Below are 288,358 nucleotides of genomic sequence, written 5' to 3'. Positions count from 1 at the left end.
TTCCTTACCTGATGGCTGATGGGCAGTTCTCCAAGTGCAGTGGTTGAGATGCAGACAAAATGTAGGAAAGGGTTGTTTGGGGGTGGCTGTTGAACCCCCTTTCTTTCATGAAATAAATTGCATAAAATTGTAGTCAAATATTTCTCCTCAGTTCCCCAGGATGTGTTTTCTGTGCTGATTTAAAGGGGCCTGATTACTGCACAGAGAATGTCTAACTTTTAGAACAGTAATGAAATCATTGCTGAAGAAGTTCAGTAAAAATTACTTCGACTTTGCTTAGAGTAATTGAAATTTATAAAAAATGAAAACTATGAATCACTTCTTTCTTTTTTTAAAGGTTATTTTCATTTGTGCTTTATAAATCAGTTTGACTCAAGCATCTGTGTACACTGTATGTAAGTGGCGTGCTTTTAGGCTATTTTCAAAACCAAAATGTTAAGTTCATTTGGGTGCAGAATTTCTGCTGGGGAGGTGTGTATCAAAGATTGAGGGCTGTATTCCAAGGGTAGATAATGCCTGGTTTGTGTTTATAAATCATCTGAAGGACTGAACTTTAGCCAATAAATCTAGATTTAATTTGCAACATGAATGGGAGAAAATCAGGTCACTTCATCTTATGGTCAAGTTTTATTTAAAGGTGATTCATGTAATATATATGCCTGTAATATACCTGGTCAAGAAGCCTTAAATACCAGTTCTTATAATATATTCAGCATTATTTGTTTTGAAATCAGTCATCTGTGAACTTGGGTAGAAATAACTTCACTTGATAATTGCAGGAAAACTAACTTTTTTTTGGAAAGAGATTGGTGACAACTTAATCACTTTGCAAGACTCTAATTTAAGGTTTCTCTGCTCATGCTGTTTAGCTGCAGAAATCCTTTGACAAGGGCATGTTACCCTACTTTTGCAGCTAAGTTGGAGAATGACGTTAGAAAGAGAGAGAACTGTCTATTAAGTGAAATTAGGAAACAGTGTGCTTTCTGCACAGCTTTGCTGGCTGCATAGAATTACCATGGAAAATCCCTTTGCTGGGCAGAAATTTGGACTACAAATCAGTTTTGTGTCAGGAGCAGGCTCTGTGACCAGCCCCATAGTTAGAGAAGAGTTAAAGGCATTTCAGCTCTTTAACAATGAAGTTCAGCTCCTGTGCAGAATTTTCCTTGGAGAGATGTGTAATTAAAATTTCTCTGGAAGATCTGCTTGGTTGTGGTCTCATCAGCTAATTATGAGATGGCAGAGTTTTTTGCTAATTTCAAGTGATTTTTAGTAGTTATGGTCATAAAACTTAGGAAATACTAGTTTTGTTCCAAGCTCTGACCCTCACTTCCTGCTGTGACTACAGTCAAGTCACTGAGGTTGTCAGGGATGTGTCCTTTTCCAACCACAGCTCTGACAACTGAAGGATTTTTGTCCCTGGCCTGCCTTGCATGTGCATTGTGATCTGCTGACTGCACAGCTTCTGTGCCTTCTCTGTGGCAAATGTCAACAAAACAGAATTAAATCTGTATAGACTGCAAATTCAAGTTCTTTTAGCTCCACAACTGCACCTGTAAACTGGTATGGCCTGAGATTCTGATTTATTTGGAAAATAGAGTTCTTGCTTTTAATCATCTGAGTCTGCTTCAGCAGAGGTATTCATTCTAATAGAAGTGCTTGTGCAGTGAGGGTGGAGTTGTACAGAGGTCTTTACTCTTCATCATGAAATGTCATCAAACTCATCAACTTCAGGTGCTCAGAAAGTGGCCTAAAAAGGGCATATAAAAAAATCAGTGATATTCTAGTCACTCAGTAATCTTTGATTTATCTTTTAATAGCGTTCAGCAAGTGGCATGCAGGTTAGAATTTATCACTGTCAGAAAGAAGACTGCCACTTGTTTTCTTGCTCTTTGTGGTTTTTTTCCTTGCTTTACATCTGTTTGATTTCGAGTGGAATTTTTTCAGGCTGTAGAATCTGACTTTCCAAAGTGAGGATGTCTGGCATTTTGTAAGTGCCAGACATTTTCTGAGATGTAGAAGAGAGCTGTGGTACGAAGTCTTACTAATTAGGTGTGTTTTTTCTTGCTTGCAAAACACTTTTATTTGTGGCATCTTCTGGATTGATTTAGAAATACTGTGTCACTAATGTCAGATATCCAAAATGTTCTGCTACAAATGCTGTTCTCTTTGAATTTTGTGTCAGCAGTTAACAGGTACATTTTTTTTCATTTTTCTTTCATGATTGTATTTCTTTTCTTAAAGCTGTGAACAGTTCCTTGCATTTTGCTTTTGGTATCCTGTGTATTTTTTTCCATCCTCTCCCCTATCTACTTTTTGTCTCCCTGCTCCACTCTTATCTTTAAATAAGGTTTCACCCTGGAGCATGTGACCAGACCAGCCTTCCACTGCTTGTCATCTGAAGTTTATTCTCCTTCAAATCTCTTTGAAAAATCCCCCTTCCTTTTTTTCCCTTCATTATTCTGGACCTCTTTCTAAAGCAGAATGTTTCTGTAGTAATGATGCCAAACACAAACATTTGTATGTTTGAGAGGATTTTTTGACTATTCTTTTACTTCAAAATGACAGCATCTTGAATGTAAACATACCTAATGACCTGCATTAGAGATATTAATGGATTTAAAAAATAATTGTTCGGTTTTACCAAGCATTTTTTATGTCAGTCATTGTGCTCACTATTCATCTTCCATAGTTAACTGGTACAGAGCTATCTTCTTGTGGAGTTATGTGAAGTGTCACTTTTTCATGAACAAACCTCTGAGCCTCATTCACAAGTGGAGCAACACAACTGCAAGTACATTTTCTTCACCTGCAGTAGTGGAATTGGTAATGCCCTTTCTAGCAAAGGACACCACCAGTTGTCCTTGCACTTGGCATCAAAGAATAAGGAGATTGTGTAAACTCTGCAAGTTGGTTCTAAGATTAGGAATGTTTGTGATGCTGATGCTGGAATTCACCACTTTGCAGACAGTCATTGATTCCCAATCAAGCAACTGTTCCAGATTTAATTCACAAATTTACTTCACGTCTTAAAGCTTTTTGCCTTTTACTTTAGTAGTTTTCTTGGCCTGTTATCTGAATTGTTACTGTTTTGTTGTCTTTTGCCATCACCTGCTTCTCCCGGTCAGAACATTATTGCTAGGAAGGGTTCTGGTGAGTCATGTAGCCCCAGGAAAGGCTCAATTAAAGATAGACTTGAATGACCTAGATATAAACCCTTGTGTTACAGACATTGCAGCCTTCCCTCATGACTTATTTTGGTGCTGAATTATTCCTTTCCACAACAAAGGAATTTGTTTGCTTTCCAATACCCAGACATAAGTTTTCCTACCTGCAACTTAAGCCTACTTACTTTTGTTCTTCTTTGTCCTTCAAAGTAATGGAACAATCTTCTATGTATCAGGAGATTTACTAGGACATCCCAAGTTTCCTCTTCTCTAGGCTAAATGACTCTAATTTGTGTGCTCTTTGCTTTTTAGATTGTTCAGCCTTGCATTGTATGTCATGTTTTCAGGATCTCTTGGGGCTCATGTTCCACTCCTCTGGGTGTTGTCCAGTTGGTTCACAGTGCTTTAGCTGTGGCTCCCACTCCTCCTCCAGCCTCCTCTGCACTGAAGGCCTTTTTCTCAGTGGGATCACATTGATGACTCATGTCTAGCCTGTGATCTGCTATAGCCTTTGACATTTTTCTACAAAATTCTTTTATGGGCTTTTATTCTCTTTTTCTAGATGTAGTTTCTTTGTGCTGGATCTTTGTGTTCTGTGCATCTGGTTGGTCAAGAATTTTCTCTTATTTGGTATTCTTGCAGTCCCAGGGTGCTGTCATCTGCAGGTTTAACACTTGTGTTCCACTTCCTCAAGACGGAGATGATGAAAACAGTGACCATTAGACCTGAAACAGGGCTTTGATTCCCAGGAACCTCTCTCAGATCATCTGTTTTGGCAGGAAATTATTGATAAGTATTTCTGAGTATGCTTTTTTTTTTTCCCCTATGAGTTTGCTTTCAGCATTGCCACCATTTATGTATGAATTGGTGGTAATGGCAGGAAATTACATTTGAAGTGAGACAAAGTGTTAGTTCTTGGAGATAGAACTTGTTTGGAAAATTACTGCTGTCTGGTCAGATGTGTATGCTTTTGGCATTTTTGTGGTGAGAATCTTTTCAAAATCCAGTTACCACAGCATACTTGTATAGCTTGTATGTTTTGACCTTTTATTTTTCTTAATAACGTGTTTTATTATGGTTATCGTGAGCGTGACTGTGAGGTTTTGTAATTTATTTATGTTTTCATTTCCATTTCTATTTCTTCCTTTTAAGTTTTGCAGGGCATCAAGTTTGCATGGTAGCAAGTGTTCTCTATCCTTTTTGAGATGGGAGGTTTTTCTTTCATTTTTTTTCAGAATGAGTACACAACCTCAAAATTTAGATTTTGGGTTTTTTCCCACAGTTTTTGAAAATTCTCTGGACACAGCAGACTTCCATTTTATGCAATAATTTTCTTTGCTTTTCAAAAACTACTGCTTGATATCTGAATGCCCTTTTCCACAGAATTTTACAAAACAGAAGTTAATAAAATTGACTTTCTTGATTATGTCTTTTTTTATTTTATGTTTTAGGGTTTTGACCCACCGCATCAAAGCGACACAAGAACTATTTATATAGCAAATCGTTTTCCCCAGCATGGCCATTATGTTCCTCAGAAGTTTGCAGACAACAGAATCATATCATCTAAGGTAAGGAATCAATTTGTCATGGCAAAACCACTTGATGTGTTACTTAGGAAGTCGTGTGGCAGATGTGCACATAGAGTATTCAAAATGAAACAAGCTCTGAACTGTTTTGAGGGAAAAGCTAGGTTGCTTCATATGTGGTTTGTCTCATTCTCTCACCCTTCTTTCCTCAAAACTCAAGTACAGAGCAGTTAAGCAAGTTGGTCAGGCTTTCTGAAGAAAAGTAGTTTTTAAACCACTGTTGCCCAAACTACTTAAAAGGCAGGATGAAGCTGGTTATGAGGATTTTTAAAATAGCCAAATTGAAAGCCAGTACTCTGCATAAAATAAATCAGCAGTGGACTGCAGTTGCGGATTCCCTCCCGGTGTGTCCTTGGATTGAAATCAATAGAGCTGATGGTGGGGATGTGCCTCGTCGCTGTAGTGTTGGAGGGAATGTTACAGCTGCAGGAATTAATTTCTTCCCTCCTGCCCAGGATACAAGCAGCCAAATGACTCCAGCTGCCCCTGTCCCAGTTGGAGGAAAACATTTTAAACTTGGCCTATAGAGGCAATGCAGTTGCTACCCTTGCTTCCCTGCTAGCTGTACTTAAAACAGAAGAAATAAAAAGAAATCAACAAAAATTGGATACAGCAGTTCTGCGTGGGAGAAGAGTAAGGTTTGGGGGAGGGGACTTGGGGAATGAGAAGATTTAGGTTAGGAGAGTTCAAGGGGAGTGGAACTGAACTTCACTGAAAAGTTGTACATTGTGTCGTAATTATTCTTCTCTCTCTCCTTTTTTTCCCTTCAGTATACAGTGTGGAATTTTGTTCCAAAAAACTTATTTGAGCAGTTCAGAAGAGTAGCCAACTTTTATTTTCTCATTATATTTTTGGTTCAGGTAAGTTGAATAATACTCAGGAAATTGCAATTTTTGTTGTAAATTCTGCCACTGATTTTTGTTCTGTGAATTTAACTTCTCCACTTACATATTCTGTCTGTAAAAAGAACACATTTCCAATTTCTCTAGGGAAAGAATACAACTTTAAAACTAATTATGTCCAAATTTAAGTATTACCCTTAGGTTTTATCTTCATGAATGCTAATGTATTTAAGTGTGCAGTTTCAAAGTCCATTGCACAGGGATTCAGTTGTCTGCCTCAAATACAGCTTTAATCTCATAAGTTAGTAATGAAATTCCAGATATCCTTCTTATTTTTGTGTCTTGCTTTTGTAAATCAACAGACTATCATGATACAGTTCTAAGATCCTCAAATTCAATTTGTTCACATAAAATGAACACACAGATGTTACAATTAAAATCGATAGTTTGCCAGTTTTGAAGATCTCAGTGCTGTTATTGTTACAGTTTATGTTAGAAATATTGCTGTGGTTTTTTAGCAGACCATATTTCTTTGGATTAAAAACATCCACAAGTAGATTAGGAGAGTCTGAAAATTTTTTGTGATCATTGCCCCTCCCGTTCTGTAATGTACCTGAATTCTGTGGAGCTATTGCAGGCTTAGTAGGTGAAGGATAAGTGGGAGAAGGGTTCAGAGGAGAGACAGTAACTTTTGAAAGACTGATTAATACCTGAGGCAGAGACAAGATTTTGGGGTACACAAACTTTTCTTTCATTATAAAATAGAATGCTTTGAATATGTACAGCCCTCCACAGTGGTTCACCAACATTTAGAGTGTGCATCTGAAAAAGATGGCACCTTGTCTGACAAAGAATGGGGAGAGTGAAGAGTTCATAAAACTTGTCTTTGATTGTGTAAGGTGTCAGTATCAGGGCCAGGTCTGCAACTTTTAATCCATTGCCTTCTGTGTCGCTTGATCTTGTTTTTTCACATTTAGAAAGAAGGACATTTGTTGGCTAAAAATTCCTTGCTGGACTAAAGTCATACAGTTCTAACTTAGGCTGACAAAATGTGTTGTCCACCACATCTTCCTAGTTAAGAATATGGACTGTGTCATTCCCATTGCAATGTTTCATGCTGTTTAACATATGTAGCATGAGGAAGATGGGAACATGCTGAAGATGGAACATACATGTTAGTAAAGTAACCACAGGCAGCGTGGCTTTTATTTCTTTTTAATGCAGATTTACCTCTTTAGTTCAATGTGGTGTCACAGTTTTTTCAAACTGTTGCCTTTTGGTGGTATCTAAATGTGACATCCGTGAACAAATAAGGATCTAAGGGCATAAATTCTGTTCTGAGTGTAATCCTCTTCTCTCAGTTCGTGTCAAGTGGATGCCCTCACAAGTATGGGAAATGTCTTGTCTGTCTGCTTTCTTGGAAAGAGAACAGCACAAAAACTGCAGTCAGTTTTGTTCATTTGTTAGAATGGAATTCTGTTTTTATTCAAATCCCTTTTGGAAGTTCATTAATATCTAGTATTTTTTCTTTTTATAAGACAAAGGTGCCTTTTGAAGCTGACCACCATGGTACCTTCCCTATCCTATGAATCTCGTGTGGCCAACATGCAGTGTCTTTCATTACCACCTTTTCCACTGGGGATGGCAGAGCTGGGGCAGGGTCTCGTTGTGTGATTTCAACTTGCTGCACAGTCCAGTCCACATTTGTTCACCACACATGTGCATGCCCAAAACAAGGTGACAGACTGCATTTTGGTGACACGAGGTGTGTGATGGATGTGTGCCCAGCTGTGTGGCAGGCAGAGGATCATGGTGTCCTGGTGGAAGAGGCAAAGGCAGCAGGCTGGCATGACAATTCCAGCAGCACAGAACCTGCTTCATTTTCATATATGACCTTCTCTTGAGAAAGAATGAGAGAGTATAGATGGCAGAAATGTCATTATTAATCCTATCCAGCCAAAAATCAGATGCTTTTGGTATGGGTTTTCTTGGTCAGTATGCTGCCAAGCTGAAACTGTAGTGCTACAGTTAAAGAAGAGACAGTATTGCAGGCTAGGTCTCATTTTTGTTGTGTTCTATAAATCATCTGTGAAAGAAACCAACCAAAAACCTCATGTGTTCATTATAAAGTGGCATGATCTGTTTTCTCTGTGAGGTTCTTCCCCTGTTAACAGAGTAAACTTCATGTATGACTTTTCTTTTCTTCTTTAATGATTCCCAAAGCAATGCCATAAGTCTCAGGTAAAGTGAATCAAATCAATGTCTGTGGTTTTGAATAGTTCTTGTGTATATTTCCTTTTCAGCACTTGACCATGTTGATTTTTTCCTGCAGCAGAGGAGAACCACTAACATCCCCCCACATACAGAACCTAAGTGTGTACACTGCACTTTTGGCATGCCAGCAATAATAGCACAAATTGTAAAAACTGCATGTTAACTTGGGGCAACCAGAAAGGTGCAGTCTAAAATAAAGTGTTTTCTAATATCTAAACCATTAGAAATTATTGTTCTTAGCTTTATTTTTACATCTAAAATGGATGATGTTATACTCTACATGGCTGGTAAGCAGTAGATCGTATAGAATGTTGAAAGAGCTTCATGAAATGTGGATTTCTTTCCTTTGTAATATACTTTTGAATTCATTTTTGTAGGGTGAAATTATACCTTCTTCTAGTAAGGACCCTTAAAATTGTCACATGTTTTACAAATGTGCCTAAGGCTTCTCTGTGCCCTAAAACATCTGTTTGTATCATTATCGACGTATTATTTAGCTGTCAGAAACTGAATTTTGCTCGAGAAAATCGGCAGGAAATGTAAAAATACAGGTTATAATGAAGAGTTTGGAAAATAGTTGTCATCTTGCTTCATTTGGGTTTTGGGTTTTTTTTAAAAGTCCAATTGTAGAAATAAAATTCAGGCTAATTTTCATATTTTCTTTTCTTTTAGCTCATGATAGATACCCCTACCAGTCCTATTACCAGTGGATTGCCATTATTCTTTGTCATAACTGTGACAGCCATAAAACAGGTAAAGGGGAAAAATCTTGTGGCATGAAGTCCTACTAAAGTAAAGTTACTTCAGTAAAAGAGTCTGACCAGGATAGTGTTTAGCTACTAAAAGTATATAAAAATTGTGTCATTTTTAGAAACTTCTGTGTTTAATATTCCCAGTTAGATGCTTGAGCTTCAGCATTTGGTTGGTTGTCAAGCACTCAATGACTCACTGCAGTACCCTAAAATGGACAGTGGATGACTGTCAGGCAGCATTTTTGTCTAAACATTACATGTCACTTGTTATCAGACCTTTTCTGAAAGCTCCTCACTTATTCCTTTGGCACACCTCGCTGCCTGTTAGAACCAGTCCTCCCACATCACACCCCGAGAGTGGAGCTTGGGCAGATGAAGCAGTAGTGCAGGGTGTGTTTGTCAGTAGTTAAAAGGCAAATTTTGCCCAGGGGGAATGTTTCATGGTGTAAAATGTGTTTTAACTGTGCTCCTGTGCCAGGTAGAAGCTCTGTTTAGAAAGCTCCTGGTCTTCTTTGGTTGCATAAAACATTTTGGAGTTCCATAGTTTCATAGCACTTCAGATAAAAATCTTCTGAGTTTAATAGAAGTCTTGTTCAAGCAGTGTATTACATCCTACTGAGACCTAGAGCCTCTGGAATCAGAATATAAAAATAAAAGAAAAGAAAAAGTAAAACAAAGTCTTCTGTTTTCTTTATGCCCTTAAAGCAAGAGGAGAAAGAAGCAAGCTCATAAATAAAGAAGTGATGTGGGTAAAAATTATAATCTCTTCTGCAGGGAGGTAATTTTCAGGAGCTATCCTCTTCAAGGAGTTTGACAGTGCTGTCGGGAATAAATGCAGCCCTGCAACGGAAAAATAAGCAGGAGACTGTTTCAGAGCTGTAACTGGAATTTCAATTTGCCTTCTGTGCCAGAAAGACCCAAAGCCACCCAGAAATAGGGCAAAAGTAAAAATATTTCTAGCTTTCAAGCAGATAGAAAGGTGTTCGGGACAGAGTGCTTCTTAATGCTGGAGTAATATTTGGACTAACATTTCATCTTGTTGCTGTGCAATTTGTATATGTAGAGTGCCCTAATCCTATTCAATTGCAGTTGTTACCATCACCCCCCAAAAAATCACATGTTCAAGAGCTACAATCATAAGTAGGAAATGGATAATAAAGCTGTGTGAACTAAAAGAAATTATGAAGCAGACTTAAAAATATTAGATCACTTTTTCCAGAAAGAAGTTAGACTTGTTTAAGTCTAAAATAGTCCAAAATAATCTTAACACCACCGTGCTTCCAGATGCCCAATCTTATATTGGGAAATTTAAGTATCTTATCATCAATTGCAAAGAACAGAGATTCTGTCATTCCTTCTGGAAGCTTCGAATCATTCATTACTTGCCAGGCATCAAGACATTTTCTGGCTGTCTCAGTATCTCTGCAAGGACTATTGGAATCACCTAAACTGATCAAATGGACTCTCATGTTTCTCCTACCTGCTGCAAAGGAGGCAAGCAATATTCGCAGGCTGTTATCTTGAAGGGACAATGAATTGTGCTATTTCCAACAAGCTGCCCTCAGACAAGGGAGAAAGATAAATCTGTTGGAGTGCAGAGGGAAAAATCCCCACTATTGCATCAAAATCAGTTCCCATTTTCTGTAAACCAGAAGTGTAATAGGAAGCAGATTTTAAGGAAAGAACCCCCTTTTGAAAGCTATGGGGCACTGGTTCTAGACAAAGTTACATCAGGATAAATGTTAAACTATAACTTAGTATTCTCTCAAAAGATGAAGGGGGAAAATAGAAGCATTAATCATATGAAGGTTTGAGAAGCTTCGCAGTGAATGGAAAAACTCCCCTGCCTTCCAGAAGACCAGTGAATGTGGCACCTCTAGCAAACCTCAGAACTCAGCCTTATTTTAATCTCAGACAAGGAGACAGAACTTTTTCTACTTGGAAGTGTAACTGCACCTAGGTCAGAAGAAGGACATACAGGACTGCAAAGTGGTGCAGCTCATGCTGTGTCATTTTGTCTGTCTTGTTAGCCAGAGCACTTTCCTCCTTATGCCTATGAAGATCTGTATGCAGTCCTCCAAGGAGTTCAAAGTTACCAAATAAATAAAAACAAACCAAAAAGTTAAAAAAAAAAATCCCAAGCCAAAATACAACGAAATAAAGGTATTTCCCAAGGAACTTTAGGAAACTTAGTCCATTTTAATAAGTTCGTAGGTATTTAGCTGATGGATCACAGATGTTTACTTCACTGCCAGGTAAATTATAAACAACTACTTTGCAGGTTTTGATTACCTATAGACCTAAACTGAGAATGAAAAACCTGGTACTATAAAATGCAGAACTTTTCTCAATTACATTGATGCAGTTACTTAAGCAGGACTTAAGAATATAATTTAATTGAGGGATTTTAATCTTTAGTCTCTTTTCATGCAAGTAAGCAACGTTCCCTGTATTCCTCTTGCATCTTTCTTTTCCACAGTATTTTTCCAGTGTTTTCAGGTGAGGCTAAGGAACTCTCAAAAATGCTGCAGTAGGTAAATTTGGGGGGAATTTGAACTGACCACACTAAGTTGACTCTTAAGAATTCCCTGGTGTGAGGTGTCACCCTTGTGTTGGAGGCAGGAGGTGTCAGGTGGAGAAAGCGCTGAAATCTGTACTTTCTAAAGAAGGTAAATTTCAGTTCTTTGCCAAATGCCCACATTGCTCAGCTGTTCAGGTTTGTGAGACAAATGCCCCAAGGTTACTGGATGTTAGTTAAATCCTTGTTTTCTTCTGTCAGTCACCTTAACAAGGAGCTGTAGGTACTGACTCCTGCTTTTTCATACTGCTTAGGAAGGATTCTTAAAAGAGTCATACTTAGGGACTGTAGGATTCTGATGTCCCAGTAAAAGAAAGCTGCTTGGTTTATCAGTTAAAAGCTCAGTTGCTGCAGACTGTTCCATTAGGAGTCAAAAAGAACAAAAACCTTCTCAGTCATTTCTCTTGGTGGACAGAGCTGATGTGTCAACAGCACGTCACACAAAATTAAATCTTGAGATTTTGTGCATAGGCTGTGGCAGTAACTATAAGAGATGCTATATGGTATGACTTGAGAAAGTAATTTCCATCTGCTACTTCTTTTTTAAAAAAAAAGGAGTGCACAAAGGAGCCTGGGGACTGACTGTTCCCAGTTTTATGGTGTATTAATCCATTATAGATGAAAGATTTATTGAGTGCTTGGTCACAAAATGTCACTGCCTGTTTGTTTTAAGAGAGCATGGACTATTAAGTTTCTTCACCACTTCTGCTGCTTTATTTGCCTTTACTTGTTTATGTAAAGTGACAAAATTAAGGGGTTTACCAGGCTCTTGAGTAACAGCTGGAACAGAAACTCAAGAGAAGTTAAGAACTATATTGAGACAATGTGGGAAGTAGTTGGAACACATTTGCTTCGAAGATTAAATTTAGTCTATTTTTTAGTTTTCTTGCTTAAAAAGTAGATTTTTGTGTGTTTTCCACAGGGCTATGAAGACTGGCTACGACATAAAGCAGACAATGAAGTCAATGGTGCTCCAGTTTATGTTGTTCGAAGTGGTGGCCTTGTGAAAACCAGATCTAAAAACATTAGGGTATGTGGCTGAAGGACAAATTAAAAACTGTGTTTTTATCACACAGCTAAAGCTCTTGTTTTATTACTAACCACTGTGGTTTGGTAATAATTCTGAAAAGAATTCTGCTCTTTAAACCTCTCTTTGTACCTTTCTGATCTATGTTCACTTTGTTAGGTGGGGGACATTGTCAGAGTAGCCAAAGATGAGACTTTCCCTGTTGATCTGGTGCTCCTGTCATCTGACCGAGTTGACGGTTCATGCCATGTTACCACTGCAAGTTTGGATGGAGAGACCAATCTTAAGGTCTGGGTTACTTCTATGAAATAAAATGTAGTAAATTTGTGGTGCCATTTTTCATTCAGCCTGTTGAAATACCCACCCTGCTGCCTGGTAGTCCTGTATTAACCCAATGGGCACTGTTTTACAGACACACGTTGCAGTCCCAGAAACAGCAGTGCTGCAGTCTGTTGCCAACCTGGACAAACTGGTAGCTGTTATAGAATGTCAGCAGCCAGAAGCAGATCTATACAGGTATCACTTTATTAGTAAATATTTTGAAATTAAATCAAAAGGAGGTGTTTAATACTGAGAATGTTACAGGTCTTGCTAGGATTAAAATAGCTTCAGACATCTGCTTGAATTTCAGGTGTTAATAATCAGCTTGTGTTTATACATATGTGCTTACTGAAAGTTGCAAGTGACAAGTTAAATTTGAGTACTTGAGTAGTAAACCAGACATTATAATATTTATCTTCTTTTAGTTTAATTATGTACCTTTCAGTTCTAATCAGTACACTTATTTCTAGATTTTAAAGAATTAAATGGCCTACAGTTTGAGGAGGATGAAGAAAGTTGTATAAGGTCCTGCCAGGAGATTTCAATATTATATAGGATATTTTTAAAGTGGAATTGACTCAAGTCTAATTCTAAGGATATGTGTTGGTCATATTTATTTTACATATGCTCCAGAGAAGATTTGAACTCTATTCTTCACCGGCAAAACCTTAGATTAAAAACAGGCATATCTGTTTGTGTGCTTTAACATCAGCAAGCAATGTCATAGACTCTCTAAAACAGCATTGTGGGTAGCAGAAGTTGAATTCCAATCCAAGTGTCTTCTGAATTGTATCATGGAAAATGGTAGCTATGAAGTAGTTTTTAAAATCCGAGTATATCATAGCAGCTGTTCTTAAGAAGCTTGGAGATCTTTGAGAAATATTAAGTCTTTTAAAACTAAGATACTCAGTTTGAACAGATGTTCAAATATTTGATATTTAGCAAATTAATCACTATGGTGATTGTACTATATGTACAATCACAATTATGTCCCTATTTGTAGCTGGGTTATGCTAAATATGCACGTCAGATTTTTAAATGCATAGTAGATTTGCTTTATGAAATGAAAGTTACTATTTCTGGTGGGTAATATGCAAACTTGTATTTTTTGAGGAATTATTTCTTACTGAATCATCAAGAAGTCACAATCTGTTTTAAATGAATATAATCTTTTGTGGTAATTAATCAGAGTTAATAAGCTTTCTCAAATGACTATTCCTTTGAGGGATAAATGTTTCTGTTGCTAAATGTCTCTTGTAAAATTATTGCCAGTTTTGCCATATTGGTTTAGTTTCTTAATAAAAGTTGATTTATTTTTTACTTGTGAACCATTAATGACTTTTTTGTAAATATAGAGAAGGTTTTTGCATTTTTGATTCTTCATGTATTTCTAAGACATGTCCATCTTTCATAGATTTGTTGGAAGAATAACTGTAAGTCAACAAGCTGAAGAAATAGTACGGTGAGTAAAATTGTATAAGATGATTATTTAGAACACGTGGAGGCGGCTAAAATCTTGACCATCACAAGAGTTACTGTTGAATATATGAAAGGAGAAGTATTTTTACTAAAAGAATCAGTTGCAGCTGCATACTTCAGATGGAGATGAGAAAAAATGAGCGAAATAAGTTCATTACTACCCAGTTTTTCAGATTTTGTACAAGAGTTCTGGAAAGCTTGACTGTCGTGAAGCGGGTAATTTTTAGTCACTGCTTATCATCTGGTAACTTTGTTGTTATTTGTTAATTAAAGCATTTATTGATCTGGAACAATTTCCACTGACATATTACGTAGACTACAACAGATCCCCTGTCGTCACAGGCAGTGAGAAGTTTTTGCAGTTGAAATCCCTGGGAAATTCCTGGTTTAACAAAGCCTCTGCTGCAAATTTGTAGTTTTTAGTATCTATTTCAAACTACAGCCGGACTGTGCAGATAAGTGCTTACATCTGTCACAGACAACACAACTGTGTGCACATAATCATGTGCTCACCACCTTTCCTTGTGCAGTCACAGCAAGTAACAAACACGTGCAAATATAAAAACAAAGATGTGAAGCCGTTTACAGACTTCCATGTGGACTTCCTGGAAAGATTTCTAATTGCTGTGGGTTGGTCCCAGCTACCAGCCAGGCATCCACACAGCTGCTCATTCAATTCCCCCCACCACAACAGGATAGGAGAGAAAACAGGAAGAACAGGATTGAGAAGGATCATGGTTTGAAATAAAGACATAGAAATCACTCACAAGAAATTACCAAATTTTCAGAAATATTTAGCGTTCAAAATCAGTTATTTTATCTTGAGAGTTGTTGATTGTCCAGCTTCCAAAAAACTTGGTCACCTCTTTTGAAAAGGTGAAGTGTTTGTTCACAGAAACGGGTAAATCTGTTCCAGTTCTTTCACTCCTGTCATGTCCAAAATGTTATCCTTTACACTTTTTTTTTTTTGGTGATATTTCTACTTGAATATTAAAAGAGTACTGCTTTCCATGTGATATGTGCCTTCAGTCTGAGGACCTGAATGTGTGTCAGTCTGAGGCTGGCAAACATCTGTCAGCTTTAGATGGGAGTGTCATGGAGTTCAGAGTAAATTGAGGAGTTTTCAGTGGTTTTGCAAGAAATATGGGGAGTGTAGAAGCCAGGTCACTTGGCCCCAAGTTCAGTGGCTTAGTCACCCTCACCAAAAAAACCCCACCCATGGCACCCCAAAAAACCCACACAGCTGTTTGCTAAGGTCACTGTATGTGCTACTTCACTTAGAGCTTTTTAGAATTCAGTACTGCTGAGCTTCACAGGCTCGGCTTTGGGATAATCTATTAAAATGATTCAGTTGACAATGTAAAACAGAGCCGGTTTAAAAGGAGTGTGAAAAAAATAATTGCAAGTTCTGACTACTAGTGGAGCTGTATCTTCTGTCTGTTAAAGGTAAACTTGTCTGGTCTGTGTTGCACTGATTCAGGTTTGGTATTTTGGGTTTGTCAGACTGGTTTTACAAAATTGAACTCAGAAATATAAATCATGTTTCTTATATGAAAATTTTAAATGCTCAAGCATTCAGTTGCTTTTAGTTCATATTTTCAGTTGAAGTTTGAGTCTAGCCTAAAATACTAACAGATGCACGTTTAATTTAAAGAATCCATCATAGTCTGTGTGTATAATTGGTACACATGGTATTTGTGATGGTAACTGTTACATTTGCAGTAACACTAAAGTTAAACGTTTGACTGTGGGAGGGGGGTTGTGGGTTTGACTTTGAGGTTTTTTGAGTAACTTCAGGTTATACTTTCAAAGGAACTTGAAGTTTAAGAGCTTTGTTTATATAATAGTGATCATGGCCTGCATGTGGCACAGCTAAAGGAAAAGTAGGGTAAACCCAAGGGCTTATGTGCCAAAGCACTTGCATATGAACTTCTGATTCTTTTGCTTCTACCCAATATGTCAATCTGGCCAGTCCAGTTGTTAAATTTCTGCTTTCATTTCAAATAGTGGCAAAAATACTTCTTTTTTTTAATTTCAAACCAACCCTGCTGGCAGTTTCTAAAGATGATGCAGCTTCTGCAGTAGAACATATGGTTCTAACCTTATATTAACCTTGTTTCTAACTAGACCCTTATTTTCACAGCACTGTTTGCAGTGAACTTAGCCAAAGAAATGAATGTGTTATTGTATTGTGATACATGTGAGGAAAAAACATTATGAAATTTTACCTCCTGTGTTAGGAAACAAAATTTGCACTCCTGTGGTGCTGTCCATCTAATTGTTTGTTTCTTTGGTATGAATAGCTTTTGAACTTTCTAGATCATTTCAGTCTGACAGAGGGGTAGGGGATTGGTAGATTAGCCAAACCTAAAGCAGCACTTTGGGTGCACTGTGAGTTCAGATGGGTTCACTGCTTGCTTCCCAAGTAACTTGTGGGTCTCTCTGAACCAGCCATTTGCAATATTTAGCCCTGTCAATAATTATGGGATATGGAACAGTGGTGGGGGAGTATGGCAGTGACCAAAGGAAACATGAAAAGAAACAGAGAGCTCTGTGGAGATGTGTGGGAGGTGTGGTGAAAGGGGTAAGATGACTGATGGAGTTGCTGCATTGGGAATTTGTAGGGGATGTAGGACAGCTTTGCATAGGAAACTGGATTTCAGTAGTTCTCGAATACAGAACAGCTGATGTTTACATGCTGATATGTCTATTTCTTTTTAGACCTCTTGGGCCTGAAAGTCTCTTACTTCGTGGAGCAAGATTAAAAAACACTAAAGAAATATTTGGTTTGTAGACATCTAAATATTTAAAGAGAATTCTCTTAAAGCGTGTTGATGGACTGTGTTTTAATTCTACTTGCACTGAAGAAATTGTAATAATCTTGCTGACTGTTACCTGAGGGGATGTGATTATAGATGAAAGTAATGATATTATGCTGAAGAATCTCTAAGGGTATAAAGTTCCAGCTTTGCTCTGTGAAAATATTTGAAGTGGTTTGATAAAGGAATAACTTAACTTCAATGGATAAATGACTGTTCTTACTGTTACCTATTGTTCAAGGTTTTCTCCTGAGATTTACCATGCTGATTTCCATAAAATACGTATTGAAGAGCAGTACAGTCATAGTAATGAACACTGTTAAAGTAGGTGTTAAAATTACTTCAGTAGTACTGTTTTACTATAGAAGAGTATTGCAAATGGTACAAAATACTGTCTCATAGTAAACACTGAAGTAGTACCACCTTTTACTTTTATCCTGTATCTCTCAAAATGAAAAATTCTGCAAATTGTATTCATGCAGAAAATGAAATCTAACTCTTCCCCCCTTCCTTCCCAGGTGTTGCTGTGTATACAGGTATGGAGACAAAGATGGCATTAAATTACAAGAGTAAATCTCAGAAACGGTCAGCAGTAGAAAAGTATGTTTATTTTCTTATATCTCTCTTTTTTGTAGAACTTTAACTTAGTTTTTCCTCTGTAATCTTAAAACCCTGGTGGTCTCATCATTAGGTTGTAGGAAAAGGGAAGAGAGTGTTAATTGCCTTGCCTTGCAGTAGGAAGCTATAAAGATAAAATCCATTTCTTGATATTTCATCCTTCAGTAGTGTACAAAGTGGAAATACCCAAGCTTGCTCCTTGTTGCAGGATAGGTGTTAGTATGGTAGATATTTATACTGAATCTCATGATTTATTTTAAAAGGAGAAGGAGTTCTGATATGTTGCCTTTATTCCAGTTACTAAAAATCTGAGAGAGCCCCCTGGCATTCTTGTGCAAATATGGGATTGATTATTCTTCTATAGCTACATACAAACAACAAACATACATGCAAACTTAACTGTAGTGTGCACAAGAGAAGCTCAGTCACCAAAAAGAGGGCTGGAAGGATGGTCTGGCTCTGGCTGGTTACAGAACACAGAGGCAGGTGTGACTGTGTCCTGCTGTAGGCTGGCCTGAGTTAAATACTCAGTGCACATGGCAGTGCTCTTCAGCTGAGGAAAAGGTGCAGCCATGGGTTTCTGCTGTGCTTGTTTGTAATGCCTTCACAGCCATGCAAGGTCCTCAGGGAAAAAGAGAAGGATAAGTCAGCCCAACTAGTCTGGGACTGCAGGTGTGACACAAGTCAGGTGCTGGGGTGTCCTGCACCTTAATCTAGTCTTCATATAGAGAGTTCATCTTAGATGTAGAATTTCTTTCCCATTCTGTTGCTTGCTTGTCACATAGAAAGTTTATATCCATATCAAGCACAGGATACACTTTTTAAAAAAGGTCCAACAAGGTTTTGATCAAGTCATGTAACCACAATGTGTCAACAGATTAAGTAACACTGAAGTTGCTTGCTTTTTTTTTTTTTTGCCTCTTTATAGGTCCATGAATTCCTTTTTGATTATTTATCTAATAATCCTCCTCTTTGAAGCCATTTTGAGCACTATTTTAAAGTATGCATGGCAAGCTGAAGAGAAATGGGATGAACCTTGGTATAATGAAAAAACAGAGCATGAAAGAAACAGCAGTAAGGTAACTTAGTTCTGCCCAGTTGTGTATCTGAGGAACACTCAACCAGTATACACTCAGTGTAATGTATATTATGTCTCTATGCAGTGTGTAACCACCCCATGATCCATTTGCAAGTCTATGTGCTGTTGTCTCAGTGATTTTTGAGAGAGTTAGTTCCATGTAGCCTCACCATTGTGTAGAAATATTTCTATCTCTGTTACTGGTTGAACTTTTTCTTCCTTTATTAAAAGACCAAGCTTTTTGAAAATTTTTGAAAAGGCTTTGTTAGGACATATTTCTGATGGTCTATGTTCTAGTTATTGTTCTTTAGGATGTCTTTTGTCGTTCCATAAAGGAAAAGAGGAGGAGAATGGCTGTTCTTGTGTATGTTCTATTGCAGCGATTTGACACTTCGGGAATTTTGTACGTTCTGTGATGTTGAGATGGTTTGGGCAATTTTGTAAGGCTGTAATTTTGCTCAAGCTCCTGCTTACCTTCTCAGTTCTTTTTAAGAGGGTGAAGGGATACTTTAAAGTGTTTCTGAAATCTGTGGTTCTGAAAAGTGTCTCTTTTCAATTAGTCTGTATTTTTCTGTGTTCTGTTTAATTTTTTATTTCTGTATGAGTCTACCTTTGTCCGAAGTAGTTCAGGGGCTTAATTTGAAATAATTGCTATGCAAGTTAGTCTAGCCTGTGGAGCTTTTCAGTTCTGAATAGAACAGGGATAAGTATTTCCTCAGTCTTTCCATTCCTTTACCTTTGCCATCAGGAATGTAGAGAGCCATGTCTGTTTCTGCAGTGTCATTCTCCTTCTGTCATGTCTTTGTTTTTCTGTCTCCCATGTTGACTTCCACAATCTGCTTTGCATTTCTCAGCATGCTGGCATCCTTACTCAAAGTGCTTTCCCTGTCCATCTCCTCCTGTGTGTGCAGATTATTTCTTTGCCATTGCTGAAGAAACTCTCTAACTTAAGTGATTGTCACTACTTCTCTTAGATGAATTACTGCTCTCACTTTCTATCTGTCTTCTCTGATTTAGTTTGGAAGTTCTCTTTAGGCACAGAACTTGCTGAGTTTTTGTCAGCTACTTTAATTATTTATTAAATACTGACAACAATGCTCCCTAATGAGGCAGAACAGACATTATTTAACTTTGCAAATTGTTGACTACTTTTATGCTTCCTTTATTTAAAACGTTCTCCTGCACCAATATCTGGTGGAGTTAAAAGAGGTGGCCTGGTTTTTGTCATCTCTAATATCTCTTGCTCAGTATTCAAGTCTTGGTAAGAGTCTTCCCAAAGTACAATTTAGATACTGAGTTTGTTGTGCAGGTGAAAAAGAGACTGTAGTGTAGCATTTTAGGGTTTGTTAAAATTATCATACCTAGTAAAGAGAAGTTTCTATCCTGTTACATAGGTGTTTGCCTGGAATGTGTGTGTGGAACACAATGATTTGAAGGGGCATAAAAGAAATCCACACAGTCCCTTTCTTCTTGTGTTGTCTGGATCACTCAAGTCACTGGGGAATGCCAGCAGACAGGCGCCCTCTTGACACTTTGCTGTCCTGAAACAACAGAGTACTCGCAGATTCCTCTGGCAGCATGGAAAATCACTTGTTTGCCTCACAATTCAGGGTTCTGTAGAAAAGCTTTTATGAATCATGCTTTTTGATGGAATGGGGAACACATTAGTTTTTCAGACCAAACTCTTTCAGAGTTCAACAACAGAATCACCATGACAATTAATATTAATTGGCAGCCCTCCTGACAGATTCAGTAGAGAGATAAAAATTAATGAACTTGTGAATTGAAACCTCCAGTCACAGCTTAAGGCAGACTTTTTGCATCAGTGTGAAGGCGTGTTACTGGGGCAACCTGCAAATGCCTGTGTTGTCTCTCTCGTGTGTACGTGGGACTTGGGCTTCTCTGCCTCTCCCAGTTTGTCATTTTGCATGCATGTTGAAGCCTAATCAAGTCACCATGTTTCACTTGATCACTGTGGTAATCTTCACGTTTTCTTTTTTCTCTTGTAGATTCTGAGGTTTATTTCAGATTTTCTTGCTTTTCTGGTACTTTACAATTTTATCATACCTATTTCACTCTATGTGACTGTTGAGATGCAGAAATTTCTTGGATCTTTTTTTATTGGCTGGGATCTTGACCTCTATCATGAAGAAACAAACCAGAGAGCACAAGTAAATACTTCAGACCTCAATGAGGAATTGGGACAGGTAGAGTAAAAAATATGTTGTCTGTTGGGTTTTTTAACCTATTTTCTACTTAGTTTTCAGTACTAAAGTCTGTTATTGCAGGCTTTTTGTTACCTGTGATTTGATTTCTGATTAATTTTAAAATAAGGTACAAAGATGTGATGGCAGAAGTTAAAATTTGTATATGATTTTAAAAAATGTGTATAATAGAGTGTGAGTGGAGATTATTGTATCTTTTTTCTTCTAACAAGTACATGCAATTCCAAGTCTGGTTTTTTTTGTTTTATTTTATAAAAGGTAGAGTATGTGTTTACAGACAAAACTGGTACATTAACTGAAAATGAGATGCAGTTTCGGGAGTGCTCCATTAATGGCATAAAGTACCAAGAGGTCAATGGTAAACTAACTCCAGAGGGATTTTCTGAAGATTCTCCAGATGGAAATAGGCATGGTTTGGTAAGGCTCTTTGGTTTTCCCATCATTAATCATCCTAGACGGAAAGTGTTTTATTTCAGAGAAATATTCTTGTACCATTAACATAAAAAAGACAAGCAACAAACATAAATCAGAATTTCTGAATAGTTTGAAGCTTTTAAGTGTTACTGGACAAATAATATTTATTAAACATGTTGAGATGTGATTATTAAATATTAAATGCTTGACAGATTCTTAAGTGAAAACATTTTATTAAGTGTGTTCAAAAACTATGTTGTTATGTAAATGTTACAAATCCAGTTTTTTCTTTCTTACAGGTGAAAGAGGAAGAGCTCTTCTTGAAAGCAGTTTGTCTGTGTCATACAGTGCAGATCAATGCAGATCAGACAGATGGTGCTGATGGTCCCTGGCATGCCAATGGAATAACATCCCCGTTGGAATATTATGCTTCTTCACCAGATGAGAAGGCTTTAGTGGAAGCTGCAAGCCGGTGAGCAGCCCTGCCAGGACTGTCTGACCCAGGAGCTGCCTGCAAGGGCAGGCTGTCCATGGGGAGAGCAGCTATAAAAATGGCTCAGGACATTGGTGAAGCCTGGCCTGTCACCTTACTGGGAAAGCATTCAGATGTGAAATGCACAACCCCCAGGTGTATAAAATGATGATTTTAAATATTTATGAAAATACTTGAGAAAATACGGTGGTCAGAGTATGATGTGAATAAAATACTGCAGAAATGGGCATTCTTAATTTTCCCTAGAAGCAGAGAAGAGTAATGGGGTGTAAGAGTCTCTCCTTTTCTTCCCTGCCATCTTCCCCTCCCACCATTAATAGGCATTTTGTCTAAAGTGATAATTAAATGTATATTTCCTTTACTTTTAGGGTTGGAGTAGTATTTACTGGAATTAGTGGAGACAGTATGGAAGTAAAAAGTCTTGGAAAACCAGAGAGGTATTTGTTTTTATTCCTTGATTATTTTGAAGGACAGAACAGTAGTAAAGATTAATGTAATGTTCTCCTCTTAATCCTCTCTGTTCATAAGCAAACCTTGCCTTTCCACAGCGTGCTCTGTTTAATGCTTTTCCCTTGATGTCTTCAAGACACCTTGCATCTTATTCCTTACCAATTGTAGCTGAGATGCAAGAATTTTGTGTGAGTTACTCTGTGTAGGTGTGTGTTGTAACAGTTTGTATCTTTGCCCATTCCTCAAAGGTCGAGACTGTAGCAGAGTTGGAAAACTGAATTGCTTATTCAAGCCTTGTTTCAGCTCTAGAAATTCCCAGAATCAGTCTCATCTATGCATAATCTAATTAGATATTTTAAACTTTCCCAAAATGAGTACAAATTATCAGTAACTGTGTAACTCCTGTGATCTGTGTCAGCTAGTTGGCAGTACTTTGAAGTTAAATGTCTAAAATTAATTTTCTAAGCTAGTGGTAACATAACAAAAACTAGTCCCTTACCAGGGCACACAAGCTTTTTTGACAGTGTAGATTTTTTACAAATGTCACAAACAAAATACAGTTTCCAAAGTTATACTTGAAGTAACGACAGAAGGATGAAGAAATAATAAGAGCTGCTTGTAATCTCTGAATGTCAAGTTAGTATTCAGGAAACTATTCCTGTTGGTAGAAGAATCTTTTATTCTTACAGAATGGAATTAAGCATATATAAGCTGATAAAAAACAATGACCAGTGATTGTTATTCAGTAGTGGTAGCATTGCTTTCCGAGTTTCTGTATGAAAATGACACTTTGAGGAAAGGTCTGTGGTGTAAGAGTCTATTTATAAGTAATTGTCTTTGGAAATTTATTTCTAAAAGTATTTTCTTCCCGTTCCCCCTTTTAAAACACAAAATACAGGTATAAATTGCTTCATGTTTTGGAGTTCGATCCAAATCGCAGACGAATGAGTGTCATTGTAGAGAGTCCTTCAGGTAGGTGATCACAAATTGCACAAGCAGCACTTGAGAGCTTCCTAAATGGCATTATTTTTAATTTTAGTTCTATTTGACTTTCTAGGGGAGAAGCTTTTATTCACAAAGGGAGCAGAATCTTCCATTCTTCCTCGTAGCAAGAGTGGAGAAATAGACAAAACAAGGATACATGTGGATGAATTTGCTTTGGTAAGTGTATGTGCTTGCCCAGCTCCCAGCCTCAGCTGATCAGAAGGAAATTCATGCAGTATGAATTGTGACTAGTGAAAAAATTGTTGGTGACATCTTCTTAGGTGAAAATCTTGTCTACTCTGAATGTAGTCTTTTATTTTCTCACAGAAAGGCCTAAGAACTTTGTGTGTGGCCTACAGAAGATTCACACCCGAGGAGTACCAGGAAGTTGGCAAACGCCTTCATGAGGCCAGGACTGCCTTACAGCAGCGGGAAGAGAGATTAGCAGATGTGTTCAACTTCATAGAAAGGGATCTGGAATTACTTGGGGCTACAGGAGTAGAAGACAAGTATGCAATGGAGTTACTGCTCTCTATGCTCAAACCCAGCGAGTTTAGGATTTATACCTGAAATATGAAGTGTGAAAAACTCTCCCACTATGACCAAAAGTTCTGTGCTATTCTTGTTTAGTGTATTTACCTTTGAATTGAGGCACATTCAAAACAAAACTTGTACCAACTGATTCTGTTTTAATAGCAGTGATGTAGAGTGTGTTGCATCAGGAAAGATTTCATGTATGTGAAATGGAACAGTTGCAGTAAATATTTAGTGTGACAGCAAATTCCTTGGGAAAGCTTCTACACACAGCTCCTTTGCAAAGCATTCTGCTTCTGCTTGTGCTCTGTAGGTCACAGGGTGTGTTGCACACTGAAGTGAGCACATGGGGCGTGAGAAGCTTTTCATGCACCACAGTAGCCAGGAATTACTGTGGACTGTTCTGAAGCTTCTCAAGTGCAGTGATGGTGCCTAGTTTAAATCAAGATATGCTTATTACAAATTTTTGATCCCTTAGCGGGATTGAAGTTTAGTTTTTGTTTCATCAAGGCCTTTGTTTTGTTGCTGGTAGCAGAATATTATCTGCCAGACTATGATTCTCTGAAAATACATGTAACATTGGAAAGGGAGACTTAACTCACCATGACAGTGGGATTACAGTGGTAACATGGAGTTACAGTGTGAGCTCTTTTGTTTGTAAAGTGTTCCGTTGGTTATTTAAGATTTTTCTTGTTTCTAGACTACAAGAGAAAGTCCAAGAAACTATAGAAGCCCTCAGGCTGGCTGGTATCAAAGTGTGGGTGCTCACTGGAGACAAGCACGAAACAGCTGTTAGTGTCAGTTTATCCTGTGGACACTTTCACAGAACCATGAACATCCTTGAGCTTGTGCAGCACAAGTCAGACAGTACCTGTGCAGAACAACTGAGGCAGCTAGCCAAGAGGTAAAATACCTGACATGTCACTATCTCAGTGATGATCTTAGCTTGGGTTGCTTTCATTTTTAAATTTTATGGTAGTCCCTTTGATGCATGTGCCAAACAAAGAAGTTGCCTTTTAAAAAAATTATTTATTAATATAATAACAGGCTGGAAGAAGCAGTCTCTCTGACAGATTAACTCCTTTGCTTATTGTCTGGCCAACAACATAATTTATAGCAAAATTGGAATTTTACTGTTAACACCAGTACAAAGTCAACATTTTTGTCCCCAAATAGAATAAAGGAAGACCATGTTATCCAGCATGGACTGGTTGTGGATGGGACCAGCCTCTCTCTTGCACTCAGGGAACATGAAAAACTGTTCATGGAAGTTTGCAAAAACTGTTCTGCAGTGTTGTGCTGTCGCATGGCACCCCTTCAGAAAGCAAAGGTAAGTGAGAGTATAATCAGGATTGCCTTTGAAGTATTTTTATCATGCTTTGAAGAGGCAAGGATTTCTGAAACGGTTTTGTTTGTTTGTCTGACCTTTTTTGACTTCCGAATCCTTGTTAAATTCAGTTGGTCTGGAGTAGTTTGCTCAGGAGTTTCTACGTGTGTGTTTGAAAATTTGCAAGTGAATGGAGAAGTCAAAATATTGCCCCAAGATCATCTTTATTCTGCCTCGAGTGTTCAGTAAGGCAGCATCTCTCCTGATCACCTGCATGCTTTTGCCTTAGCTACTCCATCACTTCTCCAAACCAAAAAAGCTGAATTGAAAATTCGTGAACCTGTAAGGCGCAACTGTGCTTCTCTAAATACTTTTAAAATACCCAAGTTTGAGGAAGAAGTAAAAGGGAAGCCAAGACCTAGTCTTCAGTAGAGATTTGCCTTAATGCTGTCATCTAATACCATTTTTCCTTCACATGTACTGAGTTTTACTCAAATACCTGTTGGATGAGATTCAAATTCAGATTTTGTGATTTTATTTTTTTTTTTTTACTCCAGAAAGCTAAACTATGAGGGACTATAATATTCTTTCTTCTTTCCTTTTGAAGTTTTCTCTTCATGAAAAGACATCTCTTTACCTTAAAGCACTAGGAAACCGTTCTGTGAGGTACTAGATGTGCAAGAGAGCAGGCTGTTTTACTGTAGCTATTTTACCTGTTTTGAGGTCACTCTTCCTGCTTCCAGAATTTAGCCAGAGTTCTAATGCAGTCTTTAGAATCATATCAGTATAGAACTGTTCACCTGGTATACAGTTAGTTTCAATAAAATGTTAAAAGGAAGTTGTAGCTACACAGAGTAAACCAATCTGTTGGATATGTCCAGTCTGTACATTCTTTTAGCTGAAAGTTTTGCCATCCTCTTTCTTTAAGGTGCAGTTTTTTGTCAGTGTCAGGTCCTTGTTCTTATTTTTCCATTTAACTTGATTTATATTTTGTACTGCTTTCCTTAATTCCTCTCCTCTCTGGCAGATAATGGATATTATTTCCTGTCTTGAGTCATGAAGCACAATAAAATGTAATTTTGATAGCAGTGACATTTTAGTTTCAAACATTGAAGTATATAGATCACCAAGACAAATGCCATACGACTTGAAGGGTAGGGAAGGAAGTGCAGGGAAGTTTAGTCTAGTCTAGCACATGATTTTTTGCTGTAGGCAGCCTTTTTGTAAGGTTTATTCCAAGGTTAAACTGGAACTCAGCTTAATATTTCCTGCATCTTTAATTATAATGAGTGTTAATGTATGGTTAGCAGTCTCACTACTAATTTTGGTATGTTTTATGACTCAAAACCTTTTTTAAACATCATCATGTCAGTCCTTTGGAGCTGCTGCTGATTGCTGCTGTTAAAATTTGCCAGAGGATTTGTCTTGACCTTTTCACAGAGATGGTTGTCTGTCTAAATTACCCAGGCCTTGGGGATCTTCAGAGGACTGATCTGGGCAATGTCCTGCAGCCTTGTTACCTCTCTGAGGCTGCTTCCTAGGATCTAATGCTAAATGTACTTGAAATAATTACCCCGTAGGAATGGGGAACCTTTAAACTTGAATATTAATACCTGCAATTAGGGAATGTATTCCCACAATCAGGTGGATTTCTCTGGGCTGGGGGCTGTGTTTCATCACTGTTGTGTTCCTCGTGTGAAGTGAATTCCCACTCCTGTGAATCAATGGCCCTGACACTGTCAGCTACGACTCAATTACTCCAATACAGTTTTTTGTGTCTGCTTAACCTCATGCAGTTGCTTCATTGGTGTTTCCAGTTTGGGGTTTCTGGAACTTGAGGGGGGAAATGTTTTTTGTACATATTTATTTTCTTGGTTTTGGAAAACCTCTTGATCTGCATTCATACCTTTGCCTGCAGCCCTTTTACAAGTGAATTAGTGAAGCTTCTGTCTTAAGCTAGAACTCTGTGGGAGGTTAATGAATCACTAATTCACCTTAACCAAAAACCTCATCTAACTCCTCTGTATTTAGAATATTTTTGACACTTACATTGAATTTAGAATATTATTGACACTGTATTTAGAATATTATTGACACTTACATTGAAGATCTGATATCACTGCTCCTCTTCTGAGTATTTTAGGGCCTTGTATGTCAACAATTTTTCCCCTCATTCTGTCATATTTTCTTGTTTCTTTGTCAGTTGAGAATACTCCTTGGTGATAATGAAGTTGCATTAGAAAGAAGCTATTTTCCTTAATAACAGTATATTGATCTTTTAGCTAATGCATTTGCTTTTTCAAATTCTTCTTTCACCTGGATTAGTTCCATTAATTATAAATAGGAAGAATCTGGGTTATTAAAGGGCATTAAAGCTGTATTACTCAGTAAGTAAGTTTTCAGTTCCAAATTTGACTTGACTTGACTTTGTTTTGTATGATAAAGCACCAAACTAAGAGTTGTAAAAGAGCAATGAAATAAGAACAGGAAAATAGGCTCAAGGCAGATAAAATATTTAAATCAGGCTTGTGCTCCAAAAAAGGAATTAACATATGCATGTGATATGCCAAAGATTTTTTTTTTTACCCAAACTTGCATGTTCATAATACATATTAATTATATCTACAGATATGCAGCTAACTGAGATAGCTGGGAATTGGTGACACAGTTTGTAGGTAGACTGTCTAATCTGAAAGTATTTCATTTTCTTTTGCAGGTAGTTCGACTGTTAAAAACCTCTCCAGAGAAGCCCATAACGTTAGCGATCGGAGATGGTGCTAATGATGTGAGCATGATCCAGGAGGCACATGTTGGCATAGGTAACTTGATTTTGTCAGAAGCAATAGAGGCTTTTTAAAATTTGAAGCAGCATCAAATGAGCTTTTTCCTTCAGGTGTAAGTGTGAGAAATGATGTCTTCTTTTGCAACAGAAAGCGGCTGAAGTCCTCACAATGTTGAAGTATTAGAAAACAGAACTGTAGCTTTAGATGTATGTTGTTGGGTTTTTTAAATTTCAGTTTTTGTTATACTTAACCTGTTTTGTGTTTTTTTTCCCCAAACAGGAATCATGGGCAAGGAAGGAAGGCAAGCTGTAAGAAACAGTGACTATGCAATAGCACGGTTTAAATTCCTCTCCAAGTTGCTTTTTGTTCATGGGCACTTTTACTATATTAGAATAGCAACCCTTGTACAGTACTTTTTTTATAAGGTGAGTTTTTTTCCCCAGTAAGAAATTTTTTTCAGATCTGAGATCAGGTTAAATATCTCTGTTCAAGCATGTTTTCTGGGCTTTTTTATTTACATTTTACAACCAAATGCAGTAGTTTAACTGTGAAATTTTTCAGTCTTTCCACCTAGAAATAGGCTTTAGGTACCACAGTGAGTTTGTCTAGGCCGAGAGGCAGATGTGTTTGTTTTCTCAAGGCAGGGCTTTTGGTCGGTTGGTTGGGGTGGTTTTGGTTTTTTTATTTGATCATCAGTTTCCATAACAAGTCAAAACTCACCATCTTCATTGAATTTTATCTGGGATTTCAGCTTTAGCTCCCAAGTCCCTTTTCCTTTCCTTTCATTTAAAGGCAATAGCATGGTGTTATATTTTGGATTCTGCTTTGTTTGCTCCCATACAACAAACTCACAATGAGCAGGGCACAGTTTTCTTGAAAGAAATGTGGAATCTATTTTGTAAAGAAATTCTTAAAAAGGAACTGAGGGGGAAATGAATGGATTTCTTCTCCTTTAATACTATTTAGACTCCATAGTGAGATGTGCTCATCAAGCACATATAATTAAGTTCATACTTTTCAGGTTCGTTGTCCCAAAGGACAAGCAAACAAAATATGCTCTCAAGCAAAGCATATTGCTTTACTTTGCCAAACAAAATGCTGAAATGCTTTATGCTTCTCCTGTGTATTGTTATTAGCTTGTAAGAGTTAGCAATTTCTTTTAGGGCTGTGAGGCATATACTGAGGATTAACGATTTCCTTCACTTGTCTTTATTTCAGAATGTGTGCTTTATTACACCACAGTTTTTATATCAGTTCTTCTGTTTGTTTTCACAACAAGTAAGTACAGCATGCCTTACGTCTTGGTACATGTCTGTGAAACACTTGGGGTCCATAATTAAGAAAATAGGAAAGAGTGACACGAGGAGCAGTAGAGATGTTACACTTAGCAAATACCCAGCTTCATTTTCTGTATTTGATAGCTGATGTTATTAGATTGTTATGTGAGTACAGCTGTTTTCCTAACTAGCAAATTCATGTAAGTAATCAATCGTTGCTGCTATTAGTGTGCTGATAAATCTTAATAAATACAAACACTTTCTGTCTTTCTGAGACATAAAATACGTTTTGCTTTCCTTTGCAGACGCTCTATGACAGTGTATACCTGACTTTGTACAATATTTGTTTCACTTCCCTGCCTGTCCTCATCTACAGTCTTTTTGAGCAGCATGTGCACCCGCATGTATTGCAGAGTAAACCTGTGCTCTACAGGTACGTATGTCCTGCATCCATTCCCACTGGGGCACATCCTGAAAAGCAGCAGTGGCATCTGCACAGCTCTGGATTTGCTATTAGGCATTTGTACAATATTTATCTGTAATTTAGGCGTTTTTAGTAACTACCTTGATGAGGAAGAATTGAAGCTACATAGTTCTCATCCTAAAAGTTAATTTAAAGGAGTATTTTTAGAGAAGTGTCTTTTTATGTTAGCCATGTTAAGAGTGGAAGAGCATTGAGCACTTGGTCAGCTTACATGATTGGCAGCCTTCCCCTCCATTACATGTAGGAGGTGAAAATCACTCAGACAGGAAAATGAAAAACTAGGACACCGTGGTTTTGGGGAATCACCACAAAAATATCCTTTACTAAGAGTAGAAGTGATTTCCTGTAGAATTAGATGTCCTCCCAGTGGTAGCATGTTGCACTGCATACTGCTTTTTGGAGAAAAAAATAGATATTTTTGTAAAAAAGAGATGTCTCTCTGATGTTTCTCTTTTTGTAAAGGTCTTTTAAGCAGAGCAAGGGGTAAGTATCAGGAGATCTGGATTTTTCTTCCTCTTGCACATCCACCTCCAGGGACAAGAATTCTAGTTTGTGCTATTCTGAATTTGACCCATTAGAGACCCTTGCCATTGGTGACCTCTGCTTAAAGCAGAGCCAAATCATGAGAGCTCAGAGTTCTTTTCTTGCCCGTGATTTATATATTTTTTTCATATGTCAGCATTTGTTAAATATGTCTCAGTGCAGTTGAAAGTTACATTTATACAGAGCAGTAGCAGTCGTGCAGTGTGGATAGCTGATGGTTATAGGCAGTGTGAAATCCAAAATCTGTTTTGTTTCTGCAGAGACATCAGTAAAAATGCCCATTTGGGGTTTAAACCATTTCTTTACTGGACCGTCTTGGGCTTCTTCCATGCATTTGTTTTCTTTTATGGCTCGTATCTTCTAATGGGAGAAGACACTTCTCTGCTGGGAAATGGCCAGGTACAATATCATAAGTGTTATTCTACCTTTGTATTTTTGGTGATATTTCTTAATTTTTCTTAGAAAAATCCTCCTGTGTCTGAAAAATTTTGTTTTTATGAACTACATAACTATCAAAGATTCTTTGTCAGTAGTTGTGTGTGCTCTCAAGAGTAACACTTCTTAGTGTGGAAATTATAAGGTGGTGTCAGAAAGCATATGTCCCTGAAAAACATAACTTTCAAGATAATAGATGTATCATGGCTGTCTTAAACTTTGTTGTATTTTGTAAACTGTTTTTGTCAAAATCGTACTTCATAATTTCAGCAAATGAGAATTTATATTCATTCATTCAAAACTCATTTTGGATTGGACTTAATTGCAGTGTCAAGCAATGGTTTCTCTTCAGTAACTGTTATAAAGTTAGGCTGAAATTTGACAAGTCTTAAAGCTTCTCCTGAAAATATATTATTTGCATTACTCAGAGTTTTTTTTTAATTTAGTGGTACAAGCTGTTTTTAAATTATGCTTTTTATTCAATAAATATTTTTAAGACCATAACTTAATGAAATCATCAAATACTAATTTGACACTTCCTGTTTTAAAGATGTTAAAATTCACAGGAAGAATTGTTTACAAAAAAACACTAAAGCTTGAATGAAACCATTACAAGTCTGTTTCATTATTTCCCCTGGTTCTGAGTCAGTTAAATCAATTTAGAACAATTAGATACTGATTTTTCCCTTGTTAAACAGGGGTAGTAATGGGAAAATACATTTGCTTCTCATTATGCCATTCTTAATACTGGCATGAAGAACTTGCCAATTCTCACAGCACTTGGCAGAGTTGCAAGTTATGGCACAAGGGACAAAAACAGCATCCTGCTGAATTCCCAGGGGTCACCTGGTGCCAGGGAGTGGGTGTGAGCTCGGGAAGTTTAGTCAGAAATACAGTGATGTATGGACAGTGAACAGAATGGTCCTGAGGGGCTGCAGGCTGAGCTGGTGGTTGGCAGCCTCCCTGTGGAGGGAGGAACAGTGAAGGGGGAGTGGTGCAGCCACCTGGAGCACTCATTCCATCATCAGATATTTGATGAGAATGTTAAAATACTTGTGCTTTAGACTAAAATGTCTCTTTCCAGCTGAGGTATGAGTGTGTCCTCTCTTGTCGTTTGTTACAAGCTGTGGGATTTGAAATTCTTGTGAGCTGTAAAGGTCCTTCAGGACTCTTGTAATGAGGTAATTTTAGACTATGAATCAGTGCCTGTGGTACATTCATCTTCAGTTGTCAAAGCACCTCACTTCAAAATTGCTTAGTAAATGTCCACGGGGCAGGAAGAGGCTTCTTTCATTGTATTTAGTAACAACTGTTTGGTTTGGGGAATTGGCAGCTGCCCTTTAGCTTCTCATGTGATAGGACTTCAAATAAATTCTAAGACTTTCCTGATTTTTCAGTTACTCTGCCTCTCTGTGTTTGCTAAATAGTGGTGATTAGAACTGTGTTGCTGTGAAGTATCTGCATTGCATAAAGTTTCTTGCAAACTTAATGTGTGCCTGGAAAAGCCAAAATTAAGGGCAAGAGGATTTTGTGCACTGCTGAAGTGCTTTCTTAGTAAGTCCTCAAGAAGTGATCATCTGTAAAGATCTGTGATGCAGGGTAGTGTTAGTGCAAGGCCTCACGTTTCCATTCCAAGTTCTCAGTTCAGAGCACAGCAGAACAGGAGGGATTGTAAATAATTTGTTAATGCTGGTGCTTTGTTAGGCTTACCTCAACACATTGTGCAACTACTTGATCTTTTAGTTCTTTTTTCTCCCCCCTTTTTCATGCTGTGCATGTCGTCAGATATTGAAACCTAACAGGCAAATGGTAAGAGTTTAGAAGAGGAGGAGATACAAAATATTGTATCTGTTACTTCTTAGGATTAAAGGATGCAGCATCCACAGTGTAAATGTGTTCAAAAATAAAATGGTGGCAAGAACCTGTTTGTGTTTTGTGTTCTAACTCTGTGACCATTGAGAGCAGCGTTAGCAAAGACACTTTCTTTCACAGGTCACTCAGGAGAAGAAGTTTAATTTTACTTTTAAGATGAATATTGCAGCAGTTAACAAGCACATTACTTGTCAACCATTACTGTTGGTGGGACAAGTAAATTCAAGGCTTCAAGAAGGCATGTTATAACAAAGATCTTTAAAATTATCAGTAAATCCAGACTCATGGCTGCCTCAGTTATGTACCTTGTATATAGATGAGAGAAGCAGTTGTGAGATTTGTCCTCAGGCTGTTGGGATGTTTTTGTCAGAGCTCTGTAACAAGAACTACAACTTTGTGAATCCCAGTTCCGAGCCCCTGTGCTGTACTGACACATCAGCTGTAGGATGACCCTGACTGCCTCTCTGCATGTGGTACCTTCCTCCTTGCTTGTTTAGTCTGCTACCAGTAAACACAGAGTTGAGGATTCAGTCATTGTTCAGTTTGTCAGTGGCAAAACCAGCTATGAAATAGCAACATCTTCCCTGTGGTCCCCCAGCCGGTTCTAGGCTGGACCTGGTGTAGAATGGCAGTTCTGAGTAGCATGTGCATAGATAGATACAACCTCAGCATCCCTGCTTGATTGTCAGAGCTGAGATTTTATTGTTGTAGACCTTGTTCAGAGTTTTGATAGTTTAATATATGTGCACAAGAGAATATGAAAGTGACAGATTTCAGTGTTTCAGAATTGAAGCTTAATTTTGTGTTTATTAGCCTTGAAACAAAGTGTCTTTTCCTTAGAATTTTCTTTGTAAAATACAATGGCACCATTATTTTTGAATTGTAGAATTGTGCTTGGGGTTAAAAGTCAACCTTCATTTGATGCTGCATGTTTAAAATTATCTGGAAGTGTTTAAACTCAAAAGTGTTTTGCACTTAAAGTGAATACCTTCCACACAATGTTTCCTTTCTATGGACGCTTATAATTAATTGATCAAATTGGTATCTTCATTTCCTATCATTTCATATTACTGTTTTGGCCTTTTTTTTCATATTTCATGTAGCCTTTGTGGTGATTTGTTTTGAACCAAGAAGAAAGATGACTTGTGGGTTGTTAATTTTGCTCTTATCATAAGCTGTAGTTTTTCTAGTAGTTTGTATTGTATCCTCCTTGCTTTTTTCATGATGATTACTTGTCACAAGCTTATGTCTTATTTCTTTAGTGTAGCTGACTTGAAAAGATTCCTACTGTGAATGCTCTTAACTAATATTTTTTTCTTCCATGATTTTTGCCTTGCCATTTTCTTAGATGTTTGGGAACTGGACATTTGGTACTTTGGTCTTCACCGTTATGGTTATAACTGTTACGATGAAGGTATGATATTACTCTGACTGCTCTCTGTGTTTGGATGAATAGGCAAATATACAATAAAGGAATAATTTAAAATGTATTCAAAAGTTATTGATTCTTGAGGATTCCAGATAAGTGACTTTTATGTTTAGTTTCAACAGTGGTTGAAATTTTTCTTTAGTTTTTTGTGTGTTGCAACAATATTTATTGTTTGGGCTGAAAGTTCATAAGTATTTATCATTTTCTGTGAAGTGAGTGGAAAACAGAAGCTCATGGAAATTATCTTTGTTTTAGATGGCACTAGAAACTCACTTCTGGACATGGATAAACCATTTTGTTACTTGGGGATCCATTGTATTTTATTTCATATTCTCCTTGTTTTATGGGGGAATTATCTGGTAAGTGATTCTTTTGTTTCCCCCTTTTTATTACATGTAATTTTGATTAAGCTAAAAAACCACTGAAATATTATTTTCTATCATGTTACTCTGAATTTTATGACAGGTTTGTGGAAAAAAATGTTTTAAACCTAGACTGGCCACTTGCTTTTGGTGATTGAAAAATTGAAGCAGTGCTGCTTTGCTGTCCTGTGCTCAAGGACCCACAGTACCTGACTCTGACAGCCTGTAACTGTAAAGGCATCTTTAAGAAGTAAATAGGTGCCCAAAGGTGCTATGTAGTAGGTAAATAATTGCAATAGAAATAAAGATGCTGGGGTTTGAATCAGTAAAGTTAAGCATTTTTGCTTGTAGTTTGGAGTCTGGAGGGATAGGATGGTGATTGATTCTCTGCAACTCAATTTGAAACTGTATCAGAACCTTTTCCTCCGAAGTTCAGTACTCTCTTTCCCTGGAGTTTATTTGCAGGTCAGGTCCAACAGGTTGCTGAATTCTACATGGACATGGTGCAGTTGTGACTCTGTATCCTGAGTCTCACTGCTTGATGTAAAGTAAGATACTCTTGAGACAGCCTGTGCTGTACTTCTGTTTCTAGAAGTTTTTTAGTAATTGCCACTTCTTTTAACTTTTCAGGCCATTTTTACATACCCAGGATATGTACTTTGTATTTGTTCAACTGTTGTCAAGTGGTTCTGCTTGGTTTGCCATAATCCTCATAGTAGTTGCTTGTTTGTTTATTGATGTTGTGAAGAAAGTGCTGTACAGACATCTGCAACCAACAAGTACTGAAAAAGCTCAGGTAATGTTATGCTTTTGTATCCAACTTGACCAATAGTTACCCTCTTACATTGCTGTCATGTTTAATGCAGAGAAGTGTTCTCATTTTGAAATGTACTTGTTAATTTAAAATCACAAAAGTGAGGACACCATTTTACAAGGCAGTAATGTTTATGTTTAAGTAATAACAAAAATAATAGAATTATTTATGAAGGGGTCACTCAGTCTTTTGCATCTCAGCTTGCTGCTGTATGAAAGGATCATACTGTGCATTTTTATACTGCTTTGTAGAGGGAAACTTACTTTTTTCTAGGCATTAGAAGTATTAAAACCTGCCACTGTAATTGGCACTGAATAGTTCTTAAAATGTGAGGGAAACAATAATTTTAAAAATTACTTTAGTAAAACTTGTTTTAATTAGTATTTCTTAAATCTCAGTCATTTCATATGCTATGCATTTGATTGTTGATTCTATAATTAAAGCTAATTACCCGTGTGGTGGTTTCCCAGATTCATAGACAAGGTCTAAAGTTATGCTGTGGTAATGGAATCTCCCTTCTGCCTGACACAGGCTACAAAACAATCCTTTAAATCATTCTGTTGAGATTAGGCTGTCTTTTAGGTAAATATCTCATTTCTGAGGGTTTTCTTTTTAGAGACAGTTATGGAGAAGTCACCCTGACCTATTGTTCTAGTAGTGACTGCCTCTCTGGTTTCAGTTTTCAACATTTTATCTTTTTGTACTTTTTCTGCTAACCTGAGAAGGTTTCTATTACAGTTTTTGTTTTACTCACAGTTAGGTTTGTGATCAAGTTTATTTTAGCACTGTGGTAGGTAGATTGGACTTGCATCTTCTGTCAAAAAGGTTCTTTTAGAATCTTTTCATCATCCTTGTATTCCTCCTGTAATTTTCACCATTCTTCAAACTCATTGTTCAGGTCATTGATGAGAAGTCAATTAGCATAGGGCCAAAAACAGTGAAAGTGAATGAAGGACCCAGCTGTCAGAGATACCCCATGCACAGTTGCAGCCTGAAACCTGTTAGCAGTTTCTGTCCATCTGTGTGCCATATTAATTTTGTAATGTCCTGATGGCTTAATGGAAATGGCACTGAGCTCTGTGCCATACAGAACTCCTGACTGCACTGCATCAGTGCTGTTATCTTTAGCATCAAATCTTGTCATTACTTTGATGTAAGTGCACGTTGATTTGCTTAAATTATATCACCCTTCTATTTTGTGTGGTAAAAAAAATCCATGTGAGACGTTCTCTTCATTTGCCTAGGATCAGCATCATGCTGACAAGCCTACTGCTAGCCAAAATACCCCATTAGTCCCTTTTCAGAACTGGAGTATTGGCTGCTTTTTCCTGTCTTGGAATTTTTAGCTAAAAGCTGTGGTAAATAACCAGTGACTTTCAGAAGACTGTTCAGCTAGACCTGATAAGACTCTGGATTGCACCTTGCTGCACTTCTTGGATTAGAGTGTCTATAGGTAATGATACCTACCTATCTTTATTCCCCCTTTCAAAAGCTAGTGGCAATATTTATCAAACACTCCCTTTCCTTCCTTGCTGTACATCAGCTGTTGCTGTCTGGCAGTATATTGGGGTGGTTCTTGAGGTTTTCATGTTCTTGAAGTGCTTGAGTTAAAACCCAAAAATCCATATGGTTTTTTTCTGCCTTTATCCATATACTTCCTGCTGCATTCTCTTGCTTTAGGAGTCCTTTCTAAAGAATTTTTGGGCTCAGTTTGCTTCCATTACAGCTGTGCTGTCAAGGACACAGTAGGGCCTCTTACTTTTAAGAAGGAATCTTGATGAATGTCTTAACACCTTTCCTGTGGCTGTGGCTTGATTCCTGGCCATGGGGATTTTGCCTTGTGCATCTCTTTTAGTCAATTTTTTTCTTTTTCTTATTTGCTTTCTACTTTGCATTTGACAGAGTCACCATTGAGTCTCTATTTACCAAAATACTGTCTTTTTTCTGAAAATTCTTAATTCCTGATGCTGCAAAGTCAAGGTGTCTGAAATGGGATTTGACCAGGAATTCTTCAGCAGCCAATGGTTTCTCTTTGTGTGTCTGACAGTGAAATTATAGTTAAGAATGTATTTGCAAAAAGAAGGCACCTCTTTGTTCCTTTCTTGAGGTTAAATCTGTTGAGATTTTCCCACTCTTGCTTTTAATGAGACAGTCAGCTCCACTGGATTTCATTCACTGTTCTTGCAGTGAGGAAGTAGATGTAACTGAAGAGGAGCAGATGATCAGCTTAGCACATTTCTTGTCAAGAAGTGACAGAATGCTTCTTTTACGATCATACCTCATCATTTGTGTTTAAAATTCCTGCTAAATATTTGTCTTTCTGTTCCAAGCAGAGGAAGAGACCAACTTTCAGATAGAAAGGGTTTGGAGAATGTCTGTCCTAAATGCTAAAAGGTGATGACTGATGCTAGGGACTTCTGTGGAAGTCACTGAAGGAGTAAATATGGAACTTTGTATACTGTCCTTTTAAATTATTTTTCATAGTGTAAGTGCACCCTCTGTATAACTGAATATTTTTAATCATTCATTTTTAATTGTAGGACTACATTAGTATATTTTCATATTGGGGGAAAGAAAAAGCTTGGTTTATAGTTACTGTGTTTTTGTCATGGCAAGATAAATTGTTACATGACCTAGTTCCTTGTTTTTAAATTGCAGCTATTTAGGTTATTTGTTTCTGTTTGCCATCATTTAAATTCTAAAACCTTCCCAGCAGTAGTGAGCAAAACACAGGTTTCTCAGCTAAAAATGCTTGTTTTAATTTTTTTAATTGTTTTAATTTTTCAGAAATTGTTTGTGTGTGACCTACCCGACTTAGTGCTTTGAATTCACTGTATCTGTAGGAATCTGCCTTACCTTGATTTTATATTTTTTGTTAGTATGAAATGATAGCATTGAGAGTGAGTTTGCCTCTGATCTGTTAGATGTTACATGTAGCTAAGTTACTCATAAGAGAACAGAGAAATTTAACTGATATGAGAGAGAAATTTGATAGGCTTTTACATGTAAATATTGTTCTGGCACAGCAGCTTAAATCTCAGTCGTTCATTTTGGGAAACTAAAAATTAAAAATTTGGCAGGCGAGCATGAGCTGACTTTTTCTAGAGAATGAGCTTGATTAATTTTATGTTCCTTAATGCACTTAAAGTGAATGTGTGTTACTTTATTTTATTTTAGTTTTGCTGGGTTCCAAGGGTTTTTTGATGGCCTAAAGAAAAGCTGTCTTATGTTTCACTTAGGTCAGTTGCCCTGAAGTAGCTTGTGGGCAATTTCTCAATATAGGTCTGTTACAGAATCTTACAGGAGGAATTGGACAGTAAGGTAAATGTGAATCAAAATATAAATCTCTGGGTAAAGATAAATCACAGCACTGTTGAGGGGAGAAAGCAATACAGAATAAAAGTGTCTGGTAAAGCACAGATGTAAAAGTGTGTAGGCCTTTTCTCTCAGTATGAAAGCAAAGGTACTTTAAGAATGGTCCTACCAAACCAGTGACTGGCTGTGATGATCCCAGGAGCTGTCTTGAGGGTACCAGACTTGTGTTCTGTATATGATGTGTATTCCACTTAAATAACAATGTGTTGTCCTGTGTCTTTCTCTTAGAAAATTACTGCTGCTACTTACTGACATGTATGTTCCATCCCTTCTCTGTCCAATTGTAGATGTACTCCAACAGAGTTGCTTTAAGTGACGAGTTCATCGCACTGCAGCCATTGTCCAGGGCAAGGAATCAGCTGAGCAAAATTAGGTAGAGTAGGAGGGACAGTTCCTCATCAACTCTTATGCATGCTCAAGGTGAACTAACCAGTGCTGAGAGAGATGGGAAGAGGCATGAATATATATTAGTGGGGTGAGAGGGCAATACCTCTAGTGCAGAAACATTCAGTTTGGTGGTTTCTTGGCTTTGCTCTGTGTTTCTGAGCCAAATGCTTCTCCTAAGTAGCATGTGTTGGACGTACTTTTTTTTTTTTTTCTTTTTTTAGGAAAAAACATCCCTAGCATGATGCTCAACTTTCAGAATAAAGATCAGCTGTTCTTGCATCCATTTTTAAATAGTCGTAATTTCTAGCATGGTTATAATGCTTTTAGTTTCTTTATGATAAAAATTAACAGTGCTTTTTGCATGCTGGATAATTTCAGCTTCATAAGGCTGTGACAGGAAGATCTATGTACTTCAGGCAGCAATTTCTTGCAAGTTATTTGGCCATTTTAATTTGCTTTCAATTGTGTCGAAAGAGCAGAAAATGTTTGAAGCTTGGGTGTGTCCATACCCTTGTGCAGCTGAGGCTTTTTGTGTCTGTTTTGTGCATCTATAAAGTGAGTGTTGTTTGTTTTCAATGTGTATAGATACATATTCCTAAAGGCATTTGGCTACAAAGTCCCAGAAAATTACTCAAAACAAGATCAAAGCATACATGTGTCTGTGTAGGTAAAACATGATTCTGCAACTCGTCAAATGTACTGAGTTCAGCACATGAAATGCTGTCAAATGCTGATTCTCTTTTGAGACTTAAGCATTCATATGCATCAGCAATGTCTCAATCCCACCAGTATCTACTTGTACATCCTACAGCAAGAATTAATGCAACGATCTGATTCCTTTTAAATATTTTTTCAATGTGACTTTGTTGTTAAAAATGTACAAAGAGGTGCCTAGGAGAACCAACTAACCTACATTTTAGGAACTTAATTGCAGTTTGTTTAACCAAAAGAGAAAAGTTTTGTATTTTCTCTGGGAGTGCACTACACCTTTACAAGGCAAAACTTGAAATGGCCATTGTGTTGTGGTGTTAGTGACCCCACTGTGGAACACAACACTTTGGATTTCCAAACCCCCAGGGGGATAGTGGTGGGCTGTTTTTATTTTGTTTTGTTTTGAATTCAGCACTTAACAGCTTTAAAACTGGCAAAGTACAATATACCTTTTGAAAACTGTTAAACTTAGCAACATATTGGGGAGGTTCCTCTGCAAAAGCCTTTACAAGTTAGCTTTTAAAATTCTTGGTTTATCAGATATCTTGGTTTATCAAGTTACCTTTTAAAAACTTTGGATAAGTGTATGGAAGTCTCTGTTTTCTCAATGAATTATTAAAGTGAATTACATCACACATCGTATCTATGCCAAAGGTTTTAGAACAGAAGATTCTGTTAAAATTTCAGAAACTAGACACATTTGAATGGTTATGCAGCTGGATAGTCAAAGGAAAATAAAGCTGTCTAGGAATGCAGCACTGTAGCCATTAAAATGCTAAAACCAGGAGAATCCTTGCATTTTTTTGTAAGGCAAGTTTTTTGTGAGGCAATTTTCTTCATATTAAAATCAGGGAAGGGTTGGAAAAAAGGGGAAATCTGTTTTGTCCCTGAGTAACAAATGATCATGAAAATCCAGTTCTCTTGTAAGTCAGAATTTTCACACTTGAGTATCTAATAGTACCTGAAGTACAAGCACTGGGTGCTTTCTAATATGTACTTGAGCTTGTAAAGTGCAGCAAGAAGCAAACAAGGATTTGGGTTTCTCTAGTTTATTCTGTCTTTGGACAAAGTTCTGAAGTTATCCTGTGGATCCTTGCCTAAAACAGTGACAAGGAAAATCAGTTGATAGACAGGAAGTACTCCCATAACTATACTAAATAAAATCTAATTTGGAGGGAAGAGCATGGGTTGGTTTCTGTGGTTTTCCCAAAGCAATGGGGCAAAGAAGGCAAGGAAAACTGTAGGAGGATGAAACAAAACAGCTGCCTGGTGAATATGTAGCTGTAAAGCAGCTAATCTGTCACACCTCATTTGTACATGCCCACCCACAGACTGAATCCTTTGTGACTCCAGAATGCATGGAGGTTGATGAACAGACTCTGGCAGGTTTTTGTTGTTTGTAAATATGTATTAAAAGTCTCAAAAGGAGCATAACTCCAGGTTAAACTGAGTTATTCCTTGTTCTGCCAACATGCTTCCTGTTCTCTTGGGATCAAAAGGAGACTCCCTTTATGAATGCAAATTAAAAGAGAAGTATGATGTTGAAATAATTTTTTATTTCTGTAGGCTTCACAGTGCAGAAAAAATGTTCAAGTTTGTATTGAGTATATTGGTGATGTACAGTTAAGATCTTTGAGGGGGATCTTCTAAGTGTCCAGGTGATTCCTGTAAGTCAGAATTGCAGTATTGTGTGTGCCTGTTAAAGTCTTGCCTCTAAACTTCACTGTCCCTTTTGGAACTTGGGATGAAGAGGAAATGAGGCAGCACAGGCCAGGTGCAGGAGTTTTGCTTAGCTGGAGTCTGGCAGAGCACTGCTTTCCTCCGTAGCTGTCTCTCCTGTTCTTGGAATGTGTGAAATATGTATTTTAGGGTACTAGCTGGGTCCTATTGTATCTCATTCCATGTTTTTACCTGTAAAGAAGGCTTTCTGTCTGTATGTGTGTCAACATGTCCTGTGCTTTGTAAGAACTGTCAGAAATCTTAAGCCACCTTTGAGCAGGACAGATGTTTTAATACTGCTTACTTGATGGGATTAACTGGGTTTATAGAGTGTCTACCTTTGGACAGTGTGTTATGAACTGTACACAGAACTGGGGAAATGTAAGACACCAGAAAGGGTTTTATTTACAGAGAGGGCTGTCAGTGCACAGTGTTATATCCAGGGCTCTGGAGCATTTAGCTTGTCATAGCCAAACCCTGTTCTTTCCCCATCTCCAGCCCCATGAGTCTGTTGCTGCCTGGTTTTCCCTTCATCTCAGTCCAGATCTGCTCTTTAGCTGTCTCCAGGACTCCAGGCCCTGGTTGTATGGCCTTCATTACTTGTCTGCATTTTTAACTCTAGCTCCTGTTCTGTAGGGTTCACCCCCTACAGCTTTCTGGTCTGACCCAGCCCAGCTGTGCCGAGAGCAGAGAGAGGTCTCTGTTCCTTTTACAGCCTGTGTTTTCTGTAAGGAATGTGTAATTTCCAAGAAAACTGTCCAAGTAGAAGCATGAATTCCCACTAGTGAGGTGTACTAGAACACCCTGATGTGCTGCACTTTGATCCAGGGTAATCTCTTCCTTTACAGGCCCGTTCATTGTGTTAGCATAGCTTGGTGCTGATCTGTTGGCTAATCCACAGAATCTGTTTCAGGAAGATGAGGAAATGAGTAAAGAATGCACCATTTTGGATTTGTCTTCAGTCACAGAAGTGCACATACTACTTACCTGAAGATACTTTTGTCTAATGACTTGGAAATAATGAAATAATTTGGCATTTGTAGGTTCATTTGATGCAAAGAGTAGAAAAAGAAGTGATGAAAACATCATGGCAGTGAAGTTGTTAGATGTCAACATTCCTATATACTTTCTTTAAAAATTTAAATCTAATTGTTTGGGATTTTGGTATACAGTATATTAAGGGTTAAAGAAAGTGAGTTTTAGAGTAGGGAGCAAGTTTTAACTTATTTGTGCAATAGTAGTAACCATATATATCTTTTTTGAAGCGTCCATGTAGCATCAGAATATTGGCAGCTGGGACCTGGGCTCAGGAAAACACCCTGCAGTGCCCTTAATTTAGTGTACAGGATTAAACACATGCCCTGTTCCTCAAAGTCCCAGCTTTTCAGTGTGATTAAATGTCGGGTTGAAATGTCTGTCCTGTGGCATATGGAATAACCTGCAATAAGACAAACTGAAATGGTCCTTTGTGTTAGAAGGGGGAAAACAAAACTCTAAAATCTAAGAATTGTAGACAGATTCCAAATTGGGCTTCCTTGTTGTAATCTGTGGAGCACAAAAAGACCAAACACTTTTAACACTTGGGCACTGAGAAACCCCATTTGATCCACCAAAAATAAAAAGTGCCTCTTGACCTTGTAAATATGCCTTGTTCTCTCATGACCAGACCTGTGAAAGTTCTTGTAACAACAGTAACTGTTTTAAAGCAATTCAAGTGCGGTGCTTTATAAGATCTGTTGCTTTTCTGTCCTTCCAGATGGAAGAAGATAAGGGTTCAGTCAGCTCAGCATGTGACTTTGCTGAAAGCAGGCACAGAGGGGAAGACAATAGGCAGCTGCTAGACCCATCTTGCCTGCCCGACAGTTCTTACCTCCACTAGGTAGTACTCCCACTGTACCCTAATGTGTGTCTATTTATTTACATATATCATATAGAGACAGTCATTGAGCCATCTCCAAAATGCCCATGGTTTTGGTATCTACAAGAAAAATTGGATCATAGAATGTTGGTTTGATTTTTTTTTTTCTTTATCAGGCTGAATCATTCTTTAATTCTGCACCTCAGTTGCTTTTTGATTTATTGCATCCAATGGGCCATTCTCATATAAAGTATTATATTTTTTGAGATCCTGGATCTTACCTTATGAACATACTTTATTTGCCACTCAAGTATTAATAATATCTGGTATTTCTCTATACTCATTAATTTTTTTAAAGCATTGTCTCTCCTGCCTTGTATTTCCTGAGGGTTTGTTTCAGGTCTTCAGGGAACATCATGCCTTCCTGCCTTGCCATGCCAGGTTTTACTCTGGTATAAAACTATGACCATATTTGTCCTCCACAGAGAGAAAGTGAAAAAAGGGACTCTGTAGCATATGTGTCTTCCTTCCAGGTAGCAGATGTAAATCCATGTTGACCAGGCAATGATAAACAATACAGCTACATATAAAATTCAGTTGGGTTTTTTTGTCCTTAATGTTCTCACAGTATTACTTTACACTTAACTGTGAATTTGACAGAACAGAGTTGTTGTTTCCAGGTTTATGTAAGGTCTCATATGGCATTTTTTAAGAAAGTAATATTAACTTTTCCATAAGTTGTGGTTCAAGCATGATCCTAGCTTTCTGTATCTAACTTCTGAAGAATAAAGGAGATTCACCAGAAAAAGAGACATCAGACCTCCAAAATCCAGAGCTGAGAGTTCACTGCTTGGAAGCTCATTTGGGTTACTCTTGGTTCCTCTTTCTGATAGTCTTTGGATAATATCCAGGACTGCTGGCTCTCAGGGTAGTGGATTCTAAGGAAAAAAATGGTCTGGTTGATCTGATCCAGCATACAGCCACTGTAAAGTGACTTTCTGCATGAGGATAATGGATGAACTAAGTATTACTCTGTTTGAAATTCTGAGTGTAGGAATGTTCAGTTTTGTGATGCTCTGACCACAGCTGTGAAGGTCACTCCATCTGCAGCAGGGGGTTTGCCTGCTGACCTCCAAGTGGGAATTCCTTCTGCTCTGTGTAATCTCTTGTGTCACAACTCTGGGAGCACAGTCTGAGGTGGCTCTGAAGGTCTTATTTGCTGGTACTGCAGTGCTGCAAAGTGTGCTATTCCTGATTTTGGTATCTTCTGTGGCACTGCAGTTGGGACCACTCGTGGTGGCCCATCGTAGGAGGGTGTTCAGGGACTCAGGCTCTGTTGAGGTGTGTTTTGTTTGTCTTTTAACCAGAACCCCTTTCAGACCTGTCACTTGCAGTTCTGCTCCTGTCTCTCAGGTACAGAAGTTCATTGTCATGGTTAATGTTCCTTTTGTGTCCCAAAGACCCCCCAGATGAGTGTGTGAGTTAAAGTGTGTTCTGCCTGTACTCAGCTGCAGCCTGTGAGCTGTGGCATCCACAGGATCAGGGGGCTCAGTTTGTAGAGAATCCTGTACATTCCAACAGCTGCTGAGTGCCAATCCTGTAAACATCACGATGAGTGGTGTGATGGGAAGGTCTGGAGGGGCTGTGGGGAATGTGGCATGGAGCTGAGGAAGGGGCAGGCACAGGAAAAGGTGCATGGAAACAAACACCAGTTCTGCCTGTGTGTTCCTCCTTGTCCTACCAGTTGGGATTTTTCTCTTGTATTTCCAAATGCCTCTTGTTTCTGTTAGCTGCCTCTTCTTTGTTGTGTAGGCTGTTTTGTCGTGAAGCTGTAAATGTGTCCAGCTGCCTGTTTGGGGGAATTAGGAAGGAGAGTGTGTCCACTCATAGTAAACCATTCCCATAGGGAACTCTGAGGTTCCTTGCTTTCCTTGCAGTGTTTGGCAGCTGTGGGTGGCATGGAAGAAATTGGGGCTTGAGAACAGAATCTTCAGACAACAGTCAGTGACCTTTGGTTGTCACAGTGAGGGAAGGCCTTAAGTGAGCTGTGTCCTATCACGGACTAAGATGCCTCCTTCCAGAATTCTTCTTTCACTGGTGTGAGGAGAGAGTAATGGATGCTTAAATTCAGCCTGTGTGTTCAGTATTTATTTGACAGAATGCTCTCATGGAGAGTTTAAAATTAAATTAAAAAGCATCCCCACACTTCACATTTTTATTTCTCTTCGGAATGGTTACTACTGAAGTCAGTTTAGGATATTCTCTCTGCAGAAGTAGGAGATTCCAGTTATGCTGCAGTTGGTGCAGCAGTGCTGTAGAGGAGCACACTGGTAGGTGGCACTTACACCCATACATCTGTTACTGCTTTCTTTTCATTTTATTTCCTTTATTCCTTTTTTTCTCACCTACAAGACATGAGCTTTTGAAAGAGTTTATTATGCTAATGTCGAATTATTCTTCATGCTGGCATGAACGTGACTAAACCTTTTTGACATCGGCCTTGTTTGCTTCTGGATAAACCATGTTCACACAATCAGGAATGTGCTTTTGTTCCATACCAAGCCAAGGGTATCTGTGGTAGTGATATAATGTCAATTATTGTAGGAAGCTGCATTGTGCACTTGAGGAAAGATTACTTGGGATAAGATTGCTGTGTTGTATTCTGCAGCCTGAAGCTTTCTCTTGATAGATTTCCCTTGAAACAGGGCTGAGCTGGTGTAAATTGCTGTAGGGCCACAGAAGTGAATCAAGGCATCCCAGCTGAACGTGCATGTGCTCTGCTGTGGGGTTTGTTGGAGGGAATTCCTAACCAGCTCATTTCCAGCGTTAGGCAGATGCAGTGCCAGACCATTTCCATGTGCTCACCAAGGCTGCACTCAAACCTTGGGAAGAGCAAGTGTATGTAGACCTTAGGAAGTGGTAATATTATTATTGTAGTTCTCCTCTAAAATTGAAAAATATTCAACACTCTAGCTTTAAGAAAACCTGCTTTTCCTGAATGTTTTTTGGTAACATCTTCATTGCTAGAATTTGTGAGTACTGATTTTCCTTTTTTTTTTTTTTTTTTTTTTTCCTTTTATTTCCTCTTTCCAGCTTACTGAGGCAGGTTCAGGTATCAACTGCTTGGACTCCATGTGCTGCTTCTCAGATGGGGAAACAGCATGCACATCTGTTAGAAGAATGCTGGAACGACTAATGGGAAGGTGTAGCCCAACCCGGGTCAACAGGTGTGGCATTTCTCTCAATAGCCTTTGCTGCAGACGATTCTCCTATAAACTGGAACCTGATGAGCCTGCAGCAATAGATGTCTAGAAACCAGCTGCAGGTTCTGCTTATCTAAGTAGAAAATGCAGCTCTTTATTGTACTTTCTTTCATCTGAAAAGATTAGCTTCTTGTTTCTTTTTGAGTGGTTTCTTTTGGGATGGGGAGGGGAAAAACGGTTTTCAAAAGATTTCTGTTAAAGTGTTTAGTTTGGCTTTACAAGTTCTTGTGTTGTATCTATCATAATTTCTCTTGATTTGTACATTCTTCTCTTTAGAAAATCAAGTCTTGCTGCTTTGTTCTCCTTTTTATGATTACTTTTTTGCCTTCACGGATCAGGAGTTGTTTGTAAAGTCAAAAGACTTTTCCCTTTGGTTCTTGATGTACAACCTCCAAATATTACCTTGGAGCTTGCATTACTCCTGAAGGTATACAAAAGGCTCACATTCCCCCCCTTAAATATAACTTCATTGTTAGGAGGAGAGCCTTTAAATCTTTCAGCCATCGATTGATATGAAGATGAAATATTTTTGTAGTATAACTTTTATAAGCTATTTCTAAAATCAGAGTGATTGATAGAACAGAGTCTTCAGGTTCTAAGAATTTTAAATGTTTTTTGGGTTCCAGAAGGTATATTGTCAAAAACATGTGTGCCATTCCAAAGCATGTGCTAAATAAATCTTTCCTTCACAAACCACGTGTGAAACAAACGTCAGTGGGGTAAAAGCACGTTGAGTAATTGAATATATCTGAGGAGCAGCACTGCTCTTGCAGTCAGCCCAACTGGGAGAGGAGCTCTCACTGAATCCTCCCATGTGCCATCTCCCCATTTCCAAACCAAGAGGGTTAGCAAACAAATATGGAAATATTTGGGGGTAGAAATAAAAGTAGTCTTTTGTACATCGTAATGTCTGTCCCTGAATGATACCATGGTCCTCCATTGGTCAAAAGGCAAACCTTAAAACACCGAACTTCACACATTTTCAAGGAAACTCATTTTGCAATTGAACAGCTTTGTCTCTTTCAGTTAAAGGTTGTGATATCATTCATTGGGTATCAAATCTCGTGTGGGTAATTTTCCCTGACAGCTTTGTCAGCTCTGATTCTGCCTTTAGGTATTGCCTGGTCTGTAGCTCATCTCTGTTGGAACTCTTGTGTTGAACACGGTGTCTGTGCTTTCAGTCAGTCTCTCTTTTCTGGCTTGCTTATAAAACTTACTGAATGTTTCTACAAACCTAGGGTATGAGTATGCAAGAAGTTTCATTCCATATGAAAAATGAACTGTTACGATTAAATACATTTTTAATTCAAACTTGCTGTGTAGAAAGCAGGCATGATGTGTAAAATAAACAGTTTAATAGAATTTTTAATCTACAAGGTGAGCATTTAATTGGTCTAAAAATCAACATTTTGGTAGCAGTTGCTCTAACTTTTCTGGGGTTTTTTTTCACTTCTCTGTAAAACTGTGCTTTCCAAATGAGGAATTTCTCATGCCTCTTCTTTTCACTTATTGTTATCTAATTAGGGCAGATTGTTAGTTAACAATTGCCTTAGTAACCTGTAGTCTTATAAGGTAGGTATTCTGTGTTTTGTTTTCTGCAATGTATTTGCAGTTTTACAATTTGGTCTTTGTTCCACTCAAATTTTCTTTCCTTAAGAACTCAGAAATATTTATTGAAGCTAACTCGTATTTGACAGAATATTAAACACTTTTTTCAAGACTGCTTTTTCTCAGGTTTCTTTTCTGTTTACCTCATGTAGTTTTCAGATGAAGTTCCATCTAGCCAAATAGTTTTAGGGTTCTTAGAACACAGACATTAGGATTCATTTTAATGAATATGCAAAACTATCTTGGTGCTACAGTAAGGGCTTGAAATTCTGTGGGTTTTGCTTCTGCCTCTGGTTGAAATTGCTCTGAACAATCTTCTAGTTTCACTTAAATTTATGTACAGTACAAATAGAAAAGAGAGAGTGTTTTTTTAAGTCAGTCATATTTGCTTTCTCCGATGATTTCAGCTCCTTCCACTCGGTATTGACATTTAAAACCTGGCCTAAAAGTCAAGGGACCATTTAATCTCTTACACTTTCTTGGTAATATGAGAAATTCTTTATTCATTTTTTAAATCACTAATTGTTTAAGTCACATGAAGGAGTTACAAGTTGTGAAATGCTGAAGGTACAGTTAAGAAAATTATTGGGTGATTTTAAAATGCTCATAAAATTGTTTAGGCTTTGTTCACAAGCTTGAGCTGCTTTGTTTTTATCTAAATCTCCAGAATATTGTGCAGTCCCCAACAGGATGGTCTTTTGAGTACTTTTACTCTATAAAACAGCTAAGTATTCAACCAGGAGGTAGCTGCAAATTATTTTTTTTGATTGAAGTGATGCTGATGAATATGTTGTTTGTGCAAGTGCTGTAGAATTAAGAGCACTATTTTAAATAATGTTGCTGTAGCCAGTTTGTGTTGTATTCTCTGCTCCTTACATTCTGTCAAATATGATATTCTGTCAAATATGATAACATGAAATCAAACATCGTGTCAAATTTTGATAAAAACTTTGATGAATCAAAGTTGTACAAATGCTTGGAGTAGTGGGCCACAGGAATATAGTCTCTTGTGCATAATTTACTGCTTGTAAAATGTATTTGAGAAGTATTTTCTATAGCTTCATTCACCAGTTAGAATATAAAATGTGTGGTGTGGTATGTTAAAATTCATTTTTGTCTGTCTGTTCCATTAAATTGTCTGTCAACTTGTCAGTCACTAAAATATTAAGAATGCTGGATCACATACATTACTTGTACGGGAATCATTGCTGAGTTGTTGGGTCTCCCATTAGTGGTTCTTGTGTCAAGGCACTGCATGGAACAGTTCTAGAGAAACAGCAGATTTCTGACTAATCCTAATTTGGAGGATAAGCTGGTTTTGTTTTGATTTCCTGCCTTCCAAACTTGTTCAGCTTTTCCCACACAGTCCTGTAGCACTGTCCAACCGAGAGCAGTATTTCATCCCAAGCAGTAATGTGTCCTCAAGTGAAAGGCATTGTGAGACCCCTCTGAGTCATCAGCTGTGATGTCTTGGGTGGTTCCCTCATGTTCTGAAGTGTAACAGGAAGGGATGAAAACAGGTTCATGGCTGTAGATGTGTTGTCTCTCCCAGGTTCAGCCAGTGTGGATGTTTCCTGCTGGGACACGGCTGTGCCGGGTTTCCAGGGTTGGCTGTGTGCTCCGCAGGGCTCTTCCGGAATGGCCTCACGGTACCTCTGTAGACAGGTAGCATTCACAGCCTCCCAAGGCACAGCACTAAAGCTTCAGCAAAACAGGCATAAAAACCTCTGCTTGTTTTTAATTCATAGTGATGGAAATATCTGTAGCTGTGTTAATTACACAGCAGGCATGAATTGGCCTCTGTTTCCAAAGGTCTGAATAAACTGCAGGTACCTACATGAAATTAGTAGATTAGTCCCTTAAAGGAGTACATTTGCCCACTCTCATAGCACTTCTATCTCTTGCTCTCATAGACTTTCTCCTCACCTCTAGAGTACAAGTTCCCAGTCAGCCAAACTTTTCTTTTATTGTTACTTTAGATCATGGAGTTCATCGGATCCCTTCTATGCCAACGACAGGAGCATCCTGACTCTCTCCACAATGGACTCAGCCACTTGCTGACAGGGACATTTTTGAATGCCTTGTGGAAGCCATGTGCTGCTCACACACCTGTAGCAGGTGCTGAGGCAAGTTCAGTGTCCGGCGCTGCCCTGGGAAAGCCCAGAGGGACTCCTGAGTCCAGGCAGGGCCTGTCTGGCCTGGCATAATCTGCACAGCAATCACTTCCAGGATTTTTTCTAATTATATCTACAAATTGCTAAATAAGTTGTTGTTTTGTTTTTTTTTTTAAGGAATGCTTTCACCTCTGACCATTTGATCCTTTTTGTTGCTGTATGAGCAGATTGGAATCCTACATTTAATGATTGAGATGTCCCTGTAGCGCAATGGCAGAAATCTTTCTCCTCCCAAATTTGAGTGATTCGATTTGAATCTCCACAATGAAACTTTTAAAAGTTGTGTTTTTCATGATGACCCTTCTCGTTAAACACACACATTCATTTTGAGCTGTCTTGCAGATGCTGTCTTAGCAGTTTGCAAATCAATTTTGTTTTGTGGACGGTTACTGTATTCTATAAACAATCAGTTTAGTAATTTTGGGGAGTTAAATGCAATTCAAATATTTATGCTGGTGTATGAGTGGCAATTTATTAGCCATTGCTTTGAAAAACACTGTTAACTGAGACAAATCAGTAATTTGGAATAATAAGGGATATAACAGTTCACTGTTCTCCTGAAGTACAATACAGAAGCCAGTCATCTTTTATTATGCCCTGTGTGTTTTGTTAACAGTTCTGGATTCTGACATGGAAAAATTTCTTAAGAATTTGTGGATTGAGCAGAAGTCTCACTAGCATAAATTTTTTGAATTATTAATCCTTTTAAAGTTGGGGAATTTTTGCATGTTTTGTTGTTTTTCATGTATTTATATTTGGTCATGTTGTACTTTGAAGATACAATTAATGCTTAATTATCTTCGTCTGTCGGAGGAATCCGAGACCTTGATGGCAATGTTTTGATACCTAAGTATGCCAATAAAAACAAATTGCACAGTTGGAGCTTTGGGTGGTGCATCTTGCAGGTGCCCCCCCTGTCCCAGTACAGATGTGTCTGCCTGGTGGGGGCTGGGGAGCAGCAACATTTCACTGTTCCCTCAGCCAGGGTGGCTGAACCCCCTGCTTGTCCTTGGATGTGGGAGATGAAGTGGGGGTGCTGCAAAGGTGCCTTAGGAAAGGTGCTGTGCATGGCTGGGGACTGGGAAAAGTGCTGCTGCTCCGGGACACCCCCTTTGGTCGGTCTCTGACAGTGAAGTCCCATCAATAACAGCAGCACTCTTCCTGTCAGACAGTTAAAGGTGTAAAGATCCTTCTTAAAATTAGCTCTGGGTAAAAACTCTAAATCTGGGCTGCTGTAAACCTGACTGACTGTAAACTGGGCTGCTGCCAGAGGAGTTACTCTGTTGTCATCCCAAATTCTCCCAAGTTCAATGAGCAAAGGAACAGGTCCCACTTTCCTTGGATCAGATCCTTCAGATGTTCCTTACCTATAAAAGCTCTGCTGTTCATTTTCCTGCCCGTGACTTTAACTGGGATTATTTCAGCTCTCCTCTTGGAGCTTTGTTTTAGTGTTACTGTGTGGCAACTTCACTCTGACCTGAAGGCTGCAGGTACTCTGGAGTTCACAAGACTTCAGTGCTCAAGGCAGGGTCTGGGTAGCAAAGAAATTGTCATTGCAACTTTGTTGTTAAATTTGTAGTGACTTGAAAGTGCAACACACGAGGGATTTTTCTCACTGCTATAGATGAAGACCAGTTCAGAAATTAAGAAGCTTTAAAAATAAATTACAAGATGAGAAGAAGAAACAAAATACAGCAACCTTTTCTTTTAAGTAAGTGTTTAATTCAGCGTTCATAGTGCATTTCTGTATCACGTCTTCAGCTGCCTGAGTGCAGTGAAGCTTGAGGTTGAACATGTCAGTGTGCACTAGATCCCCCCAGTGAGTGCCCAGGGGATGAAGAATTGCTAACACTGAGCCTTGCCTCCTCAAGCAGCAGGTATGAACATGTGACTTATCCCCCTGGTACGGCTTAAAACCTGGATCTGGCTGGAGAGGCAATAACCTGATGGTCATCCATCCAGCCTCCCTCCCCCCAGATCTGCACTAGTAGCAAAATACACTTGAATTTCACCAGCTCCTGTAACTTCCTTTGTATTTCATATCTGTATAAAATCTGAGTTGAAAATAGTAATTTTCTTCCTAGTAGTTTCTCCTTCTAGAAGTCTTTATGCTGCCTTGGATACCTAGGAAATACAGAATTATTTTACTAATCAGATATCTGCTGTTTAGCTGTATTTTACACCTCAGTCACAGTGTTTCACTTCTCAGCAGTGCTTGTTTGTCCATGTCAGGCACAGCATTGTCCTGTCAGTGTGTGTGACCGTGTGCCCTCATCCATCCATGTGGTTCGTGTGTCCTGCCCTGAATCCCAGACAGGCTCATTGTGTGCAGGGGAAGCAGAGGCTTTGCCATAAACCCCGCTCCAAGCATTTCCATTGGCCCAGCTCTGTAGGTGATGTATTTTGGCTTTTACCACACCAGTGCATTCAGTAGATTTGCACAAAAGCAGCACAGTTGTGTATTTGAAGAATAATTTGCGCTCATTATGTGTTTCTTTAAAACCTTCCATCTCCTCTCCTCTCCTCCCTTTCCCCCTACTTTCCCTTTTCCCAGTGTTTGTAAGGTTACCGAAGAAACTTGCATTTAAACAATTCAGGAAGGACTTAAGAATCCATCCCTCGGCCAAGGTATATTTTTCTATTTGCAGTAAATCTAAGTCAGTAATGTCTCATTGAGTAAGAGCATAGCCATGGTTTGAGTAAGGGCAGATTTTTTGGTGTGACAAATACTTTGTGTGGAAGTCACTGGGGTTTTGTGTTGACGGCACAAATCTTAAAAATGCTCTTATTCAAGGAAGAAGGACTTTGTGTATTTATTTGGTAGCTGAAGTGTAGGAACCAGTTCATTGTGCCCTGGGCATGGTGCAGAGTCCTTCACGAGGGAAAGCGAAAAAACCAGTTAATTCAGTGTAATGCTGGCATTCACCTCCCAGTGACAGTGTGAAGGGATGGAGGAGGCTTTGCCATGAGGAGGAAGTGTTTTATTATTTACCATTTAGCCTTGAAATGCATAAAAGCCTGTAGTAGATGTTTGTAGTTCAAAGCAAGAGTGGTGTACACTCACTTTACTGTGCAGTGTCCCTGAGGAAGCACCTTCTCCACAGCTGCTCCCAAATGGGATCGTGTTCCCTGCAGGTCAGTTCTGCCTCTGGGAAAAACAGGGCTTGGTTTTCTTACTTAGGAAAACAATTTCAGTTGCCAAACTCATGCTTTTATGAGGATGCAGTGGAAAACAACTAAGTGAGAAGATGTTCTGAATTGTTTCAAAAACTAAAATGTAAATATTCAGCTTAAAAATATTCTGTGTGTTTTTTAAGATTCCAGCAGGGGAGGGGGAACAAAAGCTTCAAAGGAAGGAATGCTGAAAAACTTCAGCTTTTCATTTTCAGAATGATTTGAGAAAAGCTTGTGCAACTTAGAATGCATATTAAGCACCTATAATTTCTTATTGAAAATCTTTGGTAATACTTTCAAATGTGTATTTTTATGAAAGTGTAACTCCTATATTGGAATACAATACCATTTTCTAGTGCTAGAAGTGTCTTAAAGCTGCAGCCTAAATTATTTTTCATAGTTTCATCTGCTACTTCTGCACTTCTGAATATTTGTCATTTTGGTGAAAGTCAGTGTTTTAAAGTGCTCAAGCAAAACGTGCTTTTGAACCATTTAGTTCGAGGTTTTCATTTTTTTGTGTAGAATCCCTAAAAACTCACCATTGTCATTGCCCTCACCAGTGCCCTGTTGTCACTGCTTAAAGGAGCATTCCTAGAACTGGGCAAATCCTTCACCAGGGACTCATTTTAGCCTTTATCCTGTTCCTGAATTATTTCCCAGCCAGACTCTCTCGTTTGCAGCTCTGGGGTGGGGGTTTTTTCTGCAAATGTTTTTATTGTTGGTTGTTTCGTACGTTCCTTGCTTCTGTTGTTTGTTCCAGTGGCACGGTTTGGTTTCTGCTCTGGGAATGACTTGGTTGTGTAAAAGGAGGGCCGGGATGCTGGGGATGCTCATGGCTCTGCCAGCTCTTGTCGCTCCTTAGCAGCGCGATTTGCCAGGCTTCTGCTTTCTATAGATTTCTTTCTATAGATTTCTTTCTATAGATTTCTTTCTCCCTTCAGCTCAGTGCTGCTCCAAAGGCGTCAGGACTCGCTCAGAGCCGTGTGTGCTGCCCCGGCCGCCTGGTGCTCCTTAGGGATGGTGGTGTTGTCACCGCCCGGCTCCGACGGTGCCCGCTCCGGTGTCCCCCCAGCCCGTCCCACCCCGGAGAGGCGCTGCTGCCGCTGCTGCTGCCGCTGCTGCTGCTGCTGCCGCTGCTGCTCCGGTGCCGCTCCGGTGCCGTCCGTGTCACCGCACAGCGCAGGGAGGGCCGAGGAGCTCTGCGGGACACGCGGGGAAACAAACGCGCTGCTCTGGGAGGCACAGAGCGTGGCTTGGCTGAAAGAGACCCTGGCGGGCCTCTCCACGGCCTGGGGGTGTATTCATCTCTCCTCAGCAGTTTTCAAGAATATTACTTCAAACAGCAGCAGGTTCTCACCCTTTTTACATTTTGACAACAGGATAAAAGATGATCTGTGGAGCACGCAGTTGAAAATGGTTAAAAATGAGGTGCACCTTGCTCCAGGAGGCTCTTATTTGTATCTCAAAGAATATATTTTTACAAGTCTTAGTTGCAGTCCCATGACAGATTTCAGATTTAATGCATACAAAAATAACAAATCACCATCTAGACTCGTGTTTTTCACTGAAGTGTGATTGAGTTTGCTGATTTGAAGAAAAAAACTGGAATGGTCTCATCTCTGCAAGAAGTACCTTTTAAAAGATGTTGACCCTTAGGCAGACTAGGGCCATTGCCCATGGGAAATGAGCAATAAGTTAATACAAAGAATTTTGGACCTCTGACACTGTGGCTGCCTCATGTTATTTTTGCTCCTCTGCCAGCGAGGCCGTGTGCTTGCTCCTTGTACAGCTTGGTCAGTTGTTGTTTTGAAAATGGTTTATGAAAATTATATTTATTAAATAAAACTTTCACTTCTAGCTGAGTCATTGTTTTAATTACATAAGGGGTAGAGGAAAACGTGGCAGAGCAAAGCCAGGCTTGCTGCACCCCAGGCCCAGGCTCAGTCAGGAACAGGGCTGGAGAGAAGTCACCAGCAAGAAAAAGAAAACCAACCTGGGGCTCTTCCCCACACAAGTTTTAGAGCCCCCTCATCTCTCACCCTCACAGGTTCCTCACCTAATTTCATTTATCCCTCTGACTCCTGCCAGTTGTCCTTTGAACACTGAGAAAGACTTGAAATGTTACATTCTGAAAACACAGAACTGAGTTTAGAAAAGAAACAGTTGTAGTTTCATGCAAAACATTCAACTTGCATTGAGGCAGCTTTCACTGACTGAGAACTTCCAGCAGCTGGGTGTGGAGTTTTGTACCAGTTTCAATGGTCAGACTTGGGCCTGAGTTACAGGTGCCTCTTTAGCAGCAAAACCCTTGGTGTTTATTTCTGCAGATACTTCTACATGTTGGTACTAAACCAGCTCCGTATTTACAAAGCTAAGGCCTATTTTTGATAGATGAAATTATAATTACATCAGGTATTTAATGGTGTGGTCATCTCCTGGAGAGCTGAGAGGCCTGAAGGGCACCACGGGGTTTTGTTTAAAAGCCAAACCCAGTCAACTTACCATCCTCAAATAAAATCTACAGAGACTTCTGGCAACATTACTTAAATAAAAGCGTGAATGACAAAAGTTTATTAAATGCATTCTATAAAAAATTATATCTTTCTTAAATAAGGATGTCTCAGTACGGATTTCATCGTAAAACAGTTTTGAAGCAAGTCATAAGTTACTTATTAACAGGCTGATCAACAAAAACGTTGCTTTACTACTGAACTTGAGGCATATTTGAACCACAGCAGTGTGTGGGATCTTCCTTCACAGGCTGGGGAATGGCAGTGCCAAGAGCTGGGAACAAGGAAGAGGCGAGGGGGCGGAGCAGAATTTTTTCCCCCAATGAAAGACTTATCCTAAACTGTATTTTATGCAGAACACATGTAGTCCATGCTTTCTTTTCCCCCCCACTCTCTAAGAGCACATTCTAGAAACAAGTGTTACAAATAATACACTGAAACAATGCAGTACAAACCTCAGTCATGGCAATTTCACTGGAGCTTTATTGCCTCTGTTGGTAATGAGAGGGATTGTAAGAAGTTACATTTTGAACTTACAGAGATATGTAAATGATGGGTTTTTACTAAATATAATCTCAAGATTAAGTGTTTTATATCAGGGCACTTCTAATTTTGTACATATTTTAATGTATAAAAACAGCTTACAAACTTGAATGTTTGCCTTCATTTTTTTTTCCTTGACATTTGGCAAAATTAAATCGATCCATTTGCGGGGAGATCATCAAATTGAAGACATAAGCACTTAGGAATTAAACCAATCCCAGTAAGCAACTGGCTGCATTCTTAAAAAAACAAAAAAACAAACAACCCCACACATAGATAAAGGAAAAATCCACATGGCCACATCCGAGCACGTTTCAATACAAAATATTCCCTGTAACCAGGCATTTTGTCTTTAGAATAACACCCTGTTAAATCAATGTTCTTTCAACTTCAGTCATTTTGAAAAACTTTAAGATGCCATGATAGCACAAATAACCCTTTTCTGCAACATAATTAGTCAAAGTTTTATGTATTTCTTTATAATTACACAGTAATTATAAGCATGTAGTACCAAACTGATGACAACACTATTTTGTTGGAAAGATCTTGCATTCAAAAGGAAGAGTCTCTAAAACACCATGGCCTTTTGCCACTGCCCAGTCCCAGACTTTTTTGAGGGACAAGTCTGCATTGGGATGTAAAGCAAGTCAGTTCTCCTCTCCAAACACAGCATACTTGAACTAATCAATCTGAAACAGTACCAAAACCCTCAAGACAGAAAACAGCACGCAGAGATAACCTTGTCGAGCTTTTTTTTCCACCCCACCCACCCCCATAATTTCAAATCCCCATTTTTATTTACACAAAATTGAGAAAGGAAATACTGAAAGCAGCAAAACACACAGTTTTTGGCATAGCCAATGCCAGTAGCTGGAGAAAGTCTGCAATGTTTTTGAGGAGCTGTATTTTTGGAATAAATGCACAACTGGATTTGCCAAAAGGGCACTGCTGTAAGGGGAGCCAGCCTTAAGGTCAACTGCACAGAGTACAAATAAAAATTTTAGCTGTTTAATAGTCAATTTTTCCCTAAAATCCTTCTAGCATTTGCAAAAAATCGTGCTGCAGTTTAGTGCAAGTACCAATGACTCATCTCAAAAATAATTCTGGCCTTATCAGGGCACTATTTAGAGCATGGGCTTAAACCCCCTCTCCTCACTTGTAACTATGGTCTGTCTCCTCTCTGTTTTCCAGAGCAGAATTTATCAAATCTCTTCCCAAGTAACTCAGTAAGGAGTCAAAGACCATAAAAGCAGCTAAAGAGCTCTTGTATTATTAAAGAATTGCATCCGCTAAAACCTGCTTTGATCCAAGTGACGTGATTCAGTCAAACGCAGCAGGACAGAAGTAGTGATGATCCACAAAATAATTTAAACAAACAAAGCCAGTGTAGTAGTTTGCATCTGATCTGTGCTTGTTTGGGAAAGCTTTACTCTTAATTTCTGTATTTGGCAACCACAGTGATATGTCAATTTAAGGAAAACTCAACAAAATAATTTAAGAAAGGGTGTCATCCATAATGGCAGTACCTCTATGTTACAAAGATTTAACTTACCAGGATCATGGTTTCAAAACCCAGATTCACATCAACCTCACCAGCTTCTTGTACAACAGGGCCATTTGCTTCATCACACCTCAGCCATAAAAGTCACGTCTCAATTTAAAATACTGTATTGTGTAGCAAACAGTTAAGACACAAATTCAGTATATTCAAGTGTTCGATTTCCACATAAATGAAAAACCTTTCTTTGACAGACAGATAAGCATTTCAAAACTGTAATGAAATCTGATTTCTTAAGAGAGTAACCTACAGAACACTGGATTCTGTGAGGACACACAGCTCGTCCCACTGAGGGCTCTGCCATGGCCCACGGGATGGAAGTGCTCGAGTTGTGTCGTCCCCCAGCTGTCCCCAGAGCAGCTGAGCCACGAGCAAACCTCAGCCAGGCACCAGAGACCCCCAATCAACAGCCCTGGGGCTCCTTGGTCATTGCTGTGACCAGAGACTCCAACTCAGACAACACCTGCACTTTTCCAGAAAAGAAAAAACTCGGACCCAGTACACTTAAATATATCACTCTTGCAGGAAGTGCTATCAGTACAGTCTTTGCAACTAGCCCCAAGTGTATATTTAAGGATTCTTTTAAAAATTGTTTTGATGTTGATCTGTATAATTCAGATGCCATACAACAGTTGTCTGATGATGACCAGCATTGTGCTTTATGTGAAATCAGAAACCTCAAAATAATTATAAAGCTTCTAAGACTTATGGGAGATGAAACTAGGGCGATCCACCAACAAAAAATAAATCCATGATGAAATCCACAATGTTGGAATTTTAACGGGCAAGAGTGGTCCAGACTAGAAGAAAAGCCCAAACCACCAGTAGAAGAATGAAATATGATATGGTCCAAAATGTATCCTTAAAGGTTTGTCTCAACCCTCAGCCATATTGTGAGGATTGATCTTCAGTTCAGTCCAGCCAGCAGAAATTGACTGTGCAATTTTCCATTTCAGGTATTTGTACAGACTATGTACACTCTAGAAGGGTCCTTTAGTGCTACACTGTCGTACTTTTTGTCCCAGCAATTTGAGGGCGTGCAAATTCCACAAAGTCATCAATAAGAACTGGCCATGCCCCTATAAGAGAGAAACACCACAATGTAAGAACTTGGTTCAGTAAGGCATTCCTTCACAAGCTTCAGGTCCAGACAAGCTATTTACTTTCCAGTATTAAACTAGGAAGAGTTTGAAGCAAAAAAGTACGATTTTATTTTTCTCCTTGAAATTTAAGAGCTGATTAAAGATTTCTGCTTCCTTTAAAGCCAGATAATACACATCTCTTTCAAGGGTCATCTTCCACACAAAAACAAAAAACTGACCAAAATCCTAACTCAAAACTGACAAGGGAATGAGGACAGTCCATAATTACTTAATAAAGTTGTAGAAGTTTGCTCCCCTCTGCTCTGGAGGTATCACAAGTTTAGTTTCACTGAAGTGATGTGCTGCCAAGTGCTGAGGGTAATCAGCTGTTCTTGGCTACAGATGGACTGGAAGAGGAAAGATCGATACAAAAGTTTACAAGAAACACATTTGGTAGGAAGCAAGTTCTGTTCAGCAAGCCCTGTGTGCTGCCAGCTTCACTTCTATGTCAAAACATGTCCAAGCCTCACATAAACTGAAGCAACCAGACTTAAAAACATTCTCAGCTACGAAATGCAGTAAGCAGAGGACCCTACAGGGAGATGGACAGACCATGGATCAGTAACTTGGATGAAGATGCCAAGAACTGCACCAGCAGAGAATCTGTGGATTTTAAATGGACAAATATCAGGGTTTGTCTCAGTAAGAAAGAATTTGGGTTTGTCTCAATAAGGAAGAATTTGTGTCTGAGCTAAGACAGAACAAAAAAAGAAAATGGATTCCATGAAAGCTTCAGCATTTCTTTTTTAAAACAGCAGTAACAGAGAGATGATTACAACATGCATTAAAGCAGCTCTGGACTTCTGATCACTAGTGATACTCTAATTGTGCTGTTAGAGACTCTGCCACAGCAGATACCCAGTAATAAATAAAGCATAAAACACAGTTAGAAGTTAATAAGAGAAAATGGAAATGTTTACCTTCCTCATCATAGTTAGACATATCATCTGCTATCATTGTACTAAAGTCTAGAAGAAGGTTCCAGGTATCCTTAGGAATTGATCTTTTATGATGTTCCTGTTTGGAGAGGTGGAAAATTTATATTTAAAAAAGACATATATTAAAACCCTATTACACATTCATTTTTACTGTCTCAGACACATCCATATCCCCAAAACACATTTCTCTGGTACACACCATGAATATCTGGGATTTAGGTCAAGACAGTCTATTTCATCTACTCAAAAACTTAAACATGTTTATCTTCCAAGTTCTGAAAATACTGCAGTCCAGATTATGTAAAGGTTTAAACTTACCAACAAAAATTTGTTCCACAAGTCTAGGAATTTAAATCTTCCATTAAGTACTAAATTCCAGTAGGCAATGGCCATTTCTAAATCTGTAATATTAAAATATATTACTTTTAGAGATATACATATCAAATATATAATCTCCACAAGTATCTAACACCAGGATGAACCATGTATCCATAAATGTGAAAAGATCAAACTTTTACATACTCATGGATCCTTTACAAATAGGCAACCATAAATAAAGTGTTACACACATATATTATATTTTGATACTATTATTTGAATACAGAACTGAAAATTGCCCATATTAATATCTAACATATCCAAAACCCTCAGGACATTTCGTATGTCTTTTGCTATCTAACAATACTTCAGTTAAAAGTCAGCAAAATATTTTTGGTTAAAAATGCTACTGGCTTGGAAAGAAAATTTGTAGTATTTTGTATTGAGACTTTCATTTTCTTTAATATATAAAATACAAGTTACATAAAACCATCTTTAAATGATTTCATTTTTAGAGCAAGCTTATTACAGGTGCTGCCTTTCTAATGAGGCTTCTGTCAAGTTGCTCATTTATGCAGTCAAGATTTCCTTTTGAAAAAGAATCTTTAAGTAGTGTCCTTAAGCAGACAGGAGATAGTTGGTTTATTTGGTGGTGGTGGTGGTATTTTGGTTGGGTTGAGTTTTTGCTTGTTTGCTTTAGCTGTTGGTTTGGGTAGTTTTTTGTTGTTTTGGTTTGGGATTTTTCTTCTTCTGTTTGTTGGGTGTTTTTTGTGGTGGGTTGGTTGTTTTTCTTTCAAAACCTCCTGTTAAAATTCCTGTTTGTTTGGAATGAGTGAAGCCTGACCTGACACATTAGAGAGCAGCTCCCAACAGTCTGGTTAGTTTGGAGGGAGGGGAAGGACAGAGCCAGCTCCTCTCCCTGGGGTGTGCCAAAGGCTGAACTGCCAGGCATTCCCTGCTCAGGAGGGGCAGACAGGAGCTTGTGAGCAGATAAAAGACATTTCAGACTCAGGTACACAACTCTGCCCAGGGTCAGCTGCACTACCAGGAATTACCAGGTAATTGCTCTGTGCTGCAGCACAAAACACCACTCACTGTGAATTACCAAATTCAGTATTCTCAGCCAAGTACACACAGTGACCCCAAAAGGCTGCCTAGGTAAGTAGCCTCTTTTTTAACAGATGTTTTTATATATTTTGCAGTCTAGTAAATTTCTTCCATAAACAACCCCCTTGTGAAAGCAGGGGGAGAAAGCACAGGATCAACTGCACACCTCAGGAAAAAAATTTAAAAACCCACACCATTAACCCAAGACCACCACTCCCCTCCTTCCCCCAGGATGCCCACATATTTAAAAGAACCCAGGGAGGTACATCTTGGAGGTGAAATCAACAGCAAACTAAGTATGAAATCTGCATTGCTGGAGGGAAAATAGATGCTGATGGGGAGTTTCTGAATTGTTTAGCATCTCATATTAAAAGTTCTCAAACAGCAGAGTCACATTATGATACTTCCTGACCAAAGAATAAAATTGGTGAAGGATTTTCCAGCAGCTGCAAAGGCGTTTGATTTCAGACACAAGTGTAAGTTTGAATCTCAAGAAGCAGAGACAAATGAGACAGATGTCACTACACCTCAGTAAATAAAGCTGCATATGGAAATGGCAACTCATTCAAGACTGTAAAGGCTCAAAATCTCTCTTTAACAGGAGATTCAGGTACAAAAACATGCATTTTAGCTTTCAACTAAAACTACTGCCTTTCTAAAAATTAATAGACACAAACTTCAGAAGAAGCTGATCAGCTCCTCAAGGAAATAGATTAAAAAACGAAGTTTTATTTACTTGTGCTGCATTAATGGTGTGCATACAAAAATGCAAGGTCATCAAATCACTGCATTTTACAGTGGGGTTTGTAAACAATCACTACATACAAACTGTGCATTCTGACATATTTATACAATTTTGAGATAATTCTTGTGGGTAAGCAAAGGCTGTTAAAAGCCAAATCTCAGGATGCTGCAACTTCAAACTCATTATATGAGTCCAAACATGTAAAGCATGATGACATAATGCCTTGGGACAAACTACATTTTAAAAAGGAAATTATATGAAATAACAAAATTGGAAGGTAGATATGTAATTTTAGGTTTCTCTAAGTGTGAGAATGCTCATGGAAATCCTCCTGGATCAAACATAGGAGTCTTGAAATACATCCTCCATTTTGAGTCCAGAGAGATGCAAGAGAAGCAAACAATGCTTGAGATGAACACCTGTTGCTGCCTGTTCTGAACTTCCCCTCCCCCTCCCAAAGACACGTGCTCCGGCCACGTGCTCCGAGCTCCTTTGTTCGAAGCGCGGGCAAAACCAAATGTAACTCAAACTCTTCAGCAGTGTCTGATTGGCCACTCACCCCAGGTCCTCCCCTTCCCTCTTCTCCGAATAAAGGATAGTCGAGGGGAGGCTCCGCCCTCTCTCAGCTCAGCTATCTTCCTGTGAACATCTGTGGTTGTCTCTCTCTTTCTTAAGGCTTCTAACTGCAGGAAATTGAGCGGGCAGGGAGCTATATTCCTCCCTCTTTGCTTCTGCTGATGGTATTTGCTCTGCAGCTGATACAGGTACCGATTTTAGAGCTATTAAGGTGCTAGATCGCCTGTGCTGCCTCTCTGGGCTGCTCGAGGCTTTCTAAGGCATTGAAATACAAGCGCTAGCCGGTATAAAGCTGAAAAGATACCATCCACAAACACCAGCTACAGGGTATTCTCCAATGAGATGCAAATATCACAAGAACTTTCCAGACACCCACAGTACTTACACAGTAGTAAGGAATTATGCAGAGGAAATATATTTCCAGAACTCTGCCTGAACTACTGCACAATGTTTGCAAGATTAGAGGTCAATATACATTAAAATCAATTTGCAAGTTCCTACAAGCAGTTATTTAGACACACCAAAATTAATTGCCTAACTAGGAGTACTTACTTTGCAGCTCTGTACTTCTCCCAGTATTCTTTTGCTCCAGGGTCTCCAGAATTATTCTGCCCTGTTGTAAATTCATGCCTAGAACTGTGTATTTATGAGCACCGAAAGGGCTGATGAGCATCCAGACTTTAAGCTCAGTTCTACATCACTTCCAGACCAAGACTTAAAAACAATTAAAAAACCTACCTTACACTGTGTATATGCTATATGGATCTCAGAAAACTATACTTGTCTGGCACTGCTAGTGCTTAACCTGCACGAAGAAGCTTTATGATGAACAAGAAATAAAGCAAGTGAATCAATTTTCCTGGTAAATAAATCCCACAATTCAGTTGCTGTCCCCATTTTCCTTGTTGTAGCAGCCTAAAAAAATTATTACGACTTCCTACAAGAAATACGAATCAGCCTATTCATTTATCTGCATGATTCAGAAATTACTACAAGCATGCACAAGTATTTTCAAATGGATTAGCAGCACTTCCAGCTTCTTGGGATACAATGAAATTCACAATCCACTGAAAACAACAAACAAGATACAGCAAGGTGTCAAAGGACTCAAGTCGAAACCAAGACAGAGAGCTTTTGCTTCTTTACTTATTTTTCAATACTCATTTTAAGCCAAAAGTTGGTCTACACATAAAAACCAATTAAACTAAAGCAGAAAGGTAATCTTTACACAGCCTGGGAATGCAAAGCTGTCCAGCAGCAGCCAGTTTAGAGCACTTTCATTACTGAGATAAATTCACAAGCTGCCAAGGAAGAACCTACCAGCCCTGCAGTATTGTATTACTTCTCAAAAGCAGAACAATTAACTTAAGAAGTTACAGCATCATGAATGCTAGTAATGGCTAATATCCAAATCAAACTGTAGAGAAATGAATGTGCATTCTGGCTGTTTAACATCACTGCTCAGAAGAAATTTTTATTCCCTCATTTTTGTTGTTTTGAATAGACAGAGTTTGTTCCTTTAATTCCATCCAAACTGTGGTGTTTTGAAATTAGTTTTATTAAGTTATTCTTCCACTCCCCCTGTTACACCAGCCAAAGCCACAATTAGCATGTGAACTCTGAAATAATGGCAAAAAAGCCTTCAGTGAGGTAAGGGGGAAAAAAACTCTGTAGGGAGACACCACCAGGCATCAGGCCCAGAACACAGGAATCCATTTGTACCATTCCAATTCTATTCTGCTAAGACATTTGCAAGCATTTTTGGTGTTACAAGGGACTGTACAAATGTGCTTACACAGAAAATGGTTTTACAGCCTCAATTTATCCTAAAAGGAAAAATTCAATTAATCTGTTCAGTGCTGCACATTCTAAGTGGTGTAATTATGTCTTTAATGTAAGACCATAATCCATTGTGCTTACTGAAAACTGCACTTTGAGTGAAAGAATAAACCCTCTCTCATAAAATTCTGTAGCCTTTATTAATAATCAATTTGAACACCTTAAGATGACATCTATCTTTCAAAACACAGAGATGTGTTTCATCCCAAGGGTGATTATCTTTCAGATTCATTGGATCACAATAATACATTCATCTGCTGCTTTAATTAGTCATTTCCAATATTCATGAACAAATGCTTATAAATAAGAATACATACCTAAACCTTTCTGTCCCGGGTTCTTTGCAAAGTTGAAAGTAAATTGATAAAAATCCTTAAATCTTCCTGGCTCTTTTAATTCTTGTTCCATTTTAGGAATCTGGGCCTTCAGTTTTTCTATGCTGTCACATCTGCATTTTAAAAAGCACGTTCATTATTCCTTTTGCCATAAAAACATGAGCTAAACAAAAATCTATAAACTGTTTGTGGAATACAATACAATTATCAAAACAGAATTCAGGAAGCCTTTAATGAGTCTGCACCTCTACAAGAATTTAATTTCTTTGTTGTTATTTCTTCACATTGCATTTGCACATATATCTAGGTTCTACAATTCACAAGATTTTTAGGAAAATGTGATAAAGACTCCTGCACTCTCACAAGGCAGAGAAACCCTAGGCCTGCCTGAGTGCAGCCCAACATCCCTGCTCTACCTGCCAGAGCAGCTCTGTGCCAACCACTACACAATGCTCACACAGCCAAGGTAGGGCTGCATTTTTCCAGAGGCAGACAAGTGATGCTGGGCTCCAAAACGCCTCTGAAAGGACACCATGACTGAGAATTCCCCCAAAGAGGACACTGGACCACTGTCACCATCCAACACTCAGTGAACACTTACCCCAGCTCAGTCATTCCGTCCATGAATTCCAGCTTTGAAAATTCACACTGTGTTGCAGCCCGGAATTTCCATGCAATGATGAGTACGGTGATGCTGGCTGGGTCAAGAGCTAGGTCATCACAGAACTGCTGTATACCATCTATACCAATCTTATTTTCATCTTGTGGATCTTTGGGGCATAAAAGTAAGTATCAAGAAAAAGAGATATTTGAAAAAGCTGATTTGTTCAACAAGTATATTTAAGACATGGAAACATTTTCAAGAAGCCATTTTTGGGATCAGCCCTTATAAGAGAGTATTTTAAAAACAAAATTAAATGAGTATTCCCAATGGTTAAGCTTTTTAACAATTGAGGCAGTTACTGCAATAAAGCCTCCCATACAATGAAGCTCGTGTTATTTTCATTGTGAGACAAAAGCACCACAAACATTTGTTTTCTGCCTAATAATATGCAGGATCTTCTGACTCATTCCCTACAGAGCAGTGGTTCTCTCCCCCCAACATACTCCATTATTGGCCTCTTTGGTAAGACTGATGATCTGAGTTCCATTATAAGCCATTCTGCAGTGTTCATTTCCAAGCTGTACCAACACCCAAATCTGCCCATCCACTGCTACCCCAACAGCAGATTGAGACATTTCCTGGTCCCACCAGCATGCATGAGTTTGGACAAGGTAAGCTCCAGGGGGAGGTTACACTGCCCTGTTACCAATTCCAAGTCAGCCAGGCCCACTCCTCTTTCCAAAACACAGGAAAACTGTCAGAACACACAACACTCATTTTTAGATTTTTTTTAAGTGCTAAAACACAGGATTTGTTCTGCTGTACTGAATCCACTTTACTTCGTGTGCTAGGATATCAGTTGAACTCTGGCTATATAACAGATAAAGAGACTTTGATTTCTTTTACACTCTGTTTGTAAGAACAAGATGAATAAAAATTAAGGTAGAACCCATTCCTGGTATGCAACCTTTCACTTTGTCAGATCAAGCTTGTGTGATGTGCTTTCCCCAGGAGAATAACCTAAAATCCTCGTTAACCATTACAATTACTCACTGTACACACAATTCCAACTCAGACCCTAATGTCCTATAAATATAGATACATTTGGAGCACATAAAGCAACTGCATGTAATCCTTGAGAAGCAGAAACCTACCTACATTTCCCTTCTAATTTGTATTACTAGTATAGAAAAACAAAGCTGAAAGAGTTGGTTAAGATTTCCCAACACAAGAGCACAGCAGCACCAATAATAAGAACTTTAAGTAAATAAGTAATTATATATACAGCTAGGAAATAAGCCTTAAAATTCAGGGTACTCACCTTTGTATCTGTTATATAGTTGTTCTAACTTCTTTCTGTCCAGTGATCCTTTAACACTCTCTCGTATATAAAGTTCAGGATTTTGGAAAAAGTTGTCTGTTGCAACATCTAACTTCCAGTCATTTTGAGACAGACAACTCACTGCTGTCTTTTCACTAGATTGTGTGAAGACCATAAACTGACGCACTTTATCCTTCTGTGATGATTTCAACTTGTTCTAGTGAAAACAGACAATACTGTAACTAGAAATGTCTACTGGACAAGAAACCCACAAGTAAACAAAAACCAGTCTCTTCATGTTTTTTGAACCAGTATCTGTATCATTTTCCCAAGTAATTAGAATATCAACATACTTGATCAAGTGCTTCCAGAAGCGGGGCAGAGCAGGCCACTGAACAGCTCAGCACCACTGAGCAGCAGACTGGTGTCCTTCTGGTCCCAGCTACTGCAGGACCAGGGCCACACCTGGAACATGGGATCTCCTGAGCTGCCTCTTGACTAGGCTGGGTCATCCATTTCCAGGAGCTACACACTGAAATAATACCTTAAAGACCCCTTTCTTTTTTTTTAAGAGATTTTTCACTTTGAAGGTCCTCAACTCCACCTACATAATTTGCAAAACATTCCTGCGAGGAGGCATTGTCTCCATTTCACAGGTGCAGCAACTGAAGCAAAGAAAAAAAAAAGGCAATTGTGCCTGAGGCAGGTGGGGGAGTGAGTAGCCAAGGTGAGAGCTCTGGAATTCCAGGCCTCCTGCCCAGACCCAGAGACTTCCCGCCCTGGTCTAGCCCAGAACTGAATGCAAACTTGCTGCTAGTAGCTTATCAGCAGAGAGGGATTCCCAAGGATATTTCTGACTAGGAGAAGCACACTTGGTATTTCAAGGGTACGAGTTACACAAAACTAACTGCTGATCAGGAGAAAGCAGTAACACAACTGCAGTACACCCAAATTCAGTTCTGCAGTTCACTCACAATACGGTCAAAGCAAAGACTCCCAATGTTACAACTTGGTAAATTAAAGTTCTGACAAAATTCTAAGTCAGTATTGGATTTCTTACATGGCACAAATATTTCATTTTTAGCTTACCTTGTATTCTAACCAAAGCTTGTATACTCTGTTCGTTATTGTATTCGTACTTTCAACAGCTCCTTCTCAGGGAATATGGAGAAAAAGGGCAAAAAAAACCCCAAGACATGAGAAAATTCAGCCAAAGAGTGAATGATTTAAGAGCAGTATGTGGTCACACTCTTAATTCCAAAGGATAATTAGTGTTCAATTACATTATCATTAGAAAAAAGAACTAATGCTTCAAACACAAATTCATCTGTCCTAAAAGTCAGGATCAGTTTTCTGTGGCTTGATGACAATGAGTGTGAACACTATTATTTGTAAGAATAGTTAAGTTACCAGCTTCAGAGTTACACCATTAAAAAAAATACAAGAGCATCACATTTGGTTTAAGCTGACACCCACATAATATACTAAATAGAACAATACCCTTAGTTTAAGCATCCTTTAATTAAAAAAAAAGACCCAAACCAAACCCACCCTGTTAACAACACTTAACTGAAGTCAAACTTTTATCTCAGACTGCAGACTTCAAACAGAGTGATACTAATTAGGCTGTACCATTTTTAAAGCTATTGTGTGTTTCTCCGTTATTTCAGTTTCTTGACCAAGTTTGTCACACTGGACCTTTGGTTACAAACACACTTCTGAAACTGAGATTTTCAGTTGTGGTTCCAGGTAAAGGCCAAGCCACTGGAGCAGGTCCTGTGCACCCCATTTGTGCACGCTTGGCTCCACACCAGACATTCAGCACCTTGCACTACTGAGCTCAGACTTTCACAAAAATCACTTACACTGACAAAGCCATGTGGAATGACTTCCAGAAATGACTAATGGATTTTTAGTTGCAGCTTTTTAAAATGTATTGCAAACTCAGATATATTAAAACAAACCATTGAATGAAATCCCAAATGAAGACGAAACAATCCCAAATTTAATTTTCTTTATCAATTATCAGCTTCCTCTAATCAGTTCCACACAGCCAGACTGCTGCATCACCACAGACTCAGCTTCACTATAGGGCAGCCATACCTAATTATTTTAGCTTTTCTTTTCTTTTTTTCTTTCTTTTCTTCACAAAGCTGGTGCCTTTAGTTTTCGGGGTTTTTTTCAACGTGTACACATAAGTATGCATAGCCCATTTAATAGCAAGTACTCTGTAAAACCACCAGAGCCTTTGTTCTGCCCTGCTCCTGCAAGGGTGAGCTCCAAAAGCAGTGACATCCCACAAAAAGTGAAGGAACAGGTTTAAATAGGCTTTACCATCAATGCCCAGGACCACAGAAGGTGGTGTGTTTTGCATCTTGTGCAATTTGTGCAATTTGTTAGATCAAAAACTTGCAGCTTAAATGCCTTTCATGATAAAATTTAAGCTCTATATACATACATGAGATTTTCCCATGCTTGGGGCTCCCTAAGTGATAGTAACAACATAAAACCTTTTTAAAAATCAAAATTGCAAAGAATCAAGCAGCTAATTACACTAATCAGTACAACATTCAGTAAGGTATAAGATGCAACAAATCACACTGCTCAGACATAATCTTTTTCTTGAATAATCATATTTTTCCTGGACAAATATGAGTTTATTTTTAGTGAAGTGCCAAAGCCCTTTCTTTATATTTGATGAATGTTTCTGCAGAATCTTGCCAATGTGGACAAGACACTCCACAACCTAAGTGACTGGACACTCTTTGCAGGCCTACTACAGGACAGCAAGAGATAGAATTACTGCTTAGAATTACTGCTGAGTTTTTATTATTCTATTATAGCTCTTCTTTCAGCACACTAAAAACCCACACTTCAAGCACGAACAGGTTCCAAACCTGCACTTTTAAGGGCTATTTCTAGACACTGAGCACTAACAGTCTATTATTGTTTTAAGTGCAATACAGAGCAGCACACAACCTTTAATCCTACAGTCTTCGGGCAACAAATACCTGACAATGAAATTGTGCTCACTGTAATGCAACACAATCCACTTAAAACATCTCAACTTTAACACTGGAAGACAGAGTTTTATTTAACAGATACATATCTTGCCTATATATACAAATGAAAACCAATGGAAAGCAAATGAAACAAATTTGTACTGTTATTTCTTGGGTTAAGAGGAAAAGGAAAAATGCAGTTCTGCAAGCCTTTGATCAAGTTTGTGTGGTATCCAAGCTATCTTTCATAATAAGGATGTCACAAGACAGGTAACCTTACTTTTAAAATACAGAATAACTTCTCCAAATGAAAAGTTACTTTGTGTAGGTTCATAAAACTACACTCATTCTAATTAACATCTGGTTGTATAACACAGATTTTAAAATGAAGATTTGCCTCTTACCATGAAGTACCAAATTTGAATATTCTAATTCAATAACCTTTTCTTGATCAGATACTTCAGTGAAAGACTACAAATAAAAAAAGAAAAATCCTTGGACTTTTATTTCCCCAAGTACTTTTTTTTTCCTAGTCTTAGGAACAAAAAATGGTAGAACTTCTCTAGCAACTCTGATGACAGCATTGTTTTTCCTTATCTTCTGCACTCCATTTTTAGTCACCCAGATTCAAAGATAAGCTCTGCACACTGGTCATCAACATTTTGTGGACACCTAACAGCCAAATGAGGGCTCCACTCTCCTGGATAATGTCCATGGGAAACAGCACCAACCTTTGTCCCACACTGCCTGGATGGGAGAGCAGAGGATTCCTACCAGAGCCCTGTTCCTGGACTTGGCTCAAAGGTCACAAGCGGCCACCAGCGAGACAAGCAGGGCACGATGAGTTCTGCTGCCCAAAATTCCTTGTGGCCCCCAAGGAAGGCATTCACCCAGTCACTCCTCAATGAGCAACTGCTTTTCACCTTTCCCTTCCCAGCCACTGATACAGATGATTGGATTCCTGCTAGTTTCACTGCTAAGTAAAGCAATTTGAATGATGTGACATCTGTGCTTTTGTTTCAGACAGGACTCAAAGAAAAGCCTGTTAAGTTCTCATGCATGTGACAGGTAAAAGCCTTTTCTAAAATAGTATCAACCTCCACAAAGTCTAGGCCTTTACACTGACTGCATTCAGACTCCAGCAAGAGCTGTGGCTGCGGGAAGCACCCCTGCACTTCCCAAGGACCCCGCTGACGTCAGTTCAATCCCAGAGGCCTCACCCGATGCCACTTCTGTCACGCCTTGATGTGACACACATGGCCAGGGGAGTCCTGCTTTCTGAATCATCCCACCTTGGGCTGTATCCATGAAAGGAACCACGAGACACCTACAAATGTTTGGTTTACTGCTAGTATTCAACAAATACATGGCTAAAACTTAAAAGGCAAAATCATAAGTATTTCTCTTTGTTTGGTAAGAAAACAAAAGTTAATTACAACAAAAATCTACAAATACACAGAACCGCATTTTAACCCACCTGCTGCGATGGCACACAGGTATACTACCAAAAAAATCTAAATTAAAGACAAAACCAATTAAATAGCCACAGTTTCTGCATAATGTAAACAAACACGTCCTTCAACTACATCTTATTTTCCACAGCAGTTTCTCTAAGAGAGGGCACACAAAGTAAGAAAGTCAGGACACTTGTAAGCTTCTGTTTCAAACTGATGTGAAATCCACTTGGCTGCAGTGGAACAGAACAAAAACATTTACAAAGTCTGTTGAGATATAAAATCCAATAGAAAAATCACAAGCAACATAAAATTGAAGCTGCTTTCCACGCTCTATAATGTTCTTTTAGTGGATAAAATAATTCCAGTATCTGCATGCAGGCAGAAGGTCAATAAACAGAAGATTGCTGTAGATAAAATGGTAATTCATGCTAACCTGACAGGTGAAGGAAACATCAAAAATCAGGGCTTTTCCAAATAAAAAAGGACAACATAAAGCAGCCAGTTGTTTAGCATTCTTAACTCTGGTCTGGGGCAGAAGCTCTATTCATGCTGTATATTTGCATTGGCACCATAAAACATGAGTAAAATATCAAGAGCTACATAATAAATTTCACACCTTGTTCTCAGAGTAGTTCATATTCTTGAATATTTTTTTCATGGCTCTAGTTAAAAGTGATTTAAAGCTTAGTTCAAAGGGATCTCTAGTAAGCTAGGAGAGGAAACAAAATCATGCACCATCTTGTCTAGCACTCTGACTACTCCATCCTTAGCGTAATGCCAAGAATCTAAAGCTGTACTATGGGACAACCAAACCTCAAATATTTAATATCAACAAACTGCTACAGACATGCATATTCACCACAGAATACATGTATAAATAGCTGGCCTTGCAAAATAGCTTGTTGAGTTAAACACTACATAACAATGTCATGAAGTATACTAACATTACAGGAGACAGCGTCAGACACAAAATTCTTGTAATATTATATTTTACAACTTCCTGTCAGCTGAGGTTTGCAGTAAGAAATTATGTATTTATCAGCACAGAAATATTCTTCAGAGAACACAAACTGGACAATGTAATAGATAAGGTAAATAGAGACAAGGTTAGCACTTGGCTCTGGACAAAGAGAATCACACACTTGGCCTCGAGTACCACACACAGTTCTAAATTCATTAGATCATTCAGAATTTACAGGCAGTAGCTCTTCTCCTCAGTGAAGATGGCTCACAGCAAAATGGACCAGCTTACTGCTCTGCCTTGGTTCATGGGCACACCATTGTCCTCAGGATGAGATGAAGCAGTAACACACTAACAGGGAAGGTGAAGGACACCACTTCTACAGGTGCTGCTCAGTCAGCTCAGATGAAGTGGGTAAGAAAGGCTGACTGCTCTCAGCCCTCCAAGGTATACTGCCAGGGTGGTGTCCCTGAGTGCTGAACAGAAACACTTCTCAAGTTACCTAAAGGGACAGAGCCCAACAGGCTGCTGTGTGGTGTCCCTTCCAGATATGGGTCAAAGACAGACAGTCTCTGTCCTAAAGGCACAAGGCTCTGGCCATATGGACACTGGTGAGACTAAGCCAGAGCCAGCAGCGCTGCATGGACAGGTGGGAGCCAGGCCCCAGCTGTGGGAGGCTGTGCCATGGCATTTACTGCGCTGGATAAGCTACCTGACCACAGCCACTGGAAGGCTGAGCAAGAGCAGTTGTGTACATGGGCAGAAAAACAGGACATTGAATCCCATGTTTCTGGATGGGCATCCTCAGATCTCTGTGAAGTCTCCCTACCTTTCCCCTAACCAAACAGAGGATTTTGACATACCACAAGTATAGGTGCAGAATCCTACACCTGGGCACTGGAAGCTGTCCATACGTGTATTTACTGCCTCTAAAAGCTGCAGCCTGTCATTTAGTCCCACTTCAGTGTCTATGTCATCCTTTCACCTGGGTGCTGGAGTCAACAAGCACAACCTGGAACACAGTTGTTTGCACAGGGCCTAACAGCTCTGCTCGGGGCCATGACTGGAGTATTCACATACCCCCTCCAATCTGATAAACACCCATCTACCAGGACAGAATTGCTACACAGAATACGTCTGCTGGTTCTTTAGTTAAGTGTTTCCAAGAAGACCAAGCAGACAGAACTGTGCTGTTTCTCACAAAAAGTTATTCTCAGAATAATAAGCCTCGCTCTTTCTGTTATAAGGCCACTTCCTACAGTATTATTCAATTTAAATTTCTAGTCTCATAGACAGCCAATAATATATGTTTGTGCAAGACATCAACTGTCTATTTCATCAACTGTGTGTTTATTTTGCCTACCTACACTGGACATACTGTGAGACAGCTCTGGGTGATTTTTATGGAAAAAAGTCTTCATAAAAAGTTGTGTAACATTACTGTGTAAGCACTATTTGAAACAGTCCCAGACCTGCAGAATTACAATAAGACACCTTCACAGTCTGAGCTTTAGTCAGACTTCAGTCAAGCTCTCATAAAAAAACCCAAATGAAGATCTACATCAAACTAGTCAATTAAAAATTATACTAGTTACATAGTGACAAGTTCATTAGAGGTCTGCACACCACTAATTTAAATGCTGGCTAACCAAATTTTTATGCCAACGTGACTCCATCAATTAAAGGTGACGTTCTAATTTTTTTAATATGTTTTTAACACTACTTGTCAGAATGATATTAACAGCAGGTATAAAATATCTTTATGCCAATAAGCATACACCAGTACATCTTAAGACTCCCTCCTACACCCTTCCTAAACTATACACTACTACCGAAAAGTATTGCTTTGAACTGTAAAGGTGTAGTAGCTAAAGCTGTTACAACATTTGAATACGGAGAAAGCCTGGAAGTGCTACTATAAACTGTTCCCTCTGGTGCATAATTCACTGTGCGAGGAACCAATGAGGACCCCCTTAATTAAACTGAAGAAATATATTTTTCTTTTGTTTAGGCCAACAAAACCAGCAACTGTTGTTCCAAACATTGCAGTTTCCCCCCTACAAGCACGGGAGAAAGTCAGTCGATTTGGGAGTCCACTGCAAATCCTCAGCTATAAGAATAGTATTACAGAGAAGTACAAGATAAACCTTTACTAGAACCTCTACAAGGCCCTCCTTTAGAACACTTCTATGAATAAAACCAACGAAAACCGTAAAACAGTTATCCAGAAATTCTCCAACATAATCCCAGCTCAAGGAGCATCAACACCCCTAAGTTCCCCTATGAACCAATAGCACTTAATGGTCCCTGAGACGCCTGAAATCCTGAGGAAAAACTCCGAGCAGCCCCTGTTCCTAGCAGCCCCCTGCACTCCCTCTCAGGGCGGCTGCAGGCACAGGGCAGGCGCAGGGCACAGACCGCACAGAGCTGCCCCCAACACGGCCGCTGGCTCGCAGAGGTGCCTGAACCCTCACACCAGGTGCCAGCGAGCTCCTCCCCGCAGTGCGGGGCCTGGCGGGGCCCCGCGGGTCGGAGGCCTGGGCGGGATCCCGGCGCCCCCCGCTTAGGCCCCTGCCCGGAGCAGCCCCTGCCGCCCGCCCCGCGGCCCCGGCCCGGGCCCCACACGCCGGCCCTGCCGTGCCCGGCAGGAGGACAAGCAGCCCCCAGGCCAGCACATCGTGCCCGCCTGCGGAGCCCCAACACCGGCCCTTCGGCCGCTCCCGGACACCCAGCGCGCCACGACCAGGCCGCGCTGCCCCTGCCCGGGCCCGAGGCGCCGCGCCAGGCCCAGAGGGGTCCCGGGCGGCCGCTCACCATGGTGGGGGCTGTGCGGGCCTCTCCCCTCCCGGCTCGGGCGGACACTGAGGGCGGCGGCGGCGGCGCTTCCTCCGGCGGCGGCGGCTCCCGGCTCCTCACGGGCCCTTCCGCCGCCTTCACCCGCTCATGCGCAGTGCGGGGAGCCGGAGCCCTCACGGGGGGCGGCCCCGGCCCTCGTTCCCCGGGAGCGGCGGCAGCGAACGGCGGGCGGCCCTCGCTCGGCGCTGAGGCTGCGGCGAGCACCGGGGGGGGAACTCGGCCCAAGCAGAGAAGGGAAGGGAGGGGAAAGTGCCCCCCAGCCCTCTGGAGGCTGTAACGGGGTGGGCTCGGGGCTCCGAGGGGATGCGGCGGGAGCAGGCGGGGGTGCAGGGTCTCAGCGGCTCCTCACCGCGGGACCCACTGTTCTGTCGGGAAAAATCCGTATGTGTTCCTATTTCGTCAATATGAAAAGGTCAAACACTTTTCGAGCGCCCGGTGTGAGCGCCAGCCCGGCCCCGCCGAGCTCTCAGGGTCGTGTGGCCGCCGTTCCCGGGGGCCTGAACTTGGAAAGGGCGAGATGGGAAAATCCCTCGGGCTTTCCAGGATGGATTCGCAGAAGAGGCAAAATCGTTTGCTGAGCAGCCACGGGGAAGGTGAAGTCTCGGGGCAGCAGCTTTACAGACATCTTCGTACAGGAGCACCTCCACACCTGTAAGATTTCCCCGATTTCCGTGCTCCAGGCTGTGATCCCCTTTGGGGAGCTGTGGACAGATGTAGCTCTTCCTGCAGTGGCATAGCTGTACTACCAAAAGGGGCTGCAGTGGTTAAACCATAGTTTGTACCACTATCCCAGACAGTTGTTTTTTCCCAGGAAAGCTTACTCTACCTACTGCAGGCTTTTGGCAGCCGAGGAAGTTTGGGGAAGCAGAATATTTGCTGATAAAACTCACAGTGGTGGCAAACTGCTGTTGTGAAGGACAAAGGTTTGAGATCTGATCTTGTTCTCTCATCTCCTGCTGAGCTCGGAGCTATTAAAGTAAGCTTCTGCATTTATATTACATGACTGATATGATTGCACACACCACAGAGAAATTAAGACTTCAAAAAGCCATTCCTCATTATGGATGTTCACAGTTTATGTATGTGTTTTTATAGAAAAGGGTCTGAATCGTTTCTTGCTTACTTTGCTGAAAATCAGAGCAAAGCTTAGATGGGAGTATGAGGAGTTAAGTTGTATTTGGTGAGGAAAATCAGGCCTGTCTTGTGTAGTGTCCAATTTTGCTGGTGTTACAAAACAGTAAAATTAAGAGCTTGATAATCAAGTATATGGGAATATAGCTGAATTCAGCTTTCTTTGGAGACAGTAGTTGCCTGGATACCTTGAACCCTACCAAAAAGCATATTTTTCAAATCGGGGGTGGATGCAAAGTGGCCAGGGAACAGCCATCAACACTGCACACCAGCACAGTCCATGTAACCACAGCAGGGGAGGCAAAGCCAAACCTGGAAATCTCTTTGATTGAGTTAGCTAATTGCCATCACTGTAACGTGCTGTGACAGCCCTCCTGCCAGCTGAAGACACAGTTTAGACCTGGAGAATTACTGCGACATGTAACAGTAATCTGAGAGATGAGCTGTGCATGCTGGGGATTCCTCAGGACAGAAGGAGGATTTTTTAAGTGGCTTGTTTTCCCCTAATACCTGCAGACCTTGCAGGCTTTCTGCAATGCAGGGTCTCTTAGTGGGTTTTTTGAGTGTATGGGGGCACACTCTATATGTGTTTAGTTTTTTGACAGGCTTGTGATTTGACTCCCTTACTTACTAAATTGCTCTACAGTATGAATTCCTGTTGTATGGAAAATCATATTTAACTGCTTCTGAGCAGGGTAGATAACAAGATAATCCAATTATATGATAGTGAAATATATTAAAAAATGTGAAATGCATATTGCTGCTATTCACCACATGCATGCTACTTCTCATGGATTTTTTTTCCAATTTAAGATCACTCCTAAGGTGAAACTGTACCTGAGAAAAGGAGTGGCTTCCTGCTGCCATTTAAGTTGTAAATTCTAGTGTTACTGATTTTAGTGGGAGCTGCAGTGTGGTCTTCTGTATTGGTTTCCAGAGCACTTCCATGGGATATGGCTGAACTGCTGAATCTGAACCAGATTCAGAGCTCTTGGCCACCATGGTCTGACTAGACTGAGTTACTTCTCCAAGCACAGCTTGCTGCAGTAGGCAGGCACACACCTCAGGACACAGCCAGATTGCCCCAAATTCCACTCATATCCACACACCTGAGCCTGCCTGCAGATGGAGACGGGCACTTGCATGACATGTGTGTGCTCTCTGAATCTCACCCTCACCCTTTCTGAGCAAAACCAGATGCTTCATAAAGCAAGAGGCAGCATGAGGCCACCAAAAAGTGTATTTGTGCATATTCAGGGTAAGTTACCCGAACTGGGCTTGTTGCATGGTCCCTTTTGCAGAGCTCCCTGCAGGATGGAGCCCCAGGTCAGAGCAGGGATACCCAGCTCTGCTGGTTGTGAATGACACATGCACTCAGCGATACAGACGAGGAGGAAATTTCATTGTGCAATGTGCACACAGCATAATCACTGTGACCACGGTAACATGATGACTTGTTTAATTTATTTTAAGGCTGACACACTTGCCTTGTTTTGTTGTGCGAGCCAATCATGTTTTAGCTTCTGATGTGAACCCCAGGAAAACGAGGCAGTGATTTTTTTTTTTTAAATCCAGCTGTGTCAAGTGCATAACTGAATATAACACTGAGCTGGTTTGCACTGACCTGAGCTCTCTTCTTGAGCAGACAAACAAGACTCATGTTCAGTCAAAGCAGACTCCATTTAGTGTAATCCCCTTGCTGAGAACTTCCACTTAGAGCACTTTCTGAGGAAGAGGCCCAAAGCTTTATGAAGGATAACAATAACCTGGGGCAGCTTGGCCTGGGCATGTCTTTCTGACCTCCACATCTTTTTGTCAGCTACTTTGTGCTCTAGAAAGTGAAACCACCAAATCAGCATATACTGATGGAACAGCCATAGGGTGATTACAGCTATGGCCCTTTGCTTGCAAACTGAGGCCATGTTAAAGAGAAAACAAAGTCCCATGAACTATCCTGCACAAGGAGATTTAATGCCATTCTGTAGGCATCCAGAGGTACAGACCCAATGGGCTGCTCCTGTTGTGCTGTTCAGCTGATACAGGTCCAATGTCTCTATCAGCCCATAATGGTTTTTTTCTGCACTGAAAGAAGCACAGAGGAAGTAAACAGTGTGAGTCCTCCTGTAGGTGTCTGAGCAATTTAACCTGCAGTGACACAGCACCAATATCAGAAGATGGTTGTTAATAGGTTGCAGGGAAGGGTGTTCACCTTCTGTTACGTTTTTCATCCTTCCTGCATTACACAAGAGGTTAATAAGTTAATACACCCCATCCAAGGCACTGTTAGGAGCAGTTTTCCAAGTGACAGTATCTCTGGGAGGGAGCAGGACAGCTTTATGTGACAAAGGAAGCAAACTCAGGTCAGAGAGCCTAAGAAAATCTGAAAATTTCTCATGTACTCCACTATATCCTGGCAGACCTGAATAAACTAAGACTTTCCAGAATACCTAAAAGACAACAGACTGCTAGGCTTCTGTCTTTTTTTTTTTAACTAATTAGAGGTACTGAGATACATATACTAAAATCAAGGCATTTTAAGCAATATGAGTTAAGAAATGTGAGGGCAGTAAGTATTGACATAGCTAGTTGATTTTTATATGGACATTTTTTAGTTCAGAACTTCTGTAATACAAGGTATGATGTTTGTAACCAGATTTGAAACTTCCCCAAGCTGTAATCCACACAGTGCCATCACAGCTTCATGATTAAAACCTACACCTTTGAACTGTAAGCAGCCTTCCAGTCTCACTACAAAGATTTCAAGAGTCTAGAAGACTGAGACATGATTATTTCACTATCCCAGTGATTTTCTGTATTTGCCATCTGTAATTGTTCAACTTAATAAAAATCAGCCATCCCAATTCAAAACACGTATTTTGGTATTATTCTACAAAACAGTAATTTAAGTTACTTACATTGGAGGTAGAGCCTTTTGCCTTGAAGGCAGGCAGACTGCAGCCATACAAAGCAAGGGTAGTAAGATGGCTCCTGCCCCCTGTCACATGTTACACACATTCAGCCTTTTCCACTCCTCCTTGTAACAGCAAACTGATTCTTGGGCTCATGTCTACACACCCTGGCCAATAGTCCTGTTCTGATTGTAGCCTCCATGCACACGACTGGCTGCCTGCATCAATACAGTGGGGCAGACTTCAAGGAAAAGTGCATTAACCACATCTGTATGTAACAGTGCTGGGTTCAAATGGGTTTATTCTCATATTTTATCTCCTTTTACAACCCTGTAGAGCAGCAGCTGTGTCTGGGATGCTTAGTCCAGGACACTGAACAGACATGGGGTCTTTGGTGGCAGATCCCACCCCAGTATTGGTCACTGAGTGTTCCTGTGTGTGCCAGCACACCCTGATGGGTGACCAGAACAGGACAGCCCAGGAGAAGATGTCACCTTCCTTCTCAGAGAGGCCAAAGAGGGATGCAGCTCTCAGCAGCAGCCTTTTTCACCAGCCATTCTTTGGAGCTTTGCTGTGGCACCAGAACTGTCTGAAGGAAGACAGCCTGTCATGGTTTAACCCCAGCTGGCAGCTAACTACCACATGGCTGCTCCCATCCAGTGGGATGGGGAACAAAGGAAAATGGGATCTGCCCCTTTCTAGCTGGATGGCATTAGGATACACTGTGCACAGGTATCTGCTAGAGCCTTACACGCCGATGGGTCTGCTGTGCCACGCCATCCAATCCACACAGTCCCACAAACCTGATTGTCCCTCTCCTTCACCTGGCTGGAGGCCAGACCCCTCTAGTACTGGTCTTAGGACTGCTTCTTGTAAATTTTGATTTGAATTTTGATTTTTTTATTTATTTTGATTTGAATTTTTTTCCATAGCTCTTCCTCTCTGTGTGCGGAACTGCCCACTGGAGACTGGAAGAACCCCCATTTGTGATTGTTTTTTCTTTGTTTCACAACCAGCAATTCTATCTTCTCATAAGCCAGTTAATAAAGTACAACAGAATCAACCTTAGCCCAGCCCCCAGAGGTGATAAACAGCACAAAGGGAAACTTGGACACCAAGGAAGTCATCACATGACACAAACCTGAGAACAAGCACAACAACTCTGAGAACAAACAACACTGTGACCAGTGACTATTAAATTAATATAATGAATGCTTGTAACAAATCTGTTTTACACACTCTGGTCAGATCTGTTGTTATCTCCACCCTTTGTGCCCCACATTGGGCACCAAAAAGGTCTGTCAGTTTAACTCCATCCAGCAATTAGGTACCATGCAAACTGCTCATTCACCACCCCCGCTTCCTGCTGGGATGGGGAGGAAGATGGGAAAAAAAAGAGCAAAACCCATGGGTTGAAGGAAGAACAATTTAATAATTGAAATAAAATATAATAATAATACTACAACTGTAATGAAAAACAAGATGACAAAAAGTGAGAAAGAAACCCCAGTAGAGACAAGCAATGCATGCTACAGTTGCTCAACCCACCCTGACTGATGCCCAGAATGCCCCCAAGCAGCAATCCGTGGCTCCTGGCCAACTCTCCCCCTGTCTATGCTTGGCACAGTGTTCCATGGTATGGAATGTCCCTTTGGCCAGTTTGGGTCAGCTGTCCCAGCCCTGCTCCCTCCCAGCTCCTTGTATACCTGCCCACTGGCAGAGCATGGGAAACTGGAAAATCCTTGACTTAGAGTAAGCAGCACTCAGCAACAACTAAAACATCAGTTTGTTACCAACATTATTCTCTCACTGACTCCAAAACACAGCCCTGTACCAGCTACTGGGAAGAATGTTCACTCCCAGCTGAAACCAGGACACAGATTAAAGCTAAAATCCAGCTACCATTTATGATTTTAAAACCCATCAGGACTCAAGCTGTGTTTTACTAATTACTGCTATAATAAAAAATATGGTGTGTTCAACCAGAACATCCATGTTTGTTTTAACATGAATTCATTGTATAATCAACAGGTTTTAAGATAACATCACATCTCTCGAAACTGCTTTTAGAATCCAGGCTCTCTTCCAAGAAATTCAGTTGGTTCACATAAAAAAAAATACCAAGGTTTCAATTATCAATTTCTGCAATATTGATTTTTTAACACAGCATTCAGTAGTGTATATTATTTTCCAAGTGGAACTCCTACGCAGAAGGCTATGCCCCAGTATTACAGAGGTACCAAGTGATATTCACCTGCAAGGCATTTGTGTGTAAAAATCTATATTTGGAACATAACTGTATAAGAAGTTGAAGTATCTGTTGAGAATATACTTTGTGTAAAAGCTGGTAGTTCAGAACTTAATTGCCATTGATTGTTCAGTAAACAGATTCCACTCAGCACTGCTGAGCTTTTTACAAACAGAACACAGACAATTTCTGATCTGCTTGAAAAGGATTATCAGCAGAAACGAATATACCTGTGATAGTGCACTGGTTGATATGTCCTTTAAAATAGGTACAAGTTGCTCTAATAAAAGTGTTGTCTGTTCAGATCAACTTTTTTTTCCCCTCCCATTGACTAAATTTAAACGGTCCTGCCAAAAAACACTTGAGTATTCATTTTTTAATTGTCATGAAGACTTGAAGTTGGGATTTTCTGGTAACTAGCTGGTACAATCATTACAACAAAGGATACAACACACACTGGAAACTTTATTTTTATAACTCTATGGTATTGATATTTGCTGTATAAGAGGTTAAGAAAACCCCTTACAAGTAGAATTAGTCTACATCTGAAATTACAACTTTTCCAACAAGCATAGAAAATTATTTATAAATCACTGTGTCCACAAATTTTGCAGTATTTTGATTGCCACCAACCTCATTAAATAGGAGGAAACAGGCAAATATCTACCAAGTGACTTGCCTGAAGCCACAGTGAGTCAGTGGCTGAAATAAGAACACAGTCCTGCTCTCCTCCTGCTTTCCAGTCCCTGTGTCCACTCCTGGTCCAGCATGGATTGAGGCTCCTCCCCACAGAGTTTCCTTGGGTATAAGCCACAGGAATTGGCAGCAGCTGGAGAGTGCAGGAGAGATGGAGATCCCCACAGGGGGATAACTGAAGTTTACACAGGGCTCTCCTTGGCAGCAGCTAGGCAGGATGCTCCATACCTGATCCAAGCTGACCAGTGCCCACAGAGAGTGTCACTCCTTGATCCTCACAGAAGCCCGAGTCTGGAACACCAACAGCCTCATTCTTTCCTGCAGACCATCAACCATGGCTGAATTAAATATCCCATGACACAGCCCCCTCTCTCCTCTGGCAGCAAGAGAAAATGATTACAACTAGAACGAGTTCAGATTCATTGTTCGTGTAACAGCTGTGACTGTTGTTTCAGAACTATAGCACTATTTGAAAAGGTACATTGATAATAAATTAGTAACAGAGATTATCCTTTTAGCCCCAATGCTAATACTGCATTTTAAAAAATTACAATTTCTTTCTCAGTCTACCACTAAATGTTTTAGAGACAACAACAGTAACAGCTACGTTACTATGCTAGGGCTCTTGCCAATTTACATTCACAACACAAGAATTTATTTGTAATAAACTGAAGATTCATTAATACTTTGTTAATTAAGATACTGGTATAACCTGCCTTTAATAATTATTTGAGCATCTCCAAGTTCAATTAAATCACATTGCAGTAAAACATTTCAAGTGTGCAAACTGTGACAGTGACTTCTGAAAGAGATTTTTCTTAAATAAACAAAATCATCACTATTTGAAAAATCAATCTCAGTAGAAACCTGTAGAGATAAAAACCTAACAGTTAATTTTTGAGAAGTGAGGGAAAATGAACACTGGTGAGATTATTCATCTCCCTTGGCTCCTAAGGGAAGACATTTTGTCAGCTCCCAGGGAATGTGTTTTGCTGCACTGGCTGTGTGCAGCCAAGCTGTGCAGACTGAGCGGGCAGAGAACCTCCTGCTGGGAGTTTTAATGTTCTGGTACAGATTCAGTGCAGCAAAGTCGGTCTAGAAACAGCCATGTCACAGAGAGAGAAAAAATAAATGCCAAGCTGCTGAGTCTCTCTGAGGATGAGCTCATGTTTCTATATGGAGATTCAATTCTGGATAAAACAAATGCCTAGCCTTACCTGCAATGAAACCCATCACGAGTGTCTGGATTACTGCCTCCTAAATGTGATCTGCAGATTGTGCTCATCATCATCAGATGATACAGAAACAGCTGCTTAAACCCTCTAATCTAATGCACGAACAGAAGCAACCAAGGGAAGAACAAAATGGAGAAAAACCAAAACAAACATTCAAAGTTATGCTTAATTTTTATTTGGCAGTAAATAAAAATCACTGTGGCAATATTCTACAAGATGACCACTGGAGTTTAACTATTTGCTAGGTGGCCATAGGATTGGAAGGAAAATTGAAAAGTATTAAAATATGCTTTTAATACAGTAATCATCCAGAGCCATTGCTTTTTTACCATTTTTTTTCTGCATTGCAGGCATGGCTGCACAATTATAAAAGCAGATCAGAGAACTCCCCATGATACTGTATATTGATTCAGAATGAGATTTCAGGTAAGGGTCCATTTGCTCAGATTTAACTACAGGTTTGGGATCACTGCAGCATCTGGTTTGTCCCCTTCTGCAGTATAAACCAGATTATTGAATTAAATTAGCATATCAAAGCTTCACATGATAACAGAACTTCACATTAACTAAAAGATGAATAGACTGAAAGTTTTTAACAGTTAAAACATTTTTTTCTTTCCCTTTTCTTGTTTCTCTATGGTGCTTTTTAAATAAGTTAAAATAAATTTATGGTGAATGATCAGTATGCTCAGTTTCAGTATTATTTTTCTTTGCATATCCAAAAAACCTACCAATTTTTCCTTCTGAAACCCTGCAGATACAAAAACATCTATTATTCTTGGTAACATTTCATGTTGTTATAAAGACTCTGGTGTACTTCATTCCAGCCAATAAGAAATACATGAACAATATGGTAACAGTGAAGTCGGTATTGTATTCTGACACATTTCTAAGTGATAAATAAGCTTATCTTTATATGTTACTACTTCATGTTTAAAGTTCAGATGGTATTCTTGGAAAGCAGTTACATTCCAACTTTGATTAGTGTATCAAATGTATTTGAAAAATGCTTTGTACCAGATATTTTGAGGTATATTAAAATAATTCTTGAAATGCAAATTTTCACGACTCATTGAGGTAAACAGGAAAAAGAGATGCACCAGACATGATCAAGAGGGATTCTGGGCTAAGGAATAATCCTGAATTCCCTATTAAGGCAAAAATATAAGCCACAAACAGGAATTTTGCCAGAAAATAAAACAATTGTCTTTCAGATTTCCTTCAAATCAATCTCCTCATATTTAAGGGAAAAAAGGCAGCTGTGAAGAGAAGTAGGCAGAAGAACTCAACCTGTCTGTGCCTTAGAGTCCTTATTAACCTCTCTGATCCTCTCAGAGTTCCACATCTTCCAGTCTAATGCCTTTCCACAGGCAACCAACCACTGGACAACAATCACATAGGTCCACAAGTTATAAATACAATTACAGTATAGTGAAACCCAAATTTCAGTGAAGTCAGCAGAATTTACAGTCCAACTATGCAGGAAGTGCAGAGGAAACCAATCCCCCCAGTCATACAAAACAGTTTGCTGAAAATATGAAGAAATCTTCTTTTAGGAGAAAATCAGCAGAGTAGAAACAGTAAAATGCACCTTCCTTGAATTTTATTTTGACTCTGCCTCTTCATCCACGAATTCAACGAGTGGAGCATGTCTGTTGGCCTGGGCACCTTCTTGGAAATGGACCTTTTTTATCACTCCTGCCTTGGGAGCCCTTATGGTGTGCTGCACAGAAACACAGCCAGAGTGAACAGCAGACAACTCAGGGGTTTTCCTCCCCTCTCTCTCTCTCTCTCTCTTTCTCTCTCCAGCAAATGCTAGTATTACTCCTTGGTCCATTTAGAACTGAACAGATTTAATTCCTTCCTCTAACACATGTTTTTACTTTAAACCTTCATTTAACCATTATACTGATCCATTTTCAAGTTTTATTTTCTTATGAATATTTGATACATATACTGGGGAGAAAAATGCTATATAATGCATTTATATGAATTATCATCATCATCTGAATTATCATCAGTATGAACAGCTGACTGTTATTTTACCTCACTAATACTTTTTGTTGTTGTAATAAATACCAAACAGAAATAATACAGTTTTAATCCAAAATGTTAATCTGAGAGCAGATTTGTTCCCTTAAGAGAAATCTGCAGATTTACAAAAGATATTTCTGTTTTCTAGCCAGGAGGATCTTTAGTGGGCAGATATTTGGCAAAACACAGATGAAATACAAATACAGCTACTAATGACAGTAAAGGAACAGCATGTTTACACACCAACCCCAAACTGGTCTGCTTGCTATTGTACCAGGTTAGTTTCATATTGTAGCTTTGCCTCTTGGTAGTTTTCTACATAGGGTTAGTCTAATATCAAAACATTTAATATCAGATATTAAATACTCACATCTAAGGACTAATTTAAATAATAATTTGCTTTTTAAATTTTACATTTTCTATTTCAATAGCACTTTAAAAACCTCAGTAAATGTCAGTCTGAGATATCAGCTGAAGAGGCACAAACACATTTAGCATCCAACTGCAAAGAATTTTGGGTGTAGGTTTTTTTTAGTGCACACAGTTGTTTTATTTCATGGAATTTGAGTGTAATTAAAAAAAGAACATGATCATGATAAGGGAAAGGCAGATTTTCTCAACAGTGTTAGTTCTGCTGCCACAAACTGAGGTTTATTTTAGACTAATAGTCAACCAAACCAGTTCAGGCTACAAAAACTGTAATTCAAGCAATCTGAGCCACAGTCAAGCTGTGTGACAAGGTAAAATGGCCAAAATGCCAGTCCTCTGAATACTTTGTATAATTACACGGAATCTTTAGTGTGCTCCTCATAAAACTTTATGTAAATAATAATACAAAGATTATGCACAAGAAGAATCCTGTGCATATTTACAAAGTCCCCATTAGCTAAATCTCTGCCTGAAGTAACTGCAGACATCCACGTGCCTGTATCACAACCAGGGAGCAAGAGATACACCAAGACAGTTTTCTGCTAGAAAAGCCAAAGGAGAGGAGGGGACAGAAGGCCTGACACCACCACCCAAATGCATGTTAAAACAGCTGCAGAATACCATGGATTATATAATCATCATTTGTTAGTAAACTGACAACAAATATAATCCTTTGAAATCCAGTCAGACACAACACTGATGTTACAGCAGATGAAGCGATACTGACATCTGCAAGCTGCACTCTACACCATGCTTCAATAATGCAACCAAAAATTATTACATTTTGACCAGATTTTTATTTTTCTCAGTAATTAAAACCGTTATATGTCACTTACCTCCATTTTCATAGCTATCATAACCATTAGAGGGTCTCCAATCTGAACCTTATCCCCCGCCTTCACAAACACCTGCAATTCAGGAGAAAATTCGGGGGAAAAAAATCATTTATGTGTGTACCATTCAAAATCATCAGCTGGATCTTGACCAACACAATCCACAGAGTGAGTATGGTACTGCAAAACAGCCTCATGTTATCTTTAGTTTTGTTGATCTGGGTATGTGAGTTCTCTAGATAAGAAATAGTTCTAGATAGATCTCTTCAAGGGAAGGCAGAGCCAACAGAAAGAGGGTCAGTACCAGCTGCCAGGATGACCAGGAAGCCATTTACCTATCCAAGAAGAAACACTAGAAGAGATGATGTATATTCTACCCTTTTTGGGCTTCAGCAATTCTATTTTGAGAAAAGTGCAGAACCTCTTTCCAGAGCCAGTCCCTGAAGTCTTTAAAACAACACCCAGAAAGAAGATGGCAGAAGCCACCTCATTTTTCAACAATTATTCTGATTTGTAGTGTTCATTCAGTATGTCAGAGATCCATGTTCCATGTACTCCACCCTTCATGCCGTTTTACTGCCTTTTTGTTAGTGGTTGAATCCTTCAACCACTAACCTCTCCTGAAAATCTCTTTCTGTTAAACTTTGTCACTGTACAGAGAAATACATGAGACTTGCTGAGCTAAAGAAAAGAAATAAACACACAGCTTACAAAAAAGGCATTTCTGAGTATTTCTCTTTTTGCAAGTGCATCTCACTCTTTTGTTAGCTGAAATGAATCAAACAGCCTGTAACACTTCAGGGAGCTTTGACTTGGGAAGTAATTAAGATGAAGAAAAAATTAGTTAAGCAGTAGCATTAGTTCAGATCTTCCAGAGCTCTAGAGAACAAAGTCTGGAAGCCTTAAAAAGTCCTGTGTGGCTGCTGAAAACTGAGTAAACATGGCTTTTTCCAATCAGAAGCACTGACATTTCTGGCCCAAATTCTTTCCTGGCAGTATAGAAGTACCATTTCTAGAAGAGTGAACTTGGAGATAAATATTGGAGAATTCATTCATTCATTCATTCATTCATTCATTCATTCATTCATTCATTCATGTTGCTGTAATTACCTTTTCCACTGTGCCTGTCATGGGTGCTACAGCTCCACTTTGCTCTGCCCCTGAACTCACTGCAGACAAGTACTTGGGCACAGGGAGGCCAATCTGAGCACTGCCTTCCTACAGAAAGAACATCCAGGACAGCAGAGTTAAAAACATAAGATAATAGCACCAGTAGATGGGCTGACACACAGGGAAAGAACAGATCCAGCCTTAGGCAAACCAGCCAGCTCTGAGGGTGGCAGACCCTGGGTCAGGGCAACAGTAGGACTGTCATGGTCACTGCTTTGCCAGTGTCTGAGGCCTTGAAAGTCACATCTGCTGCTGGAAGGACCAGCAAGGAAGGAACAAACCCCTGTGACACAGCAGCTCCACGTGGATCTTTGTACAAACCCTGTATTTGTACCTTCCCTGTTCATGCATCAGCAGCATAGAAAGTTTTGGAAAATGCATAAAGGCTGTTTGCACAGGGGGCAGGCAGGCTGCTGCAACAAGCAGGAGACACACTGGCATCTTCATTGCCATGCACTGCCAGTGAGTGCTTCACAACTTACAATAGAATTAATTCAGTGTTAAATTTAGTCAAAAATTCTCACTGTTATTCAAAATCCCTTAAGTTCTCTCAGAGTTGCTTTCCAGAGTTTCCCAAAGACTCATTCTCCCCACATCCTTCCCATGCCCTAAAATTCCTTCTCAATCACTCACCCCAGACACCACTCTGATACCACAGGAAAACTGATCTTTGCCATTGCAGCATGAGTTATTTTGTCCTCACCACTGGAGCAGCAAAGTTTTGCTGCGTTCTGCTGAAAATCTTAAGGGGCTCAGAGTTGGAGGTTAATTACTAAAACTAATAAATAATAATTTATTTCTTTAGATTACATTATTACTGAGTTACTTTAAGACCTTGCCATCTTTTTAACTGCAAATAAAAAATTACCAGCCTAATAATGCAAATTAGGGTACCTCTTCTTTCAAATGTCATTTGCATTTATGCAATGTATATAATGCCATGGTGCCTCATAATTCCATTTTTTAGTATTAGCTGAAGTTATCCTTCTTCAGACCATTATTGATTTATTTGTCATATATATGTAACTGAAATTAAAACACCAGTTAGAAGCACTTTCAAATAATTGTCAGTTTGAAGTACTTGCTACTGTTCTGTGACAAACTTAAATACCTGACCATTTTAATGTTTTGTGTTTCCCCCCTTCTAAATCATCATTTCCAAGTCTGATTCACCAACTATATTTTACCTTTCCAAAAGTAATTCATTTTCTCACTCACTGACCATAAGCAATGAACTTCTAATTAGAACTATAAATCCAACAAGTATCAAAATATGATAGGTCAAAGTAAGAAACTGAAATTGTGATTCTCTTTCACATTCTATTACCATTTATATTGTTCATTTACATGGATAAAATTCTGACGTTTTAAGTTTGTGAAAATAAAGAAAGGAACTTTACCGGGAAGAAGAGATAAATGGTGTTGTCCAAAATGACCAACTTGGACTTAGACACTGTTCCATCTACTGAAGACCTCAAGTAAAGTGAATCCCCTTCTTTCAAGATCTCTCCAGAAATCAGGAACATTTTATCTTGAATCTGAAAGTTAAATGCTTTTATAAGGACAGGATATAAATAAACCAAAAGATTGTATTTGTACCCTCATAACCTGTGATTCTTCATAGACAATGCTGGAATTTAAAAAAAAATATTTTTAAATCTTACTTATCCTTTATTTTTCAGTTAAGAGACTGTTCTGTATCCAATACAAACAGCTCAGCAAATTATCTAATGTGCTCACGCAGGCCAATTTTTATTTTAAACAAAGAGATACTATTCTCAAGAAAAGCAAAAAAAACCCACCACCCCAGAATATTTGGTTTAGTGATGCTATTAAAATCCAATATTTTTAATTTGTCCTAGCATCTTGACTTTCTTCAAACTGAAGAATCCATAGTATTCAGCTGACATCATATTCCACAATGTTTTCCAAAAGACAGGTGACTTCCTCTGTTTTGGAAGCTTGCAAGACAAGAACTACAACATACTCAGTAAACCTACAAAGGAACAGAGCAGGAATGGAAACAGTGTCAATGAGACACCAAAACTGCAAAAGAAAGACCAAACAGAAAGGTGATTGATTTGTGAGTAGCCTTTCATCCCTTCCCACCCTTTCTTTCAGTGGAAACGGCACCTGTACCACAACTGCAGCACACAAAGACTGTAAGAATAGAAATATAAGTGCATTACATTTCACTGATATGTTTACTTCTAAGTCTGACATCACTGAGAACAGAATCAGAGGCTTGCTGGTCTTTCAGGATGGTACAAGTAGAAATAAAACTCAAGTATTCATTTATATAGTTGGAAACTGTTCTTCCACTGAAAACATTCATTGAAAGGATGACACTGATCCCTGAGCATAAAATTGTTTGCTTGAGCACTGAGTGCCTGCCAGTTCTATGGCCCAGCCACCTGCTCTGGTTGACCTGGCTCAGGACAGGTTCTGTAACACTCCAGAGGCACTGTCCTCCTCATAATTAATCCCCCAGTTATGTTTTTACATCTCTTATCTCCAGCTTCTCTCCATTTCCATATCAACCCCCATTCTTCCTTCTTCCCTAGAAGTCTACATTGCACTTCCCTCCACAAATGCTCCTACATCCCTTCAAGCCTCTTTTCATTGTTGCTGACTTAACTTATATGAGATAAGCCTCAATTGTAAGAGCTCTCAGGCTTTACATAAGTAATCAATACACTCAAAATCCCCTGAGTATTACTGTAGGGATGTGTGTTATCTCAGTCTTCGTATCAGTAGAAGTAAAGGTTTGAGTTACCCAAGTTGTGGTTATAACCTTGAAAGCACAGTATTTTTATCCCTATTTTTCTAGTATTCTCATCTCTATACAGTCTAAGCAGTTCATAAACACTTATACTTTTAATTCTCCTTTTCTGAATATTAAAGAAGTAGCAGAACTACAGAGACACTGCATTCTTGAGTATACATCCATTCTGGGTGCCAAATCTGAGAGAAAAAGACGTTCAGCTACAGGTGATGCAAGAAGGAATATTCAACACCCAGCCAAACACAACCCCCTTAAGCCACAACTGGAGACTCTCACATGTGCAAACACAAAATTATCTACATCTAAGCCATCTTGAGCTGCATACTATAGGAGCTCTATAGCATGGACAAAGAAGCCAATTCTACGGGGTGTCATTCAATTATCTAACCAGAAGATTCCTCATCTCATTTGGTAATCACTCCAGTTTCCATCTTCAAAATAAAATGCTATCTTGCAGATAATGCTCTAGAAAGCTTTTATTTATCCCACAGGAGATCCATTCTCATGCACAGAATAGAGCAGGAGTCCTGTGGAAAAAAAGTCTTTTAAAATGCAGATTTAAATCTAACTTCCCATGTTTTAGAAAGACAAATTTAACAAGGAAAATAAAAAATAAGACCTTTAAATACTGACAATACAAACACTTTTCTTAGTCTTATTTTCAGAAGCATCTGAATAGCTCTTCAGTGCCAATCCAGCAACTAGCACAGACAATTTCAGGTCAAAGTAACAGTATATAGCAATGGATACATGCAAACTAAAAACAGAATCCTTCATCTTTAATCACCAAGCAACTTTAGTAACAATTAACACTAAGACATCTACAAGAAGCGGACTCTTATGTAATGAAATATCTGAAAGAATTGTACTTGTACCTGCATTTTGTATGATCCATCTTGATTGTAACTTACAGCTACATCCACAACTGTTCAGTAAAACAAAATATGCATGTGTGAGTAGATTTAATTATATTATCTAGAGAATGATGACATATAAACAATATCAAGTTTTTCTTTATAAAAATGAAGCCTACCAACACTAAGAAAAGAATAAGTATTTTCATATTAGTTTACTACACATTGCAGATTTCATACTGAATTCCAGACAGTTTTTCTTTCAAAGGTGAACATTTGAAATTATGCTCTGAAATCTGTATTAAATTATCTGGACAAAAACCAAGTTTATGAGGGGAAAAAGTGCTGAGCACTTTTGCACCAAAATGAAGTCTAAAAAAAGTCTCCACTCTTTATTAAATCTCAACCTCTATCATTTAAATTATGAACATTAATTAGTAGCCATTTGAATTTGGTTTACATGTCCTCAAGATATAACAGTGTGGATTAAAACATACAGTTCTGTGAATTCCCAGCTTACACTGCATAAAACTCATACTGCTTCTAATTGATGTTTCTTAGCCTGAATTTTCAAGCATCAGTTAAAATAAATTTATCCATCAAGTACCTCCTTTCCCTCCACACACTTTTTTATTAACTTACTGTTTTCCCCATCCAGCAGAGACATTTTTCTAGTGTAACATATATTTATTCTTCTGCCAGTGCTGGATGCAAATGGTGAGAATTTATCTAAAACACAAAATACACAGATACGTTATTTTTATTCCCTACTTTGGCAATTTATTCCCTACTTAGACCTTTAAATCACTGTCCTATTGTTACTACCATCATATTTATGTATTTATATTGCACAGAAAAGACTGGGGCACCACTGTAGTCACAGAGAGTGACAATCCCTTCATCTTCAACGCTGAATAAACTGATGCTGTGTAACCTACAGAAAACATGACACTACAAGCACTAGGAAGGGCACTGGCTGTTTTCCACAAACACATCCTGGAACAGGACCAGAGAGCATGGGAATTCAAGTACACCACAGCAGGTCCTGATTAACCCTTAGGTGAAGGTTCCATTGAACCCCACTGCCTCTCCCACTCTGAGGAGAGTAAATTTTATGTCTGAAGACCTTGGGCCAGCTGTAGGCATAATTGAGGCAGAAGGTCACTGTTTGTGCTTATGAAGAGCAAAGAGCTCACAGTGTCACTGACCACGAATTCCAAAGTTTTCCCAATAGTGCCTGTCTGAAGTGCTTTGGGAAGTACTCTGGACATTACAGTGGTGATAAATTCCACATCTGTCCCTTAACAAAAGTTATATTCTGCTCTGTGTGTAAGTATGTGGGAGATGCCAGAACGCAGAACCCTGAGCAGGCAAATGAACATGCAAATTAAATAACTGCACATGAGCTCACAAAATAAAACAAAACAAAACAATGGTCCTTACCATCTGATTGATCTCTAAAAGCATCTGTTAGCATTTTCTCTTTCAGTATGAGCCCTAGAGCTGCCTGACACATAACTTCATGTGGAGTTGCCTTTTTGGTTGGAAATAGTTCATCATGATGTTGAGGAATGAAATTAGTGTGCACATTTCCAGCCTCAAACTGTGGGTGTCCTGACAGGCTCAGTAAGAAATCAATATTAGTGCTTAATCCCACAATCTGTAAAGAAACAGAAGCATACTGTCAAATTGAGTTATGAATATGCAGCTTTCTGCTCACAAAGTTTATCAATAAAAGGTAATTCATTCAACTGGTCTGTTTTATTATCAATTAAACCATTGACTGTAAAAAGACAAAAACCCAAACCAGAATAAAAACCAAAAACCCAAGAGCTGCTTTCTCAAAAGCACTCTGTTTTCTAAATGCTGCCTTTGTCCACTGTGAAGTTGAGGAAAGTTTCCCAGCAATAGTAACAGGAGGTAATTTCAGAAAAAAACCTTACTCTTTTGGAAAAATATGCTCTGAGTATTGAAAAGAACATTCCCAACCTGACACGTGCTTCTTATTAAAAATGAGTCACAATAGTTTCAGTATCCCAGATTTGATCTTTTAATAGTAATAAGTGGGAAGAGGGACTTCAAAATTAATGAGATACTATCCACTTCCTGTATGGCAAAATACCTAATGAAACAACATAATTATTTTAGAGAAATCAGTGAAACTGGTAACTATGTTATGCTGTCAACATTTACTGACAGAACTGCTAAGAAAATTCTGGAAAAACCAAAAGAATTATTTTATCTCTTTCCCTTGCAGTAAATTTCATTTTTAGCTAAAACAACAATGGGCCCAACATTTTCACTACCTCAGTCACGTTCATGCTGTTGATTTAAAAGTGTAAATCAATTCTGCACAAGTAATATTCAGTCTCACCTCAAGCCAAACCTTCTGAATTCCACTTTTGAAAACAGTTATAATACCTGTAGTTTTCACAGGGGAAAAATGGAACGTTTCTTAAAAAGAACTGATAGCATATTTCTTTACTACATGTATAGTCTAAAAATTTAGTTCTTTTAATAAATTAAGTATTACAAGCAAACATTGACATAAATTCCACCTAAGAAACCCTTTAAATTTGAGAAAGCTTTTGAATTGCAATTGCAAATGTTGTTTAGCCTTACTCTTCTACAAAGTCCCAGGTGCATCATCCAACTGAAGACAGCACACACTTACAAATCTATGTGTAAAACTGGGCTTCGCATTTATTTCTACTCACTCCACCAATGAAAAGTTTGCAAATTAGGAAAAAATACAACTTCTGCAAAGAACTAAGGAATTTGAAATGGTAGTGGCAATGTAGGCTCCCTCTTAGAAACCACTTTTGTTTTACTGTAGTATTTTATGCATGCTGTGATAGCTCAAGCTGTGACATCACACAGGGCTCCTCCCACTTACGTTATACTGGTGCAAACTGTAGCGCAGCTTTCTCAGAGCTGCCTGTCGGTCCTCAGCCCAAACAACCAGCTTTGCAATCATGGGGTCATAATGCACAGAAACTTCATCACCTAAAATGTGTCAATAAAACAAAAATGCTGTTCACATGAAACCAAGTATTTGTGAAAGTTGGTAATGCAAAGTACTGGCCACCACATGGCATCCAACTCGGGCACAGTTCATGGCCACATTTCTCTCAAGATTAAAGTTGTTTAAGGACATGACAATGTGACCTGGCATTCCAATTTCAAGGACAACTTCAGCACAGACTTGTAATAAATTTTTGTAGAGGTAACATTATTCAAATTCAATTTTCTTTACTGCAATCAGAATGCAGGATTGCTAAACAGAGAGGAGAGTATCATCACCATGGACATTAATTTGGGTACAGGTAAAGAAGAGGTAAATAAAATATTCAGTGATTAACCAAAAATACACAGAAAATCACAAAGAAGAATAATTCTGTAGAGATTTGTCTTTATAACAACACTCTTTTAGACAAACTTATTTAGGCCAAAGAGGGAAATGCTTACAAAGAAAAGTTCTTGATGTTAATTATTTCTTCTTCCATCACTGCCTTCAGTTTTACCTTGCCTGACTCCAGTCTCAATCCTGGTGAAACGATCTGCTGGGGGGGTGGATAAGTGCAACAACGGCCCAGCTCCTGGCATAAAGTTATTATTAGGGTCTTCAGCATATATTCTAGCTTCAAATGCATGGCCCTGGAGCAGGATCTCTTCCTGCATTAGAGGAATCTTCTCTCCTGCTGCAACCTGAAAACAGCGGGTTTTTCCTTAATGCAGGATCAATAGTCTGGAGTGCTGATATATGAAATATTAACTATCTTTCTTCTAAACATGAACAATCAGAAAGCATATTTTAAAAAGCATAAGGAGAAAAAAAGTGCCAAGACCACTGAACCTTTCCACCTTTTCTCTCTCTTTCTTCCAGTGTTGTTTGATCCCTGCTCTAACTCAGGATTCAATGCTCAATTTCCATGTCCAGATAAGGAAGACAAATGGTCCTTCTTTTTGCATCAGCATTTGCCCTTTTAATTTTCTTTCCAATTACACTAAATACTTCCCCAGCCTTAATCTCACACTACTTAAGCTGCTGTCCACACTTTTGGATTTACCCAAACAGAATTCATTTTTATTTCAAGTTCCCTAATACCCAAAACTTCCTGTGATCAATGTGTGAGTAATCTCTGCAAATTGGGTGTGTGGGGAAACCCCCTGCTCCAGTCCACCCCACTGTACATTTATTTCAGGATGTGGCTATACTGGTATAACACCAGACATATGTTTTTGTGAAGATTTTTTCCTCCTACAGCCTGATGCAAGAATGATTTTTGGGCCACAAATAAATTTGAATTAGAGTTTTAAAAAACTCTCAGCACAGCAAGGGAAGGATCAGAACCTTACTCCCTCCCACTTCCCACATTCTCTGTAATGTCTCTACACACACTTTAAAAAAATGTTTTCTCTCTAGACAGCTGGGAGAACACTGGTTGACATTCAGAGCACCTACACCATGCTCTTCATCCAATACAGCAATGTGAGATGTTCCTGTGGAGCAAAGGAAACTCTAACCTGACAGCTGAGCAGGAGATGAGGATCTGGAAACCCATCTGGCCTCTCACAGGCAGTGTCACAGAGCACTCAGGGGGAACTCTACATGTAAAATCAATTAACACTTACCCTAAGCTGCCATTCCACCAAGTCTGTTCCAGTGATCATCTCTGTGACTGGGTGTTCTACTTGCAGCCTGGTATTCATCTCCATGAAGTAAAAATTATGGTGGGAGTCCATAATGAATTCAACTGTTCCTGAAGCGTTTAACAAAAGGACACTTCACCAAAGAGCATCTTAGGTGTCCATTTATGGAAAAGACACCTAAGGCACTTAATTCAATTATGCCAAGACTATTATTTCTAAATCAGACACACTGAATTTCATTAAATTCTATACAAATTATCTAAAAGGGTCACAAAACTGAGGTCTGAAAACAGAAGGGTTGTTTCCTTGTACATTTACATAACCTGTATTGTTTAGTAGCCACTCTCTACAGCAAGAGCTGCATTTCATTAGCACTTTAAAAAGTGCATCAAGACTGTTTGAAAGTATTCTGAATATCCATAGGGTGTTTAATTTTTTTTTTAATAAATATCCAAAGAAAGCAGTGAGAAAATAAAGTTACAAATAATTTTAGGAGGTTATTTTTCATCTGTGAAATGGTGTAGACTTTACAGTGAGCTGTGTTTTTCTTTTAAAGACTTTACTGTTTGCATATAAAGTGTTATCCTTTGTATGCTAAAAGAGAAATTATCTTCCACTTGCTCAGCTCAAACTTACTAACTCATAAAGCTCACTTTCCACCAACAGCTGAGTTGATCAAATTATCTGCTCTGAAATTTTTTCTTTCTACCTTTCAGCTGCCACTGGTCTGGAGCTCAGGTATACTAATTTAAATCTGTAATTACATCAGAATTAACTACAGGATTACTTGTTTAAACCTCAAAAAATTGGGGGATGTGTGTCATACTCTAAAACAATCAGATGCCATTTGCTTGAGACTTAAAGTCTTATTAAGTTAAAAGCTGCACCTCCCCAGAGTTACCTGCTCCCACGTAATTCACTGCTTTAGCTGCTTTGACAGCAGCTTCTCCAAGTCTCCTTCGAACCTCTGGACTAATTCCTGGCTGAAAAAAGAGTAACAAAAAGATTATAAACTATTGTTAAGTTTGGTGATATTAAACCTGGCATGCATGAATATTTTACAGTACTTAACAACTGTAGTGAAACACTGATCTATGTTATACTTGAAATCTACATAATATTTCCTTGAGAATCATTTTCCTAAAGAACATCGGGTTTTTTCAATGAGAACATGTTCCACAGCAAAACTAAAACAGATCTGAGAATTACAAATAAATTATTACCCACAACATACATTCAATGGGGGACAGCAATTACTTTAAAAACATGTCAGTTCATAAAAAATATTAACAACTTTCTGCTCACCCCTGGTGCCTCTTCAATGATTTTCTGATGCCTCCTTTGCACACTGCAGTCTCTTTCAAACAAATACACTGCATTTCCATGCTGGTCACCAAATACCTGGACTTCAACATGCCTGTTCCATAAAAATAAATGTTTTAATGTATTTCAATAAAGCCCTAAACAGACTTCAAACTTGTACATTTCAGTAGGATTTCTTACAGGTTTAAGTGTCTGCCTTCAAATAAATGCCAAAAATGTAGAAGTGAGGCTGCTACTATGCAGGATTCAGCTGTTTTAGACTTACTCAATCTCCTACATGAAAGAGGATTCCTAATACCAACTACTGCAGTGAAATCTCATAGGTTGTAGGATAAACAAGACACATACTGAAGGCTGCTACCTCTTTCTTAGTTACTATAATAAAAGTAAAACCACTTCACTATTAATTTGATAATGAGCGTTTCTTTCATAATTTACTATGTAGCAATCCACAAGAGATAGAAGCAGCCCTGGATCAGGAATAACATTGTTTACTTCAAAACACCATTTCAAAGGACAACTATGAGGTGGCAGAATTTTACTCTATGCATAAAACTAATAAAAATGCATCACCATTCTGACAATCCTCAGATGCTGACAAAAGAAATTCCCCAGGAAGGAGTCTTTTCTCATGCCCACCTGACAGCATAATCAGACCCTCAATTTCTTTAGAATAAATGTTTTCTTTATAGTGATGCTTCAAGGGAAAACAGATGTAAAGTACAAGAGTATCAAACAGACCACTATGAGAAGTTCTTTATAAAAAATAAATTTGTGTAGTTTCATGGGCCAGGCATGAGCTAAAGACTCTCACTTCTGTTTGAAATATCAAAATAGAGAAAGATTAAATAACTGGTTTAGGACACCTGAGGGCAGCAGAAACACCATCACAGCTTGACTCAGGTCTATAGTTTAAATATTATACAGTGATTTTTTTTCCCCCAGATGTAAATCAATTTTAGAAAGCTCCCTCACTTCCATGTCTCCCAAGCAGTAGCATTTTAATTCCTGTCATTCAAATCAAAGCCACTACAAGAAATTCAATAACTTATAAACAATTTTGACCAAATTAACAACTTTCATAGTGCAAATCAAACATACAAAACCAATTTTTATCCTACGACTAAGCTAGTTATGTCTATTTAGCAGCAGAATAAACATTACAGTGTTTATATTGAAATATCTATTTCTTACCTTGGATTATCTACGAATTTCTCAATCAGCATTGCATCATCATTGAAAGACTTCTTTGCTTCTCTCCTTGCTGATTCTAGTTGGTCCAGAAACTCCTTTTCTGAATGAGCAATCCTCATGCCCTAAAATACAGGAAAAAAGCTTATCTAAATGTCTAAAAATACAGCACACAATGAAAAACTTTGTTGCATAAACAGAGTGAGAAATGAGCTTAAAAATAACATTTTCTTCCCTTCATACACCTTAGCAAAATTGTGTATCAGCTTCCAGTAAGACAATCCTACTAAGTCCCACTGAAAGTGCCAGAAGAAGTGTAAAAAATAGATATTTTTATTCCATTGATACGCGTGAGCACGAAATTCAATTTTATTCTCAAATATAATAGAAATTTTCCAAGGTTGCCAGAGAAAAACTTATTTATTACAAAACAAATATAGCTATTTTGGAAATAACTGAAATTCTCTATATGTAATTTGTATAAACATTTATTTCAGAGCAAAATCAGATTTAGACTGGGAGTTCACCACAGATTAAAAAGTATCTAGACACAAAATGGTACTTCTAATCATTTCTTATGCAACATTTAAAACTGTTAGCAAAAGAAGTCACAGGAGCTATCACAGAGTAACAATTTAAAGTCATCTATTTTGCACAAACCCACAGGACAACTTTTCTGCTCATGTGAATTACTAGAGATCCATTGAAATAAAATGCTTCCAATTTATTCCAGTTTGTGAATTACTGAGGATCCACCGAAATAAACAAAATGCTTCCAATTTTTTCCAGCTACTTATCTTCTTCATATCAAAGGGAAATGAAATTTCATAGTGCTAGGTTGGCCATTAATAATAAATTTTAACAAAAAGCACTTTTCCAGTTCTTGTTTTCTTTTAGAATATAGAGTTACAGATCCTGAGACATGGTAACTTTACAGCATGTGAGGAACAGAGGAGCTCCTTACCTTTCCTCCACCCCCACGGACGGCTTTAATCATTACTGGGTATCCAATTCTCCTGGCATGTTCCTTTAGACATTCATCAGACTGATCTTCTCCATGATAACCTTCAACAACAGGAACGCCAGCAGCAGACATTATAGCTTTGGAAGTGCTTTGACAGAACAGTTTTATATTTAGAATGACAATAATATTTCTTTCTTACTTTAGAGGCCAAAACCTAACATTTTCAAATTACAACACTGTATCCTATAATATTTAAAGTTGTACAAAGGCAAAACTCTTTTCATTACACAGGCTACCTTCATACCACACATAAAACACTCCAGCATAACAACTCTAATTTTCAAAATGCATGCAAAGCTTGTTAAATTACTAAGGCAATTTACTCTCATATTATGAGATGATAAAAAAATTAAATCTCTAATTACTTTTATACAGTTCCTGTGTCAGTAATAACTTCATTTCCATATTCTTGATTTATACTTCATACCTTAGAAGTATTTCTTTGGTCTAATTAACTAAGAATAAGATCATCTGTGATGAAATAAACTTATCATTTTATATGAGCCACAATAACCCTGATGATATGGTGTTTCTTTACTGCTGCTCTTTTGACCCATCCAAACTGACTGCTGAACCCTCACCTATATTACACTGCAATGCCTCAATCCTGGAAAAGTAGAATCATTACTTATTTAAATATTAAAATCCCAACAACTGTACAATCTTGACTGTTTATATCTCTACATGAATCTACAAAGCTGGAGTTTATTCATTTGAAGAAAAACGTAGAAATACAATGCAAATTGACAGAATAAAACAAACACAAAGCAACCAGTCATTTGTTAACAAAATCAGCTTTGCCAAGCTGTAAATTGGACAACCAAGTAACAAATCAGAAATAGATACCTTTTGATACCCATATCTCTGATAGCAGATGAAGGTGGACCTATGAAGATGATTCCCTGTTGCTTGCACAGCTCTGCAAATTCTGTGTTTTCCGAGAGGAAACCATAACCTGGATGAATAGCCTAAAACAGAATAATGTTACCTATTTTTTGTATAAGTTTAGCTTAGAAAACTCAGAAACTTCATAGAGCATTAAGGAAAAGCAAGATGAACAAAAAGAAAGAACTGAAGACATGGAAGTAACAGAAAGTATAAGGCCCTGCTCTCCTTACCTGTGCTGCTGAGACCCTGGCCACCTGCAGTATTTTCTCCATGGCCAAGTAACTCTGCTGTGAGGGTGGTGGACCAATGCAATATGCTTCATCTGCCTGTTTTACAAAAAATACATACAACAGAGACTGTTCACTAGCAAGTTTAACTGAGTTTCTGAGCTAATTATATCACTTATCAGACTGCAGTTTAAAATCAATGCCTTTCCTCATGCAGAGGCTCAACTGGGTGAAACGAATTCTAACTTTTTCCCCAAAATCACAGTCCATCCTCTAACCCCTGGCTGTCCAGAGTCAGAGAGCCAAATTTGAATGCACCTCCTATAAAGCTGTCATGTGTTGAGACAGAGACCAGGCAAACTTTTCATCTATTCGAGGAAAACTTGGCAGTAGCTCCACAGAAGTGAAAATCAACTTTGCATCAGCACCCAAATCTGCTTTCACAGGGAACTTATCAATGAAACATACTGTTATGAATGAACATCAGTCACAAATTTAATGAATATACTTCACCATTGCCACGTGCATGGAATTCCTGTCTGCCTCACTATAAACTGCCACAGACTTCACCCCCATTTTCTTGGCTGTTCGCATCACCCTGCAGGCGATTTCTCCTCGGTTTGCAATAAGGATCTTCCCTATGCTGTGACCTCCTGTTTAAAAGGATACAGCACAGTAAGAAACCAACCCACAAACACGTTCCTGGAAACAAAGCAATTTTAAAACCCTGATTTCTTTTACCTTATTTATAAAGTTCATGCATTTCTTCAATAATTAAAAACCACATGCTTCACCCAAAAGCATTCCCATGCTAGGCATGCAATTTTTTCCTTGGAGTCCTTATGCAGAAGTATGTTTAAACTATTTTTTTTCTTTTTTAAATTCAAGAAATATATCCTAACCCTAAAAAACTGCCTTCTACATAAAAGCATCAACTATGCTTATAGCTGTGCTGTGTAAACAACTAAACCTGTGTTGTGTCCACCACAACAGAAGTGTTTCACATTTTTTTAAGAGCAATGTTCCCCTGTGATACATAGTCACAAATAACAAGGTATCAACTCCTGTTGTTTTGGGTTTTTTAAGCAGTGACTTACAAGCCTCTACAAAGTCTCACGACAGCAGCCACAGCTTAACAGAAGTATAAGGCCAGCACTGACAGAGACTTCTCAATGAGAACTAAGTAGCTTAAAACTAAACAATAAAATGAAAATAGATCTCTGAATTCTCAAACATAACTTTTTAGATAACATGACAACAGAGTGAGTTTAAATCATCTTGCTAAACCCCTTTACTCTCCTTCATATATTGTTTAAATACCATTATGCCTATAAAACAATTCTCACAGACTTTGCAACATTTGTATCAGAAAAGGACAGAGAAAAACATCACAAAAATAAATCATTTCCATTAAGTTCCACATACCTACATATGACAGATGAAATTATACAAAATGTTGTTTAAACATTAAATATTCTGTTAGGTTAGCTACAGGTTACTGTTTTCAAAAACTGTGAAGATACTGAATATTTATTAAAAAACCCTGCGGTCTTTCAGCAACTAATACTCTAAAACCATCCACACTGCATAGCAATTTAGGCTATTAGCTAAAGAAGTTAAATTTAATACCTATTGTTGAGGCCCATTTCACAAATATTCGTACTTGGTTCCATTGCCTGTGCAATTATAAACAGAAGTGTTACAAGTGCATATGAAGAAGTGGCAACTGAGCTACTTTTATTTTCAAGTGAGAGAAGGACAGCACTAAAACTTCTGATACATCTAATTAACAGAACATATTCAGGTTTGTTGCTCAAACTTCAGGGAAGTTTCTCAAACCTCACCAGATCTCTCCCAAAGTACTTTCACTTGGACAAAACAAAAATTATCCCCTTGCTTTTTTAACAGCGTTCAAACAGAAATAAACAAGGGTTTTTGTTAAAAACAAACAAGCAAAAAAACTCTATTTGGTGGACAGAACAGCCAACAACTGGCATTTATTACACAGAGGCCAACTCGAGAAGTACTTGGGAAAGAAGACATGAACACCACAAAATAGAAAAGCTTAAAAAGGCAACAAGGGTTGCTTTTGTAGAGCAAAGGTGCTAGAGAAAAGAATGTGAAAGAGCAAGAAACAACTATGGAGACTTTCAGAAATGGAAAGTTAAACTTCAAATGATTCATGCTAACTAAATGAGATAGCGGTGGTGAAGTGGATGGATACAACCGTGAAAGCGAACTCCTGGAACTGTTTTAATTAGCATGTAAATCAATGTCGGAATTTTGGATCAAGCCCAGCATTCTTTAAGCGTTATCGGGCAAAAAGACACGGGACATCCTCGGCACCACACAACTACAGCTCGGTCATAACAACGGGAGGAGGAATTGGTGCACGTCCTAAAAACACTGAATACACAGCTGTCATGGTCACCCTCCCTGCGCACAGCCTGCGGACCGACACCAGGGCCGGGGCAGCTTCATGGGACCCGCGGCAGCTGCGACGATTCCCTAAAGCCCGGAGGGGTTTATTTGTTCTCTCTTCCCAGAGAGCAGCCCGGCTTTCCCTGTGTGCCCCACCACGCCCCGCAGAGCCCCTTCCCCTTCTGCCCGGGCAGCGGGCTCCGGGCTCGCTGTGGGCAGCTCCCCCCGGCTCCTCCCGGGCGCTGAGGCCGCCCCCGGCCCGCACTCAGGGCTGCCCCCGGCCCGGCCGCCCCTGCCCGCGCTCGGGGCCGCTCGGGCCGCCCCCCGCCCGCACTCACAGCCGGCGCAGCGCCCCGAGGCAACCGCGGCCCCGCTCGGCCGCCGCCAGCGCCATGTTGGGGAGCGCGGGCGGGAGCGGGGAGAGCGCTGAGGGGCAGGGAGAGGGCGGAGGCAGCGCGTCATGGGGAGGAGAGCCCGGCGCGGCCGTGAGCCCGCGCTGGGAGAGTGGGGGACGGGGCTGTCGTGGGGCGGGGCTGGGTGACACCGAGAAAGGGCGCTGAGAGGGCAGATTGAATACAGGTCATTTAAATGTGGAACGATGGACGCCGCCGAAGGGCTGTGGGCCCTGTGGGTGCACGGACTCAGCTGAGCGTGGTCCCTCAGGAATGACATCTGGTGTTGTAATAGGACAGCGACACACAGCGAAACGTGAGGGTTGTTGGGAAGGACGCGGGCACGCTCGGGTAACACAGGATCCCTGTGCCCAGGCCCAGGTCCTGTATCGAAACCGCCTCGCGCAGGTGGAGGAGGTCACACAGCGGTGGGATCGGAGAGCCGTCAGGATCCGTTCCGCCCCCTCAGGCTTTGGAGCTTTGCAGGTGGAAAAAAAATGAATTCAAAAGCTAAACTTTTAGCAATATAATATTAAACATTTATTAGTAGAACAAAGGCATATCACAGCGCAGGGGCGCTTAGCAATGTTGCCAGAGGCGCCCTCCATTCATTTTACTGTGGACTTCAGTACTCTCTTAAACTGTTACATATTCATTAAGCCCAGAAAGTAATTTACACTTCATTCAACTTTCCCCCCTCCGGGTTCTGCCCCTTCCACCAACACGACGCCGCTTCAGTCCTCTGGATAGCTTCAGAATTGAAGAGAGGCACCCTCTCTCCGGTGCCTCCCCAGTCTCCAGCCTAATTTGTAGCTGACAGTTTCCTTGGGAGGTGTGAGTTTTGATAACAATCTTCCTGGGATGCATATGGTTTATCTTCTTTGTTTCTCTAAGATATCTTGGTTCCTGGCTCTGTAGTTTCTCAACTCAAAAGACACTTATTACCATGTGTTTATTAATACATTTCTTAACATATTACAACTATTTCAAAGTTACAATTTACCTTAGTCTCGTTTCTACTTAACTACATTTTACCTTAACACTACTTCTACATAGTACATCATCACTTATAAATGTTAAAATCATATATGCAAAAAGACAACATTTATCATTCATTCATTTATCACACAGGTCACAGAGCCACAGAAGATTTGGGTTGGAAGGGAACTTAAAGCTCATCTCGTTGCAACCCCTCTGCCTTGAGCAGGGACACGTTCCACTAGCCCAGGTTGCAGACAATCCCATCCCACCTGGCCTGGAACACTTCCAGGGACGGGGCATCCACAGCTGCTCTGGGTAGCCTGCGCCAGGGCTTCACCACCACCCTCACAGGGAAGAATTTCTTCCCGATGTCCATCAGTTTAAAGCCCACCTGGGTGCAGGGCCTTGCTAAACCTGCCCAGCCCCAGCACAGTCAAAATAAGTATTTCCACTTGTTTACAAATAGCAAAGCAGCCGTGCTTTTTCACAACAGGAATACACAAGCTATCAATTGCAATAGGGGCAGTGTTTAATGTCTTACCTGTTCTCCATACTCGGAAGCATTAACCGTTACTTATATAAAGAGCATCTCCAGTATGCAGGCAATCTCTGCTTGCTGCACTGTTGCTATTTTTACTTCTCCGTGGTGACCCCTCACACTAGGGACTGGCTGGTTCAAGTAGGTTAAACAGACACCAGATCAGCTTGGGGCAACTGTCCCTTGCACCTGACTGCAAGAGGGATCAGCACTTGCTCTAAGGATGAGATTTAAAAACTAAATTATTAAGTGAAGCTTCCACTTTTCCATAATCCATTCGCTCCGATTTTCTTCGACGTAAGATGCTGACAATGTAGATCCTACTTCCGCCTTTCGGAACCCAGATTTTTTAAATGTCAGGTTTAATTTGTCTCTAAACACAAGATGGCAGCATTTTATGTAGTTTAGCTGTTGGACATTGGGGAGAGCTGCAGATATTTTACAGTAAATAAATCAAAGGTGGCGGAGGAGCTGATGCTTTCAGCAGTAGAACTAATGGAAGTGGCAAACTCAGTTATATTGCAAATCTGCTCTTGGTGGAGGCATCCTGCCAGCAGGGCTTTTAGGGCTTGCAAAGTCAAGTGGGATCACCAGACTGTACACACAGATGTTTGAAAGTGCAGTGTAATAAAGCTTAAATGCAGAAATAATAATTTCCTCACTGATACCAGTAGTATGTTTGATGTGCACATCCACAGACAGAAGCACTCAGGTGAACCTACTGATGTAGGTAGGATAGGTTGGGTTGGCATCATTTATTTTTATATTTTATTGTGGAAGCTGGACATATTTTGAAAGCTGCTTTGATAAATAATTTGAGTAGTTTTCTTGTAACAATTTTTTCCAGGAGCAGATTGTGAAAAATATAATATGAAATATTAATTCATTTTCCTTGACCCAATGATAAAAAAGTCATTCCATGGTAAAATGAGGTTAAACATTGGCTGGGCTCATGATTCATAGTCTTCAAACATTTCTGTGATATAGGAAAGCCTCAGTAAAACCGAGGTTCAAAACCAAGATCTGTGTCTAATAAACACAGATGTCCTGACTCAGATTGAACACTTTTCTTTTTCCCAGCAGCCATTTACTTTGTTTCTGCATGTTGGAAATGCAACCTGCTCCTCTCTAAAATTGTGAAGAGCTGAGTTAGAAATGGAGTCAATTAGTTTATAATTTCATAAAGTACTTGAGATCTACCAATTCCATAGGCAGTAAGACTCGCAGAAAAAGAGAAACGTATGTTTTGTGACATAAAAAAGCTTGGAAAGCCCAGATGCTGATGAAAGCCCAGCAGTGTTATGTTGCTGTGGCAGATAAACTTCAGACCCACATACCCCTGTCTTGTTGGCATGCAATGGCCACAGCCCTGGACATGAGGGAAGTGTAGTGTCCAAGTGTCTTGTCACCTTAGTCACAGAGGGTTAACTCCATAGAAATCTTCCTCTTCTCATGCTTGCTATTTTGCTCAAATTGATGCTTTAAAAAATACTCATTCTGTTTTCTTCTAAACACTCTGATGTGTTAGGTTTCTTCAACGAATTCCAAATGTTTGTGCCTCTGGGACAGTCCAGGGTATGACTCATAGATGGGGACTTTTTGCCTTTAAGTAAAAATGGTTGACTCTTCCTCCATCTGCCACTAAACCTTGTCAAGAAAGAGAGAATTTTGAGACACCAGCAGCCTTTGAGGGCCTACATCACATACACAAGTGTGTATTTATCAGCCCAGCTTCTAGAATATGAACAAGTGAGGAATCTTGCCAACTTAAATAGGTGCAAACCTGGCACCAAATTTAACATTGTACCAGGCCAGGCAAGTGCCAAAGGGCAGAGCAAACTGCCTCTGCTCTCCAGGCAGCCCTGGTTTTCTTCTGAAGGGCAAATCAAGGGGCTTGCAAAGTTTTCAGCTTGTGACATTAAATTATCCATCATGTAGTGATGTGCACTGACACCAGAAATGAAGTGAAGCATAATTCTGGTATTTTATTCCTGAGGGAAGTTATGACCCCTCTGCTGCCCTCACTGGCACTTCTCCAACAGCCAAGTTCCTCAAGCAGCTGCTGGCAGCAGAGAGATTGGTTTTTCTTCCCCATCTTTACCATGTCTTCTGCTTTCCTGCGGTCCATCTAACAACCTTTGCTTCATGAACAGCACAACATGTGAGACTCACTCAGCTATTTCAGAGTTAAATCATTGCACAGCAACGCACACTCTAATGACTAAATACAGCCTTTATTATAGAAACACCAGTAATAGAAAAATAAAGAGCATATTTTCTCATAGCAAGTTATTTTTAGCAGCTTTACATTATAGCAAGCTGGAAGTGATCAGCCAAGCCACGTTCAGACACTCAAGACGCCAATCTAATCTCCCTTCCCCTTTCAACTGAATTAACAGGTGTTTCTTAACTTGGGCTTGTCCATAAGAGAACAAAATGGACTGAAAGAAACTAAACCTTGCTTTATAAACTCCTCAGTGACTTGTCTAAGTGTGACATCATCGTGCTCCGGGGATGCACCCATTTTGTCTTGGGTGTATGAGAGATCACAAGGGATGGTCTGGCATGAGAGCTGCAGCAGAGGACCAGGGAGCCATCAGGATATGGAGATGTGAGGATGTGCCCACGTCCTAGTCCCTGGGATGGCCCCACTGCCTCCTGACCAGCACATGCTTGCACAGAAGTTAAGCTTTACTTCCCTGGTGGATGCATCACACCATCGATGCACCACATCATCCTGATCAGCACCTTCTGGTTCAAGGCTGGATTGATCTGAGTCTGCAGCTGGGGAAAGAAGTGAGCTGGGGCTGCTAAGTCACTCTGGGACCCAGCTGCAGCCTTGTCTCCTCCCACAGCAGACAAAACTGCCCTGCTACCCACAGTATAACCACTATGGCCCACCTAGTGTGCAAGTAGTTTACCAAATATCCTCTTTTTGTACGGTGTTCTTTTAGGGACTTTTTGCTCAAGATGTTTCTTCAGACAAGAAGTTTAAAAGAGCAAGTCTGGCAACACCCAAGACCAATTACCCCTCTAGAGTCTTCCCAATGAGAGGGAGACCTAAAAACCACTCCATTAGATAAAAAAGTACCAGCTAAATATATTCCTAAATTCTGGCAGAAAATAAATACAGGCATCAGCTTTTAAAGCTGCACATGGCAGCTCAGGGAGCAGCTGGCCTGTCTGATTCTAACTCAGCGTTGAATTTGGAGACGCAATACTCCTTGCTATGCTGCTGTGCTGACACATCCCTGCTGCAGGCTGGTTGGGTTTTGGGATCAGGGATGGAGGTGACGGGATGCAGGCTGGGCCACAGCTGGGAAAATGGTTGCACTTCCAGGCTGGGATCTCCTGATGCAGTAACGAGTTCTCCAATGGATGCTTTACTACTATCAAGCACTAACTCCATTGGATGAATTTTGCTGCATGTTGGCAGCATTTCCTGGGAGCATCCAGTTGTTTTATTGGTTTGCACCACGTGCACTTCACCTGTGTCAGTTAGAGCAAGCCCAGAGTATCGTTCAGAATGCAGCTTCATAAAAATAGCAAACAAAAAACAGCAAGCAAAAGCATAAGAACAAATCAGGTAAATCTGAATCCAAACATTGTTCCATACCAACAGGTTGATTCCCTGTAGAAAGAAAAAAAGCTATGGGGAAAAACATTAATTGTGCATCACTGGTAAAAATGCCAGGCGTCACAATATTAAACACAGAATTAGCAGTCATTAGTAACTCTTTTCTGTCCTCATGCTGATATCAAACTTTTTTAAAAGACTGAATATTAACATAAAGCAAATTTTCAGAACAGAACAAGCAAATGCTGTATCCGTGTCAGTAGAAATAACACAGATCACACAACTGACCAATCCAAAGAACGTGTGAAATGGGACCCGCCTTTGACAAGGGGAAGATGTCTACTGATCCCTGGGCAGAACAGCTTAGGGTCAGACCATGTGCTGAGCTTTTAAGGCAGCTTTTGTTAAAATGTCCACATGTAGCAGTCTGGGACAGTGACATCCCTACTGCAGGCACAGGCTCATTTTCAAATGGAAGCTCTTCATACATTTACCTTTCCTCCCAGACACCCCATTTTTTTCTTAAAAGTGAATGCTTTAATTGAGTATAAAAATCTGCTTTCTATACAACAGATTCATATTATTAGGTAACCCTGAGAATTAGAGGGATCTTATTAGGCCCAAATCTGAGTCCAGTGGCTGCTTGTCTGCTAAGGGGGGAAGGAGGAAGGGAAAATGAGCTCGATAAAGCTCACTAACCATTATGAATAGTGCTGGAGCCCTTTACAAAACAGAAATTGAAATACTTACATTTCAATTTGAGTATTCAACTGAATATAGTTCAAATCACCGTGTCTATATTCAAGGTTTGAAAGTTTGGTGTCCCATTTCTTGTGCCGTTTCACCTTATAAATGTATTCATCTGTTCCTGTGCTCACAGCTGGTTCTTTGTTCTCATGTTTCTCCAAGTGTAAAAGTGCTTCAAAATTGTCTTTATCTTTCTTATTTGTTGTTTCATTCAGATTCAAAGGGAACATTTCTAGAGAATGTTAATTACTTCCACTGCTACATATTATATTGATTATAGAACAGTATGGCCATGTTTCCTACTTCACACAGACCAACACCTCTAATTAATTCATGGATTGGAAGGATTTCTTTTCTTTCTACATTTAAATAAGTAAACTTGCAATGGTTAAATACTAGTAAAATATCAAAAGTATTTTTAAAATACTTAAGGGAATATCTGACAAGACATAACCATCAGTTTTACACAGTGAAAATCCAGTGAGGTTCCATCACCACTGATAACTGCACAGGATTTGGGCCACTATTCATGGAAATTAAATTAGCTCCCAGCATTTCCATTTTGTTTAGATAAAGATTAAACTGTCAAGGCATTTTTGCATATGAATTCAGTCTTTCTTTTGTTTCATGAGTGCCATTCCACAGTCCTTTTCCAGACCAAACTTTTATTAGTAAAATTTAAGCCATTACCCTAACTCCTTGGGGGAAGTGTGCTCTTATTTAATATGATCTTCTCTTTTGCAAATGTTTTTATACATAATTTCTTATCATCTTGATGTAATTTGCTTCAGTGAGCAGATTGTGTGGCATGTGCACATGTATGTGTGTGTTTATGTGCACATTTGTGCCTATGTTTAGCTTTGTAAATCTTTTGTGACAAGCAGCTTTTCCTTGTTACAACAAAGAATGTGAGCTGGACTTAAATCTCGAAAGCAATTACTGTTCTCATGCCTTCATCATTGGTTTAGCAGGAAATAGACTACAGTGTATCAGTGTGCTTTAAAGGAACTCCACATTATTTCCATATGAAAACCCAGCTGCTCAGCTGTGAGCACACTGGAGAACACTCACTTTTGAGCAGAGAGTTTGTCCAAGGCCTGTGCAAGCTTTTATTTCCCACAGAAGCCTTGACCATACAGAATCAGTGGATTTCCATTCCTCATGGACCTCGTGCAGGTCTGCCCCAATGGTGGTTACTTAATCCCAGGCATTTCCAGTGAGTGTGGCATCTTCCTGGATTAAGAGACCACCATGCTGCCCCAGTAGAGGGGCATTTCCTGGGCTCATTGTGGTCACTGTGACAGGTCCATGTCTGAACAGGATATGAGGGATTCCTGAGCTCTCACAAGACCATGATATATTAAGCTCCAGCATAAGAGTCACAATTACCACTGTGTCTTTGCAAAGGGCTTAGTAAGAAAACCCCAAGCACTTAGGAAGTGTGACTGTTGTAGGACTGGTGAGAACTTGCTTGTGAGTGGAGTCACACTGACACTTCACCTGAGATTTTGGCGTGCACCGTGTTCCTAAAAAAGCTTTCAGTGAGCTCTTACTTAGCAGGGCTGTCTGTAGCTGTGGGCCTCTGGTTTATTCACCTGAAGGTCAGACTTCTATATTTTAATAAAACTAAACACTGTCATTAACAAACCTGACGGATTTTCTAGGGGATAGTGATCCTGCTTGCTTTAAGCTATTTTTAGGAATCTGGCTTAGGTGATCTGAATGACCTCCTTTGTTGATAACACAGAGAAATTGGGTCCTCATTTTTGTCATCTGGAATACATCTAAATTAGATGCTAAGAATAGCCTAAAGTAGAAAGTCCTTCCCACCTTAAAGAAACTCCTTCCAGAAACATTCATTAGCTGTAAACACATGGTGTCATCTCACTTAAAAATGTGGCTTCAGGGCAGGGAGATTGCCAGGCAGAAGCAAAAACTCCTGTGACTTCTCTGCTTGCTGCACACATTTGGAAGTACAAGCGCACCTCAGATGCGTTCATATCCTCTACGTGGCTTTCTTCTGGAGATCAGAAAGGTGGCAAGCACAATGACAAACAATCCCAGGATACTCAGGCACAATGCAATGGGAGCTGCTTTGCTGTTTCTATCAGGAAAACATTCTTCTTCTGAAAAGAAAAGGAGATCAGAGAATGTTATAGCAGAACACCATACTCCTAGACTATACATCTGTATTCCAGAAAAGTTGGTAAATACAAACCAGAAGTTCTCAAACCCTTGCTTTCTTTTGTTTTCTCTTTATTTTTCCTGAGCTATACCTACTACATTTTTAATCTGTGGTGAGCCTTATCTCAAGAAAACCCTCCTTGCCCCTTCTGCAGTAGCTCCATACTTCCCTAAAGTTGTTCTGCTCCCTCATGTCTACAGGAATTGTTTCAGCACACACACAGCAGGAGCTTTCTTGCCAAAAGCAGATGGGGAACATCACAATACAAAGTCCCAGTCTGAAAATAAAGCGCAAGACACATCCTGCATGGTTGAAAACTGCTCTGTGTGACATCTGATTGCTTCTTCCCAGTGAAAAGGATCAGGCCAGAGACAGAAGCCCATAGTCCAGCACATCATCAGTGCAGCAAGGATCCTTGTTAAGTCAGTGTTTCCTAAGAAAAATCAAATTCTAATTGTTCTCTCTGTTTAATTCAAAGTATTTGTGGATAATGGTGATTAACTCAGAACATCCAGAGATTAGGGAGGCAGAAGCCTTGGCCATAGTCCAGGGAGTTGCTTTAGCAGCACCATTGCAATTTTGTTGTACATATGATGATATCAGAAAAGGTTCTGACACAAATCAAATCTTTGGAAGACCATCCAAAGATATCACTCCAAACATACCTCTTAGCTACAGAGAGGGCAAATCCTGACTTCCTCAGCCAGTTCCTACCCAAATGAATATTCAAGTCATCCTCTGATTAAACAGAAACTCATTAGTTAAAAGTGAACGTCTAGACTGAGGTAAATTGGCAGCTTTCCTATGGAGAGACCACACCACATGGGCCACTGACAGAAATGGAAAATTTTACCAGTAACAATGGCAGGATCAGTCTCAAATTCAAAATACAAGTGTAGCCCTGGGAGTGAAGGCAGTGTCTGGGAATGACCACTAATGTGTTATCCCAGAATCGGATCAGACCTGTATCTTCCATCAGATCTACAGGAATGGTCTTTCCTCGGGCTCTGGGAAAGACAGACCTTTGTCATGCTGCTGTGAGTAGCACCTGCAGAGCAAACTGCTCTCTAAGCAGGGCAGCGTGCTCAGCTAAACCCCACAGTACATCCCAGCTCAGCAGTAAATCCAGTTTATAGCCAGGATATGAGGGAGATCCGACACCCTGTGCCACTCTCACTCCCTGTGACTGTTCTGAGGCAGGTTTCAACAGCGCTCTGAGATAAAAGCCTCGAGTGTTATTCCATGACTATGCTGGCACAAGTTGTAGCTTAGCTTGGGCTTTTCCCCCATGGAAATCTTTTCACTGACAGTGGGCAGTGAGCCCAAGGAACATGTGGAGTGCATGACATCATGGCACAGCTCCAGAGCCTCCACATGGCTCTTCCCAAAGTCTGATCCTCTTCTGCTCTAATCCAGACAGTGATGCAATGCCACAAAGCCAAAGGCATGAGCATTCAACTAGAGGTTGCCTTTTGAAAGCTCTGTCTGGTTAATGTAACCTGCTGTTAAATGAGCGGAAAAGTATTTGCATCTAAGTGTTGTGAAAGCCAGAGATGTTTGAATTGGCCATTTTGTTTTGAGGAAACATTGGGAATGAAGGATTGAACTCTAGGAATTGTTTCTGATGCACTGAAGAACAGAAGGCCCTTTTACAGATTTCCAGACTCAAACAGATCAAGCTATTGATAAACACTGCTGCACACTGTACAAAATTGTAAAGAACTTGAAACCAGTGACCATTACTGTTTTCTTTTTCTTCCCCATTTAAAGATAAGCAAATCAGGAGCAACAGAAGTGAAACTATCAGTCTCAAGACACCCGAAGAGAGATGCCTGGTGATGTGTTTAGTCATTCCTTCACAGGGGATTTTCTCCTTCAGAATCTGCATATGCAGCCAATACACAACAGTTTCATGACTCTTTTGTAGCCACAGGGGAATTATTTCAGAGGTGGGAGCTGCTTTCTCAGCTCTCTGACTAAGAGCAAAACTAATTTAAATTTTTATATGGTATTGACTAGCAGAGATTAGTCTGACTTGGAGGAGAGAGAGAGGGAGAGACAGAGAGCATCTTTCTCAGGTGAGGTGAGGCCATACCTAGTCCCATAACTAAGATCATTCATTGTACACATTTGAATGGGAATGAGGGGACCAGATGGGATCCCATGAGTTCTTCCAGCTCAGTGTTATCCCATGAAAAAATTCTTCATGAGACTGACAGCATAGATTAAATTCTCAGTGTGGAGAAGAACCATGTCTTTAAAAAGCCCAAATGTTTCCCATTATATTCCTTTTAGAATGAAAAAGGTAACCAAGATGGTGTCCTAACAGAAGAAGAATTGGTCAAACAGAGCCAAACTGAGTCAAAGGACAGATCTAAAGTAAAAAGAATACAGGGGCAGTATTTTGTAAGCACACAGAAAGGCAAGTGGCAGAAGAGAATTCTCTCTTTTTTTATTATTTACAGTTTTATTACTGCATCTGAAGGGCTGGAGAGCTGGTCAGCCCTTCTGTGCACCTGAGTTCTTGTATGGAAAAGCCCTGAGAGGAAGCCACAGAAATGAGAAGATGGACAACTTGAAAGAGACCACAGGGTTCCACTTAATCCCTCTCTCTGGTCTGTCTTTGTCTTTTATTGAGATACCTGGTTGCCTCTTTGTGGCACTTCTCCAAGAAAAGACAAACTGAAGAGATGAGCATCACGTTTAATTCTGAAGCTGGGAGTGGGCCAGTTGTGCTCCTCCTCAGAAGCACCATTCATCATGTCTAGACACAGCTGCTCTGAAAATATCATCCTGCATTCATAAATATCCCTTATTAGCTGGCAGTTTTGCTGCTGCAATTGTGGGACAACGTGAGTATCAGGAGCCTTTAAAAATAGCTAAAATCTGACTATACTGAGAACAGTGACCTGGAAATGAACTTTACACGCTGAGGGTTTGGGCAGTGCATTGGTGGTGAACACACCTCTGCTTGTTCCAGGAGAAAATGGATGAAAAAGAAAATTGTGGCTGTAGAGTTAAACATTTTTAACAAGAAGGTGAAACAGAAGGTGCTGAATTCAGGGGGGAAAGATATTTTTCCATCCTCTATAGGTATTACCACTGTGTTGGATATTACTCAGGAAAGATTGAGAAAACAGCAGTGGGCAGGTTACATTATTTGGGAACAGATACAAAGCTGTGGTTGTGCTGTAGGTTCAGTCCATGTGTATGGATATAATTTAGCAGATTACATCCATCGGGCTACCAGAGTGCTGACATGCAGGTCTGGGAAGGGTGGAAAAGTATCCTACTCACCTTTTCCAAACTGGTTACCGACAATGTCAAACGCCTGCAGCTGCATATGAACAAAGAGGATCTGGAAGTTCCTCTCCAAGGTGAAGGTTTGCCTGCTGGCACACTTAAAGGAATTCCCCAGCTTTGTAGTGAACAGCTTCTCATTTAGGGCTGCATAGTAAAGCATAGCTGGAAGCCAGAGAGAGACAGATGAGAATCCACACTAACTCCGCTGGAACCAACATCTTTCTGAGGTAAAATGGTCCCAGTGGTTACTAAAGCATGGACATTTTCTCCATAAACTATCACTTATTCTTCTTATATGTTTAAATGAGTGCATTAACTATCAATGGGTGACTCAGCTGAGCTTAGGTCTGAAAAAGCAGCTAAAATTTCAGATGCTTCCTCAAATCACATTTTAACAAAATTGAGTCTGCAAGAGGGGGTTAGAATTCTCACAGTAATCTCTATTCCAAAAGAGTGGGGCAGGAAAAGCTTTTGAGATCAAAAAGACAGTGTAATAATAGTGACATAACTGCAGCTGGGTCCCTTCCCTTCCACTTTTATACTATAAGATTTAGATGAATGATACATTGAAAGCTTGATAAAACACATACTTGCAAAATCCAGTGTTTTAAAGACATGAAAGCTTATCCCACACCCAGAACAGCTTGATCTGAAATTAGGACAGGGTAAAATCACTGACCTTCAGAAGATAACTGTATTCTGCTCTCAATTTTAGTGACAGAGTAACTTGGAGCTTGCTGCAAAAGAAGATACATCTTTATTCATAATACATACATGTATCTGCAGGGGAAAGAAACACAGCTCACCGCAGCAAAATGGTCACAAAGATATTCCCAAAGAAATACTTTGTAAAGCATCACCTTTGAGACTCAAGTACCAACTCTCTTGGATGTATTTTTCTTTTCCAATTCTCACCTGCATCACCAATTCTGCTCAGTTCAGTGAAATGGGACCGTGAAGGTGTCATTTTACACAAACTGCTCAAGGTGGACACTCACAAGATACTTGTGATAACCAAAAGTAGGAAGACTGCTGGCACAGAAAGCACCTGGGACAACAGCACAGAACAAAATTTCCAGCCAGGTGTCCTACCTGCATGCCTTGAAACCCTGGTGCAGCCTGGACACTGCCCTCCCCTGGCGTGTCACAGGGTGAGAGCCAGCCTTGGGAGCTTCCCTCTGGTAGCAGTGTTGGAGCATAATGTGATGCCTCATGCAGCAGCCCTGCTACCCAGTTTAATTCCTGCTGTGTGTACACAGGGACTGGTGAGTGCAGCTGGTGGATAAATGGCAGCAGACATGAATGTCTCCTGTGCACCCAGTTAAAAACTGGTAGGATGGAGAGGGAAAATTGAAGAAAGAAATATACCAGAGAAGAGGTTCTCAGCATTTTTCCAACTGAAAGACATAAATAGGTGAAATATGACCATTTTTGCGTGGCAGTGCTTCTTTCTGTTTGGCCACAGTTAAAAACTTTGCTAGGGGAAAACACCTGCTCCTACTTCACATCTTGTGGGTTGGTTACACAACTTCCTTTTTTCAAGCCCTTCAGAGAGGCCACTGGAGTGGTGAGCACTGAACCAGCCCCTCTCCTCTGCCACCCCAGCCCCGGGGCCTGAGCCAGCTCCTCTCCCACCAGGGACAGCCGCAAGTGCCACTGCTGGAGCACTCCAGCTTCAAAGCACCGAGACAGGCTGCAGGGACCAAACACAAAAAGCCAGCAGCAAACTCATTTCTTATTAACTTGAATTTCAAAGCAGTCCAAGCTGAGCCCTGCTATGCTCTTGAGGCTTATCTTTAAGTGGAGGGTGGATTGTCTAATGCTGTGCCAAAAACCACCTTTTTCAGGGCAAGACAGGTCAAGCACCTCCTAAAGGTTTGCATCACTCTCCTTAGCACTGCTGCAACCTGGGGCTTTTACGGGTACTTGAATCCCCAGCCTTTCTCTAAGGATTCTTGTAACACCATAAATGTTCCTCTTGTTGCAGGAAGCACACATTTAAAGCAAACACTCAGTCTGAACTGATCCTTCGTTTTAAAACAGCTCCTTCATTTTTTACGTCACTTTTTCTCTGTAGCTCTTAGAAAACTTTTTGCCATAAGCTAAAATAAAGATGATTACTAATTGAAATATTTTCTCTGTTCAAGAATTAATGACACATGTGGGGTATAATTTGCTGTTCTCTCTTGGACTCTATGAAAATGACTGATTAACCATTTGTACTTTTCTTAATCGCCTGTAATTTGAGCTTGGAACGAGGCTGCAAGACTGACACTTTAGCTTGATTAATTGAAGGACACAGAACAGCAGTGATGGCCAGATGCAGCTCTCAGCTGCTGTGAACCTCCAGGACATGGCCTTGATGCACATTACACTTCCCAGATTGTGATGGGATCCAACCCAGGCTGTGTTGCTGTCCATTCCTCCCTGCCCATTAATTACTTTATACACGGTGTTAATTCTGTCTTAGCTCTGCAGGCATCATCACCCAGCCTTTACAGCTTTCAGATAAATAGTGCTGCCTCCCAAAATTTTCAAATGCCTGAGTTAGCAAGAGAATGGCTGCACACAGGGGTTTTCTCCTGCGCTTACACAAGCTGCAGCACTCTCAGTAGCTTGTGTTAAGCCACACCCAGAGATGATGTGGTCCCAGTGGGGAACATGGAATTAATGATACAATGTGAAAAAAACCCTCATTTTCCCACTGTGTAAGCAAGACCTCTCATCTTGACCAAGTTTCTGTGTTTGTAGGTCTCCCTGGTGTGGGGCATTTTAACGCCACTTATCTACAATTTTATTGTTGCAGTTCACTTGTTTGGAATTTTCCACTCAGAAATTAGATGAAATTAGGCTCCTTCAGCTGTGGATGTGTCATGGCTCCTGGGCACTCAAAACTGCACAGGCTGTCCTTTGAATTTGACAACCCCACCTGGCTTTTATGGAAAGCAAATGGCTGAGAGCAACTTGACAGTGTGAGCTCCCAGCACACCTTGTTCTGGCACAGGGACTCCAGTCCCAAACCCTTTCCCTCTGCGCCACTCCAATGCAAACAGCAGTTCTGACCTTCCCTCCCATGAGACTTACCTGTGTAAAAAAGAGATTCAGATCTTGCTTGGCTATTCCTAGACTTAGTGTTGCTTGATGGGCAACTTTAACGCTGCTCTCTGTAACTTTCTCTCAGAAGATGGCAGAGCACTGTGCTTATCCTTCACTTCCAAATTCAAAGTTCAAACAGACAAGACCTGATTGAACACTGAAGTCAGTTGTACTGTGAGCATGATGCTGCACCAGGCAGCCTCCAGAGGTATTTTCCAACCTGAATTAATCTGTGGTTCTATGGTTCTCACCCTTTGGGAAGAACAGGAGTAACCATGCCTTATATATAGACGGTAAACAAGCACAGAGATAGATAAAACACCTTTTCCCACAGCTCAAGCTGATCAAAGGCAGCTTAAGTTCTTGCTCCCCAGTCCTAAACACTTGTTTCCTTTAAATGCAACAATTACCTTTACAAAAGTGAAGTTTACAAATCCTCCACTAAAAGTTAAGTTCAGCTCAGACTGCACCATCCCACAGCTTCCAGATACCTGTGTCGCATTGGGGTTGACAGTCACATACTCCATCTGCTCCTGTAGAGAGAAGAGACATTGCAGGGCTGCTGATGAAGAGGAGGGTGGAATTTAATAACAAACATGCAGAGATTTAATAACTTTAAAACATGCAGAGATTTGCCTGTTTTTTTTCCCCCAGACAGGCTCTATGTGGCTGAATGAACAGGCCAGTGGTGGTGGCAGCCAAACTGGTGCCTGCCAGGGTCATTCCCCACTTGTGAACCAGCACTGGTGGTTGTCTGTCACATCACTGAGCTGTTCCAGTGCATTAAGATGGCAGAAAATATTGGGTTTCTGTTCATTCAGTGAACTGATATGATTCAGAGCAGGGTCAGATGAGTACAAATAAAGTAATTTATAAAGAAGGAGCACCTTATATAATTATAAACATCTCACTATGGTCTGGTAAGGTTGAGAATCCTGGCCCCTGCCTGGCTTCTGCCAGGATGAGGAATGAAAATTACTTCTACCAACATTAGGCAATCATCCCGTGTTGGAAATATGCAGATACCAAACATGAATATTTGTATTTGTAACAGGGATGGCTCAAGCATAAGAACTCCAGAGCCTGAGGATGTAGCTCCGTGTGTTGTATTAATGGAAGCTACAAAACTTTAAGCCTGAGGAACACAATTGCCATTTTGGGTTGTATGCCATCTTTTGCTGAATCATTCTCAGTGGATCACTTCTAGGAGAGGGGACCAACTCTTCAGGACCTGGCAGTTCCCGTGATCCTAAACTGTCCCTTTGTCAGCATCAGGACAACCCACCTCTGAATCCAAGTCTGTGAACTGACAATTCCTTGCTTTCGTTGCAGCTCACAATGTCAAGCTCTTCACTGAAGTCAGTACAGATTTTAACTGATCTCCCATTCTAGGAAGCACAAATAACCCTGCAGGCTGATCTCCTGCCCCACTATTGCTCCCACACAAATATCACTGAAATAAGAAAGCACCTTTACGTCCCCCTGGCATCATCATCACACAGGCCAAAGTACAGCAGCTGGGATGCTGTGGCACACGAGGGGCCTTAGACTGGCAGCAAGCCACTTGTTCTGATCATAGAAGCTAATTCTGAAAATGGCTTGGAAAGAGGAAGAATAAACTCCAGCTAATGAAGAAAGTCACTACAAAGCTCAGCTTCCACCTCACCTGTTGTGTATTTCGAGCCATCAGCTGCAGACCCATGACAGCTTTGACGCAGGTCGTGTTCCCATCGGAAAGGGTGTAGGTGCCTGTGGGGATGGGAGAGGGCTGCGGGCTGGGAGGGGGTCTTGCTGTCCTGGCAGGGGATGTGGGGGCTGTTTGTGTCCTTCCATGGGTGGTTGTCGTGCTGGTGGCAGCCGTGGCTGTTGGACCCCCAGTGGCTGTTGTTTGTCTCCGAGAGCGCGTGCTGCACCTGCCCCTCTGCATGGTGGTGGCTGCAGAGGCGGTGGTGGCAGCTGTCCCCTGGGTACTTGCTGTCTCGTCTTTCAGGGAGGTGTTGGTGGCCACTGCTGTCATTCCTGTGGTCACATGTGGTCTCCTCCCATGCCTGGTGGAGGACACAGAAGGGCTGGTTGTGTTCTTCACTGCGGCTGTAACCGAGAGCATTGCCGGGGCTGTGGCCTGGCTGGCTGTGCTGGTGTTGTCTGCAGGTGTTGTGGCTATGGTGCCTGCTCCTCCTTGGGCTGCCGTGTCCTGGCCTGGAGATGCTGTAGTCTGGAGCTGCTCTGTTGTCTGCACAGTTGTTCTGTGGCTCATGGGTGTTGTTTGAAGATGGCCTGTGCTGTTAAAATGAGCTGTGGTGCTTTGATGGGGTGAAGAATGAAAAAGGGAAAGTGGCTGAGCAGAAGTAGCCATTTGGTGGAAGGATGTGGTTTCTGGAGACAGTTCGACCCCCAGGGCTGCTTCAGCAAAGCAGGAGGAAAATGCTGCAAAGAAACTAAAATCAGTGGTCTAGAAACCTTTATATTTCACTTGTTGATAATTACAGCATAACTGCACTGGTTTTGTTATCAAATGGGTGACAGAATTTCATCCTTCATTTGGCTCCACTCATGATAGGAGAGTGAAAGCAGACACTCTGTAGGACTATCCACAGCTTGGCACCACTCCCCCAAGTTTCACACCTCTGAGTATTCCCATTCCAGTGGGAGCACATTGGCTCCCAGCTCTCCACACACTGAGGAACCAGACCTTGCACAATCCCTGGGCAGCACAAGAATTCCCTGCAGGCAGTAGTTCAGCAGGATTTGCTGGAAGCAAATTGTCGAGGTCTAAGGAAGATGACATGGGTGTAACAGGCAAAGGGGTTGTTGGTTTCTTACCAACGAAGTGTAGGGAAAGGGGATGTGTTTGTGTGTGAAGGAAGTGAGGCAGTGCAATGGTTTTATAGTGATTCACAGTAGTCTGGGAAACCAATCTGGGAACAGGGAAATTCCTGACATTTATTTATTGCTTTGTGGTAGCCATGTCAGCTTGAACCCTGAAGTTCTTCCTCCTGAAAGAACCCCAACAACGACCATCCCTCTTAGTGATGGGCTTTCAGAAATAAGAAAAAAAAAATCAGGGGGCAGCATCCAGGGGCCACATCAGAAAACAGTCATGGCACCAAAATTATGCTTCCACCTAATAACATTTACAGAAACATGTCCCTTGCAGAAGTGAAAAAAAAATCTGGCTCCTAAATGTAAATACAGAAGTGAACAAAAAGTGGGAAAGTACATCGTAGAATACGTGAATGTCACAACTCTTCTGCTCAAGTCTTTGTGAGTATGCAGCAAGACTCTGGAAAGACAAGGTCAAGATAAAAGAAATCATAAATCACTGACTTATGTGAATTCCTTGATGTACATGAAGATTTAGGTGTAGTGAAATGCAGTACTGCCTAAATTAGCAGGAGGACAGAGATAAATTCTCCAGTTTGGAGACAGAAGGGACACAGAAGTCCAAGACAGCTCATATTCCCAGCAGTACAGCTCTACAGAGAATGCCTCAACATGTCTGAGTTCACTGTACACTGGTTCTTTCAAAGAAATTTCTCAGGAATCAGTGTCAAAGTTTGGGGCAGACAGACTGCTGAGACGGGGATTTTAGGAGAGATTAATGCCAAAGACACATTTAGAGTGAAAACAGCTGAAATCTCACAAGTTCTTCCCTTTATTAATTTATTTATGTATTGTCCCTCATCATGAACAGAGATCTTCAATAATAGCTGAATTCACAAAATCTCACCATTCTAAGATATATAAAAACTAAATAAGAATAGTAAAACCTACTGGGTTTTGAATCAAATTCAAAATAAAAATCAAAAGACATATGAGCAGCTATACAGATCTTAACCCTTACCACAATTTTCCCTTAAAAATGGCTATGCTGGAGAAGAGCAGAAGTGTAGATGTATGGAACTCCTAAAATTGCCTGGGTGCACTCTGTGCTGTACAGAACACACTTGACTGCCATTTTTGCTGTTATCATCAAAGAAGTGCAACTCGAGACAGTTGAAAAGCCTCAAAAAATTTGTGATTTTTCTCAAAATGAACCAAAAAATGCATACTTAATATGACACTTTAGTTCATTTTCTCCCTTTCCCCTACACTTTAGCACAGCTGCTGCAGAGCTGTTTATCAGATAACTGATCTCCTTCTCTGGGGCCAGGGGAAAGCCAGAGCAGTTGCTATACACCAGTTATGGGTAGCTGATCCGAGTGTATCAGCATGATAAAAATAAGAAAGAAGAAGTTGCAATTTTCACTCTTTCTTCCCCTGTAAGACTGTGAAACAACACGTATTTAAGTTTACACGAGTCCTAAATTGTCTGTAGGTCTTCGTTTTCAGTTCACAAATTGGTTTTGATTACTGACCAGATAACACGGATGTGGAGAGAAATATTATTTAAGTGCCATTAGAATTACCACCCATAGCTTTAAAATAAAACTCCTCAAAAGGTCATTTCAACCCAATTATTTTTCACTATTCAGCCTGACAGGGTCACCTGAGGGGTAAAGCCAGAAATATCTTTGGGGTGGCCCATGGCTTTTGCTCACTGGGTGACTACCAGACTGTTCCTCCAGGCTCTCCCAAGCATTTTGGAGCTTATGCCAGTGCATGGCCACACTGCTGAACCCATTGGCTTGGACAGTCTTTCCAAAGGTATTTGGCCACATCAGCTCCCAGGGATGGGCAGGGATCACTCTCCAGCTGCACCCATTGGCCTTGGCTGTGTTTGGGTGGCTGCTGAAGGTGTTTTGGTGGCTCTGCTGTGTGAAGGGGTGGATGGGCCCATGGGTCCCTGACCTACCCTCCAGCTGAGGCCTGAAAGGCTTCCCTGTGCCTTCTCAGCACAGCCACATTCCTCTCTGGCAGCCTGGCACCACTCGGAAAGCAGCCATGAGTACAACTCCTCCAGCACAGACTTTTATGGCTCTGCCAGCAAAACAGGCCACAGAAACATGAGGAATGGCAGCTCTGCACCCCCCAGGAGTTTCCTTCTGTTTTCCTCCTATAAAGCCAACTCAAAACTTCATACAAGCAACATTTTGCTTGAGGGATGCAAGTGCCCTGGGGGGTATCTTCCCAGATGAAGCAGCTGCAGTCCCCTTGCCTCACTTTAGCATCAAAATTGTGTGTAACAGATGCTGAGGGCTGTGTGTGAGCCCAGGCAGCTTCCAGGCAATGCTCCAGAACAAAACTCTCAGAAATGGACCAGCACAGCTCTCAGAAATTCCCTGTTCCCAGTTTGGGCCTGGAGTTCCCTTTTTCATGTTTTGGTGACAAGTTTTGGTCACAAGGAACATCACTCCTCTGCTTTCAGGCATTATGGTGGGAAGCTGAGTGCTCAGTGCCATGGCCTGGCTGTGCCATTTCTCAGCCTGTACTGGGGTGTGTGATAGAAACTTTTACTGAGGATTTCTTCCCCTTTTCATCTAACCACACTCATCTGTTCTGCTGCCCAGCAGGTTTGTTCTGCTTTCTGCTGCCAGGCAAAATGCTCATATAGCTTAGGTGACTGATTCTGATTGGACACAAAACCTGACCCAGCTCCTGTAATCACTGAAAACACTCTCACCAGCCTTGGCTGCTTTGGTTTGCTTGAAGAACTGGAAAAGCACCAAGATTTTCTGAGAGGTTTCAGTACTGTCATAGCTTCCCTCCAACCCATTTGACCTTTATCCTTTAAGCACTAATTATGTTTAATTCCCTGTCTGCACAGAAAGACTTGACTTTGTGACATTAATAAAACATTAAAACAAATTATTAAAGGAAAGATCAAAAACGGGTAAGGATCAGAGAAAACAAGTTATTTCTGGTTAAAAGTGATTGCTGACCACTGAATTATTAGTGTTGCTTCTCAGTCTGATCTTGCTCCCCTTTCATTTATATGTTTTGGGGCTACTTCAGCAGCCTTTGGCTATGAAGCAGGCATGGGAAAGCAGAAAGACACAGCAGGAGCTGCTCGTGGTCGAGCCCCTGGGCACTTTCCCTGCTCATGGACTAAGAGGGGGATGGGGGGTCATTGTGTGACCCCCATGTGCTGATGGCAAAACACACCCAATACCCGGCTCAAACCCTTGGTCATTCCACAGATTAAATCACACCCTGTCCCTCTTCACCAGGCAAGTTTGGTGCTGCTGCAGGTGTTGAGCAGTGCCTTAAAGCACTGGGAGATGTCCTTCGTGTGTGTGGCTCCCCAGATTTTCACAGAGCAGCATTAAGGATCAAATGGTGACTCTGATGGGGCTTGCCATTGAGAGAAACCCCAGCCTGTGTTCTCCAAGCCCCTGCCTCACTCCTGCTTTCCCGATCCTGCTCTGCATCTTGCAATGCAGATAAATTAATGACTTGAGCAATGCTTCCTCAGTTTTTTCTTTCCTTCTTGTCTCGCTCAGGATTTTCGGTTAATTCTGCAGGTCTGGAAATTATTTAAGAAAAGCAAAGCCAAAAAAGTCTGCTTCTAATATGGCTTTGAACTGACTTTGAACTGACTCCTTCACACACAGTTTATGCCACCAGAGAGTTCAAGGAAGGTACAGAGGAAAAATCAAATTAAGTGTACACCAGCTGCAATTAACTGCAGTCATGGTTATTTCTTAGCAGTGGGACTTTACTGAAAGCACCCTTAGTGTTAGCAACAAAACAGTTCAAAGTTTTGAGTCTGTTAGGTGCTGTCCTGACTGCAAGGAGACAAAACTGGCATAATGTCCCATTTTCAGGTAGAAATGATGCTGTTACTCACCACAGGCGAGGGTCAGCGAGATGAGCTGCCGTGCGCTCCTCCCCATGGCCAGCACGGCTTGCGGGCGTGAGAGGTGCTGCTTCTCCCCGGGGAGCGGCTGCCCAGGAAACCGAGCTTTCCTGCGGACTGAAAAGTTTCACTTGATGCAGGGAGTGCTCAGTCACATGGCTGAGAAGGAGGTGGAGAGAGAGGGGGAGACCGATGCCTCTCGTCTGTAAACTCACGCAGAAGGAAATAAATGATGGTTAGGAGAGAAAGTGGAAAGAGAAAAGACTGCTGGGCTGACTAGGAGGACAGGCTCACTCTGCACGTGGGACCTGGGGCTCTTAAAGGCTAGGGAAAGCTTCGTGCATCTCCCTCCCGCTCTGATAACCTGGTGCAAAGTGCCCCAGCAGAGGGTTACACCCTGTAAATCAGTGCCTGTCCTGTGTTCTTTAGAAAGTACTTTCTTGAAGGCCAAACTCCGTCTTTTGTTAAGGTACAGAAGGGAGAGGTGTGGCCGTCTCCACAGTGCACCTGCTGAAAGTGAGACAGGGCTGAGCAGAGCCCCAGACGGGCTCCCGTCCAAGGTGGATTGGCCGGGGGGTCACTGTTAGTGCTGCATCCAAACACCTCTGCCCCACGAAGGGCTCCTGCACAGCTCCTGGGGCCGGGATGAGCGGCAGGAGAACGTCACCCACTCCTGCCCACGTGTGCATTCCCTGCCCTGGGCATTTGGCAGGAGCCTGCTTGGGGCAGGGAATGAAGCAACCCCCACACCGGCGGCTGGTGTGTTCCTAATTCTTCTTTTTCTCATACCAATACTCACTGCAGGAACATAGTGACACCAGTGACTTCCAAAGTCAAGTGAGGTGAAGTTTGCCCTGGAAATCTGGATACTGCATGAAATTAGTTCATCTTGCTCTATCTGCATTGTGTTTCTATATTCCCACTTTTACCAGCTTGCCTTGCTACATGATCCACAACTTGTATTTGGATCAATTAGCACTCCCTAATAAGCACTGGTAGCCAAAGGCATGCAGGCATCTCAGGGGTAACTATTATAGTCATCTACAACTTCCTCTGAGCTGTCTGCGTGAATCTTTGCGCTCTCTTAAGAGTCCCAGTGACTCAGAACATGACTAAGGGAGATAAGTAAAAGAGAAAAAAAACCTACTGTGCCTTTTGTGACACATGTTGGACAAATTAAAGTTATATGGGACAAATGTGTAGATTTTTTCTGATGATGTGCCTTTACTGATATTCATTTATCTCAAATAGAAAAAAAAATCTCATTTTACTTGTTGCTTCATATAGAGACATCAACCACAGGGTTTTGTACTAGTTATAATTTTTATAAATTTCAAACAAAGTGTGGTTCTACACAGGTCAGAATGGCCTAATTACAGGAAGTTCTTTTGCACACTTTTTTTCTTGTAATAAATTCGTACATTCTGTCTTGACTGGAAAAAAGGACAGGTAATTCTGTGCTCTTTCCCTGTCTGATTATCTCTCATCAGTCACAATATACAAATACATCATTATCAACACCATGGAAATCATGTAAGAAAAACAAACTGTACCAATTCTCAAGTGGGGGGAATAAATCTTAGCAGCTATTTCAGTCCAGCTGCAAGAAGAAATACACATTTTGGGTCTTTTTTCTTATATATTTCTAATCATACATATATCTGAAGTCTTTGAGTAGTTTTGGAAAGGAAGTACATGGCCTTTCTCATACCCAATCCTGTTTGAAATATCAAGACTCTAAGAAAATCATAGATAATAAAATGGCTTCTCATCACACACGACCAGAACGTAAGACACACACAGAGCTTTGCTGTCGCTGGCGAGAAAAGCCAGATGTGGTTTGGCTGCAGCTGTTTGCGTTCAAGACAACGACCATTGGTCTGATTCTCCACCTGGTGAGGTGAGAGGAGAGGATCAGGCCTGATTCTATTTTAGCCTGGTTTACTAAAAGCAAGACTTGTGTCTTGTGCAACTGCCTGTCCCTGTTTGCCATTGGTGCCAGGAAGGAAGGACTCTGCAGCCCACCCACACCTGAGTGAGCAGTTTTGAGGATGTGAAGTTTCTGAAGTTTCACAGAAGAGCAGCAGAGCAGAGGGAGGAGAGCCCAGGCAAACTCTCAGCCTGGAGGGCAGGTGTGACCAGCCCAGGCCCAGGGAGCACAGCCAGGTACTGGGCCAGCAGCAAGGGCTGCTACAGCATGGATTTACCTGGGACCTGGTGTCTTCTACAGCCAAAACTTAGTCACAACCATTACTTTTAAATGACTTTTAAATGGTTACTATATCATCTCCAAACAACACTGAAATTAAATCCTTATTTGAAAACTGTGAATTTTAGGTCCATCTACCTGAAAAGGATGGTGTCAAAGACCTACAGACAGAATAAGCATACCCTAACATACATATTAGTCTTGCTGGACATTACCAAATCATCTTCTAGACTGTACATGGAGACTCATTCCCTTAATTATCACCTTGCTTGACAGAAATACACTAATTAAAATACTATCCTGCATACTATTTAAAAAACTCAAAAAGTCATCAAGCCCCATTTTGTCTTGTCAGCAAAGCCAGAAGGTTATTCCTTTGTGGGCTGCTCTAGGACCTGTCAGCAGCCTGGTCAGTCACTGAACTCATTCTTTCCCAAAGCCAGCCCTGCAGTGGCCCTGTCTCACTGAGGGCCCTGTCACTGCCCAGGAGACCCTGCCAGGGCTGCCCTGTGCCCTGGGTTGGGAACATGGAGGCAGAAACAGGCACCTGGCCCTGCAGGAAGGTTAAAGACACAGATAATGGCTGTGAGCTCCCTGCTCAGGCTCACTGTGCCCCAGGAGCTGTGGCACAATCAGCTCCCAAAGACCAGAGTGCTGTGCCGCTGCTGCACAGCCACGGGACAGAGGGACCTGTCCTCCTCAGCACATTCATGGAGCGGGACACACTCAAACTTTGGTCCAGCAGGATAAAACATGAGATTTTGGGGGTGGGGGGGAAGAAAAAGTTTTCAAAAGCAAAGCAGGGAGGAGAATGCAATACTCCAGCCCCTACCTTTGCAGCTGCCATGACAAGATGGTCTGGAGCTGGGAGAGGACCCTTTTCCTCAGTAGCCCCATTCCCTTCTCCAGTTCTAGACTGCTCCACAGGATGCCACCACTGGCACTCTTGTGGGGCACAGTGGGGCATATGGGGTTGAATGCTTTGCTTTCCCCTGGAGGGTCCCCAATTTTTACATACGTGGTAAAATTTAGCATTTAGTGGCAAATTCAATAGCTCCCATTTTACAGGAAGGTGTTGAGGCACCAGGGGATGTGGGACCAGCACACTGGCACCCTGCTCTTGCAGAGGTAGGAAATGGACTGACAGTACCTGATTCCTCATCTTCCGTTCAGAGACTTCCCACTGCCATTTCACAATCAGAATGAGATTCCTCAAAAATAAAACTCCAAAGTGCAGGTTTTTGTCTTTCCATCCATTAGCAATGTCAAAAATCTTCATTTTGGCAGTTTCATATACCCAGGGTAACCCTTCCCCATCTCTCTCTCCCACACACAAAAGCTTACTAATTAATGTGCAATCAAAGCTCCCTAGCCCTTCCCTCTCCTATGCTTAGGGCAGGGGTAGACAGCAGCACTGTTACTGTGCAAAAATTACTAAAAGTAATAGAGAAACCAGAATGAACTCATTTTAGGGAGAGGATAAAGTAATTGCACTATAAGAAAACGTCACTGGATATTTCCTTAGGGGACTGAAAGGAATCAATTCTTCCTGCAAGATGCTGATAACCACAGTAGACCAAGAGGATTCATGTTCCTGAGAGCCTACATGTCATTTTTGAGGTAAATGACCAACACAAACAGGCAAGCTTCTACCTCTGTAGGACACAAGCAGCTTCCAGAAAGGTACAGAACTCTCAGGTCCTGTAGTCATGAACAGAAAATGTCAAAAATCACAGAATTTAGATATGGAGGGTTAGAAGAGCCATGGGAATCAATCACCACAGTGCAACTTATAATCAAGCAATAAATCTTCACAGGCAAAAAAATCTGACTAAGCCTTTACCTACTCCAAGGCTTTTTCTCCAACAGGACTATCTACCTGCTCCACAGCTGTCCTGACACACACTAAGGTACTTGCAATGCCAGCCTCCACTGAGACACAAAGGAAAACATTCGAGTTCCTGCAAAGGTGAGAGCAGAAATGATACACACCCCTACTGCTTTGCTCAGAGTCTCAATTAGTAAAGAGTGGGTTTTGGTTATGCTTTACACCCATTTTTAGTGCTTTTAGTGCCCTTTGTTATTTACATAAAGCACCACTAGTCTGAGGGTTAAACAAAACACCGGTAAGAGTGAAAGCCACTCACTCACTCTTGAGCTTCTTTTGGGATCGTTTTTACCAGGCTGACTTTTGCCTGTTTGCAACCCTTAGTCAATATTTATCTTTACTAAAGTACTAGCAGCTTTTGTGGGACCTAAGACCCAATTACCATCAAAATGCCTTCATGCCTTAACAGCTGCTCTATATGAGCTAATGGCTTCTATAGAAATCCTAACATCTGTAATCACTTTATATTATACATTACATCCTTATGTGGCAGAGACTTGGTACAGTCCTTTCATCAAATGTCCTGGAAAGAAGTATTTAACAACAACACTTTATCCACTCATTGGAGCATCTAATGCTCACTGCCTATTTGCAATGCTTAAGTATATTCCAAATGGGGGGTGAAATGTATCTACTCATAGCCCAGCACACAAGGAAAGCATGCAGTCTACTCAAACATGTGACAGTAAATGGCATTCAATTGAATTCTCGGCACCAAATGCAAAGGGTTGTGATCCAGCAACCAGAGACTGTAGAGGGGGCAGAGGAACGACTTAGATTGTAAAAAGAGTTCAAAGTGTTCTTTGTCACAGTAGCTGTTACACGTCTTTACTTCCCTGCTAAGCCCTGCACCTCGCAGCCAGGAGCTGCCACCTGCACCGATCCGAGGTCACGTCACTGCTGCACGGAGCCTCTCTGATGGTCCCAGTCAGAAGTTTCCTTTCCACAGCCACCCTCAAGTGGGGTGTTTTTGGTGTTGACCGACAGCAAAAAGGGCACATTTGTGATGATGTATCAGCTGGAATTAAGGAGCACAGGGAAGGCACAGCCAGAGGCAAGCAAATGGAAAAACCTCCAGGTGACCCTAGGGTGGAGCAAGGACTTGTAACCACCGCGTGCCCCTCTGCAGTGATGTGGTGCTCAAGCAACGTTGCCAGAAGGTGTGTGCATAGAAACTCTTCAGCTCTGCTGTCGACCTAATTTAGGTCACATCTTCTGAAACAGTTTGATAATCAATGCAAGAAGCATTTTTCTCCTCTAATACTGAAGGTAGGTTTGATGTTTTCTGGATGTGTAATGCTCCTTTCAAGTTTGTTTTTCCCAGCTTGCCAGGTGGACAGAACAGTTCTCATCTGTTTATGTTGATAAAATTTTAGTGAATTATGAACCTCAGAGCTTGTGAGAAAGGCAACTTTGATCCAGTGTCCACCCAAGGTAAAGACAGGTGGACAGGGTCCTGAGGAAGGCTGGTCCTGCTGTTCAGCTGCCAGCCCTCTGTTCTGCTGGGAAGCTTTTGGCCACCTCACTTTCCTTCGTGTCTGAATCTACTGAGGCTGTGCTGCAGGAATCGTTGTACGTGTCTGAAAAGGAGGACATGGGCATGGTCACTACAATATTTCTACAGGATTTTCCATCTACAGTCTTGAGGTTCTTTGTTAAAAGCCTGAAATAAAATAAAACATAAAATCACAATTCTACTGCTCTCCTAATTCCTTCATGAAAGGCAAGGGAGGCTCTTCTGGTGTGTAACTATAACGTGTGCCTGGCTTTGTTTTTCTTTTGAAGCACTGGACATGGCAGTGGAATGAAAGTCATAGCTGGCCTGGTGAGGAGAGGACTGACTGGCTGTGGAGGTGAAGGAGCAGCAACTACTGAGCTCCCTTTACACCACAGCAAAGAATCCTGAGGTTCAAAAAGGATTTCCTCCACTTTAACCAACTGACCAAAAATAAAAATTCAAAAGAGATCAGTAACTCAGAATAAAGTGCTGGCAGCCCTCCATCACAGATCTCCAGGGAATGGCTGTGCCAGATTTTGCTTTCTTCTGCTACGAGAAGAAAAGCAGGATACATTTTGGCAAATTATATTTAAGGCTGGACAGATATTAGTCTAAAATTTTAAACCTTTAATCTGCAGAGTTGCTCAGATTCAGCTTTTCCAGTGCAACATGTTTGGGTGTTAGGTCAGAACCAAGGCTGAGAACAGATGACTTTTAGTGCTGATTTGTGATTTGGCTGAAATCTTACCAGAGCAGCCCTTCCTCCAGCTTTTGGAGCCAGCTGTGAAATACGATGAAGGCAGTAATGGTTCATGAAATTTTAATGTTTTCAAACCTAGGCCAGAACCACAGCCCTGATGCTGGTCTACATCCAAACTCCATCCATGCCAGGATCAAAGCTGTCCTGCAGACACACCCTGTGTACGAGACACTTGGGCTAGCTGTAAAGCAGCCAGCCTGAGTACTGGTAGCCATAGAAATTGGATGGGAGATTCAAGTTCTGCTCCGAAAGGGGAAAACAATAAACCAGGCCAAGGAAAGCTGCTGTGCCTGACTAGCTCTGACACCCAGGCACCAAATTTTGGGTTAGCTCAGCCATGTCACCAGACACTGCAGCACAGACATACACTCAGGTGAGCACTTTAATACAGAAAGTGCACTTTTTATCACTTTGTTTTTACTATCACATCCTTCTTCAGTATGGGGAAAAAAACCAAACCAGTAACACATTTTCTCTATTACCTGCATTGCCGCTCTTAATTATGTTGTTACTGTCCCCCTCTGCTGGCTGCAATATACTGGAGGGAACCCAGTCACTTTTCTCAGAGACCAGTTTCTTCACTAACCTGAAACTCAGAGAACAGTCAGTGAATTTTCCTACATTGCCTTTCTCTAGGTTGTTTCTTAGAGGTGCATGCTGGGCCATTATTTCCTAAACTAAGGAAGAAGGCAGAGGAGCCAGGGCAGTCCTACAAGTATCTGGTGTAAGTTTCTTCAGTGTCAGATGGTGATCCAGCATCCCAGAGCAAGCTCACTTGCAAGCAGGCTATGTGACAAGGAAGTAGAGCCTTGTCCTGTGGTTGGGACACTGCCTTTGGGCTTGGTAGTTCTGGGTTCATGGTTGGACTCGATGTTGGAGATCTTTTCCAACCTAAATGAAACTACAATTCTAAATTCAGAGCTGAAGAAAAGGAATATTTTGTATTATCCATCCCTCTTGCTGTAAATACCACCCCAGGGTGGATGAGTTTAGTTCCCTTCCCAACTACTTCACCCTGTGGAACTCACTCCCTTCTTAGCTGTGTGTCAGCTCTGAATGAAGGGTCTGACTGCAATTCAAGGAGATCAGATCTTCTCCCTCCAAAGTGCCTGTGCAGGGAGAATTCAGGTATCCGGGCAGGTCTGTTCCTAACACTCACTTGGCAGAAAGAGAAAATGAATACACCAAAATATGCATGAGCTCAGGGGGCCAGACTCACTGCTCTTTGTCAATCACATCTTATATTTAAACTTTTGGGGCTCTCAGTGGAAGGCATGGGGATTTTATTGATGTATCCTACAGGCCGATGCTGCCTCTGACAGATTTCCTTCTGGTGTCAAAAGCCCAAATATTCCCATCCATTTCCTTTACACAAACTTCTGTCCCCATAAACCTCATGTCACAAGCATTTGGGTGAATTAACCAAAGCTGCTTTGTGTGTTCATGCCTCCCACTGCCTCTTTCATGTTGTGATCAATGGGGTGAGTGGATTTGTATTGATTTTGAAGAGACTTTGACATTAGTCTGAATATTTTCCATCTTTTCCAGGATGTTCTGCCTGTCCAATTCTCTCTGCCATACTCACCATTGACCATTCTCTCCTTCCTGCACAAACTGCACTAAATCTCCATCCTCGAGAGTAAGAGAATCCGGGAAACAGCTGTCAAAACTGCCTTCTACCCGAAAGAGATTGCTCCCCTAAAATGAATGAAACAAGGCACCAGAAATACAATCATTGTGGATGAAAGAACACTGTGCAAGAGTTTCGTTAAATACTGAATTAGGCATTTCAAGCTGGCAGAGATTTCATCTGTAGGCATTGTGTTTAATTATGCCCAGGTTAAATACTATTCAAAATTAGGACAGACCTGTGCTGTACATTTAGACTTTAGGCTTAACCCACCAGCCATTATTCTGATATAAAAATTGGGTTTGTAACACCAGGTGAAGTTATCTGGAAATTCCGAAATTACTTTTTTTAAAGACTCAGAGTCTTCCCTCACTTTTGCAGCAGGCAAAGTGACAGCTTATAAGTATGATCCTTATCCTGACAGCAAAGTAGTCTTGGAATATTCTTCCAACACCCCAGATCAAATTTCCCTCTCCTGTATTCCCACACATCCATGAATTTAAGGCTGGTATGAGCCCAAACCTTGCAGGTTACATTGTGATCCCTATAGAGGAGGAGGTTGTGCTGGGAAAGGGCAGTGTAATTTTAAAAAAGCAATTACATTGTTAGGGTTGGTCTCTTCCTCTAAGTCAGAAGAGTTGGAGAGTTCATCCATGCTGGAAGGGATGGCTTCAAAATCTTCAAATGTGTCTAGAGAAGGCATTTGTCTGCTGGGCCAACCTTTTCAAAAGGGATAAAGCAGAAAGAGTTAGTTATCAGTCATTAGCCTCTTTGAGAATCAGTCTTTGTAAAATAAACGTCACAGGTTCACTTCCCACTCTTCCACTTACCAAATTGCTTGTACTTTTTTTAGCTTATTCCATCATTTTGCCATAAAAATTATGTCACAGCCATTATTCTGTCTCTAAAAACCTGTACCAGTCACTGTCACTTGTGTGAGAGCAGCCTGTGTGGCTGCAGTGTTCATACCCATGGATACCTCCAGTGCTCAGCATTGCTCAATCCCTGCAGCTCAGGAGGTACAAAAAACAAGGATCAGGAATATTCCTGCAGAGCAAATGATAACTTGTGCTGACATGACTTTCAGAAGGCCATGATCATTCAGTTTCCAGCTTACCTCTACATGTTTATTGCAAGTCCAAAGCCATGGAGTTTTGGTTGACTTCTTATCTCCATCTCACCCCAAGGTGATATTACCACCTGAGCAACTTACAAGACTATACCCTGGAGCAGGCTGGAAGTGCAGGGAAGGGACAGAGTAAACAGCAAGGCACAAAGACAACTGGGAGGGTGAGGAGAAATCTCAGTCGTATTTGTGCTGTTACCTGTCTTACTGCATGATTTTTACCAGAACCACCCCAACCCAGTGGAACAGACTCAGTGAGAGATTTCCAGCCCAAGCTCAACAGCCAGTCTCTCTTCACCTAAAAAGGCACGTGCATAGGTTGTGTCCTGAGGGAAAATGAGGCTGAGCCTTATAAGACCTGTCTGCCTGAGGCTCCCATGGTGCAAAAGTAGCTCAGGCTCTTTCATGCTGATGGCAATAATCATCTGCACTTTCCTGTCCTTGATGCCTGTCCCTTCTCTGGTGGGGATGGGGTGACTACAGTCCAGCTCAGAGAAAACAGACCTTGCATCTGCCAAATGACTCTGAAGGTCATTTGACATCTGACAGGTACAAACTGAATGGAGTCAGTCAATTTAGCATGTGCATTCCTAATTAATGTACCTGTGGGTATTAGCTGATTCACAGGGACTTGGGCTGAGCAGATGCTGAACCAAGTTCTTTACATTCTGTGGGCCATTGCTCTCGACAAGGCAAAGCTCTGACCACAAGGCATGGAGACGGATGCTCACACAGTGGGATTATGCACATCCCAGCACTCTCAACCCACACCAAAACCTGGCCTAAGACAATACAAAACCCAAGCCAGGCAGTTCAGGCAGTAAACAGAAAAGCGACCTGATCTGGGAGAAATAGGTTTATTAATTGGTTTATTTAATCCCTCCCCATGTACATCCTCCCTGCTATAGGCACTGGTTGGTGCCACATTGTCATGCAGCTCTGCAGCCCTTTCTCCCCCCTCCTGCTACCCAGGGACTGTGTCTGCTCCAACAACTGCAACCCAGTTCCAAAGGACACAGGGACCTGCTTCCAGGAGAGCTGCCCCCCAGCTACTGCCCCACAGGTAGGGTTTGTCTGTGCTTTTAAGGTGTAAACCAGCCTCTGAAGTGACACTATCCTGGATCAGTTTATTCACACCAGCAATACTAGCAAAGGTCTAAACATACAAGAATATGGTGATTGTAATTAACTTCAAACTGCTACTGCAATTTTAGTTCAAATCCACAGGCTGGGCTACAAACACCAAGAGAAAAAGATAACCCTCTATCCCATTAGACAAAGCTTCCACAGTCTTTTGCCACTGTCATTTGTAGAAAGCATCCAAGCAGAAACCTCACCAGCAAGAATTCCTTACAAATACATGCATCAGCCTCCCTCTTCCATACAAATCCCTACTCTAATTTCAGAGACTAAGAAACAGCTTCTCATGCTTAATTCAAGCTAAAAAATAAGACAGATCAAATTCTGAGCTGTCTGATATCAATTAAAAGAATTATTTTCAGCCTGACCTCAGAAAATCAGAATCTGGGGCATTGTTTCTATGCTAGTGATCCAAGCTTGTTCTTTCATTGTTTTGATGGGGAATAAAATTCAACAAAAGAGAAAAATCTCTTTATAATAAAGAGAGTAGATATTATCATAAATTTAGTTTGCACTCTCAAATTGAGTTTACAAATGCTTTAATTTTGTTTACCTGTCTGTGAAGCAGATCTAGGTACGGATCTCGTGGTGGAACCAGCATTGCATTTAGTCTGGGCCAATATGGTGTTCTCAAAAGCATCTGTGACAGGAAGTACAATTTGTGTCTTCAAGGTGAAATAGTGACCAGACAACCAGTACAAAGTGAATTCCTGCATCACCTCTGCAACTGACAGTCTCTTTAACAAACAGGTGGACTGGGGTCCAACAGTTATAAAAGAGGAGACACATGACCAGCACAAATGAGTGAAAGGACAGCAGCATTCCACAGAAAGACTGTAAGTCTGAGAAGGACAGAGAACAGCGAAATGAATCAAACAGAAGTATCGATGTTAATTAAGGAAGACAATTGCTGAGTGAACAATGCAGTGTTCTATTTCATTACAGCTTCCTTACCCATTTTTAACGTATTTTCCTTGCAGCATTTCAAATTACTTTGTAGGTGATAATTTATGGTTTTGATCCCAATACATACAGCAGCAAAAGGGGACCAGGGATGCCAGAAATTAATGATTTCATTCTTGATGAATGCAACACAATTTTGGGGGGGATCCCTTGTGTTACTATCTCAGTCAGAGCCTGGGCAGTAGCAGCAATATCAGGATGATAATGTTCATTATTTCCTGCTTAAAGAAACTCAGTCTGGTGAGGGATGTTGTGCAGCAGGACCTTGTTTTTAACCAGTGAGGAGCAAGCTCTATGCTGCAGATAGTTCTTGCACCTAGAAATCCCCCCTGCCTCCGCAGCCACAGAGGATGCCAAGATGAGGGCATCTGTCAGTGAGGAAATCAAGGCATAAACCTCACACTTTGGGAAACTCTGGTGCTGGGTGCCAGGATAGTTCTAAACATAGTGCCGGGGTAACTGGCAAAAGGAAGTATGCTGCAAGCAGCAAAATGACTTCTGCTGTCTCTGAATTGTTTCTTCCAATCTCCCTGTTCCAGTCTTTTCTTCTGCTGGGAGTGCACGGGAGATAGCTTGGATATTCCATCACTGACCTGTTCACTGGCTCTTCCTACCAAATTTTTGTGCAGAACATCACAATGCTATGAAAGGATTCGTCAGACTACATCTCTTTCCTGCCTGTCCTGCAGCAGAAGTACCTGGCTCCTTGTGTCCCCCTAAGGCAAACGGTCAGGGAAAGCTGGCAATGGCAGCTGGTGATCGATCTTCCAGTGGCTGAGGAACAGCATCCAAATTTAACTCTTTGGTATTGTTTGTTAAACAGCAATTGATAAATCTGCTGCAACAAATTGGTGGAAATTCTGCTTGTCTGAAATGAAACACTGCACCTTAAATGGCCATTAATGCACAGTCTAGCCTCCCCTGTAGTCTTCAGGCACATGGCTCCTGCTTCTCTCGTTAGGAGTAGATACTAACAAGGGAAGAGGGATGCAAGTGGCCAGACTGCAGGTGAAGGTGAAAAGTAGCCCTTTGGCTCCCTGCTGCTGCTCCCTACGGAAGGAGGCAGAAGCCAGGCAGAAAATCCAGATCCAGGTGACAGTCCAGAGCTTTACTTCCCAAAATAGGCAGAGAACTGGGGGTTTAATTTAGGCCCATGCCTAGGTGAATATGGGTGCAGGGGACAGGCAAGGGAGTAACAAGCTGTCTTTATCCCAGTTATGCAGAAAAACTGACCCCAACCCCCTAATGGACTCCAGTGTCATCCACCAGCTGTGATGAGATGTGAATTCAGTGAATAATATCAAACGAGGTTTTCATGCAGGATGGAAATACTCCTACCTTCAAACCCCAGGGGAGTTGGGTCACTCTTTATTTCATGTCTCTTGACTTTTACTGCAGGAACAAGGGGACCTGTGTGAAGTTTACAGAGTCACAAGGCTGTAAATATTGTTAAAGGAGAAACTTGCTTTCCTATCACCTGAAAACACTAACTGCCTAACACTTTTAATTTCCCCCAGAAGAACGGCCAACCCCTAGGTTCTAGGTGGTGAAGATACACACTTCTGTGAAGTGGATAGGAAACAGACCCCTTTTGGCAAAAGGCATTGAGACATCACAGCAAAAGAATCTGCTTCCCTTCAGGTCTCACAGATGTTCCCTCTCACTCTTGCCCAGGAGATGGCACTAAGGCAGCCAGACCCGCAGTCCCAGCCTTCACCCGTGAGGCTGGCAGGGAGGGCAGAGCCCACAAAGCCAACACTTATGACCCACAGAAGTGGGGGACACCAGCCACAGGTCCAGGTACAGCGCCTCTCCTGAGTCCCGACTCCACATGGCAGGGAGCTGAACTGTCAGCAGTGAGGATCAGACACAGCAGCAGCTGCAGCCTCATAAGTGATGACCCCAACACCCTGGCTAGATCTGCATCTGGGCTGATGCTGAGACAGGACTCAGGCTTCAGTTCTTTTATCATCTGAAATACTTTGTTAAAGCAGATGCTGTAAATGAAACAATTAAAAAGCACCGAATCTGTTTTCTAGCTTTGAAAATCATTGCAGAAGTAGCTTTCTCAGTATCCCAAGAAATTGCCAACAGTCTTTTGGCAGACAGGATTCTAGGATAGGACTTTTTGATATGAAACTGTAACAAAGTTTGACTATCATTACAGCTCACACATGCTCTCTTTGATAAACTACACTAAAGACCAACCCTTGGTTGCCCATTTTGTTTGTACATCTATGCTTCATTGTGTTCCCCAGCTTTGAAAATAATTATTAGGAAATAACTCAGTCTTCCCATAATTTAGCAACTGATCACGTATTTCTGAGTTGTTGCTGGGGGCAAAAAGCTGTAATAACCTCTTCTCCTGTGCTGTGCCCATCAGCTCCATGTGGTCATGTTCTAGTGCTGTGGTCTAAAGGTGCTGTCAAAGAAACATTCGTAGGCAGTGGGACTATCACATCCTTCCTGTGCCCATCACCCTCACTGTGCCCTCATTCCCTGGCAGCCTCATGGCAGCCAAGAATGTGGTTCATATCCTTCACAGCTGTTGAGAAGGCAACAGATACTGAGCAACTTTCTTACTGACAAGTACAGAGGAAAGATTTTTATACAAATTAATTCTGCCATTTTTCCTTCTATCTTTGCTTGTGAATTGCCCTGAAAATCTTAACCTTGCAAATCAGTTCCTCCACTCCATTCCAGGAACTGCCAAAAGGCAGTATATTCAGAATTCCATGTAAGACCGTATGTTCTGTTGTCAAAATTATCCCTGACATGTAGGCTTACGTGCCCACAATGCTACTGATTTTCAACACAATCAACTTGCCTGAATGCATGGGTTGCTTTTAGGTCTAGGCACTAGTACAGTAACTTATATTTTGTAAGAGTGCCTTCTCTAAAACTAAATAAAGCTCAAAAATAAAACTTTCATAAGCTCCCACACAAACTGCGTGGAGTTCAGTGCATTCGGCACCCAGCTCCCTTACACATATGAAAATTTCCTTGCAAACATAGTTTCTAATCATGAGAGTGATATTGCTAAATATGATTAAAACTGGCATCTATAGCTCCTCCATTTTTGGCTTGATTTCAGGCTTTCTTGATATCTGCTATCTGCTATGCAACAAGGAGATTCTCTCCTCCTTGAAAGCAAAAATCTTAAAGAGCTTTAAGAAAACAAAGAAATAGCTTCAATTGTGTGGGAAACACAAAAGGTGGAAAGGCTCTTAGGAGTGAGAAAAAAGCAGGTTTCAGAAAGAAAGCAAAAAGAATTAAGGAATTACCTCTAGCTGCAAAAACTTGAAGATAGAAGAGGATACAATTATATAGCAAGCAAGGACATTAAAACAATGGTTAGAGTTTCTAGGTTTGGCTGAGATAGGTTTTGGAGTTGGAAAAAAAATGCTTAGAAAGATAGATAAGTTTAAGCTTAATAGTGGAATACTGTGTGTTATTATATGAGGCATAACAAGCAAGTATTGTGTACAAGAGATGTACGTGGGCTGTTGGGGGTTGGCTAAAACAGTTGTCTGTAACTTTTAGAAGCACGCTATTGGCTGAGAAGCTTTTAAGAATGCTCTGTAACCGGGAAGTCTCTGGATGTCTGCGACGGCGTGAGCTTTGTACCCCCTCTGTCTCAACTCTGTATGTGAGACTGATAACAGAATAAAATAATAAAAGTCTCCTGGAGCATCTGTCCGGGCTCCCCATGCCATTTGTCAATGAAAACACCGACAAATTGAACATCAGTTAATCCAAACCAGGAAGAAGTTGGAAACGTAACCCCACGCCAGCCAAAAATTAATCCAATTTCCATGGACACCAGCAACACTTTTTGAAGCTTATAATGGAGAAACTGGGAAGAGTCACTCTGTGTGCTGGCAGCACACCTCAGTACACATTCCAAATGTCCTGGCCTGCCTCCCTGCAGGTGTTACACTGGTGCTGATTCTTCTTCTACTGGAACCTCCTGCCTTTGTAAAAATTGAGCCTGAGATACTCTGTGAGCAGCATTTGGCAGAGGATGTGTCAGCCAGCAGGCAGGGAGAGGGGAGCTAAGCAAGCAGCATGACAGTACCTTTGGTCACAGCAGAAGCATTGACTGTGGTGCTGATGGAGGAGGCTAGGGAAAAGCGACGGGTAACTTCTCTGTCCTTAGACTCTGGATCTGGGAGAACAGACAGATGCAATGCAGGCAGGGTTAGAGGTTAATAAGCACTGAGGGTAAAAGGTGTTCAAAGCAAAGCAGCAGCTGGAAAAGGGTAAAGAGAAGAGAGGTCGCTCCTCTAAAACAGACAGGAAAAATACCCTCAATAAAGTGAAAAGCACAGAAAGTGTTATTGTGAACATATTTTCAAAGCAATTCCAATTGCATCAATTTTAATACTTCAGGAAAGAGACTTATGCCAATTATTATTTTAGCAACCAACTAGTGTCCAAGTACAGCTACAAAACACAGAGAAATGAGCATGATGGCTGGAATGGGGTGTGTGTCTACAGATGAGGTTTGGATCATTTTAGACACTGAACTGCTTGTTCAGTGATGACTGACCTGAAATACACTGAAAAACAAGCATTAATTGAGTTCACATTTGTCATTTCTAAAATTTAACTGTGTGAATGCCAGAAAACACGCTCTGAGCTTCCATCCTTACCAGTGCAAACCAGCTTGGAGAAAGTGAAGGCTACACAGTGGCTTTTTGTTTACTTATTTAGTATCCTGGCTTTTCTCTAAGTGTGCTCAGGAGTGAAGACACAGCTTCCCCACATTTCACTATGAGATGTGTTGAAGTTGTGCCAACCCCAAGGAATATGAACTTGGCTCTGCAAACCAGGATGGCTAATGCTGACCCAAGGGTGGGGAGATGCAAAGTGCTTTGAGTGTGGACTTTGATACATTTTGGTGCCAGCTCTGGGATGGCTGCCCTGGGAATCTCTGCACTGATGGAGTACAGGATGGTGAAGTTTCTTCTCCAGACATCAGCATTATTTAGGCTAAAACACCAAAGTGATTATATACAACATTTTCCAGCCCATCATATCCAGCCTAGGCAGACAGTTCAGCATTTCTCTGAGCATCCATGCACCACTACCAGTTGATATCCATCAATCTTGTTTTCACCCTAGTTAGTCTGGGTATTATATTGTTTAGACCTTCCCTTTTATGTGCTCTGGACAGGAACAGACACAGCAGGCCTGAACCAAAGTACTCTCAGCTCAACATGCCATCCTTTGCCTTGGCCAGTAATGAAAACATTTTAGACAAAGTGTTAAGGAGCATGATAAGCTGATTGCAGACACTTCCCTGTTCCCTTCTTCCAGCTTCCAATCTGCCTCAGCAGTGCTGAGGGGCTTTGCCTCCAGGAATGACCATGCTCTGCTGGCCACCCAGCCTGTCTGCCAAGGGTTCCCTCCAGGCCAGGAGCAGGTCAGCAGCAGATCAGCACCACAAAGTGAAATGGGACATTGTGTGAGGGGTCATCCACAGGAATCTCAAGTAATCAGACCCAGCAAGGCTTTGAGCTCAGAGTGCCTACTGGTGACAGGCTATGAACTCTTCTGAGCTGTGCTTCATTGCCTGGAACACTGAATACAAGGCAAGACATTTCACATGACAAGAAAAACAGATAAAAAAATAAAACAGGCCCAAACCAAAATTGTAGATCCAAACTCGCAGAAATTACAGCATTATTTCTGAAATCTCTGTTTTGTGATCAATTTCCTTGAGTCACAAGATCTAAAACCCACTGATTTTTATATTCAGACATTGAACTTGTTTGTCTGTCTTGAATCTCACTACTACATGCAGCCTTAATCTTGCAGCCAGAATCTTATGGCAGTACTGACTCTTAGTGCCTTCTTATCTACTTTATCACACTATAATTTAATGCTTCTGTATTTCTGCTTTTATGCTTTCATGTTGGTTCTTCCTCCTTTGATGCTCACTCTCTCCATCACTGCACACTAACCCTTTGTCTCACAGAAGAGATATCATTTATCAGAACAGGAGAAAAGCCACATGAAAGCAATAAAAGGATTAATTACAGTATCTTTTCAGAAAGTGATTGTAAGTAGCCACTCCATTTTATTTCTATTCACATTTCTTTCTTTCCTGTAAAGTCTCTTCCTTGTAAAGCCATCACAAGAACTTGCAATGCTCTCTGTTCATGGATGTCTACTAAACATTTATGCACAAGTAGTCAAAACACAGCATTTTACATAATTAAGTGGAAATAAACTCCAGATCTCCTGAATTCTGGTTCCCTGGTGTAACCACTAGGCCACAGCTGGGCAATATTTGGAAAAACAAAGACGTCCAACCAATGAACGATTTCACACATTAAAATCTCATGTAGCACAACAGATATGATACTCTTTTTCTTCAAGCCTGTAAGCTGCTGAAAGAAGTTCAGTTGATCATTTAAAACCAGTTCACACTTTGACCCTTGAGAGAAATTGTAAACAAATGCTACTTGCACTGTGCACTAGTAAAAGACCCAACCAGCCAACCCAGAGGTTGCCCTGCCAAAACCTCTGTGGGAGCAATTTTTGGTGACAGTGTCTTTGAGCAGAGGAGCCGCTTGTGTGCACCAGAAAGGAGCGTTTGGGTGAGATGTGGCAGTACTTTAGGAAACAGTGAGGGATGGCACTATGGGATGGAGAGAACATTGTGGGAGTGCAGGAGACAGATGGCCTGAGACCAGATGCTGCATGGGTGATTTTACCTTTGGGTGGAGCTCTGCGGTTGGAAAGACCTTGCAATGTGAATCGCTTTCTAGCAAGCGCTGTGCGCTCAAGGTTAAGGCTGCTGGAAGCATCAACTAGGAGAGAGAGGGAGAGGGAAGAGAAATAAGGAAGGAAGGGTCAGCTGTTCAGCTTATGGGAAAGGAAAGGTTAGCATAGGATGACAACCAAAAAGAAATAAATAAGTTTTGATTCAGTTCAAGCCTGAGCAAGAGCTAATCAATTAGAAAAGTGGCATGAGGTCAGGGTGAGTAAACCAGCTGAACCAAACAGAGCCCCTGGGTTGAGTTTGGCTCACTGAGTTTTAATGGAGAACAACAACAAAACAAAACCAAAGAATAACAGGTGAAGGGAGGTAGCTCTCATCAAAGGAAAATACAACTTAGCAGCAAGCTAGTGCCTTCTATTATGGAAACACACCATTGGTTGGAACAGCAAATTGTAGGGAGAAATAAGAGAAGAAGCCTTGCAGTGCAGGACATGCAAGTGTTGTGAGCAGCCCCACTTCTGCTATCCAGCACTGGCACTGAAGAATCTGCCCTCACCAGCCCTGTGGCTGGTACACCTTCAACCTTACCTGCTGAAGCCTTTCTAAAGCCTCTGAAGCTAGCAGAGAGTCATGCAATTGATCTCATGATTTTCTGGGATGTAAGGATGCCATGCCAGCAAAGCTCACATGCCAGGCTCCTGCATGAATAATCAGCCATGCTGTCTGACAGCCACCTCTGCAGAGACCAGTCACAGATGGATCAGGGTCCTGAGGCTCTGGGCTTGAAAGACACTCAGTTACTCACATTGCAGGAAACAGGTGGACCTAGATCAAACCCCCAGATCCACACATTCCTGCCAAATTGTCCATCTCCTCCTTTCTTGGTGTGGGCAGATAACACACAGAAGGTTTATGGCAAAGGAGCAGAAGAAAAACCGTATGTTGGGTACCTGATTGAGCCTTAGGATTTAGCCAATAGATTTTCCTCCTATTTATTTCATACACTGTCACGTGAAAATCCTTAGAGGGACAAATGAAGACCAAAAGTACAAAGGGAACAAGAAGAGACAGTGAATCCACACTGACAGACAAGCAACAGACAGACAAGCTGTGCTTCCAAAGGAAAGCGCATCCCATCACTTCCTGATTTGCAGCCAAGATAATCCAGGATCCGAGGTGCCTGCATGCCACAGGTGGGTGTGAGATGAACAGATTTCAACAACACAGAAGAGTTATGTCACTGTGGTTCAGCTCCTTCTAGCCAGTGTCCAATGCCAGCTCTGGGCCAGGCAGGTGCATCTGGCAAGGAGCTGCTCCTGAGCAGTGACTTCAGCTGTGGGGCTGCCTTTGGCTTTCAGACCGTCTGTGTTGGCCATTCCCTGCCATGGCTGCTCCCACTGCCAGGCAATCTTTGTACAGATACTGTAGCTTATAAAGAATCCAGAAACTGGTATATGAAATATATTTACTGTCTGTTCTCTTAGGGCAAGAAAATTCATAGCATTTAATTATCAGAGAGTCCAACAGGGAGTACAGCAGTGCAGGTGTAGAGGGGTGGGTTCCTGTCTTAGTTCTTCAGCTCTGCAGTTGTATCACTTTGCTGAGGGACCCCTTAGCATTTCACAAGTCCCCACAGCCTCTCAGCACCAGCAAAGCATTAGACACTGGTCTCTAAAGTCATGCTGTCGCCACCTGAGTTATTTCAAACCTTTTCCTTCATTCTGCAGGTACACCAAATAACCCTGGAAACTATTTCCAAACATAGTAAGAACCAGGTCCTGATGGGCGACAGGTTGAACAAGAGCCTGCAATGCATACTTGTGGCAAAGAAAGCCAACAGCATCCTGGGCTGCATTAGGCAGAGCTGTGCCAGGGAAGTGATGCTTCCCCTCTTCTCAGCACAAGAGAGACACTCCTGCAGTGCTGTCCTGTCCTGGGCTCCTCAGGACAAGAGAGACATGGGCATAGTTGAGTAATCCAGTGAAAGGCCATGAAGATGATTAAGGGATTGTGGTAGCTGACATGAGGAGAGAGTGAAAGAGCTGTGATTGCACAGCCTGGAGAAGAAAAGGGTCAGGGGGATCTTATAAAATAAAGAAGATGGAACCAGATGCGTCTCAGTGGAGATGAGAAAGGTAACAGGCACAAATTGAAATACGGGAAGTTCCATTAAAAAATGTGAAAAACCCTTTTTACTGTGAAAGGGGTTAAACCTAGGGCAGCATCCCCATGGCAAACTGTGGAGTTACCATCCTTGGAGCTATTCAGAACCCAACTAGGCATGGCTGCAAGCAACTTGCTGCAGCTGCCCCTGCTTTGAGCAGGGCAGTCAGACAGGGGGGCCCCACAGGCTCCTGCAGGACTTGCTCCCGTTTAATTTCAAGTCAGTGACTCCACGAGTCAGGTCCACACAAAACACTGGTTTATATGTAGGAAACTCTGCCACAGGCACTTGTCAATAAGAATAATGAAACTAAAATAGCTGGTCAATAGTACCCTCCCCTTCTGCACTGCAGAAAACCCCCAATATTTTAAAATAATCTGTGTTCACATTAACTACACCGATACTGGAAGCATTTTACAGGCAGTAGGTGGCACAAAAGGGACAGTTTTGGCAGAGCTCCAGGCTCTGTGCCGGGTGTTGGGGCATTTTTGAGTTCAGCCCCCTGCAGAGCCCCAGCCGTAGGTGCCTCACAGGGACACAAACTCGAGTTTTGCTGGGACATCTAGAGCTGGAGAGCATTTTGCTGGCTCTGCACAGCGAGGTTTGCAGCTCAAGATGCACAGGACACCTGAACCCCCAAACAAGAATGGACTCACTGCCCAGCCCTGCAGGAGCAGCCACCCACCAGAGGATGAGGATGCTCTGGGCTGAGCCAGTGGGATCCCAGCCAGAGCCCTGAGGAGCTGCTCATGGGAAAGCAGAAGACAGAATGTCAATCGGCACAGAATGTGATCCCACTTCCCACACTCTCGAGTAAGCTGGACAGTTAGGAAACATCAATGGAAATTTTTTTTTTGAAAAGGGTTTATAAATTTCAAAGGAAAAGCTACTTTCCCACTTTTTTTTATTTAAAAAAGTCAAATGTTTTAAAAATAAAATTTTACTGGAAGAGATTTTTAAGATTGGATGTTTTAATGAAGAATGCATACCTTTTTTTTCCCAGCATGAAAAGTTAATGCAATGAAAAATCTTTTGGTGAATAGCCTATTTTTCCAAGAGAAGATATTCCACTTTCTTTTTTACTACCTCTATTTATAAAGAGGCTGTTACTTTATGCCTCTGTTGGGCATTAATTTCTCAAGACCTCACAATTTTCTGTTTTCATATTACTATAAAATTCTTTGTTCAACATTAAGAAATACTGCCTAAAAGAAAAACTGCTGTCAAAAGATTTTCTGTTCCTGCTACTGTCAGATGAGATTCAGTTTCTTTTTAGTGTTTATTTTAACCTGTGTTGTATAGAAGATCTATTGTATTTGTGGCCTCAAATAATCGAGGGACTTTCTGTGACTGAGTGTGGGTTTATTTACTGTACACCTGAGGGGAGCTGATATACACAGAGGAGCAAAAAACTCTCCTTGACTTACACCAAAGAAATCAGTTAGCAAAGTCTGTAGAAAAAAATTTAAATTAAATATGTCTAGAAATCAACTTCACCAGGATACAGAAGGTTAAAACACAAATACTATTATCCACTAAGTTCTATTTTTAAGAAACACAAGTTTTATAAAGAGCACTGTAAAGCATCAAAACTCAGACTTAAAAGTCCTAAACTGGTAGTGCCTTTTGGGGCTAATGAATTTTTATGGTACAGTCATTCAGCTTTGCAGCATTGTTTTTTTGATGTTGGGTTAAAACAAAGTAGATTTAAAGTATCCTCATCAAACTCCAGAAATATGTGCAAATATAAAAATATTACCCTTTGGAAGCAAAAGCTCTGTCAGACCTCCTACCTCTCTTTTGTCTGGCGCTGGGACTGGAATTCCTGTTTTTGTTGTTAGATGCTTCCACATTTGATGTCTCAGATTTGTTTTCATATATACTTGATGACTTCCTGCTATACCTTGGGACAAAAGAAATACAAAAATAGTAACATTCCTGGTTAACATCTGATAAAGCACTGAGTACTAAGCATTTTTTTTTTACCCTCAGACATGGAAGCCTAAGGAACAAAGCACTGGTTTTAAAATGCTGTGTGCTATAGAAGCCTGCATCTGTGCAGGCATGTATGGTGGAAAAAAGCCATCCTGCCTCCTCTCCACACCACACAGTGAGTTCATCAAAGTTGAGAAGGAAAAAGTGAAGAAACAAGCTGGTTGTCTGCAAAAGTTCTTTTTACAAGTGCAGCAGATTTGAAAGGTTGGAGTGGGAAACCAGGTAAGAAAAGATAACCCCAATTTTCCATCCTTTGCAGCATAAATACATTTGTCTCCAGGAGAGAAATGGATACTGGATGGTCACCTAGAGGTCATACCATGCACAGAGCAACATTTGAGTTCTGTTGACTTCTCCAACTTCTGTTTCTTCTGCTCTTTGGAAACATGAATCCCAGTGGGATATCCCTGTCTGCAGCTGAGTCACAAATGGGAGGATCCACCTACACAGATCTGCCCAGGTACTGGCCTTGGGTCTGTAATGGGCAGGACGCCCCTGCCCCAGGTTTGTAGGACATTCAAGCTGCAAGGGTTCTCGTGGTTCTCATCCTCATTGTTTTGCAAATGCCTGGTGGTTTGATTTGGGTGTTTGACTGTTATCTTTGGCAGATTGCTCCACACAAATCATTGTATCTACACATTTGAAATACTCTTTGTCAAAGTGCTTGTTATTGACATGTATCAGGAATTCAACTGCTGCTGACAATTAACACAGGAACTGCTACACTTAACATTCACAGGGTTTGTTCTGCTGTAAGGCAAGGTCCAAGATATCATTAAAAACATAAAAACATTTTAAATACTACAGATCTGTAAATACCTTTTCTAAATAAAAGGCAGTCCAGGACTCATTGTTTTGCATTTGAACTTCTGACCTGTTTCTGGTGGAACCTTAGCAAGGTCTCTGTTACCTCCTGTACTACATCAAAATGTGATTTTGCAGCCTAATGTCAGGTACAAAATGGGGCTCAAAATAAATATGGGAACAAATCCAAAGTGCACACACATTTCCTTATTCTTTTTCCTCTGTTCCTTCCCAGCTAGGCTGGGATAACTGTGAAACATGCAGCTGACAGAGTTAAAGATTTACAGCTGTGAGAAAGACACCAAGAAAACACACAAGCTTTTCTGAAACAGCATTTGCAGCCAAATTCCAAGAGTTTGTATTTATCCATGTTCACAGGATATTTTTACATGGATGTATGACTGCATCAGTCATTTCCAACAAAGCAGATAGTTAAGCAGTTAGAACAATAGACTATTTAAGTTTCATATGTTTAAATAGATTAGGAAACAATACAAAGGGATCATTTCATTATCAATGAAATGCAGCAGCCATCCCTTGAGCGAGATACAGAAGCAATAGATGCTACAGGGCATCTCATTTTAGGGTTAAACAGTGAACTTTGTGGAAGAATTTGGAGAGAGAGAGAAGTGAAATAGACTGAACAGGACTTAAGGACACTCAATAACTGCCTGTATTAAGGACATCGGCTCTAAGTGTCCCTTTTGCCAACACCTCAGCTCCAATCCCGAGTCAGGATCAGAGCTCATGGAACCTCATGGAATTTCAGTCCCAAGTGATGTGGTGGCATGCAAACAGTAAAGGGGATAGTCTTTGTCATGGACCAGATACAGCCTGGGGAGGGGAAAGCATGCTGCAAACAGATTTCCCCAGTGTCACAGCAGAGGTTTGACAATTCCCAAGAGACAGTAGAGTCACTGTCACACATGGGCAACCCAGGAGGAGGTGTCTGTTGGGTAGGTGACATGTCAATGATTAATTAGCCTCCATCTGCTGGCAGAGCACTGATGATGCTGGCTGCTCTTTAGCAATGCTGTCTCCACTGGCCTCTGGCTCCTCTCACAACTGGGGCTGCTTGTTCACGTCAGTCACAAGCACAGACTGTGCTACAGGTGGCTGTTGCAGTCCAGCCTCTTCCTTCCCCTCCTTGCCTCCACCCAGCATCCCCAAACAGGCTGCAGAACGGGCTCCCCAGTCTGAGGAATTCTGGATCCACCGTTTCACATCAACTACTGCAAAGGCAGCTTGGTGCTGCAATTGCCCTGCCCTGCTTCTCTTGGGGACACATATACAGATAATGGGACACCCTGAAGTTTGTGCCATTCATCACTGCCCAGAGCATTGTTCTTTCATAAAGACTCACTGTATTCTTCCTGTTCCTATAATAACCAGCATTTAGAGCAGGAGTATCTGACCTATCCTCTTCTGGCAGTTGGCCAAAGTGAGGACAGCACTTCATTTTTCCTTTGGTGTAATCCACTCTAGGACAAATAGCTGATCACATGGCCTTTCTTCCTGGAGTTAATTTTTTCTGTTGACATATTTTTGTCTATAATTTCTGCTCTGGAAAATCTCACTTTAAGAGCCTTATAAGAAGGGCACATATCTGGATTCTTCTGAAACATTTTTGTGATTGCACTTTATATATTACTGGAATAATTTTCTCCTATCCCCAAGGCAGTTCTGCTGAAAGATTTCCACCCTTGAACCCTAAACAAAGCAATTTAACCAAGCCTAGAGAACATATGGTGCAGGATTAATAGCACTACATCTGTTTAATATTTCTTGCATTGAGTTGTACCACTCAAAGGCTGGCTGTTACCAGGGATCTCCTGTTTTGGTTGCTAAAATTTTACAGTGATATCCCATGCCAACTTACATTACACTTGCCCAGCAACTGGGGCATTACAAAATTTGCTGACAGCTTCTTTTAACATCCTGGAAATGTTCCAATACATTTTGTCTAAACTTGAGCTAATATTTGAAATTAATTCTGCATTGTGATATTAGTTCTCTTGAGCAAACCTTTATCTATATTTATATATCTTTAAAGAATTTGAAGACAATTAAGTAAATTCATACCCAGGAAGGTAAACACAAAAATTTAAGAAGAAAACTTAAGAATTTATGTGCTGCAAAAGCACAAAGGCAAGACAAAACATGGCCCTGATATGCCGTGGCAGCTGTGGTTACCTGCTTGCATTGGAGGAATCCATTGGTGCATGATACACACTCTCAGTGATTCTTTGGTGCAGTTGACTTGCTTCTGTTAAAGACAAAGTAAAGAATAAATTGTTCCAGATTGTGTAAGTTGCTCCTGTGTTTATGTAGAAGGTGGGAGAGAGAAATAGGAGAGATTTTGACTGCCAGTGCAATCAAAATGGAATGCTTGTACTTGAAGAGAAAGTCATATGAGGATCTTAATGAAACATTTTAGCTCACCAAACAATTCTTCTACTCCTATTTTCACCACAGAAGAGATTTCTTCCCATCCTACCTTCTCTTTCCTCTGTACCTCTTCCTAGCTAACTGTATGACATGGATCTAGAGAATGGACATAATGGCCTTTTTCCCAGAATACAAGTTTTGTGGCTCACAGCTTTTTCTGGATTTAGCAACACATGTCCATCTGTGCTTTTGCATACTCAGCCACATAGCAGAATATATCCCCATCTCTCTGCAGAATGGTTTTGCTCAGCATCCTGGACAAACAGTAATCAGAAAATGTTATTCATATGCTGCTTGTTCACTCTTTTTGCAGGCCTGCAAGGTAGCAACAGACTTGCACTTTGTCCAGTAAATGCTGAGTGAAGAAAAATTATAAGAAAGTTGCTCACAGCCTGGATTTCAGGGCCAGGAGAGTCAGACACTGAGAAGTGAGGAAGCAATGGAAGGAGCTGCTTTCAAACTCATCCCTGGGATATTTCACTCTGAAAGAAGATGAGCCTCCTATCAATGAAGAGAAGTGACAAGGAGACCGAGGCAGCACTGAAAGATTAAACTCAAGTCCTTTGCTGGTGGGGTAGAAACGCGCACACTGAGTAGGGAGTCGGAAGTAGCTCCGTTCCTGGGTTTGGCAACTGCTCCACAGCCTTACACAAATCCCTTAAGCTGCATCAGTAATTCCTTTGCCTGCAAGAGGGATTGATGGCTCAAGGTGTTGCCCAAAGCCTCGTTAGCATTCCATGCTCACTGCAGTGTGTGATGGGGCTGGGTACACACCGAGCGTTTGGACACGAGTGACCCATAGGTTCAACTATTTATCACATACCTGTGGCCACCTCCTCTGCCCCTCACCCATTCATCTCAGCTGGTTCCTTCCAACATTCCAACCCCCTGTGCAACTCCTAACAACAGTTGTTAAAAACAGCCAAACAAGCATATCCCTCTTCCTTCTCCCACTGCAATGCACAGTTGTAAAAATATCCAGTCTTGGATTAAGGACTCTTCTTTTGTGAGTCATTGGAAATAGAAACTTTAAAACCACAGGACAAAGCATGTGCTTCCTGACATCAATTTTTTAATAAGGGGTTTGATTCATGTGATTATTTGGGAAAAGGCAGTGGGAAGAGTAACAATATCATATGAGATACAATTTATACCCGCTGACTGCTGTTCTGCTAGATTGAGAGCAAAGGGAAGCTTGAGTTTACTCACAGAGTAGGATGAAAGTCATCCTTGGAGGTTCTTGAGACCAGACTGAATAAAGTCTTGAGTAACCTTGTTTGAGCAATAACTGACTCTGCTCTGAGCAGGACCTTGGACTGTGATGTCCTGAGGTCCCTTGAAATCTGAAATATTCTAGAATTGTATGATCTTGGGACAAAACAACAAAGAACATCAAAATAAAATGCTTTAAAAAACTTTCAGTTTTGATTCCTGTGTATTTTTCTCTGGAAAATGCAAAGTAGCTCTAGCTAATAGGTCCTGTATGCTATAGAGATTTCACAAATGCTCATCTGGATGACATACAAGCTTCATTTCCTTTGCCTAGAAACACAAATGGAGGACTAGCACTCTATCCTATTAAATATGTACGTTTTCTCCATTAGCAACTCTTCTGTGGTAGCCTGAGGAGCACCAGCTTTTATACTTCAGAAGCAAATATTACAAACCATATCAGAAAGCCTCTAGATCCGGTCCTGAAACTGCACTAACAAGAATCTTGAGGTCTTTCCTCAGCAGTTCCTGATGAACTGATCACAGTAAAATTCAGAATAAAAAGGGAAAAGGATGAAGACAAGATCAATAACAAAAGACCAGAGTAGTAAACATTGTAAATAAGTGTATTGTTATGGGTTGGATTCAGTTGCTAAGGTTGATGTTCATAATTGTTTCCTTCTACCTAAGGAGGCTGTAAGAACTCATTGTCTTTGTGAAACAGACAATTAAAACAGAGGTGAGCTCTAAAGTTAAAGCACAGACACAGGTTTCCACTTTGGACAAAGTCTGCTTAGGAATTTGAAGGATGTGGGTGGAGAGGCTTTGCTGACCTTGCTTTAAAGAGAGATGACTGTATGAGAGAAGCAGAAAGACAGACCAAGGTGAGAAGCAATGCCAAGATCCAGGAAAAGTCTGTATTGGACACAGCTGTGGGGCTTTTTGTCCTAAGAGAATAAATAGAATAGCATCTATGATAGCTATCATCACTATGTTCCTTTACTTTCTGAAATAACCTGACTGGATTTTGTCTGTCGGGGATTCAATATCTTATATAAAAAGGGTGTCATTATCTTAGCTAATTATGAAGCTTCAGTCATTCACAGTGTTGAACAAGTCACAAAACACCTTCAGTGACATCTCTGTAAGAGAGGGAAAGGTCATGGACCATGTTTTGCAGGGAGATCACTAAGATGGAAAGATAGGACAGCTTGCATTTAGAATAGAAGGTGGGTGACTAGACTTAAAACAAAACCCCTCAAACCCTCCAAAAAATGAAGCAAACACTAGGACAGAGGAGCAGTTCCTGTGTCCAGTCACAGATGTGGAAGGAGACCTTTTGATCCAGGTCTTGTGAGCAGGCACAGAGTGCAGACTGGGACCTCATCTCCTCACACGCTGATGTAAATGGATACTTCTGGAATTGTGGTTTGAGGGGGAGAACAGAGGAAAACCATGTTCCTTGGACTAACTGTGAATGGAATGGTTATCCATGTCCTTTATAAAAGTGCAAGAAGTTTTCTTTGATCAGGACATGGCTTTAAATCCCAGCGGTCCTGCAACTGCCCAGCTGGTCCTTGCTGGCTTCACTGGTGGTACTGGCTGGCCCTGTAACCTGTCCCAGCCCCATGTTGCCACACACAGCTCCAGAAGGAAGCACACATTCCCAGCTGCTGCTCTGTGAGCCCTACCTCTGCATGCTTCCAGCTGTCCTGTCAGGACTTTGCGAATCTCTGAAATCCAGGTGTTTTTCAGCTCAACAGAAGATGCCTGAGAACAAAAGAGGACAAGGCAAAGCAGATCCAGTTAAAACATGCTGCCAATCACTGGGCTGCCCTGACCTACACTGGCTCTCAGTTTTGCCAAGGATTGGAACACTGTGGTCATCTTCAAGCAAAGCAGAGGATGCTTCTCCAGATGGAAAAGTTACCATGACTCTAAGGTCCTGTCCTTGCACTTCTGCCCAGAATTCCAAGAAATTTCCCATTACTTTGTTTCTTCTTTTAGCCAAAATGATGACCATTTTCACAATAAATTAGCTGTTTCAGTGCCCACACAACAATGAAGCTTTCAATGGGTATTATTTCTGGAGTGTACAGGACAGTGAACATTCTTTAAGAACAATTCAGTTGAAAGGAAGTAGAGCCCTTGGAAACAAAAAGGATTGTCATTACCTGAATAATATATACTTCTTCTCTGCCATTATACCAGATCTCAAACTTCTTGTTATCCCCTTTTACATTTTCTGTAATGCCCACAGTGCTCATCTGTTTCAAAATAGAAAAGAAGAAGCTGGAATCTAGAAAATATCAATAGTCTTTAAACTTAATTGTCTGAGAAGCAGTTTTAAAAGGCTGCATTCACTTCTGATACCTTAGGGAGTCATTAAAAGTAAAATTCAGAGCATGTTATTTCTCAATATCTAATTTGTCATGCGTCTTTTTGATTGCTAAAGGGAAAAAGAATGTTCAAATTAACCCAAGCTAATGTCTGATCATGAATTTATCCTCTTTTTTTTTATTGCTTGATCTGTGGATCAGTTTTCAACCCCACCCTGGCCTTTGTTCACCTTGACAAATTTTCAGTTTTAGAAAGACTGTTTTTTCACTTGCCATCATTAATCTGTTGAGGTGGAAGAGAAAGAGGGTTGGAATAGGGCTTTGTGAGATTTAATGACCAATCTGCAAATCCAGATGACACAAAAAACCCTGAAGAAAACAAATCTAGATTTCTTAAATGAAAAATTCTTAATCACAATTTTGAAGTTCAGCTGTTACTAACCAGCTTCTAATCTTCTTCGTGTATTTGTTCATGCCTCTTGTTCTCATTCACCTCAGCAATAATTTAAAGATTTAGACAGTGTTATGCCACCATTCCTTCTATCTCTACATAAAGAAACTTGAAATGTTGGTATGAATTGGTCTAAGCCTTGAACCAGGTTCTGTTACAGCTCCTGTCTGGGTACCCTGTAATAAGTTTGGAACATTACACTTGATGATCCATTTGAGCAGGCTAAAGCCACAAGTGTCACACCAATGTGCTTAGAGGGAAAATGTGGCCTTCTTGTGGTTCCCACCTTAAAATGTCCTGGCTCATACCTGGAAATTTTGCTCTTGCAAGTAAAAGGGTACTTCTACTGCACTGATTCATCTGTAGCTATTACTGTCACAGAATATGTCTGCTCAACAGTGTCAATAGTAAAACCTGCAATAGAACTGCACTTGGAGGACAGCCATAGACAGAACAGTGAGAGATGCAGGTCCATTCAGTCTGGCTTCTCTTTATGGGATGCTGGGCAAGAACACACAGGGTGCCCCTTTGTACCAAGCTGCAAAGAACAAGGTTCACATCTGAGCTGCAGGACATATGGCTTGGTCTGTCTCCAGCCCAAAACTAAATGGGAGCTGTCATTTATTCAGGGGTGCAAGACAGCTCCAGATATGTGCACCTTCTTCAAATCCGCTCATGGAAACATCCTCATCTCGTGAGGACACCAGATTTATTTCCCTCCCCCACCATTACTGCATTTATTACCTTTAATGAGTTTTTAAAGCTGTATGAAGCTGTCTTCTCATGGCCATCAGTGTTCTCCTCACGTTTCTTGCAGAAAAGGAGCATCTTTGTATAGAGGAAGAGGTGTCTCTGCATTGGTTTGAATCTAGCCAAATCCTTCACCTTGTTGTGCCCCTTCTTGTGGTCAGTCCATACATTGAAGGAACCCTGCATCAACAGCTTGCCAAGCTCACTGACATCCCCCTAGCAGGCAAGAAAAAGAGAGAGCCTACATCACATTCAAACTAGGGTAGTCCCAGGCACAGTTCATTCCTCTGGTGATGCTTAAGATTCCAGGCAGAGGCATCCCTTGTGTTGGAAAGTGCACATGTCCCCTTGCTAAACCTGTGTGGTTTCCTCCTATAACCATCAATTCACTGATTTCCATGTCCATAATTCCCAGTTTGTCTCCCCACTCACAGCTAGCATCTGAGATATGTCTCAGGATCTCTTTGGACGTGACACACAGGCTGGCCTCTCTGGTGACCTCAGAGGAAGCTTCCTTCTGACAACCTGGGTTTCAAGGCTGCTGACTCCCAAGGCAGTAGGAAGGCCCAGTGCAATCCAGTACCCAAACAAAGGCTTTGACTCTGGAAGATCTAGTTTCAGTTTCCACTCTGGTACAAGCTTCCTCCATCCCTGGGCAAAACCTTGAAAGATCATAGATGTCTGAAGTCACAGATCAGTGCCTAGAGGTATGTAGGTATGTAATTCCCTCCCATTTCAAAATAGTCTTTACAAGCTTTGTCAATAGTTTCTTGGCTCACTATCAGGAAACTATGCACTGCTGCACAGCCCTGGGCAAAGATGGAGTGAATGCACCAGGGAGCCATGAAAGTACCTCAGGGAGAGTGAAATTAGGCAGGAACCAGACCTATCTAAGTTAAAGCTCTTGTGTGAAGACCACTGATGGGTAAATACTTCACCTGATACAAATATTTAGCTCAGATGCCACCAGAACTGTTCTGTGTTTAGAGTGGAGCAATATGTGGATATAGGACATGGCAACATCTATATGATAATGGGATTCAACAAATAATGATAATCATAATTATCTTAACAGCATATTTTCCTAGGAGTACTTTGTATAATAAGTTGAGGGAATAAGCCCTGTGCATTATTAAAGTGCTTATTTTCAACATTTGCATGCTCTGTTGATTATAAGGTGAAGATGTTGGCTCCAAGTGGGAATGTCTAATTTCTTATACTAAGAATTGCAACCTGTTCTCCCTCTCACTCCCCCTCCTCTACCCTACATTCAACTGCAAAACCAGAGCTTTATTACTTTTCCACTCTATATCCAGATATTATTAGACTCTCCAAACCATTCAGAAAACCTCAGCAATTTAGATAAGTCTGTCATCTCTAATATGTAGAGTTGGATCTTTGTGCACCACACCACACTTTTGTGGGTGTTTGCATTTATATGTGCACGTAGCTATAAACTGCAAGCACGTGAAAAGCACATTGATATGCAAAGCTAAATTTAAAAAAAAATAACCCATATTTCCTACATTATTCTGACAATGGAGAGAGAGGCTCCTGTCACTCCAGGCACTGTTAAATACTGAGATCCAGAAGCTCAGTTCAACTCTTGTGATAGGCCTGTCTCTCCAACCTTGATTCTGGGATTGGGATAATAGTGAGTGAAGTGGGAGGCTGCCACTGCAGAGGGAAAAAGACAGACAGGGATGGAAGTCTGCAGCAATTCCACAGGAGACTTTGAATATCAACCCACAAGCACTGGACTCTCTTCAGTGTAGGCAGCAAACAGGAGGACACTGTTTCTGGTAATTTCTGCTAGTGGACAGCAATCTTTTATCCTAAAGGAAGTTTATTTAAAGTGGAGGATTTGATCACTCTCTCAAATATAATCATTCTCTGTTAGAACAATACACAGTATCCCATGTTTATGGAAGATGAGAGATCCATATGATAATTTATAAGAATCTCTCATCATAACTCATGGACAAACTACCCAGGCCAGATTGTGTACAAATGTTAGGACGATAGTAGGAAGCACCTCTAAAACTTCTGCTCTCCACATTTCATCCTACTTTTTTTTGTGGTTTTGCCTAAAAATAAAAAAAAAAAAAAATACACCAAACCAACCCCAGACTTACATGTTAGCAATTTCTTACACAAGATTTCAGCTCCTCAAATCTGCATGTGCCCAAGTCCAAAAAACAGAATATCCTCTGTAATTAGGAGCATTCATCATCTGTCACAAAACCTGCTTTCCTGCTGGCATAACAGCCCTCTCTGAAAGGTTTTCCAGGCAAGTATTTCTATCATGGCTGTGTGGGAAAGATTCCACAAGGTGGGGTGTGGTTTCATCAGCTATGGGAGGTGTTCACTTGCCACCACAACTGAGCACCTTGGACAGGTGGAACAGGGAGACGAAATTGTTGGGTGCATCCTCTTTCACACTTTCACCCTATTCAATAATCATGTAACAAACCATCTCGAGAATGCTGTCAGCATTGGGCTAAACAGTGGCCTTGTCCCACTGTGCCATGCTTTCCAGTTCAGCTAAGAAAGCAGAGCCAAAAATCTAGTCCTTGGAGCTACTATCTGGCATTCAGGCTGGAAAATTCAAAAGTAAAATTTGAAAAGGTACAGGAATGTTCTGTTGAATTCCTGAGTACAAAACTACTCACACTCTAAAGCAAGGAATAGACAAAAGGATGACCTCAACATTTATATGGACTGGAATCTGGATAGATCCCCTCTGCTCAGGATAATGCTTTACCTTTCTTGGAGAAACTCTTCTTCCCATCCCTTTACAGAAGTCTTTTCAAAACAAATTTTATGCTAAATTGCTGTAACTACATACATTTAAACTGAGAAACACAGGAGGAAAGCTACCTTTCTCTTTGGGAATGAGTAAAACAGTGGAAACTGGGGAGGTGAAAGGTGTGCTGCATCCATGAGCTTCCTGTGCCCATGTTGACTGGTTCAATTCTGCAATAATAATACACAGACTCTAAAGAGTTCTTCTAAAATGAATTTCTGAGGCCCTCAGATTTAGCCATGACCACGATGGATAAAGTATATGCTGCTTTATTTAAATTTGTCATGTTTGGGAGATCTAAGGTTACGTTTATGACCTGTGGTGTTTCTCTGATCCACAGTCACCACACCTATTCAGTGTTTGCCAGTACAATGAGGTGGCCACTGCTTCACCTTCTACCCAGTACAGCTACTGCAGGAAGAACTCACTTTCTCATCCCAAATGTAATGCACAGTCCACAGGAGCATCTCCAGCTGTGTGCAGCAGTGGATTTCTGCCAAGCAGTTAAATGAGCAAGCAGTGAAATTTATTTATAAAATCATGTTTGCAGCAGGCATGGGTTCCTCAGCTACCACATGCACTTGCACAAAAGAGAACTATAGAAATCAAAACTCCTGAGGTCACTCCCATCCTGAAAACCAGGATAACTCTTCCCACCCAGACATTGTCTGTATAGACCCCAGCACCTTCTCAGGAAGTCAGATTCCGCACAAAATAGTTTTTCTGGGTTAAAGCCTGTTACTCTGATGTAACAATTCTTTGAAGAATTCTCAGTATATTGTTTCTTTCTTGATATTTTCACCTGCAGCTATTACAAAATCAGCAACCACGTGATTCTCAGGCCTCACTTTGCCAGGCCTGTTTCTCCTTTATGTGTCAATGACTTCCACTTTGCACATAAGGGCTCATTTCACGTAGTTCTTGAAAGTCATATGACTTCAATGGAGCTTTTGCAGAGATATATATTTGTGCCCTTTGATTTGTACCATGGTTGCTATTTCACAGTTCAGATAACAAGTTTGCCAGCTACTGGCATGGATTCCATTACCCACTTTAAATGGAAGCCAAATTTCCCTCCCTAAGTGCAAAAGATTTGAAAACACTTGAGTTGCACTGCAGCCACAGAGTTTCAGCAAATTTCTTAAGTTGGTTCTGCCACACTTGCACCTCTCACCTACAAATGAGTTTTGGGTGCAGTTACTCAAAAGACGTGCATTTGCCCCGCTATGTCCCCAAAATCACGCCCCACCTCCACGTGACAGGTGTGCTGAGATGTATTTTTGGTCATCACAACACACCACTGAGTGGCATCCTTCAGGAATGTGGCACAGGCTCCTGTAAAGCACAATACCAGCCACAGGCACAGCATGATCAGTGATGACAGGAACATGGGATGGCTCAAGACAAGAGTAGGAGCAGCGCCAGCAATTACCTCATATCCTGTGATTGCTATCTGGTGCATGGAATCATTTACTGATTTGATGATATCAAGCACGGTGGCCAGGGCTTCTTCCAATTCAGCAGTACCTTCTGAATTCTTGCTGCACTTCAGCATTTCCTGATTAAAAAAAGATATGGGAGCTACTTGAGAACTTCTTATACCAGAAGACACCGTAAAATGATCCTCCCTGGAATTTGGGCTGCATAGACAAAGTAGCAGAACTACAGGAAAACAAAAGAGAAACAAAAAAAACCCAAACAAAACCAAACACAAAATTCACCAGGGTGGTCACTGAGGACACACATTTTGATCTTTTGAACATTTTCAAGTTTTAAGGGTTCACTTAAGATGAGACAGGACCATTCTGATACATTTACAATGAACTCCTTGCATGTCATAGAATTATACCCAGTGGCTTTTTTCTTTACATCTGCTAGAAAAGAAACGCAGTATAATCATTTCAGGTGTTAGAGAATTCCCCATTTTCCTTTGCAATTAGTTCCACAAGGTACTTACTACCACTGTTAAAAACATGAATTAATTTCTAGTCTAAATTTGGTTTGACAGTCCACATTTTGAGTCTGGAAATATTTTAGTCCAAAAACTGAGGCACTTGTGATCCTGTAAAATAGGGCTGCAAAAAGGTAGTTCCTGCAAACCCTCTCCTCAAGTGCTTGGGTAACCAAGGACTAGAGGGTAAAAGCAGGATGCATTCTTATAGTACCTGCTGCACATTTTCTAGGATGAGGATGTATCTCTGTTCAGTGAGCACACTGCTTTTATCAGCATGAGCATATTAGCTAAACTACTGAAACCAGAGGGTTGCAGTAATTGTGACCCAAAATTCAAATCCAGTCTGCCCACCATTCAAGGCACACAGCTTCTTAAGCACTTGTTTGTTACCAATTTTTCACTGGTTTCCATTTTTCTACACTTTTAAATGCCCCTGCAGCCAGGGAAGGAGTGCACCATCTTCACAGATCTCATAAACCCTGACAAACTAAATGCCAGTGCCAATGTGTTATTGCTAAGTATGAAACTGGTCTGACCAGCTTCAAACCCCAGTGGCTGAGACCTGTTCTGCTTGAGAATTTTACTCCTTGATCTAATCTTGGGTTTATTTACAGTCATATTTCAAATTAAAAGTAAAATCTGGTTTACTCTTGCTTTCCTGGAGACCTTGACATTTTTTCCCCTCTCACAGAACAGTTTCAAGAAATAGAGTTCAAATTTATTTCTGGACTATGCTGATAAAAATCTACTGCAATCAGTGAAGCTGCATCCTTGTCAATATCCCTGTTCAATATTTGGATTCTCTAGTTTTACATGAAGTCAACAAGCAGTTCACAGAAATACTGTACAAGAATGGCCAACCAGGTCCTCCCATGGCTCATACTGGCACAATTTGAGCAGTACCATGTTAGTTATTAGCAAGTTAAATGGCAGCCTAAAATCTTCATTGCAAATTTCATGACAGTACACAACTCTATATTTAGCCCAGAGGCTTGAGAACAGCATGTAATTCACCTTCATGACCTTCCCACAGGAAAAAGTCAGTATGTATTGGTTTTGAGAACCAAGCAAATGGAGAATGAAATTTAAGCCACCACCTTAAAAAGAAAAAAAAAAAAAGTCATTGTTTTGAGTGTATATATTTCCTATTGCCCAGTTCAGACCAGAATTTCAAGCATGGACCACTCATGGTTCCAGCCAAATCAAGAGGGAAGTTCACATATTCACCCTGTGGAAAAGTTACAGAAAAAGAAGCAGCAAAAGGGAGTGGCTCCCTCTGAAAGGTTTGAGTCACAACCATGGGAAAATATCAGTTCAGAGAGCTGAAAGAGTTTTTTTAAACAGGGACAGATGTTAGAGACAGGATTTAAGGCATCAGTTCCTGTTTTCAAATTGTAACACTATATACTGATCCAATAAAGCCAAGCTCAATTTCTGTTTAAAGATAAATAAAACAATAAAATACTTACGATGTAAAATACCTTACTTTATATAGAGAGCTATACATACAATAGTATGCCATTACTTAGTACATAAGTACTGCTAATTAATAGCAATTCCCAATCTAAAATACAAGTCCCTGTATAAGACTGTTCCCTACCATTTTACAACTAAAAAATGCAGAGTATTTGCTGAAGAACTGAGCAAGGATTTATTTCCAGGTAGTCCTGGCTGATACACAATTCTGGAAGTAAAACAAGCTGTACATTGGAATTCTTTGCACTGTCATGGAGAGCTTACCTTTAGCAGCAGCTGGTACTTGGTGATTCTCTGAACTGGCTTTAAGAGATAAGCATCAAGTGAGAGCTTATGATCCAATTTACGCTGACATTCCTGTAGGAGACAACACGGAAGAAAAATACAATTGTTTCCTGAAACACAGGCAAGACACCAAGGTCATTATCATTTGACAATCTGAAGATTATATGTCTGTGAATTAATTGAGAGAGAAATTTGTTCCATCTGCATAGGAATTTCCAGGTTACTTATGCCACAGTGAAAATATATCTAAACAAGAGCTAATGTTTAGGTTCAGCTTGGTGTCGAAATCTGGCATTCCTGCTGATGAGATTGCAATCAGCTGGGGTTTGTAAAGAATCCAGCACTTGTTTGGTGTGGGTATAGCCTGCAGAGCCAGGCTCTGGTCCAGGAAATCTACCTACTGCTCTACCCACCCAGGCTCCTGTAGAGAACACCTTGACACTCACTGGGCACCTGCCATCAGTATAAGAAGCATGCAGAAAAGCCTGGGTATTACTCTAGGGCTTCTAAAGAATAAAGGAGATACAGAAGGAAAACAAGTTTTGAGGGTCTTGCACTGCTAGTCTGCAGTGAAATTTCACCTGAAAAAAGATGCTGTCTCCACACTGTCTCCAGAGAGCTTCAGACCTTGGTTTGTTCTGACAGTACTTTTCATATATTTGGAGGTCCTCCTTCTGCAAGACAAAAAAAGAGTTTAGGTAAGGAAAGGGAAAAGAATCCAGAGAGCATCTTTCTTGAATCACACTTTTTCTTACTTTCCATCCTAAGACATGAAGTAATTATTACATGGGAATAACTCTGTATGTAAAAACATACTGAAACCACCAAACTTGCTTTTTACTTCTGATTAAATTAAATATATGTGAAAGTGAGATTTTTTTTTTTTTTCCCCTCACTTTTCACACTGAAAGACATAATCTAATTTCAAAACCGGTGTCTTTTTCAGGGAGGTGAATTGATGGTTTTAAAAAAAAAGAAACTTTAGAAATGTAAATTTTATTAACAATACCGGCACAGACTGTAATTGGTAATGAAGTGGCTATGGTTTACCTGTTCAACACACTGTGAAAATAGTGCTGGCTCTCTATAAATAGCACAAGGATGAATTAAAAAGGAGGAAGTTTGTCTTGTTGATGTCCCAGGCCAGGCAGAGGAGTGCACTTAAACCCTGTCCTATCCAAATTACAAGTGTGTGGATTCACTCTACTTAGCTTTGACTACACTCCAAGTGCTCTCACTGAGGTCCATGGCAAAAATCTCACTGACTTGAGTGAAAACAGCGACAATCTCTACAAAAGCCCAGAGAGGGGTGTTTTGAGCTCCCTGGGCTGTGTGGGTGGATGCAGAGATGCGTGCTCCTCTGCCAGGTCCTGGGCTTGCTCACTGGGCACGCACGGGGCAGTGCCATGAGGCTCCCGAGCAGGGCGGGCTGTGCCCAACCAGCCGGGAGCTTCCCACCTTCAACTGCATCCACCCTGGGGGATGTGGCCTCAGCAAAGAAAACACCAAAAATAAATCTCAGCAGTTCCTGGATCTTGCCTTCGTGCTCGCAGCCCACCACAGTTCCTATACACTCCTGCTGCAGGAGAAGCATTTCCTTTTGTACAGTTACTAGAAGAAATCAGTGTTGCTGCTCTCTTCCTCCACAGACCCATCGTAACATCACCCTGATGAATCAGCTGTGAAATAAGAGCTGTGACACCACACTGTGTTAAGGATTATGCAATACAAACACCTCTGCTGTTGCAACTCAATAGAGTATTAATGGTGCTGTTTCAGAATAGGTGCAGAGTTTTCTTCACAAATAAAGAATTGTTTGTACATGTTGCCTTGGAGGGAAGTTAGCAGGGGGTAAACCCCACAAACTAAAAATAGCAACAAAGCATGATCAAGGATTACCATCTCTTGCTGGCCCACAGAAACCTAACTAGTTGGACTGGGTAAGAAGAACAGAGACAGCAACAGACAAGAGCACTATTAGGAATAAGAGAAAAGGATCAATTAAAACTTAAAGAAAAGGTACAATAACCAACAATTTACCGGTAATTTGCTATGGTGGAAGCACAGTATGCCAATGCAATCTACTGCTGCCTAAATCAGTGACACCTGCTCAGGCAGATCCTTAAGTCTTTAATTAAAGCTTTAAGTTTTGCAATAGCGTTAGGAATAGAAAATTCCTGATGAAGTTATTAGGCTCAGACTCTAAAATGCCAAGAAATAATTGATTGTCTAATTATTCAAATCCCAGTCTTAAATATTCCAAACATCTCTATTTTCACATACAAAGGTTCTGACTTCTTGCTGGTACTTTTACACCATGCTCGCTTTTCCTTTCCACACTGATTTGGACCCCGAAGGCTCTGTAAGCTCCAATGCACATGGCATATATGCACAGTTCCAATTATCTTTTTGACTGCTAATTTAGGAATAATTTTTGCATCAGACTAGAATTTAGCCCTTTGAATCCAACTCACAGGTTTCTGGTAAGCTGCTACTGTCCTTTCACAGGTAGATTCTTTTTCTAAATGCTTCTTTCTTCCTGAATGACCAAATGCCCCAACTGCTGGCTCCCATTAAACTACTCCCTTTTTTAAGATTAGGAACATGAATAAGTAAACAGTGGTAAGCCACACTGAATCACTCCTACCAGACACATCACCTGGCACATTTTGGTAAGCAGTCTGACACACCTTTGGTTTCATGCTGAGTGTTCTTTCCTTGGTTTGGTAAGCTTTCCTTCTTCACAGCCCAGAGTGTCTGTCCTGTTGCTGATAGAGCACCAGAAGACCCATTCTGCAAGGTATTCAATGTACATCCCTCCTGTCTTTGAAAGCTGTGTGGTCCTTGACCACACAGAGCTTTAAGTAAGGTCAAGCATCTTGGTGATGGCAAAATAGCTGCCATGTGGGTAAAGTTGAGCTGACTGATTTGTAATTTAGTTCATATGAAGATCGTGACCTAAATGAGGTCAGGAAAAGTGGGAGGGAGAAGAAGAAAGGCATTTCTGACTCATTTTTTACCAGATTCTGCTGTCCAGGAGACAAGCCAGAGAGAAGCTAGAGAGGCTCCACAGACTGTTTCTCCCATCACCTGAGATGAAGGGTTCACATTCATGGTGACAGCTGATCAGGTGGCATTGGTGGAGGTGGGACAGTGTGCAGGGACATGGCAGAGGAATGCCTAGCAGGGGGTGGAGTGACTCTGGCACTGGAGTGTCTCACTGCAGCTCTCAGGATACTTTCAAGCAGCTCTGTAATCAGGGCTGAAAAGGGTCAGTGTGATCAGACAGGGTTAAAACTCTTCAAAGTATGAATGAAAAGAACCTGGCCCACCCTGGTGTTGTGGTAGGATGGTCACACCCATACAAAGAAGGAGAACCTGCAACAATGTGAATTTCCTCCCTGAACTCAGCATCACTTGGAACAGCAGCTGCTTCTGTTTCCCCCTGTCATAGCAAGCACGGCTGTAACTCATGGGGCAGCCAGAAGCCACTGCTCAGCAGGAAGCCATAAAAAGCTGCCAAAACATGGGGAACACAAACACACAACCAGACTTTTGTTTGTGCCTCCTAAAGGCAGTCCAACAGAAACAACACATTTCTGGACTTTATGTGGCTTCTGCTAAAAACAGAACGTAAGGGCAAGTTCTCGAATCAAAGGTGCTACTGTGTGAGCAGAGACATCTCAAGAGAGAAGCTTGTGCTTTCTTAGTGTGAAATTTGAAATAGGGAGAAAGCAAATGCATGATTTAATCTCTTATTTGATAAATTTAGTATGGTTTGACCAGGCTGCAGAAACTGATGAGCGAAGGTGAGAAAGGGACGGGTTTTCTTTCACTTCATACCTGAAGCCCAGCATTAGTGCTGTTCTCATATCGGTAGAATAGTGAGGAGAATTGGCCTCAACAGCTGTTTTTACAGAGACACATAAGCTACAATATTTAAACATGGAATTTCAACCTTCTGCAGAATCACAGGAACAGTTATATACCAAGAATTTTTATTTAGATGCATTCTTTAGGGATATATGCCACACATGGACTATTTTACATTTCTTGGGTTTCAAAGGTCTGCATTTTTCAAAGACTGCTTATCCTCTTTTGCATAATGATTTCACCACAATATTTTCCTGCCTGACATCTGAATCTTAGGATAACAACATATGCCTTAGTAGTGTCATTTACTCAAGCTCTAAATGCTTCGTTGTTACACAGAAAATAATCCAATGGACATATAATCACATTTACACTTGTATGATTCTCTCCAGCCTGACCTGTTTGCAGATGGGGAGCATACCCTTTGCAAATATCACATGCTCACAATTCCCATTAAATCTTAGTAATGCAGCAGTGCTCAGCACCTCTGCTTCCTCCAAATCTGTCTGTACTTAATGTGTGCCCTGGAAAAGCAGCAAATGCTACCTGTAGTATACAGTAGAAGCAGGAGGTACCTTTGACTACAGTGGACAGATTTTCCCATTTGTCATGCCACTTCCCTTTCCTGCACAAAACACAGAGCCTTATTCACGCAGCTTTGTCAGACTCTGAAAGTAGTAGCTAACCACCAAAACAGATTTTTTCTCATTAGTAGGGCCCCTGAAGGAGTGCTGTATAAACAAGCACCTTTGGTTGTGTTGCAGGGAAGAACTAATGGTCAGGCTGACTGGGGGTGGAGGTGGAGGAGGGACATCAGTGGGAGCCCTCAGAGAGAGCTGCAGCACTTGGGCACTGAGACTCACTTCACAGCAGAGGGGAGAATCCCACTTGTTGAGTTACGTGAAGAAGTAAAGGGAATCGACCTCACAGAGTCTTACAGAGCTGGTGGGGTCCATGCAAGGACAGCAGCAGACTCTGCTGAGCCAGTTCTAGGGGCCTGAAGGGTGCAGAGAAGAAAGAGATAAGATAAAGCAGGAACAGGATGTATTGTCTGCACTCAGAGCAACCTGCTGCAACACCAATACTGTTCTCTGCTTATTTACTGCAGGCTGGCGGCTGGGTTACATCAGACTCCTGCTATAGATGTGTCTGTTATGAAAAGCATGTTAAACATTTGGATCACTGTTATTTGCTGTTTTTTCTTTTAAATGGGACTTAAAATATTTTTAAAACACTGGTAACCGAGCTCTTCCTGTCAGTAAACCAGGTAAAGGGTCAGCTATCAGAATACATGCTTGGTAACTATGGCTTAATTTGGGAATATTTGCTTAGAGGAGTTTCTCTTATTCACAGAAGCAAACAGAGTGAAAAGATAGGAATAAATCTGTAAGTACTGTAGGATAAGACCATAGATATTCATTCAAACCTGCAAAAGGATATACTTACTCTTTTCAAAAAGCATCGGGCAAGAAGCTCAGGGTTTTCAATGCAATTTTCTATTTCCTTGAGGAAAATCCTGAGAGGGAGAAAAAAAGCGCAAAGAGTAATGTAAAATCCCACTCATACTGTGTGCTAGCTTCTGTGTAAATCCAGCCTAAAGTCTTCATTTTTGCAGGATGAAGATTCAGTGGTGAAGGTAACAATTCTGACACACCGAGAAATATATATTTTAGAAAAATGGGATGTGGCTCACAGCTGAACCACTGAATCACCATTATTATGATATTTTCTCTGCTCACAAGCATCTGCTACATCTGATTCCTCTGGCTGTTGAAATTTGTTTCCAATATGTAGCTCAAATACCTGCTTTCCATTTGGGAATGAGGATTTTTCAGAACAGCTAGAAAAGACAGGAACAGTCTGTCAGATGCAGTTGCTCAATCAGCAAGCCAGGAAAATATGGGATGTTGTCCAAAGGCTTCTGCAGTGCCAATCAATGCACTAAGCCTTTAGGGAAAGAAAGACTGGTCTTCCAAAGGGAGAGGAATATCTTTCTCCAAATGGAAGACACAATCTTTCAAAATAATATATAAACTGGAACATAATTTTTCTACTACGTATTAACTACTCTGGAATAATAATAAGACTTGCAAAAGAGACTTCTAAAATTTATTTTGTTCAACTGTTTGTTACATCTTACAGGCAATTATTATTCAAAAGAATTCCAAAATTCCCACTTTGGCTACAGCCAGTTTTGCTTAAGCAAGGCTAGGAAAAGCAGGAAATTTACAGAAGATGCCCTCAGCCTTGTGTTTTGAAAGCTGACTGAGAAAAGGTTAATCTTGTTCATAACTGGTATTCTGTAGTTATGGGCTCTGGATTTCCTTGTCCACAGTATGGACATGGCTTCTGGAAAGGTTTGTGATCTTAAATGAAGGATACAAAGAAAAGTGCTATCAAATATATGTCTTCTGATCTAACAGCAGAAATACAGGACAAATAAGCTGAACACTAAGAAAACTTCCTCACAGAGGTGTTTTGCCAGACGAAAAATATCAGGATTTACTCATGTGACATCTACCAGTGTACTAAGAGAGGTGGTAAAATACTGACCACAAGGGACAGTCAAGATGGATCCTGACAGGGGAAATCACCAGTAAATGCACAAAGGGTACAATCTTCACAAAAATAGATGAAATAGATGATCTTGGAGGTGTTCTCTACACATGTGTTTTATAGGATACACAGAGGCAGAGTGAGGATGACTTTTCCTGACTGTGTGTGTGTGAGCATGACAAAGCATCCAAGAGAAAAGGACTGGACATGATGGTAGCACCCGAGGATGCAGGACAACCACCAGTTCCCACATACCTGTTGTGGAAATCGTAGATTTCTGGGAGGTTCCCGAAAAGAATTTCCTTCTTGTTCTGAAGTGCAGATGGAATCAGATGTACCAAATTGGGATTGTCCATTTCTGAAGCATATCCCTGCAGAGAAGAGTGGAAAATAAAACCAGCCTGTTCTTACCAGGGAAGAACTACTGGGTTCAATGGCACTGGAAAGCCCCCAAGTCCATGTGCTTTTGTTCTCCACAGAGCAAACAGAGGCTTCTCCTGTGCCTGCTGCTTTGTTGTTCCCATGAATTTCTGATGCTTCTGATTTCCCCCAGAGATTTTACCCCATAACTGTGCAAACACATTTTAACTACAAATGGACAGATTACAGGGTTAATAAAAAATAGATGAAATGATGTATCTAAGATTCAAAAGCCATTTTGATCATGTAGGGATGGAGACTGCTAGGATTGACTGACATATCTTTCTGCTACACTGCTTCATTGCACTAGAGTTAGTTTGGATGTATTGATGGATGTATTATTTGGATGTATTGAACTGTGGTATTTGGATTGACTATTTTTTTGTTTCTTGTAGAAACTGGATTGTGTTTCTTCAATAAAAACTTTGAGAGAAGAACATTCTGATTTTAAAATCAAGAGTAATGTATCGATTGCCCGAGCTGCCGGCTCCCACAGATCAAATGCAATAAAGAAGCAACCACATGTCCTTCAAGTTCCACCCAAATTTAAGCATGATTGATCCCTACTCAGCTTCTGTCCTCCCACAGATTAGGGACCTCAGAATCCACACACACAGAGTATGCTGGTATCCCATCGGTTTCAAAAGCTCAAGAATTATATCTGCAGCATGAGCTGCGCTTTTCTGTGTTCAAGCACTACATGGGGCAATAAAGAAGAGCAGGAGAGGAGTCTTCCTTTTCCTCAATCATTTTCCAAACATACATTCACAGAATTTAGTGTCTAGCCCCATGGGCACCAAGGGTGCTGCTCCTGAGACCTATTGGTAATACTTTGAAAAGACACACTATCAACTCTTTCTCTGTCCACAACTTTCAGAACCATGCAAATTGTCATTCTGTGGGCTCAGGCCAGAGAAGGTGCCTTTTCCTTTAAGTCCTGAGGAGAAATGTTCAAAACATCCTTCCCATTCTCCATCTGCAAGGCTGAGCTATCCTGCCAATACAGCCTGTGTGTTATAAACAGGAGGTGGGAGTGCTCAGCCCATGAAGGATGTGCACCTGCAGTGATGACTTAGAGGTTAAGCACCAAAAAGTAATTTCAGAAGAGTTTCTTACCTCTATTATACTCTGAAGTTCTTCTACATAAACCCGTTCTGTTTCTATAAGCTCATTGATTATGTGGCTAAGAGACAAGAAAGGTAGAGAGTTACAGTGTTAATCAAGCACACATGAAAAAAAAAGGGATTACTTGCATATTCCTGTTTATGCCTTTGACTACACACAAAAACCCTCCGAAGGTCATCTCTCAGTTCTTCCATATTGTGCCTTGCTGATAAGATTAAAAGACCTAAACACATCTTGGACTGTAATTTTTTCAGCTCATTCTAAACTTTGTCATGGTTTCTTCTGTCATTTTTAGACCTGCAAATTGGAAAACAAAAATTCCCAAAAAGGGGAAAAAAAAGGTTTCTTTTCTAAGGATAACTAACAATACTCAGTAAAATGAAACTATACTTCAGAGCTATGCTAATGTTTCTGCTTCATTTCTTTTATAAAATAAACAAAATCAGTGACTGGACTTCCATCCTTTAATACAGTGCAAAAGCAGGCAACAGGATGATGTCAGAAGTCTGAAAACATGAAAGTAGAGTAAAATATTTTTACTACACTTTGGACTTTTCATTTCTAATATTAGTTTAATGCTCCTAGGTAACTTGAAGACTCATATCTTGAAGATGCCTGACTTATTTCACAGAAACATGAATGTAACCAATTCACCTTTGGACAAATAACTAATTAGATTTTAAAATAAAATTGCATTAGATCTCTCATATTTTTCTTTTTATGCATCAACTGTCTCATATTATCAGGAAAGTGTTGTCTTTAATACTGTTATGAACAAAGTTTTCAGTGTAGCTCCTCCAGAGGTTTGAGCAGTAGAAAAGGACAAGTATCTGGTGTTCTTTTCCTGGTCTGTGCTTCTCAAGAGTCTTTAAGCACGGCTACCTCAAGCAAAAACACATCCCCAGAAGGACAGTAGGGAATAATGTCTGGAGGAACTGGAGTAGTGCCAGCCATGAGCAGCACACAACCTGAGGCCAGTAAAGTGCAGGCAACTCTTGGCATCAATTCCAGCACGTGCATTCATCCAGGATCTCCCTGCACACACTGCCTGTGTCTGGTTACCTGGTTTTGTGTGTCACACAACAGTCACGTCATCAGCCAGATCCTGTTAGCCCCTTAGATCATGAGTCACATCTGTACTGTTGCATCCACTCTAAGGGGATTTTCTCATTCTCCACAATTTTTTAGGATATCCTTTTTGAGATTGAAAAAACAATCACACTTCTGATGAGGCCTCGTTTGAATGGTTTGGCCAAGCATTTGAAAATAAAATAGTCACATTTCAGCTTGCAGCTTTAAATGCAAAAGCACTGACTAAAACATTATTAGACTTCTATAATAGATTCACTGGTTTCCTTTGGATTTCCCCAGTCTTTTTTCAATGAAATGTGGTTTTGTAGGCTAGCTGGGGACCACTTATTTGGGTCTCATAGGCTATTACTCCTTTATGGACCACTGCTTGAGAAACATTATAAATACTGAGAAAACTGGACCTTACCTTCAACTGATGTTTCAAATTTTGTTATAAAACATCTGGGATTTCATAGGTATCTTGACATTATGCCTTAAACTGCAGTGTCTAGCACAAGGTAGGGCAATGGATGAGAGCTGTACCAGTGCCCCTGGCCTCACTCAGGTCCTGTTAGCCACTCTTGCACTGTCTGTGGGCTCCTGGTGACTCTCTCTGCTCCCCCTGAGGTGTCCCCATTTTGGGACACCCCCAAATGTTCCACTGCTGATTGTGTCAGGACCAGAGCTGCTCCATGACTGTCGTGGGCAGTGAGGGGAACTCCGCACACGCGTGCTGCCCGCATCACATTTAGTGAAAATATGAGGCAGCAATTGACAGAATTATTGTCACAGGCAGCTCTTCCCACCCTCTTTTCCCTTTTGACATGCCTGACTAGGTTAGAAGTCATGTCTAGTGTAACTGGGGTGTGTGAGGTAAAGGGGCAGAGGAGAACTTCCACACTGTATTGTGCATTCATTTCAGAGACATTTTACAAGAATTTGAAGTTTGCATGGCGGCAGTCCAAACACAGCAAAACTCTGAGTTGGCTGAAGTTTATGGGCAGTTCTCAGAAGGATGGCTCCTCACCAGGACCATTCCCAAGCCAACAGGCCATCTCAGCAGGGATGGTAACGGATTAGGCATCTGACTTAAAGGTCAGAATCTGAGAAATCCCTGAGGTCCTACCTGTGGGCATCCTTGTTGCTAGTAAAACTTCACTCCACTCCAGTATACTTGCTCCTTCCCCAATGAAACAAGGAGATTCACCACACCAGAAGAGTTAGCCAAAGGCAGAATATTCTGGTCCCAGTAATACCTGACTCAGTAGCTTTCCTGACATGGAAACAGTGATGTGAAACTCTGCTCTGGAGGTCAAGGCCAGTTTCCCTCTGTGGAGGGAGTTAAACATGTCCTAGCAGAGGGAGCTCAGCCACCACCGACCTGGTAAAGCACTGTGTATGGCAGGGCCTCTGCTGCCACCATCACTTGGCAGAGTTAGGGTGTGTTTGTGGCAGGGATGACACACAGGCTCACTGATAGGATGTTGTCAGATGTTCCTCCAGCAAAGGAAACTTCTTGGTATGGAACATAATTTAAATGCATGACCTAGCTCACATCTTGTGGAATTGACTGCTCTGGGTTTCTAAGGAAACATTGTGGCCTTGGCTACACTAAGACCACATTTCCCACAAGTGGGATTCTACAGAGGTGTCATTTGAGCAGGTTTTTTTCACTTCAGCAGCCGTGATATCCTGTGGCCCTGCAGCACTACCAAGATCTCACACACTGAGCCACTTTCCACCACTCCCAGCTTCGAGAAGCCCTGCAGTGCCAGCAAAATAAGGATGACAAGAAAGGAGAAAGTAGTAAGAAAACTGTTTTGACTTTGTCAATAGTGCTGTCTCTAACATCTGGCAAGATAGTCATGCCATGCTGCAGTGAAGAAAAAAAAATATTTCACAGAGGAAGGAAGCTCTTAAGCAAGGGTGAGAATGTAGGAGCGGCAATGGACAACAAAGTATTGGTAAAAGACTTATTTTTAGCCAAGGTTGTCAGTGAAACCTTGGAACTGAGGTAAACTCTGGTATTAATTAGCACCCTTGACTTTAGAGATGCATTTCTCTATCAGCCCCTGCCTGTGCTGGTATTTAGATCAAAGGTAGCTATTTATATTACTTGGGACTGTGCAAATAGCAGTTAGCAATTTTTTTTTTTTTTTTTTGCAACAAAACTTTGTCAGTAGGTATTTATCTGAGCTGGCTTCTTCTGGTAACTGAGAGCATACTTCTAGGAAGGTCCTCCCTACAGTAACCATAAAGCAGACACATACCAGACCATTTCATCTCAGTAACTCTTCCTCCTTCCTTCTTCCTTAATAATTGAAGGAAAAAGAAACATAACTGAATGGTTGGCCAGGGTCTCCAGGGGTTTCAGGTCATTCTGCAAGTCTGTATCACAATAATTTTGGTAGGAGCAGTGTCAGGTGGTTTCTCTGCTGTGATACGTGTTGCCTTAAAAATCCCTATCACACATAATGAAACACTAAGCAGGAATATTACCTAGAGATTATCACAACCTATTAATATCTCCTCTGGCTAAATCTCAATGGCTTTGTCCTCATACAGTTACTATTTGTGCATCCTACTCAGATGGCAACATAAACTAATTCAGGATTTTTTTTTCCACAGCTATGTTTCTCTAACAAACTCATTGGCTCACTTCCATTCACAGATCCTGTTTCTATGACAGGATTTGCTATCACAGGTGCCTGTCCTGGTAAAGGGTCTTTTCCCAGAAGAGGACTTCAAGCCATTGATTAGACTTAAACCAGCAAGCTTTTCTGAAAAGAACCCCCAGCATAAATCGGAACTGGTGCTCCAAAATTATTTTGCTGCAGAAAACCTGACTGCATGACGAGTGTGGAACCAGCAGAAATGGCACTCGTGCATGAGTTCTCCATACCTGTCTTGCAGAAACACATGGTGCCTACTAGATGAAACAGGAGTATTTTCAACAGCCAGAACAGCAGAAAATGGGTATGCAAGAGCAAAATATTTAACTTAATAAATTAATAAAAACCACCCCTATCACTTTTATAAATATATCAAATATAGGTAGAGAGATACTTAAATTGAAAATACTGTCTCTTTTAATACCCGAGGCTTCAAACACAATAGTAGAGACTGAAAGAATGTGTGTGCAGTGTAATGGAAACATAAACACAGAATAAATATCAACATTTGGATAGACTTGGACTTAAGGGAAGTCAGAGTGAATAATTTACTGGCTTGCAAAAATGAGCACAGTGGTAAAAATCTCCCTGGTCCAGCACTCTGTCTAGTTCTAAGTGTTGTGAAATTTCTATTTCTGAATGTAAATAAAATTTAACAAAACTATATTTTTTTGCAATGGTATCTTCTTTGTAGGTAGTAAATGATGAAAATCTCACTGTTCCTGTAGAAAGAGAATCAGCAATAAATATCACATCCAATTTTTGAATTAGAAATCACTACAAGAAATTCTAAGAGTGGTCTAATTGTAAAATCTCAAAATTATCTCGGTGCTATGGAATGAAGAGAAATGACAGCATGTCAGTAGCTGCGTAGAAGAAACTTCCATTCCATTTACATAATTGCATTTAAGAGGAATTTCTCTTTTTTTTGTTTCTCACAGTGCTAAAAAGGCCTTTTTCAGTTGAAAAGTATTCTCAACTGAGGTTGTGCAACAGCTCAAATGAAATTTGAGTAATGAGTCAGTTGCTGTACTTTACCTCCTAAAGTGGAGTACAAGATCACTCTGGACGTAAGGACATTTGTTTCAACAGAACTCGTTGTTAGTTGATACAGTATTTCTTAGTTGATACAGAAAACAGTTCTGTTTCTTTGCCGTGTACTCCGCTTTTTTCCCTTTTTTTCCAGTGAGAGGAATGCCTCGAAGGAGCGATTGTTCTTAAAGGACATTTCATGGCTGCAAACAAAACCCAGCTGACTAACTTTGAGAAGCATAAGGGACTTAGCACTCCACCTCATCTCAAAATTAGTGCCCTTTACTGAAGTTATTGTAATTGCCTGCTGCAATGTCAAATGGACTTGCTCCAGCTATTATGGAAGATCTTCTGAGCAGAAAATTTCTTTGTTAGAAATATATTTCACCATCAAAGTCACCATTTATAATATTTTGCTTCTTCTGAAATGATCTGAACTCTTCACATAAAAGGAATTGTCCCACATTCATTGTTCCCAAAACAAATGACCTTGGGGAAATATTTTTATATATCTTAATTAGTTGACCTACATTATAGGAACCAGAGCATAGTTGTTAATGGAGAGGTAAATTAATTAAATCACCTACAGAACGGAATAATATGAATAGAGGACTGAAAGTCACGCAGGAGTTGTTTCTCATCTCCACTGTGCATCTACAATGAAAAGATGCATCTCTGAAGCCAAATTTGAGCTAGCTTTAGACAATGTGGATGCTGCAGACTGGTCCTTTCTGGGTGCCACAATAACAGACCACGTAGCTGTGTACATATTGGTCAACTACCCATATTTGTGAACTGCACACCAGGCCCCCCTCGTGATTTTGGTCTTAATCTTGCAGCTGCACTGTTTCTGTTTGGTGATAAAGATGTATTTAGTTTTGTGGTATCTCGGCACTGACTAATCAATTAGATAAAAGCAGGTGGATAATTTATATATGAAAACAATGTAACTGTTAAAAGTTATTAGTCTTGGGTCATACTCTAGCAGATTGTAGTAGGTTGGTAGTAGATTGAGATCCATAGAAACTACTACACACACATGCTTGTGAAATATCTGATGTAACTGAGACACTGCAAGTTAACAGGCTGCTCCCACACTGTGCAGAATTAATTTCTTAGTGCTCTTTGTTTGCTTGAGATCATGACTATTTACATGCAGGCCACAGAATTAACTTAATTACTCAAATTTCAATATTCTTCTTTAGAAATATTACCCAGTCAAAAGAAAATGTGGTGATTTCCTAAGGCCAGGCAGATCTAGTCCAGCAACAAAGCATATTGTATAAAGGATTTAAAGTGAGGACAGAGGAGGAAGCCTCACATAATTCTTCACTAGACTTGCTTAAGGATGGATTTGATCTGCTGAACTAAAGCCAGTATGGGTACTCAAGTTTACCAGCCAACAAAGGAAGCTCACTGCTTTTTAAAATGTAAAAATACATATATATGCATATATGTATAAAAGTTAAGTGAAGGTAATTCATATACTAACACTGAGATTTACCCTCATACTTGTTTCTAGCTAGTAATGATTAGAACATAGGTTATGAATATATATCAGTCATATATATACCAGTGAGATATATATATATATATATATATATATATATGTATATGTATATCAGTCGCAGCTGATATTCAAAAAATAAGACCTCTGAAATTAAGCACTTTAGATTTTGCACGTCCTACCCATGTGGGAAATCCACAAGGTTTTTTTGTCCTGGCAGTAATTTCTTCCTGGCTGCCTTTTTCTTAAAAGTTGAAAATAGAGCAGGTAAAGATATCTCCAGATAAGTAATAGTTTCTGACTCCTGCAAAAAAATATTTAAGAGCTTTTTTCTACGCCCAACCTGACTTTTAAGACAGCAACTACTTTCAGGTTACATGCTGTATGCTTTTTCCGTTCCTTTGTAGAAACAATATAACAATATCCAAATACCAGTTGACCTCATTGAGCAAGAAATCTGATAAGGACTGACAATACTGTGGATTTTCCCACACAGGGTGGTAAAGACTTTTTTAATAACCACAAAAGTTACAGTGGTAAAACCCCGAAACTTTCAGACAGACAAGACTGACAATATAAAACCCAGAAGTAGGTTAAAGGAAACTTAATGGACACCAGTTATACTGAGAACTCATGCCAACTACTAGAGCTCAGGCTCTAAGTAAACCTAAACCATGCCCACAGCCTCTCTCCAAAATTCTCTGTAATCTCTGGTGGGTATCCTTGCTGGTGGGTCTCTTGGTGGGAAGCATTTAGGCACATGTGACTCTGCTCCGTACAGATTCCTACACCACCCTAATCTCTTACTCCAGATCACCTCTGATAGTGCTGTGACTTACAAGTCTAATGCCTGTGGTACTCGCTCATCCCCTTCCTGTCCCTGCAAGGACATTTTGTGCCATACAGAGCCATTTTCAATTAGGATGCAAAAGCTGAACACAGAACTATTGTTTACTTCATGCAAATGGCAACACAAATTCTATCCTGAAGGGCCAACTTCTTCAGGAGGAGAAGAGCTTCAGTGGTTTTGATTCTCATGGCAGATCTGCCTTTGATAGCTTTGTTCTGCAAGATTTTGTAAGGCCATTTGGGTACAGTGAAGAATTAGTTTTATTAGTAAAGTTAATACTAATTGATTTTACAGACAGGTCTGAGTTTATGTTGGAGAGGGCTGGCCAGGAAAGTTCATGTTGCACTTGGGAGAAGATAGATTTGGTGGTGATGCCTCACTTTTGAGAGTCTGTATTTCAAGCACTGGAACAGGCTGCCCAGGGGAGTGGTGGAGTCACCATCTTTGGAGATATTTAAAAGTCGTGTAGATCTGGCACCGGGGGACATGGTTTGGTGGTGGCCTTGGCAGTGCTGGGGTAACAGTTGGACTTGATGATCTTAAAGGTCCTTTCCAACTGAGGTTATTCCATTGTTCTTTGATTCCAGTCTGAGCTGTGACCCTAAGGAAACTCCATCCTGCAAAATCTGCTTCTTCCTGTAATAGGACACAGCATTGTGCCAGACTTATAATCTATGGTCCTCCAGCCCAAACGCTGGTGGATCTTGGGCCCTGCTTTTAAATATCCTCAAGAATCATTATTCTTTGGGGCCTGGGGGAAATAAACCCAGGTGTTAGTTATGTGACAACGGCAATGGAACAGGGAGAGAAAATTCTGACAAGCTCAAAAGGAGTTTACAAGAGTAACTAGAACACATATTATGCTTTAGTTAATCTCTTCTTGGCACATTTACATCAATCAGTAAGTTGTGAACTGCCATGGCTGAGGACACAGCCATGTGTGTCACACTTCCTCCGCCGCAGTAATCTGGGGCAGAGGGGCACGCAAGGATCCTGCCATCTGCAGCTACCACACTCCACCCAGCAGAGACTGGGAATCACAGCTCTCAGCAACATCCACATCCATTTACTAAGCTATACTTTGGGCAGCCCTGTCTGCCACACCCTGAAACACTGCTTGCAGAATTTAATGATAAACTTAGAGAAAGAGGGAGAGACACTCTTGGCAGATACTCCAAATTTAGAAAGAAATTTTAGAGAACTGTTGGATAGACTCCAGCTGGAGAATGTGTTCAGAGGGCCACTTTACTCAGTAGGAAACTCAGAGGGAAACTCACAATTGCAGATTGTGCAAAACTGGAAGGATATTACCCAGCATTTGGGTTTCTTACTTTTTTCTCCAAGCATCTGGTAATGGTGAGTGTCCAAGATAATACAATGGGACAGAGAGCTTTCTGGGCTCATCCATTCCTCTCCTTTTCTCCCCAAAAGGATAGGGAGCTTGGTTTATCAGCCTCAGCAGCTGTTGCAGGTCTTACACAAGCCTTGCCTACATGGGAAATGCCTTGTTTGCCACTCCAGTGTTTGTAGTTAGAGCTGGGGCTGGGTGCAGCTTACTGGAAGAGATAAGAGCACTGCACCAGGCACAGCTGTAACAGAGGCTGGAGCTCTGGGTGTCCTCTGCCCACACAAGAAGTCTGGCCTGACAGACTACTGGGGGAGCCAGCACAGACAAATAGAACTTAGGCACTTTTACCAAGAAGAGCACACTCAGAGTCACATTGTTTAGCTCTAATGCAGGTCAGATGCCATAAAGGCAAGACTGTCCATGCTAGTTTGTCCAATATGGCTATTAACCAGGTAACAATATTTGAAGACAGGTTTATAATAACTAGAAATGCAAATAAAGCATCAGTGTCTTCCAAATAGAGGCTACAGAGAAAGATCAGCAACAGTGTATTGAATAATCTGCATATGCACAGGAACTTTGTAGAGTCTACAGAGGAGCTACTGGACAGACAAGTCATACTATGTAAAACAGAATTCCTTTCTAGACTCATACAAGGAAAGAATGTTCCTGCTGGATGAAAAAAACCATACAAATTTTCAGAAGTAAATACAGAATTCTAAATGTGATTATGTCACAAATCTTCCAAACCTAGTTATTATATTCCCAGTTAATGAGCAGCTTGTTAAATGCGGGAAGTGATTTACTGTACAGTGCAATTGATAAATCACTGCTCCATTGAATCACTCACTCCATGGCACTGAGTGATCTCCCATGTGCTCTGTCCTGTCTGCTGCTGTCCTGCAAACCGTGCAATTATTTAGATCAGCTCAGTGTGGGTGCAAGTCACTGACATCTGATTAGGCAACATGACATGCTCTTTGTGCTGTTGTAAATAACAATGTGAAGTGCTCAGCACTCCTTCATGAGCTAATTGACACACAGGAGCTGCAACTACGGAGTTTAAAAGCAGATTCCATTGAAACTGGTGTGAATGTGCAAAGGGAAGGCTTTGGCAGCTGTCTGGAGAATTTTACACTCTGAGAGATGTGATTGCTCCTGGTTTGTTTCAATGGTTTCCCAGCCTGTCACTGTACTGCCCTTTACAGAGAAAGCAGCACCACCTGAACTGAGGTGGTATAAAATCATACCAGTGCCTCTCCTTCTCCATCCATCACCTCGGCACTGATAACCGGGCTAATTTCCTCTGCTCCTTGGCTTGTGCCTGTGTTACCTGGGATTTTGAGGTGTCCTTCATGCAAATACATAAAGGCCAAGGACTGTCAACTTGATGTGTCAGAGCAAAGTCAGATTTTTATGGAGAGGTGAACGAGCTACAGTTAGGGGAGAAACAAACATATAAAACTTCAAGTCCACATGTGCTTCTTCAGAGAAGATGCATCCAATCCTAGGCTAACACAGGGCTGCCTTTCTTTGCATGGGCTCTGTAAACCATGAGTTGGATCAGGGGGTGGGAGGGAGCAGACCTTTACTCCTGTCCTGGGTAGGCAGAGGGAGAGGAGGGAGCTTGCTGCCCATTGACTATGTGCTTGCAGAAATCTTCAGTGCTTTTCAAGTGGAGCACACAGATTTCTGTGACATGGGACAAGACAGAAGGTACCTCTGATCCTAATCACCCCATGTGCCTAAACCAAACCAACCATCCAGGATGTGCATGTGGCCAGCTGCATTCCAGGAACCTGCCCAGAGCCAACAGGCAGCAGAACAACTGCACAGAAAACAAGTTGAGGAATTCCTGGAATTTCTGAAGAGCATTAAAATAAGCTTAGTATCCAATAGCAAGCAGGTATGGAGAGATAATAGCAAAAGTGACTGCTTAATGCTCTTTGATATTCGATTAAGTGCAAATTTTGTAAGAAAACATATTGAGAGTGCTTCTTTCAGCTTTTCTCTACCTCCCAGACTCTTTGGGAGCAAGGACACAAGGACTTCAGGAAGCCTCCAGAACACTCAGTAAACTATTGTATTGTAACAATAATAATTTTTTTTTCTCCTGTTCATAATAACTTTCCCAGTTCCCAGAAATATTTGGAACTATAGTAGGAATATATCTCCCCTTGCTATTCTACACAGATTTCTATCAGCAGCCAGATCTCCCTACATAGCAGCATACTCTTCACTTCAAAGATCTTCCCAACACTTTAGGCTGTAATTAGACTTGTGAGTGCTGGAGCCAATCTGCCCAACAGGGAAACTTCTCTGAAAACAAAGATTTTGTATAAGTTGAAAGAGATGATGGCAAACAAGAAACGGCTTGTGGTTTCTTGAAATTTCTCCTGCTGACTGAACTTTCATTAAGTCTGCTGAAAGAAAACAGCTCTGTATGCCTATCGATAAAGTCGTTTGTCTTTTAAAATGAAGGCTCCAAGTTCATCCCCTCTGCCAGCTGGAAGTTTTCATGAGCCTGAAAATTAGACTGGAAAGATGTGCTATTGGGGTTCTACTGTAACACTCACCAAAATCACCTTCTTTCAATTGTAATAGAAGTCATATTTTACATTATATTACGAAATTTGTTATGTCTTCCATTTACACACTGTATGGAAACCTTTGCAATGGATCTTACTTATGTCTTATAAAGGGGAAAATCATTGTCTAGTCTGGAAAAGGCTTCAGGAAGACCTTGTTATGGCCTTTCAAAATATAAAGGGGGGCTTGTAAGAGAGAGACATTTACCCAAGGCTGTAGTGACAGCACAAGGGGCAATGGTTTTAGACTGGCTGAAGGCGGATTTAGATTAGATATCACTGAGAAATTTTTTACTGTGAGGGTGGTGAGGCACTGGAACAGGTTGCCCAGAGAAGTTGTGTATTACTCATCCCTGTAAGTGTTCAAGGCCAGGCTGGATGGGGCTCTAAGCAACCTGATCTAGTGAAAGGTTGCCTGGCCATGGTAGGGGAGTTGCACTACAAGATTTTTGGGTCCATTCCAACCCACACTATTCTATGATTCTAATATTTATCTCTGCCCCCTGTAGAAGCTCTGCATCTTTGGCCAATAGCTAATAAAATCAGAAAACTTAGTTCTCTCCTGCCATACACATCTCTGATGATTACAATAAGCACTTGTACACCAAAGCTTTTAGTAGCACTCCCTGAGCTACTAATATTTTTGACACCAGTCCACACCTAAATTTAGCAATTCCCAGACCTAATGTCAGCACAACTTTGCTATTGCTGATTTAGAATAGGGCTCTGGCACAATATTCTCATTCTGAAAATAGCTTCTAATTCTTTACCCAGGGCAGAAGTGCTGTCCTGCTCTACCCACACAACCCGATGATTCAGTGATACACTTATTCTCATGTTCAGAGTGATGCGAAAACTGATTTATGAAGGTCCCCAGTCCTTGTTAGATCAGTAACACCGACCTAGATATTAAGATACACTGAATCTAAAGGATTCTTAGATTAAAATAATACTCAAATCTACAGTTGGAACCTGTAATTTAAGGGTACAAACACCTTCAGGCACACAGATTGCACACTCCAGGATGTGAATACGCAGTGACAGCTGGCTGCTGGTGTGCAAAAGTGATCCCAGATGCTCCACAGGTTTCCTCAGCGTGCAAAACAAACTCTGTGTGCATGTTCAGAGGACAAGCAGTGAGTCTTGACTGTGTACATGCTTGGGGACTATTTTGCATGTGTACAGAAGTGGTCCATGCATACATGATAGCTGAGGGCACCCCTTATTCTTAAGCTTGACTCTCTTTCATTAAAGTCCCAAAAATGATACCTCAGACTCCAAATCCTAGAACTGGTCATTCATGAAGTTAATTCTATCTGAATATAAACTGTAGGAGAGCTTACTGTCTCATGAGAATTTAATTCAGAAAGCAGGGATTATGCTGCTTATGTGACATGCCTCACCTGAGTACAAAACCACCAATGCCTTGCAATTTTCAGCTTATTATTCAGTAGTAATAACCTGAATAAAGATGAAACATGAATAACACTGTGTGTTATTCACTGTGCCACTGCACACTGGTCACTTCAATATATGCATTGCTGTGCTTGTAAGTGTTCTCTGTCAAGGCCACATCGACCACTCACTGAGAACACCAAAGCCACAAGCAAGATTTGGGGGGTCATCTCATGAAAAGAGGGGAACTATGGTCAGAAAACCCTGGAACGGATGTCAAACTTATGTGTTTCCAAAATGAAGCACTAACACTGCCTATCAGTGTCCCAGCCTTTGTTGCAAGGTGGACTAGAAAAATGCTGATCCAAAGCAAATCAACCAGAAAAATGTTCACATTTACAGGAAATTCAGTTTCCTATCTGATGGGGATTAGCAATATCAGCTTTTTGGAAGGAGTTTCTTTATCAGTTTATCCACTCCATAACCATAAAGAACAAATATGCATCTTTGCATGCTCCCAGTCACTCCATACTGTCCCCTTCCTTGCATTTGACAGTGAGTGCACACCAGCATGCACACTGAGGTAAACTGGTGAGCAAGAGGAGCTGACCCAACTCAAAACCAACCTCATAAAAAGAAAACAAAAGGTCGTATCAGCTGCTCAATTGCCAGCCCTGTAAAACGGATACGAAGGGACTACATGTGGTGGGTGTGGGGAGACAGAGCAAAAGGTGCAGCAGCAGTGCCAAATGAGCTCAGAATGGTTGTGAAACCAGTTTCAGAATAGGTCTATGAATCGAGATTTCCTGCCATAAAATCATACCACAGAACAACTGACCAAGTAATTTCCTCGCAACACATTTGAACATAAATTGAATCATATCCCAGCAAAGCAGTCAATACATGTAAGATACTGAGGAATGCAGTAGTTAGGACTCCATGGATTTGGCCAGTTTGCTACAGGAACAGGTTGCCTACAGCCATTTGTCCATATGAATTAGAAAGGGTTGTCTTCCTTAAAATTTTATCAAAAATGCCCAGCTCTGTTATACTTACTAAGCAGAGAGTCATGTGGTTGAGAAAGATTTTCACATTTCTCATACAAGAAGCAGCTCAAGGAAACTCAGAAAATGCTGGTTTGGCTTATCAAACAGAACTGTGCTTCCAGATATTTAGATTGTCTTTCCATTGATTGAATATCTCCTCTGATGAATCTTGGGCCCAGACTACACTGGGCTGCAGTGGACAACAGAACAGGTGCTGTTGGATCATGCTGGTCCATCCTGTTGGGATGGGTCTGCAGGATGAAGACAGCAGCAGCTGGGCCAGAGGCACCTGGAACAGCCCCTCTGAGAGCACTGCGTGGCTTCCTCAGGGCTCCTAGTAAACTCAAAGGCTCAGAAGCATTAAATGACAGATCTCTGACCCCAACCTCCCTGTGCAAATACTTCATTGGTAAGTAAGCTTCTGTGTTACAAAGTATTTTATGGAATTTCCCTCCTACCTTCCTCTTCCACTGGCAAGAGCAGCTAAAACATGTTGCTCATACTGAGAGTAGGAAGCAATAAGAGCAGAGCAGCTTAACACAAATCTGCAGGAATTACAAATCATTCCACAACACAGTGACATGTGGCTATGTCTCCATGTTCTGATGAATCTTATCAACTCATTATTTACTCTGAAATAGGACCTGAAGTTCCCATCTGGACATGAGGCCAACGAATGGCGCATACAGGAATCAAACCCACAACCTAGGTTGATATCAGCACCATTCTCTGATCAACTGAGCGAGATGGAAAGGCTGTTTGGGTAGCAGGAACTCACCTACCTAAACCCATACCCCCCATGAACACGTCTGCTCTGTCCCACATCCGCTCCCCGGTGTCAGTCCTTACACTGACAAACCACTTTGCTCTCTACACTCTCAGTGACCTGAGCATGTGCGTGCTGCAGCACTGCAGGATGGAGTGGTTACAGCCAGGGGAGGTTTTCTGGGGAAAACCACGTGTGAGGGGCCTTTCAGAAGAACAAGCTGAATAGTGCTGCCTCCTACCTTGCTGGTTTAGGGGCACAACCGGCTCTGCACTTCTGTCAGGGCTGAGTGGGCAAGATATGGCCAAGAAGGGATGTTTAAGATGTAATTTATAAACAAATGAGGGTGGTGCTCTGAAAAACCCTCCCTAACAATATTACTGGGGACAAAAAAGAAAGGCAGAGCTTAATTGCTAAATAAGTTTTATCTCAACAGAGGACCTAACAGGATTTGGTTTAATACGAAGTAAAAGGAAATAGGAAGAGAAAGTGGAAAGGGAAGGGGAAGAGAAAGTGGAAAAGGAAGGGGAAGGGGAAGGGGAAGGGGAAGGGGAAGGGGAAGGGGAAGGGGAAGGGGAAGGGGAAGGGGAAGGGGAAGGGGAAGGGGAAGGGAAGTCCATTTTGCATTCTGTTTACTGAAAAATAAAATCCATGAAGCGATACAGATAGAAACTTTCCTACTGTAATTTCAGGTCAGAGGCAGGATGAAGAGTGATTACTTTACTGACAGAGATGCTGGAAAAAATCCAGATCAGTCAAGATGGGACATTAGTGAGCACAAAGAAAAGGTTGTTGATCCTTTGAGCAGATGTCCCTTTTCAGGAAAAAAGTGGACACAACTGTAAGACAAACTCAGTTTCTTCGCAGTGCTGATTAGAAACAGCCATTTTTGTTCAATAATTGAAATATCTCTTTGTTTTCTATGAACCCAGTTCTTCAAATCCTATAATTATGTCTGAGTGATGTTTCCACATAAACACACCTTAAATTTTAAAGTTATCTCCTGATTTTGAAAATGTGACTCACTGAAGCTGTATTTTCTGGGAGCTGCATTATCCAGACACAAATAATGCAGAAATGACACCTAAAAGTAAGAAAGAAGAATAATGCATGTAAAAAAAACCCCACCACATTTGTGAAGTAGGGAAGGAAACAGCAATTATCATTTTGGTAAGAAAAATGAATGATGCTTTGTTTATACAGTTATTTCTATTGTTATTTAAACACTGCTCAGATAACATGTTAAATTTCCACAATGACCTACAAACGTTTCCTTCTAAGGTGAACTGAAGATTATAAAGAATTATATTTTGTCTTACTGCAGAATCAAACAGACAAAGAGAAATCTGGGAAGGCTGCTATAAAGTATTTAGTCATTCTAGGTACAACAGGAGAAAGGAGAGATCAAGTAAAAAACTCCTCAGGCCTTGAAGCTTCCCCAAGAAAAACCTGTATTGCAAAACAACACATCCTTCTGTAGGATCATCAGCTGCTCAGGTTTTACCCTTGCTCTACTTTTGCTGGGTGACCTTGACAACAGTATTCCTATCTCTATTTTCTCTCTTGTGTGTGAAAAGAAAACAATTCCTTGCCTCACAAAGATGTTGTCAGGTTTATGGCTGTAAAGTGACAAACAGACCCTAATTGTCATGATATGCAATAGCTAAACTTCTATGAAGTCAATGATGAGGTCAGGAATGATTCAGATCAATCACAGTCATGTGAAAGAATGGGAGATACACAATGGGTTTGTGTTTGATATTTATAGTCAGTGAGAAATCTATGATTCTGTGATTCTATGAAACCACACAAGGCACAGCATTGTTGTGGCTTTTCAACCAAATCTGAATGCCATTTTTAAATCCAGTTTTTCTCTTTACAAAAGTTTGGCAGAAGTGTATTCAAGGAAGGCGCGCTCATAGCACTTACTTTGGTTTATTTTTTAAATACTTCTGTCTTAGTCCTACTGCCCACGGAGACTGCCTTACTGTTGATGTTCTTCAATGAATCAGGCATTTCCCTCAGGCTGGTGTAAGAAAGTCACCAAGGTTTCATGGGGAAGGTAGAAGACAAGGAGAAACCCTAAATCACACTTTCTTACTCCTCCGAAGATTCCCAGCAGGAAATGAGACAAGCAAGTTTCACTGTGACCTACAAACTAACTACCAGCAATAAGATGTTATTTGGCACCATGGAGACTTGAGGAGCAATTAGCTAAACTTTTATGGCCTCCCTAAAAATTTTTTAAGATGTAAGTACTTTAGAACATCTATCACATCACTTTTAGCACTCTGAGTGTCAGCGCAAGACTCAGTTTTCCCACGTAGCACACCGCGGTTTCACCCTCACCACCTCCTCGGGAGCAGGGCAGGCAGCACCGCGGGCGGGCAGGGTGCTCGCAAACAGAGGGAGCCCAAGCCAAAGAGGGAGCCCGGGCCGGGCGCGGGGAGCGCGGCGCAGGGGGCGGAGCCGGTGGCTCCCGGGCCGCCGGAGCCCATCTGCTGCCGGGGAGCGCGGTGGCCCGGCCTGTCCCTGCTGCCCGAGGAAGCAAGCGGAGGAGAAAGCAGCTCTCCGGCCAGTTCGGTAGGTGAGGTGCGGTAGGTGGCTGCTGGGTGCCGTCCCGTCGCCGCTCGCGCTTTCCTAGCTAAGAGCTGCCGCCTTGATCGTTCCTCTAATGGCTAAAGCGAGTCGCCGGGTAATTAAAATTAGCGAAAATATTCGGATTTTCTAAATGCTTTTCCCCCCGTCTTCTCTGCCTGGCTTCAGGGATTGTAAGAGCTGGTCTGTTCAGGGAAGGAGAGCGTCTCACTTCTCCGCGTTTCAGGAATTGCGGTTCCCTGCTTTGGACAAACGAGTTTTCCAACTGCTTTGTTTCCAAGGTTTCGGTGCAGACCGCATCCATTAACGCCGTACGCGCCTGCCCCTCTCCCATCCTAAAGAAGGATTTTGGGATTTCAAATTCCTCGGATAAACGAGACCCAAACTTTAGTGTAGTTTTGATGTCTGTTCTGCGTAGCCTTTTAGCAGATTCCTCCCAACCTCTGATTGTTTGGCAGTCGATTATGTTTAAGAAAAAACAAAAAGCGGGGGCAGAAAATGATCAGGCTTTTTGTGGCACTTTCAGGGTCTTTCTCATGCCCTGAGCCTGCGGTGAAAAAACCCATTCAAAGGCGCGCCGTTTCCTCCCGCCTCCTGTTCCAGCAGCCCCTCCCGGCTTCCTATTTCTCCAAACTACTTTTTTTCTACAGGAAAAGTGTAGGATTTTTTTTCTTCCTCCACTTTTCTCACACAAGAAACTCGCAGATCCGGCTGGGAGTTTCTCCGCGCAGCCCTGCGTTGCAACACGGGGACGCGCCCCCGAGAGCGCCGGGGCTGCCGCCCGCCCCGGCCTCGGTAGCGCCTGCGGAGCGCGGCCGGGAGCGGCGCTGCCCGGGAACGTGGGCACGGAGGCTGCCGCCGCCCCGAGCAGCTTTTGGGCACTCCGTAGGAAAAATCGGCAGGAGAAAACGCATTAGGCAAAAGGAGAGTCAAAGCTTTCAAAAAGGGCGTTTGCGTTAAGCAAAGCTAAAAAAAGAGTATCTTTTGGGTTTTTTTGTCTGTGCTCTTGGCCAGGCTGCGGAGCTCCCAAGGGGGATGCTGGCGGCGGGGGGTGTGCGGGGACGCGCCCGCCGGCTCCCGCCTTTGTTCCCCCGAAGGGGCGCCCGCAGCCGCATGGCTGGAAGCTGTTCCGTGCCTGCCGCCCCTCCCAGGCCGCTCCCGGGCTCCGCGGATGCCCCGGAGGATGGGGACGGGGGAAGGCGCGGAGCGGGAAGGATCACCATCGGTTTGCGCAAGTCTGGGGGTCGCGGGGCTGCCGGGAGGCGGCAACAGCCATCGGGGGAAACCCCGTGGGGTCGGCGGGGTGTCCTCCAGCCCGCGATTTTCCCAGTATGTTCGATTCTCCTGGGTTTCAAAGGTTTCGGGAGAGCTGGGGATGCCCTTGTTACGCGCCGGGAGGGGGGCGCGGGGCAGAGCCGCGGGTTCGGCCGGGTTGGGGGCGGCGGGGCCCCAGGAAGGGGAGAATCGCACTGGCTCAGCGGGGAGCACAGAAAACACCTGAGCTGTTTTGGGAAAAGTAGCTTCGTTAACTGCTTCTGCGCAAGATCTTGGGAGTATCCCGAGATGGGAGACTGCCATTACACCGGTGTAAGCAACTACACTGAGTGCAAGACAAGGATGAGAACGCCTGTAACTATCTTGGCTCGGCAAGGCAGTGGAGAGCTCGGTACGTGCTGCAGCATCCTCGTCTCGGGACTGCCCAGGCTCATGCGTGAGGATCTCTTAGCAGCAGTGTTGAAACTGCCAGTGCAGCTGTTGAAATCTGGTTTGTATTGATGCTGCCTTGTTCTCACTTCTCCCCGCTTCTTGCATTTCTCCTAGCAGTTGGAAAGGGAAAAGGATGGGGCTAGAAAAGGAGCGAATTAATTTTTTTAATGGAAAAATATCTGCAGTCTAAGGGTTTTTCTCTTTTCTTGTTGAATAGGGCAGGGGACAGTAAGTCACTGTTGGTAACAGTCATGGAATATTCTAGCAGTATTCCAGAAGGCTGGACTGTCACACAGAGCTGGGTGTTTCTCTGACATTATGGAAGTTACTGGTTGTTTTGTACAGAACTATTTTCATAGAAGTCCACCATCTATTATATACAGAAATGTAGTATCACAGTAAAAATGTGGGCTTTTTTGCAGGAAAAGTTTTGGGGTTTGTTAGTTTGTTTTTCTGCTTAGAAATATAATAGTATCTGCTTACTGGTTGTCTTCCACTGAATGAAACAAAACCGTATCGCTTTCTGCTTTCTCTGAGATCCCAAATTATTGAGAAACAAACTGGTTGCTCCTGCTGCCCAAAGCAGTAGTTGGGACAGTCTCTCTGACATCTGGCCAAACTGGAGTAGTGAGTACTGATGCTAGGAATGGTAATTCACCTAAAGATTAGGGAGAAGCATGTGGAAAACCCTGCAAGTCATCGCTTATCATTGGAAATGCCAGTGGCTTATGTGTTTGGTGTCACTCTGCACCTACAGTGTTACGGCATCCAGGATGTCCTGAGCATTGCCTCTGCCGTGGTTATCCCTCTGTACCTGAGCAACTGTCTAGGTAATCCTTTAACTTGAAGATGTTGGTTACTGAAAGTACTGAAGTGCTGAGGGGGTTTTGTTGTTGGGAAACCTCCCTGTGGCATTGCTGTTACTGCGGTGGATCTGGCTGGGCCTTGGAACTGGCAGAAAGAGGCAGAGGGAACCACCAGAACATGATGGATTAGCATTGCACTACCGGCTCTTCCTTCCACACGGCCCTTGCAGAGTTTAGTCAGATACCTTCCTTAGCTTCCTAGGATGTGCACCTCTCAAGTGAGGCTATCTAATTATGAAACAGACCTCAGTAATAACTAATCTTTAAATTGCTGTGGAAAGCAGCATGGCCCACCTCAGTCAGGTTGGGCAGAAGTGAAAGCAGGATTTTTCACTGATAAAGGAGACATATTATTTGGATTCTTTGCAACATTTGGGAGATTGTGGTCCAGATCCTGAACTGAGACCTGTGCATTCCTGAGTCTTCAAAAACTGAAATAATAGTCATGGATACTAGAGAGGGTCCCTTCTTTCATAAGTTTGCCAGGTAGGACCTTTGCCCCGGCAGCAACAGGGAGAATGCTGTGGAAGGATTTTTGCCAGATGACACTTGACTTAAATTTTGTAGTCAATGAGGAAACCACCACAATGCATGGAAGTAGGATGATGACATGCCTTGATTTTGGAATTGCAACTTTTTAGAATGAACCTGTACCAGTCCTGAAGTTTACTGGTTGCTTGGTTGGCTGCATAGTCTGATCTTCAACTCAGAATTGCTGCTTGGAGATGCTGTGGCTGCCACATACCCAAATAACTCATAAAATCTAGCAGATCCCAAGGCTGCTTAAACAACCTGCAAACAGAAGACCTCGGAAGAAGAGAATGTTGTTGTAAGCAAAAGCAACTGAGTTGGCAGGACTGTTGAAGAGGGACACACAGGTACACACTGCAAAGACCACAGGCTGTAAGTGTTCCTGTCTTGGCTTTCTGCAAGGCAGTTTCATGAGGTCAAGGTTGACTGTCTGGTACTAACTCCAGATTTCTGAATGTAGTTTAAGACTTGAATAAAAAATTGTCACCCAGAACTCCCAGGAATGCTGCCATGCTCTGAAGGTACACTGCCGCCTTTCAGGGGAGGTAGGAACTTGGGAATAAAGAACTTCTTTTGTCAACACAGAGCATATTGTTGGAGGTGCTTTGGGACGTGGCTCTAAGGGAAGGGATTTAATTGGTCCTTTGCAGTTAGAGCTAAGGAAAGTTTCTTCAAATTGAACATGCTGTTGGCCCGCTAAGACTGCTCACATTTCTTCTCCTATTGTATCCTGCATCATTTGTTTCTTCCAGTCTCACTTCCACTAAGACCTGAGGAGGCTTGTAACACAAAACTGGCCTTTTGTCTTAGGGCAGAAAACTTAGTTTTTCTTGTTCTTTAAACTGCTACTCATCAGTAGCAATTTACATACAGTGCTGCAGCCCTGTGTCCTCAGCCCCTGATTAGTTGTGGTTTTGTATGGAATATGAAACAGGCAGAGGAAGGATGAAGTTTCTGCTACTTGACTTGGTTAACTAAAGGATGCTTAGTCTTTAACTTTGCACTGTGCGCCAGACTGTGCAACCCATGTGTTTTATTGTTAAAACCACACAAAGTCTTTCACAACTCTTCTTGTAACTTTCCTGACTTTCCAATAACATATTTATTCACTACATTTTTGGTAGGAAGCATTCTAGTGGGTAATAAGGGTGGCAAAGGTACCATAGTTATGACTAATTGTTTTCTGAGGTTCTGGCTGCTTTGTCAGCAAGACCTGAGTAAAGTCCTGTGGTAATTACAAATACTGGCTTTTTAGTGCATTGTTCTCGAAGTTCAGCTTTTCTAGAACGATCAGGCTTCTTTAGCGGCGTCTTTGTTTTCCCTTCTTAAGTCATGTCTTAAATCATCCCTGCCTTGTAAGCTTCTGCTCCCATCTTTGCAGCTTTCTTCTACAGTCCACAGACTGGTGTTTTGTGGTTCTGTCTCTCACTGAATTGCATTTGTCGTTTCACTAAAGTAGCCTCACAGCTGTTCCTAATCTGGTGCTGTGTGTATGCCAGTGCTGTAGGTAGTTAGTTACTTTCTTGGCCGTACATTGATCTTGCAAATAAGTGTGTGTGTATATATACACACACATATATATACACAACAGACATGTATTTTTATATATGTAAAAATATTATTTTACTGGCTCTTGATGTTATTGACTAGTGTGACCTATTATCCCTTTCTCCTAAGCTGAGACAAGTACTTCTGGTTAAATGCAAATACACAGGTTCCTTCATTTAATTTACAAAGACTGTAGTCTTGGACAAATCCCACTCCTTATTAAACACGTTGGGAGTGTTTTGCAGCTCCTTTGTTTGACTTTTCTTATCTGATTTGCATCTTGAAGCTAGGCCTGAGGAACTCTTTGCTTAGTCCTCTGTTTCGTGGCTTGTTGTGGCTGTTTGTTAGCAGCTCTCAGGGAGGGCACTTGAGCCGTGGTGAGCTGGAATTGCAGGATGCTGTTCCTCAGGGGCTGCAGCTCTTGTGCTTCTCGCAAGTGCATGAGGTGGGGGAGGAGAGGTGGTTTGCTTTGCTTTTTTGCCATGAGCCTCTGCTCTTCCAGCTCCCCATATTTAATAACAACAAAAATCAGGCAAGTATCTCCTGTTCAATCCCTGCCCTTGTTGCATTGCAGAAGAGGCTGTATAAAAGCCAAAATTCTCCTTAGTTCCCACAGAAGTAGGAGAGGATTAATGGAATTCATCCCACCCCGTTTGCAGACAGGCTTAAACAAAGCCTTGCATCGCTATTATCCCAGCCAATCTGCAGCTCCTTTGTATATGCTGAAGTGGTTCTTCATCCACATTATCCTAAAATCTGAGATGCTTACATCTTTATGGCTGGCTTGAGGCAGTCATGGAGACCCCCAATATGCATATAGAAACCTTCAGTACTGAATCTGTTTTTAAATTTTCAGAGAACTATCAGCTTGTGATGTGAAATACTTGACTGTCTTGAAAACTTTAAAATGTGTAAACTACATTAGAACCTTGAAACTTATGAAATCATATAAAATAATTGAAATTAAACATTTCACTATTGAACTAATGGAAAAGGATAGCTGGATATATGAATCCAGATCTCATAGAATCAGTGCTAAATCAGTGGTGAAACATTATCTTCTCTGGTCCTTTCTGCTGGCCAGCTCGTCCAGTACACTTAGTACAGTGAAACTTTGCTGTCTTCTATAACCCTCTCCCCTAACTGACAGTCCCTTCCCAACAAGTGGGATCTTTTGATACGAATAGAGATTGGAGAACATGAACCTTACAGGTTTGAATAATGTTTGTTTGTTTAGCTGTTTGGTTACTCAAACTGTCTCCTGTGCCTCTTAACATAATGTTTCTTCAGTTTCAATGCTACAACTATTCCAGGCTTTTCTTAGGTCTGTGAAGACTGTAAATGCTTTCAGAATTGAAAGCTGGAAGTTAGGAGAAATGGACAGTCTAATGTGTTGCTATTTCTAGATAATTATTTGCCTCAAGTTAGGGTGACTCTTTAGCTGAATTTAAGGTGCTGTTTGTGTAACTTTAATTTTAAAGTAGTTAAAAATGTGAGTTCTTTAACTTCTGCTGGTACATTTTGAATGACTGGTACTTCATGCTTTTATAGAAAATGTGTGTGTGTGTGTATATAGTATATATAAACTTCACATTTACACAGCATCTGCATGTGTTGAAACAATTTTATCAAATTACTGCTGAGCTACCCCAAATGGCAATTAATCTCTTAAGAAAATAACTGCAGTACAAATGCTAAACAAGAAGTGAATAAGTGATCAGATAGGCTGCTTGCTTGATTCGGATAGATGCATTTCCTATTAATGAAAGAAGACATCCCACTAGATGGGATTATGCAAGAAGCAGACAGGGTCATTAATAACCTTCCTCTTCCCTCAGCCTTGAGCAGAATACAGCACTTCTCTCTTTCAGCTTAAGAGCTGGTGGCAGCTGTGCACAGCAGTGAACGGGAGGGGGTGAGAATGAACAAGGGCAGACTCTGTTCAGGGCCAAGGAACAGTGGGCAATGACTGTCTGTTCTTAAGTGCATGTAGGCCTGTGGGTGTATGGAAAGATGGAGTGGCTTGGGCTATATTTGCTCTTGGTGGTCTCAAGAGGAAGCCTTTGAAGTGTTGTGGTAATGGCAGCTCCACTACGTTCATGGGAGGGGATGAGCCATTAGGGGTCATCTTAAAGAGGTTCTCTTCCTCATTGTCATTAACCAGAAAGCTCATATTTTATAATTAATTACATATGCATGTGCTTTCTTAGATGTTGATAGAAGTATTGTTCTTCTCCACAGAGCAGCATCCTATAGCTTAAATTACTAGACCTTTGTGTGAGTGTGTGCTTTGCTCGAGGTACAGCTTTGTGCCTGGTGGATTCAGTGGAGCATTGGACCTGGTGCTTGCTGGGTGTGTCTGTGTGGTGGGGAAAGCATGGCCTTGAAACTGCAGACCTGGACACCTCCCTGACAACAGAGCTGAAAACCAGGCTATGGTCCTGACTGTGTCACCTGGGTCATCAAGATGGAAGAGTCTTTAGCAAAAGTGGCGTCGGTTCTGACTTAGGGTGGGAACCAGCACTAGTGTTCTGCAACCCAGCTTTGTATGCGGTTTGCAGGGTACAAGCAAACCTGTAGGTTTGTCTCCCTGGGCTCTACTTGTGTATTTGGGAAAAGAAACTTGGAGGAAAGGATTTGATGCAGAAAAAGGTGATGCAGGACTTCGGTCATGCTCAGTTGTCTATAGAGCCTAAATGGTGTCTGGATGGTAAGTCAGCATGAGACTTGGCTGAGGTGAATGAGCCATGCTTAAGAGAGACAGGCAAATTTATGCAGTTGAACTGATCTGGGAAGTCTTGATGGGATGATACTCTGCTATGTGGACTCAAGAGTTCACCTCTGGTCTGTGCTAACTTCAGTGTAGAACAGGGAGAGTTAATCTAATAGAACACTAAGAAAACCCACCAGCTCCCATACCCTGTAAGTTAACCAGTGTATTTGACATTTTTAATTCAACATGTTTTCTCATCACTGGTCTACCTGAAAGAGAAAAACACAATCCTTTGGCACAAAAACACCCTGTATCCTAATCTAAAACTGAATTTACAAATTCTCATTTGTCTGTCTTCCAGCCTCAATGCCCATATGGCACACCCATGTAACATCCAAGCTCTTGCTGCAGTATGGGACATCCATCTGGAGTTTGATGCTGAATTGGGATCACAGGCTACAGTAGTGTCTTAGGAAGAGGGATAGACTGGGAAGCAGATGAGAGAATATTTACTCTGGAATGAAAATCTTAAAACCTAGAAATGGCCGTGGTACAATGGTGTTAGCCTCCTGTTTAAACAAGCCCTTCACACACTTTCTAACTCACTGCATTTTTTAAAAGTAGTCCTACTGGGCAAAAGAAAGGTTTCTGAGAGTCCCCATAGAAAGGCAGCTCGAACTAGTCTTACAGTTAGTGGTGTCAGTCTGAAATTTGACTTACTCTTTTACTTTGGCAGCTAACATGGAAAAAGTCTGCTTCAGAGAGTTGTTCAGCTTGATCTTCAGGTATGGCCTGAAGACTGGAACAGAAATCACCTTAGGTTTGTGGGGAAAATAGGCAGGAAATAACATCTCTAGATCTAGCTGCAAATAAATATTTGAATGGGCTTAAAACAGCAGCAAAAAAATTATTGGTTAGGTGGGGCCCTGATGTTGTAGATTTTCAACTGGAACATGCCATGAAACAGGGATATTTAGTATTAATGCCTAACTAGGGAATTTGCAAATTCTTGTCTTCCAGTGTTGTTTTGTACTGGACCCTTAATATTTCACAACTGCTTTCTCTAGTATGGGGAAAATAGTTTTCTTCTATGTTCAGCTCAAAGTGTGCCATGTTTAATGGGATGTCCTTCTTGCAATATTGCCTGCAATACACTTTTGTAAAGAGGTGAATACACTAATGTGGGATAGAAAGTAGTGGCAAGTCCTTTGTAATGCCTCTTGTGGTCCTTGCCCACTTTTGCAGGCAAGCTGTGTTTGTAATATCCTGGGAGTAAGTGATATTATAATCACTAGAAAACTCGTTACACCACTTGCACAGAAGCTTCCAGATAAGACTCCAAATACAAACAGAAATATCTACTGTAAAATGGAGAGGGAGGTGACTTTCCAGAGGCTGTACTAATGAGGTAGCATTAACAGCTGCAGTTAATGTGCTCTGCCCCTTTCCTACCTCCTTTTGCCTTGGCACAGGGGAGTAGAAAGGAATGTGTGCCAGTCTCATATGTCTTTAAATGCTTGCACTGTGAAAGAGAACTTACATAAATTCGGACTGCTGCTCAGTGCATCGTTAGAGCTCATTGCTGCCAAAACAGATGTGGTGGGTTGTACAATAGGTGCCATTACAGCCTTTGTAGCTGTGTCTCAGAGCTCTGACTTGTCTGTGTGAGAATTAAGTGCTTAACTTAACTCTTCTCAGAATATGAGGACATGTGTCCTCAATCATGTCACTGCCAGACTGAAACTTCAGAATATTATCCTTGCTCTCACTGCAAAGAGCAGGCTCTTCTCACCCAATCTGCTGCATGCAAAGCAAAAAAATTCATGTTGGTGCTTGTGCATTTTATGCAAAATCCCTTGAACTAAATGACTCATATTTTGGAGACTCATGCTAGAAAATGCCATCCTTCCTTCCAGCTTGTATGGGGAAGAGTCTGCAGTGGATATGGGAGGTTAAAACAACTGAGAATTGCAGTCTAAATGTAGACTGATGCTTGAAAGATGTGGTCCTGCTCCTCTCCTGCCATCTCCATAGTGGCTGTTTTGTGCAACTGATCTTGATGAAAGCAATTTAAGAAGGCAAATCTGTCCATTCTGGCAGATGTCTCCATTTACCTCGGCTTGTAGCAGCTGGGAAGCTTTCAGCTCATTTTAGGGGAGACTGAAGAAATCACTCTTTCTTCCCACCCAATAGTTACAGTAAGTGAAAAACCTCTGTAGAAACTAAATCTCTATTGGCAATTAGCTGCTTCCTGGCAGTGCTAAGCATTTGCAACCTGTTTCTGCTTCCAGCCCTGAAGGAATTGAACTGCTTTACTCAATTGCCATCTAAAGCTTTGCCATCCTTTTAATTTCTCTGCCAACATTGCTCAGCACTTGCAAGTTTTAGCCATCAATGAGAATCAGCAAGTGGGCACAGCTTCAAATGGCTCATTTTTCTAGGTGTTGTTGTAGTTATTCTGATACAGAATTTCCCTGGAGGAAGTGCTGTGCTTCAATGCCCATTGTTTTTAACAAGGGGATTCCTCTTGACTGAGCAATTTCAGAGTCATTTAAAGAGTTCGTGTTTTACAAAGTGTTGGATGTTCACCTTCATGGAAAATCAGGTGTCTGTTCAACCTGAGAAGTCCTCAACATATGCACAAAGAGCATGTAAAAATGCTGGTGTACCATCCCAGAAATCTATACCCTGAGTAGGATTTGCAGGCAAACTAAAGAGCTTGCAGGTGAAGCCTGCATAGGAGGTTGCAGAAGATGGGTTATATGTTCTTGAAACAAAAATTACAAAGCTACTGTCAGCCATTGATGCATTATGTTCCTTATTGATGCAACATCTGTGACCTGATTCTAAACTTTTCATAGATCTTTGGAGCGCTGAACTGTTTCTTTTTGTTAATTCCATTGCCATTGTGACCATATTTTCCTACAGAATATTTGGCTGAATTAGCTTCCATTTCTCAACAGTTTGGACAGAACAAGGTGTAACACTGGAAGTTTTGACATTACTTGAAATTATTTTCTTTGCAGGCTGTTTGTGATCTTTTTTCTTCTTGGTGCTAGCAAACTATGTAGGAAGGCAGACTTAGGTAAGTAACTTACTGCATCTTTTCTCCTGAAGTGACCTGTCACTATGGCAGGAAGTCTTAGAAGTGCCAGGATGTAACCTACTTAGTATTTCTGTTCTGCTTTTTGTGACTCAGCTCCCATAAAAGAGAAACCTGGAGATTAGTTTCAAAGCAACTACTTAATATATAAGAACTTTTCAAATATTGGGAAGTGAAGAAGGAAGACATAGGCTGGGGAAGAGATGACAGATAACAGGACTTGTGAAGACATGTCAGCAACAGAAAAATTATCAGAGGAACCTGGGTTACATAATCTTGTAGCTAAAGCTGTAACCAGCAAACTCCATTCAGGCTTTGCTCCCATTAACTTAGACACATACTTTCTTAACCTTCAATTAGTCAATCATAATGAAAAATCTTGATAAACTTGTGTATCAATGGCTTATTTGATGTGTGAACTTGACTAGATTTCCTTTGGACTTTGGGTGTAAACAGTACATAAATCAATACTAGAGAAGGAAGACTTCAATTTCACAGGAATTATAACTGTTTAAATTACTTCGAACATGGCAAAAAAGTTTTAAATTCTACTTAACAAACAGAACCCTCAAGCATATCAAGATGTGTTCTTTGAACCCCATAGCCCCTTTCTAAACAGATTTTGACAGCTTCAAGAAAATCCAACTCTCTTCAGGATTGTCCCATCCTTATACTAGGTTTGACACACCTGTCTGAATTGAAAGCTAGGCAGTGATAATCTTGGCCCATACAGCTGTAGCTGCAGCATATCTGCCTCTGTCACCTCTGTGGTTGGGCACATTCCTTTAGTGCTGTAGAAGTTGTGTTGCAGCTTAGAGGATGTCTCATGTCACCCTGTGACATCTGATGTCAGGATGGAACAAGCAGGATGGAGTGCAGCTGAAACAGGAGGGAGCATCTCTACAGTGTGCCTTCTAAGCTGGGCATCCACTCCAGTGTCAAACAAGCTGGTATGGAGTAGCTCATGTGGCAGAACTATCCTGACTTCAGAGCAAAAGCCTGTCCTAGGGCTTCAAAACTTCTGTAGTACCAGAGCCTGGCAGTAGCCTTAGAACTGAAAAGATGGAAAGCTTTAGAAACAATGTATGTTACATCTGGTTCTACAAAAGGAAACCCTTTAGTCATACTGTGCACTTAGGTTAGGCACAGCTTGACCTCAATTAGCCACTTTCTGATACTTTCTTCAGGGATTCAGCAGGTTGCTTTTGGGGGGCAAGAGGTTGGGAGGACCTGAATTTGGATTGCTGAGCAACTATATAAATTCCAGAGCTGTTGCAAGCTGTGGAAGGTTGGTGTGGTAAGGACAAGAGGGAAGGACTGGGGGCAGAGTGAGTCTGAGGCTGCCCCCAACAGCCAAGGACAAAATATGGACATAGAAAGCAGCAGCTCTTCAGGTAACTTCTATTTGGAAATAGGTAATGTTTGAGGTCTTCAATCTTTCTGGTAGGTCTTCTGAACTTTAACCAAGAGTTGCTGATGTGAAAGGGCCAGTTGCTACAAGTTGATTGTAAAAAATGGTTCTATTTAAAATGTTTCCTGGTATATCCTGCATTGCCTGGCAAAGCCACTTGTGATCTGAACATATCTTCTGACCTAGGTGGGAAAAATAACTATACATTATGATCTTTGTCCTAAAATACATGTTGTGCAGGGATGTGGTGTATTGAAGCCCAGCTTGTGTATGGTACCACATGACAAAATTCGTAGCTGGGAGTTTTGAGATGTTCTTTCTGTCTTAGTTGGTCTCTTGGGTTTAGGTTTTTATCAGAGTGGTGTTGGAAAAAATCTCCACGTAGGATGTCTTTTGTGTGAATGTTGTCTCTTTGTGGTTCTTTCTGTGAGGGTCTGTGCCTCTGGTGTTTCATGTCTAGGGTGTCTCTGTGGTTTTTTAGGATGTCTCTTGTCTGTCTCTCCTTAGCTGACTTTCCAAAACTGTTCTACTTCTATCCTGAAATAAACTTCATACTGACTTTTTTCAAATATTGACTTCTGTGAACAGTTAAAGTAGCTCCCTAAGGATTTGCTTTCCCATAGTGGTCACTCTACAAACTATTGAGTTTGCAAGTCCAACTATGCCAGCTCCTCTTTCACTCTAGAATATACTCCAAATGCAAAACACAGAATAGTGAACAGTTGCTACAATGAGTCATGCTTCTGGTAATATTGAAAGGTTAAATAACAAACTCCTTTAGGAAAGGCAGGATTGCTACAGGATGGCAAAAGCCTGCAGTACTTGCAACTGGGGAGAATACCACATGCAGTTCTAATCTTAAAGCTGCCGGAAAGGAAGGCTCAATCTCTCTCCAATCTTAGAGTGAATCTAACAGCTTTCAACCACAAGTAAGAAAATGCACACCAAGAGGAAAAAACACCTTAATTATGGTCAGAAAAATGACTGTCAAGCATGGTTTTGTCTCTGTTCCATGGTGTTTCCTCTTGCTAGGGAGAACACACTGGTGAGTTGGATTATTTTCTTTTCCTGGAATGACGAAATTTAAATGGCAGCAAATAGCTCCCGTGGTGTCTCAACCTGTTTTCCTTTTAAGGGAAGGAGAACATGACTAAGCCTGAAGGCTGAGTCTTGTAAATGGGCTATAAAAAGTTCTGACAATCAGAGAGACTCTACTTGTGCATTTGTACCTTTGGCGCACGTCTCCATACTTTTTTTGGAGAGAGATGGGCAAGTGGGTATAGACCTCCTTACTTTTCATCAGTATTGCTCATCTGTTGTCACATTCTAAAGTTTTACCTGAGAGGTATTTTTCTGAGAAGGATTCTGAACAACTTTTGTCTACTAATGGTTCATCTAGTTCTGCTGAACTAGAACAAGAAAATAACACTCCAGACTGTTCCAGCCCTTAGCCAGTTAATTTTCTGGCTTGTTTTTTCTCCAAGGAAAAGCTTAAGTTCTCTTTCCGGCATCCCTGACTTCAGGAAAGGGTGCTAGGAAGCAGAAAACTGAGTCTGTGCATGTCTCTTGTCCCCTGCTAGCTGCTCCATATTTAAAGCTGTTTCCATGATGTGTTTTGTGGTCGATTTTTTTGGTGTGCGGGTTTGGTTTGCGTGTTGTTGGTGTTTTTGGTTTTTTCTGGAGGCTGTTATTTTTCCCTAGGGGGAAATAACTGTCATGTAGGTTAGTTTCACTGCTAGCTCTCAGTGACCGTGTCCTTTGTATCTGTGGTGTTGACTTGTGTCCTTTTACCAAATGGCACGGGCAGTTGCAGACTGTTTCCCAAACTTATCCAAGTGTAATCTAAAAAAGTTGTATTTGGTGATGAGTATCCCTTGTTTACCAAGGTAAACTTTGCTTCGTGTGGTTAAATAGATTGCCTTGTGCTGCCTGTACTTTCAGTCCTCTGCTTTTATCATGATAGCAGTGAACAACCTGACTGCCTGGTATCTTCAGACACACTCCTTCAAAAGAAACTACCAAATATTGGGATTTCTATAACACTCCAGCTTGTCTGCATTCCTGTGCTTCATCTGAAACCAGAGTAAGCTTTGCAATAGTGTCCTATTGTAAAGTTGCTGAGTTTATAACTCTGAAGTGCATTGTTTAACTTCATGTTTCCAAAATAAAAAGGGTTTAAACTGATGCTATAAAAAGCGCTGACTGACTTTGATTCACCAAACTGCCCATACAGCTTTTCTGTTATGCATTACAACCTGCAATCCTCAGAAACACCAGTGCATTATTTCCATTTTGAGCAGCTGGTCCCCTTCCTGGAGCACCACAAAATTGCCCCAAGTTTTCTTATCGCTGTATACTGTGTTATGTTCTCTCTTGCTATCTAGTTGCAAGACTTCAGATGGCTAAAGCAGTTTCAAAACATTTGTGCTGCACGTAACTTCTGACTTGAAAGCGATAGCTTGTGCTCTCTTGCTCCAGGGGTTGTTTCTGTGCAACAAATGCTTAGTTTGTGGGATGTCATTCCTTACGGTGCTAGTCTTACATTTCTTGCTTGACAGCTATTTTTTGCTTTTTACGGGATGAACAAGCAGTTGCTACTTCAGGCTGTTCTTGTTTATTACATAGCAGAGACAACTCCGGCTACAAGGGCAAGAAGGCTGGGCTTGGGTGGCCTTTTGTGCTTTGGATTCTTCACTTAAACCCTAGCTGGTGGCAGAGACAGCAGCGCTGAAGTGTGAGCTGTGCGGTGTCGAGAGGTGTACCTGTGGCAGGGTACCTAACGAGAGAGCCGGTCCGTGCGCCGGTCCGTGTGTCGGTCCGTGTGCCGGTCCGTGTGTCCGTGTGCCGGTCCGTGTGTCCGTGTGCCGGTCCGTGTGCCGGTCCGTGTGCCGGTCCGTGTGTCGGTCCGTATGTCGGTCCGTGTGTCCGTGCGCCGGTCCGTGCGCCGGTCCGTGTCTCGGTCCGTGTCTCGGTCCGTGCGCCGGTCCGTGCGCCGGTCCGTGTCTCGGTCCGTGCGCCGGTCCGTGTGTCCGTGCGCCGGTCCGTGTGTCGGTCCGTGTGTCGGTCCGTGTGCCGGTCCGTGTGCCGGTCCGTGTGTCGGTCCGTGTGTCCGTGTGCCGGTCCGTGTGTCGGTCCGTGTGCCGGTCCGTGCGCCGGTCCGTGCGCCGGTCCGTGCGCCGGTCCGTGTGTCGGTCCGTGTGTCCGTGCGCCGGTCCGTGTGTCGGTCCGTGTGCCGGTCCGTGTGTGTGTCCCCTGTGCCGTTTAACCGGCGCACCCCCGGCGAAAGCTGCCGGGCTGGGGGGTGCGGTAGCGGCCGGCGCGGGGGCTCGCGGCCCCTCTGGCGCCGCAGCCGTTGGGCCCAACGGCCGCTCCCCTCAGGCCGCTCCCCTCAGGCCGCTCCCCTCAGGCCGCTCCCCTCAGGCCGCCGGCGTCGGGCACAGCAGCGGGGCCGTGCCGGGGCTTCGCGGCGGGGACGGTGCGGGACGAGGCCACCGCGGCGCCCTCAGGGCTCGGGGGGAAGGACCAGTGTGCGCAAGGGGGTGGCGGGGCGGGGACACGGAGCGCTGCCGGGCGCTCGCCTGGCACTCGCTGCCCCCGGAGCAGTCGCAGGGCTCCGCCTGGCTCTGGGTCTTTAGCAGACTGCCGGCCCAAAAGGCATTTTGTAAACCCGGCCATTTGTAGGGTGCGGCGCTCTCCGAGCTTAGAGGAACTTTAAAATATTGTAATCTGCCGGCTAATGGCAGTGGGGGTCTAAGACAGAGGTTTCTGTGTCTGTCTCCTCTTTCACTGGCCTCCACAAGCTTGCTCCGGGCCACTGACCGCCTCTGACTTGCTTCCAGTCGGTTCTTTTCATATTTTGGGGAGTGAGAGGGATGTGTGTGTGGGTGGTGATGGGCAGTGACTGAGTATTCAGCTCATTTCCATGACCAAACCTAAAACTAAATGTGTTAATAACAGCTCCCTTAAACTTTTCTCCTCTCCCCCCTTCAGAATTGGCAGGTGTTCATCTTCATGAAGGAAAGAAACACAAGAAGGTCCGATTAGAACTGTAGTGTTTGCTTCAAAATGCCCCAAAGGGAAAATACTCATCTGCAAGTCTCATCTTTCAAAACTGCCTGTGTTCTTTCAATCAAAGAAAAACGTTTTTTGAGAAAGATGACTTGTGAAGTCTGTGAACAAAAGCTGTCTTCACAAGGATACTGAATGAAAGACATCATGCCTTACAAGGGACACTTATCTTGAAGGGTGACACTGTGCTCTTACACTAAAACACAAGCACTGTAAAAACTCTGATCCTGAACAAGAATAAGGACTATAAAAACTGCATCAGAATGTTTGTTAGTCCCAGAAGAGTTAGAAAATGCCATTTTTTGCAGCTATGTGCCACTTGCTTCATACTGTGTCTCATGATTTTTTGGGTACCGTTTGATAATCACATTGTGAGCCATATGAAGTCCTATTCCTACAGATACCTCATAAATAGCTACCATTTTGTGAATGACAGCCTGTCTATCAGCAAGGATAACCTGAACAGAGTATCAAGCTACCAGTACTTGATCAACCACAGAGAGAAATGTCAGCAGCAGGATGTCCTTCTCCTACTGTTTGTGAAGACTTCTCCTGAAAACCGTCATCGAAGGGATGCAATTAGACAAACCTGGGGTAATGAGAAGTATGTTCGTTCTCAACTTAATGCCAACATTAAAACTCTTTTTGCTTTAGGACGACCAACAGACCATCTGCAGAAAACACAGCGACAAAGAGAACTTGAGCTCGAAGACCAGAAATACCATGATTTGATTCAGCAAGACTTCTTGGATACTTTTCACAACCTTACTCTTAAATTGCTTTTGCAGTTTAGCTGGGTGAATGCCTACTGTCCTCATGCCAGGTTCATTATGTCTGCAGATGATGATATATTTATCCATATGCCAAATCTCGTTGCTTATCTCCAAAGTCTCGCACAAATGGGTGCTCAGGATCTCTGGATTGGTCGTGTCCATCGCGGATCCCCTCCCGTAAGAGACAAGAGTAGCAAATACTATGTTCCATATGAAATGTACCAGTGGCCCTCTTACCCTGACTACACAGCAGGAGCTGCATATGTAGTATCAAATGATGTAGCAGCTAAAGTCTATGAGGCTTCATTGACTCTGAATACAAGTCTTTATATAGATGATGTTTTCATGGGTCTCTGTGCCAATAAAATGGGAATTGTACCACAATATCATGTATTTTTTTCTGGGGAAGGAAAGGCTCCATATCATCCCTGCATTTATAACAAGATGATGACATCTCATGGACACGTAGATGATCTTCGCCAGCTCTGGAAGCAGGCTACAGATCCCAAAGTTAAAACGATTTCTTCAGGGATTTGGGGTAGAATGTACTGCAGACTAGTCAATATTGTGCTTCTCTGTAAACTGTACTATGTGGACACATATCCTTGTTCAGCTGCGTTTTCTTAATACTTGAATATCTGCATTGAAGATCCACTGAGCCAAGACAGAGCAACAACGTTTTAGGTGTTTATCCAAAATATATGTAAACATGGAAAGAGGTAAAATTTACACATGAATACTTGGGGTGGGCAGAGGGAGAGGAAGAAGATGGTCCCAGATCCTGTTCAGAGACTTACTGGAATAGCTCTCCTGTTGTACTTCAACTTTTTACATTGTAGGCTGTTTTTTTTACACTCTTCAAGGGATGCAAGTCTGGATTATAAGTGAACTATAATGGACTTGACTTCTAGACTTTGAAATGCTTGTTGAAAATGTCTGTTTCTTTGAACTTGTCAGTAAGTCTTGATGGTTTTTTTTAAAAGCTAGGTGAACTAAGACTTGGCAAAAAAAAATCTGTTATATCAAAATGGAGTAGACCTTTCAAAACACGAGGAAAGTGGAACTTCTGGCTTGATGAATGAGACTATCACAGTAGCTTAAGGCAGTGTAAACTCTCTACAAATATTCACCATTTCTCAATACTTCATACAAAGTCTGTCTGGACCTGCACAGTTGACAAATAGTGCTAGAAGTGAAGACCTGCTACAATTGTTTTCTCAAAGTTCCCTAAATCTTTGAAATAGCGAAAGAGTGTTTGAATGCCCTCTGACTTGGTGATTTTAAGTAACAAAAGAACCGCCATTAGAATGTGAAGCTATAAAAGTCAAACACTACTCATGTAACTGGTTGGGCTGATATTTCTCTGTCTTCTGAAAACTGAATCAACGTATTTAAAAAGTTCAATTTTTAATAAGCATATAAGTTAAATTAGTTTTCTTTTAATAATGCTTCTGTTTTCCAATATTCTAGAGGTGAAAAGCAAGCAAAAGTGCCCGAGAATGTTACACAGAGCTAGTTTAAGACTTAAAGACTTCAAAAAGCAAATTTTCATGCTTGTCCTAACAGCGAGGGAGGATATTTTCTGTACAAACTTTGACTTTGCATTGAAGGGATAGGGAGATGGTGATTCACAGAAACTCAGTACACAAATCATAATAACTAAAATGTTTCTCATGAAGTCAAAATTGTCTTTAAAATTTCAGGGTTGTTTGTGTCCACAAACCCCTGTACCTTGAATATATCTCAATGTTAATATCACTTGCAAAGGAACAAAATACCTGTGCTTTCTAAACCAAAATAGAGCTAATTGATGTGCAAACTGCAGCCCTTATGAGTTGTCCTGTGGTGCCATAAAGATACTGCAGAGAACCAGAGCTGTAGGCTGTCTGCAGTCCTTGCACAGCTCAGTAAAGGTGCTTCCACAGACTCTCAGAACAGATATCTTAGTTGCTAATTGCCAAACCTGTGGTAGCTATACAGGACTTGCTAATTTGAAGCTGTGAGTAGTAAACTTGGTTTAACTACTGCTACTGCTCTTGAAGCTGTGCTGCAGGTTTTCTGGTTGGAATGGATAATGGCATCTGTCAGTGTAGACAGAATCCAGAGGGAGCTTGCTGACTGTTCTCTAAGCTGTTCAGATGGAGGGTAGCTACTAGACTTAAGTCAAATGTGCAACTTTCTACAATTGGTTTTGCAGAAGGAAGATAATAAGATTCCTAACTGTCTCAAATATTGGGCATATAAAGAGCCCACAAATAAATCATTTATCATTGTCAGAATGACCGAAGAGTATAACAGCTATTTTTCAGAAGGAACAAATGCAGTTCCTTTTCTTGCCTAAACAAATGGATAATAGTACTGGGGATGTAGATCTATATAACCTGTTGCATACAGAGAAAATAAATGCACATATAGAGAAAGTATTATTCTGTATTGAAGGAAAGCTGCTTCATCAGATTTCTGACTTGTTGTGAGCCATTTAAATCAACAAAGCTGCACAGCAAAACTCCACTGATAAAAGCCACCCTGTTCACTGAAGGGAAAGAGGGTCTTCATATGCTATGCAGTATGCAACCAAAATGTACTAGTAAGACTATAGTCTTCCAGCATAACTATGTGTTGGGATTTGTTTTCACTTATACAAGCAAAAGTAAAGTAAGCTTTAAGTAGCTTTAACCAGCTAACATCTAAAATGCTGCTTAAATGTAGTTGCCATTATCTGAAAGTCACTTTTGACCATTGAAATACTTTGTTTTACAGTTGGTTTGAGTGTTGTTTGGATTGTTTCTTAATCTTAAAAGGGCCTTGATGTTTGTAGTATGCATTTTCTTTTGCTGCAGTGAAAAGAAGTTGCTTGTTGAATAAAAAGGAAAGCATGAAGGCACTCCTTTCAAAAAATGGAGACAGAGAAGACTTCATATTTTCTGATTGTAAACACAAATTAAGATTTGTACACTTCCATCAGGAATCTTTTTTAACAATAGTCTCGGTGCTCCAATGCAGGGCTGGTACTTCTACAAATAAAACTGTATCAGCCTGAATGGTCACTCCTCATTAAGAGTTTGACATTGTTGCACAGCATATTTAATGCTAATTTTTTTTTTTACCTGTTTGTTTGGTTTGCATCGGTTTCCCTTTGATATTACTAATTTTTATACAAAGTATTCAATATTTATTCTTAAACTTTGCTCTGTACTACAGAAAGACAGTTGTTTTGTAAAATTTGTTTTGAATAAACAGACTTATTTCTTTTAAAAAAACCTAAACAATACAGCAAAGGTAAATATCTCTTGTTGCTTTCTTTGTAACTGACAGGATCAGTTGTGATACTTATAAGTGTTGTTCTGAGTTCCTTTTTACAAGAGGACTTCAAACTGCCCCTCACTTTCCCCCTGTCCCCCCTGTGGGCAAAAGGCAAAACTGGTGTTCCCAAGAAAAGAGAGAGCTCACAAATTTGTTTACCAAGCTTCTAGGTCTAAAGCTGTATAAAATTGCCAGGTATTAGAAGCTTAACCTGTTGTTAATGTTATAATTTGTATGTTCTCTTCAGGCAGCCATTCCTCTGGAGATGTGTGTCTTGTCTACACAAGATTTCAGATCATACTTTGCACCTTTGGAAAAGTAGCTGATGGTTTGGGGACCAGACATGGTATTTTTATAGGGTATAATTAAATTTAGATAATTATGATTTGTATGTCTCTCCAATTTGTCTGACATAATGTATCAAATTAGGGTTTTTACAAAGGGAGACAGAATTTGCATCAGGTAACTCCAGTGTATGAGACGGGTATAACTTAAGTATGAATTATCTAAATGATAATGAAGAAGACAACAGAGGAAATGAAGTCAGAATTGTGGCATTTGGCTTCTTGCAGGGTGAGTTTTGTTGTGGGTTTTTCATTTTCTGGGGGTTTTTTTAATTGTTCCCTTTGGCCTAGGAACTGCAGTTTAGATAAAATTGGGTTTGCTTAATATTTTTTGTTGAACTAAGTGATGATGAACTAATGATGCTTTAGAATGCATCATTAATAATCTTTTTCTCGAGATTTTGCAGAAACTCTAGCTTGCAGTGAAAAAGCCCAGAAGCTTCTCAGAGGTATATAGTCAAATGTGAATATTCCGAACACTATGAGATGATCTTTAACACTGGGGTTTTTTGTAAACACATGCAAGGCTTATTCTAATGACTTCTTCTCTCACATCTTCTAATTAATGCTTCTAAGAAATAAAAAAACCAAAACCCGTAAAAAAGCCCCAACCCAAACAAAAGATGACTCTTGCTTGCTTTTCTGTCTGACAGACTGGGTATAAACGCATGGCTGTAAGCATTTCAGTGACTTCATTATTGGTAATTATTTATTAATCTTGGTGAACTTCAAATAAGTTGTAGAGAATGTACTATAAATGCATTAACTCGCACTCTAAGAAGAAAAAAAAATACAGTGGCTCATATATGCAGCCTTACCTCCTCCTTGTTGACAAGTTCTCATCACTTTCACTGGTCACCAGGACTCTGCTAGATCCTCCTTGACTGGCTTCATGCATCACTTCAATCTGAATGAGAAGGACATGTTAAAACTGAAAATACTGAATTGCTGATGCTTTTATTTAGAGAACTTTAACTCTTTGAAAGAATAAAAAAAGATCCTACCCAACCTAGTAAGTCACTAGACAAGTTAAAATGATTGAGTTTTAGATGTGCAGAAATATCTCCTGTATATTTATATTCTCCTTCCTTGCTCAGTGTTGGCATGGAGGCATTCCTTACTGCAGGCAAAGTCGTTACATTCTTGCACCACAGGAGGTGAATTATCTCGTTGTGTAGATAATTGCAGGCATAATAATCTGTTCCTTAGACTCTACAACACTATTATTTTCATTTCCTGTCTGAAGCCAACCCAAAGATTTTACATTTTCAGAGTTTTTTGTAGAATGCCCTACGGAGAAATCTGGGAATCCTCCGTGTGCCTCAGAAGTTTCTGTGTCCCAGCACCAGTGCTGGCTGAGGCAGTGCTGAGCACAGGTACCTGTGCAGAGCCTGTGCCCAGGCTGCAACAGAGCTTTTGCACAGCTCCAGTGTTTATTTTGATAAACACTCACACACTCCCTTGTCCAGTCTTGCAGAGTTGAATCATTTCAAGGGCTCTCCAGGCAAGTTTTAAGCAGGCTTTTCCTCCTTTTGCCTGCAGCTTTAAGAGCACCAAGCACTACTTGCACTTACTCAAAAGCCAATCTCTTTAAATTCAGTAAAACAACCCAGCTGCTGAGTTTGCTGTTAATCCAAGCCAATACCTAAATCCCAGCAGAATCTAAGTTCTTTGGCACTTGCATTTTTAAGGGCTGATTCTGAAGAGGGAAAGTAGTTGCCTATCTTACATTCTCTATTGCTAATTTTTTTAGCTGGTTGATGATAATGATGGACTCCAGTAATAAACTGTCCTCATCTGAGCTATTATCAGAACAACAGGAGGGAAAGGAGGGGGCACATGATTTGCAGTGTAGTCTTGGGAAGTGGATTTAAAAATGAATGAATGAATGGATGTCTTATAAAGCTTGTACCATGTTGCTGCATACACCTAACTACGTGGGAGGAATGCAACTGTGATTACTGATGAGAGTAAAACTAATTCCAAAGTCACTTTCTGTGAGTTTAGACAAAGGGGAGACCAGCTGTATGTTCCTGCTGATAACCGTGTTTTATTCTGTGCTTATTGCTGAAGTTGTGGGCTGTGTTGGCCATTTCAGAAAATGGACTGCATTTAATTTTTGCTTTCAGCTTTAGAGGAGTAAAGATGAAACATATGAGCAAGTCAGGGGTGTGGATAACAGAAGAGTTGGGTTAAAATAGCTTGTTCTTATCAGAGAGTTAACTTAAATATGTTCCAATTTCCAAGTATAGGTATGTAAATCTATATTTATGTGGTTTTGAGTTCTCTCACAATATGGGCTGTCCCCAAATCACAGGTAATCCTACCTTAATTCCACCTTTTGTCTTCTTAATGCTTTTCTTTTTTGATAACTCTACTTCAGAAATGGTCTTTGGAGGGCAGGAAATTTCTGTGGACCTCCTATTAGTAGCTGAAAGAGTAAAAAAGAAAGGAACATTACAAAACGTGTGCTATAAGTTAAAATTCTACTTCCCGAAAAGTGCAGTGAGCAAAGATCCTGACACATCGGTGGTAAATGAGACCTGGCTTAGAGAACTGAGTTGTGCTAGCACAGTGATGGACCAGCTGGCACAAGGGATGGGTTCCCTTGTTCAGTGCTGCACTGTGTCTCAAATTGGCATCTTCACCTCCACGTTGTAAGGATTGCTTTGGTTTGGCTTCCCCTGGGAAAACCATCTTTGGGACAGCACAGGTAAATGTTTAGCCAGCTGTACCAATGCTTGGGTAATTGTCACTTGCATGTGTTGCTTGTGTGGGTTCCCAAAGAAAGGAAATTTTTTTTCTGGTAATCGTTTGCTGATGTTGGATTAAAGGATTGCTCCCTGTAAGGTTTTGTTACATGAACAACTCTCAAAAGAGTAATCACAGGAGCTCAGTCAGTCACAGTGACAGGTATGTAAGGCCAGAGAGTCTGAGGATATTATTTCAGAATGTGCCCTGTTGTGTCAGGTTTGGTGACCCTTGCAGGCTCTGAAACCCCCAGCTGACACTCTGGTGTCTGAAGCTACTTGGACAGTCATCCTTAACAACATAACCACCTGTGCTGAGCCTGCTGTCCAAAGGAAAGGATAAGAATGAACTGTGAGAAGGGGAATCATACATTTGGCTTGAGTAGAAAATAATCTCTGTTAGTTTTATCTTTGTTTTGGATTGATAATGAGTTCACAGCACATGCGAGTACAAGGCCAACAGCACTCTCCTTTTTCTTAGTTGCTGAGTTGATATGGGCAGCCATTCATGTCATGGGTGAAAACATGTATGAATGCCAAATGAAATGCTGAAAGAATCTGGGTCAGGCAATAAAGAACAAAATTAAGTCCTTTTCATTTTTATTCTGTCAGAACTTTCTAACTGAGCAAGCACTTTTTCTAAGAATAAAAGCTGATGTTTTCAAATGCATCTGGCAACATTTTGTTTTAGAGGGTTTCACCAAGTTTAATATTTTGAAATGTTGGGAGTCTTGATAGTCATTAATAACTTTTTCTTCTTTGGGAGAAGCTGAGGGATACAGCAAAAAAGATGCAGACATCTTTGAATGAGGAGGACATAGTATCAAAGGTTTCATGTAGGAGAGGGCTGAACGCTTCAAAAAGAAACACCTTAACAAAGTTTCAAATGCCCTTGTCATTAAGGTCTTCTTTTAAAGCAGTTTAAAAAAAGGCAAAAAGAAACACATGGAAGCACCCCAAATTCTATTCAGTTAAAAAGACAACATATCAGTTTCAACATAGCAGTTTTCTCATCATATCAGACAATAATAATGAAGCTGGCATTTCTTCTACCCTGTGTCTTTTCAACAGCCTTCTCACACAGCTGGGAAGAGAACTAATTAAAGCAGCCTCTCTCCAAATCTTCCCTAAATCTTCTTGGATTAATCCGATGCTAAATGACATAAGGACTTGGCAATGCCCATTTCATGCCTGTTACCTCCTCACAATGACTCTATACTAGAAAGTTTCCTCAAAGGAACAGTGAAATCTGGCAGTCACCAGCAGCTATAATCAACTGATAGAGGATTCTTGTGGTTCCCAGGACTGAGCTGAAATGCAAATGGTCTCTTTTTGGCTCTTCCATCACTCTTTCAGAATATACAGCAGGAGATTTGTTTTGATTTTGAGCACTAGTTTCAACAAATGCCTTTTTCCCATCCCCAAGCAAGTTTTCCCTGAAGTAGTATTTGTTCTCTCAAAGGTATTTTTAATCACCCAAAAAGCAGTGTACTGACATTTTGGAACCAAGAGAACAAAAAGATGCAAGATGCAGCACATAGAAGCTATTGATCCCAATTGTCAAACTTCTTCATACCTTTCTAATCTGCAGGGAGGGTGACTGCTACTGTTGGCAAAACCAGAATATTTGGGAAGTTTTCAAATGGGTCCTTTTATGTGTTTTCCCATGAATCTCTGAGTAAGGTTTCTAAAAGCATCAGTAAATTCACCCTTTTCTGTATTGATGCACCCTGGAGATTCTATTTAGCCATAAATTGTCACCTACCACAATCATGACAAAACACAGGCTGTGATTATACCTATTACACTAGAAACTATTATATCCTCGAGCCTCTCCCAGCTATATCCTATTTATACCTTGAAAAAACAGCATTAAAAAAAATAAATCTAAGAGTTGGTCTCCAAGACACTGTTTCATACTCTTACCCACACCTGAATACCCTCGATATGCTGCCAATATCTAGCTGCCCTGTCTAAATCCGAGTCCAGTCCATTGGGTTGCTCTACCAAGCTAATTCACAAATTTTATGGATGTGTTGTGGAAATAAAGGGAAGCGAAGGAAAGAACTTCAGAAAACATGAGAACTTTTGCTTAGAAGAGCACAATCAGCAATACCAAGTTGTTTGACTTATTCATTAATCAGAAAACTTTGTATCTTCAAGGGATGGTTGATACTGACACGAAAACCCTGCTGAAAGCAATCAGCAGAAAAAGTGGAAATCAGTTACAACTTTGATGTCTGGATCACAGCTTGCAAGCTCAGACAGCCCCAGGTGATCCAGGAAAGAGAGCACAGGGCAGTTTAAATGGAAGATGACACATTCACAAGAAGCCAAACTGCAGGTGCTCCTTGATCCAGCAGCAAATTACTCAGGTCAGTTCACAATCTGAGTCTTGGCTTCTTCAGTGTGACATATTTCAGAAAAGGAGACAGGTACAAGATAAGAAAGGAGTCAAATTCAACTGTGTATATTTCAGACATGAATTTGATTCATACTGACACAGTGAACTTCCCTTTCCAATTTGACCCAGAAACAAACTGAAAACAGGAAACAAGCTGCTTTGGTTATGCTCTGGAAAATTCTTCAGTTATTCACTGGCCCATAGTCTGAGACTGCTGCATCTCACTGCATTTAAGTAGTTTCTGGAGCAGTATAGAAAGAAACAGCCCAAATAGCTGCTAGTTATTATTGTACTAATTACTGTGGAACTGGAAATATAAGGGAAACTCCCTTATAAAATTCAGTACAGTTGGCTGTTTCAAGGTCAGTACAGTATTTTATTGCTGAAGAAGCTGAAAATTAAAGTGTTGAGCTGCCTACTGAAAGAATAAAGGCACAGGAACAATGGAAAACAATAAATTATCTAATGTCTGCATGGTTTCAAGGTTGTTTTCATCCTAGTGTTTCACAGTACTCCTCTGGATGATACATAATGATTATTTCATTTTTAATTCATTAATATTTTAAATTGCTTGATGCTGCTTTTAAAGCAAATATTGTTAAAGGGCATTGTAAAGCAGTGTTTGGGTCTGTCACTTGCATTCACCTGGAGCACCACTACACTTTTCCAGTGGGGCTTTAGTACTGCTTACCAGATTTTTATTAAGAAGTCACACGACAAGTATGGAATCACTGTTGTATTATTTAGCCTGCAGCAAATGCTAAAGTGGGCTGCACTGACACTAAACCTGCTAGAAAATGACAGAGACTCGTGCTCTGTTTTGCTTTGCAGACTTTCCATCCCTCTAAGGCTGAAATAAATTCAGTGAAGAAAACTTGTGCTGCTTGTGAGAAAAGGCTGTGGTTTCACCCATTTCCCCCCTGCTCCTGTGTAGGGAAGCAGGCAACCTCTCTCAGGTCTCATCTCCTACGGAGGGGCTACATCCCCCACTGAGAGACAGACAGAACTGCAGGCAGCTCCCAGGTGCTCAGACACAGCTGGATTAGTTCACCTGGGTAACTGGCCCTAAGTTTGCTCCTGCTAGAATAAGTGCAACTCATTAGCTAGCAAGAGACATGGGCCACAGTCAAGGGTTAGGATACATACCTGCCACCTGTAAGATATTCCAAGCCCCCCTCAAGTAAATACCATGCTTTAACATTCAGCTTTGGGGGGAATTTCCCCATCACGTTTTCCCATCTGTTTTCTCTATGAGTTAGTGCATTCTCACTAATTACCTACAGAATCAAAGTCCTTTGGCAAGAACAAGCATGGAAACAACTAGTCTGCTAAACTTTATTGGGGCTTGCTGCTTGTGCTGTCCAATAGGAACATGAGTTTGAAGATAATTAGTGGCTTAATAGCTGTTTTGAATGCTGGTGATGACAAAACAGAATGTTTAGGCAGCTAAAGAAACACCAGAGCAGCTATGGTTTATCACTTAATGGCTTAGGGCAGAAAGACTTTGCCATTCTTAGGCAATATAATTTAGGCTTCTTTGCTCTAGCAAAATTTCTGTCAAGCCCCCTGAAAATCTGCTGATATAAGAAGCACAGAGCGAGGTTCCTGGATGTGTAATATTCTACAAGAAGACACTACTTGCTTTCCTCAGACTGGCCCAAGTGTAATAGCAGCCCCACAGTCACAAAACTGAAAGCATCTTTTCCTTTTTTCAACTTCATTTATAGAAATATACTGAACCATAGAAAGTAGTGGTTTCTCAAACCATTAATGAAAATCACATGCACCATCTCTTCAGAGTCAGCTAACCTCTCAGCAGCCTCACTCCCCCTGCACACATCCCCAGATGCTTGCAAGACATTCTTCCTTTATCCTCTGTCCAGATGTTATTGGTTAGTGAGTGTTATGCACTAGTGACTGTGAGGAATGCTGGATTGGATCCAATGAGCAGTTGTATACATTTAACTGAGATGGAACCAGCTTAAATTTTATTATTTAAAGAACTGAAAAGGCTCCAGCTGTGTTCCCCCCTAAGGAATCTTGTATTCCAAGTTGGCCTTCTAAGATGCTTGTATGGTGAGTCATGGATTTTGTATGTGCAATGTGCTGTTAAACATGCTATTCGTTTAACAAACTCACAGAAATTTTGACATCCCTGCTCCTGTATTTCACATTTTTGTTGCACACAAAGAACTCTCTAGGTGAGTATTTTATAGCACTTTGTGCTGCCATGTTCCAACTCTTGCCAGAAAGGTAACTAAAGCAAGACATTTTTCCTAACCATGGTCACTGAGATGGCTAAACCATCTTTTACTGAAATTTTCCACAAATGTGTGAGGCTGAAGAAGATAGCCTTTGGGAAAGTTTCATTTCAAAAAGTTAGAGTTTGGGAGCATTACAAGCAAATTAAAATAGATAAATGCTAACTGCAGTCATCCCTAATGGCATGTATTATCCTTTACAGTTCAGTAGTGCATCTCGCTGTGCCTGACAGACTGTGTGGTTTGACTCTGTGGACTTATTCCAATTCACTCCCTGCTAAGGAGTTTTGCACAGAAATGCAGAGAACAAATATGTAGTCAAATCATCAAAAATTATGCCCTCAGAAGTGAATCAGAGCAAAAATATTTCCCTACCAAGTGCCACTTCTTTCCTCCCAACACACATAGGGACAAATTAAGCCATTAGCAGTATTCAAGCAGTTTCCATTGGGAGTAAACAGAGTTCTCCTTAAAATATGGTGTCATATATGCTACTTATATATTTTCAAGGCTCATATTATAAAAAGGTCAGCAGAGATTTCTGCCTTTTCAGGGTTAATCTGTGAATAATATTTAATCAAGTTCTCACAGCTAAAACATGCACCAAATAGAGCCGGCACAGATTTTTCAGCATCATGGTAATTCCAGAACTAGTTCTTTAGTCTTGAACAGGCCTGTCCCTGCAAAATATAGAAGTCCACTTATGAAACCAGAAGCTTCAAGCAAAATTTGGATTAATCTAAAATTTTGCTTCAGAGTTTCCAGACCCACAGACAAGTGTTGACTGAGGGAGAGTTTATGGTGCAGCTCTGAGCTGCCTTTCTGGATCTTCACTAAGCTAAAAGATTGCAGAGGGTCACCAGAAACCATAAGGACATGGATGTGAAACTCTGACAGTCATTTCCCTGACAGAAACCTGCCCTTTCTCTCAGACATGCTATCAGCTCTGCCTGTGTGCAGAAAATCCATCTCTGCCTGTGTATTTGTCCACGTAAAATGGAGAGTCTGACAGTTACAATAATGGAGTATTTCATGTCTGACCCTTCACATCTGTGAAGATTTTTCCATCAGCACCCTGAATTGGATTTAATTCTCCCTACCATTCCTGTTAGGAAAATGGATAGTCAGCAAGGAAAAACAAAACAAAATCTATTCTGGAACAAATGTAACTTCTTTTCCTTTCACAGACCAACCATCGCAGTGCTGCCATGGTATTGTCACTCTGCTGCCTGGGGACAAAAGCCTTTCCTTCTGGTCTTCTGTTCCTGTTTACCACATTTTATTGCCTTTGCTTGCCTTTGTATTTACACAGTCTAGGACATGGTATTTTCCAGTTGCCATATTCTATTTTGCAAGCTTTAGAAATATTCAGGTACATCCAGGGTAACAAATAACGAATGAGTTATAAAATATGTTTTGAGAAAGTGCTCTAAGCCTCTCTCATGTTTCCAAGATGTTACTCAATAAATTCTCTCCGTAACTAAATGCTGATAGTGCATTGATGCCATGAATGTTAAGAAAGGACACAGAGGAAAGTCCAAAAGAGGGTAGCTTCAAGAAGAGCAGAATTTCACAGCCTCATTTTCAGGCTTGGAATAGGACTCAGTGTTCCTGTTTCTATTCTCAGACACGTTTCATAGTCAGACTGAAACATCTTGGTGAATTCCTCAGTTTACCTGTGCTTCAGTTTTCTTTCCGAAAAAAAGAGGTTAAAATACTGACCAGTATTTACCAAGTGCTTTGGCATTCTGAGGGAAAGGGCACTCCAGAATTTCAAAGTATGATTCTTTGTAGCAGACAACTGGATAACACCAAAATGATTCACAAAGAATATGTGAATATAGAAGCACTATTCATAGCTGTTAAAGTAACTGATTGTGAGTCCCTGAATAACCTGTAGATACACAGGCTCTTCTGAAAGAGAAATACTCTGGGTCAGTCACCCTCATGACTGAATGAGATGGCAGAGTCTACTTATCAATGTCTGAACAGGAGTGGGTTGCACTTTGCACCTCCTCACAGAACAATCAGCATAACATTTTAAAATAAATTTCACCTACCTATTCTTTTGCAATGGGACATTAAAGGCTAAGCCTTGTCACACACTTGTCCTGTATTGGGTTGTATAACCATGAACTGCAATTCAAGGGACAGAGCAAGGGAGCATCTCATGATTTTCTGTGAAAGAATTGATAGTATGGGATGGGCTCTATGGACAAGAATCAAAACTCAGAGTACTAGTGACTATTCTATAAGGTTCTATTTATACCAACAATTTCATTTAAAAACCTGCAATTGTTCTAAAATTACAAGAAAGAAGTTCAAGAAAGTTCAAGGGACTGCATGCATAAACAGAACTGCAAGATTAGCTTTTAGCCGGAAGATGAAGTTTCACGATAGGTGAAAGCCATCCTAAAACTGTGCTGCCACTGAGAGGAACTAACTGATTCTGACCTGCTGACCCCATAATCCCATTTTTTGCAACTTCCTTTGCTTCAGCACTAGTGGCCATGCAGTGAGGAATCTGATGAGCTCTGACATTAGTGCGGCCTGGAGAAGGTGACTGGGCTGTGTGATCTCCAGAGCTCCCTGCATTTCTGTAACTCATGCAATGGGAAAATAACTACTACAGTTTTGCAGTCCGTTTAGTCAGTTTTCAAGGCAAATCACAACTGCTCCAGCAAACTGACTGCCCACCCCAGTGCAAGAGGGGAGCACATTGCTGGAGGATGTGTGTGTGGCAGAGCAGGACCTCTTCACAGGCATTGTGTTCTCAGCTTGCCTTTAACCAATAGAGAAGCTGAATCTTGAGGTAGGAGCTGTACATAAAACACACAGCTAGCATGGTTTGGGGGAAAAAATGAACAGATGTCAAACTGGCATGGGAACAGGAAGAAGGTGATTTTCCTTTGGAAGAAAGGATGAATGTTGGGGAGCAGAGGAGAACAGGGATATTGGTGTGACTTTCTGCTGGTATGCCTAGAAAGCAAAATGGTCAGGCTACTGACCATCCTAATCTTGCTGTTGAGAAAGCAGCTTATTGAAGCTCTTCATGCAAGTAAGGGTTTTTTTCAAGGTTTTTTGCTAAAGGTTTCCCTTTTAAGCAGCACTAAGGTTCCAAAGGGACAACCCTTTCCTGCCACCAAGCACAGAGTGGCGGGTCTCCACACTGTTTCAAATTAGCTTCAGGCACGTTTCTTTTTCAGAAAATAGCTATTTTGGTTAAAGGCACATGCTAACCTCAACCAACTTTCAGTAATTTCCAAGCAGAAGCAATGCTCAGCTCCTACAGTTAGCAGAGGACAAGGTAGAAAGGGAACTCACATCTATGTAGAGGGGAAAAAGCAAAAATTCCACAAATAAGTCAGTGTCAGTAATGAACTCTTAATTTTGCCAGTATCTGATTGAACCCTGAAGAATTGTGAGCCTCAAAGCTGAATATTCACATTACAGTATCTGAAATGTAAAAGAGGTTCTCATTCTTATATTGCAGGCTTGCATTGACTACTCTGGCTTGGGTATTTGAGAATTAGCAATATAAGAAACACTGAAACAGTATAGAAATGTGCTCTGTAGATTAGATCTAGGAAGAGAAGCCTGATGGGTTTTTTTGATTCACCCTTGTTTGTATGTTTGCAGTGACAGACATTTCATATTCATTTTTAATAGTTGGACCTACAAGGCTGACACTGCCCATCAAATTCAAGTGTTCACTCTGATAACAAAAATCAAACCATGACCATGTGGACAAATCATTGGAGTGAGTCTGAAAGCAGCTGCTCATGGCCTACCTACTGCTGCTGGTCTGGTAATCTTTGGTGATGCTCGCTTTGGGGAAGATTCAGGATGTGGAGCAACAGGTTGTACTGGCCGGGTCTGTTTGGCTGCCAGCTTCTTCAGACTCACTTGCCTCTTGTCAAACATTTCTTGTACATCTTCGAGTTTTTGTACGATTCTTTGGGCATTGGCCTTGACAAAGAAAATGCAAACAACAAATGGTTGTCAGTGCTGGACAGGGCAAGTGAAGAAAGGACTTGTATTTCCAGACTCAGACTAGAGTTGGAGATCACACTGTGCTACAGTTTATTGCAACCCAGTCCCTGCATTCTGCCCAGATCACAGTTTCACTGACCAACACATGGTGACTCAAGCAGTGTTTCTAGCACTGCTCTTAATCAAATGACGTATGTGTTGCATGACTACTCTTATGAGTAAAACTTTATGCCACAAATGATCACCTCTGTGCCCTTTTGGAGTAGAGAAAGAGGCATATTTTAGCAGACTCAAATATATAACCCAGTACAGTCTCATGGACAAAGCAATCGGAAATTTTTAACTTCTAAGTGGGCACATGCACATCTGAGGGGTTTTACCTTTATTTCAGGGGTGAGGATCGTGTCAAACTGATTGTAGAACTCCTTTGGGTTGGAGAGTTGGTGTTCCTTAGCTGTTACCAAGAACTTCTCAATTTCAACCAGTGCAGTTTCAGCTCCCTCTTGTGACTGGCACTTGTCCACAGCTTGGGAAGCTAAGAGGTAGATTCCAGCTTCACACCATTGGCTTGCCTTTAAAGAAAAATGGGGAAAGAAGGACTTATCATCCCTGACAGTCCATGTTGTCAAGTGTTGCTTCTACTCTATGAAAAACTGATTTGCCCTAACATGTCATTAAAGGAGATCAATGTTACTCATAGGGTGCAGCAGTTCCTGCCTACAAGTCGCCCCACCAGGATATGCAGAACTGAACTTCTGAACTAATGCAAAGCTCCAATATTTATAGTAACATTTACTGAATGAAATGGAGAAAACCCAAACACAACTTTTTATCTTCATCATAATTACCTGAGTTTATAAAATCATTCATTTTTAGTAGAACCTTGCCAGGGCTGTTATCTGAGAAGGTTCACTCACCTTATCTAACTGCTTATGCAGCTCAAGAGACTTTCCCAAAATATCATACTTTTTCTTGGTCTCATTGGTAAAGTCATCACAAATCCTCCTGAGTTCAACACACTTTGGTCTAATGGAGTCAACTGCATAATGGTTGTTTTGGATGAGCTGTTCTCCATGGAGAGCTAGAGACTGGGCCTTCTCCAAAGGTTCCTGTGACATTAATGAGAAAAATCCAAAGTTAGAATGACATGCATAATAAGGACAATCCATCTCTGTAACCCCTGCTGTAGCCTGGGGGTAAAGGTATGGAATATTAATATAGCTGATATGTCTTACTTTATATTTACATTGAAGGCCAACTTCAAGGTCAATAAGTTAAAACTCATTGACTTATTGAAACTTGAGAGGTTCCATCTGAACCTCAGGAAGCACTTTTTTGTTGTGAGGGTGACCAAACACTGGAACAGGTTGCCCACTGAGGTTATGGAGCCCATTTCTTCTTTCTCACATACTGGGAACATTCATTATACAAAGTTTTTCCCCTGTTTTTTTCCCTAGCTTTCCAAGTAATGAACTGGAATTGGGTCTGAACAACCCTGGCTTCTGGAAATTAGGATCTGTATTTTGCAATTTAAAATGACTCATGAGAAGAGAGCAAATATGGACAAAAAAAAAAAGACGGTGACAAAGAAGTGTCTAGAATACCATGTCTGTAACAGCTAGAACACTAAATTGAATGCAAACCTGTCCTTTCTCTTCCAGATGTTTTTGTTCCTTTAGGAGGTTCTCAACTCGAGCCACACTGTCTCCAATGTCAGCAAAACCTGCTTGTGTTTCCATGAGGTTATCCAATGTCAGTTTTACCTAAAAACAGCAACAACAAAAACATAAAACCAAAACAAAATAAACCCACCCAAAACCCCATCACAAGGTACTGATAAAAATTGCAACAAACATTCACCTGTGTCTTTGAGAAGAGTCTGTATCTCAAGTTTAGTCTTTCAGCTTGTTCCAAAATGGAAATGCCCAGGAATAAATCAACAACCAACTATTCTTCAAAGAGTTTCCCTGCTTCTCACTAATTAGGCCCACAAAGTTTGGACAACCTGTAACTGCAGAGTTTATATTACTCCAGAATCTGTATTACTCCAGGCTCTGGGCTGACCTTTGGGCTTCCTGAACTGTATTCCCTTGACTCTGGTGGGATTGGCAACTTAACATCACAGAAGAAATTATATTTGATAACTTCACACCTAATTGCAAAATTATTTATCAAGAAGTTGGTGTTCTACATTTTGGCCTCACAGTCTGGCACTTTCCTCACTGTGTCTTATTCAAGTGTTGTAAGACATCTGAAAGCTGCCAAGGCTTTAATTTTTGAATATTCATTTACTATTTCATAATGAAGGGCTTCTCTCCCAACCTCCTTTTTGGATCACCAGCATATTCTAAGTATGGGTAGAATTTGACCTTATTTACCAGAGAAGGCTAGACAGCATGAACAAAGAAATACCTCTCTAAAATCATGTTCAAAGTGTCGAAGCTGCAGGCACTGTTCTAGTTTTAGATGATGCTTGGTCCAAAATTGATCAAAAGCCTTTTCTGTTTCATCCAACTGAGCCAACAACCTGTTAAGAAATTATAATGAACACAGTGTACTTATTTCCTATAGTTCATTCTTTTAAGTTACAGTAATTGATGGCAGAAAGCAGAGCAGGGAGATGGTGGGGAGCCCTACACTTATGTAAGAGAGTTCTGTGTCAACTCTCCCTTAAGCAAAAGAGAATGAAATTTGCAGTAGGACAGGCAGGAATGTGACAGATGAGTGACAACTACACAGATCTACTGTGGCAGTTACTGTCCTGCCTCCTGAAGTGCAAGAGGGACTCAGAGCTGCTCCGTGTGCTGGCAGCCAAGGGCAGCTGTGCCTCCCTAGCTTCCACCCAATGCTTCAAAGGTAATTCATCCCCAGCTGATGCAGATTGAATATGATGCAATTATTATTTTATGGAATGATTAAAGCAGAACTCTACAACTTGCTAATTTTCTTCACCCATCAGAAATAGGCAAGGACTGAATAATTTTTCCCAGTCCATTAAAAACAATAGATTGGAAGCTCATAATGACTCCCGTGGACATTGTTTTACTTTGTGTAAATGATGAAACATTTATTTGCAAAGACATTAATATCAAGGTGTCACATCTTCAGTAAAATATCTGACACCAGGCTAGTGAGTCATCCTCACAGTTTCTCAATGATCCATTAATTACAAAGTAGAACAGTTTTAAACAAGTAGAAAAAACAAAAAGGAAGTGTTCTCTGAATATCTTGTACTTCAATGAATGGGCACTCTTTGGGCAGGTAGGGAATCAGTGAGTGCTGAAGTCATCAAGTTATTGAGGAAAATGCCAATAGCTCCCTCCTATTCCTTTCAAAAACATATTTCTGTTTTCAAACTGTCCCTGAAAAACGTGTTTTTAATCAAAGCTAGTCATTGAATTCAAGATGAATTAGCAAATTCCTTTGGGATGTTTAAAGGATTTTAAAGTATTCAGTGAAAAATATCAGCTCAGCTTTACTTTTAGCACCTTTGTTTCCAGTGAATGCAGTCACACTGAAACCCTAGCATGGCATTTCTCTTTCCACTGCATCACATGGCAAAGCAGAAACTTCTACATGGTGACTAAAAGCTTCATGGTAATAACTAGCATTGTAGGAAGGAAAAGGGGGTTCTCTCTGTGTCTCTGCAGCTGTGACACTCAGTATGTTTCAGGTCTCATCTTCATCTGTTCCTCCCCCAGAGTTTCCACGGACACTCCCAAGCATACCGCCCTCTCATCTCACAGAGATTCAGGTGCCACTTTCTAACCAGGCACAGAAGTTTGAAGGACATACATGTTGTGGGGAAAGTAAGTCCCATGTTAAATCTTCACCCAGGCAGTTAGTGGTCTGACCAAAAATTACCAAGAAATTCAGGACTTCTTTGAACTTGCCTTGACAGTTTAATCAAGGAACTTCCTCTATTCCCTTCTCTGACTTACCTATCCAATAAATCCTGAGTAGGTGAACCAGTGGTAATTTATAACCTGCATATTTAAATTATTTAAATTACACTTGCATCTCTTAGGAGTAAATTAGCAAGTTGCACAAGATAATCTAGCTCCACTGACCTTTCCACTGTGGCCACATTTTCCAGTTCATCTGGACTGAGTTTGCTGTTGGCACTTCGGGTGACTGGCTCTCGGATGCATGTCAGTAAGGTGGCCCCCTGCTTCACTGCTAGTTTCAGCTCATCCTGAGGGGAAAAATAAAAGCCAAAAACCAAATTATACGTACTTCTAACAACACTCACATCTCTTAGATGACAACATAGTAATGATAAAGGAAGATTCTTTCATGGGTACAAAATACTTGAAACAAAATACAAATGCTTACCAAAGATGATATGTTTTTCTAGCAAATGCAGAGACCTAAATCTGTTCACTTTGAATAGTAGATCTATTTCTGAGAAAAGGAATAGAGTAATTTCTGGGCAGACTGCATATCTGACCAGGCTACTCGCAGAATAAATTATTCTACCATAAATTGAATGTATGCTGTAGATTGTGAGCTGAGAGACTGGGCTGAGACATTGCACTTCTTAATGGAATTTCCTCAAACAACATTGTGACTTGCTGAGCCATAGTACATCAGCTATAAGAAGTCTTCCACAGAAGTGTCTTCCCAGCATGAAAGATGAGCAATAAGAAAGACAATGAGGCTCAAACATTAACTTGTCAGCTGATGAATCCCCACATCATTGCACACTTCTTCCATAAAAATTGTTCTTGTGCTAATATATCTTGAGTAGTATTTTTAATCTTGTGTTTAAACTAAGGCATTTGTTGACAGCTGTAATATTTACTTCTGAGCCTTACTCTGCAAAGCTAAACTAGCCCCAACTTTTTTTTTAAACAAAATGACAGTCACCATCTGGTTAGATCATTCTGTCTTTCCTGACTATCCTCACAAATTTTCTCTGTTTCTGCTACAAAATAAGTTTATTCTTTCTGGTGAACTCTTCATCAGGATTCCAGATGTGATCCCATCACTCCCTCTCACACAGTGGAAGTGACATTTCCACATTCTACCATTCCTGAAGCTGTAAAATATCCTTTTCCACAGCTGAATCAAATCGACCTCCTGAACCCAGGTTTCTCTCCTCCTCAGTAGGTTCCAGACAATGGACTGCCGAGTGATGGCAGAAAATTTTGTTAAATCAGAACTCATTTACTACACTGCTGGAGCCATCACGGGGCAACAATCACCTTCAGCTTGCTGTGGTGGTCGGTGTGTGAGGACAGAAGCTCCTCGGTGCACTGCACATCGTTGGGAAGTTCAGTCTCTGCTAAGTCTGTTCCAAAGGTCTGTAGCATCTGTGCTGTTGTTTTTACTGTCATTGCAAAGTTTTCAATAGCCTGGAAAATCAAGAGCATGAAGTCACAGATTCGTTATTTACCCTTAGCCCTTTAACAGCACTTCGTGCTTCAGGCACAGTGTGCTGCAAGCGTTACATGCCTGTAAAGCTGGTCACGTTGCCTTTTTTTGGGTGGATGTGCTCAAAGCTACAAATTAAACCATGTGTCACAAATGACCTTTTCACGGGTCCCCATGTATTGTCACCTCTGTGGGCCAAGGGGGAACTCCCAGAGCTCAGCAGACATAATGAAACCACAGGGGACATCATCTTCAAAGCCAGGCCTGGAACTTCAGATCCTCTGCCCATGCTTGCTGGGAAATTCTGCTGCGTTTAAAATTTTAATTAAGGCTTTATTTAAGTTGAGAACACTCCTAAAATATATAGGCCAAAGCCTTTCTATTTATACAGCCATTGTTCATTCAGCAGTCATCTGTCTTCCCCTGACTTCTGAATAAGTGCATCTACAACTTGCCTATCTGTACGAGATGCATTCTAGTCACTTTTTCCCATCTGTCCACGCTAGTACACAAATACAAGAACAAGCAACTGAAAATACAGTTAAAATGCATAAATTCATTGGAACATTGCTGTTTCTTTATCACTTGGGTGCACCAACACAAAACTCGTCAGAAATCTGTGGTTTTAATGAAGAATTGGGAAGTGAGGAAGGCTAAAAAAAACAGTGCTGCCCTTAGATATGAGTAAAATGTTCAGACCTGTGACACGTGACTAAAACCTTTATATCTAGTAGCAAGCAACTGCATGGGATGTTTTTTCATGATCATGCTCAAATTTTGGGGTGACTGTGTTGTTCTGTATAGTTCTTTACTCTTTGTACTTTTTGATCTAACCCCCCCACTGGTTTGAGTCAGTCAACAAGCACTGGGGATGCTCTTACACCCAATCAAACACTACATAGTTGTTGCACATTGCATTCCTTTCTCCAGCAATGATGGGTATTCATTGTTTGCAACCATGACAGATGAAATTATGCTGTGGGCTCAGTGAAAAACAAACTGGAGGTAGGTCATCATTCAAAAGGTGTAGAGAGAAATTACAGTCCACATATGTGATCTGAAACATGCCCCCCACTAAACAATGCTAGCACAGTTCAAGCCTCCTTCCCTTTCCCCCCATAAATTCATGTCTGCTTTCAACACAAGCAGTACAGACCCACACATGCTCTAGCTTAGTGTTCAGCAGCTATATCCTGCTGTTCTCAGCACAGAACTACTGGATTAGAGTTGACTGAAATGTCACACTTCTGACTGCAACACAGACATGGCCATCCACAACCAAAGGCCATTTACAGAAAGCCAAAAATGTGCTCTGTGGGTAAGAAAGTTCATAGGCTCCTGGCAGCCAAGAAAGAAGAGCAGAAACCGTGAACGATGCAAGGAGGTTGCTGTGTCACTGCCATTTAGCCAGAGTTTAAAGCTCTCTCAGAAGAAAAGCACTGGCAGGACAAGATATGAGAACACTGAGAGAAGCAGAAAGGGCATGAGGACCACAGCTCAGCCAGACTGAAAGTCAGATTGTTTCAAGGTGCCATGGAAGCCAACACTTCCCTGATGACAGCCTCTTATCCAGCAGATATTTGTTGGCTGACTGCACCATGAACTTATCAGTGTTTCACTTAATAGCATGCTTGCCCCCACTCTCTCCTGTGTATATGAGTAATAAATTCTTTCATATACTTAAATTACATCTGTGGGTTGTTTTTTTTCAAGTCTCTGTGCTTAGTAAAAGTTTTTCCAACTAATTTAACCAAAATCTCTGGGGATTACATCGCCCTACTCCCCTAAATCCTTGGCTCACTTTTGTTTCCATATTTTACCAAACTATATATTATTGTTTTATGCAAATCCCTGTCATTAATAAATAATACAACCTTTCATATGCCTCTTTTTATTCCCCTTCATATTTTCAAACCTTTTGCTGTTTGAAAGCTCATATAGATGATTCATTTCTTCACACTCCCCCTTCCTGTAAGGACAGTTTCATATTTTTGATACTTTTGACACATAAGCCTGTTCACCCATCGCAACCCTAACCTTATTATAGTCAACACAGCTATAAATGTAGAAAATTAATCTTAGAGGAAATTCAGATTCTATGTTTGCATATTTAGAAGCCTGAAATATTTGGTGGTTCTCAAGGAGAGTAAATTTAATTTTATAAGGACAGCAAAGCACCCAAAAACTACAGCAAGAAAGTGACAAAAGTGATTTGACTTAAATTACCTCAGAAAAGCTCTTTCTATGAGTGTTAGATGTAACCTGTCCATCAGCAACAACAGACTCAAACCCAGGGAACTCAGAACTTGGCAAAACATTGAGGCCCACATTAGATGTGGGATCTTATATACCAGTCTTGCAAGTAGACCCACAAAGAGGGATGCAAATGTTGTATAAATTCTCTGTGAAATGAATCAATTTTCCAGGATCATGACCCAGCTTAGTCCATGTTTGCTTAGGAAGAATGAGACAATATTTTATCTGCTAATGTGCCAGAGTTTGGAGTCTGTTTTTTGTGAATTGTCATCTTAACTGGGCACCATAATGAATTGTTTACACTGGTTTGAAGCAGACACTGAAATGCATTAACCAGCCCAAAAAGGGAACAAACAACCAAACCTGTACAAGTTTCCTCAATACAGTAAGAAGTATTTCTGCCTTCCTACTAACAACTGTTCTTCAGTTACCCAAAATAAGACCCAGCTGGAGTGCATGCTTGTACAGTATAGAAATGCAAAATAAAATACAGTGCCCTGAGTATTTTTATTCTCTTAAAAGCATGGACATAATTAATCATTAAAGTGAGACTTTTGACCTTACTTCTAACCTTTGTAAAGTCAGTAAAGTGCTAAAGCCTATTTTTAATTTCAGCTGAAGGCCTATGAAGCCCATCAATTACTTAAAAGGCAAGAGAACGTGCCCACAGGCCTTGCTGAGTAAGAATACCATGACACTGATAGGCCCTGGGCCAGGTGCACAGTGAGATACAATTACTGCTTCTATTACAGACTTTTGGGGAATTTGCCTTTCTCTATCTGAGTCCCAGATTTCCTCTTTCCCTGAGTCCCTAGCAGAATCCATAGGCTGTAATGCAACTGAAAAGTTCCTGCTTAATGGCTGTTCTGCATTTGTCACCTGGACAGCTCTGGTGTAGGTGTGTAAGAACAGCACCAGCACTCACAGTTCGGTGATGGATCCACTGGCTGTGGCCATACTCCAGGGTTCCTCCCAGCTCCCGGGTCAGCTGACTTTTGTCGATGTAGCCATGCAGATCAGAGACAGAATTTAACATGATGATCTGAAATGAATCCAAACACACTGGACTGAGAGAAATAACGAGCCTTTTCAATCATTGTTCCTAGGACCTGGGTTTGTCTTAATATATATGACCACTGTAGTTCCCCCACAGGCTGCCAGTTCTCATTTTGCATTTGCTCATGCCATGGCCACAGTTTATTTTCTCTATATTTTGCCTTCTCAATGTGTACATGGACATTCTTTAACTAATCTTGGTTTGACATCATCTTACTCCTTGCTAGGCTCTGTCATTCTGCATGCGCATCAAGAGCAAAAGTCTGGTATTGATAATGTTCACACAAACTTCCATAAAGTAATTTATTCTCTAGATAACTTTTATTTACAGAAAAATAGAGGCACAGGCAAGTTAAACAGCTTCCTCAACACCAACCACTTGATCCAGGGAAGTGCTGAAATGAAACCACTGAGAATAAGATTTTTCTTTCACTTTTCTGATTTTTTTGGCACTGTATGGTCACTGAATTCACTGGCATTTTTCCATTTAAAATCATAACGGAAGGGAAAGGAGAGATAAGCCTAGATCCATTTTTTTTTTACTTTAGAATCTCCTTACTGCTAGACCTGCTTGAAGAGAGCCAAACAAGATTTTAGTTCAGCTTCAGATAAGCAGCATTACCTTTTGGCAACCACTGTAAACTTGTCAACACAAGTGGTTACACAAGTAACACACATTTATTTTTGTTCCAACAGCTAGAAGATACGCCATGATTTCAGCAACAGAAGAACAAAATGTTGAGCACAAATGACAAAGAATTTTAAATAAATAAATGTCAGAAATACGTCAAATGTGTTACTTGACTCTGTTTAAAGAACGGTTAAGTGGCTCTGCATGTCAGCAGGCTCCAACGGAGCATGGTAAGTACATTGGCAAACACTGTGGACAATGAGATGAGTGCAGATGTATGGAGATAAGAGGATGTGTATTCTAGGCTAGTAGTCCTCTAAGAAAAGCCTGGAGAACAAACCTGAAGAGGTTTTTTGCTGATTTTTGTTACAGAATCTTTCTAGAATAATTCAGGTTGGCAGGAACCTCAGATCTCAAGTCCAGCTTTTTCTCAAAGCTGTGTCAGCTGTGAGATCAAACCAGGCTGCTCAGGGCTTTATCCACCTGGGACTTAAAACCATCCAAGGATTGAGATTGTACAACCTCTTTGGGCAGTCTGGTCCGCTGCCTGACTTTGTGGTGAAAACGTTTTTCTTTATATCAAGTCAGAACTGCCCTTGTTTCACTTTATGTCAGTTATTTCTTGCCCTACCATCATGCACAAGCTGGCTGCAGTGCCCAGTAACATGCTTGGAGAGACTGGAAAGCTGCTTCTATGTCATATTAACCCTCCTAAGCCTTCCCATCTCCAGGTTAGACAAGCCCAGTTCCCTCAGCATCTTCTTACAGAACACACGCTCCAAGCCTTGACCTTCTTGGCTCTCTGTTGACCTCACTCCAGTTTAGTATTTTTCTGGGGGTTTCCTGGGGGAACCAAAACTCAACAGGGTAGTCTCAGTGTGATTTAATTAGAGCCGAGTAAAGGGGGATGAGTGCTTGTCTCAACCTGTTGACTATGCTCCTGTTCATACTCTTCCTGTTGATGCAGGATGCTGATGGCTTCCTTTGCTGCCAGGGCACACTCTGGCTCATGTACAGCTTGCTGTCTTCCAGGTCCTTTTCCCCAGAGATGCTCCCCGCATAGTCAGGCTACAGGGAATTGTTGTCAACAACACAACTGTTGTGTTGTTGGAAGGGAAGAACATAGGTTCTTTCTGGAGGAAGAAAACCCTTCTAGAAGGAAAGTCTTTCCAGGTCACAGGACTTTGCTTTGTCCCTTGTGTATACATAACACAATAAGCTGGTCAGCCTGTTCCTTGAGTTTCTGTTCTAGTGGCCCTGTCTTGGAGTATATCAACTGCTCCTCCTGGTTTAGTGTCATCTGAACACTTGACAGTGCAGCCTGTTGCCCCGTCCATGTCACTGATCAAACAGGGCAGGTCCTAGCAGGTATCACTACAACACTCCACTTGTTGCCCACTTCCAGATAGAGCATGACCCACTACCATGGCCCTCCTAACCCATAATGAAACTAGTTTTTTAATCCATATGTAGTTGTCTATCCATCCAGACTTTAACCTAACTTGGCACAAGAATATAGTGGAGGATGCATCTGCTCCCAGGGACCTGTACAGGCTGAATATTTTCAAGTAGGCCCTCACTCTGTTCTTTTTCAATTCCAGCAGTTCATCTTCTCCTTGACTCCTGTCTTTAAACACAGAAACCAGGAGATCTTGTTGGTGAAGAAACTGAGGCAAAGAAAACTGAATATCTCAGCCAAAGTTAAAGGAAAAACTGTTCTCTGAATGTGTTATGAAACACTGTTCTGTATGATCAAAGCCAGAAAACTCAAAAAGCTTCATCATCTTGGAAAGGCCTCAGACTGGAACATGAAGTCTATGCACTAATTCTGAAGTGGAAATCATTTGAAAAAGTGAGTCTTAACTGCTTTGTAGCTCTTCCCCATCAGAGATGTTGCTGACAAGTAGGAAATCTTCTGATACACTTCAAACCTCTCTGAAACTACAGAGGAACACTGTCATGCAGTTTTCTTTTAGGAAGAATTCTATGTTTGCTTTAACCTGGTATGCTCAGCATGAGCCACAAAGCAAACCTATTAATATTGCCAGCTACGATGCTACCCAACAGGGCATGGCTCTTCACCATGCAGGCATTTCTGCAGGAGAAAGCCTACGAGCAATCCAGCATCCACCTAAGAAATCAATCTGAAGGAGCATTAGCATCTCCCATGCTGCTTGCCAGATGGAAGACAGCAACAGTCAGTCAGCTGGAGAGTGCCAGGGAGAAGCAGTTTAGAAGAGAAGGGTCAGTGTGGAACATGGAGCTGTGAGGGGGCTGCTTCTCGATGGGTTTGGCTGTCAAAAAAAAGTGACAGCCTACAAAGCTCAAGGAAGTGCCTGCTATGGACAGATTGTTCAGCCTTTCAGGTATGCTCTGAAGATGCTTTAATTCACTTCCTATGATGGAAGGTTCCTTGGGTACATCTCTGGGTGCTCTGTTTGAATTCAGATTTCAATCGCAAAAGAACCCTGCTGTGCCTCCAATATTTCTATATCTTGATGCTGGTTAATGATATTGAATCAAATCACTATACCAATAGAGATACGCCTTACGAGGTTTTATTACCCATGTTTGTATGTCAACGTGATATAAATCCAGCATTTCCTCTTTGTGTCTGGTTGGTTATTTCAGCCTTTATTTCCAGCTCCTGTTTGATCTTCTGGCTTCTACTCATTTCAGTGTTGATTTAACCCAGGAAATCTATTTTACTGAACATATTCACACTCTGATAGCTCAAATAAACTATTAAACAAATGTTTCCTTAACAAATGCACACAATATTCTTGGAGCCCCTTTTGAATGCTCATGTCTTGGTCCTGACTCAGAGTTGTGATAGGAAATGCCACCCATCCACGGCCCAGTTATGACATGAATGGTGTCATAGTGCCAAACACACAATACAAAAAAACAACCTGAAACAATTCAAAAGATCATGGTGATATTGAAGATAGGTACTGATCCCTAATTCCTTGAGTAAGGACATCTCCAATGGGACACGAACTCTCTGGTCCTGTTCTCATGCTTGGCATTTAGGATGCTGTTTTCAAGGAGGACAAACAATCATCGTTCTCAGTTACTTCCCCACTCTGAAACTGGGGTATACAAGGACATGCCCAGATGATATTGTTTTTGGATGGGCTGCAACACAGAAGAAAAGCCCCTCCAGAGAGCATGACAGATCCCAGGAACTTAGAACACCTGTAGTACAACCTTAAGCAACTTAGAATAGCATCAGGCATATGTGGGCAGCCTGTATATAAATCTGACAGGCTGTCTACAGATATCTGGGCAGGAGGCAGGCGGATCCAGCAAACGTCATGCTCTTAGTTTTTGTAACACTGCTCTCTAAGAGCTCTGTGGACATACCCAGGATGGCTCAAAATATCCAAGACGACCCCAAACTAAACTGCTATCTTGATTTTCCTGCCTGTAAGAAAGATAAATTACCATTTCATACTTCATGCAGTGCTTGACCCCTGCCTAGAATTAACCTCCCTTCCAACTTTGATCCCTTCCAAGTTTTGAAATGCAACTCCAACATCAAATAAATTGCTAAAAGTATAGGAAATGCTGAATGGGTGGAAAATGTTAGTCCTTGATGAAGTTGTCCCTTTCCGGGCTGCAGTCACTGGTACAACAGTTGCTATCATAACAGATCATGGCATATTAAATATGGTACATCCATTCTTTAAAGTACTATAAAAAATTCTGGTTTGTATTCAAACATAATTTTTTTCATCAATGTTGCAGTTTACCAAAAAGCCACCCTTACCAGAAGACAGTAAATGTTACAATTTAACCACAGTAACCAAATGTATGTCCATGGTTTCTTTTCTGTATGCATTGTAATAAAAAGATGCTGTCTCTCACTTCAGGAGAAGTAGAAAGTGTTTTAAGCACCTGAACTTCAAACCTGAGTATTGACAGAGCTAAAATTCATTGGAGGAGAGCCATAAGTATTTGGCAAAACAATATAAACCCACAAGCAAAATCCAAAGCAGTCATCTGAAATCCCTCCAAAAACGTCACTGTGGAACACAGTATGAGTCTGATCCAGGATGAAATATCATTGATAATCATAATTCAAGTTTATTTATAAGACTTAAAAATTTTTTACACCACATGCAAACATGCAGCTAAAAACAACTCCTAAAAGACCTCTTACAGAATAATCTCAGACTCTTTCAGGATTGAGAACCTTCTTCAAATCACAGTCTCATCAACCTACAGCATATGCCAAATGGATATAAAAAGAAGTAAAAAACAAACTCTGAATCTTGAGGGCATGGGAATCATAAAAGATATTCAGAATAATCAATGTTACAGGGACAGTCAGCACTCCCATGGATAACCCATCAAATAGTGCAGAATTCAGCCCTAGGCTTTCGCTGCTCTGTAGTCCTGAATACTTACATTTATCTCTAGAGTGGGATCTACCTCTGCCTACATAAGGGGAACTTCTCCACTGAGATAAAATGTCAGTACTTAAAAACTGAGTCACATTTTATAGCTAGACTGAACATGGGAACATGTCCATTAAATACTGTGAACCATCCACTGCTAATTAACTCTTTGGCATCACCACACAGACTCAGAGGAAAGGCCCCAGTTGCCACTTGCAATCTTGGGTTATGAGAAATTGCTGACACCCCAGAACTGCTGATATGGAGATAAAGAAAATGCATGGACAAAAAACTGCATGCTTACCGGTACCTTCATTTTAAAGTCATCTCGATAGAGCTTAATGCCAATGTCAGCGATTGCCCTTTGGATAAAGCGGGACGGTCTCAGGACAAACACCAGCTGCAGGTTTCCTGGAAATGCTCCCTGCAAGAAATATAGCATTCTTAGAAGGCACATTTCTATCTTACAAGGGAATATTCAGCCGAGTGTTTCCTCACCAGGGCAAAGCAGGTAGGATTTACTGAATCCTGCTCAATCCAGAAGCTCATTGTATCAGCTGGTCCGTTCAGCACGTGCTCGGTGTCGCTATCTCCAAAGCCAGCAAGAAGACTGACCCATGGATTTTACTGCCCAGCCACACATTCTTTTCTGGTATAGATTTATTACAGAGCTCCAGAGTTCCTGACAAGTGCCTTCCTTCCTCCCCAAGATCTGAACCCCGCCAAGTCTCGTTTGCACGACCACAACAGAGGTTTTCCCATTTTTTAGGGAAAAATGGCTGCAGCCACTAGAGGGCAAAGCTGGCTGCCCACATTGGACGTGGCGAAGGAAGCTGGCGTGCGGCACAGATGGATTTCCCAGGCTGACCTACCTATTCACTCTGCAAAGGCTTTTGAATCTTTTTAACCTCACATATTTTTACACACACACACAGGCACTCAACACGTTCATCAGACATGGCCCTGCCTGCAACACCTAGCCTACATCTCTCACACTCCTCTGGGATCATCAAGCAAAAAAGGAACAATTTCTTGAAGAGACCAGCAAAAAAGCCTGAGAATGGAAAACATTTCTGTCTAAATACCTTGAAAGAACTTAAAGTCGCCTTTGTCATCCCTCCATCCTACACCTCTGTGTGTAAGTGCTTGGTCCTCACACAGTAAATATTCCTAGTGACAGATGTATGAAAGCAGCTGCTTTTAGCACTGAAAATCAGTGCCCAGCTCTGACTTTTGCAAATGAGATGTAATAAGCTATTAAGAGTTTCTGACAGAGATCACTTACTACCATGCAAACACAAACCCCTTGGGATCTATTTCTTTCATAAGCAGGCCACGTCATCCCTCCTCAGGGCACAGAAGGGGTACCTCTTATACTCCTCTAGGAATCAACTTCAAATTCCTAGAATTTGTATCGCAGTCAACCCAGAAAATAAGGAATTTGTTCTAATTCAGCAGTAAACAAGGCTATGTAATTTGTTTCTGCAGCTTCCTCCCTCTCTTATTTAACACTTACAAGCTGCAGGGCAGGGAAGAATCTGCATCCACAGCCAAAAAATGGGAGCTTAAAATGAGCACAGGAGGCTCATTTTGAATCATGTATCGTGTGCTGAAGGTTCAGCAGATAATTTTAATTTCTAGAAGATAAATAACAAAAGCAAGCACTTACTGCTATTCGTGTCAGGGATGCCTTGACTGCACTCCATTTGTCCCGTCGTCTGTCTATGATGATGATGAACCCGATGCTGGCAGCCTCCAGACTGCAAAACAGATGAAATAGGTGTGCTGGGTTACAGGGAGATACTCCCATTGCAAGGCAGAGAACTGCAGCAAAACACAGCCTCCGTCACATCACGCTCGGAGCCCATTATGAAAACACAACGCACAGTGGAAAGAATGAATATTTGCAGAAATGCACATGAAAAGGAAAGGCAGCAAGTTTTCTATTTCCAGCATAAGGCTAGCAGCTTACACAAAACATGAATATTTTATCTGCTGAGTCTCTCAGCTGCTGTGCTACTCTGCTGCCAGTCTAGGTGACATGAATGGTTCAGGGCCACAAATTAAACTGTGCTCTTTTGAAGACAAAGCCCCCAGATCTTTTTTTTTCTGCAAAATAATTCAAGCTTTAGACACCGCCCTGCAGTCTTCATTCTCCAAGGATGCTGACACCTGACAGGGGCACTGAGCTCCAGGGCATCAGTATCTCCTGACTTGTGTACACAAAGCCTCAGGAATTCTGGTAGGCAAAGCAGAAATTGAAGACTTCTGTTTTGACAATCACAAACTTGTTCTGGGGTTGCAAGTCATTCAAAACTATCCTTTTTAACATATTGGCTGCAATAACAGTTCCTGTTCCTTCTCAGGACTTTTCAAGGAGGATCTGGAAGGCACTGATTTGGTGCTCCATTCCCCCTATGTAGACCTCATAAATACCCCATCCTCTCCCTCTCAAAAACCCCACTCTGGAGTGCAAGGTTTCAGTGGGACTGCTCTGCTCTCTGCCTTCCAAGAGCACTCAGCACTGGAGAAGCTAAGAAGTACACACTGAGAAGTGTCCAGAAACTTCACTAGAGCAGGATGGCTCAGTCATCCCAGGACAAACCAGGGGCAGGCAGGAAGAGTATAAATGTCATAATGAGAGGACATAAGGCAATCAAGCATCTAATCACAGATTAAGAAAAAAAAATTGATAAAATTATCTCCTTGATCCCTATTCCACTGCCCATACAAGGAGCAACCCAGGAACACCATTTCCATGGGTCATTTTATACAAATTCATGTCAATAATCTGCTGAAGACCATCAACACAATAACAACTCTGAGCTCTTGCTGCAGCTCTGCAGGATCAAAAACTGAAAGCCAAAGTATTGTGCAAAACTGGGATGCCATGCGAATGTTCCTCATAGTTCATACTGCTGACAGGAAAACTCACTGAATTTTCCAATTCAATATATTTACAGCATTCCTCTGAAATTCAGTGACAATACACGACCTTTCCTGTTTAGCAGTGCAACATGCAGCTCTCTGCAGAGGACAGAAAATATGTTTGCAGCAGTGCCTCTCAAGCACAGGGAAGAAAATTAATCTGTTTTACCTTTTGAAAATACACAAATGTAAACACACCCTTCAGTAGTCTTAAATATACACAAACACATACATATCCTTCAGTAGCTCAACAAATATTCCACAGAGTAAAATTCCTTGATAATGTTCAAATAAAGGCAACAAATATATTGTTGCAGATTGTTACAGAAAGGGTGAGAAACTAAACACAAAAGTCTGAGCCTGGGGTCTTCATGTTCAAATGATGTTCAGCATCAGCATGATGTTCAGTTGTTGTCACTGAGACAAACCAATGGCCCTTGTATGTTTGCTTTTTGATGTGGAGGTTTTTTTGGTTTGTTTCGCTTGTTTGTGGGGTTGTTTGTTTGTTGTTGTTTTTGGGGTTTTGTGGTTTTTGGGGGTTTTTTTCTTTTTAGCTAGATAGGACTGACTGAGGCCCTAAATTTAGCCAGGGAAACAGAGAGAGTGTCAGCAAGTGATCCTATTTCAATCAGCATGCTGAAAGACCATACCAAGGTCTGAATGTCATCTAGCACCAAGGGGTGGATGGAGGCAAACAGCCACAGGAGGAGGTCTGGCCGAAATGGCAGCCTCAGCACAAGTGGATGTACAGCTGAGAACCCCACTTGAGTGTGCATCCAGAGAAAGTTTGTTTAAAAACAAACACACACACAAATTCTATCAATGTTTTCGCAGTGTCTGTACTGTAATATCTCTACCCTCATTATGAAAATGCATTGGGGTTTCTCCAGTTCTCTGAAAAGGAGGATTTGAAGACAGTCCTGAAGAGCAGATAAACATCAGGCTTACCTCCAAAATAAATTCTGGCACATTTGCCTAGATCTACAGATGTCTGGCAGAGAGGTTCCCTTTCCCTGAGTGAAATATCTGCAATCAGCAGAACTGTTCCATCCTCAGCTCTATATTCAGGATAGCCCTTGAACACTGACTTGAGGAGGTCAGGAGATGTTGAAATTCCCAACCTCTTTTGGAAGGAGAGAAGGGCACCTGTTTATCAAAGGAGCTAATCCATGTCAAGTTAAAGAGAAAGGAATTCTGGCCATGCAATAAAGCATGTAAAAAAGGGCTTTCTGGAGCTATCTAATGCATGCACAGAGGTATGCACATGCATACACTATATTACTGAGTGCCTGTGGATGTGTTTGTATCCAGACCCCTTTGGTGGAGCACTCCCATAAGCAGGTGTTGAACCAGAGGGAAAACAAATCAAGTTACAAAAGTCTCACTGGGCTGATCTTCAATCCTGTCATATGTTTTGTCATATGAGCATATAAGATTAATCATTCCAGAGGGACTTAGAAAGTTACTAACACTAAATGATGTTATCTGCAATCACAGAGCTTATCTCCACAGCTAGCATGAACCTTGTTGTACAGGATATGCAAAATCAGACACTATAAAAGATAGATATTCTTTCTACACTTGCCTGGAAAATGATGCTGGTTTCTCTGGTTCACTAAGCTCTGAAGAAGGAGGTATTTTTAATGATAAATAGGATGAACTCCTTTTCAAACTATACTTCACCTCACCTGATTCATGTAACTCCAGAAGAATTAGAGACTATTCTCCGTTCTTGGTCACTTTTTTGGACACCTTCACATCTTTCTTGAGAATTAAAGTAAAAGGTGGACTACTAGCAGTGAAACTACATGCACAGGAATGCTGCTATATTATACACAGCTATCTATCTACTATCTAGTAGAGTAGTGCTGGCAAAAGTAACAATGCAGTCCCTTTACTGCTTGCTGAGGTATAAGGCAGAGACACTGTGCATGGACCAGCCAACTGCAGATTAACAGGGCTCTGCTGCACCCAAACAGGTCCCCTACTTATGTCTGACTGAGATTGAACTCCATATAATTATGTCATAAATCACACAAAGCTTGCTGCTCAGGTTCTTCTTCTAAATTAACATCTTTCTCCCTCACCATTTACAGAGATAGAGGAAAGTTTCAAATAGTGACTCAAGAAATGCAGGCAATCTTTCTAAAAGCACTGCAATAAAGACTAGAAAATTCCCTGGAAAACTCACATCCCTACAGTGCAGCCTATGATTGAAGCTAAGAGTCAAACCAATGTGCTGGTATGCAGAAAATGTACTTTCAAAGCCCAGTTTGTCACTAACCTTGAAAAAGTCATTTAAAGCAAACTGAACAGTCACTTACTCAACACAAGTATTGCTGAGCCTGTCTGTACAGTGAGACATTACTCACACATACCTCATCAGCTGTAAAATACGTATATCACAGCTCTCCTCACTTACAAAGTTTTAAAACTTAATTCTTCATTCTTTGCACATGGCTCTGGGATTCCTCAGGAGAACAGAAAACACAGAACTGAAACTGAATCAAAGCAAAGGTCCATCTAGCTCAACACCCTGACTCCAGTGCTGGTTGATAGTGACTGAGACAAAGGCAGCAGGAAAATGAGAAGGACAGTATTTCTCTTGGTATATTCTCCCAATTCCCAGCACTAAGGGATAAATTAATTTCTTCAGCCTGAGTTTGAATCTGAGCCGTTGTGTCCAGCTGCCATTGATGGAGCAATCTTTCATGAATTTGGCTCATTTCTTTTGAGCCCATCCATGCTTTTGGGCTTCCCACAGGCCGAAGAAGTTCAAAGCATTTCTGTCTATCATGTTGACAATATAACATGCTGGCTCCCCAACATATGACAGCATTACTGGGAATCATCTCCCTGCATACCAAGAACAAAGAACTGAAAAACTACTTTTGTGGTTTTCTCAGGCACTGCTGCTGTTGTGTATACCCTGAAGCTGGTCACCCTCCCAGGCCTGAAGCGAGTGAAGAAATACTCGAAACAGGGTTTCCCCTGGCAGAACAAAAGTCCCACAGAGCAGACTCAAACAACGAAGCTGTTAAGTTCACAGTATGTTGTTTCTCTCAGCTTGCTTTGGCAACTCTTTGGCAACAACTTTGGCAAATACGGGGAATACATGTAGGTGAAGCTGTAAAACTTCTCACTCAAACTTGAAGGAGGCACGTTTTCTGCTGTGATCCTCTAAGCACGTTTTTACAGAAGACCACAGGAAATAATAAATCGTTGCTGTGCTTCTCACTAGCACAAAGAGCCATGGTCTAGAGACAGGATCAGGGGACTGAAAAAATATTAAGCTCTCTGCGATAAACAAAAAGAAATTCAGCAGTCATGCCTTAGCACATTTTTTCAGAGTAGGGGAAGTCAGTTTGTTTCACTATCCTTATAAAACTGCAGGCAAAAAGCAAGGAAAACATCCTGGCTGTGGAGCAATCTCCAAAGAAATGAAGGATCAGATAGCACACAGTGCTTGCCAGAATCCTGTCAATGGGGCACCTCACTTGCTTCCTCAGCAAAGGGAAAGCTGCATAGAAAGAGGTACTCAGAGAATAAGCAGTCATACTACATAAGTATGGCTCCTTCCAGAAGCAGCCCTTCCCTTATTACATCCAGTGACCCTCAGACTTTTCACAAACAACCCCTCTTAACTCCCTTTAATCTGCCATCTTTGCTGCTGCTCTTCAGATCTACTCCTGCTCTGATTCAGTTCAACCTGCCCTGTGTGAAGCTTTCTTTTCCTTGCAAACAACAGAAATAATTCCTAGGGCCTCCAGCACATAGGGAAGTTTCATAATGACTGGACAGATGCAGAGGCACTGGTACTTCCTGGTAGCACCACTAAAATCAGCGAGCCCCTGGGGAAGCAAAACTCTCTAGGAAATGAACAGACATTTGTGCTTAGCCTCACCTGGGAATGCTGGTTAGATAAGTGACCACATTCAGAAAATCATCATCAGGTATCTCACTGAATCCTGCAAATTCTGGAAAAGTTATAATGGGTGCCCCATCCTTCCCTCTTCCTCCTGCAAAAGACAAGTTGTAAAGTTTAGAGGGTGATTTTACACCTTTGAACAGACTGGTCAGTGCTCAAGTGGGAAACAATGGCATATTTCTCCTTGTAAAGTCCCCACATCCAGTAATCATCACCAGCTCCCATCTGATATAATTCACTGTAGTTTCATTACCTCTTTTTACTCCAGATGAGATTCTAGCCTTTGAGATTCTCAGCTTTTTCTTTAATCTTCTGCACAATTCCGATTAAGTGGTTTGGTTTCTTTGTTCTTTGTTTCCCATTTCCAAATAATTTCTTGTGATAATATTACAATATTTCCCTATAGGTACAGCACTCTTAAATTCCTTCTAGACATCAAATGAAATGAAGTAACAGAGAATGAAAGCTTTGAATACACTCACACAACCCACAACAAAAGCCTGGGACCAATCCAGGCTTAGGTCTTTCCTTAACAAAAAAAATGCTCAAAGTGCATGGAGGACTTTTGCTCATCCTGTTTATTTGCATCAAATCTCTATTAAACAGGACAGGAAGCTCATAAGCTACAAGGTTAAGAAGAGTCCCTTTCTGAGGGATTCCCTGATCCAGATTCCGGTAGAGCTACAGGAAGCATGGAGCTAAGCCCCTTGGAACCAAGCAGCATTTACAGTGCTCCTGACACGATGCTCAGCTCCAAGAGCTGCTGTAGTCCACAGCACAAACTGTTTACTTGCAGCACCAATCCTAACTGGGTTCCCCTAATAAATCTGGGCATTGCTCCAACCACACAGAAGTTACGAGGGGTTTTCTCACCAGCTTGGACTCAGAGCTGAGAGCACTGAGGAGGCAGCAGCACATAAAGGAACAACGAAACAAAGCTTTTGTTACACATACCTTATTGCTTAGTTCTCCTTAAATAGGGCATTAAGGGTATGTTTTCCCCGAGTCTTTCTCCTTTCTCTGGAATCTTTATGTAAACCTATTTTTTGCACCAGGCTCAGGAATCCTCTAACAGCCCAATACTGAGTGTAGTCCTGCTGTACACACAGTTTTCTGAGTCATTTGTCACGCACAGAGAACTCTTACCCAAGGGACAGCCATATGTCTGGGCTTCTCTTTAGTAAAGGGGAAGCTGTGAGAAGGAGACAGCAAATTACCTTCCTCAGGAAAATACCCATTAAATTATCCCATTAGGAGCATGGGAGTGGGGAGAAAAAAAGAGTTCTCATTCCTTGAAAACATCCTCCAAATCCCCATAAACAAACCTGCTGCCCCATAAACAAGGCTGCTCCCCTGTTGATAAGCACAGCTGATGCCACAAACCGGTTTCTCCTGATCCTGTGTTGATGGTCATTGCAAGGAGGTGCTCCAGTAATTCCTGGTTATTTCTCTGTAGAGTTGACAGTCCCTTGCTAGTCCTGATCTTGCCTCTGCCCTATCCTCCCAGCCTCAGTTAGATTATTTAAGGTGCCTTCTGTGCTGTCTAGCCATGGAGAGCTGGAATGCTGTGGAATACAATGTTTGCACAACATAAAATTCAGAGCTCTAGAAAACAAGAATTTTGAACAAGGAAACCCTTTTTCTCCTTGACATCTGGTTACATGGTATCAGCACACTACCTTCAGCCCCTCTTTTCCTTTCTGAAAGTTGATTATTGCTTTGATTACACCTGAAAATTACTCAGTTGTGTTAGATCATTCACTAAACTCACCTTGCTAGGGAGAAAAAAGGCCTACAGAGACTCAAAAGTCTCTCAGCCAAGAGGGAAAGAAAGAAAGCCATCATTCACACTGTACTAAATTGGATTTCAAATGCTGAGCAGAGCCATGGCCTCCACATTGACCTCCCCACTGGCCTTGGGGTGGTGCCAAATGCTGATGCACGGCAGCTGGATCTCCAGCTGCACTGTCTGCAGTCAGCAGTGATGGAGAATATGCTGTCATGCAAATTTAGATTTTCCCCAGACTGCTGCACTCTAGACCAGGAACTCCAACCAGTTAGGCTGGTTTGTTACAGCTTCTCAGTGACATCTCCTGGACACAAGCAGTAACAGCCAGGAAAATTTAATAGCAAATTTGTCTGCTGTCTCTTTGTGCAGAGCTCAGTGCATGCCAAGGTATTTCATACCTGGTATCTTGTGAACATTCACACAGTTTCTGGGCACCAAACTTTCCCATTCACATATTTCAAATATGTGAATATACTTTAAATGAGGGAGATGTAGTAACTTGGAATCTTTTGGTTTAAAGCAGCAATATTTCCCACTGCAGGATAAGACAGATTCCCCTGGATCCCCTCCTCCAACACCTGGTAGTTTAGCTGCTGTTATACTCAATATTTGTTTAAATTACAAGTTTCAAATGGTACTTCTAATGCTCCTGCTGACCAGGATCTCTTTGTGTACCTTTTATTTAATCTCTTGCATCTACATTCACACATGTGCCCTTCTTCCCTTGGCCTCTTCCCTGAGCTAGATGAGGCAGGCTGATGATGCGCTCTATGTATGTGGGTGTGTATTTTTGTCATGGCATCTTCTCCTATAAAAAGCCATCCAAAGAATGAATGTAAGCAGACTGAACACTGACTTCTTCCTTTCACTGCTGGCAACAAATCTAGGCCACTTAGCAGCCTCAGACAGAACATTCAACTAGAAGTCAGCAGCTCCTGCCTCTGACTAAGCCACAGGCCCTTAACAGCTCCTGATCTCCATCTCATTCTCCACCTTGAAGGCAACACTTCCTGCTGCAGTCAAACCAGAGCCCTCAGATGGTTCAGCACAGCTGTATTTCAGACAGGGCAATAAACAAGGAAACCTTCCATTCCTGCCACACCAGGAAAGAGGGGAAGGTTGAAAGAGCTTGGTACTCAGAAATTGTTACGTGCTATGATGAGAAGACAGCAGAAATGTCTGAAGTGCTGAGTGACAAGCAATAGCACAAATGTGTTACAAATGGGTTTTTCCTGCCCATATCTGAACTTTGAGCAGTAGTTGAGTTACAAAGGAAAATTATCCATATCCATTTATCCCTGTATCTAAATAAGACAACAAGAGTAGATGTTGTGGGATATAAGGGAAGCTCCTTAAATTACAAGGGTGTCTGGAAAACTCTCTTCTCTGTATGAGAGAGCAATTCCATACATCTAAATGTTAATGGCAGTTTTTTCCCTGACACGAAATCAAGAATTGCTGCAGTATGCAAATTTCTGCAGAATGTGAATTGACAAACTGCAGCCCTTTTTTTCCTGGGCCATCAACATTTCTTTCTAGGGAGTTGCCATAAGATTTCTTCCAGCCTTTGAAATACTTTAGCTAGATACTACTCAATGTCTTGAAAGGGCAGAGAACACAAACTAAAAGCCAATAGGGGCAGTCTTCAGTCAGTTTCATAGCCATAAGGACTGAGTACATGGAATTTGGTCCCAAGGACTCTCTGTATAGCATCCTTGTGCTTGCTAGGACTGTGCATAATCCCTGCACTCCTGACCATCACTTGTGACAAGAGTCCAATTGCCAAACAGAAGAGTTTACAACCCATCATAAGTAAGGCAGATAGGGACAGAACAAGCTCCAGCAGCTCCAACAGCAGAAGAAAAAATTAGTCTTCAAGGAAAAAAAAAAAAAAAGACACTTCATCTAGAAAGTGAGGACAAGAAGAGGGAGACAGAAGTGCTGAAGAGAGTGAGTCAATGAGCACAGCAGGGAGGTGAGAGGGATTCCTTACAGCTGCCTGAAACATTCTGTGCTATTCAGCGGTGCCAGTGGGTAACGGACCCAAGGACTGCCAGGAGCAAAGGAGCTCATGAGGCATGAGCTGAGCTAAGGAGCCCCAAGGGAGAAGCAAGCAGTACCTTGAGTTTAGTGCAGTCAGAAGCAAAAACAAAGACACACTGAAAAACAGGCATCAGGAGCGCGGCAGTGCCTGGCAGCTGCTTTCATGCAATGCACTGGCCTCTGTCTCTCTGACTTGCAGCTCTTCCAGGCACCATTAGATGCAGCACTCTCCAAGCAACACAGCCAGCCCCAGCACCTCCTGGCAGTTCCAAACGCTGGTGCCCGGCCAGGGAATCAGCAGCTGGTGGCAGTGGCCACTGCAAGCAGCAGCCACCAAAGCTGGAGGTTCAGCCGGCAGCAGGGAAGGTTCAGACTACCCTGCAGCTGAAGACAAGGCTCACTCCTGACTCTGCCTCAGGGAAGCCAGGCTATCCCACAGGCAGCCTCCTGTGGTTGGGTCACTGCTCCTCAGTCAGACCCCAGGCTGCTCCATCATAAGTAGCCACAGAGTTTTGCCTGCAGAGGAAACCCAACCAGATTTTTGTCTCCTATGCAGACCTGAGCTCAACCAGCTGGAGCACAACTGATGCAAACAACAGCAGGATTTAGAAGAGCAGAGGGCTGGCTGAACTGCTTGGAGAAAGGCAGGACTTACAAGGAAAATATTACAGTCAACTTGACCTTCTGCCTGGTTTGCCACTGAGAATGAGAATCTTCCTGGGCACTCTCCTTACTTTTTCTCAACTTTTCCTCTTCACTTCTGGCCCAAGAGCAAAGGGAAAGGAAGAACCTGGGTGACAGGTCAGAAGTCAGAGTGAATGTGGAAGGTTAAGAAATTCAGAAGAGATAGCACACAAGTTGTATCAGGGTAGTACAAGGTACCCATGGTAATAGGACCTTTGCTCACCCTTATGTGTGCTAATCCCCAAAGTCCCAGGACACAGAGCAGCATTCATAGTTGCTCCTATTAGACAGACTTTCCAGCAGCCAATGCAGCCTGGATGGGTGTTGCAGTGAAGAAGGGACCAGAACTCAGCTGTGGAAAAAAAGCAAATGAAGTATTTGGGGAAGGAATATACAAGGGGGAAAAAAGGTTATGGCAGCCTGAGACAATTTAATTTTGCTTTGCAGTGTAAAGGGTGTGATTGACAAATGAGGTGTGAGTGCTGAACTCCAAGAGCTCTCACAGCTGAAGCTGCATGTTGGTATGATTGATGCAAAAGCAGAGAACGATCACAACTGCAGGCCAAGGCCCTGAACACCATGGAGATCTTAGAAAATCTCCCACTCCTCAGTTCTAGCCCACCTATGCCTCCCACCTAGGCACAAAAAATATCCATGGTTTAGACAGTCAGGGCCTACACTGAAGTCCTATTCCATAGCCAGCAGCTCTTCTAACTAGAGATCACCAAATATGCTGACTCCCTTGGGAAACAAACCAAACCAAAAACACCAGCCCAGCAAAGAGGCTATAGTCAGGAGAAGTTCCAAAAGTTAGTCTGCAAGTTTCCAGAGCTCACCTCCCCAGCCTGCCACAGACACTAACTCATCAGTTAGTATTGGACAGTGTTCTCTCAAATGCTGCTGACACGTGCAGGTTTAACTGCTTGGGCCTGCCCACATGCAGAGAGCTCCCTGAGTCATCACAGCCCAGCCCCGACTGTAGTTCATCTCCCGGGTCAGACAGCCAAAAATTCTAATGATATCTTGGCTGAAGTTTCACTGCTTTGGTGAGGTGTTGCTTTTTCCATGCTCTGTTGTTTTGGTTTTCCATGTTGATTAAGGGTTGTGAGTGATGAATTTCTCATTAAATCATGCTTCCTGGGTCTCAATTTTTATAAAAGATCCAAACTGTCCTTTTGGCAAGGTCAGGCCAGGTTTTCCAAAAGGCTCAGTTTAAACAGGAAGCAGATGGCCAAATACCCTCCAGGCTTTGCAAATTAAATAAACTGGCTTCTGAGTCAGTTACCATTTTCAGATATACTCTCCCATCCACTGAAGTCTGTTAACAGGAGCAGAGCACAAAGAAAATGATTCTCTCTGCTAATACACTTCGTGACAGTTTGTCTAATAAAGTCGTGATTTAGTAACATGATCCATTATTGCAGCAAATGGCAGATTGGGCTCCTTGACAGGGTAATTACAGATAAGAACAGGTTGTGAAGCTGCAGATAAAAAAGGAGGTGGGGGGGAGAAGTAGTAGCAGTTCCAAGAGCAGATTGGTACAGAAGTTTTTTAGTCTGTCAGTAGGACAGAAGCAGTATTTTATAGTGGTTCTTTATTCTTGAGTAAAAACTGGTGTGTTAGAATGACCAGGTTTTCAGTACTACTCAACTTTGTGACCTAGTTCCCTTAACGGCTACAGGAAATACACAAACCTAGCTGAGCCCTCCTGTGTTGTCACAGCTGTAGTACCATAACTGGGAGTTTGGTTTTCAGGGAAAGGAAAGAGGCAGTAGTGGTATCAAAACTAGAAATTAACCACAAGAACCACTACGCCTACCAGATCTCACAAGCTAAGCAAGGCTAAATCAGCACATGGGAAAAGAGATGACCAAAGTAAAATTATGTGATTAAGGACATTGCCACATTACACTGCAGTCTCTTCCATGACCTCAGTGGACCAGGGAAGGCTTTGGAGAGTTTCCCTGTTCTTGGCATGGAGTAAGGTCTTGGTTAATCTGATAGCTGGAGGACCAGGACAAACAGGAGGCTGTTGGTAGCTAATACATTCATTATAACTAGGCCCTGACACAATCAAACACCAAACTCATTAGACTTGTTATGTAATTCCTACCATCTGCTTGGAGACTGCAACATAGTCAGATCCTCTTAAGAAGTTTGCACACAGCCATAGTGGAGAGAAGTGTTTCTAATGAGTCATGTCCAGAGAAAACAAAGAGCCTTTGATTCAATCATTTTCCTCCTTCTTTTCTGCTTTACTGCAAGGGAACATTGTGGGTTCACTACATTGCCTCAGCTGCCAGCTGTTACTAAAAAGGTGGTATTTACAAAAAAAATACTCATTTGTGACAAAGTTTGCAACAGTCATTATCACTGGACAAATGGATTTGAGGTCCACAGGACTGAACAGGAGAGCTTGACAGAGCTAGAGGCTGTGGAGTAACACAAAGCAGCCTCAGTGCTACATCCTTTGAGCTCTGCACAGGCATGGAAGAGGTGACTGGCTGCACTCTGGGGGCTGCAGCCTCCAGACTGAAAGAAATAACCCCATCTACTATAAATCAGTGTATACCACTGTTACGAAATTGTTCAGAGAAACATAATTTATGCCCATAACACTCTACAAGAAAGTTGCCTTTTACTGCCCACGATGGTGAGACCAAAGAACAGAAGGGGTTTTTTTCCACACAGTGGCTACTGGGCTGCAACCTTTCAATATGGAAAACCAGGAAATAGGCTAAGTATGAAATTTTCAGCCACCACATAGGCAAGCACTAAAGCACCAAAATACTTGTGGCTGCTCGTACCAAATGAAAAGCAGCAAAGCAGCATGCTTTGAGGAAAAGCTACAGAGCCATCTGGAAAAAAATAATCAAAATCAAATGAGGTCATTTATGTGTGAATTACTTTAATAAGTGAAATGAGGCAGACGAGTGCCCAGTTTTGTTCTCATTGCACGAAAAAAACAATCCTTTGCTAAAGAAAGAAAAAGAAAGTTATATTATTTCAAGAAATGCATTTTTGAAAAGTATAGTAACTGCTGGCTTGCACCTAAAGTTCATTTTGCTGGAGGCAGTAAAGGGAGGGTAAAGAAGATTCCTGCTGTGTTTCATCTATGACTCATCAGTGGTCACCAACAGAATAAGGCACTGAGCCAGAGGGGCTTCTAAGCAGGTGATTTTATGCTCCTGATCTTCACATGCTGCCATGGGGATCTTGGAGTAGAGGCACCCAGGTTTCCAAATTTAGCTGTAAATTTCAGACTGAAATCAACTTAGAAACTTGAACTATACTGCCCTGTTTTATATTAGGATACTATTTCTGGACTGTACTGAGGAGATTTCAAATAAGCCTGAAAATTCTTTAAATGGGATTTTTTATGTAGATGGGGACATGAAAGACACCTTCTCACTCTCCTTCGATATTTATCAGTACTTCTGTGCTGGTGAACCAGTTACTTGATGAATCCTAACAAACAAGCTCCTCAGCCTTGCCTTCTATGAAGAATTATTTTTCAAGTCTTTAATCAGCTCACATTTAAATAGCCTTATTTAAACACCTTTCTCATCACTTCCAAGAATAAAATAATTAGATAAATGTGAAGAGTTGAATTTGCTAAAATAGCAGGTGAGAATACAGGCACTGCTGAAATTATGAGTCCATAAAGAAATATGAATATTCTTTTTTTATATCTACCCTTGACATTTTTATTCCATGTTTAATATTCTAGCTGGAACTGGAAATGGGTTTTTCTTCCTGTTTAGTAAACCACTTTCGATAAGTTGCTCATTACATGCTGTATTCAGCTTTTGTTATTGGTCCCAAATGTTGCAAGGTAAGGGGGTTCAAAAATAGCAATCCTCCACATTTTACTGGGTAGGCAATTGCATGTGAGGCACTCAGTTCTCAACAATTCCTACTTACCCTGCACTGAGCACAACAGAGGGATGAAAAAGGTTTGAGCAATTTAATGCAGTTACAGACACTGTCCTGCCCAGAGGGGTGTGTTCATTAGGAATTCTGGGAAGGTGGGACCCTGAGATGCTTTACTGCAGATGAGAAGGCAGTTGGTTCCACCTCTGCTCAGTCAATACCCTCTGCCTAATGCAAACCCTTTAGTTACTGAGCTTAGGAAACTGCCACAGGATGCTACCTGGAAGCCTCCAAAATCAAGTTTTAATACTCAGAGCCTCATAAAGAATTCTGTGTAAATTAGATTTGGATTTATTTTGGCAACTTGGGATGTATCTAAAAATGCAAAGATGCAGCAAGGATTGGGCCTGCTGAGCTGACCATTTTCAGAGCTGGGTTGGTGCACTCTGTGCTCTATACCCAGTGCTCCTCTCCACCAAGAGGGACAGGCTTTTCAAGAGAACCTTCTTATAATCTCAGCATTTTTTGCAAACTTATGATACTTCACTGTTTCAATGGGGAAGATGATAAGCAAATTCTGAATTCTCTTCTTTGCAGAACAGGCAGAAATAGAGACAAAAGGAGTTGCCAGAGGCCATGCAGTCAACAGCAGAGACTGTTTTAGGACCCAGACAAGATTTATCATCTGCGGTACCCAAAATAATGTATTAAATAATTTGCCAAATACTTCAGTATCAGCTCTTTCTTTGGGGAAGGAACTGCATCACTTTGTGTGACTGAAAACTTTAGGCAAACAAAGGAATATGTAATAATCATATCTTTTAAAGATTAGAACCTTACACTTTAGCAATGAATCATTTCTAAAACAAAGGCAAATGAGGAAGAAGGGGGAGGTCATGAATAGATCCCCTGATAGACCAAAATCTTTTCCCACAAACAAGATGCTTGGACATTGTGCAAAGATATGTACTGAAAGTTTTGTTTAATTTCTTCCCCTCTAAATATGTTCCTCCCAGCCCATTGTGGAGAACATGGAAAAATAACTTGCCTTAAGAAAAACAAGTACAGCAACTTGGCATTTATCTGTTCCATACACCATGATTGCAGCAGCACTCTTCATGAGCAATATGAAAATACTACTGCAACTGCTGTACAGAGCTGAAAGGTGACAGTCAGCATGACACACTCCAATATGTTTCCAAGAGAATCCTGGAGTGTGATTACCAGCAACATCTTACCTGACAAGATGGCAAATTGCCTGTGGAGCTGCTCTATTATATCCACTGCCACCAGCGGCCGTATCTCCTGCTGCATGATTTCATCTGTGCAAGGGAAAACAGAAATCTTCAATGACTTCATAAAGTCTCAATGACAATTTTTTTCTCCTTTAACAACCCAGCAACCTTTACCAACCCAGCAAAACAAAGATGACACTCAAAGAAAAAGAGCCTGGCTGAACTATTGCTTGAGATATTATGTGACTATCATGGTAAAGATTATGATACTTACAGAGTCTCCTCTTCAGCCTGCTAACTTCATCTATGGCCTTGTGATTTCAGAGAGAGCTTTCCACAAACCAGCTCCAGTAGATTTTCCAGAGCTTGCCACGGGTTTGCTCAAGCTGACAGCCTGCTCCTTACTGCTTCAGGTTCCATATTAAGTCCCTGCATTTGGCCTCCCACTGCAGCAGCTTTTCAGTCTTTGAAACAGTGAAGTCTATTCCACATACATGGCCCTGTTCCACCCTGAACTCCCTGATCTCTGCTGGAGGACTTTGTGTAACCAGCCAATCCAGAACAGTTTCCTTTCCCAAGGCTTTTTCCGCTACAAGCAAATACATAGTAAACGGAGGAAATAAGGGGCTGTGAGACTTTCTTCTCATGAAAACAAAGCCTGTTATTTTGAAGTAAACACTGAAAAGTTTTAAAGTAACCTGGCAAGTAGCTGGGCAAAAATGACCTCAACTTCTGTGTGTGATCTATGAAGTGAAAATCAATTATAATCTCACATGGAGCTAATTTGATCTCTTCTTGTAACAGGTGCACCTAGTTATTTTCCCCACTCTTCCCACGAGTCTAAAGAAGCAACACTTACTGAAAAATATCTGCCAACCCACCTGGCAGGATCAAGATTTATATTATAATAACACCTATTGTAACAACTCCTTTAGCCACTGTACAGAACAACAACCAGTCCTGATTTCGTACAGCACACTTTTAAGTGCCCAGACAGGTGGAAGGAAGGAAGCTGGGTCTGGATAGACCACAGACCTGAGTCAGGGCAGGCAGTTGCCCCATTTAAGCACCAAGATCTTTAGGGATGTGAATACAACACAGGCACTGAAATACTTTGGTGCACCTGGTTTTAAACCCACAGTCCAGAAACAGAGAGGGAGGTCAGAAAGAGATTAGCTTATTTCTTCTGCATCCTAGTCTACTGCCCAAAATACCATCTCTGTCTTGCTTTCAGACATCTATTCTGATCCTTTCCAGAACTAGGGATTCTGGGTTTTAAATGACACAATATCATTTGGAAAGTCTTCTGTTCATTTTCAAACACTTCAGTAATGCCTTGAGATGAAGCAGCTGAAGAGTTTTGGTCACAGCGGGTGACACAATGTGAAAAGAAGTTGCACAGATTTTGGCTGATACACAAAAAAGGCAACAATTCCAAAGAATTGGGGTGGGGGGATTCAAGGAGGATGATTCTGCAAATCCTTCTTTCTGAACTTAATAGAAGAAATGCAAACTCAAATTAGTGATGTTTTTGATGTGGGACCTTCTTTTCCATCCTGTTTTTGAGGCTCACTATCAGCTCTCTGATTCTTGACATAGTAGGTGGCCAAAAGCAACCAGGAATCACTAAGGAGCTTGGTGTCATGGATTGTTATACATTCCCAAAGCAAACAAAAGAATAGTAACCCATTAAGTTTTCCTCTTTTACTCTGCAATTTCTTTCATGCATATCCAGAATGGGACCTGGGGGGGGAAACAGCAGAGCAAATAAAGGAAAGCAAACTAAAATCCTTTTGAATATAAAAGGTTATTTTTCAGAAAGCAGAGAATACTATAAGCCTGGTTTCTCTCTAACTGCTGAAGAACAGATAGCCCTGTTTGGAGTCAGATAAACGCTATGCCCAAGGAACCAGCAGCAAAAAGGTCCTGTAATCTATGAACACAGTTCTCAACAGGTGTCCCCAGATTATTGGTCCAAAGATTCAACCATCCTTCAGAAAGTACACTGGAAGTATTTCTGAATCACCATAATAGTAACAGATTTGCCCTTTTCAAAACACGTGTGGGCAGCAAGATGAAGGCAGGAGAAAGAAAAACTGGTGTTTAGAGGTGACTGTAGCTGTAACAAAAAACAGCCAGCACAGAAGGACGGGAAAGGAAAATCAAATTAATGATTTAAACAAAGCTTGGATTCTCAGAACCAAGAAACCTCAGAGCATCCGTTGAAGGAAACACTGTTGATTTCAGCATCCAGAAGGTGTAAAGTTATTGTGACTTTTGTGCAGTCCCACAGGTGGTCAGGAACAATCAAGTTTGACCAGGACTGAAATTATGCCAACTAGCTGCAAAAATAGAACAGAGGCTTCTGCAATGGATGACAGACTCACATGGAGGTTTGACAGAAATGGAAAGTTAACTAGAAAAGGTGCCACCATCTCTCACCTCTCAGAGACTTGCCCAGCCCTCCAGAGTAACAAACCTGCCAGTACTTTAGTTTGTGCTTGATGTCTGCTGATGTGAAGACATCGTTAATATCACCCAGTCTTGAGCAAAACAGAAATTCCACCACCCACCTAACTCCTATTTAGCTTTATTAGCTTGACCTAAAAATAAGTTGGTTTCTGGTTTCTAAATATTCTTTTTATTTCAAAATATTTTTGTCATGTAAGGATAAGATGAAGCAAAAGAAACAAGAACTGCAGAGTGCCAGTTAGTTCTCATCAAATCCCCTGCCTGGGCAAGATGAACCACATGGGATTTGTTGTAAAACCCATACTCAGGAGGAGACACTCAGATGACGAGAAAGGTGGTACAAAACACAGTCGGTGTCTAGGAATCACACATTCCATAAGTCAGTACAGTTCACACACTGACATGCTGGGAAAAGAAATTGCAGCAGAAGAAACTAGCAGGAGACTGAGAAAATCTGAGAAAACAAGGGAAGGTGCCTCACGAGCCCAAATGGCAAATCAGATCACGTGGCTATGAAAAGTCAGCAGCTGTAGCCAACAGCACTCAAGGTCCCATTTGCCCATTTGTATCTTCCTCTAGGACAGTGCTTAAAAGTAGTTAATCTCCAACATGGAAGAATTTGTAACACCATCACAGCACAGAACTTGCAGTAGAAGTCCTCAGAAACATCATTACCTGGGGCTGCTGGAGGAAGTTTTTAATCTTTGACTAGAAGAAAAGCTTGAAAAAAATCTTATAAGCAAACCAAAAGACACAGGTCTGGGTTTGGTTCAAAGCTACAACATTTGTCTAGCATCAGTGAGCATTGATCATTTATATCTTCCCCTAGCTTTATCCCAGAAAGTTCCAAAGCCTCTCTGGTCTGTACTCCAAGCCAGAAGGCAGCAGGAAGTGTTCACCCTCCTGGACAGAAGCAAGGTACCATTTTTCTGTGGGACTGATATTCCAGCTGAGAAACCCCTTCTTTAGGGTGACATGAGCTGGTATTGAGTGGACAGCTGCAGGTTCATAGTCTACTTCAAAAAAGTTTCTTGATGATAGGCACATTTTAACACTACATAGGGTCAAGGGGAAGGTTTTAGGAAGCTGAAAAGCTGCAGGAACTTGACAACTATTTTGTTTCATTGCATCCCTTGGTAATATCTACAGAAGAGACTGGACAACCCCTGGTCACCTCAGAGCAGTCTTGTTCTCTGATAAAATCTGTATAAGCATGCAACTCAAGATCATACCAAAATATACACCAGCCAAGTGTCTGGAACACATTTATTTCGGGAAAGTTGACTCAGACATTTCCCACCTTCTGTGTGATTGCACTTGTGGTCTTCACTTTTTTTTTTTTTTTTTTTAGTTGAAAGAGGCAGTTATTCATAGCCTCTAAAATTTAGAAAAGAAAAAAGCTTAATTGTTCAGTGTTACATGAAACAATGCCAATCCCCTACACAGGTCACCAAAGATGAACATTTGCACACACCATACGGTTCTTCATTACTTGAACTAATTGAATTTGCCAGGACAATTTAAATAAGGATGTGATAAAAGAAGAAAAAATAAAAGAAGCAAGTCAGTTAATCTATTCTTGGTTCTCCTCTTAAACTGCTATAAATTCGATTCCTTGCAGAGGCCCGTTTCACTGCAGAAGAATTAGGCCTTAGTTTTGCTTCCCAAGGTTTTCTACCAGGGGGGAGAAAAAGAAAGGCAATTACTATAGCCATCTGTCTGGCACAGCTTCTCCTCCTTCCCAGCTCTCTAGGGAGGCTCGCTGCAACTATGCTATCTAATCTTCAAGGGGAAAGCCATTCAGTTATGCTTCATAGTTCCTCATTCAAAAATGAAACATGCTTGGGCTTCCACACTTACTTATTCTGTGTCTCACCCAGCTGTATCTGCTCCCACAGAAGGTCAGGAGGAGCCACATCAACAGCCAATGATTAAAAGCAACAAAGAATATCTTTCCTCTTTTCTCTGAGCAGACACAAACTAGTTTACATGCTAATGGCATCTAATTGTTTCCAACAGTGCTGGAAAGGTGACCTGCTGGAGTGAGCGACTGGACTGCACCGAGCAGATTGACACAGCAGTGCCTGTTGCTCCACCAAGGACAACCAAAGGCCACCAGCCACAACAGGACATCGGGGCTTCTTTGTTTTTGTAGTGACTGAATGCTACAACTGCCTGGCCTTCTGCTGACTGCAGGAGAGGATGGCTTCAATCTGCCATCTGAAGTCACTACTCTTGGAATAACGTGTTACAAATTTCCAGGGCAAAGTTCATCTCTTCTTAATGACAGCCTAACATGTAATTCACAGGGAAGGAAGACAGCTGGGAGTGAAAGAAAATATTTTCTAGAATAGTAGAGTACATCAGCCTACTCCTACTTTGTGCAAGCTCTGTCAAAAATTATGCTCAGAGCTTTCATAATTGTGGGTTTGGAGGAAAATCAGATTGCTGATGTGATGGAAAAGGGTCATACAGGGTTAAGCCTGAGGCCAGATATTTCATTTTAAGAACAGGAAAGGATACCTCACATTATGTGTTCTTATGCTTCTTAAAAAGTACCAAAAGGCAACACACAAATCCAGTTTGAAAGCTGCAGAATTCCCATAGCTCAGAACTTCTCCCAGGTCCTGAGTCTGCTTTGCTTGCCATGGACAGCAGCTAAGTCTAGCAGAGCTAAGTTAGATTTCAAGAATTAAACACACTAAGGAAACAAATTTGCACATTTCACTGATAAGGTTTAGGCAGGCTAAAAGACTTGAAAATATTTTGTCCTACCAGAATTCCCAGTTCAAGCCCTCAAGCAAAATATTTCACTTCGTGAAGGTGAAAACTTCAAGGTTAATACATCAGAGAAAGAAGCTCTTGATTTGGATTCCTTTTTTTAATTTCTATTTATTTTTCTTTCTCACCATTTGTGCCCCTTGTCTACTTTCTGAAAAGGTTTGTTTATTCTCTCAGCCAAGGCAGACAAACAGCGAGGTCAGTTCCTGATACAAGCTGCTGTGCCACAGATTGCTCTAAAGAGGAACTAAATATTCAGCTATAAACAGACAGGAAATCCCATCCTTTCTCTTATTCTTCTGCACATTCCTGCCACCTCTCTTTTTGATAACCCATGTTGAGTCAACTGAAAATTAAGCCAGGGATAAAGTTACTGTAAATAAGGTGAAGCAATCATTTCCTTAGAGATTGCTTCTCATCTGGGTTAGTTCTCTGCAAAGCTGCTTGAAGTTACAAGTGCTGGTAATGCATGGAAGGGGTGGGGGTTGGCAAGGCCAGGACTACCCCATCCAGGAGAGAATCAGACTTAGATCAGCTTAGAGCAAAAGCCAAAATGAAGCATAGGAGACTGGTGTCATCTTTTCTCTCAGATCAATTTTTCACCAAGCACAACTGTAAAACCTACAAACAGTATTTGTTTAAATGCAATTTCTCTTCTCATTAAAGCCAAGTTTCATAGCAAAGTTTGGTAGCCAACTTCCAAAGACTGAAGATTCTTTTAAAATATTTAAGTAACTCTTGTTCATGTTTGGAAGTATCCCTTTAAGTTGTTGGGTTTTTAGTTGTAACAGCAACCCAATTTTGCGTACACTAAGGTAGTAGAAATCTGGACAAGCAAGGTTAGGAGCAAGACTCTGTCTTGAGTGATGCACAGCCAACATGTTCCAATCCCTTGAGAAGGAGACAGATTGAGGTCATGGTGTGGAAGGAATTGCCTTGCAAGCTTTTCCAAGCATCTCCATGAAAGGTTAGAGATGCACCTTTCTCTGAAGAGCTCAAAAACCTGTGAGTCTCAGTGTCTACCTGGACAGAAGCTGAACAAGTGCCTGATGTGATTTTCCATCATGCAGCAGATCTGCTCTGAAGTTTTCTCCTGTCATTACACTAAGTGATGATTGGTATTTCCAAGGCATTCTGTGCAGCTTAATGATGGAGGTGCAGCTTTACATGAGCCTGGCTCTGCAGGCACAGTAAACATTTCTGCTGGTTTTAAGTATTTTAGGGAAGACTGCTCAAATTACTTTGGATCACTGCACTGTTCAATTAATCTCATTGACTAAATTTGATGCTCATTTTAACATAAAATTACAAGAGTGAAGAGGTCACAGACTGAAAAGACCTGTTTAGAGGCTGTGTTTTCCTGTGCTCCAGGAGTGGTTACAGACCACATTGTTTTTACAGGCAGGCACAGTACACGTTAGGAGTCTATTGTGGTTGACTTGGAAAGGAGAGAAAAGAGAGCTGTTCATATCAAAAACCTGAAATCTTGCCCTCCCAGCTGGAAACCTCCTCACTTTCAGTTTCTTGAGTAGGTCTGTTGGGCCACTGCAGTAAGCAGAAAAGACCACACTCAAGATGCAAAGCCATTAACACCCACCCGGTCTTGAAGCTTACTGAGTGAAAGACGCAAGAGATGCTCAAAGCAGTCATTGGAGACAACCTCCAAAGGAGACATTTGAATGCTGTCCAAGCAAGAAGGTAAGGACTACAGACAGGCCAAGCATCAAGGCACAGGGAGACTGCAGAGAATTTTAATTCCCAGATATTTGCAGGTCCAACGTTGCCACTACATAAGAGCGAAATTTCCAGCTTAGCCTCAGGATCACAGCAGCCATTAACAAAGTGCAAGGACTTCCTGAGGATTTGCTTGCAGTGACTTTCAAGTCAGAAGGTGTCCAGTGTTTTCCATCTTTGCATTGGAAATGCAAGTGAACTACAGTTACTTTACATCCAAACCTGAACTTCCCCCAGGCTTTAGATCCAGCCTTCCAGGTGGTTGCTAAGTTGGCAGACCCCTCAAGCATGTGCGCAAGTTAAGTCTATTGGCAGCTGCACTGAAACAAGAGGAAATGCTTGGAGTCCTGTTTTGTGAAACATTTAAACATGTATTCATCTGATAGCAGATGGCCAGAAAGTTCAGATACAGACGTGAAATCTGGGCCTGGGGAGCCCCAAGACTCAGAAGTAGTGAAGTTGACAGTTCTCAATCAGGCCTATCTACAGTCTAAAAATCAATTATTCACTTGTGTGTCAAATTGGCAAGCAGGCTGTTACCAGTCCAGGCAGGATGTGTCCCTGCTACTACTACATGCAGTGCTGCTGCTGCTGCTGCCATGCACCCTCTAGGCTTTATGTCAGCTTTCTAAGTCCATGTCAAAATATTTTGGAATACAGTTCCTTGGATGAAGAAACAGATTTTGCTGCTTTTTCCATTTAACCACTTCTTCAAAAACAGTCTTGGAATGTTCTTGTTTGATGGAGAATTTTTTGTTTTTAAAGAAGTTGTCTTAAAATTCATTGGCAAAAGAAAAATCTTTCTTCTACACGGGTAAACTCGATTTACTATTGGTACATACTGCAAAAATACATTGGTGTGTACAAATTTATACTTATAGTCACACTTCAAGGATTTCAATGACTGCTTACTCTCAAAACATACCATACATTTATGCTCACATCTAGGAATTCTCCATTAATATTCCCCATAAAAGCTAAATTTTACAAACTAATATAAAATTCTCAAAGCACTCTCCACTGTTCAGTTAGGTGACTTCATATCCCAGCCTATAATCAAGATACTTCTTATAATAGTGCTGTAAAATTGTAAGAGATAGATAAGAAATTATTAACAAATCTTTACATTATTAATTAGCCATAATCAGAAAAGATCTAAAGAAACACACCATACCACATCATTTGTTCAGCAAGATATTGCTTGATTTCACAAACCACCCCCTGGTGAGGGGATGCTACATCCTACTATCCACAAAACTGAAACTTCCCTAATAAAAGGCATTAAAGGCAAAAGTCTAATCTCAGAATTCAAGAAGTAAATCCAGATTTATAGCAGCATGGGACCACCTCTTGCCTAGTGCCTCAATAGTAAAAATTTCTTGATAGTTCCTGATTTTTGCCAAAGAAAAGTTAATTCATCTGCTTCCCAAAATCTGTCCTTCACAACAATGCTGGATTGCTAGAACACAAATTCCTGCTCAGAGAATAGAACAAAAGAACATTTCCATAATGTCATGTTAAAAACCATCCTGAATAAATAACAAAACCCATATGTGGCAAACTGCAAAACTAAAATACGCTTACTACAACGCCTGGACACTGAGCTAATCAAGAGATATAGCAGACTGTACAGCAGACTTCATTCCTTTCTCACAGAGCTTGCCAGCAGAGAGTTTCATAGCTGAAACTGTATCTTAGAAAAATTCTAGCCACTGACTCTGCCCTGAGCTATTGCATCCAGCAAAATCATTTCAGAGCCTATTCACATAATTTCTGAGCTCAGGACCTGAAGGAATGGTTGCTTGCTCACTGCTGAACAGAGGCCAGTTAGCTCAAAAATATTTCCCTGGTTACTGTCACTGGAGACAAACAGTGAGCCACAGCAGCCACCACTGCTGCCAGCCGCAGTCTCAGTGTATCTCTGGGACAAACACTGCTCACAGCCGACCTCTCTGCCCAAGAGAGCTCCCAGCCACCCTCCTGCAGCCTTCTCCAAGCTGTCACCAGCAGCTCAGCTCAGATGCCCGTCAGAAAAAGCAACAGAAAGACACTGCAAAGAGCGATGGCTCCCCTTCAGCCCCTTCAGACACTCACGAGCACGTGCCCTCCCTGGTGAGGCAGCCTGGCTTCTCAGCAGTCCCGCTGTGGCAATGAGTTCACCGAGGCAGAGGGGAGGGATGGAGAGAGGCAGCACTCCTTGGAAGCAATCCTGGATCCAACCAACAGTGCACCAAAGAGCTGACGCTCTCCTGGAGGAGTCTGCACAAATTGCTCAGTAACAGCTTCAAGGCAAACCACAGCAGAGACCTCTGACTCGCACCATGCCCAGGCTTTAACCCTGCCCAAGGTACAGCTGCCTCTTCCTACCGGGACAGCTCTCCACTATGGCCCTTGGATACTTTGGAGGCATTCACAACTTGGCACAAACAACAAAGGTACAGCCCTACAAGCAACAAAACATATTCACTTGCTCAGACTAAGGCATGGAAAGGGCTTTCATTAAAATAACTTTAAATAGTAGGGTATTCGGGGCCAAGGGAAACCAGCAGTGCTGCTGTGAATAGCTGTCTCGGAGTACTATCCTGAAGGCACACCCACACACCAGAACATAGTGCTGTTATTTAAAGACAAAGGAGAAGACTGCACGAGACCTATGAATTCGGTAGGAAACATGACCTAAGGTTTTGAACAGGGGAGTAATCACTTTACATATTTAGGTCAACGAATACTTCAGGACACAAGTTTTCAGTGCATGAAGGGAGTACACATGTGGCTTGATAAAGGTAACATCACACTATAGCAGTCTGAAGCAATTCTGAGAAGCAATACTTTAACATTAGGTTAACTCATAAAATTTACTGTCCCTGTACTGCCACAACCCCCAGCAGCTGTGTAGCTTTAGATGCAAGTCACTCTTTACCCAGGATACAGTAGCTGTCTGCTGGGGTGTGTGATGCAGCGGTAATATCTTGTTTGTTCTGTATGTCCTGCCATCAGTCAGGCTCCAAAAAGACAGGTGTCATTCATTTTATAGATAGGGTACCTGGCACAGCGAGAGGAATCCACATCAACCTCAGTTTTGCCCGGCTGTAAATTGAGGAGCAGACCACAGTTGTTTGTACAGACAGGCTACTGGACAGTGGATCTGCCTTAAGGAAAATACACCCAGTGTTTCCATCCTTGTCCCATCAGCCAACCAACACAAACTGTGACAATGCTTACAGTATAGCATGAAAAAACTGACAGGATTTTCTATGTAGTTACAAAGAAATGCCAAATCTAAGCAGAGCATCACCATGCTTGGTCTAAGATACATACGAGAGCTTATGACACCTGTAGCATTACTGACACACATTACTTTGTGGATAAAGGTAGATTAGGAGAGTGGCAAGATGCATGGATTTTGCATTGCACTTCCTTTCCCAGCCTCCGCTACACTGCCTGCCAAACAAGTGAATTCACCGGCTGTAGCGAGTGTGTCATGTTACTCTCTGCTGCCTGTACCGGTATAAATGTCCACGTGTAACCAATGCACAAAATCTGTCTCCCATTCCAGACACATTTTGCTCTCCTGGGAGCTTCCCCTGCAACTCTGCCTGTGCCGAGCGAACAGCCCACAGCCCCATTACCCACCGAGCCCACCTCGGCTCCGGGGGAGCCGAGACAGCAGCACAGGTTGTGCTCAGCAGCTCCCCAGCCAGGTCTGGGGGAGCGCACTGCCCTCTCCCGGCCCCATCCGTCACCTTCCGCCCGGGATTGGCCTTCCTAGGAGCACAGTGGGACAAGTTCCAAAGCGTTCTGGGCAAGCGTCACATCTGTGCCAGTGGCTGATAAATGTGCCAGATGATTACAGTCTAAAAAGCACTTTAACCCTGTGTGTAGAGATGCTGCAGAAGTAGCAGATCCAGCTGAGGAGTCAGAAGATTATATGCTAATCTGCAAGTGAATGTAAATTACTAACCTTATGTGGATTCCTGATATAAGGAGAGAAATGAACTCGCCATAGAAGTGGCACCAAGAAATTCCTCTCAGGCCACTACATTCTCCTCAGACAGTACTTTGAGCTTCATAAGCTAAATTTACACGTCAGACATTTTTTCATTTGGGTAATTAGTAAAGGTAATTTCAGTATGCATCTGCAAAATGTCTTTGCCAAGCTACAAAGGCTTAGTTGTGCTTCTCTCAGCAGAACAGTATTTTGTACTATCCAAATACTGTCCCAACAGCATACAACCTATAGAATAGGGTAACAGTGATATTTCAGCTTTTGTTACTGGGAAGCAACTGCACTGCATATTTAAGTTTACTTTAAAAAAAGATAACATTCAGGACATGATCCTCTTTGGCTATAATATACCCCAGTTTCATTGAAACAACTTGCACCATGTCAGCATCTGTCTCCACATGTTCATGTGCTCATACCTGTGGGTGTGGGCCTCCAAAAGCATGACAAGGAATGGCTCATACCCACGTGTGTCTAACTCAGAGATCATCTTCCCAGATTCTTTCACTGCAGGCCCAGAGAGGACCACGAGGTTCATTATGTTTGACTTGTTGAACACACAAGATGTTCATGGAAATTGGATTAAACCAGCATTTTAGAAAGCTCTTTAATCTTACGTTAAAGACTTCAGGCAACTGCAAATCCACTGCTCCTGCTAGAGCTGGCCTAACACAAAGCAACAGGCTTGTGTTTCACAGCTCCCATTTTAACTCACAGCCCATTGATTTTTATTGTGGTTTTGACTTGAAAATTTAAGTTGCTCCCAATTTCATCCATTCTCTGACAGATGTTACTTCTTGAGTCTAGTGGTAAAGTCAAGGGAAAATGGAACAGAGTATTCCCTTCCCTTACCTCTCCCCATCTCACCTCAGCTTTTCCCAATGCTAGCAAATTATGACCTTACTAATTAACAGTATCCCAATGTAAAAATCAGGTCTTTTCTCCTGTAGACCTCCTCAGAGGGGCCCCCAGAAGCACACTGTCTCAAGGTGGCTGCGGAGAGAAACAACGGACTCTACACGATTCAATGTGAATCAAGCAGAAGCCATTTTATTGATGAACTACTGTCCCTAATATACAGTTTTTGCTTTCCCTATATGCAATCATGCATATTTATTACTGGTTAAGGCCTATTTTCACATGCTACTTTATGCTTTATGATTGGTTCTTGTATGTGTGTCACATTGTCCATTGTGTATGTCACAACTGTCCTTCAGCTTGCATTTTCTTATCCTTTTCTTCCTTTTTCTCAGGATTATGCTACACTGCTTGTTCCTCGTTCACATCCTCCCCAGTGCTGCTTGTTCCTTTCTCACAGCCTCCCCATGGACTCTTCCCTTGTGTACCTGCTCAAGTCCTTCTGTCTTAAGTGCTCTGGTTTTTCTATTTTATGGCTGGTTCACGATATGTCCATTTTCTAGTGAAAACATGGTTTCCACAGGTAGTGACTCAGGAGTTTAGACAAGTAGCCTAAACCGAGCAATCCCCAGTTTAATGACTCACAGGCACAGGTTCTGAATATGAATTAGGCATTGACTCTGTGCAAAACAAAGATACTGGGACAGTCCAGTTTAGAAAAAGGTGGAAAAAAATGCTTGCTCAATAATTCTTGTCTGTTGTAAAAGCCTGGAGGATTTTTTTCCCCTTGAAAAATGGAGTTAACTAATAGGATCAGAAATTTGTGCAACAAGACACTTGTCATAGTCCAAATATTCATATATAGCTGGGCTGCTCCAACCAAGCATTTATTTATCATTCTTTTATACTTGATTGTGAGTATTTCTAGTAGATGAAGGTGGTGAAGAAGGAAAGTCCATATCTTAGAAACCTCACCAAGTAGGCTAATCCTGCAAGATTCAGGTAATAAAGCAGCATCACAATTTGTATAAAAAATCAATACATTAGCACAGCAGAACTGGGTCTTTAAGTGAGGCTTGAAGCAGCAGAACTGGCTGAAATTGGAGAATAAGCTCTGTGGGCATAACCAGGGTAAGAGCTCTGCACAGGCGGTCTCCAACCTCCCAGCATATTCAGCACCATTTTCCCCTGAAATCTTCTCCCCAGACAGTTTACACTACAATTTAGGTAATTATAAAAAAGCAAACTGTGCTATTATATTGTGGTAATAAGTCCCACAAGTTAACAAAACATTTCCAATTATAGAAATCTGTCTATCCATGTTTAATGCTTTTCCATTTAATTGAGCTGTTTCTTGTTCTTGTATCATGGGAGAAATGGAAAAACATAGATACCCACAAGGCCTCTGCTATAACTTGCCATCTGAGAATTTGTTCTCTTGATCTTTGCAGTACTACATCTCTCTCAGAAATCTTTTAAATGAAAATCAAGCTGTGCCTTCCCTATTTCCCTCATAATTGTCTGGACTTTTCTGATTAGGTAAACAGGGTTTTAAGCATTTCTCAACCACAGCAGAGCACGCTGCATATGAATGGGAACAGGTGAAAAGAAACACAAGCATCTAAGATAATCATCTTTTCTCAGAAAAACCTCTGTGTGAACAGAATATTTGATTTCAGCTATGTTATATGCAGTGAGAGCCAGCTGAAAAAAGTTATCCCCAGTCCCCTAGGTAGCATTTTATATTAAAGAGAAGAAATACTGAATGCAAATACGGCAAGAACAATTTTGAGCAATGCACAAGGAGGCACTGTGACCGAGTCTCAAGGGATTTACAAGTACCTTCCACTTATACTGCAGATTTTGGTCTTCACATGAAATAGTCACTTTCTCCAGTAACCAGCACCTTTGTGGAAAGGTCAGTCACTTGGGAAAGGAAAGCATTTCTCATTTATTTTACTACTAAAGGTGGAGAAGCTCCAAAAAGTCCAAGAAATTTCAGCCCCAATTCATTTCAGATGCGATTTCTTTCCAGAGATATCACCGTAATTCCTTAACTGCTCCAGTACTTCAGTCTCTTTTCCTCCCTGAACAGATGGATCTGAAGAATTGGTTTTCAACTTCAGCAGTAAGAGAGACACAGCAGGACTAAGAACAAGCTCCCATGACTGCTGGACAGACAAAACTGCAGCTTCCCTCTGTCCTACAGAGGACGAAAGCAGAAACACTGCTAGCACAACAGACAGGTCCCCATCCTACTGGCAAGGAGGCTCTTGTCTGGTTTTGCAATAACAGCAAAATCCTGAAAAGCCTCAGTAATAAACTGCATACTCCTTAGCGTCTGCATATTCACTACCCTGATTTAAACAGCCACCAGCCTTGAGCACAGATGAAAAACACACATTTATTCCCTTAAAAATATATCATCTGCTTGCAGCCTCAAGCTCCACAGCATGCAGAGACATAGTCACAGCCAGCATAGGATCATTCATCCATGTAAAACCCCCGTAGGTGTGTGATCCCATTGGAGGACTTGAGCATCACAACAAGGCAGGCTAATTAGGAGCATCTGGGGACAAAGGGGCCAGTTTGGCATGAGGTGTCCTCAAGCATTAAAGATGTTCACCAGCAGTGGGGTGACATAAATAGTCAGGTCAGTGCTGAAAAGACACGTGAGCCACTGTCCAAGAATGATGTATTTCATGTCAAGAGGCTGTGCTTTGCTTTCAGCTTCAGTATCTGTTTCATGAGGAACTGAGAGCACTCCAACAGGGATCAGCCCTGGACTGGAGTCCCTGGCACATCTCTGCCTGGCTTTCTGGGGGCTCCTTCCCTTTGGTTCTCGTAGCCATGCTGTAACCAGCACCTTGGAGCGGCAGCTCCCAGAGAGTCTCAAGGTCACATAGTGGTACTCAAAATAGCACCATTTGTACACCAGACCCCAGAGGGCCCTTCAGTACCTGCAGGCAGCTCATATAGCCTGTTGCAGGGAGCCAGGGCTGTGGAGCTCTGAGCAGGCATCATGTGGCCATAAGGAAACTGCCCTCCAGCTTGCCCCTCACAGCAGCACCTTCTTTTTGTGAGCATTCACTATTTTCATCCCTTTATCTAAACAGGAGCCTACAACCACGCTTCTAACCACTCATCAGAACAAATCACATTGATTCAAAGAAAGCCTTGAAACTTGCATGATCCAGGAACTGGAATAGCTTGGCACAACACTGCTTGCTGTGGGGTACTGCTGATAAAAGGCAGGTAAGCTGCAGGCCACTGCAACCATGTGGCCTCTATTTCTGCTGTAGTTACCTGCATGCCTTCCATCTCTTCTCCTTATGATATTTAATACACAAAATTGCCACAGAATATTGACAGGGCTCCACAGACAGTCTGTATCTGTGTCTTGGGGATGGACAATGTGAAAATTGCTTCATATTTTGGAGTGCTTGAAATACTGAGTAAACATCAGCCAATTAACCCTTAGCAACACTCCAGCTGGATCTTTAAATTGGAGAAACCATACTCCCCTAAGTGATAGTAAGTCAGAACATGCCACAAGGATCCTGCATTGCCACTATGTTCAGAGGAAGTCAGCCTGAGAAGAAGGCACACATCCCTAGAGTTTGTCAATGAGTCTTTGCTTGTAGGACTAGCAAGATGGGGCAGACAGAATCCAAGTTCTCCGGGACAGATCATCTTTCTGCCTCTGTGTTTATGCAGCACAGACAACTAAGGGAAACTGGTCTAGTCATCAAAGTAGTAATATGAAGTAGTCATAACCACATCATCAGGATCCACTTTTGACGGAGACAAGTAATTTCCACTCCCACTTTACAGATAAGAAAACACAGGCCAAAAAAACCCCCCACGATGAACACAAGGTCAGAGTCAGTTCAGAACAGGACAAAAGAACCTAGGCAGAGTTGTTATGAACTCCTGTGCCACCTTGCCAGCTCCTCAGCCCCCTTCTAATATTGTCACCACACATAGAGCTGCCCCAGTGTGTTCTCACAGCTCACACAGCTCTAACACCTGCAGCTGAAGGCACCTCGTCCTCAGCAATAACTGAACTTCTGCCCCTCTGGCAGCTTCACTGGCAGAATTTAATACTAAAGTGGCGAAGATGTTTTCTGCCTCACAAAATGACAACAGGCTCAGGCTGATCTGACATGCTATCTGTTCTCTAGCAAAAAATGATTTTCCAAGGGATTTCCACCCATAATACTACACCAGGTAGTCTCTCAGCATCAGAGGCAGAGAAGATGTTTCCCTGGGAACAGTAACCATGGCAAAGCCCTCACCAGTCTCTTCCCCTCTCTACTACAGGAAGAAAAAGAACAGCAGATGCCTGAGCTCTCCCTCCAACAGGTCCACAGGCCCATGAAGCCATAAGCAACCTGATCATATATTCAGGAAGGAACTTCGATGAATTCCACTGTCTTTTACTGGATACCAGACATTTCTGCCCTGCTGCACTGAACTCGGAATGCCCCAGTACAAAGAGTGCAACTGGAAACATCAGTGTTACTGAAAGGTCAGCCGAATACAACAATGCATAGGTAGGCACTGAGCCCAAAGATCAGCATGGAGGGATCACTCACAGAAGCAGCGGTACAATGGACTGGCTTTGCAGTTTTCAAACCCTGACATTGTGCATTAGAGCCCTATTAAAGAAAGCGTCTGCAAGCCCCAGTTTGCAAGCAGCAGCTGCAGCTGATACCCTGCTTCTGGTCCACCTCTTTTTCTGCAGAATATTCTCGATTTACCAGATCAAATGCAGCTCTCTTTGCTGAAGAGCTAATTAAATCATAATCAACAATTCAACTTCCAAGTACAATCATATTGCATGCTTTTGGGAATCTTTTCATCATGTACTAGTGAACATGTTATAAATTTCTGGATTTGAGGTTTACTAAGTATTTATTCGAGTTAATAGGGTAAATGAAAGGGGACTGTTTTAAAAATCTTCCTCTCAATGACAAGAGAGAAAGTGTTCTATGATTCAGCAATCTTGATATGCAACTAGACGGTCAACAGCCTAGACTTCAACTACATCACTCTACTTCAGAGTTAACATGCAGTTAGCACAAATTGCCAGGACACCAGTACCTCATACTAGCAACCCCCTGAGAATAGAATACTGCCCTGTACCTGGGCTGACTCACACAGAGCACAAAAAACTCCATTGTGCAACTTTCTGAATACAGTGAAACCAGAATCTTTACAGAGATGAAGATATTGACCTTCTACATAGTAATTTAGGAGCACGGGGTGACAGGCTCAGCTGGGTCATGACACTCACTGCTCCAACTCTTAACATTCATTTAAAATAAGTATTTTCCATGCACAGCAAATACCTGCTCCTGACATATACAGAAAACTCAGTGTCTAACACCCGAATGAAATAAATATTTATTCAGAATAAGTCTAACATTCATTTTAACCTCCTTTAGGTCAAATCACTGCAAATATCCCAGAAATATACAGCCAAGTCAAATGCTGCAGTCACACCTGAGTTAATACCCAAATCCAGCCAGTTGCCTCTATTTATCACTGACTCCCCAGAGAAAGCATTAAGAATACAATCTCTTTTTGCAAATTGCCTGGGAATGCAATGCAATTACCACTACTATGCTATTTAATTTAAAGATGCTGCACATACCTTTCTTTGCCATGCGCTCCAGTCTAAGGCATCCTCCTATAAAATCATGATAAGATTTCATTTCTCCTTCTGTTATCCGGACAGCAGTGAAAGGCAGATTCCTGGGAACCTGTTGTCCACATTTCTGACACCGAGAAGCCATTGCCACAGATCAGGAGACTCTTGTCAGGAATCTGCTCTCTGTTTGCTGGAATCCAGCCTGATTCTTCAGCCGTCAGTCCAGCCTGGTGACTTTATCCCACTTAGTTCACTCAAGGTCACCCTTGCCAGCAGGATGTTCACCATTGCAATTGGCTAAGACTTTTATAGGCTTACTGACTGTGTTTGTTTCTCCCTCCTTGCTTTCAATATCAGTTTACTTTAATCTCTCATTCAGAATGAAAGCTGTGAACCTCAGCACAGCCCATGCCCTGAATGGCTTCCTTATCATTAATTTAAAGCTGTCTTATAAGCAACAATGAAGAGAGAGGATCCCAGAAGCACATTGCAAGATCACAGAATGGCTCTTAATGAGTATGCCAGCAATGTTCACAAAGAATTTTTCTTTGAGAAAGGGTTTTTCTTCATGATTTTTGGTCCCTTTCGGGCTTATGATTTTATGATTCTTCATCTCTGAGAATGGATTTTTTTACTTCTGCATTTCAGCTTGGATGGTGCAAGGAGACTGCTCTGCAGAGCTGCTCAACCAATTACTCACACGTCTGGCAGTGGCACTGGGAGGCTGCAACTGTACAGAAAAGCCCTCTGCTGCTGTGCACAGTCCCTGCTCATAAGATCTGATAATCGAAATGAACAGAGTAGCAAATGGAGGACAAGGGAAATATTGCTGGCAGACATGCTCTGCTAGCTGTGCAATCCCCCAACTAATTTTTTTAAACAAAGAAGTTGGACCCATTAGTTAGACACCAAAATCAGATATTTGAAACACACATTTAGAAATCCCCCTTTGAAGGGGCTGGATGTTTAAGCTGACTTTTTTTCCCTTTTAACAATTACTATAACACAAATCACTGGTTGGAGAGCCTTATGAAGAAACTAGTTCTTGGGGAACTGAGCGCAGAGAGCACTCAATCCTGATACAGTGCATTAAAAAGGAGATTTCTCTAGGATTGGCAGGGGACTGCACAGGAGATGCACAACAGGCACAAGGCCAGCACTGGTGACAGTGCAAAGAATACAGTGAGAACCCAATGAATCAGGGGTGAGCTGCCACCCAGAGCTCAACTGCAGTGACCTGAGGACAGAACGAGTTTCCTGCAAGGATCTTACGCACAGACTGAGAACCTTTGCCTTCCTCTGCCTCAGTCACTAACACCTGTTGGCACTTTACATAGTGCTAGAACATCCAGTGTTGTTCAGCTCATGACCTGCTCGGATCACAGCTGATCCCTAGGCTGGGAAAGCATAAGGCTAATTAATCCAAATCAGAGAACGACCTAGAGGGGACAAAGACATTCAGGAGAAAAAAGCCTCCTATGGTGCCATGACTAAAGTGGTGAATAACTGGCTGGACTGCATTGAATGCCTGTAAGCTGAAATATACAGAAGTCACCTCACCCACCTCTACTTCTTTCCCATTCCACAAACTTGCAGCTTCTCCCCTGCCAGCTCTGCTACCTCAGCCACACAGGGAGAGCTGCCTAAGTTTCCTAACCCAGCACACACAAACTGACCATGTACTCAAACAGCTACCAGACTTGAGAACTGATCTCCGATCCTCTTCTTTTGATGAAATGAAGCTATAAGGGACATTTCTACTCTTAAAGGTAAAAGATTTTACTACCCTCACCTCCAAATTTGCTATGTGGCATGAAGTTGCTCACTCTCCTGCTGTTTACCTTTGCCAAAACCCTGCCTGCAAAGTGAGACCATTGATGTACTGAGCTGTTGAATAACCTGATTCATTAGCATTTGTAAAATATTTATTAGAGCTTCCATAGAGAAATCCCTAGGGGACAGAAACATTTTACAGATAAGGACAGCAGTGGCACAGAAGGAAGAAATACTTTGTAGAAAACGGTCATGATGAGATAAGAAAACTAGAAACACAACCCTGCAGTTTTATCTTTAAACATTTCCTCCCTCTTTTTGTTCATTACAGGGTGTCCTTCCTTACATGGGCAAACATGATATACCTTGGCAAATAAACTTTTCTGACAATATATTAATGTCTGACATACACAGAATAACTGCACTTCAACCTTGCACACAGAGATAAACAGTGAGGGAGAAGCCAGCATTTGTGGCAATACATTTCTGTCTGCCACCCTCCCTCGTGTATGCTGTTCCCCACAGGTGTCCACATGGCTTAGTAACAGGAGGATCTGTGACATGCTGCATTCCAAGGGGGAGATTTGATGCTGGAAGTGGATGCAAGAAGAAATCTGCCCTAGGTGTGAGCTTTGGAAACACAAGTAGCCACACAGCACACAAAAGGGAAATGATCTAAAACAATTTCCCAGTCCTTCCCTAGGAAAGCCTGATCCATGAGAATGCTAAATACAAAACTCTGCTGCCTGGGGTACCACTGCCATCACCCAGCTCCAAACACAGAAATAAGCTGACACATTTAGCAACAAGGCACATGAGTGTTACCTCAGGGACTGAGTGCTGTGATGCGAGGGCTGGGATGGATGGACAGAAGGATCTGTTTACTCTCCTGTAAGTTTCGCTGCATTTCCATTCACAAGCTGGGCTAGCTTCTCCTGACACGTATGGAAAACCTCTGACATGGGAGCACTGAGACCTGCCCTGTTTCCTACCACACAAATGACCTCTTCTGTACTGCTCTGACTGTATCTGCACAGAAGCTGCAGTGAGGGCTGCCTTGCAGGAATTCTTTTATGTAACATGTTGCCAAACACACACTCAGTGTGGATGATGGAGAATTCACAATTTTCCTCCATTAACTAAAAGGTACCAGTCTGACTGAAAGCAAGTTACTGCTCTTTGCATGCAGAAGGGTGTAGGGCAGGGAACAGGTACAGAAAATTATAGGCATGCTTCCCTGGGTCTTCTCTGTAATAACACAGAATGGAAGGGCATTACTTTCCTGCTGCTCCAAACAACCATAACAAAATGTTTGGAAAATCTAAGGAAGAGGACATTTTCTGCTCATGAATTGCCAGCATTGCCTAGCAACATAATCTGTGTTGGTCTGTCAATGAATAAGCAAGTAAATAAATGTAAGAAAGTGTCATCAGAAATTTTAAATAAATAAATAAATAAATAAATAAATAAACCCACGACAAAAATAAAGAAACTAAGAAACCCCACCCCACAACCCATGAACCAGATACTCTTAGATGCCATTACCCAAAACAGCCTGCAGAATTGCACTAGTTCCTGGTTTCATTAGAAATACCAGTTCACATTGGAATTGATGCTTGCTGGAGAGTGCTTGCTGCCATGATTGTGTGGCCAGAGGATGGCAACAAATTTAAAGTCAGCTCAGTTAAATAAGTTTAAGCCCCACATTTCTTCTCATGAAACAAGATGCTTCTGCATCAAAAAGCAGTGCTGTGATGGTTGGTATCACTGTTAAGCACAAAACATGCAACAGACGTTGGATCTCGATGCTGAGCCCAAGGGAGGTAATTTCGTGTGAAGAATCAAGATTTGCATTTGGGAACAGCATTTATCTGTCAGAGGAAGGAGGAAGAGAAGTCTTTTTCTGCTGCATGTGTAACTGAGGCAGCTAGAAAACACTGTAAAACACTTGCTGTTTGCAACTTAACCACACAGTCATTAAAGCAGTTGAGGGGAAACAGGCATCACTTTTCCATCAGAGCCTTGTAAGAACCATTAAGAAAGTTTAGTGTAGAAGAGACTGAAAAAATTACCTCTCTCATCTATCAACATTTTAAAACAACATAAAATCCCAACAGAAAAAGATAGCTTACTTATTCACGAAGACCAGCAGCTCCCCCACCTACATATTTAGTATTCCACAGATCTAAAAAATAAGTAATCTAAATCCAATGCCACTATAAAGACTGACACATACAGAAGCTAAGAAAATAATCTATATTTCTTTCCTGAAACCCCAGCTTCACATTTTCCTATTTCATGATGTTTTATCTGATGTTTGAACTAATCTTTGATAGCTATGCTGAAACACATTTTCATTTTGCATATACCTCCATAACCTTCGTTCTGCCTTCCCATCAGCCAGATCATGAATCTGATAAGCCACGAGGCACTTCAGCAATTTGACACTAAACTTTATTTTCAGAGCACTCTTGGTGCTGTTACAAGTAACATCCATTCCAGTGTTCAGCTAGGAAATAGAAACTGGTCTTTTTTATTAACTTCCATTTATTTTCCTCCAACTAATAAAAAGCAGATCAGGATTTCCTCTCCCTCCTTTTTTAATAAAGGGCTACATCCCAGGCGTTGTTTTAAAGCCCAAGGAGTTAAAGGAACAAGCAGAGGAAAACACATCTCTGTTCTTGAAATTCCTTGTAGCGTGCAGCACTGTTGCAATTGCAACATGCAGTTCCTACACTAGAAGGCACTAATTCCAGTGCCATATGGCTTCAGAATCTCATTACACTGATCTGCTTAAAGTGATTTCTTAACGGACGAGCAAAACATTTTTGGTCACCTTCAGCATAGGGAAACAACAATTCTGTCACTGCTGACGCACATAAACTCCCACACAAACTGCCAAAAGCAGGAGTGAGTAGAGTGAAGATCAAAGGACAACCTTAGCCAAAGAACTTTTGTTGTCATCTCAAAGCTGTGTAGACAGTGCAGTTATTCAAGGACCATTACCATCATTAAAAAAAAAAACAAGGCAAAAAAGGAGAAAAAAATCCAAAATAAATAAACAAAGATGCAGACAAAAAGAAACCCCCAAGCCAATGACATCACTGCTGGATTAGATAATATTCTCAGGAGATTGGGAGATGAGCAGAAGCTTCACGGGCCAAGCACTGGGCACGAATTGCTGCTGCACCTGCAGGGTTTATTTTGCCTGTCTGTCTTGACCTCTGCAACTAAGAGCAGATCACCAAGAACAGAAGGCATTTCTGTCCTGCTAGGCCTCTGCTTGGCAAGATAAATAAACAGATCCCAGAGTTACCAATGTGTAGCTGGCACAGCGGTAAAGAGTAGCTGGATCCAGGGTTTAGGCTTGGATGCAAACTTATTCCAGTCTTGAGTATGAAAATGCTTATGGACCTAAGTGAGACCAAGAGCCTTTCTGAGCAATCCAACCCAAAACATAAATGGCCCTTGGCTTAAAGTCAGGGCAATAAACTGAAAGACAAGTAAATGCAAAAGAGACACATGAGAGAGACACTGGGTAACCCAGAGAAGATCGTGATCTATAAAACCAGGCATATCAGATCCCCAGTCTCCAACACTCCTAAGCTGTATCACCAGTGCAGCACCAGTGCACAGGGCACAGTCTGTGTCATGGCCCTCCAGCAGCACCGTGAGAGCTGGAAAGGACAGACTCTGGACATTAAGAAGGGAACACGTTTTCCTCCTCTCTCTACTCTGCCACTGACACACTGAGTCACCTCCAGAGCATGGTAACCCTGATCCTAGCTATCATCCACAGCACTGCACTGGATTCACTGCAGTATTCCTCTTTCTTTCCCCCCTCACCTTTTTCTCCCTGCAAGGAACCTCTGGAGCATTTCCAGTGCAGAACAGCTGCTGGATCCATTCAGCCAAGACCACCAGGACAGCTTCTTTCCCTGAGGAGCAGCTGTGCACATTCCCTGATGGAAGCAGCATTTATTTTTTTGCTTGCAATTCATAACTTGAAGCACATAAAGGAGAACCAGAAAGACACAGGGATAAAAATAGCATCTGTGAGCATCACAAGGGCTGTTGATACTCCAGGCTTTTGGACACATGCCAAATGTTAGCTGAACAGGAAGAAAGAGCTTCTCACATTACAAAGTACAGTAAAGGCATTTCCAATGTTTTCTTGCCATCTCTCAAGCACTCAACATCAGTTACCACAAAGGGTAGGAGGTTGGGCTGTAGGGACTATTGATTTTCCCCTGTTCGCATGTCTGTGCACTCAGTTACTGTGCAGTCCACAAGGAAAAGGCAGGTCTTGTAGAGATTTTCCTAGACATTGTTTTGCCTGACTGGGCTCTCAGCTGGCAGATACACATCAAACACGCTCCTTTAACATCCCCAGGGCAGGGCTTCTGTTCATCTAGGGAACTGAGGATAAAATCAGTCAAAGAGGAGTTACTCCCTCTGCTTTGCCAATTGTGAAGTACACCTCCATTTTTTCCCCAGGCCAGGACTGCTGTCAGAAATCAGAGGTCTGTCCTGAAGGACCTGCCCACACAGGCGTTTCTCTGTGCTGAGCACCAGCAAATGAGAGGCTGGAACACTCTCCTCTGTGTGCATACACAAGTGCAACCATACAGGGCAGCTGGATGCTTGCACCCGGGTAACAGGAATTTGTCCTGCTCAGAGCATGATATGATAGAGCTGTTCCTCATATCCACCCACAGCCTGAATCCCTGCACCATTCCCACCCCGGTTTACCCACCCCAGCTTTGTCACTAAGCCACCAGCTGCAACAGATTTAAGGTTCTAGAAAGACACAATCTATGGGGTGATTTCCCAAGTTACACCAAAGCCTGGTGTGAAGCAGAAAAATAAAGGTATGGATAACCTGCTAGCATGTGCACCGGTGTGCACCATGGGCACTTCCTTCACCTCTCCCTGCCCACAGCTCTGCATCGAACACCGGGCACAGCAAGGCAAGACATTGCCTCACCACACACAGCCACACCCTCAGTTCTCTCCCTCTCCTCCCTCAGCCAGCACAATTATTGGGTTTTGTCACCATACCCAATCTTGAATATGTAAATAGGATAAATTTACAGGAAACCAAGAGTTTCAATCCTTTGTCAAAACCAGGCAAGAGCTGCTAAAATTATACGGAAAAGGGCCAGCTGGGATAGAAGAAGCATGAGCATAAAAGCCTCGTTTTCTTTCATACCAAGACTAAAATTATTCATGGATCTATATTAACAGCAGTGTGCCCCCACAGTAAAAAAAGACATCTGTAAGTCAGCTTCAGGTGCAGAAACAGTATAGAGCTGCACCTGAGAGAACTTTTCCTACAAGAAGCAGCACAAGGATTTCCCTGCAACATTGCACTAATGCACAAACACCTTGTCAACTCCAAGTGTCCCACTATCAGCACATGCAACAGTCATGTGCTGGGATGTGCTGAGCGCTGTCTGCACGAGGTTAGACCTCCAGCCCACAGGAAATAAGGACAGTGCTTTAACTTCAACAGAGCCATGGACTTAAATTGCCTAAAGCTGAGTGGTGGAGTGTTCTGATGAGATAAGAAATTGCTCTTTAGTCTGTCAGGAAACCCTATTACAAATGCTTTCTGCTGACCAGCACAGATTAACTCAATAAAATGTATCTGAATCCAACATCCGTTTATGGACCTTAGTCCCAGTAGGCATAAGTTCACTTCATGGCATGTAGCACTAAATAATGCTTTGTACTTCTCCAGTGATTCTCAGCTCAGCACTCTGGCACCACAGAGAAATTGTTACTCCCATGAAACAGACTATTTCCTTTCTAATTGCCAATAAAAGGATACAGTTTAAGAAGAGTATTTTTGCTTAGATATAGTTGAGTATGCATCTGAGAACTATTTGAAGAAATCTTGTGGGGGAAGAAATAATTTTACCTGAAGTTTTGCCCCACAAAAGCCTAAAAATAGGGAGGAATGATCTAAAAGCATATATCGACACATCTCCCACTGGCTTGAGAGCCCTTTGAAATGGCTTAACAACAGTTTCACCCTCTCTTTAACCACTTCTTTGCTGCTCCTTTTTAGCATAAATGCACATAATTCTACACAATATTTTCCTATCTCTTGTTTAAATATATTTGCTTCAAGAATAGCAATCAATTGTAAAACAAACTCTAAAAAATAGCAGTATTTTTAATTGTATCAGAAGCCTTATAAGAACCCACCAATGAACTTTAAAATCTCAATACAAATAATGAAGCATAAGGAAAAAATTCTTCAGCTGGGAACTGAATCCCAAGGTATTCACACAGTTTGTCTAAGATCAATTGCAATTACTGCAGTAAAGTTGGAAAATGAAGAAATATCTACTAACTTACTAAGAAATATCCCTTTCTTGGCTACAGCCTTAAGCATGGCACATAAAACATTTCTCAATGTTATTTTATACCATTTGTAGATATCCCCATCTTTTCAACACTGAATTTAAAATAGTTTTCTCATTAAAATTTTGCAGCATTATTTGTATCAGTCTAATTACTGCTATGCACACATTCAGGGTCAGCAGGTCTCACAGCGAAGGCTGCTAAACTGAGACTGCTAAGAATGAACTAATAGGGTAAAATAAAAACAAAACACTAGCAAGGAGTTTTAAAATCAGGCTCAGTGACCAATCCCAAATGTCAGCACTTGCAGCGGACATGGCAGGTATTTTAGAGCATGTGGGCTCTCTTGAGGAAATATTTTGTGTTTGGAAGCAGCATGGACTCAGGGTCTTGAGTACACCAGTCAGCCTGAGCTGCCAGAGCCTTCTCACCTGAGGCTCCCACCAACACACCCTCTGCCCAGTGCTTCAGCTACTGCATTTAAGAGGGTCCCTACTCCCTTCCCCTTATGCTGTGGGTGATGCCATTTTCAGCTGTTTTTGCTGCTGTTCCTGACCTGCAGTTTAGACTTCTTAGATTAATCTAGACCTGATATATCATTTAAATATCTCCATCTTTGCTCAAGTATTGTAGGACAGGTCTCTGGGGGGTGAGAATGAACATACTAATGCCAGTCTTATTTTTCTGTAAGGTATATTCCTAGGTTTTTTATTTGCTGGCAGATGTTCAAGACTTTTAATAACTTCCGTAGTGTTTAATTAAGTTATCAAAATCACAACATAGTCTCACGTTTACCAAAAGAGAAGCTGTTATAAGATTAGGCTTTCCTATATTTTCTACAGATTAAAATAAACAGATGTGTTTACTCCTGAATAGGAAAATGGATTTTATGTGAAACTGAAACTCTTGTTCCTAAAAAGATCAAGAATAACACACACGTAGTCAAGCGATGTCCTCCTACAGTATAACCCAGTTTGGATGAAGAGCTTAAATAGAGAACTTGCGTACCCCAATTTTCAAAGGTCAACCCCCATCTCACAAGCTATTTATTTCCGGACACCTCGGCTCTCTCCGAATTCGTGCTGCCGGTACTTTGCACGCTGGTGCTGCTGCCGCAGGAGCCGGCGGGGCTTCGGCCGGGAGCGGTGCCCGCCCCGCGCCCTCCAGCGGCGAGCGGAGAGCAGCTCCAAAGCGGCAGCGCCCTCACATCTCTTCGGAAACGGGCTGGAAGGAGGCACGCTCCTCTGCCCAGCTCTGTAACATCCTGCCTTTCAGCTCATCCGAGAAGGGTCTGACCCTACCCTTGCGGGTCTGGGACGGTGGAAATTGCTGTGCCCTCTGCTGCCCTTTCCCTTCCGGCGGAGGCTGCTCTGGCACAGCTGCTGAGACCAACACGCACACAGCCCTTCTCCCGGCAGCAGCCCTGCTCCGCTATCCTGCTGGGAAGAGAATTCAGGGGATAACTGCTTGTGTTTCATTTCTCCTTCCCATTGCTGGACTGGGAAAACCTCGTACGGTGGTGACAGCTCTGAAGGGGAGAATGGGGCAGGCACTGTACGGAGCTGCTGTTGCAGACATTGGGGTAGAATGGGCACAAAATATCACTGGCAAGCTCCTCTTTGCTCTGTCCAACCAGTTCTGCTCCTCACAGGGCACTTGCTGCCAGCTCTCTGCTCCCATTCAAGATAAAATGATGCACGAAGCTCTGCTGTATAGCCAGAGTGTAATTCAACGTGATCCACAATGACAACTGCACATTGCTGAAACTGCATTCTACCCTAGCTGAAAACAAAACCAGGAAGATGGATTTTTATGAGCTATCAACAAAAATTACTAAAAAGTTTACTTCAAACTGAACTGTGACTTCAAAGCCAGCTGTGAAGCCTCTCCTGGTTTCCTCAATTTGCAAGGGGAAGAGATACTAGACACAGATAGCAGTACAAATATGTGAGACAGATGAAATAATGAGAATAGCTTTGAATCTCTCCTTTAAAAAAATAGAAAGTCTGCTTTCACAAAATAAGCTGATCACCGTAACAAGAATTAATCAGGTTTTCCCAGCAACCTTCCTGCACCAACAACTGGCATGTAATTGCCAGGAGCTCTCTGATCAGTTATGCACCTGCTTACAGCTCAGGGTCATGCTAAGGCCACAGCTATTTCAGTTTGAAATAACCTTTTCTCTGGATATTGCAAGATCAATAGTATGGCTCCTATGTATGTCATCAGCTTTGGCTTTTATGCTGCAAACACCAGTATTGATCCCTTCAAAAATTAAGCCTTGGTTTCAGAGACCTCTGAACCACGGTGTAATGGATAACAGTGATCTTCAGACTCAAAGGGGGGAAATATTTATAGTCATGCTTTGTTAGGTGAAGGATTATTGATTGATAACAAGAAGCAAAGTCCCCTGATAGTAATTCTAGCCACAGCAACTCTGTGAGATATGAAATCCATACCAGAAAAAAATGTATTTGAAGTGTTAAAGTTGTAACATATATGATTAACAGGCAGCATATTCAAACTTCTCACATCCAAATCATCTCATTTCTACTTATCATTGCTACTAGAGCTGCATGTGTTTGCTGCAGCTCTTTCCTTGACTCCTGTCTGTCAGCATGTGCACATCCTTGGAAAGTTATAATTAAACTGGAGATATTGCAGTAATAATAAATGGAGATGCCAGTAACTGTGGGCTAATTCACTACCTATGTATAACTAAAATTCTTATAGGTCTTGGAATTTAAAGGCAAAACTCACTCTCCTAAAATACTGAAAGACACCCTCTCTGGTTTTAGGTTTTGTTCATCTCTTCACATTGAACCTGAAGTGGTTCTCCAGTGTAAGATGTGAGTAACTCCTACAAAATCTCTGGAGCTCAAGGCATGTATGAGGAGAGTCAGATCCTATCTGCAGCTGTTGCCAGGCAGCCCACAATGCTGTACATCAGCATTGTTTGTCTTGTATTTATGTCTTGGAACTGCAGATAACTGCTCTTGTATTTGAGGCCAGCTGTAGACAATTCATTGCCCAAGGGAAACTGGAAATCACACAGCTCCCGGTCATGCAGAGGAAGCAAGAGCTAAATGGTTTGCAGCCCCTCATATCTCGTTGCCCTGGGCAACAGTCTGCACTGTGGAAGTGGCAGATCCAGCCTTCCTCATACAAATTCTGTAGCATATGGTGTTAATATATGGACTGATACTATGACAGCCCCACTGTAGTACTATTGGGGTGCTCATGCATTAGGTGATACGGGTGGGTGCATAAACAGTCTCTGGATAAAAGCTGCTGGTTTCCATCCAAGATCTCTGAGACACAGATGGAGGTAACTGGAAGCACAGAGATTACAAGCTGCACTCACGGATGTGGGGAATCTGACTCCAGACCCTCTCGGCCTGGCTTTCCTTGAGCTCTGACAAACTAACTCAGGATCCCCATATGAACCCAGGACAATAGTGACAATAGGTGCTAACTCTGTGCTGCCTCTTATACCTACTTGCAGCAGGGGCTACAGCTGGGTCAGCTACAGCTGAATCCACTCAGACAAAAATATCTGGTCCTGTGGAGTGCTGAGAACCAGCAGTTCCCCATTTATTCACACAGAAATAAAGAGCTCTTTGCACCTTTCTGGATCAGAGCCACCTTGTTGTAATATTGATGACAGATCATTTCCCATCACCTCTTTGCAATGTTTCAAAGGATTTTGGCTTCTGCAGAAATTTAACCTTTACTCCCATGCTTGAGTAATCCAGGTCAGGAATCAGTGACTTTTAAAATCAAAATAACATTGGACTAACGTTCCAAAAAGGACCTTTGTGTCTCTGTTTAAACTTCCATAGAGTCAGCTGTGCATTCACTGTAATCGTCCTGCACTTACTGCAACTGAGTCCTCAGAGAACTTCATTTGTGTTGCATTCATGTACCTCTGGAATCAGGGAAGCTCTGCAGATACAAGAGAGGGCTGGGCTGGCTGCCTTGAAGGGCCAAACAAACCCCTGTGTGCTCAGAGCAGGAGAGCTACTACGAGATGGTAGTACCTTATACTGAAGCCAAACCATGGGCACAATCCACCTTTGAGAGACAGAGTAATGATACTGAAATGAGCAGCAATCTCCATGAAGGCATGGACACTCAGTGCTTTAGCTGTGCTTGTTTAGCTCCTGACTGCCTAAAAAATTCAGGACTCAAATGTCATGACAGCAGTGATTTTGGAACAATGCATTTTCAAGAACACTCCAAATACAACGCACAGCAGGTGCAAAGCCGGTTTTGAGCTGCTGTGTGTGTGCGTGTGCTGTTCTGGCAAACAAAATAGACAATCATTTCATGACAGAATGGATTCTTGATCCTGGTAGCCTGTCTTTCCTTTGGCCACTTTTTGGGGGATGTTGTACTGTACTGTCATGTCCCTGCAATGGCTAGAAAAGATGGAGACAGAACACGGCAGCTTTGTAAACTAAATTCTAGGGACCATGGAAATTTATGATTGTCTGTCTCAGTTCAGGGCTTTATTCCCTACTACACTGCAGGAAATATTATAATAGAAAACAGGATGAATGCAGAATTATATTCAGAATAATTCATTAATGCAGAATTATTTGCAGGTGTCTGCTGAAAAGGCACCAACCTTCTGCAATGTTGCACTGCAAAAGATGAGGTAGGTGCATATAAATGTAATGTCTTTCACCCTTGAATGAATGCTTCCGACTTTTCCAGCCTGAATTCTCATGCTGGACATGGCTCTCTTCCAGTACATGAGCTCAATCATTCCTCAGAGACAGTTATGCTTTTGGACTCACAGATGTTATCTAAGTTGTGCTTACATGACAGTGGAGCTTGAAGATACTGTGATCTCAACCCAGTTGTCCCCTACACATCTGTCCCCACACCAAAGTGGAGCCTGCTGTCCTTTGTTCCACTAAGAGCTTTTTACAGTGTTCCTGCTCCCTAAGCAGTACCTCCCTCTATGCCATGACTTACAGATCACTTAAGGTATTTACAGCTGATGTTTTTCCATCTATGCATGTAAGAGTTGGCTGTTTCTTCACCCTGTCTCCCTCCTGTTCCTTGGTTTCGATTCTGGCAGTGTCTGCTGCACTGGTTAGTGTGAGTCACAGATTAGCAATGATCCATGTGCCATGTTATCCCTTTCACATCATTCTCCAGCATTTTCTCATGTGAGCAGGATCAGGCAGCTTTGTAGAGAACTTAGATTTCTCCCAGTCATTAACCCACTGACCACCTGGAGAAATCCAGATGTTACTGTGCTGAACTCTAAAGGGAGGTACAAGAAGCCTGGTCAGCAGGCTAAAGCACAGCATTAACACAAAACATGTATGGTTTCTCTTCTCCCAAACATTTGAGTACAAGCCCAGCTTTGAAGAACAGGAGAAAATATACAGACAGGACTACTATCATGTACCAGACACTGTGCTGTCAAAATTATTTTAGCAGTCACCTGGGTCCCATTCAGAAAAGTTCATCCTAGATTGAATGCTAAGTCCAGCCTCGGGACTAAAAGAGGCCTCGAATGTGGTACAGAAGGGGGAAAAGAGTGCCAGAAATGGAATTTATTAACCTATCTTCTACTCACTGAGATGACCTGGTGCTGCAAGTACCTTCCCAAATCCTGATCTTGCTTCCCCCAGGGAGATGCCCTCTATGGGGAACTCTTGGATTCAGCCACCATATGGAAGGTGAGAAAAAGGAATTAAATAAAAGATGAGGCAAGAGGTGGAAAAAGGCCCTGGTATTTAATGAGCTGCCAGGCAACGTGATAGATGTCAGCTTAGTTTAATTTTCAGTGAGGCCATCTGAGCTCCCCTCTGCCACAGAGATGAGAACAGACAGGGGCTCCCCTCTGCCTCCTCTTCGTCCTATTTGCTTTTTAAGCTTGGGCCTTAGCAATGAAGAATGGTCACTACTGCCTGTCCTGTTAGCAAGCAATGATATCTGCCAGCACCAGCCATGTCTCATTGTGCCTGACTCGGAGACCTCACACAGGAGAAACCTCCTGGACTTGCTTTGCCCAGGAGATTCCTCCCACTTCCTCCTTCCACATAACCCTGGGCTTGCCCTGGGGTGTTTAAGAGCAAACTGGGAAGTGCCACAGTCTGACTAGCTCAAGGATGTACAGGACCTGGTGCCTGGCAAGCACAGCTGTGGAAGGGACCATGGGCATCACCACTACTAACAGCTAAACTTGGATCCTGCCGCCAGACTTGCCTTTACTGATTTCCTCACGTATTAAACACTTCTCCATGCCAACAAACAAACACCTATAAGTAATTACTGTGGTAGATTAGAAAATAGAGGACAGAGGGAGACTGCTGTAGCATTAGATTTAACAGCAGCAATGCGGAGGCTTTTGAAAGAGAGAGTGACTTACGGATTGACAGACTGGATCACACCTCAGTTCCATCCAGCCTAGTTCCCTGTCTCCAACAGTTGCCATCACAACATGCGTAAGTAGAAAGTGTGAAAACCTTGCAGCAAGCAGATGGTGGATAGCTACTCCTATTCCCTTTTCTCTCCAACATCCTGGTCTCTTACTGGCATGAGAATGAAAGCTCAGAATGTAACAGCCAGTTTAGGGGAGGGTATCAATAAATGAGAAAACAGGGCTGTAAGCAGCCTTTCAGTTCTGTGGGGCTCTGTATGGCTCTCCTTAGTGCATGCTGCTCTGAAAGTATTAACAGTACCACACCTGGATATTGCAAGGTTTTTCTTAAATTCTGTCAAGGATGATAGGATCACATCCCATATGAAAAAGTATTTCATCTAAAGTAAAAGATGTAATGTAGAAGAGGAAAGTCTTCTGAGCTGTTCTCTCCTGAAATTGAAGCAGCCTTAATGCATGCTAATGTTTCTGGGAAGCTCTTTAGTCACATCTGTTTACCTGGACATGAGGCCAAACTATCACATAAATATTTTGTTTTGAAACAAAGGTCTGGATCCCAACTCATAGGAGCTTCTTATAATTGTTATTTCGGATAGTGCCTCTGCAAACCAGGTTAGAATGTGGGCTTTAAACAAGTCTGTGGTGCTTGCAATATTCTACATCTTGGAAAGTGCACTAGGCACATCTGCACATTTTTCATGTATTTCTGTGAGAGCTTCATTTCCACTTTTTATAGATACAAACTTTGCAGCATTAGCAAAATACTTTTAAACAGTTCCTTACTAAACAGTTTCCAGTGAAACAGCTGCACATAATTGGCCATATAGAATGGGGTAAAATTAATAACCACACTCTAGGAACAAAAAAGTAAACAAGAAGCTTTTTTTAAGCTGTGAAACTAAAAAGGATAAATTGCTATTATCTCTCCTTTCCCACATTCCACCCTCCCACATGGAATCTGAGGTCTAATAGAATGAGCTTATTTCCCTTGTCTTCACTATTTTAATCTTTCTCTTCATATACTATTTTAATATTTTGCATGGATTCAATATTTTTGACCTTTGCCACTTCACCAAGTTGGGTAAAAATTGGCCAACAGTTCAAAAGCTTTACTGGGGTACAGAGATAAAGATGCATACAACATGAATAAACCTCAGTTTTTTAATAGAATTAGGTTAATAGAGAAACTTCAACCTACCATTTCTCATCAGCATAAGATGGCAAGTAAATTTAGCAAACCCATTTCTGCAGTTTTCTATTGTCATATTTCACTGGCAATGTGTGAATGGCATGGCCCCTCCCATGCCTGTATATTATTTTTGGGTGAGGAGACCTGGTGTGCTGTGGTCAATGGAAGGAGCAGATTCCCCCTGCTGTGCACCATCCCTAAGTAGGACAGAGCCACAGAATCCATGGTTCGAAAAGAGTTCCTGAAATGCATGAATGCTCTAAAACAAAGGCAATAATTTTATGTTGCAAACAGAGGAATTTTTTTTGATTTAAGCCTTTTCATGGGAGTAGCAAAGGGCCTATTTGATATAGTACCTCAAAAGTTAATTTCTTAAAATATCCCTTTTTTGTGTCCTTGATGTCCACAGACACATATTAGAAATGTTGCAACTGTCTGTCCAACTGTGACATATTAGATTATTTGTGGCTTTGTAGCATAAAGCAGATTCTGTGACTTGTGATGCTTAGCCACTGGCCTCGGACAAGTGCCAGCTCGGGTTATTCCATTCTGTTGACCTAAATTCCTCTCACACAGTCAAGTAGATGCAGTATCATCCTTTACTTCCTGTCCCAGATTGTAACACAGCTTCTCTTCACACACACAGGTGTTTTACACTGCTCCCCAACTCTGGTGGTTAAGCCAAGAGTGGCAGGAATTGACATACCATGGTTAGCAGATAGGAATTTGAGAGTCTTGACATGTCAATCCTAGACTAAGGTCTGTCGCTGACTTTCTTTTTGATTTCCATCAAGTTGCTTAAATTCTTTTTGTTTGTTTTTCTCATAAAATGAGAGACTGGAGAAGCAAGAGTGTATAAAATCAGATGAAAGCTGATGTGAATCCATGGGGTTTTTTCTTGTATGTAACATTTGTGCAATGTAGTGCTTTCTGCAAATCACATCAGTGCCAGTCCTACCATGGACACTGACAGTCAGCTCATCTGGGTCCAGTTAACATTTGAAGGGGAGGAGCTCTTGCAACTTCATTGAGAATTAAGGGGAGCCTCTAAGAAAACCCCATCTCCCACGGGCTGTGGAATTCTTTATTGGCAAGAGAGGAGCCAAGCTGCTGGCCTTTTGAGACAGCTCACATTGGTTCTAGCAGCTCCATCCTATAATACCTACATCCAAACCATTTAAAGAAAAAGCCTGTGGAAAACGGGGCACTGGAGGTGCTTGTGTGCGCAACTGTGCCCAGAATATTGCCCACAAATAGCAAAGCTGGCATCAGATTTCTGGGGGCCAGCTGCCAAGTGTGGGTGGGTAGTGAGAGCACAAAAGAATATTCCTGTGGGCTCTGCAGGCTGGAAGAGCTGTACGTGTTCCCACAGGCAAACAATCCTGCTGTCGGCACCAGGCACGTCACCCTGCAAAGCTCTTCCCTCCCCACCACAGAAGAGCTGCCACTTGCCCACCTACCCAAAGGACACACTTTTTTCCAAAATTGATGAGTGTTTCCCCAACACCTCCCAACAAACAAGTTCAGTAAAAGTAGGGTAAATTAAAAAAAGACTCTTGACGCAGTTTCAGTAATGTGATGGGGTAGTGTTGGTGCTATATCTCAGATAGTAAGCAGAAAGCCTGCTAGCATTCACAGACTACTCCTGTCCTAGGCACCTGTGGTGGCCCCATTACCTCACCCTCACTAGGACAATCAGGAATAATCCCAGGGAGGCTGAGGGAGCACATGGCTATTTAAGAGATCTAATTTGGTCCTCTGTTCTTTTATACTGTGTGAAGATGTGCTACCATGCAGGGTGGTATTAGAAAAGTACCAAGTTAAGAGAGCTACTGTGGAGCAGGGAAATACCTTCAAAGGTTTGATTTTGACCTGGGTGAGGCAGGTACTGCATGTATGAAGTCTGTAGTAGGATAAGAAGCTTTTTTTACTAGCACATGAACTGTCTAACACAACATGAGTCAGCTATTGAGGGATGAAAGCTTTTGCCCAGGACAGATAAGTTGAGCCCCAGGCAATTAACTATGTGACACTCTTATTGACACATTAAAAATAAAATGGTGTGTCATTACTTGACACAGACCAAAATGATCCCGTAAAGGTTTTATTGAAAATATAAAGGTCTTTCTTTTTAACATTCCCATAAAGTTCTTGTTTGACATTTTGCAAATTTTGTGAATAAATTTCTTCCCTCTTGTTCTTGGATGAGCTGGGAGCTGTGCTCCCAACCAAGAGCTGGCTACATTCTGGAGAGTCTGAATCCCACCAGTCCAAGTGGCAATATGAGGGTGATAGTTGTAAAAATAGTAAACACTATAAAGTACTTACATGGCCAGGGATCCCCTCGGTTTGCTAAGGCTGAGAGCCCTTTCACTTATTTGAGCTGTAAAGACTCCCACTGAACTAACAAGAGACCCCTGCAGCTTCCCAGGAATTATTCTTCCAATAAGCCATGGCTGATTCAGCTAAGGCACCCATGTTACAACCTGTGATTCATAAACATGGCTCATCATCATGGGTTTGGAAGAAATGTTCTTCCTTCAGCCAATAACAAATGTTTTAATGTTACTTTCTTCCATTTTTGTACAACTGTTTTTGCCAGTTATATGATTCAATAAAAAATGAACTCTGGCTACAGAAAGGCAGGAAAACTCCACAAGTGGGGTCTGATTAGTAGGTCTCAAGTGGCTGGGGAAATGGTGGGATTATCCTTCCCTGATGGAAGCTGATCAACTAGGCTCTTTCCTCCGTGTGGAATGGAAAAAACACCAGGATCTGGGACCTTTGCTCCTCTCCCATGGACTGACCTGCTGGTTGACATCCAGGAAACCAGTGGGACTCTCTAGCATCAGCCTCATGACCCAGAAACCTCTCTTATTTAGCAGGGAGCAGGGGAAAGGTTCATCAACATTTCTAGTGTCCAGAATGACTTCTATTAGACAACAGTATATTATACAGTAGGTAACATAATGCTATGTTATCTCTAACAAATCCCTCCTGATATCAAGGAGAGTCCTCAGTATGGATGATAGGGACCTGCATTGAGTTTAACAAGAAAACCAGAAGATACACATATCTCCTGAAATACTCTTAAAAAAAAAAAAGAGAAATATGCCTCATATTGAATCCCAAATCTTCATTAAAAAAGTGAATTCATGTGACTTCATGTCAATCTGAATTTGCACAATTGCAAAGCAATTCACGTTGGCATTACTGGGTCAAAGAGGCTGCTGCTGCAAGCTCTCCTGGCAATCATACTCTTTCCCATACCAGGCTCCTGGTGAGGTTAACCTGGAAAAGGTTTTGGAGAGATGGGGCCTGGTCTTAAATATTTTATTGAGTTTAAATCTGCTTTTGTGCTATTTCTTTAGGCAAGATACTGATTACATTTGCTCTCTTAAGCTAAGTTCAGCTGCTATAGCTAATATCAAACCAAAGAATAATGTTGGTCTAAAATCTTACTTACATATTCTCTAAAAGCCAAATTTTGGTCACACTCTGTTTCATATACAGATTGAGTAAAGTCAGTGACAAAGGCATTTCAGGAACCTGTACAACATCTTTAGCATTCACAGCACACAATCCATTGCAAACACTGACAGCTGTAAAATTTGCCCCTATGCATTCAACTAAAAATGTTCTCTTTATGTGATGCAACACAGCTGCAATCTGCTTTAACTCAACTGTAGGTAACAAAAAAGGATCACAAAAGCTTTTCTCAGCTGATATTTTAATCACCAGCATCTCCTACTGTCTTGCTAGTTTCAGGTTCCTCAGTTCCTGGTCATTCAGTCCTCAGTGCCAGCAGGTGGGTATCCAGCCCAGATGCATAAGGATGTCAGTGCATAGCTTAGGGCCTCACCTGTATTCACTGGCATTTGAATGTTAGAAACAGTAAAATCAAGCCTGACAGAGAGAAAAGCTTTTTGAGATCCTGTCCTAGCACCTTCCAGAAATCTTGAAACAGCAAAGGCCATGAAAAGATTCCCTGAGAATGGGCTGCTATTCCAGTATCACAAGCAAATGCACAGCACATTAGCGCTGCCGTTGCTCCAGCATCCTCCCACCACCCCCTTTTCTCCACCACCTCCCTGCAAGGACTGTGCTCGAGTATTTTACACAGCTCACTTCACAGGTAGGACACGCTGCTCTTACTGTTTCTGCTTTTCAGAGAAAACATGCTTGAAAAACAAACCATCAACAAAAGGCCGTCTAACTGCCCAAAGCCAGGGATTCGCAGTTTGCTGATGGCTCCTATTTCATGCACAGGTGTGATATTGTCACACAAAGGCAGCAGCACCTCCTGGGGGAACAGGGCCCCTGAATCCACACAAATGTAGTAAGAAAAATAAAGATGCCTTACCCACATGGGTGATAACCGTAGTCAGTCGCTGGGTAAGCTCCTGATGTGACATCTCTTCTTCTTTTAGCCAAAAAAGCATTTCACACAGGGAACTACACAGCATCCAAAAAAAGATGCACCCAGAGTGGGAGGCTGCACACTCACTGCCTCACTTGCACACAAAGCAGGGACCACTCCCACGGCACGGCCCTTCCAGCTCTCACATCTTCTCTCGGCTGCTCACCTCTTCCAATTTGCTGCCATCTATGCATGGACGTTGAAAAGCTCCTTCCAGATGGGGATTTTACCCCCCCTGACAGAAGGAAGGGAGCAGGAGGGGGGAAATACAAAAGGGGGGAAGCAGGAGAGTTGATTGCTTATGGCTTTTTTTCTCCCTTCTCCCGCGGATGAGGCAAAGGATAAAGAGACAAACCAGCAAGCAGATACCTTCCTCCAGGGAGACTTTTGGATGTGATGCTGCGAGTCAGGGAAAAATCCTGGAGGTAGGAATGGCATCGGGAGGAGTGGAGCTGGCAGGAGAGCTCGAACAGCCGCAGCTGTTCTGCGACGCTCCCTTCACCGGCGTGCCTGGGAGTGGAGAACAACACGCTCACAGCCTCCGGTGCTCCCCCTCGGCCCCTGGGGCCCGAGTGCCTTGCAGGCTGTCGTTGAGTGGAACCCCGCAGTGTCCCCAGAGACCCTCCTCCCACCCCCTCTTAGAAGCCCCTGCCTGAGGGGCCACCGCTTCTATGGAGGGGGAGGGGGGAACTGGGCTTTTTAGGTGTGTTGTGGCCAGAGGCTTTGTTATTCCACCTGCACGGACAGGATCCCTGTGATCCTGACTGAGCCCACAGGACCCTCTCCAGCTGCACGAGTACAAGCAGGGTGAAGTAATCAGCCGTGGGTGCTGGGCAGGACTCACCTGCGATGATGGCCACGGAGCTCAGCCATGAGCAGGCAAGCATAGGTGGCCTTTAGTGGCCAGAGCAGGTCTGTGGGGAGCAGCTGCCCCTGGGTGCTTGTGACACAGCTGAGCCTTGCCCGGATGCGTGGCTGCCATGGGGCAACGGGCTGTGGAACAAGGGGAAAGCTTCATCAACCCTTCCAGCTACAGATCCCAGCTGGGATCCAAGAAGAGGGAGAGTAAGGCAGGCAAGGAAGTGAGAAAGGGTAGGACAAGCCAGAGACTTGTATGTCTCCATTCCGTCCCTCGTTCCATCTCATCCTTGGAAGCCTACCTGAAGCTCCACGCAAGATAATTCTGGAAAGAAGGAAAACTTATTATACAGCTAAAATTGAAGAAATAAAATAGAGAAGGGTGCAGCTGCCTGCAAGATCTGCTCTATTCCCACAAAATTAATTCAGCTCTAACTCCAGATCCCTACCCATCCATAGAGTTTTGCTTAAGTCCACCTTTCCATGCATGCTGAAGAACCTGGCAACACATATGCCCAAAGCTGGAGCTGTAAAATACCCCTGTGGGCTCATCGGATCTTAAAACACAGTTTGTGTGGCTGTCCTGGCATTGCAAAAAGGTTTATCTACCTCTGTGAAGGGAAAATCCTATAATCAGCTGGCTGACCTACAAGCCAGTCTGAGTATCTGTGCTGTTGTCCTCATTTTGGGATGACTGACCAACTCTGCCAAGAGGTTCCTTGCATACTTCTGTTCAGTTAGTTTAACAGCAAATGTGTCTGAAAACGTGAGAAGGATGACTTCAGAACCACCCACCTGCCAACATTTTGGGATTAAAGCAAAAGCCATTTTTTTCTGAGATCCAATTTTACTGCCCATCTGAGCAGTAAAGGTCAAACTGCAGAGGCCTTGACTAACATTAAAAGGATTCCCCCAACTAGGGAAGAGATGCCATCATTGGGGGGATAAAGTGTGTGGGAAACAGACTGACATCTAGCTATAATTTTTTTGAGGGATTTGAAAGGTCCAGGATGCTTTCTTTTTTTTTTTTGTGGAGGGTCACAGATGGCTGGTAGGAACGTGGCACTAAAAAAGTCATCATGTTTCCAGATACTTAACAGATTTTTCTTTATTTTTCTTTTTTCTTTTTTTTTTCTGCAGGCACAGACACTGTAAAAGCCCATTCATAAATGAACTAAATACAAAAAGCAGAGTAGATGGTTTGCTCTCACTACTCCTACAGCAAGGCTGTTCAAGAACATCAAGGATAACTGAGAGCCTTTGTCTAATTTCTAGCTAGATTAATTCTCAGCTATTTTAAGACCATATGCTCTTATACCAACATTGTTATTCAGCATCAGTAACTGCAGACTTGTGGACGTTTGCTATTTTAAGATCCTTTTTTTCTTATTCTTTGCTCTTGCTATGTTAATCTGCTTTCCAGCTTTCCAGCACACCTTCAATAGTTTTTGAACCTGCTGATCAATCTCAATCCAGTTCAGGAGAGAGGAATTAGTTCTCACATCTTCACTGAAAATCAGCAAGGTGCACAAAGTCTGAAAGGGGAAAGGATGCAGTAGGGACTCACTGATTAATCATGGCTGCCCCCTGCCCAGCTTAAATTGTGGGGTGGGTTACATGGGATCATTCCAAGGCTAAACGGGATTCAGTCCACATTCAGGGTGCTGTCCCTCCCTTATGATGTGAGTGATAATAAACAAAAGGGGGAAATTTTGGTGGGAGGGTTTGGG

At 41.4% G+C, this 288,358-nt stretch overlaps 6 protein-coding genes across 24 annotated transcripts in view; 2 read left to right on the top strand and 4 right to left on the bottom strand.

Moving 5' to 3' along the window:
* Positions 1 to 55,096, top strand: part of ATP11B (ATPase phospholipid transporting 11B (putative)) — a 65,681-nt gene extending 10,585 nt beyond the window's left edge. The window contains exons 2-31 of one of the 5 annotated variants that reach the window (XM_069024893.1): positions 4,616 to 4,732; positions 5,521 to 5,610; positions 8,539 to 8,619; positions 12,119 to 12,226; positions 12,383 to 12,511; positions 12,636 to 12,739; positions 13,959 to 14,006; positions 16,745 to 16,809; positions 17,361 to 17,442; positions 18,389 to 18,539; positions 20,548 to 20,745; positions 21,022 to 21,180; positions 21,477 to 21,649; positions 22,039 to 22,107; positions 23,019 to 23,092; positions 23,178 to 23,281; positions 23,432 to 23,613; positions 24,339 to 24,542; positions 24,815 to 24,968; positions 27,682 to 27,784; positions 28,028 to 28,173; positions 28,967 to 29,026; positions 29,331 to 29,458; positions 30,313 to 30,451; positions 33,708 to 33,773; positions 34,044 to 34,147; positions 34,781 to 34,946; positions 38,627 to 38,712; positions 52,614 to 52,687; positions 54,175 to 54,241. In XM_069024893.1, coding sequence (XP_068880994.1) covers positions 4,616 to 4,732; positions 5,521 to 5,610; positions 8,539 to 8,619; positions 12,119 to 12,226; positions 12,383 to 12,511; positions 12,636 to 12,739; positions 13,959 to 14,006; positions 16,745 to 16,809; positions 17,361 to 17,442; positions 18,389 to 18,539; positions 20,548 to 20,745; positions 21,022 to 21,180; positions 21,477 to 21,649; positions 22,039 to 22,107; positions 23,019 to 23,092; positions 23,178 to 23,281; positions 23,432 to 23,613; positions 24,339 to 24,542; positions 24,815 to 24,968; positions 27,682 to 27,784; positions 28,028 to 28,173; positions 28,967 to 29,026; positions 29,331 to 29,458; positions 30,313 to 30,451; positions 33,708 to 33,773; positions 34,044 to 34,147; positions 34,781 to 34,946; positions 38,627 to 38,712; positions 52,614 to 52,647 — 3,324 coding nt within the window. In that variant the 3' untranslated portion in view covers positions 52,648 to 52,687; positions 54,175 to 54,241. The other 4 variants (XM_069024889.1, XM_069024892.1, XM_069024891.1 and 1 more) reach the window with 4 other exon arrangements.
* Positions 55,097 to 56,203: 1,107 nt separating this feature from the next.
* On the bottom strand, positions 56,204 to 75,147 carry DCUN1D1 (defective in cullin neddylation 1 domain containing 1). Its single transcript, XM_069024054.1, has 7 exons — positions 75,004 to 75,147; positions 66,770 to 66,986; positions 65,446 to 65,614; positions 64,827 to 64,957; positions 60,243 to 60,325; positions 59,907 to 60,003; positions 56,204 to 58,923 (listed from the first exon to the last, which is right to left on the bottom strand). The coding sequence occupies exons 1-7, from the start codon at positions 75,004 to 75,006 to the stop codon at positions 58,844 to 58,846; spliced, it is 780 nt and encodes a 259-aa protein (XP_068880155.1). The 5' UTR covers positions 75,007 to 75,147; the 3' UTR covers positions 56,204 to 58,843.
* An 8,269-nt stretch (positions 75,148 to 83,416) lies between these two features.
* On the bottom strand, positions 83,417 to 103,538 carry MCCC1 (methylcrotonyl-CoA carboxylase subunit 1). The gene is made up of 19 exons (XM_069024022.1): positions 103,435 to 103,538; positions 102,305 to 102,351; positions 101,189 to 101,328; positions 100,679 to 100,774; positions 100,407 to 100,528; positions 99,501 to 99,648; positions 98,540 to 98,661; positions 97,328 to 97,439; positions 96,924 to 97,005; positions 96,005 to 96,132; positions 94,894 to 95,077; positions 94,266 to 94,375; positions 92,813 to 93,029; positions 92,012 to 92,098; positions 91,391 to 91,440; positions 89,131 to 89,268; positions 87,671 to 87,778; positions 86,564 to 86,635; positions 83,417 to 84,987 (listed from the first exon to the last, which is right to left on the bottom strand). The coding sequence occupies exons 1-19, from the start codon at positions 103,488 to 103,490 to the stop codon at positions 84,868 to 84,870; spliced, it is 2,139 nt and encodes a 712-aa protein (XP_068880123.1). The 5' UTR covers positions 103,491 to 103,538; the 3' UTR covers positions 83,417 to 84,867.
* Positions 103,539 to 107,220: 3,682 nt separating this feature from the next.
* Positions 107,221 to 124,726, bottom strand: LAMP3 (lysosomal associated membrane protein 3). The gene is made up of 6 exons (XM_069024103.1): positions 124,646 to 124,726; positions 119,582 to 120,342; positions 118,326 to 118,448; positions 115,499 to 115,556; positions 114,814 to 114,981; positions 107,221 to 111,457 (listed from the first exon to the last, which is right to left on the bottom strand). Exons 1-6 carry the CDS (start codon positions 124,689 to 124,691, stop codon positions 111,318 to 111,320), a joined length of 1,296 nt encoding a protein of 431 aa, XP_068880204.1. The 5' UTR covers positions 124,692 to 124,726; the 3' UTR covers positions 107,221 to 111,317.
* Positions 124,727 to 130,222: 5,496 nt separating this feature from the next.
* MCF2L2 (MCF.2 cell line derived transforming sequence-like 2) lies at positions 130,223 to 286,526 on the bottom strand. Of its 15 annotated transcripts, none has more exons than XM_069024088.1 (37): positions 286,506 to 286,525; positions 286,140 to 286,280; positions 285,937 to 286,005; positions 285,714 to 285,805; positions 248,113 to 248,196; positions 238,462 to 238,576; positions 233,299 to 233,389; positions 231,934 to 232,053; positions 226,465 to 226,581; positions 223,115 to 223,264; positions 221,978 to 222,102; positions 220,320 to 220,434; positions 219,551 to 219,670; positions 218,825 to 219,016; positions 218,288 to 218,479; positions 217,706 to 217,883; positions 208,827 to 208,930; positions 207,318 to 207,406; positions 169,251 to 169,317; positions 167,970 to 168,085; positions 166,605 to 166,674; positions 161,867 to 161,959; positions 161,265 to 161,357; positions 159,003 to 159,128; positions 154,759 to 154,980; positions 153,399 to 153,491; positions 152,916 to 152,994; positions 149,758 to 149,830; positions 146,559 to 146,668; positions 142,594 to 142,689; positions 139,947 to 140,036; positions 137,207 to 137,278; positions 135,459 to 135,545; positions 133,241 to 133,359; positions 132,595 to 132,707; positions 131,492 to 131,595; positions 130,223 to 130,331 (listed from the first exon to the last, which is right to left on the bottom strand). In XM_069024088.1, the coding sequence occupies exons 3-37, from the start codon at positions 285,954 to 285,956 to the stop codon at positions 130,231 to 130,233; spliced, it is 3,828 nt and encodes a 1,275-aa protein (XP_068880189.1). In that variant the 5' UTR covers positions 285,957 to 286,005; positions 286,140 to 286,280; positions 286,506 to 286,525; the 3' UTR covers positions 130,223 to 130,230. The 15 variants fall into 15 exon arrangements, with proteins under 15 accessions (XP_068880189.1, XP_068880190.1, XP_068880192.1 ...); XM_069024089.1 differs by having other exon boundaries at positions 231,940 to 232,053; XM_069024090.1 differs by having other exon boundaries at positions 130,327 to 130,414; positions 286,506 to 286,526.
* On the top strand, positions 186,009 to 207,277 carry B3GNT5 (UDP-GlcNAc:betaGal beta-1,3-N-acetylglucosaminyltransferase 5). Its single transcript, XM_069024104.1, has 2 exons — positions 186,009 to 186,117; positions 202,002 to 207,277. Exon 2 carries the CDS (start codon positions 202,343 to 202,345, stop codon positions 203,477 to 203,479), a length of 1,137 nt encoding a protein of 378 aa, XP_068880205.1. The 5' UTR covers positions 186,009 to 186,117; positions 202,002 to 202,342; the 3' UTR covers positions 203,480 to 207,277.
* Positions 286,527 to 288,358: the final 1,832 nt, after the last annotated feature.

The sequence above is a fragment of the Aphelocoma coerulescens genome, chromosome 9 (genome assembly GCF_041296385.1).
Source record: "Aphelocoma coerulescens isolate FSJ_1873_10779 chromosome 9, UR_Acoe_1.0, whole genome shotgun sequence".
Lineage (NCBI taxonomy): Eukaryota > Metazoa > Chordata > Aves > Passeriformes > Corvidae > Aphelocoma > Aphelocoma coerulescens.
The sequence above is the reverse complement of the archived record's forward strand: the minus strand, read 5'-3'. Positions and strand labels throughout refer to the sequence as shown.

What these genes read in the sequence shown, in the direction of transcription:
- DCUN1D1 (XM_069024054.1), bottom strand. An exon ending in ACTATATAACAGATACAAAG is followed by an intron (nt 65,615 to 66,769) that starts GTGAGTACCCTG and finishes TATGCCCCAAAG; the next exon opens with ATCCACAAGATGAAAATAAG. An exon ending in CCCGGGACAGAAAGGTTTAG is followed by an intron (nt 60,326 to 64,826) that starts GTATGTATTCTT and finishes TTAATATTACAG; the next exon opens with ATTTAGAAATGGCCATTGCC.
- MCCC1 (XM_069024022.1), bottom strand. Translation starts at nt 103,490, where the DNA reads ATGGCGCTGGCGGCGGCCGAGCGGGGCCGCGGTTGCCTCGGGGCGCTG. An exon ending in AAATTCGTAGATAATCCAAG is followed by an intron (nt 97,440 to 98,539) that starts GTAAGAAATAGA and finishes TTTATGGAACAG; the next exon opens with GCATGTTGAAGTCCAGGTAT. An exon ending in TCTGCTGGATGGGGAAAACA is followed by an intron (nt 91,441 to 92,011) that starts GTAAGTTAATAA and finishes TTTACTGAACAG; the next exon opens with TTGTGGATGTAGCTGTAAGT.
- LAMP3 (XM_069024103.1), bottom strand. Translation starts at nt 124,691, where the DNA reads ATGGGGAGGAGCGCACGGCAGCTCATCTCGCTGACCCTCGCCTGTG. An exon ending in AATACAGTTATCTTCTGAAG is followed by an intron (nt 114,982 to 115,498) that starts GTCAGTGATTTT and finishes TCTGGCTTCCAG; the next exon opens with CTATGCTTTACTATGCAGCC. An exon ending in CGGTAACCAGTTTGGAAAAG is followed by an intron (nt 111,458 to 114,813) that starts GTGAGTAGGATA and finishes TTTTCTTTTCAG; the next exon opens with AAGAAGAATGTTTTCCTGAT.
- B3GNT5 (XM_069024104.1), top strand. Translation starts at nt 202,343, where the DNA reads ATGTTTGTTAGTCCCAGAAGAGTTAGAAAATGCCATTTTTTGCAGCTA.
- MCF2L2 (XM_069024088.1), bottom strand. Translation starts at nt 285,956, where the DNA reads ATGGCAGCAAATTGGAAGAG. An exon ending in ATGGCAGCAAATTGGAAGAG is followed by an intron (nt 285,806 to 285,936) that starts GTGAGCAGCCGA and finishes GATGCTGTGTAG; the next exon opens with TTCCCTGTGTGAAATGCTTT. An exon ending in TACCAGACCAGCAGCAGTAG is followed by an intron (nt 208,931 to 217,705) that starts GTAGGCCATGAG and finishes TTACTCTTTCAG; the next exon opens with CTACTAATAGGAGGTCCACA.